Raw genomic sequence first — 245,397 nt, forward strand, 5'->3', positions numbered from 1 at the left:
TGCCTTGGCTAGTTTTGAACTCCTGGACTTAAGCAATCCTCCTGCCTCAGCCTCCCAAAGTGTTGGGATTCCAGGCATGAGCCACTGTGCCCAGATCACAACTTTTATTCAGCATCTAGTAGGAACTTGATGGAAACCAGTTACTTCCCTACTCCACCACCTGCTGTGAGTCTCAAGGGAGCAAGTTGTAGCTTAAGGAGGTGACCCGACCTGCCCAAGTGCACACAATGAAAAGCTGAGGAGCTTTCCAGTCCAGCTCCGCCTCCACCCCAGGCTACCCCAAGCCCCAGTGCAAGGGGGTCTCAGGTGCAGCCAGTGAGTGGCACAGGGCCAGTGCAGAGGGAGCTTCACAGTGGGAAGGAAAGTCTTACACTCTTTCCTGGCCTCTTCTTTCTAAACCACCCTATTGTAATGCATCAATTCCGTTCGCCACATCTCTGTGAGGGAAGCAGAGGAGAAATGAGGCTGGGAGAGAAGTTTTTGTTCAAGCCAGTAACTGGCAGGGCCTCGCTGGTGGGTCTAGGACGGCCCCTTACCACTGTGTGTGGGTTCTGTCCCCCAACCTCAGGGTCCTCTTTGCAGCGAGGATGAGGCATAAGAAGTCACAGGCCTGGGTGTCTGAGAAGAAAGGATCATAGGAAAAGCAGGGACATGGCAGGAAAGGGAGCTCCTTGGGCCTCAGCTTCCCCCACCCTGCAGCGGGAGAAGCGTTTTCCTCCCACTTAACAAAGGGGACCTTTGACCAAGCACAGAAAAGTCCCGGCTGGTGGGGGCAGGGAGTGGGGGCTATGGAATGGAAGAAGCGCTTTTCCTTTTAGGAGAGGCTGCATGATTCCACTCCCCTTTCACTGCCAAGCTTTATCTTTGCCTAAGAATTCACACAACTCCCCAGGGGTCCTGCTACAGCTGCCGTTCCTCCGGTCTTCACTGATAGGTAAGAAACGTGCCTGATTTAAACCGGCCATGTTTTAATAAGCATTTTGTTTGGACAGGGAGATGAGCTGCACGAGTGAGGGCGGGGTGGGGGGCTGAAGGGGGAGTGAGCTCCCCAATGGTGGCTTCTCTTTGCCCAAATGAGGGCAAGGGAGAAGTGTGGGGGGCGGGGCAAGCAAGGAGCTGAAGGCAGAAGAGGGTGGGGGAAGGGGAGAAGCCTTTGAGACCTCCCACCCACCTTCCCCCAACCTCCCCGCAACCTCCCTCTTGCCCAGAGCCAGTTTCTAAAGATGAGTGAATTTGAGTTTCAAAAAAGGAATGGCAGGCAAAGAGTGTCTTGGTTGAGAAAAAAGACAACCAGGAACACAAATCAGGTTGAGGCCATGTGTTGAGCCCCTACCTTGATGCTAATTAGTGCCCTGCCACAGGTGGTGGGACTCACAGCAAGCAAACCACAGCAACAGGGACAAAAACCAAGGGAGCAGGACACAGTTGGCCTGGGGTGGTGTGGAGATGGCTTCAAAAGCAGGCGATATGCCAGGCACGGTGGCACGTTGGGAGGCCACTGTGGGAAGATGGCTTGAGATCTGGAGTTCGAGAACAGGTTGGGCAAAATGGCGAGATCTTGTTCCTACTTAAAGAAGAGGGCTGGGTGCGGTGGCTCATCCCTGTAATCCCAGCACTTTGGGGGACCGAGGTGGGTGGATCACCTGAGGTCAGGAGTTCGAGACTAGCCTGGCCAACATGGTAAAGACCTGTCTCTACTGAAAACACAAAAATTAGCTGGACATGGTGGTGGGCGCCTGTAATCCCAGCTATGCGGGAGGCTGAGGCTGGAGAATGGCTTGAACCCAGGAGGCAGAGGTTGCAGTGAGCTGAGATCGCACCATTGCTCTCTAGCCTGGGCAACAAGAGTGAAACTCAGTCTAAAAAAAAAAGAAAGGGAAGAGAGAAAGAGAGAATGAGAAGAAGGGAGGAAAGGAAGGAGGGAGGGAGGGAGAGAAAGAAGAAAGGAAGGAAAGTGACATTTGACCAGGGTTTTGAGGGCTGAGTAGGGGTTTGAGAGGTGGTGGTGGGGATTGGGAGAGTGCATTCTAGGAGTGAGAAAAGGTGCTGGGAGATGGGAAGCAGCAACATGTGTGCGGAGAACTCCGTTGTGGCTGAAGAACAGGATCCAGGTGTAGAGGAGAAGGAGGTGGCTGGACACAGAGGCGCGTTGTGTGTAGGGGAGGGATGGGAGGAGCGGACAGGGCACAGAGCTAGAAGGCTTGGTCAAGGGGAAATGGGACTGGAGAGGTGACTGGCGCTGACCCAAGAGAGGACAGAAGGGGTAACCACAGAGTGGAGGATGAACCAAGCCTTGGCACAGACTCAAGCGGGTGGGGGCCTCGGGCAACACTGGTCACCACGGGGGCCTCTCCTAAGGCCCTGTCCACCCTCTGGGATTGGAGGTGGGTAAGGGAGACCGGGCGGGGTGGAGGGTGAAACCAGGCAGTGGCGGGGAGAGAAAGTCCCACCCCTGCGGGCGTTCCTCGCAGCCCCGCCAACCTCGCGGGCTTCGTCCTGGGCGGGCACAGACGGAGCGCTCCTGGGCGCGGCATCCCGGCGCCCGTGGAGACAGGTAGGGAGGCGGAGGTACGGGAAGCCCGTGAACGCCCAGCGGCTGGGGCAGCGCACCCGGGGCTTCTGCAGGAAATTGCTCGCCTGGCTCACGGCGACTGCGGTGTCGGAGAAAGTGGGGACCGCAGAGGAGACCCGCCCCGGCTCGCTCTCCCGAGGTGGGCGCAGGGTCACGCTCGGCACCGCGCGCCCCTGGCCGGGCGGGAAGGAAATGAGGGGAACCGGGGAGCTGGTACCGGGCGGCCCCGGTGTCCACCCTCCGCCTGCTCAGACCTTCCCTCGAGTGGACGCCACTCCTGGCTTCATGGTGCAGGCGAGGCCCTGGAGACGGCGCGCGCCTCCCGGGACGTGCCATTGGGCCGTGGACCTGGAGCGCCCTGGAGCCCCAGGGGCTGCCGGCACCTGCACGGCCACCCAGGCCTCCCGTGGGAACCGCGCCTCTCAGCCTCGGGGGTGCGCGGCGCGTTCCTGGGGTGGGAACGCGGGGCGCCTGTCAGGGTGGGACCGACGCGGAGGAGGGCGGTGCGCGGGGGCCACGGGGACGAGCGTCGTGCGGACTGCGGCGGTACGGGAGTCGGCTGGGGACGGTGCAGGGGGAGGCTCGGTGGACGGCCACCCGCCTTCCCACCCTCGCCGGCCTCTGCGCCCTGGGTGCAGGCCGCCACCTTCGGCCCTTGCTCAGAGCAGACGCGTTCCTCAGGAACACCAGGTTGAGGGCGCCCACCCGGTCCCTGCCCTCGGGCGGCAGGGGAGGTCGAGGCCCGCGGAGTCGCCCCGTGACCAGACCCCGGACTGGCCTTGGAGTCGAAGGGGTTGTTTGCCACCAAATGAACGGAAAAACTAAACTTTTCAGACTTTGGAAAGGCAGATATGGGCTTGAAGTTCAGTGCAATTGCAGCGGAGGCGGTGGTGCTCTGAGTAATTAAAAGTAAAATTCTTCTTTCCCCGTCTTCTCCTCAGCCTTGCCTGGCCTAGCCTAGCCCTAGCAGGAGGCTCCTGCTCTGGGAGCGGCCCCCCAACAGAGCAGAGGCTGGGCCCTGGCAGCAACCTCCTCCCTCACCCTCCAACCCTAGGAATCTCCAACCTGACCACGAAAACAATGACTCAATGACTCACTGTGCCAAATTAACGAGTGTGTACATTGTTCAATATGCCAGGTTACATTTCTGCTGAGCTTGGCTTCTGTATACTGTCTTTTATTCTTGTAAACAGAAGTCATTTTATACCTTAAAAAAATTTAGAACATTGGTAGCATTACAGATTTTAAAGTTCAAACCTGCAAGCTAGTACTTGTTTAATGTTTTGTACTGAATGGCACACATTGCTTATGTCATTTTGTGATACAGCGACATGTATGTACACATACACACTGCACAGTGTGTGCACAGACTGGACACCCACACCAAATACCACACACCAGACTGCACGTAGACACACCCACACACTGCACATGCACACTGCATGCATGCACACATCAAACCACACAGACACTGCACACACACTGCCCTGAGCACATTACACTGTACTGCACACTGCACACACTGGACACTGCATGGCGCATACAGCACACTACACACTGCACTGTACACACACTGCACTACACACTGCATTGTACCCACACTGCACCACACTGCATCACACACTGCATCACACACTGCACTGTACCCACACTGCACCACACTGCGCCACACACTGCACCACACACACTGTACCACACAGCACCACACATACTGCACTGTACACACTGCACCACACACACTGCACCACACAACTGCACTGTAAACACACTGCACCACACACTGTGCCATACTGCACCACACACACGACCACCCACTTGACTGTACACACACTGCACCACACACTGCACCACACACACACTGCACCACACACACACTGCACCACATATACTGCACAGTACACACACTACACAGTGCATACTCTACACCACACACACACTGCATCTCACACACACTGCACTGTACACACACTGCACCACACACACTGCACCACACATACTGCACTGTACACACTGCACCACACACACTGCACAGTACACACTATGCAGTGCATACTCTGCACGACACACTGCACCACACATACTGCACTGTACACACTGCACCACATATACTGCACAGTACACACACTGCACAGCTCATACGCTACACCACACACACACTGCACCACACACACACTGCACTACATACATACACTGGTTATGGAGGCTGCCTATGGAGCCTCCCCGTGCAGAGAAATGCTGGCTTGGGTTTAAAATGGGATATAATTAACATTTTTAGAGCATTTGAGTTTTAAAAGTGTCTTCAGAGACTTGATTTTTAAAACGTCTTATTAGAGGTTTTTAAACAACTGATGTAATAGCTTTTGAAAAAGGAATCTTGCTGAATTAAAATAGCGAGTCTAATTACTCGGATTCTGAACTCCCTGTTTTTCAACCACAAAAAAAGTATTTTTAATTGCGCTCTCGTTTTTTTCTCCCACTGGAACCCTGAAACAAGTTGTTCCTGAACTTCTGCCAGTTGCGGATGGGCCGTTTCTCGCTCACGTGTTGAGCTGCCCGGCGGGGCGTGCGCACTCTGTGTTCTCTGCTGAGCGCCCGGCGGTCCCGGTGCGGGTCTCCTGGTCACCTGTGGACCACTGGGAGGGACGCGCCCACACGCTCCGGCCGCGCCCACGACAGCTGCGGGGGCCCTGGGACGCTCTAACCCCATGCCTCTTCTGCAGGCTGAGATGCGTCTGCTCCTGCTCGTGCCGCTGCTGCTCGCTCCAGCGCCCGGGTCCTCGGTGAGTGTGGCCCTGCCCCGCCCCCGGGAGGACTCTGCGGAGGAGGCGCGGGCAGGGACGCGCAGGCCCGCAGGCTGCGTTCCCAGGAAAGGGGTGATGTCTGGGAAGATGGGCTGGGAGGAGGCGAGCCCGCGCCGCCGAGCTTCTTGAGAAAGGGCTGGGTCCTTGAAGCCGTCTGGCTAGGGTGACCACAACTGCCCGCTCGGCCTCTGGCGCAGTTTGTTGGGGTGGCACCTTCCCAGGGCTTCCCTCCTTGAGAAGGTGGTGGGAGCTCTCCAGAACCCCCTCCCCTGGGTGGTCTTCCAAGGTGGAAGGACAGGTTGGGGGCAATGCTGGGGCCAGCCAAGGTGCAGGGCTGGCTGGCCCATCCCACCAGACACCCGTCTTCTGCCTGGAGCCGAGCACGGCTTCCCCAAGCTGAGGTGTTTGGACCTAGAGGTTTGCGGTGCCAGCTTTTTTCCTTTTCCCTTGGGGTAGCACCTAGGGCAGGGCTGTCCCATGGAACCTTCTGAGATGGTGGAACTGTTCTGTGTCTCTGCTGTCCAGTAAGTAGCCCCTACGTCCAGTGAGCACTTGAAATGTAGATGAAATGAGTTTTAATTTCAGTTGACTTTAATTAATTTAAATTTATTTTTAAATTGTTTAAATATGTATTTATTTATGAAACAGCATCTCACTCTGTTGCCCAGGCTGGAGGGTACTGGCATGGTTTGGGCTCACTGTAACCTCCACCTCCTGGGATTAAGCGATTCTCCTGCTCAGTCTCCTAAGTAGCTGGGACTCCAGGCGTGTGCCACCTCACCTGGCCATAATTAATTTAAACAGTCACACGTGGCTAGTGGCTACCATATTAGACTGCAAGCTGAGACAGTGGACACAGGAAGCTGGATGGGGTCAGAGTTGCTGTGTCATTAATGGGGGCCCAAAGGCCAGGGCTCTCTGGAGAAGGTCCCTGGGTCTTGAGGATGGACAGGGAAGCTTCTAGACCATAGGCCCCACCTTTGGGGAGGAGAGGGTCTGCAGAGCTGGGTGCTGCCCTGGCTCAGTGCCTGGGAGAATAGAAGCTACAGAGGCACCTGGGCCCTGTCCTACCCCAGAAGAAATCTCCCAGGGTGACCCGCAGCCCTGCCCACCCCTCTGTGAGGCGGATGGGAGGTAAGAGAAGAAGGATCCTTGTGAAAGGACCCAAACTATTTTCTGCCTTGGGGAGGGCAATGGGAAATGCCACATCTGGCATCTGTGGGTGGAGGCTGAGAAGGGCATCTCTGCAGGGGTGTGTAGGGCAGGCAGGATAGATGGCAGCGGTGGGCATCAGGCACTTCTCCAAGAGCCCTGTGAACCCAACATGGGCCACAGCTAGAGTGGTGGGTGGGCCAGCGCTAGCCTTTTTCATGTCCTCTCCACTACCTGCCAGCTTCCCACAGTCCCCTCTGCCACCCCATGAACCTTGCTCCCTAAATGCCACTCTTAGGTCCTTCAGCATGTGCTTGTGGCCCAGCTGCATAAAGGCCAAAGCCCAGGTGGAGGGGGCAGCCAGACAGTGTCCAGGCCCTAGGAGTAAATCCAGAGCCACCTCAGCAGGCAAATCATCAAGCCTTAGATTGCTCTAATTTGGCGGTAATAATGCCCACCCCAGAGGCTGTCATGCAGATGAAACAAATCAAGGTTTCCAAAGCGCCCTGGGTCCTATTAAATCCTTTCTCCCTTAGAAACACCCTGAGTAAGGCTGAGCGCGGTGGCTCACGCCTGTAATCCCAACACTTTGGGAGCTGAGGCGGGTGGATCACAAGGTCAGGAGATTAAGACCATCCCGGCCAACATGGTGAAACCTCGTCTCTACTAAAAATACAAAAAATTAGCCAGGCATGGTGGAGCGCACCTGTAGTCCCAGCTACTTGGGAGACTGAGGCAGGAGAATCAGTTGAACCTGGGAAGCGGAGGGTGCAGGGAGCAAGATTGTGCCATTGCACTCCAGCCTGGATGACACAGCGAGACTCTGACTCAAAAAAACAAAAACAAAAACAACACCCTGCGTAGCCCCTGAGCCTCAGATGGGGCCGGGCATGGCCTGAGCTGAGAACTCTTCTCACCCTGCCCTCTATGAGTCTGCAGGGGCGTGGCCCCGCTCACAGCTCCCCTGCCTCCCTTCGTCACTAGGGCAGGAGCCACCCTGTCGAGAACCTTCTCTGGATCACTTAGTGCTGCCAGGGGTCAGCCTGAACAGAATGAGCAGATGAATAAAGGTGGCAGCCTGCGTGTTCCTGGGCCTCAACCTCTCTTCCACCTGCACGCGGGTGTGCATGCATTCTGTCTCTTACACACACACACACACACACACACACACACACAGGGCAGTTGATTCCCCGGGAAATAGTGTGCAGCAGGAAAGCGGACTCCTGAGTGGCTCCAGGTGAGACTTGGAGGCGGCATGGGCGGGGTGCCTAGAGCAATATGAGACAGGTGAGGACAGGCCCCAGGTGAGGCTGGATCAGCTCATTCCAGCTTCACACCACGTTGGGCAGTTCATGGTTTGAGTAATTACAGAGCAACAGTGTGCTTGTGCTGCCTGTGGCTGAAGGTGCTTTCCTTCCTCAAAGAGACAGTGTGGAGCGCGTGAACAGGGCACAGCTCTAGGGTGGGATGGGGTAGGGCTCCTGGCTAGTGAACACCAGCCTCACAGGGGCCTCACAGGTGCTGGGCACAGAAGGCAAGAAGGCATTCTGGAAACAGCACGCCCCTTAGGGGGCCCTTATTCAGGTCAGTCCTGCCCCCTCCTTATCCTCATGGCCAGGTGGTGGCTCCATGGCAGGGGTACCCCTTGTTGTCTTAGCCACATCAGTACGCCAACCCCAGCTCTGGGGAAGGGTGGATTTTGCTGGTTGCTGTGCCAAGAAGCCAAGAGACATCCAAACAGGCCTTGGTCAGAGGGTAATTGACAGCCAGGCCCAGGCCAGCAGCTAAGAAAGAGCCATTCCTGAAGACCTCTCCTGAATACTTAAAATGTGAGATGAGGCTGCGTGTGGGGCGGGGGCTGCCAGAATCCCACCTGGGACTGCAGGGAGTCCTTTTCTCTGGAAAGTCACCCTCCACTCTCAACACTATCTTCCCTTGTGAAACTGAAACTTGATCCAAGTAAATTTCAGTTTAACTTTCATTGCGAGAACACTTTGAAGTTTTGGCTCATGGTTTTGAAAGCTTAGAGATTTTTGTCCCAGTTAGAACTGAAGGAGGAGATGATTTTACAAAGCGAAAGCTAAGAGCTTTCGTCCGGCCAGCGCTTCCTTCTTGGTTGTATGTGTGGTTCGGCAAGCTTAGCGTGGTTTGTTCTGATTCAGGGTTCTAGGTCTGTAATAAGACGAGGATAACTCAATGTCTGGCACAGGGATGTTAGAGGTTAGTAAACCTCCTTCCTCACCTGCGATCCAGGGAAGCTGCTCTGGGCTCACCACAGAGGGAAGAGCCCGCTTTTCTATGTGACCACTGAGCTCTTTCTCTGAAAAGTGGGAATGGTATTTTTCCTTGAGATTCTTACGTGGTGATACTCTAAAAAAAGTCCCCTTCCAGCAAATGTTTGCATGTACACCGTATGCCTCCTGGCAAAATTGTGAAGTTACATCTAATCCGTGTCCAAACCTGTAGGGAATCATCTAGTGTCTCATTTGATTCCCCCAGGGAGGTGGGGGCACAGCCCTGGCAGGGGAGCGGAGGCCTGCAGTGAGGCTGGCTGGCCACTGTGCCCACTTCTTCCTCTGTGGCTTCCTCTCTCTGCCTCACTTTTCTCATCCATGCAATGGGATCTGTTGGGTTGTGAGGATGAAATGAGATAATATGTGTGTAGCATGTGGATTTCTGATGCCAGCTGCAAGGGGTCCAATCTCTCTGGTAGGAAAGTGTATCTGTTAGGATCATAATCCTGTGTGGCATCCCAAGTAACAGTTCTTCAACAAGACAGACATGATCCTCTCTCATGTAAACACCCAGGAGTTGAAGCCTGGGCCTATTCTGTTGCACAACATCCTCCAGGCTCTAGAGTCTTTCTAGCTTTGCTTCACTGTTTGAAGCCTCTATTTCCAAGTTACTTCACAGTCTAAAAGGCTGCTCCAACACCGGCCATCACATCTGCTTTCCAGACAGCCTAAAAGAGTACAGAAGGAAGAAGAAAAGGACAAATGCTCATGCAGCCTCTCTTAAGGAGGTTACTAGCGGTAGCTGCCCAACGCTGATAGTTATATCTCACTGATGAGAACTAAGTGATGTAGCCAGTTAGCTGCAGGAAGTCTAAAATGTATTTTTTAAAATTTCGGGCAGCCAGGCACACAGCTGAGTCAAGTTTTCAAGGGTTCTTTGACAATGGGAGGAGGGGATGAATATTGGGATACTCCTGGGAGTCTCTGCCACAGATTAGCAGGATCCCCCCATGTTGTTTCCCTTTTTAGGGCCTCCTCCCCTACCTCGCTGTTAACCCACAAATACCTGGGCCCTCAAACTGCCCGTGGCTGTGGGGTCCCCACTCCAGTGGCCCCTAAAACTCCAAACTCTTCCCAGCTGCCTCTCAGCTCCTTATGAGGAAAGCAGGCTAATTCTGAAAAAGAGTATGTTTTGGGGTGCCAGGCAGTGTTGCTGAGTCCTAAAGGCTGGCCCCAGAAGGGAGAATCCCAGGCTCCTTGATGGGTGGGGAGTGTTTTTAGGCAGAGCGCCCTTGTGGGGTCCCCGGGCTCAGGCTCTGAGTCGGCACTGCTGATACGTGGTCCTGTCTTCTGCAGGCTCCCAAAGTGAGGCGGCAGAGTGACACCTGGGGACCTTGGGGCCAGTGGAGCCCCTGCAGCCGGACCTGTGGAGGGGGCATCAGCTTCCAGGAGCGCCCCTGCTACTCCCAGAGGTAGGAGAGACGAAAATGGTCTGGCTTGTTAAAAGAGGGCAGGAGCAGGAGATGCTGGCTTCTGGGTGGTGGGCTGGGTGATCGTGGCCTAGGCCAGCCCTGGCCACACCAGCAGAACCCACCAAGCAGCATATTCATTCTGGAAGCAACATCAGTGCAGCACAGGACATCAAACAATTTTCCAGGGCCTTCCACTCGGAGCTGGAGCACACGTGCTGCCTGTGGTCTGCCCCCCCATCCCTCGCCGGTTCCTGATGTTGCACCTGCCTGCACTATGGCAGGTGCAGTCAATTTTGGTGGAATTAGTGAATAATCTTCAACTGGCAATTCCCAACTCCTGTGGTTTCTTTGCCGAGTATAGATGTTCTCCACTTCAAGCAGTTTACTAAGTGCTTGCTGTGTACGCTGCACTCTAGCAGGGTCAGTGGAGGAGGTAGGGCACAGAAGAAGGGGTAGTGAGGCTCTTCTGTCCCGGTTTGTTAAGGGGTTGCTCCTGAGAACCCTATGTGAGGAGGAAGAGAGACCAAGAATTATCCTAAGAGCCTTATACTGATGTCCTGCTTAGATGGCAGGCTGGCGGTACCAGGTGGTGGGTATTACATCTCAGGCACCTCGGGTCTTCTCTGGGAATCTGCCTTAAGAGGCGGTGGAGTGGTCCTGCCTTAAATCTACGTGGTGGTGGAGCTCTGAGTCCTGCTTCTCCCGAGTACCAACACGGCCACCCTGGGGATTTATGGGGCGGGGGCGGGGGGCACCCTCTCGCCTGGCTGCTCCCACTGGAGAGTCCTGCAGAAGTTAGGGCCTGCAGGGAGCCCCAGGACAGGGGTTGGGGACTTCGGCTCTCAGACTGGTCCGCGTCTTCTCGGTGCTCTGGTCCCGTAGGAGAGATGGAGGCTCCAGCTGCGTGGGCCCCGCCCGGAGCCACCGCTCTTGTCGCACAGAGGTAAAGCCCATGGGGCGCGGGTGAGGGCACCAGTTCCCCAAGTCCCTCCCGGCCGACGTCCCCACCTAGATGCGTGCCCCTGGCCGGGGACTGCTCGGTTATCCCAGCTTGGGGTCCTCCTGCCAGTCCACAGCAGGGCTGTGTGGGGACCCTGCACCCCCACCCCCCCGGGGACTGGCCTTGCCCTCTCCAGCCTCAAGCACCTGGAGGTGCGTGCATGGGAGACAGGGCGGGGTGTGGGGGGGGAACTTCACCTCCGGAGGCTCAGACGGGGCGGGTGAGGGAGACTCCCGGGCTCCCTGCGAGGTGGGCGGACCTCGGACTCCGCCTCCTGGACCCCGACTTCCCCTCCGCCCGGCAGAGCTGCCCCGACGGCGCCCGTGATTTCCGGGCCGAGCAGTGCTCGGAGTTCGATGGCGTGGAGTTCCAGGGGCGGCGGTACCGGTGGCTGCCCTATTACGGCGGTGAGCACGGTGGGACTCGCTCTCCCGGGGTCTCTTGTAGACGTTGATGCCGCAGTGCCTATTGCCGTATTATAGAGGCGTTGTCAAACATACACATTTTTAGAGACAGTCTGGCTATGTTGCCCAGGCTGGTCTTGAACTCCTGGGCTCAAGGGATCCCCCCCCCCGCCCCGCCGCGACCTCCCAGGGTGCTGGGATTGCAGGCGCTGTGTCTTACGGTGTACAGCGAATCTTCTAGACCACAGGACCCACCTTGAGGGAGAGATGGAGGCTTGAGTGCAGCAGTGCCATGTCGGCTGAGCAGCTTCGACCTCCCAGGCTCAATCCTTCCACCTCAGCCTCCCAGATAATTTATTTATTTATTCTTGAGATGGAGTTTCGCTCTTGTTACCCAGGCTGGAGTGCAATGGCGCGATCTCGGCTCACCGCAACCTCCACCTCCTGGGTTCAGGCAATTCTCCTGCCTCAGCCTCCTGAGTAGCTGGGATTACAGGCACGTGCCACCATACCCAGCTAATTTTTTTTTTTGTATTTTTAGTAGAGACGGGGTTTCACCATATTGACCAGGATGGTCTCGATCTCTTGACCTCGTGATCCATCCGCCTTGGCCTCTCAAAGTGCTGGGATTACAGGTGTGAGCCACTGCGCCCGGCATAATTTTTTTTTTAAATATGGAATGCTTCATAAATTTGCCTGCTCAAGGGTCAGGGACTGTGCTAATCTCTGTATCATTCTAGTTTTAGTATAAGTGCTGCCAGAGCCAGCATGTGTCAAATACACCATCAATCAACCCATAAAGAATCACCAGTACCCTGCTCCCCCGCCCCCACATACCCATGGCAACCCGATGGCAGCCATTTTGAGGTCTTTCGATCCTTTCTCCCCTTAAGTATGTATATTTTCAAACAAAGCTATGCTGTGTCTATACCATTTTGAGCCTGTTTTTGCTCAGTCTGCTATGGGAAGCGTTCCTCCTGTCACAGAGAGACGGAGGTGGGGAGCCCCAGGAGCAGTAGAAATGGTATCACCCGGTCATCCTGCAGGAGGGGTTGGAAGGGGCTTGGTACACCAAGGCCTCGTTTACCAAGGATCGGGGGCCAAAGGAGATGGTCTGAGTACCTCAGAGGAGGGTATAAGTAATGTTTAGAGAAATAGAGTTCAGGAAAAAAACACCCCCATAAGCACCACGATGTATGTCATTAAGCATTTTAGATGAGTCAGAAGATTCCTCAAGACAACTCTTCTAAGTTTCTGTTTCTCCTGCTTGCTGCAAATGACCTCTGGAGACCCCATGTCACTCTGGATTCCAGAACAATGAGCACTCATATCCTCTGTGTGTGTTGTGGGGATCGTGGCTGTGGGTGTGGCCCCAGTGGGACTCTTTAGTTTTGAGTATTCCCCCTGGATCCTAAAGTGGACACATGTCAAAAATAATTAGAGTATATTCACATGATAGAAACATTGGAAGACAGGAAAGTCTAGAAAGATAGTAGAGGGATGCCATCAGTGGTGTGGCGATGACTATGATCCTGTTTGCACTTTTGGGCTGTTTTAAAATGTGTATATATTTAGATAAATATAAAAATTAAGGTTGAATGCAGTGGCTCATGTCCATAATCCCAGCACATTGGGAGGCCGAAGTGGGAGGATCGCTCGAACCCAGGAGTTTGAGACAAGCCTGGGCAACATGGTGAAACCCTATCTCTACAAAAAATACAAAGATTAGCCAGGCATGTGGGCACACACATGTAGTCCCAGCTATTCAGGAGGCTGAGGTGAGAGGATCACTTGAGCCCAGGAAGTTGAGGCAGAAGTGAGCCAACGTCACACCACTGCACTCCCCCCTGAATGACACAGTGAAACTTTGTCTCCAAAAGAAAAAAAAAATTAAAACCAGGCCAGGTACAGTATCTCCTGCCTGTAATTCTGGTGCTTTGGGGGACTGAGGCAGGGGGAACATTTGAGCCCAGTTGTTTGAAACCAGCCTGGGCACTGTAGGGAGACCCTGTCTCTACAAAAGTAGAATTAGCTGGGCATGGTGGCATGTGCCTATAGTCCCAAATATTTGAGAGACTGAGACTGGAGGACCACTTGAGTCTGGGAGGTGGAGGCTGCAGTGAGCTTTGATTGTACCTCTGCATTCCAGCCTGGGAGACAGAGTAAGATCTCATCTGAAAAACATTAAAACCAGAAAAAATTACCCTTATCCTGCCCCTTTCACAAGATCACTGTTAGCATTTCATTTTCACTCTTCTCACGTTATTTTCTCCATATAGGCTTACATATTTGTAATTATTGCATATTAATTACCATTTTGCATTCTGTGTTTTAAGCATCTTCCCACACCATATAGTCTTCACAATCATCATTTGTAACTGCAAAGTCAGCCTGTGTAATATTCCATTGATAGATAATTTATTTAAAGAGTAGCCTGTTGTGGCCGGGCGAGGTGGCTCATGCCTGTAATCCCAGCACTTTGGGAGGCCAAGGCGGGCGGATCACCTGAGGTCAGGAGTTCGACACCAGCCTGGCCACCATGGTGAAACCCCGTCTCTACTAAAAGTACAAAAAGTAGTCAGGCGTGGTGGTGTGCACCTGTAATCCCAGCTACTCAGGAGGCTGAGGCAGGAGAATCACTTGAACCAGGAGGCAGAGATTGCAATGAGCCGAGATTGCACCACTGCACTCCAGCCTGGGTGACAAGAGCAAAACTCCATCTCAAAAAAAAAAAAAAAAAAAAAAAAGCCTGTTGTCACCACTTCAGCCATGGTAAATAATGCTGATGTAGACTTCAAGTGCTTCACTTTGTCCTGATTCTGGGATTTTTTTCTTCAACTTGATCCTTAGAGGTGCGACAGATTCATAGAGACTGTCCCTTCTCCTTGGGATGAGGTGGGGATCTGTGCCCCCCGCCCCACTGCGGGGGCTGCTGCAGGCCTTTCTGACCCACGCTTCCCTGTTGCGAGGGGAGGCCTTGGGTCCTGGGTTGGCCATCATCCAACCTCAGGATCTCAGTCTTGCTTCCTGCCTACCCCAGCCCCAAACAAGTGTGAACTGAACTGCATTCCCAAGGGGAAGAACTTCTACTACCAGCACAGGGAGGCTGTGGTCGACGGGACGCCCTGCGAGCCTGGCAAGAGGGACGTGTGTGTGGACGGCAGCTGCCGGGTGAGTGCTGCCCCAGCGCCTCCCCTGCCTCGGGGCTGGCTGGGGCTCAGTACGGGTGTTTCCCTGTCCATCACCCACAGGCCCAGGTAGCTGCCATGAACTTGGTGTCTTCTCAAGTTATCAGGACACCAAGCCCAGCTCCTGGTGTCCCTTGCAGCCATCACAGATGCCCTGTGGCCCCTCACCTTCATCCTTGGAGAATGCTAGCCCCACAATGAGAGAAACCCTCTGGGTGGCGTGTTACAGAAACCCAGCTAAAACTGACTTCAGAAAAATAAACAGCGAGGGGCAGCCGTGGGTGCATGAATGAAGTGCTGCTCGGCTTTCCTCTCTGTGGGTCCAGTGTCAGATCAGGCCGGTTCTTTCCAGGAGGCGTGGAGGTGGCCTCCAGCTGCTTTGGGCTTCTACTCTGGCAGCCTGGCCACTCCCAGGGAAAGGGGGCATCGTTCTCAGGAGCTCCAGCCACCAGGGGTTGCCTCTGATTTGTCTTGGCTTGGGACTTACCCTGAACCACTCCGATCTGCCCAAACCCACATTTGGGGGAGCTCCATTCAGATTCCGCAGAAGAGAGGTTTCCCTAAAGGAAAACAGGGCATCATTACCAGACGAGGGGAGATGGGAGCTGAGCAGAAAGATAAGTGATTGTCAGCCCCAGGCCAGTCCCCTCGTGACTGAACCACTCCTGACCACCCTGTTCTGCCTGGGCTGTGCGGGTGCTGTGGTTAGGATGCGATGGGGCCCAAGGCCTGACGTGGCCACGATGCCGTCTCCCATGCCTCCTACATCTCTGCCCACAGGTTGTCGGCTGTGATCACCAGCTGGACTCATCCAAGCAGGAGGACAAGTGTCTGCAGTGTGGGGGTGACGGCACCACCTGCTACCCCGTCACAGGCACCTTTGACGCTAATGATCTCAGCCGAGGTGGGGGTGGTTCCAACAAAGGGCTGTTGCCTGCCCCTTCTTTGCCTCTCCCCGCTCCAGCCTAGACTCCAGGCCAAGTGGCCCTCGTGGCACCGGAAGGCTCTGACCATATCAGGTCACATCTGAAAGGCCCCTGTGGGCTTCGGACCCTTGCCCACTCATGCAGTCTCACCTCCGCTGCCACTGCCTGGATGCCCTCCCCATCCCTTCCCTCTCTGTCTGCTCCGGGTGCCCTGAGCTTTCTGCCACCCTGGCTTTTGCACAGCAGCTTCTTCTGCCAGGGTTGCCATTCCCAGCAGCTCGGCCCTGCCTGGCTCCTGCGTATCCTCTTGCTCCCATTCTGTGCTGCATGGCACTGGAGTCCTTGGGGGCTGCTCTTTCCTGCCATTTGAGGGTGCCAGGGCGGGGTAGCTCAGCACCCCCAGCCGGCGTCTCTGGTCCCACCAGGCTACAACCAGATCCTCATAGTTCCCGTGGGTGCCACCAGCATCCTCATCGAGGAGGCTGCTGCCAGCAGGAACTTTCTGGGTGAGAGCCTGGGTTGGGTCCTGGGCAGGTTTGGGGCTACAGGGGGAGGTGCGGTGCTGCCCACCACCCCCACTCTGGCTGACGGAGGCCGTCTCCTCTGCGCAGCCGTGAAGAATGTTCATGGGGAATACTACCTCAATGGGCACTGGACCATCGAGGCGGCCCGGGCCCTGCCGGCAGCCAGCACCATCCTGCATTATGAGCGAGGTACTGAGGGGGACCTTGCCCCGGAGCGGCTCCATGCCCGGGGCCCCACCTCGGAGCCCCTGGTCATTGAGGTAAACAGGGCTGTGGGGAGAGAGGGCGAGTGGGCAGCACGGTCCCCAAGAGGCCGCCAAGCTCTGCAATGGGGGTTGAGTGGCTCTGGGCCTGTGGCTGGCAGGGGCTGTGGGGCTGTGGAGGGTGTGGGAGTGCCCCCCAGCAGCAGACCCCAACCAGGACCCTCCCGTGGCAGCTCATCAGCCAGGAGCCCAACCCCGGCGTGCACTACGAGTACCACCTGCCTCTGCACCACCCCGGCCCTGGCTTCAGCTGGAGCCACAGCTCCTGGAGTGACTGCAGCGTGGAGTGTGGCGGAGGTGCGGGCGTGGATGGCAGGGGAGGGCGTGGCCCTGTGTGCTGGGGCCACGGCCATGGTGGGCAAGTCACAGCCCTCTCCTCAAAGGTAGTCCCTTCTGGGAGATGGACAAGTAGGCGAGAAATCTTTGTGTTATGGGGGTCACTTTGAGGAAAACCCAGCGATCTGGGGACTCCATGAAGGACGCCAGCCTAAACGAATAGAACCAGAGGGGGCTTCCCAGAGGCAGTGGCCTCTCATAGGAGACACATTCCATCAGGAGCAGAAGCGGGGCCTGGGGTCAGTGATAAGGGGCCAGAGCAGGGCTCTGTCACTCACAGAGAAAACTCTGTGAGGCTCAGTTTCCTCATCTGTCAATTGGGGATGATGTGGCACCTGCCTCGGGGGATCATCTGAGACTGAATGGGGATGAGCTGCGGGGTGAGTGCAGGATGACCTCGGGAAGGTGCTTGGTGAATGTTGACCGGTGGCTGCCCGCTGCGGCTGGGCCTCTGCACAGGTCACCAGTCCCGCCTGGTGTTCTGCACCATTGACCACGAGGCCTACCCAGACCACATGTGCCAGCGCCAGCCACGGCCAGCCGACCGCCGCTCCTGCAACCTTCACCCTTGCCCGGAGACCAAGCGGTGAGGCCTTGCCAGCCCCTCTACCCATGATGGGGCCCCAGAACTTGGGTGGGAAGGGAACAGGGCCTCCAAGCTGCTTTAGGTGTAGGACAAAGAGTCGGGGGGTCCAGGGCTCCCCACGCTGTGGGCGGGGGGTGGGGGAGGTGGCAGCTATTCCTGAGGGAGGCAGAGAATGGGCCTGAGCCCAGGGCTGGTATCTCTGCCCTCTCATGACCACGAGGTACTCAACGCCCACACTGGTGGCAGGAGGGTTTGGGAAGGTTCCAGAGGTCCCTGTCTGTCTGAGCCAGCGGAGGACTTGGCTCTGCAGATGCTGATGGGTGGGCCAGGGGTCGGGCCCAAGGGTCTGTTGGCATTGGCCATGCCTTTGTTCATGCACAAAGGACCTCTTACCTGCACCGGCCTGGAGCGTGGCACCTTGCTGGGGCCCGGCGAGTGTGTGGGAACAGGTAACCTGCAGGTCACAGGCTCCCCTCAGGGCTAGCTCCACCCCATCACCGCCTGGCCTTGGTGGCAGCGGGCCTCCTGGGATGGTGGCAGGCTAGGCTTTGCATGGGGCCTCGGGACTGCTCTTCTTCTGGGTCCTTGCACGTGCGGCCTGGCAGGGCCACTCCACGCATGGGTGAGCACAGCCTCCTCGGAGCTGCCCCTGACTAAGATCAGGCCAAGAGGAATGGAGTCTGACTGGGAGACAGGGACCTGGTGGGAAGGAGAAAGAGGGGTGGGGTGGGGACAGGAAAAGCCAGAGGGAGGCTTGGGGCTCCGAGTAGTGGGGAGCGTAGTGGGGAGCGCTCAGAGAGCCAGGCCTGGTGCTGGGATGCTAAGGAGCACCTGGGTCCTAGTCTTTGTTCAGGTCGGAGGTTCAGAGGATGGGCTGGGGTGGGGGCTCAGGCCGCCTGTGTGAGTGAGAGCTTGTGCCCCTTGGGGCTGGGCTTTGGCCCGTGCTCCTGGGGTGGCCTTACCCGAATCTCCCTCCTGCCAGCTGGAAGGCAGGGCCCTGGGGGTCCTGCTCGGCCTCCTGCGGAGGAGGCTCTCAGTCCCGCTTGGTGTACTGCATCTCGTCTGACGGGGCTGGCATCCAGGAGGCCATGGAGGAGGCTGAGTGTGCCGGGCTGCCTGGGAAGCCCCCTGCCGTGCAGGCCTGCAACCTTCAGCGCTGCGCTGCCTGGAGCCCAGAGCCCTGGGGAGAGGTGAGCCCCTGGCCTGGGTGGGGCTGGTGCTGGGCCTGGGCAGCAGCAGGGCAGGCTGGGCTGTCCTCTGTGGTGGGAACTGAGGTCCTGGGAGGTAAAGTGGCCTGCCAGTTCACCTCGGAAGCTTCAGCCAAGGCTGGAACCAGCAAGTACCTGGATGGCTGGCCCAGGGCTCCTCCTCTTTCTCCGGGATCCCAGGGCAGGGCAGGAAAGGCATGGGCAGGAAGAAACTGGGTATGTTGTTTGGGGCAAGGGAGGGGCTGGCAGTGTCTAGGCTGCCAGTCATTGCTTCCAGCACCTACATATGTTCCACTTGCGAATGGGTGGAAAACACGAATGGGTGACAACCTTAGTCTGTTGTCAGTAGCCATGTTTCAGGCTGTGTGACCTCAGGGGAGTGACTCAGCCTCTCTGGGCCTGGGAAAAACATGGGCAGTTGAGTGCTGTCCACCTCCACACCAGGCTGTCAGGCTGCTAGCTGTCCAACCTGGCGTGGCTCCTCAGCGCAGGGGGAGCTCCTGCTGACAGCCCTGTCCTTGCAGTGTTCTGTCAGCTGCGGTGTCGGCGTCCGGAGGCGGAGTGTCACTTGCCGGGGTGACGGGGGTTCTTTGCTCCATACTGCAGCATGCTCCTTGGAAGACCGGCCACCTCTCACTGAGCCCTGTGTGCATGAGGACTGCCCCCTCCTCAGTGACCAGGCCTGGCATGTTGGCGCCTGGGGTCTAGTGAGTGTTCTCCACCCCCACCTGCTACCTGACCCGGCAGGTGGCTGCACCTGAGTGCCACCCTTGGATCTGACCTGCGCCACCGGGCACCTTCCCCTGCTTCTCTCCATGTGGGTCCTCACCCCCACCCCCACCATTACCCTCACCCTCACCCTCAGGGTCTCTCTCTCCCACCCATGGGCCTCAGTGCTCCAAGAGCTGCAGCTCGGGCACTCGGAGGCGACAGGTCATCTGTGCCATTGGGCCGCCCAGCCACTGTGGGAGCCTGCAGCACTCCAAGCCTGTGGACGTGGAGCCTTGTAACACGCAGCCCTGTCATCTTTCCCAGGGTAAGGACAGGAGGGCAGGGAGGACCCCGGCCCCACCTCTCTCCCCCTCGCTACACACCCAGCAAGCACGTCCTGTCTCCGGGCTTCTGCCTGCACCATGTCCTCCCTCTGGACCCTGCTTCCCCCACATCTCCCCCCGCTGAAGCCTTTGCCATCCATAAGGCCTGCCTCGAGTACAGCCCGACAGCCAGGCTTGCTTTCCTCTACCCAGCAGTAGCATGCTCCCTGCCCCTCCAGCCCCCACAGCATGCTGTCATTTCTGTGGGGCACTTAGATTTGTTTCCTTGTGCTGGGCGTGGTGGCTCACGCCTGTAATCCCAGCAGTTTGGGAGGCTGAGGTGGGCAGATCACAAGGTCAGGAGATCGAGGCCATCCTGGTAAATATGGTGAAACCTCATCTCTACTAAAAATACCAAAAAAAAAAAAAAATTAGCTGGACATGGTGGTGCATGCCTGTAATCCCGGCTACTCAGGAGGCTGAGGTAGGAGAATCACTTGGAACCAGGGAGTTGGAGGTTGCAGTGAGCCAAGATCGTGCCACTGGACTCCAGCTTGGCAACAGGAAGAGACTACTTCTCAAAAAAAACTACTTCTCAAAAAAAAAAAAAAAGATTTGTTTCCTTGTGCTGCTGTTTATGGCTTGTTAGACCTACTCACTATAAGCTTCTTGAAGAGCAGGTCCCCAACTTCCACATTCCTCTTTACACTACCACAGAACTTACCTTACACAGCTAGGTACTCAGTGAATGTTTGTTGAATGACTGAGTGACTGAGTGCTGAGAGAGGGAGGCAGTCCAGGAAGGATTGTCTTCCACATGCCGCTTCTGCCTCTGTCTTCTTCCCGTCATCCCTATCCTGCTGTGAAAGGAGTCTTACAGGCATGAGGACCTGCCGGAGAAAGGGCACTGAGGCCAGTGTTTGCTTGGTGTGTGGATGCCACATTGAGGAAGGGTGTGGGTTGTGGCTGAGCTGGGGATGGCACTAGCGAGGTGGCCTTCTGATACTGCAGGGAGGCATGTTTGGCCTTGACTCATTCATCATGGGGACTCTCCAGTGATTCTCATGCCTCAGCCTTCTGAGTAGTGGGACTAAAGGTGTGCACCACCATGCCCAGCTAATTTTTTAAAAAAATTTTATATCCTGAACTATAGGGATCTTGAGGTGAGGGAAGGCAGAATTTCTATGAGCCATGTGACAGGGAGGCTAAGAACCAGTGGCCTCAGAGTCAACATCAGACTTGGGTTCCGATCTGTAAGTTGTGTGGCCTTGGCAAGTGCTCTGCCTCTCTGATTCTCGGTTTGCACATCTGGACAGTTGGGTTAAGAAGAGTGACTTTCCAGACTTGCGGCGGGTCATGTGGCACAATGCCTGAGCACGTGGAGTGCTTGCCAGGCAGAGTGGGGGATGTAGTGGTAGTGAGGCTGTGTTGGGACTCACTGACCATCCGCAGGGGCCCTGGTGCCTCAGCCGGGGCCTGGTCCTTCGGGCTCACCAGCGGGAGAGCTGTGGACGCTCAGGGTACAGCTCTGCATGGAGCCAGTCTGTTCCCCAGGGCCTTGCTGGCTTCTAAAAGAGGTGGTCTTAAGCCTATCCTAGGGACTGGCAGGACTCATATAGAAAGGAAGAAAAAGGGCTGGGGGGAGGTTTAATCCCAGCCTATAATCCCAACACTTTGGGAAGCTGAGGTGGGAGTATCACTTGAAACCAGGAGTTCGAGACCAGCCTGGGCAACATATTGCAACTAGAAATTATTTTTTAAAAATTAGCCAAGCATGGACTGGACGCAGGGGCTTATACCTGTAATCCCAGCACTCTGGGAGGCTGAGGCGAGAAAGATCACTTGGGGCCAGGAATTTGAAACTAGCCTGGAACATGGCAAAACCCCATCTCTACTAAAAATACAAAAATTAACCAGATGTGGTGGCGGGCGCCTGTAGCCCCAGCTACTTGAGAGGCTGAGGCATGAGAAGTGCTTGAGCCCAGGAGGCAGAGGTTGCAGTGAGCTGAGATTATACCATTGCACTCCAGCCTGGGCAACAGAGAGAGAGAAAAGAAAAAATTAGCTGGATGTGGTGGTATGTGCCTGTAGTCCCAGTTAGTTGGCAGCCTGAGGTGGGAGGACCACCTAAGCCCAGGAGTTTGAGGCTGCAGTGAGCTATGATTGCAGCACCACACTCCAGCCTTGGCAATGAGTGAGACCCTGTCTCTTTAAAAATAATAAAAATATTAAAAAAAAAAAAAAAAGAAATGGAAAAGATAGTTTCAGGGCATAAAAGAAGTAAGCTTTATTGCTATCCTTTTTTGTTGTCCTGGTCAGCAAAATATTGTATACTTTCTAACATTACTATTTCCTTTTTTATTGATAAACAGTAATTGGACATGTTTATGAGGTATGTGTGATATGTTGATACATATATACAATGTTTAATGATCAAGTCTGCGTATTTAGGCTATCCATTGCCTCACACATTTATCATTTCCTTTTTTTTTTTTTTTTTTTTTTTTTTTGAGAGTCTCACTCTGTCACCCAGGCTGGAGTACAGTGGCACAATCTTGGCTCACTACAGCTTCCACATCTTGAGTTCAAGCGACCCTCCTGCTTCAGCTTCCCAAGTAGCTGGGATTACAAGTGTGCACCACCATGCCTGGCTAATGTTTGTATTTTCAGTAGAGGTAGGGTTTCACTATGTTGGCCAGGCTGGTCTTGAACTCAAACTCCTGACCTCAAGTGATCCTCCTGCCTTAGCTTCCCAGAGTGCTGGGATTACAGGCATGAGCCGCCATGCCTGGACAAATGTTCCTCATTTTTTGTGTTGGGAGCATTTCGGCTCTTCCCTTTGAGCCGTCTTGAAATATACAATATGTTGTTAACTGTAGTCACCCTACTATGCTATCAAACACTGGAATTTATTCCCTGTGTCTTACTATGTGTTTATATCCATTAACCAGCCTCTCTTCATCACCCTGCACCACACTTCTCAGACTTTGGTAACTGTCATTCTACTCACTATATCCATGAGATCAACTTTTTTTAGCTCCCACATATGAGTGGGAACATGTAGTATCTGTCTTTCTGTGCCTGGCTTATTTCACATAACACAACTGTCATTCTACTCACTATATCCATGAGATCAACTTTTTTTAGCTCCCACATATGAGTGGGAACATGTAGTATCTGTCTTTCTGTGCCTGGCTTATTTCACATAACACAACTGTCATTCTACTCACTATATCCATGAGATCAACTTTTTTTAGCTCCCACATATGAGTGAGAACATGTAGTATCTGTCTTTCTGTGCCTGGCTTATTTCACATAACACAATGACCTCCAGTTCCATCCGTGTTGCTGCAAATGACAGGATTTCATTCTTTTTTATGGCTGAATAGTATTCCATTGTGTATATATACCACATTTTCCTTAACTGTTGACTCTTTAGGGTGATTCCATATTTTGGCTATTGTGAATAGTGCTACAGTAAACATGGGGGTACAGGTATCCCTTTAATGTACTGATTTCCTTTCTTTTGGATAAATACCGAGTAGTAGGATTATTGGATCATGTGGTAGTTCTATTTTTCGGATTTTGAAAACATACTGTTTTCTATGGTGGTCATACTATTTTGCATTTCTACCAACATTATAGAACAGTTCCCTTTTCTCCTCATCCTCACTAGCATCTGTCATTTTTTTGTCTAATAGTCATTCCAACTGGGGTGAGATGATACCTCGTTATGGCTTTGATTTGCATTTTCCTGATGATTAGTGATGTTGAACATTTTTCATATACTCATTGGCCTTTTGTATATTTTGAGAAATATCTAGTCCTTTGTCCACTTTTGAATGGGATTTTTTTTTTCTTTTTTTGCTGTTGAGTTGTTGCAGTTCCTTGTATATTAGTGATGTTGAACAGCACCATTTTATCTATGGTGCTGTTCATTTTGCCCAGCTAAATTTTTCTGTTTGTTTGTTTTTTGTAGAAATGGGGTTTTCCTGCATTGCCCAGGTTGGTCTTGAACTTCTGGGCTCAGGTGACCCATCACCTCAGCCTCCCCAAGTGTTGGGATTATAGCAGTAAACCACCGCACCTAGCCTCAATGCATTTTGAGTTGATTTTTGTGTACGGTGAGAGATAAGTGTCTAGTTTCACTCTTCTGCACATGGGTATCCAGTTTTCCCAGCACCATTTATTGAAGAGAGAGTTCCTTTCCTAGTGTATGTTCTTGATGCCTTTATAAAAAAATCAATGGGCTATAAACACATGGATTTATTCCAGGGCTCTCTCTTCTGTTCCATTGCTATATGTGTCTGTTTTTATGCCAGTACTATGCTGTATGAGTTTATAGCTTTGTACTGTTTTTTGTTTGTTTTTGAAATGGAGTTTTGCTCTTGTTGCCCAGGCTGGAGTGCAGTGGCACAATCTTGGCTCACTGCAACCTCTGCCTCCTGGGTTCAAGCAATTCTTATGCTTCTGCCTCCCAAGTAGCTGGGATTACAGGTACCTATCATCATGCCTGGCTAATTTTTTGTATTTTTAGTAGAGACAGAGTTTCATCATGTTGGCCAGGCTAGTCTCAAACTCCTGACCTCAGGCGATCCACCCACCTGGGCTTCCCAAAGTGCTGAGATGATAGGCGTGAGCCACCACACCCAGCCTGTACTGTATTTTGAAGTCGGATAGTGTGATACCTCCAGCTTTGTTCTTTTTGCTCAGTATTGCTTTGGCCATTTAGGGTCTTTTTTGGTTCCATACAAGTTTTATGATTGTTTTTCTATTTCTGTGAAGAATGTCATCGGTATTTTGATAGAGATCACCTTGAATCTGTAGATTGCTTTGAGTGGTGTGGTCAGTTTAACAAAATTAATTCTTTTGGTCCATGAACATGGGTTGTCTTTCCATTTGTTTGTGTCCTTTTCAGTGTCTGTCATCAACGTTTTATAGTTCTCATTGTAGAGGTGTTTAACTTGCTTGATGACATTTCTCCCTAGGTACTGTTTTTGGTAGCAGTTGCAAATGAGATTGCTTTCTTGATTTCTTTTTCAGCTAGTAATAGTTCACTATTGTATATAGAAACGCTTGAACTTCTGGGCTCAGGTGACCCATCACCTCAAAATCAAATAAAAACTGATTTTCGTATGTTGATTTTGTATCCTACAACTTTCCTGAATTCATTCATTGGTTCTAATAATTTTTTGGGGCCGGGCGCGGTGGCTCATGCCTGTAATCCCAGCACTTTGGGAGGCCGAGGCGGGTGGATCATGAGGTCAAGAGATCGAGACCATCCTGGTCAACAAGGTGAAACCCCGTCTCTACTAAAAATACAAAAATTAGCTGGGCATGGTGGCGCATGCCTGTAGTCCCAGCTACTCGGGAGGTTGAGGCAGGAGAATTGCTTGAACCCAGGAGACGGAGGTTGCAGTGAGCCGAGATCGTGCCATTGCACTCCAGCCTGGGTAACAAGAGTGAAACTCCGTCTCAAAAAAAAAAAAAAATTTTTGGTCGAATATTTTCTGTATGATTATGACATCTGCAAAAAGGGACAGTCTGACTTTCTCTTTTCCAATTTAAATGCCTTTTATTTCTTTCTCTCGCCTGATTGCTCTGGCTAGGACTTCCAGTACTATCTTGAATAAGAGCGGTGATAGTGGGCATCTTTGTCTTATTTTAGTGCTTAGAAGAAAGGCTTTCAGCTTTTGCCCATTCAGTGTGATGTTACGGTGGATTTGTCATATAGTACCTTTCTTCTGTTGAGGTATGTTCACACTGTGCCTAGTTGGTCAAGAATTTTTGTCATAAAGAGGTGTTGAATTTTATCAAGTGCTTTTTCTTTGTCTATTGAGAGGATTATATGGTTTTGTCCTTCATTCTGTTGACATCAGCATCACACTTACGGATTTGCATATGTTGAACCATCGTTGCATCTCTGGGTTGAATCCTACTTGATCATGGTGTAGTATCTTTGATGCGTTGCTGGATTTGGTTTACTAGTATTGCTGAGAATTTTTACATCTGTGTTCATCTGGAATATTGACTTGTATCAATAATGAAATGTTTCATTTTTTTGTTATATCCTTGTCTAATTTTTGTATCAGGATAATACTGATTTCATAGAATAAGTTAAGAATAATTTCCTCCTCTTCAATTTTTTTGAATAGTTTGAGAAGAACTGATATTAGTTCCTTTTCATAAGTTTGAAGAATTCAGCAGTAAAGCCATCTGGTCCTGGACTTTTCTTTGCTGGGAGACTTTTTATTACTGATTCAATCTTGCAACTCATTATTGGTCTGTTTAGGTTTTCTATTTCTTTTTTTTAAAATTATCTATTTTAAGACCCATTATAGGTTTTCTATTTCTTCCTGGTTCAATCTTGGAAGATTGTACATGTCCAGGAATTTATCCATTTCCTCTAGGGTTTTCTTTTTTTTAAGAGACAGGGTCTCGCTATGTTGCAGGCTGGAGTGCAGTGGCTATTCACAGGCACGATCCCACTACTGATCAGCACGGGAGTTTTGACCTGCTCCATTTCCGACCTGGGCCGGTTCACCTCTCCTTAGGCAACCTGGTGGTCCCCCACTCCCGGGAGGTCACCATACTGATGCTGAACTTAGTGTGGACACCCAATCGGCATAGCACACTACAGCCCAGAACTCCTGGGCTCAAGCGATCCTCCCACCTCAGCCTCCCTAGTAGCTGGGACTACAGGCATGTGCCACCGCACCTGGCTTCTCTAAGCTTTTCAATTTGTTACCTTATAGTTGTTCCAAGTACTCTCTGATAATCGTTTGTGTTTCTTTTTCCTTTTTTTTTTTTTTTTAGATAGCATCTCTCTGTTACTCAGGCTGGAGTGCAGTGGCATGATCTCAACTCACTGCAACCTCTGCCTTTTGGGTTCAAGTGATTCTGGTGCATCAGCCTCCTGTTGTAGCTGGGACTACAGGTGTGTGCCACTAATTTTTTTTTTTTTTTTTTTTCTTTTTTTCAGTAGAGGTGGGGTTTTGCCATGTTGCCCAGACTAGTCTTGAACTTCTGAGCTCAGGCAATCTGCCTACCTTGGCCTCCCAAATGCTAGGATTACAATTATGAGTCACTGTGCCTGGTCTGTCCATGTATTTCTATAGTTTCAAAATTTTCTCTTATTATTGATTTCTAGATTTATTTCATTGTAGTCTGAGAAAATACTTGGTATAATTTAGATACTAAAAAAATTGTTGCAGCTTGTTTTGTGGCCTAACGTAGGTCTATCCTGGAGAATATTTCATGTGCTGATGAAAATAATGCGTATTCAGGCCGGGTGCGGTGGCTCACGCCTATAATCCCAGCACTTTGGGAGGCCGAGGCGGGTGGATCACGAGGTCAAGAGATCGAGACCATCCTGGTCAACAAAGTGAAACCCCGTCTCTACTAAAAATACAAAAATTAGCTGGGCATGCTGGCACACACCTATAGTCCCAGCTACTCGGGAGGCTGAGGCAGGAGAATTGCTTGAACCCAGGAGGCAGAGGTTGTGGTGAGCCGAGATCGTGCCATTGCACTCCAGCCTGGGTAACAAGAGCGAAACTCCGTCTCAAAAAAAAAAAGAAAATAATGCGTATTCAGCAGCCGTTGGATAGAATGTTCTGTAAATGTCAGGTTCATTTTGTCTGTGGTGCTGTTTATTTATTTATTTTTAGATACAGGGTCTAACTCTGTTGTCCAGGCTGGAGTGCAGTGGCGTGATCACAACTTACTGTAGCCTCAAACTCCTGGACTTCTGCCTCAAATTCCTGAGTAGCTGGGAATATACGTGCACACTACCATGTCTAGCTAATTTTTAAATTTTTGGTAGAGACGAGATCTTGCTGTGTTGCTCTGGCTGGTTTCAAACTCCTGGCTTCGAGGTATCCTCCTGCCTCGGCCTCCCAAAGTGCTGAGATTATAGGTGTGAGTCACCATGCTGGGCCTCTAAAGTAAAGTTTAAATCTTATGTTTTGGCTGGGCATGGTGGCTCACACCTATAATTCTAGCACTTTGGGAGGCTGAGGTGGGAGGATTGCTTGACGCCAGGAGTTTAAGACCAGCCAGGGCAACAAGTAAGACTCCATCTCTAAATAAAACAGTGTTAGGTACATATGTATTCAGGATTGTTATATTCTCTTACTGAATTGATTGCTTTATTATTAATGACACTCTTTGTCTCTTTTTAGTTGTTTTTTTTTTTTTTTTTTTTTTTTGCCTTACACAGTCATGAACCTTTAGGTGTTATATAAAGTCTGTTTTATCTGACATAATATAGCTAATCCTGTTAGCTTTTGGTTTCTGCTTGTGTGGAATATCTTTTTCCATCACTTCACTTTCATTCTATGTGTGTCTTTACAGGTGAAGCGAGTTTCTTGTAGGCAGCATATAGTTTGGTCATTTTTTTTAATCCCTTAAGCCAGTGTATATCAAGTGGAGAATTTAATCTGCTTACATTCTAGATTACTCTTGATAAATGAGAACTTATTCCTGTCATTTCACTAATTGTTTTTCCTACTGCCAAGCTTTACACGTTTTGTTTCTTCCTTCCTTCCTTTTTTTTTTTTTTTTTTTTGAGACAGTCTCGTTCTGTCGCCAGGTGCCAGGCTGGTGTGCAGTGGCATGATCTCGGCTCACTGCAACCTCCACCTCCCAGGTTCAAGCAATTCTCCTGCCTCAGCCTCCTGAGTAGCTGGGACTTTGGGCATGTGCCACCACACCCGGCTAATTTTTGTATTTTAGTAGACACAGGGTTTCACTATGTTGGCCAGGATGGTCTCGATCTCTTGACCTTGTGATCCGCCCACCTCGACCTCCCAAAGTACTGGGATTACAGACATAAGCCACTGTGCCCGGCCTCTTTCTTCCTTTCTTATTGTTTATCATTGTGACTTGGTGGTTTTCTGTAGTGGTAACATTTGAACCAATGCATTCTCTTTCTCATTTGTGTATCTGCTCTTCAAGTGAGTTTTACACTTGTGTTTTCATGATAGTAGATACTATCCTTTTGTTTCCAGGTATAGGATGCCTTTAAGCATTTCTTGAAGGGCCAGTCCAGTGGTGATGAGTTCTTTCAGTTTTTGCTTGTCTGAGAAAGACATTATTTCTACTTTATTTTTGAAGGATAGCTTTACTGTGTATAGTATTCTTGGCTCACAGGTTTTTGTTTTGTTTTGTTTTTCCTTTTTTTAGCACTTGAAATATTCATCCCATTCTCTCCTGTGCTGTGTGATTTCTGCTGAGAAATCCACTGTAAACCTGATGGGGAATTCCAGGACATGTAACTTGATGTTTTTCTCTTGCTGTTTTTAGAATTCTTTTCTGTCTTTGACTTTTTACAGTTTGACTATAATATACCTTGGAGAAGATCTTTTGGCTAGAATCTATTTGAAGATCTTTGAGCTTCTTGTATCTGCTATGATTTTATTAAATAGGTTTTCTACATCTTTGCTCATCTCTTTCTAGAATTCCTGTTATTCAACATTTGGTTGCTTTGTTTTGGTTTTCCTTATGTCACAGAAGCTTTCTTTATTCTTATTTCTTTTCTTTATTTTTTTGGCCTGATTGGCCAAAGTTCTTCAAGTTCTGAAATTCTTCTGTTTGATCTAGTCTGCTGTTGAAGCTTTTGGTTGCATTTTAAAAATTTCATTCATTCTTCAGTTCTAGGATTTCTGGTTTTTTTTTTTTTTTTTTTTTTTTTTTTTTACTGATATCTCCTTGTTGAATATCTCATTCAGATTATGAATTGTTTTCCCAATTTCTTTGTATTTTTAATCTGTGTTTGCTGGTATCTCAGAGTTCGTTCGTTTCTTCCTTCCTTCCTTCTCTCACTTTTTTCTTTTCTCTCCTTTTCCTTTTTCTTTTTCCTTCCTTCCCCTCACCTCCTTCCCTCCCTCCCTCCCTTCCTTCTTTCTTTCTTTTCTCTTCTTTTTTCTTCCTTTCCTTTGCCTTTTCCTTTCCCCTTTCCTTCTCCCCCTCCCACTCCCCAAGGCTGGATGGAGTGCAGTGGCAAGATCTCAGCTCACTACAAACTCCACCTCCAGGCTTCAAACAATTCTCCTGGGTTCAAACAATTCTCCAGCCTCCTGAGTAGCTGGGATTACAGGCATGCACTACCATACCTGGCTAATTTTTGTATTTTTTTTTTTAGTACAGATGGACTTTCACCATGTTGGTCAGGCTGGTCCCAGACTCCTGACCTCGTGATCTGCCCACCTTGGCCTCCCAAAGTGCTGGGATTACAGGCATGAGCCACCACACCTGGCCTCCCTCTCCTCCCCCTGCCTTCTTTCTTTCATTTTTTTTTTTTTGTTGTTTGTTTGTTTTTGTTGTTGTTGTTGTTTGTTTTTGAGACAGAGTTTCATCCTTGTTGCCCAGGCTGGAAGGCAATGGTGTGGTCTTGGCTCACTGCAGCCTCTGCCTCCTGGGTTCAACTGATTCTCCTGAGGCAGGAGAATCAGGTGCCCACCACCCTGCCCAGCTGATTTTTTTTTTTAATAGTAGAGATGGGGTTTCACCATGCTGACCAGGCTGGTCTTGAACTCCTGACCTCGGGTGACCCACCTGCCTCGGCCTTCCAAAGTGCTAGGATTACAGGTGTGAGCCACTGCACCTGGCCTGAGTTTCTTTAATATCACTATTTTTTATTAGCACAAACACATTTCTTAATGAACTAAAGGGATGATCCCAATTTAACCAACAGTTTGAAATAGTTGCATGTAAAATGTTTGTGATAAAAGTAATTGAACAGCCGGGCGCGGTGGCTCACGCCTGTAATCCCAGCACTTTGGGAGGCCGAGGCAGGTGGATCACGAGGTCAAGAGATCGAGACCATCCTGGTCAACATGGTGAAACCCCGTCTCTACTAAAACTACAAAAAATTAGCTGGGCATGGTGGCGCGTGCCTGTAATCCCAGCTACTCAGGAGGCTGAGCAGGAGAATTGCCTGAACCCAGGAGGTGGAGGTTGCGGTGAGCTGAGATCGTGCCATTGCACTCCAGCCTGGGTAGCAAGAGCAAAACTCAGTCTCAAAAAATAAATAAATAAATAAATAATTGAACATAGTAATAAATAATAGAAACGATATGGAGATTTGCTTATTGAAATGAATTGTTCATCATTGTAACTAATACCTGTCCCAAAGGATGATGGAATTTTTGTTCCACTTTTTCATAGATCTGAGTACAGGTGGCATTGATTGTTCATGACACAATCTACCACGAATTTCCTATCTTTCAGTTTTCTTGTTACTTTGCTTTTCTTCCAATCCTGTTCCTGTCATTGAACCAATGCATTATCTGTACAGTTGCAGACAGTCTGGGTTTTTCTGCCATTAGCTGTAGTTTCTTCAGACTTCTCTTCCAGGCTACAAGAAGACTGTTACTTTCAAGATGATCTGCTTCATATGAGGTTTTTGCCATCATAAGATGACACTATTTGGCCTGGCCATTGCATCCATTTATTGCAGAGTTATTCCCACTCCTAGTTCCTTCATGTATTCATTAAAGCCCTTGCCTTCCACTGGGTGCCATCATCCTTCCAGCTGCTGAATTGCAGCAATGGTGGGCACAGCAGATATGCAGAGTAGGCAGAGCAGGGCATGGTATAAGGAGCATGCTGAATTCTTTTTCTGTTTTTTTTGTTTTTTTTTTGATGGAATCTCACTCTGTTGCCTGCGCTGGAGTGCAGTGGTGTGATCTTGGCTCACTGCAACCTCCACCTCCCAGGTTCAAGTGATTCTACTGCCTCAGCCTCCCAAGTAGCTGGGATTACAGGTGCCCACCACTACACCCAGCTAATTTTTTATATTTTTAGTAGAGACGGGGTTTCACCATGTTGGCCAGGCTGGTCTCAAACTCCTGACCTCATGATTCACCCGCCTCAGTCTCCCAAAGTGCTGAGATTACAGGCATGAGCCACTGCATCTGGCACATTGTCTTTTTTGAGATGGAGTCTCAGCCTGTCACCAGGCTGGAGTGCAGTGGCACAATCTTGGCTCACTGCAACCTCTGCCTCCCAAGTTCAAACGATTCTCCTGCCTCAGCCTCCTGAGTAGCTGGGACTACAGGCATGTGCCACCATACCTGGCTAATTTTTGTATTTTTAGGAGAGATGGGGTTTCACCATGTTGGCCAGGATGGTCTTGATCTCCTGACCTCATGATCTGCCTGCCTTGGCCTCCCAAAGTGCTGGGATTACAGGTGTGAGCCGCCACACCCGGCCTCATTGTTTTGAATTCTTTTTCAGGCATTTCATACGTTTTACTTTCTTTGGAATCCATTAATGCAGAATGATTGTGTTCCTTTGGAGGTGTCATGTTTCCTTGCTCTTTTGTGTTTTTTGTGTCCTTACATTAATATCTGCACATCTGGTGTAACAGTCACTTTTTTCAGATTTATCAATTGATTTTGGAGGGAAATATTTTTTCCTATAGATATATCTATAGTGATGGTCGGGTAGGATGCTTTGGCTTTGATTCTGGGTAAGTTCAGTACTATAGTCTCTGTGATCTCTTTGGCCGTAATCAGTGTCACTTGTGTCTATGAGTCCCTTAATGACTTACACTGGTTGTTATTGGAGGCTGTGGTGAAGCTTTTTTTGGGATGGGGACATTAGACTGGTCCCTGGCATCAGTGGTGGTGACAGGGAATAGGGTGGTCCTGTCCTCAGGCCCCTGAATGGTGTGTGTAGGCACCAGCAGTGGTGGATAGGATGGACTGTTCTCCTGATCCCCATATGATGTGTGCAGGGGCTGGCAGCATTGGTGAGCCTGTCCTCAGGTTCCTCAATGATGTGTGCAGGTACCAGCTACAGCGGTTGGGGCCAGCATGACCTCAGGCCCAATGATGGTGTGTGGGCACCCGTGGTGGTGGGTGGGGTGGATTGACTCCTAGGCCCCCAGATGTGTGTGGATGCTGGTGGTGTCAGTAGCTGCTATTCTTATACAAGTGGAAATTTTGGAGAAATTAGAAAAGTAGTATATAATAAGAAAAATTAAAATTCTCCTTTAAGCCATCTATTAACGGAATTAGTCTCTAGTGTATTTCCCCGTAATGTACATGTAACTCTGTGTCTGTTCTTCCCCTTTATGTTATTCTGTGTGTGAACATTTTCCAGTCTCATGATTTCTAGGGGTTCTGCTGAAGTTCATGATGGGTGGTAATTTAGAGTTTAGGTGAGTTTTAGTGTTTTTTCTACTGTAACTAATGCCATAGTACGTACTGGCATGTGCCTGGGAGAAAGGGGAGTGGTCTGGGGGGGTAAAGTTTTGATGAGGAGGCCCATTAAGGGATAGGCTTCCAAGTGGACACCCCAGTGTATTTTCTGCCTCCTTTCTTGATTCAAGAGAAGTGTTCTCCAGTAGAAGTAGAATGCAGGTCATGTATGTGGTTTCAAAATTTTTTTCATTTTTTTTTTTTTGTTCTTGTTGTTTTGAGACAGGGTCTTACTCTGTTGCCCAGGCTGGTCTGGAATTCCTAGGCTCAAGCAATCGTCCTGCCCCAGCCTCGCAAGTATCTGGGGCTACAGGTGTGTGCCAGTGTGCCTGGCTTCATTTCAAATCTTTTTAGAGCCACATTAAAAATGTAAAAAGAGGCCGGGCGCGGTGGCTCAAGCCTGTAATCCCAGCACTTTGGGAGGCCGAGGCGGGTGGATCACGAGGTCAAGAGATCGAGACCATCCTGGTCAACATGGTGAAACCCCGTCTCTACTAATACAAAAAAAAATTAGCTGGGCACGGTGGCGCGTGCCTGTAATCCCAGCTACTCGGGAGGCTGAGGCAGGAGAATTGCCTGAACCCAGGAGGCGGAGGTTGCGGTGAGCCGAGATCGCGCCATTGCACTCCAGCCTGGGTAACAAGAGTGAAACTCCGTCTCAAAAAAAAAAAAAAAAAAAAAAAAAAAAAAAATGTAAAAAGAAAAAAAAATGTAAAAAGATAGCTGAGCATAGTGGCTTATGCCTGTAATCCCAGCTACTTGGGAGGCTGAGGTGGGAGGTCAGGAGTTGGAGTCCAGCTTGGGCAACATAGTGAGACACTATCTCAAAAACAAAAGTAAAAGGAAACAGGTGAATTTATATTTAAAAATATATTTTATTTAACCCATATAAATATTTTCAATATGTAGTCAGTATAAAATTATGAGATATTGTACACTCTTTTACAAGATTTTTTTTTGAGACGGAGTTTTACTCTTGTTGCCCAGGCTGGAGTGCAGTGGCACGATCTCGGCTCACCGCAACCTCTGCCTCCTGTGTTCAAGCAATTCTCCTGCCTCAGCCTCCAGAGTAGCTGGAATTACAGGCACGTGCCACCACGTCTGGCTAATTTTGTACTTTTAGTAGAGATGCGGTTTCACCATGTTGGTCAGGCTGGTCTCGAACTCCCGACCTCAGGTTTGCCTGCCTCAGCTCCCAAAGGGCTGGGATTACAGGTGTGAGCCATCACCTCTGGCTTATAAGATTTTTTAAAACTAAATCTTTGAAGCCCATGTGTAGTTTATACTTGCAGCACATCTCATTTCAGATGCTAAATTTTCACCAGAATACTTGATCTGTGTTTAGATTTCATAAAATTTGCATTTGGAAAAGGAGGTCGGCATATCCAAGTCATTCCATTCAGTTGCTATAGCCATATTCAGTAGCTCTGAGACCAGTAGGGGCTCCCAGAACCAGCCCTTAGCCCAGGGTGTAGGGGTGGAGATGGGAGTTCTGTTCACGGGTGACACTCTTAGGGCTAGGGTGGCTACTGGAGGGCTTCAGGCCTCAGGCTTTAGACTGTGTTTATCTAATAGGCCCAGGGGAGCCATTAAAAGTTATGGAGCTAGAGAGTGACACCATGACAGTTATTTAGGAGGATAAATTTGGCCATGCCTGAGGGTCAGACGGAAGTGGAGACAGGAATCCATGGGAGCAGACTGCAGGAATCCAAGGGCTAGAGGGGTGGTGGGAATGAAGGGGCCCTGGGAACCAGGGGGTGGGCAAGGAGGGACCCCAGACTCTGAGTTAAGCCTGAAGAAATGGAAGAGAAGATGGGCTTGGCAGAGATGCCTTAAAATTGAAGTGATAAGGCTGGGCACAGTGGCTCACACCTGTAATCCCAGCACTTTGGGAAGCCGAGGTGGGTAGATCATGAGGTCAGGAGTTTGAGACCAGCCTGACCAACGTGGTGAAACCCCGTCTCTACTAAAAATACAAAAATTAGCTGGGTGTGGTGGCGAGCACCTGTAATCCTAGCTACTCAGGAGGCTAAGGCAGGAGAACTGCTTGAACCTGGGAGGTGGAGGTTGCAGTGAGCCAAGATTGTGCCATTGCACTCCAGCCGGGGCGACAGAGTGAGACTCAGTTTAAAAAAAAAAATTGAGGTGATAGAGGGACAACAGGCAGAAATTCCCAGATTGGGGACTGTGAATGCAGAGCCAGAGAAATGTGGGGCTTGTCTGTAGGGGATGTCAGATCTGGGGAAGAATTCAAGTCAGCCTCGTTCCAGGTTTTGGCCTGGTTGTGTTAAGAAATAAAATTAAGGCTGGGTGTGGTGGCTTACGCCTGTAATCATAGCACTTTGGGAGGCCGAGGCAGGTGGATCACCTGAGGTCAGGAGTTCAAGACCAGCTTGGCCAACATTGTGAAACCCCATCTCTATTAAAAATACAAAAATTAGCCGGTTGTAGTGGTAGGCGCCTGTAATGCCAGCTACTCGGGAGGCTGAGGCAGGAGAATCGCTTGAACTCAGGAGGCAGAGGTTGCAGTGAGCCGAGATCTCGCCATTGCACTCCAGCCTGAGCAGCAAGAGCGAGACTCTGTCTCAAAAAAAAAAAAAAGGAAATAAAACAGATTTTACCACATATCTATTGGAGTCTTCCAACCCCAAATTATCATTGTTTTAAATATTCCCGGGGGCTGGGTGCAGCTGCTGATGCCTGTAATCCCACCACTTTGGGAGGCCGAGGCAGGCAGATCACTTGAGCTCAGGAGTTCAAGACCAACTTGACCAACATGGTAAAACCCCGTCTCTACTAAAAATACAAAAATTAGCCAGGTGTGGTGGCATGTGCCTGTAGTCCCAACTACTCAGGAGGCTGAGTCTTGAGAATCACTTGAACCTAGGAGGTGGAGGTTGCAGTGAGCCGAGATCACGCCACTGCACTCCAGCCTGGGCAACAGAGCAAGATTCTATCTCAAAAAAATAACTAAATAAAAAGATAAAAATAAATAAATATTTCTGGGGATTGGCAAGATGTAGTCCATGTGGGAATGGAATGATCATTTATTTTATTTTATTTATTTAAGACAGGGTCTCACTCTGTTGCCTAGGCTGCAGTGCAATGGTACAATTAAAGCTCACTGCAGCCTCCACCTTCTGAGCTCAAGGGATCCTCCCACACCAGCCTCCTATGTAGCTGAAACCACAGGCACAGGCTACCACGCCCAGCTAATTTTTTGATTTTTTGTTGAGATGGGTTCTTGTTATGTTGCCCAGGCTGGTCTTGATCTCCTGGGCTCAGGTGATCCTCTCACCTTAGCTTCTCAAAGTGCTGGGATTACAGGTGTGAGTCACTGTACCTGGCCCACTTATTTTATTCTTTATAATTTTATTCCATTACATAGTAATATGCTTACTTTGGAAAATTTGAAAAACACAAATAGAAGGGAAGGGCACCCTGCCTCCGAAGCTCTAGAGCAGCTTTCACTATGAGCATTATTTTGGGGTATGTCCTACAATCTTTTATTTATTTTTTCATTTTGAGACAGTCTCGCTCTGTCACCCAGGCTGGAGTGCAGTGGCATAATCTCGGCTCACTGCAACCTCCACCTCTCAGGTTTGAACGATTCTCCTGCCTCAGCCTCTGGAGTAGCTGGGATTACAGGTGCTTGCCACCACGCCCGGCTAATATTTGTATTTTTAGTAGAGATGTGGTTTCTCCATATTGTCCAGGCTGGTCTTAAACTTCTGACCTGAAACAATCCACTCACCTCGGCCTCCCAAAGTGCTGGGATTACAGGTGGGAGCCACCGCGCCCGGCCAAAAAAATTCTTATTGTCCTTATTTTATCTACTCATCCATTTGCATTTTCCAACAATATTTTGTGATGAAAAATCTTTTTAAAAATTTTAGGGAGGTTGCTTAAATCCATATACCATAAAAGCCACCTATTCTAATGGCACAATGATTTTTTGTAGATGTACCAGTTGGATGATATGATAAAAACTTTAAACATGCCAAAAAGTTGAAAGAAATGCGTAGTGAACAGCCACGTACCCACCATCTCAATTACACAACTAATATTTTGTTAAATTTGTGTTTTATTATTTAGTCTCTTTCTTCTTCTTCTCTTTCTTCTTTTCCTTCCTTCCTTTTTCTTCTTCAAGACCTAGTCTCACTCTGTCACCCAGGCTGGAGTGCAGTTGTGAGATCTTGGTTCGCTGCAACCTCTGCCTCCCAGGATCAAGCGATTCTCCTGCCTCAGCCTCCCAAGTAGCTAGGATTACAGGCGTGTGCTACTGCGCCTGGCCAATTTTCGTATTTTTAGTAGAGATGGGGTTTTATCATGGTGGCCAGGCTGGTCTTGAACTCCTGACCTCAAGTCATCTGCTCACCTCGGCCTCCCCAAAGTGCTGGGATTACAGGTGTGAGCCCGTGCCTGGCCCATTATCTAATCTCTTTCTATTCCTTCATCTATTTATTTTTTTTTAATTTGAGACAGAGTTTCAGTCTGTCACCAGGCTGGAGGGCAGTGGTGTGATCTCAGCTCCCTGCAATGTCCACCTCCAGGGTTCAAGCGATTCTCCCACCTCAGCCTCCCAAGTAGCTGGGACTACAGGCCTGCGACATCATGCCTGGCTAATTTTTTGTATTTTAGTAGACACGAGGTTTCACCATGTTGGCTAGGATTGTCTTGATCTCCTGACCTCGTGATCCATCGCCTTGGCCTCCCAAAGTGCTGGGATTACAGGCTTGAGCCACCGCGCCTGGCTGGATTTTTTATGGAGGTGAAATTTACGTAACATTCAGTTAACCTTTTAAAGTGTACGGGTTGGTGGTATTTAGTATACTATTTCAATCTCTTTGATCGTATACATCCTAGTGGGTGGGAAGCAGTACCTCAGTGTGGTTTTGATTTGCATTTCCCTGCTAATGATGTTGAGCCTCATTTCACATGTTTGTTGACCATTTGTATATCTTCTTTGGAGAAATGCCCACTTTTTAATTGGATTGTTTGCCTTTCGTCAATTCAATTTTTTTTTAAAGTATGTTTAATTTTTTGTTTTATATGGCTATGATCATAACACATGCACATTTTATATCTGGTACTTTTTGCTGAACATGTAAGATCAGCATTTTTGGCCAGGTGCAGTGGTTCACACCTGTAATCCCAGCATTTTGGTAGGCTGAGGTGGGAGGATCACTTGAGCCTGCGAGTTTGAGACAAGCCTGGGAAATATAGGAAGATCCTCTCTCTACAAAAAAAGAGTTGTCCTAGCTACTCAGGGGGCTGAGGCGGGAGGATCACTTGAGCCCAAGAGGTTGAGGCTTTAGTGAGCTGTGATCACACTACTGCATTTCAGCCTGGGTGACAGAGATGTCTCAAAAAAGATGAGCATTTTCTACGTAACTGGAAACTTCTGAAGAGCGGCAGGGCATTTTTTGAAATCCCGAGTGGTGCTCCTTCTCCCTTGTGTTTTCTTGGGTTCCTGGGACCTGCCTGGGTAGTGGGGTAGAAGCCAGTGCTGGGCAGGGCTGGTCACAGCTCAAGCGCATCCTCTCCTCCTCCCTCTGCACCTCATATGGACCTGCCGGCTCCGTGCAGAGGCCCCCAGCATGCAGGATGTGCACAACCCCGCCAGCAGTCCCCAGATGCCTTTGGGCCGTCGGGAATCCCCTGCATCAGGTGAGAGCTTGGTCTCAGCCCCCACTCAGAGCCCTGTAGTCTTTGTGTCTGAGTGGATGGTGCACGGGGGTGGAGGTGACGGTTGGGTGCAGCCATGGCGGAGGGGAGAAGGGTCCACGGGATGGAGGAAGGTGGGTCCAAGGTGGCAGGGCTGGAGGGGAGGAGCCAGTGGATGCAGTGTGTCTTTTGCTTCCTCTTCTTTCTAGACTCCAGAGGCCAGTGGTGGGCAGCCCAGGAGCACCCCTCAGCCCGGGGTGACCCCAGGGGAGAACGCGGTGACCCCAGAGGCGACCAGGGCACCCACCTGTCAGCCCTGGGCCCCGCTCCCTCTCTGCAGCAGTCCTCATACCAGCAACCCCTGCAGTCTGGCTCAGGGCCCCATGACTGCAGACACAGTCCTCATGGCTGCTGCCCCGATGGCCACACAGTGTCTCTTGGGCCACAGTGGCAAGGCTGCCCTAAAGCCCCCTGTCAGCAGAGCAGGTGGGTGCTGGAGACAGGTCTTCCTCCTCCCCCGTCAAAGAGGGAAGTGGGGGCCCCGTAGGTGGGCCAACATCTCTGTTCAGAAGTGGGCTGGGGCTGGGGTGGGTGCACAGAGCTCAGTAATAGACGCCCACGCTTTCCTCCCCGGGCTGCCTGGAGCGTGAGATCTTGGGGACTTGGCTTTCTGTGGCTGAGCTTCCTGATATGCTGAGTGGGGACACAAATGCCTGCCTCGCCACAGAGTGTCAGCCTGTGGATACACAGCCTGAGACTCGGGGAAGGCGCTGGGTGTGACTCTAGCTCTCAGATCTAACCAGGCTCAGGGAACCCACAGTAAAGGCTGGCCAGGCCAACCAGCCCCCTATAATCTTCCTAACAGCCCTGGCCACTCCCGCCTGTGGATTGGGTCCAAGTCATCCTGTTCCCGCCAGGTGCCTTCACTCTGCCCCTCCTTCTTCCGTGGCCTGCCCTGGATGAATCCCCAGTGTACTCTCTCTCTCAGAGACTGGGTGCTTATGTGCCCAGATTTTATGGCCAGTAGCCTGGGGGCAGTTCCCAGCTTAGCCACTCACCGGCCATGTGCTGGTGACTTAGGCCACGTGACTTAACCTCTCTGATCTTGGCTACCTCTTCTGAGAACTGGGAATAATGATGATGATGATGGGGTTCCTGCGAGGGTGAAGCGCATCACAGCGTGCCTGGCACAGAGAGGGTGCCGGGCATCCTCCTCCTTTCACCTTGCCTCCTGGCACTTGGTGGGTGGGTGTGGAGTAAATGGTGGGTTCCTTTAAACCCCTTCTTCCACCCGGTCTCCCGTCTGCTTCTGTTTTGTAACCCCTGCTGTGAACTGACATTTGTTCAGGCTTGGATGAACGTCCCCCTTCTTGGTTTTGTGGGCGTGCAGCTGAGGCTCTGCCAGTTATGAGGAGCACAGCCACTGCTTGTGTTACGGTTGCCCTCCTTGGTAGCCGCTAAGAGTTGGTGGATGTAGGCAGAGATTGCAGCACACAAAATGGCCTGCCCTGCCTGCTGGGACACATCCTCTCCCACCTCGGTTCCCCTGAGTCAGACCCCACCGTGGGGAGCCTCAGAGCCTGCGTCCTGGGATGCAGAGAGCATGGGGGCAGGCGGGGCAGTGAGGGGCTGTGCGATGTCCGCCTAGGTACGGGTGCTGCCCTGATGGCGTATCTGTTGCTGAGGGGCCCCATCACGCTGGCTGCACAAGGTCATATGGCGGAGACAGTGCTGGGAGCAGGCCCAGGTCAAGGGCAGTGGCTTCTACAGTAAGTGTCTGGCCTGTGTGAGGGGAGCAGGAGGCTGCTCAGTGTCAATGTGACCCAGAATCTTTGCCACTTTGACCTTGGAGAAAGGAGATCCCTGCAAACCTGCCGGCCTGGGGCATCCTCTGAGGGGCACTGGGTTCCAAAGATGGGCCTGGGCTGGAGCCGGGGGTTCATCCCACATTCTTCTGGCCTCTGGTTTCCCCTGGGCTGGGGTTCTGGTCCCTCCTCCTTCCTGCCATCCTCCCCGTGGCAGCCCAGAGTCCCCAACTTCCAGACCCAGTGCCAACTTCCAAATCATGGGCTTCCTCCCCAGGTCCACCACACCCACCGGCCCCAGGCCCAGCAGAATGAGCCCACTGAGTGCCGGGGCTCCCAGTTTGGCTGTTGCTATGACAACAAGGCCTCTGCAGCCGGTCCTCTTGGGGAAGGCTGTGTGGGCCAGCCTAGTCATGGTGAGTGTACGCCCCCTCATCCTTCCCGATGGTAGACTCTGCTCCCACCATTCCCCCAGCCCCCACCCAGAGCCGAAGACCTTCCTACCGGCTCAGTCAGTCATTCATTCCTTCCACAAACATTTATTGAGCGCCTGCTAGGTGCCAGGCCAGAGGGCAGTGCCAAAGTGTTCTTGCATCCAGCAGTTTGTACCTGTGGCCTTCTGGCTGCTTCTGGGAACTGGGGAGGGTGGGAGGTGGGGATCCCAAGGGGCTGGGAGGCCAGTCTCGTGCTTGGGAGTCAGCCCCTTCTGAGGCAGAGCCAGTACAGGGCAGTTAGTGCTGGGATGGGCAGGGGCGCCCTGACCCTGCCTGGGATGTGGGAGTAGCAGGAGTTGAGTGCTGGAGGGAGTGTGGAGGCAGGGAGGACTTTAAGGCTGCAGACCAGGATGAATGAGTAGAGCTGCTGGGAACCATCACAAGGTCCTCAAAAGCCAGACCAGGGCTGTGGCCAGGGCTGGCAGGAGGCTGGGCACATGCACGGGCACCCATGGTCATGTCTAAATGTGGAGAGAGGCATCAGGCCATGCTGGCAAGGGCTGTTGGAATGGCAGCCTCGGTGCTGGAGGTGGGCTCAGAGGCCAGTCAGTGCAGGGTCCTGGGGACAAGGGCAGGCCCTTGCTGGGCATCTTCACAGCCCCTGGGTGGGTCAGGCCTATGTCCCTCTCACAAGCTAAGCAGGCAGGGCCACCCTCTGGGCTCACTTTGCATGCGGTCTGGTGGCAGGGAAGGCCAAATGTCCAAGGGAGCCAGCCCAGAGAGCCCTGGCCCTGACCTCCCAGTGGCTCTAGCTGTGCGGGCGAAGGTTGCTGTGGCACCAGCCTGGGGCAGGTCTGCACGGTGGACAGGCTCTGGCGGAATTGGCCTGCATCCCAGGACAAAGTCAGGCCCCTAGGCAGGGGTGTAGACGTGCTTTATAAATGGGGAAGGGCCTGCTTCCTGAGTCGGAGGCTGAGGGGATGGAGGTGTGGCCTGAGTACTGGGCACCTCAGTGACATATACCCACTCATGCCCCACAGCCTATCCTGTGCGGTGCCTGCTGCCCAGCGCCCACGGCTCTTGTGCAGACTGGGCTGCCCGGTGGTACTTCGTCGCCTCTGTGGGCCGATGTAACCGCTTCTGGTATGGTGGCTGTCATGGCAATGCCAATAACTTTGCCTCAGAGGAAGACTGCATGAGCAGCTGCCAGCCTCTCCATGGGCCCCGCCATCCCCAGCCTGGGGCCTCTGGCCAGAGCACCCACACAGATGGTGGCGGCGGCAGTCCTGCAGGCCAGCAGGAACTCAGCCAGCATAGGACAGGGGCTGCAGTGCAGAGAAAGCCCTGGCCTTCTGGTGGTCTCTGGCGGCAAGACCAAAAGCCTGGGCCAGGGGAGGTCCCCCACAGGCAGGCCTTTGGAGAATGGCCTCGGGAGCAGGAGCTTGAGGCCAAGGTCCCTGGACTGGGCAGAGATGCCGGATGGCCAGTGCCACCCTTCCATAGCTCCTCCTACAGGTGAGCCCCGCCTTCCTTAGGTAGAAGGGTCAGGAGCCAAGGCCAGGAGCGAGCCAGTTGGAGCTAAAGCCCTGAAGCCAGTCGGCCCTCCCTCCCTATGCATAACTTCTGTGTCTCCCGAGATCCCTTTCTGGGGGGCCTCCTTGCCGTCATTCTACAGATGGAGTAGCTGGGGCTTCAGAGACTTGAGTCTCCTCTGATGTCTAATAGACATCCGTGCAGATGGTAGCTCGGGATTCTCCACCAGATCGCACCACTATACTCTGCGTTCTCTCTGGCTGGAAAAGATTACTGGCTTCATGGCCATTGGTAAATCACCCAACTTCTCTGAGCCTCAGTTTCTTGACCTGTAAAATGGCAACATTATCTCCTGCCCTGTATATTTCACAGGTGTGGGTTCTGTTCAAGATTACTCTTGGGACTGGGTCATATTAATGAGGGATTTGGGAAGATTAAAAACATCATGTTCCACATGGGCCGAGTGTGTACTTTAGCCCCCATGGGAACCCGGCGTGTGTCGTCCCTTCCTACCTCTCCCCATCCCCTGGGCTTTGTACCTGCCTTGTTGCCACTATAGAACAGGCTGAGGCAGTGATGCGGGGGAGTCAGGGGTAGGTTGGGGAGGGTGGATCCTGAATTCATGGGCTTCTGGGGTTCTGCCTCCCATAGGGACCCTCTAGTCCCCAAAAGTGCCTGTGACCCACCCTGTCTGTCCTGGAACACAGTGCTTAGGGTGGTTATGGGCCTGGCACTCAGCCAGTTAGCAGCTCTCACTTCCCACCTCTCCAGGATTAGCTTGGCAGGTACAGAGCCCTCCTTGGTGCAGGCGGCTCTGGGACAGTTGGTGCGGCTCTCCTGCCCAGACGACACTGCCCCAGAATTCCAGGCTGCCTGGCAGAAAGATGACCAGCCCATCTCCTCTGACAGGTGGGTGACAGCCTCCCTACCTCCCCGACAGGTGTGTCACAGCCCCCTCACCTCCCCTGACAGGTGTATGACAGCACCCCCACCTTCTTTGACAGGTGTGTGACAGCCCCCCACCTCCTCTGACAGGTGTGTGACAGCCCCCCCACCTCTGCTGACAGCTGTGTGATAGCACCCCCACCTTCTTTGACAGGTGTGTGACAGCACCCCCACCTCCCCTGACAGGTGTGTGACAGCACCCCCACCTCCCCTGACAGGTGTGTGACAGCACCCCCACCTCCCCTGACAGGTGTGTGACAGCACCCCCACCTCCCCTGACAGGTGTGTGACAGCACCCCCACCTCCCCTGACAGGTGTGTGACAGCACCCCCACCTCCTCTGACAGGTGTGTGACAGCACCCCTACCTCCCCTGACAGGTGTGTGACAGCACCCTCTCCTCCTCTGACAGGTGTATGACAGTACCCCCACCTCCCCTGACAGGTGTGTGACAGCAACCCCACCTTCTTTGACAGGTATGTGTGACAGACCCCCCACCTCCTCTGACAGGTGTGTGACAGACCCCCCACCTCCCCTGACAGCTGTGTGACAGCACCCTCTCCTCCTCTGACAGGTGTGTGACAGTACCCCCACCTCCCCTGACAGGTGTGTGACAGCACCCCTACCTCCCCTGACAGGTGTGTGACAGACCCCCCACCTCCCCTGACAGGTGTGTGACAGCCCCCCACCTCCTCTGACAGGTGTGTGACAGCCCCCCCACCTCCCCTGACAGCTGTGTGACAGCCCCCCCACCTCCTCTGACAGGTGTGTGACAGCCCCCCCACCTCCCCTGACAGCTGTGTGACAGCACCCTCTCTTCCTCTGACAGGTGTGTGACAGCACCCCCACCTCCCCTGACAGCTGTGACAGTCCCCCACCTCCCCTGACAGGTGTGTGTGACCTCCCCCCACCTCCCCTGACAAGTGTGAATGACTGCCCTTACCTCCTCTGACAGGTGTGACAGCTCCTCCACCTCCTCTGACAGGTGTGAGTGACAGCCTCCCCTGAAGTAGTACACCAGCCTCACCTGGGTTGGGAGGGTGCTCTGTGGGCTCTGGCCTCTTCTGGCAGGAGCACAGAGGCTGAGGGAAGACGGGCGCAGAGCTCATGTGTCCCCCCACTCCCCCCCAGGCACAGGCTGCAACCCGACGGCTCCCTGATCATCCACCCCCTGCAGGCAGAGGACGCGGGCACCTACAGCTGTGGCAGCACCTGGCAAGGCCACAACTCTCAGAAGATCCAGCTTCGCATCATAGGTTTCTGCCCCCACCCCATCCACCAGTGCGTTCTCAGGAGCCCCAGAGAGGGAAGGCCAGGATGGGGGGGCCTGAGCCAGGGTTGCCACGCACTAAAGGGGCCCAGGGTGTCTCTCTGGGTCAATTCCTCCTGGTGGCAGGGACCACCCTGTGGCCTTCATTTCCCCATAGTCCCTGCTGGTCTTATGGCCCACCCTTCCTTCCCCTCCCTTTTCCCCACAGCTCACACCTTGTTTCTCATGGCCTCATGACAGGGGGTGACATGGCCGTGCTGTCTGAGGCTGAGCTGAGCCGCTTCTCTCAGCCCAGGAATCCACCTCAGGACTTCGGCCAAGGTGGTGCTGCTGGGGTCCTGGGGGTCATCCCCTCCTCACACCCACAGCCTGCAAACTGGTAAGAGTTCAGCAATGCCATCTTGCCCTCCCCGACCCCAGGGCCAGGGCCGATGGTCTCAGTGGGTGAGGAGGGGAAGGTATGTGCTGTGACCAGGCTTTGCTGGCCCCTGCTCAGGGTTCTGGGAGGCCAGGCCTAGAAAAACAGAGCTGGGCCTCTTGAGGAAGCTTCTGGGAACGGCGCAGTTCCATAGGCTCAGGACTCAGGAACTGAGGAAGGGAAGGACGCCCAGACTAGAGGGCCTGAGCTGGCTTCTTTGGGGAGTGTCTTGAGCTGGCCTTGAGGAATGGTTTAGTTTGCAGAGGGGTGCCTAAGTCAAAGACCTAGTGGCAAATGTGCAGGGTGGAGGTGACAGATGGGCATCCTGGTTGGTGGGTGTGTCTTGCCATGGTGGATGGGTAGGGAGCGGTGGGGGCAGCAGGGGTGGGGGCACCTTTAGCCTTCACCCCAGGTAATTATTGACAGTTTCCTAAACAGAACAATGTGGGAGAGGATTTTTAGGAAGCCGAAACTGGCTGGAAAGGGAGAACGGGCTACCAGGCTTGTGCAGAGGTCCCCATGGGAGTCAGGGGGTGGGATAGAAGCAAGGGCCCCTCATGCTGTGGGCTGCTTGTTTGGCAGGCTGCGTTTGGACCAGAACCAGCCCCAGGTGGTGGACACCAGTCCAGGCCAGCAGATCCGGCTGACCTGCCGCGCCGAAGGCTTCCCACCCCCAGCCATTGAGTGGCAGAGAAATGGGCACCCTCTCTCTTCTCCCAGGTTTATTTGACTCCTCTCCTCTTCCTCCTATTCTGCCTCCAGCCCCACCTTATCCTGTGGAGGCCACCAGGGAAGGGAGTACTTGGGAATCGCCATGGCCAGTCCTGAGCCAGACTCCAGGGCCTCTCGAGAGATGGAGCAGTTGGGCAAAGGGCTCCGTGGGTTGGCTAACATTTGAGTCTCTGGGCCTTTCCAGAATGTGGTTAGTGGACAGAAATAAGAGGCCAGCTAACAAGAGGTGATAGCTGGAGGAGGAAATGGAGTCAGAACACATTTCCAGCTGTAATCATCATTGCTACCCTTTACTGAGTGGGCACTGAGTGTGAGGCTTATTCTGTATCACGTGACCTGCCAAAAAGCCGTATTGAGTAGGTGATGTTTTTCCCCACTTTACACACAGAAGCTTAACATCACACAGCTTATAAGCAGCAGAACTAGTATTTGAGCCCAGTAAATGAGTATAGCAAAAACTAGAAACCCAAATCAAAATTTTGTGTCACAAAGCTTGAAATGATTTATATTTTAAGCCTAAAAACCAGACAGTTTTGGCCGGGTGCAGTGGTTCACACCTGTAATCCCAGCACTTTGGGAGGCCGATGTGGGTAGATCATGAGGTCCGGAGTTCAAGACCAGCCTGGCCAAGATGCTGAAACCCCGTCTCTACTAAAAATACAAAAATTAGCCAGGCATGGTGGCATGCACCTGTAATCTCAGCTAGTCGGGAGGCTGAGACAGGAGAATCGCTTGAACCCAGGACACAGAGGTTGCAGTGAGCTGAGATCACACCACTGCACTCCAGCCTGGGCAACAGAGCAAGACTGTCTTAAAAAAAAAAAAAAAAAAGACATTTTCAAATGGAAGTGCCAGCAGCTGTAGGTGTAAAGTCTGAGGCCAAATGGTCCTTCTGTCAGACCCCAGTGAACACTAGGGGATGCTTAGCCTCTCACCAGGGACCTGGAAGACCTTGTGTTCCCTCCCTGCCTCTATGCTCGAGGGACACAGCTGGAGGAGAGGGGAGGCTGCCCCTTGGGCTGGAGCGAACTGGCTGTTCTTGGTCCCCAGACACCAGCTGCAGCCTGATGGCTCCCTGTTCATCAGCCAAGTGGCTATAGAAGATGGCGGCTTTTACACCTGTGTTGCTTTCAACGGGCAGGACCGAGACCAGCGATGGGTCCAGCTCAGAGTTCTGGGTAAAGTGGTAGTCCTGAGGGGCCTTTGAGGTCAGGTGGCATGGGAAGGGCAGGATCTTCAGAGTGGCTAACAATGTCTTGTCCTTGTGCCCAGGGGAGCTGACAATCTCAGGAATGCCCCCTACTGTGACAGTGCCTGAAGGTGATACTGCCAGGCTGTTGTGTGTGGTAGCAGGAGAAAGTGTGAACATCAGGTGGTCCAGGTAAAGGCTCTATTCCAAGCTTCCCCTGCCCCAAGACCTTCACCTCGGGTGTGGGTGTCCACCTTTCTGCCAGGGATGTCACTGTCACCACTGCCCCCACTGTCCTTCCATTCCTGCTTCCAGGCCTGGTGCCAGGGGAGAGGGCTGCAGCACAGTTATCCCTACACAGCACAGCCCTGTAGGACCAGTGGCTCTCTGCTGGTTGGGCTACGCTAGAGTTTCCTAACCTTAGCACCACTCATAGTGTGGAGCTGGTAAGTTTTGGCCTGTGCTTTGCAGGATGTTGAGCAGCATCCAGGGCATCTACCCACTAGATGCCAGTAGCACCCTCCCCAAAGTCATGACAATAAAGAATATCTCCAGACCCACTGCCAAATGTCCCCTGGTGGCAAAATATCTCCTGGGGGTGTGAACTATACTCAGCTTTGGGGATTTCAGTGGTCTTTTACCCTAGATCAGTCTGTTTTTTATTTGTCCTTTCATTCAGTAGACTTTCTTGTCCCCTCCCTCCCTGTAATGTGTCAGGACTAGGCTAGGTTCTGGGGATCCTGGGGTCACCTGAGCCCCAGGGCACTCCCAGGCAGATGGCCCAGTGTTCCAGGAGCTCCAGATGTGTTTTCCTCCAAGTGCTGTCTGTGCACAGAAGAGTGAGGCTGCTTCAGGTCTGGGAGAGTCAAGGAAGGTTGGGCCAGGAAATGACTTTGGCTGTACCTTAATAGCTGAGGATGGCAAAGGATGTTCTTGGTAGAGGAAGCAGCAAGTGCCAAAGGTGGGCATTTGAGAGAGGACGCCAGGATGGAAGGTGGGGAGGGGTGATGGAGTTATGGAGGGCATCTGAGTCTTGTGTGGCCTTGAGCCCAGGAAGGCATGGGGAGCTGCTGGTGGTTTCCCTGCTGGTGTGCTCGGGCCAGCCCTCCCTTGATCAGCCTGTCAGGCCTGCTTCTCCACGTTGGCCTCTCCTGGATCCTTCCAGCAGCAAACGTGCTCCCCTCTTCAGAACCACCTTCCTGTGAGTTAGTATGTCCCTACAGACCCTATGCGGACATGGCATCCCCTTCACAGCTGTCCATGTGGGTTGCCTCTGCCTGTTCACCTCCCTACTCACTTGTCAGGCCCTGCAGTGGGGCCACACATTAGCCCCATCCTGGCCAAGGCCATTGCCTCTCTCCCTCACTCTGCTGGACAACTCGCAGTCTTTACGCCACCCGTAGTGTTGTTCTGTTGACCATATGTTCCTTCTTGAAACTCTCCCTTCCCTTAGCTATGGGAAGCCACTGTCTTCTGGTATGCCTCAGGGCCTGTCCTCAGTCCTTGGTTGCTCACTGTGTGACTTGGACAACCTCATAGACATGGCACTTTGCTGTGTCAGTGTGATGCTGATACTTTATCTGGGTCTGCACTCGAGCTCCAGACTTCAAATCTGAGGCCTCCTGCTATCTCACAGGCACCCCAAATTTGAAATGGCAGAAAATAACCTCACCATTCACCCTGGCCTTGGATCTCCCAAGGTTGGAGGGATACTAGCATCACCCAGTAACCCAAGCTAGAAACCTTGGTCATTCTTGATTTCTCCCTCTCCTCCACCTGTTTGCCCTCAAGGGGAGGAATGGTTGGCTCTGGAATGGCCTTTGATTACCTCCTGCCTCTGTCTCCCAGGCCTCCAGAGGCCCTTGACGACTCTTCCGGTGTCCTCTCTCCTCCAGGAATGGGCTACCTGTGCAAGCTGACGGCCACCGTGTCCACCAGTCCCCAGATGGCACACTGCTGATTTACAACTTGCGGGCCAGGGATGAGGGCTCCTACACATGCAGCGCCTACCGGGGGAGCCAGGCAGTCAGCCACAGCACCGAGGTGAAGGTGGTCTCACCAGGTAGGAAAGGTCTATCTCCGGGGATGGGAAGGGCCTTCCCCAGTATATTTACTGGTTCTCGAGGGCTGGCTCTGCAGTCTGAGGGACTCTGGTTCAAATCCTGAGTCCCCCTGTCAGTTGCTGGTAGTGTGACTTGAGGCAAGGGGCTTACCTTCCTGAGCCTCATTTTCCTCTATCCAGTGGGGCTGCTCCACTACCTGAGAGGGCTGTAGTGGAGACGAAGGAAATGATGCTTTGCTGGGCCTCTGGAGATAGCTTAATAGATGTTAAGTGCATGCAGGATGTTCAGACTCACCAATTTTGAGAAATATGACTGACTGGAATTTCATTATAAAACTTAAGGCAGATAGATAGACCACTAAAATCTGTCCATTATAATCAGGGTGGCAAAAAGGTGGTCCCATGACTGAAAAGTACCTTGATGGCCATTTGACCATATAACCCAGAAAGGCAAGGGCAGGGAGTCTCATCACCATTTTACAAATGAGACAGGTATCCAGACAGCGTAAGTGGTGTTTCCACCAGTCACACAGCACATATGGCCTACCTCGGACTAGAGCCCATGTCTTCTGACTCCCCATATATTTTTCCCGCCACCACGAACTTACCTGTACCTAAGTGAAATCTTGCTTGCATCATTTGATATTTGATATTGTAGGCTTCCATTCTCTAGCTACTATTGTATCATATTTCAACAAATCCGAATTCCCTGTAAGATGCATTATTTTTGTACCAAGAAAAAAATGCTGCTAATGAAATGACACAATGCTGCTACCATCAATAAGGATGCGGTCCAACTTGAGAGATGTGAAAATAAGTGCATATCAGAACTGATGGAACAGACTATGGTTTTGTGTTCACACTTACAAGAGCCGTGTTCAAATAAGCCAGAGGGAAACGGAAAGGGCTTTGCCCTCTGCCCCAGCCTGCTTCCCTTATGTCCTTGGTTCTTGTTCACTGAGGGACTGGAGCAGAGCGGCACCTTGGGTCAAGCCACCATTTCTCACAGGCCTGATAGAGACCTTGCGGGGAGTATATCAGGCTTGGAGGTGTCAGGGCCCTTCCTGCCTGGTCTTCTGGACACCCCTGACAATCAGGGCTGCAGTGCCACACCAGGAGCATGGTTACACTAAGAGGGGCAGGCCTGGCTGCCTCCTGGCTGCCAGGCTGAGGGTGAAGACTGGCTGGTACTAGAAATTGAAGGTCTGTGGCTGAAATGTTGCCTTGTGAGTGGGACTGACATGTTGGGTTCCCGTCTATGATCTCTTTAGGCATCAACTGGGACTCGCCTCCCCAGGGCCCCGCTCAGTGCTTGGCATGACTAGGTGCTCGTGTTGTGGCAGAAAATGGAGCCCAGCAGCCTTTTCTTACCTGTTGCTCGGCGAGTGGGAGGGAGGGTTACAGGGTTCCTTCCTGCCACTTCACTAGCTGCCAGCCGGCCACCTAGACCTCTGTCCAAGGCCTCGCTCTGCTCGTCTCGCTCCGCCCACTCGGCCTGGCAGGCTGTGCTTGGCTGGTGCTACCGGCCCGGATCCCACATCCACGGTGGCTCTGCACTCAGCGCACCGCACAGGCGGCTTCCGCACTGGGTGCCGGCATATAGACAGACAAGGGGAACATGGTGGCGCTCAAACATTCCGAGATGCCAGCAACCGAGGAGCCCTGAGGGGGTGCTGCAGGGGCTAATGTTCCTGCAGCTTGGTGAAGGGTGAACGGGAGCGTTAAAGCTCTACAAAAGCCGCGACACTCAGGTATTTGGTGACTAAAAGTGCCTGCCTGCACAAAATGATGGAATTACCCTGAAGAAAGCACCACACCCCAGGGACTACTTTTCACCTGTATCATGTCCAGAAAATTGACCCTGTCTACATAATCAAATCAAGGCTTTGGACAAACCAAAATGCAGATTCACAGTGAGAAACAGAACTGTTAAGACGTCATAGACATTATTATTTGTGATTAGCTACAGATGGGATTGATTATATGGGAAACCAAATTATGAGAAACTTGCCTGATGATACCTGGTTACCAGCTGAAATGGCCTGATGAGATGTGTGTCCTAGATGGGACAGACAGCTTCAGACTGGCCACCCTTCTCAGGTCCTCTGCTGGCTGCTCTCACCTGCTTATTTTTTTGTTGGGTCACACAGCGTGAGGCTGCCTCACCCTGCCCTACTCATGGTTGGGTGGCACACGAATTTCAGTGTTGGCACCAGGGTAGGAGGCCTTGGACTAGTCAGGCTGAGGTATAAGGGACATAGCTCTGCTGGGAGGACTTCACATCCCTGTGAAGTAGGTGCCATTAATCCCATTTCACAGATGATGAAGAAATATGCATGAAGGGCTTCAGCAACTTGCCCAGAGTTATCCAGCTGGCAGGTGGCAGAGCCTGGATTGAGCCCAGGCAGTCTGGGTCCAGAGCTGGTGTGCCTAATCATGATGCGGAGTTCTCACTATGATAGGTCTCAGGGCTATACCAGCTCAGAGTTGATACCAAAGTTAAGTTACAGAGTTTTAGAAACAAACAAAATGCATTAATGGCTTTGCTAGCTATGTAAATTTAGTTAGTATTCTGGTTATACCAATATACCAAACCTTTGTAAGGTTGTTTGTTTGCTGCTAGGTACAGTCTTTTACTGGTATTTTGTGAGGAAACAAGGGGAGAGAAGAGAAAAGCTTTCTCTGGTTCCCTGAGGTCTGACTTCAGGGAAGGTACTGCTCTGGCCTAAGTCAGCTGGGTTGTAAGAACCCCTTCCAGAAAGAAGAGAAATGAAGCAGTAGAATGAAACTCTTAATAGGAAGTTACAAGATACAGATATTCCTAGTAAATTCAGAGGGAGAGAACACAAGGTCTTTGTTCTCAGTATATTAGAGTCACCGTTAACAAGACTGTTTTCCTATTACCTTGTCTAATATGCATTGCTTCCTCTGGGGAAAGTGAAAAACTGGAAGGATGAGGACCTAGGTGACTAAGATAAGCTGGTGATGATATTGAAGGGACAAAACTTTGATGGTTAGAGGAACCCAGCCGAGAAAAGGAAAAGATAACACAGCTCTTGCTAACTCAAAATTTTACTTGCAGCTGATCCTACCTGCTCTTCCAATCCAGAGGCCAAAGCAGTTGTCATTTAGCAATTCAGGTCTCAAAAGTAAGGAGTTAACATCAAGAGATGTTTAATCAATCATCTAGTCAATAAATATTTGGGAGTCTGGGAAGAGCTATTTACTGGGCTGAGGCCACAAATAATAATGGGAGGACCACTGCATGTTGAAATGAGGCCAACAAACAGGTAGAAATCATCATCCCTCACAGAGTTTGTACCTATGGTTGTTAAAATGTTACAGGGTAAGTGCACTTCGTTTTGAATCTGGCAGTTATAATGCCATGTTCCTTTGAATGAAATGAAATGGCAGGTGAGAATTTTCAGCATACACAGAGCTTCCTCACCACCTTCTCTCTCCCCTATTGTTCTGCAGCACCCACTGCCCAGCCCAGGGACTCTGGCAGGGAATGCATCGACCAGCCAGAGCTGGCCAACTGTGATTTGATCCTGCAGGCCCAGCTCTGTGGCAATGAGTATTACTCCAGCTTCTGCTGTGCCAGCTGTTCCCGTTTCCAGCCTCATGCTCAGCCCATCTGGCAGTAGAGATGAAGGCCAGCTCCAGCCCCAATCCAAAATAGTTCACAGGGCTGGGGAGAAAGGAACATGGACTCTTGGCTTCCTCTCTGGCTGGCAAACAGAGTTATCGTCTGGAATACATTAGCCCTTTCAAAAACCCACCCAAACAGCAGCAAGTACCAGCTTCCCTCTGTAGCTTTCATCAGTGTTTGCATCTCTGACATAAACATAGGCTGCTGTTGTCAGGAAGAGCAATTATCTGTTTGGTTAAGAACAACCTTTACTTTTTAAAGGTTTCCTTTATAATTTGTTAGGAATAGTCCAATGCTTTTTTTTTTTTTTTTTGAGACAGAGTTTCACTCTTGCTGCCCAGGCTGCAGTGCAATGGTGTGATCTTGCCTCACTGTAACCTCTGCCTCCCAGGTTCAAGTTGATTCTCCTGTGTCAGCCTCCAAGTAGCTGGGATTACAGATGCCCCACCAGCATGCCTGGCTAACTTTATATTTTTAGTAGAGATGGGGCTTCACCATGTTGGCCAGGCTGGTCTCAAACTCCTGACCTCAGGTGATCCACCCGCCTTGGCCTCCCAAAGTGCTGGGATTACGGGTGTGAGCCACCATGTTTGGGTTGGCCATCAATGTGCTTTTTCTCCGAGACCGAGTTTTGCTCTTGTTGCCCAGGCTGGAGTACAATGGCACACTCGGCTCACTGCAACCTCCGCCTCCCAGGTTCAAGCGATTCTCCTGCCTCAGCCTCCTGCATAGCTGGGATTACAGGCATGTGCCACCACGCATGGCTAATTTTGTATTTTTAGTAGATGTGGGGATTCTCCATGTTGGTCAGGCTGGTTGCAATAACTCCCGACCTCAGGTGATCCACCTGCCTTGGCCTCGCAAAGTGCTGGAATTATAGGTGTGAGCTCCCGTGCCTGGCCCATCAATGGCGTTTTAAAGCTAGCTATCAGGGTTCCACTTGATTTAAAGCTGGGCAGGGACATGTGTAATGATTTCAAAGTTAACACCTGTTTTCTAAGGGGAATGCCAACTCCTGCTGTATCAGGAAAGTATTCTGTCCTAGAACCAACCATAGTTCATTCTTCTAGTCTCTTTCACCCTTCTAGGCAGTGCTGCAATCAGCTCTAAATCCGGTGCAGAGGGTTAACAGCATAACCCTTGTTGGCAAAAAATGGAATAGATGTAAGACCTCAGCGATTTGGGATGAAACAGCTGCAGGTAGCACTGTTACCAGAGCATGAAAGAACTGGAAAAGCTCCTTACATCATCGAGAATGTTGGACCTTCAAGGACGCAAAGCTGGCTGTGAAGGTTCATCTGACACCTGTATAAAGCTGACCAGCCTGCTCTGTACAGTGACAATGAAGAGCCCCTCTCTTACCTTAAGTAGGAATCTGTGAAGAAAAATTCTTGCTGCCAGAGAAAAATCAGAATGTTATTAAAAACAGCATTAGCAGGATGGAGATACCAATGGGGAAGGGTTGTGGGCAATGTAGTAACAGGGAAATGGTTTCAGAAATGGCTTGAGTTGGAAGACCTCATGCTTCATCTCTCAGAACCTCTAATTCTTTTTGCTAAAACAAAAGGCATGAATTCTATGAGCTTCCAAGTCCCTTTCCACTTTAACCTTCTACTTTAACCTTCTACAACTCTTCCAGAGGACTGCCTAGTAGCAAAGGTTATTCCTGGACACAGGAAAGACAGGCATTACAGGGACCAAAGCTCTGAAAGGTGACTTTTATTACCAAACACACTGGATGGAAAAGGGACAAACCACATCATGGGTGAGTGATACTTCTCAGTCTACTACTCATTCAACAAATGAAACATGGGCTGGGGCAGAGGTCTTTTTTCACCTAATAGTGGAAAAATACTGAAGAGCATCCACGTTCACTTACCATGGCTGATTTTGCCACAGAAATTGGAAAATAAAGGCCACTTTCTTGGAGTTCCCAGTTTAATTAAATCAGAATTTGGCCTATTGGTATAAACACATCACAAGGTAAGTTTGAGGTTAACTAGCAGCTAATTAGTTCTAATAACAGAACCAGTCACAGAATAGTGGGCTAAGATTAGAGGTATAACTCATTCTAGGCCAGTGGGTCACAACTTTTTACCATATTGTGAGTTTAAAAAAAAACACGGTGAAACCCCGTCTCCACTAAAAATACAAAAAAAAATTAGCCAGGCGTGGTGGCACGCGCCTGAGGTATAACTCATTCTAGGCCAGTGGGTCACAACTTTTTACCATATTGTGAGTTTAAAAAAAAAACACGGTGAAACCCCGTCTCCACTAAAAATACAAAAAAAAATTAGCCAGGCGTGGTGGCACGCGCCTGTGGTCCCAGCTACTTGGGAGGCTGAGGCAGAAGAATTGCTTGAACCCTGGAGGTGGAGGTTGCAGTGAGCCGAGATTGCACCACTGCACTCCAGCCTGGTGACAGAGCCAGACTCTGTCTCAAAACAAAAACAAAAACACAACACAACACAACCTGGGGGGGCGGTCCCCCTGCCCACTAAAATTTTGATTTAACTGATCTGGAATATAGGCCAGCCATTAAGATTTTAAAAAATATCCCCAAGTGATTCTACTGCATAGCCCAGGTTGAGAAGTACTGCTCCACTCTTGGGGTGGGGTTGAGATTCTGAATTTCTAACCAGCTCCTAGGTGAAGTCTATGCCTTTGTTCCAGACCACACTTTGAGCAGCAAGAATCTGACTTTAGAGAAACACTCAGGATTAACTTAAGCTTAAAAAGTATGAATGAAAATATGAATCTTAAGGGTATTTTTCTAGTCACGAAATTAGGGATTTGCAGCAGCAGAATGGAGAGAGAGTAAGACCAAAAGAACTAAAAGTAAATTCATTTACTAATAAAGGGGAAAGAACAGCCCTTCATGGGCAAAAGCTTCTACCACGAACATTTATTTTTGTTAAAGCAGATTATAAATTCTCATCAGTACAAATATATATATAACTTACATTTGATTGTAAGGCCAACGTTCAAAAGTAAAAATGAGATGAGATCTCTTATTGTTATCCGAGGTCAAGTGGCTGCAACTGGCCAAGGGATGTTCTCACCAAAAGGGGGTTTAGGGGTAAGAGGACATACACAAAGCTAACAAAACCAGAATCCCCATCCCCACAAAACTCATGGGAACAAAATTTAAAGGATAAAACAAAACCCACATTACAAACCAATATGGTAACCTGTGTTCCCTTCTATGGTGTGATTATGTCACTGTTACCTTAGTGTTAAAGGATTAACATAAGGAAATTGCAGCAATATAAAGATAATATATATTCTCTATAGAGCATATTTAGATTGATTCCATTAAAATAATGACATTAGAATTCCATCATAGGTTTAAAACCAGGACAATACTGCTTTTCCTTTATTTAAAAAAACTACAACCTAGTGACTGTATTGGTCATAAGCATGATTGTTGTTGCAATGTACTACTTACAATGAATGACAGCAAACAAGCTAGGAATCCTCTCTGCAGCTTCCAGCCTTTCCTCTTTTTACTTCAGTAGGCATCAATGATAAATCAATCTTATGTACAATTTCTTACAACTAACCCCTTTACCTTTGGCAAGATTACTTACAACTCATACAACTTTTTAATATCTGAGAACTATTTAAAATATTCTAAATGCATAAAAATAAAGATTTTGGCTTTTGATATATATTTATAATATTTATTCTGTTACTCAAAATGGAAGCTCAACTACTCCCCCAAAATAATATAGCTCTGCTCGGCAGTTGCTGATATGTCCTCCCGGGAATTCTGGCAGCATAGCCTGCCCCTCTCTTCCCTAGCCTGAGCACAGACCACGCTGTTCTTGATCTCTAATACAGGCCATTACTGACAGGAGGCAGGTGAATGGCCTGTAAAAGGGAGATTGCTTTGCTTCCTGTTGGGTTTTATACTTCAGTAAATGTGCTTTGAATATAGATTCTTATTCAGATACTTTTGCCTCTCTGTTGCTAGAGATTTGTAAGGGGTGAGGGAAGAGGGCGTACAGACAGCAACATTTCCTTGACTTCTTTAGCCTAACTGCAAGGCAGCTTCTTTCTAGGAATGGTTTTTCCCACGTCTTTCAAAATCACACCTCACAGTACTCTGGGCCTAGACTTGTTCCTAGGGACCTCTGGGATTAGTGAAAAGAGTACTAATCAGGAAACAAAGTGTGTTTTGCTCCTTTGACCTCCACCCACTGCTCCCTGTATGTATGGACAAGATACATAGCCCTAGGGATTGCTTAAAGTTCAATTTCAAATGTCTTTTGTAAGTCACTGGAGAAAGGGTTGGTAGGGGAGGGATTAGTACGCTGCTTGGACTTGTTTTCCAATGCAGCCCACTGGGCTTCAAAAGGATCCACTGGGCAAGTGCTTATAGGAACCTCTGGATGCTTGTCTCCTGAGGCCAAACTGCCATCATCTACACCATTGAAAGCTGCAGAACCGTTGAGGTGCTGAGCAGGAGGCTTAAAGAAGGGACTGGTGGTAGCACTGCTTGCCTCATAGTGAGGGAATGTCTGCTGCTTGACCAGGCTGGGTGACTGATGGGGGTGGGCAGCCTGAGGATGACTTGCAGTGCCAAACACGTTGGCTACCATTTGGGAGGGAGTGATACCCACCACAGGCACATTAGGGGCTGGATAGGGCATTCCATTGGCCACAGGATAGGACTGGGTAGGGACAAAGGCTGGCTGCAGGGCTGGGACCACACCCACTGGCACAGGTTGAGAGGTGAGGAATGCATTCCCTTGGAAAGGCGGTGCTGGCTGGGAGATGGCAGTGGGTGGAGGAGGCTGGAGAACTGGCTGCAGAGGAGCAGCTGAGACCTGGGGCTGCTGAGCCCGGACACTCTTAGACACCTCTTCTAACCATCGGTCGGCCTCAGAGGGAGTACGTCTATGACCAGCCTGGAAGAGACCTGGAGAGGCAGCACCAGAAGATTGACCCCACTCAGTCCCTGGAACCAACAAGATGAGAGACAAAAGAATCAGTTAGGGGTGCCTTTCTTTACCTTATAATCTTGGTTATTTGAATGATCCTTACATGTGCAACATGTCCTCAGTGGGACATTTTGTGGTTTAGTAGGTAAGAGGAAAAACTCTATTACCAACTGAGATTTTGTGGTAGGATGAAGAAAACCTGTCAGACCATGCTGCTGTGTCAGCCAGACTGAAGCACTGTCTAGATATAGCTCAAATGAATTAAACCAAGGCAGCTGACTGATGTCAGAAATCCCTCCCTGTTGCTATGGCTCATCCACAATACAGAAACTAGCTGGTTGTGGTGGTTCCCACATGTAATCCCAGCTACTTGTGAGGCTGAGGCAGAAGGACGGCTTGAGCCCAAGAGTTCAAGACTGCAGTGACCTATGACTGTGCCACTGCACTCTGGCCTGGGGAACACAGTGAGAACTCTATTTAAAAAAAAAAAAAAAAAAAAAGGGCCAGGCACGGTGGCTCAGACCTGTAATCCCAGCACTTTGGGAGGCCAAGGCGTGTGGATCATGAGGTCAAGATCATCCTGGCCAACATGGTGAAACTTATCTCTACTAAAAATACAAAAATTAGCTAGGTGTGGTAGCGGGTGCCTGTAGTCCCAGCTACTCGGGAGGCTGAGGCAGGAGAATTGCTTGAACCTGGGACACAGAGGTTGCAGTGGGCTGAGATCATGCCACTGCACTCCAGCCTGGTGACAGAGCAAGACTCTGTCTCGGAAAAAAAAAACAAAACTAGCTTGCACATCCTCTAACGGGTCCAAGGCAATTCATCTTCTGCTCAACAGAGCAAAAAGAAAATAACCAGTGACCTGGCCGTATCTTGCTGGCCCCTGCCTGGCTTCCAGAAATAGGTTGTCTTTCTGGTGAACTGCACACAAAAACCACACACAAAAAAATCTTTTTGGTTTTATAATTAACAGATGTTCATTATAGAAAAACTAGAAAGTACAAAAAAGCAAAAGTAAAGTGCTTTTTGTAGCACTTTTTGTAGGCCTCCTACTGTAGCAGCCAAGGCCCCTACTTTTTTTCTTTTTTTGAGACAGAGTCTATGTCATCACCCAGGCTGGAGTGCAGTGACGTGATCTTGGCTTACGGCAACCTCCGCCTCCCAGGTTCAAGCAATTCTTCTGCCTCAGCCTCCTGAGTAGCTGGGATTATAGGCGCCCGCCACCACATCCAGCTAATTTTTGTATTCTTAGTAGAGATAGACTTTCACTGTGTTGGCCAGGCTGGTCTCAAACTCCTGACCTTGTGTTCTGCCTGCCTCGGCCTCCCAAAGTTGTGAGCCACTGTGTCCAGCCAGGAACCCCTCTTTCTACAGGCATGTCTGCACATCACCAAATCTGGTGATGGATTCTCTGAAGTGGGGCCCTCGAATCTGTATTTTATAAAAGCTCTATAAGTGGTTCGGTTCCATCCTAACAACTATCAGTCTGATCTCTTGCTCTCCTTCACCATCCTTTCTTATATAAGGAGCTTATTTCCAGGAGGGAACATACTTTTCCTGAAAGGATTCCTCCTTAGTTCCCACTCAGCTAAAAGGCTGATTTTTAGAACCAGGGTCACTTATCTGATCCCAGAATCCTCAACACCATCTGTGGCCACCTTACCCGAACATGTGGCTGCAATTTCCTTGTTAGCAGCATCAGGGGCATGGGCCCAAGGGTTGGTTTCACGCACAGGCATTGCTACGGGTGCTAGAGCAGTATGGGCTGGCTTAGCAGCAAGCACATGGAAGGCTGAGTCAGTGCCATTAGCTACAATGGGAGCAGACAACATCAATGAAGTTAATTCATGCAGGGTGTACAAGTGACCCCTTGGAGCTGGGTCAAGTCAGGTGAATGCACAATACTGGTGGAATGGTTAAGAGAGAAGAGTTAACCATGGGATAACCCTGATATCTTGCATTGGATGTACATACCATTAGGCAAAAAGGGAATTAGAGGTTGTAATTTTTAAATGGTTATATAGATATAGTCAAATGACTGTTCAAGCCTACAAAAACAATTTCAAATTAAGGTGAACAGAGCTGCTTTGTCTTAGGAGTAGCAAAAAAAAAAAAAAATTCTAGATATAGATTAATTAGTGTTTGGCATAATGAAGTAGGTATAGCATTTCCCTCTTCTTCATTTTTCCAAAAAGTCAAATTATGTCATCAATAATAATGGGTTAAAAATAGGCCAGGCATGGTGGCTCATGCCTGTCATCCCAGCACTATGGGAGGCTGAGGCAGGTAGATCACTTGAGGTTAGGAGTTGGAGACCAGCCTGGCCAACATGGCAAAACCCCATCTCTACTACAAAAATTAGCTGGGCGTGGTGGCGTGCACTATGTAATCTTGCTACTAGGGAGGCTGAGGCAGGAAAATCGCTTGAACCTGGGAGGTGGAAGTTGCAATGAGTCAAGATTGCACCACTGCATTCCAGCCTGGGCAACAGAGCAAGACTGTCTCAAAAAAAAAAAAAAAAAAAAAAAATACTCCTTGTTTCCTCTTCAGAAGTTAAAACGTGTATATATAATGATTCATCATTATGTGCTAGGTATTATGCTAATATTTTATATGCATCATCTCATTTAATTCTCTCAAAAACCCCATGAGTCTGGTATTATCCCTATTTGTAATTTGCTACAGAAATAACTTCAACTCTTTTTTGAAGGGTTTTTTAAGCTCTCCTGGTAACTCTCAGAACATTTTTTTTTTACAACGATTTTTCCCCTCTGTGATGTTCATAATATCACAAAGCACCTACTATTCTTTCCTTATCTCCCTTTATTAAAATCTGCTAACCCTTGTTCCTTTTATTCCAGATATATAGATTAGTTTCTACTCCTTAGCCCAATTCTTAATAACATTTAGTATGGTGTAGACAAGCACCTTCCCCTGACCTACAATATAATCATTTCTTTTTTAGGACTGGACAGCCATGCCTATGCTGTTGGTACTATTTACCTAGGGACTGTCTAAAAGACTTTTTGCCTTTGCTTTTTTGGTGGCAAAAAAAATTTTTTTCACCTAGAAACTGGGAGCCCTTAAAAGTCAGGGAAGGGAAACTGAAATATTCTATTCAATTTTGTACACTTAGTGCCTTATAGACAGGCAGAATCAGCAGAATGTAATGGGTGCCATATTCAGGAAGATCTGTAAATCCTGGCTGTACGATTTGGGCAATTTACTTATCCTCTCTGAGCCTCTCTCTCTTTTTTTCATCTGTAACACCTACCTCACAGGGTTGTTGTGGGGATTAAATGAGATAATGCATGAATCCCTACTACAATGTGGCAAGCAATGTGTAAGTGCTCAATAAATTGTGCCTATTATTATTGGTATTATAAATGTTTGTTAGATAACATGAAAAGCCATTTGACACACATGACTATGAAGGTTTATTAAAAAAAAAAAAAAAAAAAAAAAAGGCCCTTGGAGGAAAACCATGTAGTTCTTCCAGTAGAAGCATGGCACTGTCTCCAGAGTAAAACTTTCTCTGAGTTCTCTTTCAAAAGAAATGGAAAAACAGCAATTACAGCAGCTCAAATTCTAGAAGTCTGTAATTTAAGTTACACAAATTCTTTGCTGGCCTCCGAGTCAATATCCACTATTTAGTCAGTATCTCTGAAAACAACTTGTAACTCTTCAATGCCACAAAGGTAAATTTTAAGACATTTGTTATAGAAGATGAACTAAAGAGCTCAAAGGAGTACCTTTTTCTTTATGAGCCTTTCTGACAGGGTAGAGACTAGGTGAGTCCAGGGCTTCTCAACTTTGGCACCACTGACATTTTGGGCTGGATAATCTTTTGTTGTGGGTACTGTCCTCTACAGTGAACGATGTTTAGTGGCATTCTTAGCCTCTAACCAGATGCCAGTAACAACCTCCCTAACCCCCAACTTGTAAAGGCCCAAAATGTCTCCAGACAGTGAATGACAAATTTTGCCCCTGGTTGAGAACCACTACACTAAAGAAAGCATAACCTTTGAAACAATTCTGATGACTACTGCTTCTGGACAACTGGCTGGGTAGGCTGAGCCTTAACAGTCAAGTGGCAAATAAAGCAGTAAGTTGGGACTATAGATATTCCTTATAGAATGGGGTGAAAGATGGGGCACATGCAAAATGAAAAACACAGACATCTTAGAAAACAGGAAGGGAACAAAGCACAAAGACATCGTCGAATAGAGAAATCAATGAATCTAAGACATCAAATAGAGAAGTTAATGGGTCTGTCCAGCTATTGGGAAGCTCAGAATGCCAACTTACAGTTAGTGAGCAGTATACTAAAAGTACTGCTTGTAAAGAGAACAGCTGAGCAGGTCAGAGGGCACCAACCTTGGAAGGTAGGAGATTGTGGTGCCACCACTGTCACTGGTTTGGTCATCGGAGCAGATGAGAAGGGGTCCTCAGGTGTGCTGAAGGCATTGGTAATCTGTGAGCACAGGGAGCTGATGCTCTCTGCCTCCCCTTCTACCTCTGGCACTGCAAGGCAAACAGAAAATGGCTCCAGAGAGAAAAATTGAATAATCCTGAAATTTAATAGTAAGACGCAAGCTGGCATTTTATACTGTATCTCTTGTTTATGGAAGAAAAGGCTCAATTAACTGTCTGGTGGGGCTACAAAAGCAGCTTCAAAACATTTACCAAAATTTCACTGGGTTTTCAGATGGGAAAGTATAAAATGTCAACAATTAATGTACTAAGGTACATCTTCCTCCCTTACAAATCCCCAAATCACTTCATTTCCTTTTTTTTTTTTTGAGACAGAGTCTCGCTCTGTTGCTCAGACTGGAATGCAGTGGCACCATCTCGGCTCACTGCAACCAACCTCCGCCTCCCGGGTTCAAGTGATTCTTGTGCCTCAGCCTCTTGAGTAGCTGGGACTACAGGTGTGCACCACCACACCTGGATAATTTTTTGTATTTTTAGTAGAGACGGGGTTTCACCACGTAGGCCAGGATGGTCTCGATCTCCTGACCTGGTGATCCACCCGCCCCAGCCTCCCAAAATGTTGGGATTACAGGCATGAGCCACTGCGCCCAGCTATCTCCTCTTCTTATAACACTGTTGGGAATCTGTCCTTTTTGTGCCAAGATGTTCAGCTAGCCAGATCTTTCTAGAAGACATCTGCAACCTATATGCCTTCCAAGGTGTTCTCAAGGCTGTGATCTGAATTAGGTTCTGGAGCCTTTAGTACTTGTCAGAAAAATGGGTTAAAAAGTCTGGGGCACTAGTGGATGCTTACTGTTTTTCTCTGTAACAAACTATGACAATGTCATCAATCTCATTTTTCTTCACAGTCTTCAGTACTAAGCATACGATCTATGATAACATGAAAAAGTGAGCAGAGGTGTAGGATTCTAGGGCCTTTATTCTTAATACTGACTCTAGGATACTTTTGTATCAGTGAGGAAGCTAATTATGTGAGCTAAAGATCTGTTTGCTCATCTGTAAAGAGAATAATAGTTTTTATTTCCTGTCTGCCCCAGAGGGAGACTTAAATGAGGTACCTCAATTAAGAACTGAAAAGACCCTCTGTAGTCATCTAGTCCAATTATTCTTTAGGCCTAGTTTCATCTGTCAGATGAACTTAACTCTCTGTACTTTTATACCATCAGCAGGAATGGCCTGAGACAGAGTTTCCTCATATTCTGTTATAGCAATGACTTGACATGTCTCGGAGGGAGGTAAAATAGAGCCCAACAAAAGCACTGACCAGATCTAATACTTTAGCTACAGATTTTATGATAAGGATAGACCTATAGGGGCTGGCATAGTTGTACAGAGGCCACACAAAGGCCTGTGGGATGGTTCTGAAAGGTAATGAATATTTGTGAACAAGTCCACTGTCTGTGATGAACAACAGATCTTAGATGTACACGAGAGACCTATCTAGAGTTTCCTCCCTATGGAGCCAACCAGCCAGAAGGACAATGAGCACATATCCATTTCTTCTGCTGATAATACTATGTGTTTCTAAGTCCTCTTTAATTAATTCCCTGCTGGGTCCCAAAAGGCAGAATAAGAATGGAAACTTGAGACCCTTGATGTTTGGAAGGAGGTTGGCTGAGAGGTAGTGAGTGCACTTACATCGGGACAAACCACAAATCTTGTAGCTTAGGCTAGGAATTCCACATGGTTCTGCTGCCTGTTTGCTGAAGAGAAATTACTATTTCACATCCTCCTCCATGGACCTTAGTTTTCCCACAATGGGAAATGACAAAAGATACAACCATCAACCAACCTCAGGGAAAGAGGAATGGCTAGTTTAATGGGATTAGTGTCTCCATGGGAAGTGATGATAATGCTTCAGTGCTACAGTACCCAGTGAGTCAGGTAGATGCTACATTACCTGCGTTTTTAATGGGGAAATCAGTCTTCCTCTGCATAGTGGAAGGCAACTCATTGATGCGTAGGGATAGCTGGCGTTTAAAGGGTGACATCTTCTGGCTAAGAGCAGGAAATCCTCGGAAAGAGCCTTGGCGAGCAAGCTGTTCAATCGGAGCATGCCGGCGTGGGATGGCATGAGGATTGTTCATCTCCAGAGAGGCCGTGGCATCAGAAGTAGGAGAGGTGGGAGAGGATGGGGATGGGGCAGTGTTGCCAGGGGCCACTGATGAACCAACGACTATCTTATCTGTTTCAGCTCAAGAAAATAAAGAGAACGAAGACCTTAGCAATGTCTTCAAATAAATTGAGTTTACAGAGCCGACAAATTCGAAAGCCCTCTATGTCCTTTTACTCATTTTCTTCCCAATGTCCCTTAAAAGATAAGTTAGAAGTAGGGTTCAGATCTATTTTTCAGACAGATAAAAGGCTTAGTAACCTACTACATGTCACACAGCATATCTACTAAGACATAGATGTTAGATCTTTTATTCTCATTCAGTGATTTATAAATTAAGACTGTGAACAAGATCTTAAAAGCCCAGTTCCTATGAATTCCTAATATGTGGTCTTTTAAAGAATGATGATTCATGATTTTCAATGTTTATCTGTTAGGGGAGGAGAACTTTGGGAACTGCAGCGTAAGAAAGGTCTAAAGAAGCGTAAGTTTAACCATATATCTTTGATTAGGTGTCCAAGAATGTCATATAAAGCAGTCTTATTTATTTATTTTTTGAGATAGAGTTTCACTCTTTTTGCCCAGGCTGGAGTGCAATGGCTCAATCTTGGCTCATTGCAACCTACCTCTGCCTCCCAGGTTCAAGTGATTCTCCTGCCTCAGACTCCCAAGTAGCTGAGATTATAGGCATGTGCCACCAGGGCCAGCTAATTTTGTATTTTTAACGGACACAAGGTTTCACCATGTTGGCTAGGCTGGTCATGAAATCCTGATCTCAGATGATCTGCCTGCCTTGGCCTCCCAAAGTGCTGGGATTACAGGCGTAAGCAACCATGCCTGGCTTAAAGCAGTCTTTAAATCAAACATTTGTGGTTCACTTGAATAAAAGCATGCATAGTAAAATTTTGAATTGGATTAAATTTGATTAAATATAAGACTGTAGGTACCACTTGAGCCCCATTCTGATTGTGACAAATATCTACCACTGACTCACTCTCACAGTCCTTTGTAGATCTTGGGACTCAATCTCTTTGCAGTTGCTATGCATAACAATGAATATTATTTAGTGGTATTAAAGAACATGCTTAATTAGTGAAGAGTCTGAAGATCACTAAAGCATATTAAATAACAGCTATATAGGTTAAATTTTCTGGTACAGACTGCATGATTCCCCCACCCCCTTTGGCTTCCTGGTGCAAATATTTACAAGAAATGGAAAAAAAATCATAATAATTTCATTTCAAATAAAAATACGTATGCTTTTTTTATTGGGGGGGTGTTAAGAATTAGAGCTATTTGGGTCAGTATTAGATCAATGATGCTATCCAAAAGGGCTGGTTTAAGGCCGGGTGCAGTGGCTCACACCTGTAATCCCAGCATTTTGGGAGGTCAAGGCAGGCAGATCACCTGAGGTCAGAAGTTTGAGACCAGCCTGGCCAATGTGGCAAAAGCCTGTCTCTACTAAAAATACAAACATTAGCCAGGTGTGGTGGCATGCACCCGTAATCCCAGCTACTCAAGAGGTTGAGGCAGGAGAATCGCTTGAACCTGGGAAGTGGAGGGTGCAGTGAGCCAAGTTTGTGAGCCAAGATTGTGTCACTGCACTCCAGCTTGGCAACAGAACTAGAATCTGTCTCAAAAAAAAAAACAAACCAAACCAAAATACCAAAGAAAATGGGTGGTATAGAACTAAAAAGATAGAGTTAAAAAATGATCAAATATATATATATATACACATATATATATATATAGCATCTTATATAATAAATATATATTTAATATATTTGTAGTATTTTAAAATGTATATATAATTTTTTTCCAGAGACATGGTTTTGCTGTTACCCAGGCTGGAGGAGTGCAGTGGCATGATTACAGCTCACTGTAACCTTGTACTCCTGGGCTCCAGCAACCTGCTAGCCTCAGCTTCCCAAGCAGCTAGGAGTATAGGAGTGAACCACCAAATATGGGTAATTAAAATTTTTTTTTTTTAAATATTTTTTCTTGAGAGCCTCTACTTACAGGCAAATTTTTTTTTTTTTTTTTTTTTTTTTTTTTTTTTTTTTTAGGGGCAGGGTCTATGTTGCCCAGTCTGGTCACAAACTCCCAGCCTCAAGTGATCCTCCCTCAGCCTCCTAAAGTGTTGGGATTACAGGTGTGATCCCTGGCCTCAAAATTATATTAATGTCTATTAGTTAACCTGAATTGTTTGTGCTTTTCTTGTTGGTTTTAACCCTAGTTGTATACAAGAATGCAAAAATATTTTCAAGCCCTATCATTTAGTTCTAAAATATACCCAACCCACATTTATAGACTGCTGACTAACTTGAATGTACAGGCATTTCTGCTGTGATGCCATGTGTACCTAAATAAAACTCACCATCTATAAAATCACACACTAAATTAACAGGGCTATGGGAAAAAGAGTTATAGGCTTATCTGTCGAAATCTATAGACTTTTGAGACTAGAAAGCACTAAAAAACAGCAATAATCTAATACAAACAGTACTACTGTTAAATTGTTCTGCTAGCATCATAGTCTGTGGATCCTTTGCGGCCTGAAGCCCTGGGACCTGTGCTTCCTTCCTTCCTAAGATGCAGGTACTTGATTCATTTGCTTCTCATAGAGATCATATGCATCAGAATTAAAAATGTATTTCAGGATGGCAGGAAGGGTGTAAGAGATGTCTCTGCAACTTCTTCAACTGCATTCTGATTCCTCAGATAGCTTACTATAATGGAGTAAACATTGTTGAAGCCATTAAACCAGCCACTCTAAAGGAAGCAGTTTTTAAGATTTTCAGCTTTGTTATTAAGGTCTTATATAGCTAAGGGTTCTCTTTGATTATGAGAAAACTTATCCCTGATAGCTTCAAAATAATACCTTGTTGGGAAAAACTGCATTCCATAAATAGACACTGTAGAACAGATTGTACCTTTCTTGGCATCTTGCATTTGTTTCATGATCTCCTCTCTTTCTGCTTGTTCAGTGGCTGTTGTGACACGGAACGATCCTTCTCTTGTAAAAGTGGTCCGACTAGCATCAAAAGTAGCAGTCACTCCACATTCCTTCTCCCGCTTCTGCTTGCGCTCTAAACAGGCTGCAAAAGCACAGCCTACTGCATGGCTCAACCTTTCACCCTGTAGAGAGCAGAAGGTTTTAAAAGCTTTTTCCGAATTACAGTATTAACAATTACATACAAATAAGTCCCTTTTTTTTTTTTTTTGAAACTGAGTCTTGCTCTGCTACCTAGGCTGGAGTGCAGTGGTACTATCTCTGCTCACTGCAACCTCCGCCTCTGGGCTCAAATGATTCTCGTGCCTCAGCATCCTGAGTAGCTGGGACTACAGTCATGCACTGCCACACCTGGCTAATTTTTATATTCTAGTAGACATGGGGTTTTGCCATGTTGGCCAGGCTGGTCTCCAACTCCTGGCCTCAAGTGGTCTGCCCGTTTTAGCCTCCCAAAGCGCTAGAATTACAGGCATGAGCCACCACACTCAGCCCCAATAAGTCTGTTATGAAGGCAAGATGTTGCAATTTCCAGCTTAAAAATTTTAAAATATATTAGTATGCCAAATTAAATGAATACATTTTCTTAGGTAGCGCTTATGATAGTTCAGTTCACTGTTCAAGCCTTGGGTAAAGGGATAACCAGCAACCTGTGCTTTTGCAAGCAGCCATGGAGAACTCCTTATTCAGGCTCTGCCATGTCAGCCCTGGCCAACAGCTTAGAAGACTCAATGCAAGGTTTCAAGCCTAGACATGCAAACTTCTAGTTGCCCTTTGGGGAAGTAGTGGGAATATTTACCAGCCATTTCTAAGAAACTACTGGAAAGGCAAGGCAAATTTCAGGAGCTTAAATACACTGTTAATATGTCTAGGAAAAAAAAGGTAAAAACTTAAAACTTCTGATAAACAAACACAATTCCAGTAATTAAAAAGGAATGAGGCAGGGCATGGTGACTCACACCTGTAATCTCAGCACTCTGGGAGGCCAACGTGGGAGGATCGCTTGAGCCTAGGAGTTTGAGACCAGCCTGGATAACACAGTGAGACCCTGTCTCTACAAAAATATAAAAGAAAATTAAGCCAGGCACAGTGGCTCATTCCTGTAATCCTAGCACTTTGGGAGGCCAAGTGGGCAGATCGTGAGGTCAGGAGTTTGAGATCAGCCTGGCCAAAAGAGTGAAACTCTGTCTCTACTAAAAATAAAAAAATTAGCTGTGCGTGGTGGTGGGCACCTGTAATCCCAGTTACTCGGGGAGACTGAGACAGGAGAATTGCTTGAACCCTGGAGGTAGAGTTTGCAGTGAGCTGAGATTAGGCCATTGCACTCCAGCCTGGGCAACAAGAGCAAAACTCTGTCTCTAAAGTAAAATAAAACAAAATAAATAAAATAAAATATGTTGGGTGTGGTGGTGGTGTGTGCCTGTGGTCCTACTTGGGAGGTGGGAGGATCGCTTAAGCCCGGAAGGTCAAGGCTGCAGTGAGCTGTAATTGTGCCATCCAAAAAACAACAACAAAACAAAACAAAACAAAACACCACAACTAACAATGAGACAAAAGCTTTGCTTTCTGTCTCCCCTTTCTGAATCCCTCCTCTAAGCAACCCTCCTCATTTATGGCCCTCAGTGGTTTTAGGTTTTCCCCCATACTTTTCCTATCTTCCTCTAGCTCTCTCTAATTCCCAACTCTACCTTCCAGCCACACACAGGCAAAAGTGAAAGCATGTTTTCATCCACACCCTCTACTTATAAAAGAATTAAGCAGATAAAACTAATTTGTGTGTGGGAGGAATGGGGGACGTACATAAACAAAACACTGCTTTATAGATACATTGGATTACAGAGTCAATTTAATAAATTCAATGGATTATTTTTAGCAGGGTTATCTGTATTTTAAACCATTCTGCTAATTGTGGAATTAAAAAGCTAGAAATGGCATAATAATTGTTGGCATTATTCACAGTGAAAAGAGATATTTGGGAACAGGAACTCTTTTGTGGTGTTCTCAAAATCACACCACGTAGGCAGCTGCTTCTACACATGGTTCTGAACAAGTCGTTTCACTGGATTTTGCCTGACAGTATTAGTAATAAGGAGAAGTAATATTTAAAATGCTTATTACCCCTAAGATTTTACTACATTTAAGTACTTTATTAAGACTTTTAAACTTCTAAAAAAACTTCTGACTACTTAAAGACTGACAGATTTACTCTATGAATCCACATGAGTTTCCATCTAACTTCCTAGTAGGACGATTATTAGACCAGATGTTAAACATGAAACGGGAGTACTGAAAGATTCTTAGAATGTGTTTGCATCTGAACACAGCTCTACTATAAGGACAGAGCTACAGGTCAAGGAAGATTATTCTTTCTCCTAGGCCTAGGGCAGAAGTTGTTGAAGAGTGACCTCATCCCCAACCAACAGCGTCATCTGGGAACTTGTAACTGCAAATTCTTAAGCTCCAACCCCAAACTCACTGAATGAAAAACTCTGGATGAAGGGCCCAGCAATCTATGTTTTAAAACAAATCTACCAGGTGATTTTGATACAGTAGAACTAGGAGATTCAAACAGCCTGCTGGGCCATGATTTGAAAATAAAATGGTTTTTAAATTAGTATCTGGAAAGTGATAGCAAAATATATCATTTATGGGTTTGCTTAGGGTCTGAGAAACAGGAAAAAAGCATAGTTTAATTACTTCAACAGATTTTCAAAGCATCTGTGTCAAACCAAGGAAGAACAGCTTAAGCAATATTAGCTAAAATTTTTGGAGCAGTTAATGTGGGCCAGACCCTATGTTAACTGTGCTTATAATCATTATCCAATTTAGTATTCACAACAGTTTTCTCAATTTATAGAACCGTATACCAAGACAGAGAATGTTTAGTAACTTGCCCCAAATCCCACAGCTAGTAAGAACCAGAATCAGGAATAAAACCCATATCTGACTCAGAGCCTGAGCTCTTAGCATTTGTTTACACCAATGTTTCAGCTTTAAACAATTTTGGTCAATTTTTAGAGCATGGCCACTACTTATCTTCCAGATTAAACTTGTAGATTGACCTGTAGCCTTCATAAATGGCTATATTGCCTATTCTGTCTGAATACTTGCTGTACATACAGTTTGTGTATCTTTTTTCTGAAATGCTTGGGACCAGAAGTGTTTCTGATTTTAGATTTTTTCAGATTTGGGAATACCTGTATTATAAAGTTGACACACCAAATCCGAAAATCCAAAATCCAAAATGCTCCAATGAGTATTTCTGTTGAGTGTCATGTCGGTGCTCAAAAAGTTTAGAATTTTGGACAATTTCAGATTTTCAGATTTGAAATGCTCGATTTAGAGTAAAATCGTCTTTCATATTAGAATCTGGGATAATTTACATAAAGAATGAAAGTATTCTCTATTTTAAAACAAAACTTCTAACATACAACAATTTCTAGCATTGTTTATTCTACCATAACTTATTTCTGTTTAGGTTTTTTTTTTTTTTTTTTTTTTTGAGATGGAGTCTTGCTTCATTACCCAGGCTATGCAGTGATGTGATCTTGGCTCACTGTAACCTCTGCCTCCTGGGTTCAGGCAATTCTCGTGCCTCAGCCTCCTGAGTAGCTGGGATTACAGGCACCTGCCATCACACCCAGGTAATTTCTGTATTTTTAGTAAAGACAGGGTTTTACCACCATGTTGGTTAGGCTGGTCTTGAACTCCCAGCCTCAAGTGATCTACCCGTCTTGGCCTCTCAAAGTGCTGGGATTACAGGCGTGAGCCACCATGCCTGGCCAGTATTTCTGGTTTTTTTTTGAGATACAGTATTGCTCTGTTGCCCAGGCTGGAGTCAGTGGCATGATCTCAGCTCACTGCAACCTCCGCCTCCCAGGTTCAAATGATTCTCCTGCCTCAGCCTTCCAAGTAGCTGGGAATACAGGCACATGCCACTACACCCAGCTAATTTTTTTGTATTTTAGTAGAGATGAGATTTCAACATATTGGCTAGGCTGGTCTTGAACTCCTGACCTTGTGATCCGCCTGCCTCGGTCTCCCAAAGTACTGGGATTACAGGCATGAGCCACGGTGCCTGACCAGTATTTCTGTTTTTATAATAGTTCAAAGTATACTCCAACTCAGTTATTTTTCTTTCTTTTTTCTTTTTTTTTTTTGGAGACAGGGTCTCACTCTGTCACCCAGGTCCCAGAGTGTAATGGCACAATAACTCGCTGTAGCCTCCAACACCTAGACTCAAGTGATCCACTCGCCTCAGCCTCCCAAGCAGCTAGGACTACATGCATGTGCCACCATGTCTAGCTAATTTTTTTCTTAAACTTTGTAAAGATGAGGTTTTGCCATGTAACCCAGGTTGGTTTCCAACTTGTGGTCTTAAGTGATACTCCCACATTGGCCAAAGTGCTGGGATTATTGGAGTGATCCACCAGGCCCAGCCAAGTTCCTTCATTTGTAGTAGTCTCTTTGCAAATAGTTTTTTTTTTTTTTTAAGACAGAGTCTTACTCTGTCACCCAGGCTGAAGTGCAATGCAATCTTGGCTAACTGCAACCTCCGCCTCCCGCGTTCAAGCAATTCTTCTGCCTCAGCCTTCCGAGTAGCTGGGACCATAGGTGCAGATCATTGTTTGTATTTTTAGTAGAGACAGAGTTTCACCATATTGGCCAGGCTGGTTGGCCTCAAACTCCTGACCTCATGATCCACCCGCCTGGGCCTCCCAAAGTGCTTGGATTACAGGCTTGAGCCACCGTGCCCAGCCCACAAATATATCTTTAATACTATATCCATATGTGTCAGCAAACAAATACATTTAAGAACCTTGAAAATACTTCCAATAATTAAAAGTTTCAAATGAAGTTTAGCAACCACTATCACCAGACCATTTTTACCTTCTTTTAATGATCTTGGATCTTGGCCAATCATTTTGTTCTGTGAGTTGCAACTCACAGGGTTACACCAAGAGTGTGAACTATTTGAATAAGAGGAGCCAAATGTAGGCTAGTTTAGGTTCTTCCAAGAACAGCTGTAGCAGCATGTACTTGTTAAAAATGTAGTGGAAACTTCCTGGCTGAGCAAACCCAGAGAGAGTCCAGCTAACTGAGAATACTCATGATGAAATATGTATTTGTTGGACTCACTGTGTCCTTGACAGCCATGAAGCAGTGACAGATCCAGCGACGAGTGGTGCCATCACGACATATGTAAGAAAAGGCTCTATCAAAGTTCCTATCTGGGGCACAGAAAGAAACTTTCTCTATCGTCTGGTCAACTATGAGGTCCTAGAAAATAGAACACACAAAGAGAAGACTTACAAGGTTATTCAAGCTTCTCAGCACACAGGATGTTCATTTCATGATGCAGAATCCATACATTTGATACAACTAGGCTACAGAATAGCTAGATCTGTGTCCAGCAGTTTAAATACTAAGAATTGGACTTAGCAGACATCCTAAGAGGCACTTTGCCCAGATATCTCCCTCATCTACATGTTCAAAAGCATATGCTTGTTGATTCTAGTTTTACATCTCTTTCATGGTAGATTCCACGTTTGACAATATATATAAATCAGTATCTTTAATCCTTTTGGTTTATTTCCAAATATAAGCAAATACATATAATAGTCACATTTATGCTACCTTCGTTTCACAATTAACACTATACACACATATACACACAGTTCTGCGCCTTGCTTTTTTTCATTATATGTACCCCATCCAGTGAATTTACTTCAGATACTACTATATTTTTGAGATGTGGAATTTCCATTTGTTTCTTTTTCTTTTCTATCTTTTTTTTTTTGAGATAGATCTTTCTCTGTTGCCCAGGCTGGAGAGCACTGGCATGATCTTGGCTCACTGCAACCTCCGCCCCTGGGTTCAAGCAATTCTCCTGCCTTAGCCTCCTGAGTAGCTGGGACTACAGATGCGGGCCACCATACCTGGCTAATTTTTGGTTTTTTTTAGTAGAGATGGGGTTTCACTGTGTTAGCCAGGATGGTCTCAATCTCCTGACTTCGTGATCTGCCCACCTCAGCCTCCCAAAGTGCTGGGATTACAGCTATGAGCCACTGAGCCTGGCCATTTGTTTTCCATAGTTTCTATTCTCTGCCAAGATTTCTATGTCTTCATTCAATATGAACATATTTCCTTTTTGTCACTGAGTATGGTTATAATGACTGCTATACACTATTTTCATTTCTGTTAAGGTAGCACCCTACTTCAATGTATCATTTTCTGTACTAGTTGTGGTGATGCTATAAACACAAAACAATATAATAACTCAAATACAAGAGATGTTTATTTCTTGGTCAAATAATGAAGGTGGGTATTTAAAATCCTTGTCTGCTCATTCCAACATCTAAGTCATGTTGAAGTTGGGTCTTGATTGTTATTTTGATGAGAATAAGTCAGACTTGTCTGTTTTGTTGTATGCTGAGTAGTTTGCATTATAGACATTGTGAATGTTGTATGTGGAGAGCCTGGATCCCATTACATTCCTTGGAAGTGTTATGTTTTTGGTTTTATCAGGTAGCATTATACTCAAATAGAAAACTCTTATCTTTTGGACAGCCTCTCAAACATCAGGGTGTTTTTGTTCTTTTTTTGAGACTTTCTTACTCCGTCATCCAGGCTGGAGTGCAGTGGTGCAATCACTGTTCACTGTAACCTCAACTCCTGGGCTCAAGCGATCTTCCCACCTCAGCCTCCCAAGTAGCTATGACTACAGGTGCATGTCACCATACCTAATCAAATATCAGTTTTTATATCCTTACCTGGGCTATTTGGAGTCTGCCTTGCATCTGCATGGCTAAAGTGTCAGAGATTTGGACAGAATTTATGAACAGAATTTGGGACTACTCCTATTTGGCTCACTTATTTCCAGGATTCTCTTTTTATTTTCTTTTTTTGAGACAGAGTCTTGCTCTGTCACCCAGGCTGCTGGAGTGCAATGGCTCAATCTCAGCTTACTGCAACCTCTGCCTCTCAGATTTAAGCATTTCTTGTGCCTCAGCCTCCTGAGTAGCTGAGACCACAGGCACACACTACCACGCCCAACTAATTTTTTGTATTTTTAGTAGGGATGGGGTTTCACCATGTTGGCCAGGCTGGTCTTGAACTCTTGGCCTCAAGTGATCCACCCACCTCAGCCTCCCAAAGTGCTGGAATTACAAGCATGAGCCACCACGCCTGGCCTTTCTTTTTACCTTCTAGTAGCTATTGTTGCCTCAAATTCTGTCTTTTGCACTTTGGGAGGACAAGGCAGGTAGATCACTTGAGTCAAGAGTTCGAGACCAGCCTGACCAACACGGTGAAACTCTCTCTCTACTAATAATACAAAAATTCACCATGTGTGGTGGCGGGTGCCTGTAATGCCAGCTACTCGGGAGGCTGAGACAGAAGAATCACTTGAACCCGGGAGGCAGAGGATGCAGTGAACTGAGATCACGCCATTGCACTCTAGCCTGGGTGACAGAGCCAGACTCTGTCTATAAAAAAAAAAAAAAAATTCTGTCTTCTGGTTTTTAAGACCAGAAAGACTAAATGTTTCCCATTGAAGTTTGAGCTACCCTATATGGTATAGACTGGGGCCTTTCCTAGTCTAGAAGTTGTGAAATGGGAAATCAATCAATACAATTTCCTTCTTCTAAGTGTCAGCTTCTCTCTAGAATCTACCTGCTTTGGGTTAGTTTCTAGTACCTTCGAATAATTGGGTTATTTTGTTTAGAATTTATAGTTGTTTGCTAGAGGGTCGGTCCAACAGAAGCTCTATTTAGTTATTGCTATAAGTGAAACACACTGAAGATTCATTTTGAAACTTTTTTCTTTGTAACATAAATTTCATTTCCATTCATATTTCCATCTACCAATTCAATTACATGTCCATTGCAATGCATTTATCCCTTTTTCTACAGAACTATCTAAGCGTTACTATACTCAATTAGGAACACTAGGCTGAGTGCAGTGGCTCACACCTGTAATCCCAGCACTTTGGGAGGTTGAGGTGGGAGGAGTGCTTGAGCCCAGGGGTTCAAGACCAGCCTGGGCAACATAGTGAGACCCTAGCTCTAAAAAAAAAAAAAAAAAATTAGCTGGGCCATGGTGGTATGTGCCTACAGTCCCAGCTACTTGGGAGGCTGAGTCTCAGGATCCCTTGAGCCTAGGAGACTGAGGCTGCGGTGATCTATGATTGTGCCACTGTACTCCAGCCTGGGTGGCAGTGTAAGACACGACACTGTCTAAAAAATAAAAAAAAAAAAGGTAGCAATGCTACCAGAATCAAGATAGACATGAGGTGGGAGATGGGAGAGCAAGGCAATCTGACAGAGCTTCTTGCTCAAAGGTTACGGGCTTCAGATTTCAGCTTCTGTTCTACAAAAATTTGTGCATATCATGGCATGGTGTTATCACAAACACTGATCCCAACACTGTATTAGTTCCTGCTTATACTGAAATACAAGGTGGGAAGATAAGCCCAATGGTGACAAGCCACCAATTACTACTAATTACTACTATACAGTGTGGGAAAAAAACTGAACTAATGAATACCAGTGGTGTAAGCAGCCACAAGGGGGCAATATCACTTTCCAACTATTTTATAAAACAATTAAATGCATAGCTTTCAAGTATAATAAATTTCATCCAAACACTAATGAAAACTACACAAGTTCCTAAAAATAAGCTAATTAAAATGATCACTGTTTCCAACAGTAATGTACTAAAATTTTAGAATACTGCTTCACTTGAACTTAAAAGAATGCACTGTAAGGTCAAATGACTAAAATGCAGCTCTATTAAATCACTTGAAATTTATCAGGCAAGTTGCCTATCAAAACTGCTTTTTACCTGCCAGACTTTCTCCCCTTTCAGTGGCATCTGCATTTAAGAAAAATTATCTTCTTGTTACATTTTTTTCCTGACTTTAGTTCTAGGAAATTTTAATTAATAATTAAATGTACTTATAACACCTTATGCTTTCTAGGGGTACAGCTGTGTCTCCATTCTTGTTTAGGATCACTGTCTCTCAAATGCAAAATGCTACCTATGATTTGAGATATTATTTGGATTCTAAGTAAATGTTAACCAAAGAGCTATTTACTAGTCCTTAAGATGTCACTTAAATTGAGTTTTGAGTCAAAAGCCAGGTTACTTAGTTCAAATATCATTTTTTAAAAATAGTGTTTTCTTCTTCAGAAGAAGAAATTTTAAATGTGGAGTCCATCTTTTTAAAAATTTTAAAATATAGTAAAAGCATAGTCTATCATCTTTTATATCAAATGTGTAGAGTTGAAACTTTTAAAAAAAAATCTAAGAACAAAAGTAGGCCAGGAGCAGTGGCTTGTGCCTATAATCACAGCACTCTGGGAGGCCAAGGTGAGTGGATCATTTGAGGTCAAAAGTTCAAGACCAGCCCGACCAACATGGTGTAAACTTGTCTGTACTAAAAATACAAAAATTATTGGGGCATGGTTGCACATGCTTGTAATCCCAGCTACTTGCCACTGCACTCCAGCCTGGGCAACAAAAGCATAACTCCATCTCAAAAACAAAAAACAAAACAAAAAACAAAAATAAAACCCAGATCTTAACATTAAATGCTAATGCTTAGTACCTTAGACATGCTATGTCATGTAGAACAAAATGTTGAGAGAATACTATTTTTCATAAAGTAAATGAGTAACTAAAGTGGTTTCCTGAACATTAAACAGTCTCTCAGAAGACTGTACTTTGGACTAAGTGGAAGAATAAAAAGTGACATCAACCTCTTAAGGGTATTATATTGGATCATTGGAGATTTTTAAAAACATTAAGAGCAGTCGCTGGGCGCGGTGGCTTATGCCTGTAATCTCAGCACTTTGGGAGGCCAAGGCAGGTGGATCACCTGAGGTCAGGAGTTCAAGACCAGCTTGGCCAACCTGGTAAAATCCCATCTCTACTAAAAATACAAAAATTAGTTGGGCGTGGTGGCGGGTGCCTGTAATCCCAGCTACTTGAGAGGTTGAGGCAGGAGAATCACTTCAACCTGGGACGCAGAGGTTGCAGTGAATTGAGATTGCACCATTGTACTACTGCCTGGGTGACAGAGTAAGACTCCGTCTCAAAAAACAAAAAACAAAAAAAAATTATGAGCAGTCCTATTTAAGCTTATAAGAATCTTACCATTAGGCCAGATGCCGTGGCTCAATCCTGTAATCCCAGCATTTTGGGAGGTTGAGGTGAGCGGATCACCTGAGGTCAGGAGTTTGAGGCCAGCCTGGCCAACATAGTGAAACCCTGTCTCTACTAATAATGCAAAAATTAGCCAGGCAAGGTGGCATACACTGGTAATCCCAGCTACTCCAAAGGCTGAGGCAGGAGAATTGCATGAACCCGGGAGGTAGAGGTTGCAGTGAGCCTAGATCATGCCATTGCACTCCAGCCTGTGAGACAAGAGTAAAACTCCATCTCCAAAAAAATAAACAAATGAAATAAATAAAAATAAAAAAAAGAATCTTACCTTAGTTTTTTCATCCACAACTCTGAGTCCATCTGCTGAGACCCACAGAACCGCTTTAACTGCTTTCTTTCCAGTCTTTTAAGAGAAACCAAAAGGGGGAGGGGGAGATACACATATATACTATTAAAAAAAAAGGTCATCTTCCACAGAAAACACTGACTTCTGCCTTCCAAAAGTCACAAGTACAGATGGAGTCCAAGTTCAGGAGTGGTGCCCAAAGCCAGATACTCAAACCAAACTGCAGAAACATTCAGGAAAAACGAGCCAAAGCCATTATTTTAGAAACACAATGCAAAACATAAGATAAAATTAAGTAAAAGGGAAGTAACGGATGGAATAAAAACCAAGATATCATATTCCATAAAGGGCAAATAATTCATAACTATATTCTTTACCCATTTAAAAAATCAACCAAGAAAACCAAGAGTCAGATAAATATTAAATACATAAGGAGTTACACCACAAGTAGCATCTACAAGTTTATTTTGAGCAGGAAGTAACATGTCTAAATTGAGATGCTGACCATTCTACTATCCTATGACCCCAATGTGTTTAGCAGGACCCTTGGTCACCTAAAATTTTCTTGTTAAAAACACAATAGGTCTTTATCATTCTATTACCAATCTTTAAAAGCCATTATTTGTCCTCTCAGGGTTAACAGATATTTTTCCTAACAATGTTTTTTTCTTGAGGTGGAGTCTCACTCTGTCCCCAGACTGGAGTGCAGTGGTGCAATCTTGGCTCACTGCAACCTCTGCCTCCCGGGTTCAAGGATTCTCCTGCCTCAGCCTCCCAAGTAGTTGGGATTACAGGTGCCCACCACCACGCCCAGCTAATTTTTAGTAGAGATGGAGTTTCACCATGTTACATGGCCAGGCTGGTCTGGAACTCCTGACCTCATGTGACCCAACTGCCTCAGCCTCCCAAAGTGCTGGGATTACAGGTGTGAGCCACTGTGCCCAGCATCTAATAATTTTAGAGATGAGGTCTATGTTGCCCAGGCTGGAGTGCAGTGGCTACTCACAGGTACGATCATAGAGCATTACAGCCTTGAGCTCCTGTGCTCAAGTGATCCCCCCATCCCAACCTCATGTGTAGTTGGGACTACAAGTATGCACCACTGCACCCAGCCTTGGCTTGTTTTTTAATTTGACATTAAATGCATGGAGACATTTTGGGGACACAGGAAGATTTTAAAACTACTGAAAAATAATTTTCTTTTTTTACTGGCTCAGAAAAGACTTTCTGGCACATGAGAATCCCATGAGAAACAAGCTGATGCATAATTCCTCTTGTGATGAAATTAAATAGTAATTTAACTGTGTCTTTCTTTTTAACTGCCTCAAGGATACAGCATAATAAAACAAAAGCAATATGAAGGCTGAGAATAGGTATCAGATTATCATAAAAATTATATATCAAAAGGAATCTGGTGCTAAGATTGGAGCAGTAGCCTCTAGAAGGGACAAGGAAGACTATCAGAACTGTCTACCATTCTCCTCTATATGTAGTCGAGGCCCAGGAAAACTTGATATGGAGGCATGCCCTTACTTAAATAACCTGTGATCCACTCAGCCTCATCATCTCTACCACCATCATACATTTGATGAGTGCCTATAATATGTTAGCCAGTGGAAATACCTGGAAGACTACTGAAAGGCGACAATCAAACAAAAAATACAGAATACAGTAGGTAAGTGAATACGGTATAGAATACAGTAGAGCTGAGAACAAGGTATAATGACACCAGAAAAGAGGTATAATCAAATCTCTTCATGGAATTGGGGAAGGTTATACAAAGGAGAAGACTGAACTGGGTGCTGAAGTAATTTTTCTTGATGTTCTAGGTAGGGGTAGGGAGGCAGGGAAGTAACAGAGGTAGTGGACATGCCAGGCAGAAGAAACAGTAGTACAGGACATGGAAGCAAACAACATGGCATGTCCAGGGCTCTAAATATTTCAGTATGTCCTGACAAGTAGACTTGGCAATGGGGGAGGCACAATGGGAGATAGAATAGGAAAGGCCTAATCACAGAAGGCCTTCTATGCCTGATAAGGAATTTGATCTTGATTCTATGGGCAATTAGAAGCTAATCTGTGAATATTAACATTTATAATAAACTGAATTTAGGTAAAGGAAATTAGCCTTGGTAATATGGGTAGGCTTCATCCAATCAGTTGAAGGCCTCAAGAGCAAAAACTGAGGTTTCCTGAAGAAACCCTGCCTGAGCTTCCAGCCTGTTGGCCTGCTTTACAGATATCAGACTTGCCAGCCAGCCCCCACAATCACATGAGTAAATTCTTATTTTATATATATATATATATAAATCATATATATGTAAAACCTCCTAGTGTTTGTCTCTTTGGAGGATCCTGATACAGAAGTGGAAGTTAGATTAGAATGAGATGAAAAGTAAATGAAAGGCAAGAAGAGTCTACAAGTATTAAATATTTCTTTAAAAAGCTTTTCTATAAAAAGGAGAGCTGTAGGGCAATAAGACACAGGCAGAGCATCAAGGGAAGTCTACATGAATTGTGATAAATGAGCATGTTATACTAGAAATAGAAGGGGCTTTGGACTGAAACAAATATGAGACTGAATTCAGTGCTACTATTCATAAGCTAAGAAAGTTATGTAGCCCACTGAGCTTCCATCTCTTTATCTGTAAAATATTTGTAGTTTGTTAAAAGGATTAGAGATTACATACAGTACCTGGAATTTAAATAGGATAATAATTAGCAGCCATTTATCATCATTATATTATTATTAATAAACTTTTAAAAACCTCTCCCAATAGTAAAACAGAATTCTTGAAAGAGTGATATACATTTTTAACAACAACAAAAAATCCTCTTCATGTGCTGAATGGGAAAAGCCAGTGGAACAATGGAAAGTGAAGGCCCAAGAAAAAGAGTAATTTAGAGGACAAAGTCCAACAAAAGGCAGGGTGAGATGGGGCTAGAATACAAGTTTTAGACAGGAAGAGAGATGTCCTTTCCTCTGAAATGGAGTGACAAAGTGGGGTTGAGTAGAGATGAAGACAGATTTGTAAAGGAGGGAGTAGTAAGTGGAGGAAATTCACTCTGGAGAGCCATAAATTCATCTGTGAATTTATGGTTTTACTTTACCTGCTTTACTTTGCTGGGGAGAGGAAAGATGACAGGCAGAGTAAAACAGTAAGGATTCGGAACAGCAGTGTGGGGGCAGTCCAGTATCCTAACTAGAAATCAAGCTGTTGTCTGGACTTGAATTCTGGTTCTGCAACTTAACTCCTAGTATGACCAAAGGCAGGTTAATTTCACTTCTCTATGCTTCACTTTCTTCACCTGTATAATGATGTTAATAATCTCATATACCTCAAAGGATTACTGTGAGGATTAAACGACGTATATAAAAGGTTTAGAACAAGGATGGTCATATAATTTACTCTACAAACTGGGAACCTTTGAAAGTGAAAGGGATCAGGCCACAGTTAACTAATCAAAGAACTGAAAAAAGATAACCTATACCAAATATGAAATGTAGAATTTACATACAGGCTGGGGGCAGTGACTCAGGCCATCCCAGCACTTTGGGAGGCTGAGGCGGGGGGGATAATCTGAGGTCAGGAGTTCAAGACCAACCTGACCAACATGGCGAAACCCTATCTCTACTAAAAACACAAGAATTAGCCAGGTGTGATGGTGAGCACCTGTAATCCCAGCTACTCGGGAGGCTGAGGCAGGAGAATTGCTTGAACCCGGGAGGTAGAGGTTGTAGTGAGAATATGTTATCATATGTATCTATTACAAATAACTACATCAGGACACTTGTACCAGAAAAGAAACGCATAGGTAATCTTAACATGAAGAAAACTGGTGAAGGAACACAAAATGGCTGGAATGGCACAGAAATAGTAACAAGCTCAGCACACTGTAAGATGACTTTTTCCTAAATAAAAAAGCTACCCACAGTAAAAGGCAAATGAAATAACCCATTGCTATCTGCCTGTCTCCAGAGGTTTTTGTTTGTTTGTTTTCTGTTTCTTTAAGTAGAAGCCACTGTTTCTTTCTTTTATTTTTGTTAGAGACAAGGTCTTACTCTGTCACCCAGGCTGGAGCACAGTGGTGTGATCATAGTTCACTGCAGCCTCAAACTCCTGGGCTCAAGTGATCCACCCACCACAGCCTCCTGAGTAGCTGCGAGACCACAAGCAAATACCACCACACCTGGCTACTTTTTAATTTTTATAGAGACGAGGTCTTGATATGTTGCCCAGGCTGGTCTTGAAATCCTGACTTCAAGTGATCCTTTCACCTCAGCCTCCCAAAGTAGTAGGATTACAGATGTGAGCCACTATGCTCAGTTGAAACCCCTTTTTAAAAATAAATTGAGGCTGGGCGTGGTGGCTCACGCCTGTAATCCCAGCACTTTGGGAGGTGGACAGATCACGAGGTCAGGAGTTTGAGACCAGTCTGACCAAGATGGTGAAACCCCGTCTCTACTAAAAACACAAAAAAATTCGCTGGGCGTGGTGGCACGCGCTTGTAGTCCCAGCAACTTGGGAGGCTGAGGCAGAAAAATCACCTGAACCCAGGAGGCGGAGGTTGCAGTGAGCCGAGATCATGCCACTGCACTCGAGCCTGGGTGACAGAGTGAGACTGTCTCAAAAAAATAATAATTCAAAAAATAAAATAAAAATAAAATAAATAAACTGAAAAAAGATGATGATGACAAGTTGGTAATATAGATGGTAGGTGGAAAGATTCTTATATTGCTCTTTTATTTCTTTTTTTAAATTTATTATTTTTTTTTAATAGACGGGGTTTCACCATGTTGGTTGGGCTGGGTCATGAACTCCCAACCTCAGGTGATCTGCCCACCTTGGCCTCCAAAGTGCATGGATTACAAGCATGAGCCACCATGCCCGGCCTGCTCTTTTATTTCATCAGTATAACTGATGTTATCCTTGGGAGAGATGAGCTGGAGTTGGAGGAATGAGTTTTGTTTTGTTTTTTGAAACAGAGTCTTGCTCTGTTGCCCATGCTTTGAGTGCAGTGGTGCAATCCAGGCTCACTGCAACCTCTGCCTCCCAGGTTCAAACAATTCTCCTGCCTCAGCCTCCCGAATAGCTGGGATTACAGCCACCTGCCACCACACCCCACTACGGCTAATTTTTCTATTTTTAATACAATGAGGTTTCACCATGTTGGCCAGGCTAGTCTTGAACTCCTGACCTCAGGTGATCCACCTGCCTCAGTCTCCCAAAGTGCTGGGATTACAGGTGTAAGCCACCGCACCCAGCTGGAATGAATTTTTAAACTGTTTAAATCAGAAATTAGCATACTTTTTTTGTGAAGGGCCAGATAACAAAATATTTTAGGCTTTGCAGCACATATGATCTCTATTGTAACTACTCAATTCTATCATTGCACAAAAGCAGCCATAATAATATGTACACAAATGAGCATGACTTTGTTCCAATAAAATGTTATTTACAAAAACAAATACAGTAGTTGGCCATAGTTTTCGATATCTGATATAATCTCTAGAAAGTAATTAATTGAATCTTCTTGGAAAGTAATTCATTATACTGAAATATTATACCTGTTGGAATTGTGTCCCTGAATTCTTTTTCTTTTTTTTTCTGACAAATGTATTTACATCCGACCTATTATTTTAAGGTGCTGTCCAACTCTAAAATTCTATAATTCCCAAGATCACCAATGAGATAAGAGCATGCCATTAATTAATATAAATAAAAAAGGCATTTGGAGGCAAGACTGCTGGGCATATGCTAGGTAAGAGCAAAAGGGTTAAACAGATGTTCTAATGTAAGCTGAAGCAAAGAAATGCTATAAAGACACATGGACACACAATTTGGCATAGTTTTGAAATGTTAAGAAGTAACAGCAGCAAACAGATCAATTAGGGCAGAGCAAGTCACTCTCAGAGCAACCGTGATTTGCAATTCTATTGTGCAAAGTTCCTTGAGTTACAAACCAAAGAGATCTTCAAAAGTATCCAATGTGTAAAGAATCACTGGTCAGTCTTTCTGTGAAAGACTACACAGAAGCAGGCAGAGTAATGGTGATATATAAACCAGGGAACAATAACACACTGTGTATAAACTTGTAATGTACTTGTAATAAACAAACAAGAGACTTTTTTCCAGAGGAAACCCAGCTTCATTGTTTTTTAATCAGAAGAGAAAAGCCTTGAAGTCTATAATGTGATATTTGAATTTCTAACAGAATGGTGTAATAAATAAATTTTGCCTTATAATTCCAAAATCCAGTGAATATTCCCCAAAGAACAAAGCAGTGAAAAGACAGAAACACAAGTTTCTTCAGGATTTGAGAGTGTACTGTACTCATGAAGAGTACACTAACTTTTAGTCTCGGACACTAAGTTTCACTATTCCTGTACTTTCTTAAATGAGGGAGCACTTAAAGGCTTTTAGGAAAAAATAAGGACAGAGCATGTAATGAACTACACAGTAAAGGAGAGATTTTTGGGAGGCAATTTAGCTCTTCTGGTTTGCCAAATCACTTCAACTGGGGGAGGGGAGACCTAGGGATTATTCTAATATTAAGTTCATATTTGAAAGGTGATATAGTAGTTGAAAATTCTAGAGGCATCTAAAATTCAACCTGTCCAAAACCAAATTTATCCCTTCTCAAAATGAGTGATTACACAATCCCCTTGGTCATCCATGAAAAATCTGGGACTCATCTTCTGTTTCCTTCTCAATACCCCTAGGTTGAATGAATGAATGAATGAGTGAGTGTGGAACATATTTTCTCTCATTCTAATGTCCCTGATAGTGCTGTTCCTTCTGTCTGAAATCTCTTTCTCTTCTAACTTAGTTTAACTAGAGCTCACAATTTTTAGGCTCAGCCTTAGGTGTCATCTCCTAGAAGCCTTCATTACAATCTTTCACATTCACTCTTCCTCTTTGCTCCAGAAGCACCTGTTATTGTTAAACAATTTGCTAACCATCTCTTCCCCTGATTCTTCCCATGACAGGGTGAACTTGAAGAGCAGTATATTTCTCATTCACTCCTTCATTCATTAATGAATTTGAATATTTTGGAGCAACTACTATGGACCACAAATTATTCTAGGTACTTAAGATTCAGCAGTGTACAAAACAGGTGAAGATCACTGTCCTCACAGAGCTTACATTTCAGTGAGGGAGAGATAAACAAATAAGTAGAATGTATGGTATGACACACAGTGATAAACCCTATCAAAGAAAAATAAAGCTAGGAAGGGATTAGGGAGTGTGTACATCTGGGGGAAGAGTGGTGTTTGGATTTTTAAGAGTTGTCAGTAAATGCCTGAGAATGGGGCTTTTGAGTGAAGAGAAAGAGTTGGAAGTAAGCCACACATATATCTGGATTATGTGTGTTCCAGACTAGAGGTTACAGCAAGTACAAAGGCCCTGAGGTGGAAGCATAGCTGGTGTGTTTAAGGAATAGCGAGGAGGCTAGTGTGGCTGGAACAGAGAGAGCAAGAAGAATGCTACGAGGAGATAAAAGAGGAAAGAAACAGGACAAAGGGGATTCATATACAATGGCCTACAAGGCCTAAAAGACTTTGGCTTTTACCCTGAGTAGGTCAAGAAGCTACTGGAGGACCTGGGAGAGTGAAGTAACATAATCGGGCCTCTGTCTTAAAAAGATCACTCAGGCTGATCTCTCAAGAGGGGACTGAAGGAGGACAATAATGAAAGCAGGGGTCATAGAATGCTAGTAGGATGCTACTGCAATGGTTCAGATGAGAGGAGATGCTGGCTTGGACCAGGGTAGGAGTGGTGAAGATAGTGAGAAATGATTAGGTTCCTGTAGGCTGAAGCAGACAGGAACTGTTGATGGAGTGGATGCAGGGTGTAAGAAAAAGAGAAGACAAGGTAAAATCCAGGGTTTGGCTAGAGCACAGGGACAGAGTTGCTGTATACTGAGACTGGGAAAGACTAGAAGAGATCCTTCTCTCCTTGGGGGAATTTGTCACATACTGAAGTGTGAGATGACTAGCAGACATCAAAGTGAAAAGGTTTAATAATGATAATAGTGAAACCTATCTACCAAAACAGGCCATTTGGTGTTCTTTACTTATATTTATTCATCTAATCTTCACAACAATCACATGAAGTACGCATTAACTGCAAAGCTAGTAAGTGCAAGTAATCTGGCTCCGAAGGCTATGTCCTTGATTCCTATGCTATATTGCTTCTAAGATGGAAATACCATTATGGAGTATAGGGGAGATGTATGGAGATATAAATTTAAAAACCATCAGCATATATTACATAAATGATATTTAAAGCCATCACACTGTGGATAAGATAATTAATGGAGAGGTGTAGGCTGAGAATACTCCACAGACAAAGGGGAAAACTGGGAAAGTATGATCCCTGAACTCCAAATGAATAGTGTTTCAAGGGGGGGTGAGAGATGGGTTATGTCAATTGCTGCTGATAGTCTGAGTAAGGTGACAGGACTACTGAAATAGTAATACAAAAAGATAAGAGCAGCTGTGGTGGGGTGGTGGAGGTAAAATTTGTGCAGATGATTAAATGGGTTCAACAGAAGAAGGAACTGAGGGTACCAAGAAGAAACATTAAAAAAAAAAAAAGATGGTATATTTTTATGCTAATAGATGATCCACTAGATCCACTAGAGAAAGAAAACTGATTATAGAGGAGAGAGGGGGTAACATTGGCAGAATAAGTAAGAGTTGGAATAATAAGAATCTGGTGCAGTTGGCCTCTGCGAGAAGCATAGATAGTTCATCCCTTGAATAGGAGGGAAACAATATATGAGCACAGATACCCTTTTAAAGAATAGGATCCAATACCCAAAGGATTATAAATCATTCTACTGTAAAGACACATGCACGGCCCAGGCATGGTGGCTCATGCCTGTAATCCGAGCATTTTGGGAGGCTGAGGCGGGTGGATCATGAGGTCAGGAGTTCAAGACCAGCCTGACCAACATGATGAAACCGTGTCTCTATTAGAAATACAAAAAAATTAGCCGAGCATGGTGGCATGTGCCTGTAATCCCAGCTACTCATGAAGCTGAGAAAGGAGAATCAGTTGAACCCAGGAAGCGGAGGTTGCAGTGAGCTGAGTACCGTACTCTAGCCTGGGTGACAGAGCGAGACTCCATCTGAAAAAGACAAGACATGCACATGTATGTTTATTGCAGCACTATTCAGCAAAGACTTGGAACCAACCCAAATGCCCATCAATGATAGACTGGATAAAGAAAATGTGGCATACATACACCATGGAATACTATGCAGCCATAAAAAAGAATGAGTTCATGTCCCTTGTTAGGGACGTGGATGAAGCTGGAAACCATCATTCTCAGCAAACTAACACAGGAACAGAAAACCAAACACTGCATGTTCTCACTCATAAGTGGGAGTTGAACAATGAGAACACATGGACACAGGGAGGGGAATATCACAGACTAGGGCCTGTCAGCGGGTGGGGGCAAGAGGAGGGAGAGCATTAGGACAAATACCCAATGCATGTGGGGTTTAAAACCCAGATGACAGGTTGATGGGTGCAGCAAACCACCATGGCACAAGTATACCTATGTAACAAACCTGCATGTTCTGCATATATATCCCAGAACTTAAAGTACAATAAAAAAAGAACGGGATCCAGAATGAAGATAAGCACTAAGTACAAGTTGCCATAGAGGAGAAAATTTAGGAAATACAAAATAGAATGTAGATTTCAATACACTAATTCAAGAGTGGAGTCATAAATGCCATGAAATCCTTTACTCTCAGGAATTAGGTTAAAACAACATAACCACATATTACTTTTCAACCATGCAATCTCTAAACCTTAACCATTTCTAATGGTGCCATTTAGCAACTGTAAAAACATAAAAACTTGAAAAACCGTATTTGGCAGTACATTAACAGGATCTGTTAGAACAAATTATTATAATATTTTTGGTATTTTTGTTTTTGAGATGACAGTCTCACTCTGTTGCCCAGGCTGGAGTGCAGTGGCGTGATCTCATCTCACTGCAACCTCTGCCTTCCGGGTTCCAGTGATTCTCCTGCCTCAGCCTCCCGAGTAGCTGGGACTACAGGCGCCTGCCACCATGCCCAACTCATTTTCTATATTTTTAGTAGACAAAGGTTTCACCATATTGGCCAGGCTGGTCTCGAACTGCTGACCTCGTGATTCACTCTCCTTGACCTCCCAAAGTGCTGGGATTACAGGCATGACCTACCATGCCCGGACTATTTTTGGGGATTTTATACAGTTAGAAGTGGGTGCTACACAGAAAAATGGATCAAAGTGATATAACCTAGAGAGGAGTTCACAAACTCAAATGCCTGTTAAGAGTTTAAGGCAGATCACAAATGAGTGAAGCAGGGTGAATGCCAGGGACAATAGGGAGTTGCAGGGATTGTGGCAAACAGGCAAAGGGCACAGCTGCTACTCAGCTCAAGCCACTGTTGCCACATAGAAAGCATGCTGTTTTGCCAGGTCTGCTAATTCTTAAGATAAATAACCTACTTTTTATATAAAAGCTCTGTGCAGGCCATACACTCTATGTTTGGGGAAGTATTCAGGTCCTTGGGCTGTCTAGCGCCTCTGCGTTAGACACTTCTCCATTAATTAAGGCATACCCGAGGAAAGCAGAGGCTAATGCTTTTTGAATGACAGAACATCAACATGGGTTAGGTGAAAGAATGTTTCACCATGTTTCAGAAAACCTTGGTTTCAGTGTAGGCACTGCCATTTAGTATTAGCTGGGTGAACTCTCTGAGCTTCTGTTTATTCATTTGTAAAATGCAGTTTCATGAACTACCCTGTCCAATTCACTGCACTGTTGTGAATGGCAAATTAGAAAGTAGGTCAAAGCACATAATAAACTATAAGGCTCTACATAAATACAAGTAAATGGCTTTAAAAAGAGATCTAATAGGGTGACCTAAGATTTCCTGTCTCTGTGTTGAGTCAGTTTCTTCATAAAATGGGAATACAGATTACTTAGCTCATAGGATTCCTCAAATACATTAAAATCATAAAAACCTTTTTTCAAATGTTAAGTGCCACATAATTATTTGGTAATAAAGTATTTGCCTAGTACAGCCAACCATGCTAACGAAGCTGCATGTAATAATCCCTAAAAAGCTGAGTGCATTATTGGCTTTCCTACGGCAATGAGCAATTTAATTAGTTTGGAAAAAGTTATTTCAGGTCCTCATTTTTTTCCCCCTTTTACAATGTTTGTAAGCTTACAATGGATTGCAGGCTCATAAGAGACCCAGGTTTATCTGTTCCCTACTGCGAAAGTTTCTGGAGGGCACTGCTCCTATCAGCTAATGACGCAACAATAGGGAAGTGATGGTGGTCAGGTCCAAGAGGCAACTTATGGGAAAAAGGAAGAAGTTTTCCTGGCTATGAGTCATAAATTCAGAATCGGGGCTAACAGTTCTTCTATCTATCTACTTTTATATAAAAGTGTTTAATAGAAACACTTCTTCATTACTGTTGTTCTGTTTATCCTGGATTATTAAACCACACATGATTCAAAGAATAACAAAGTATCAAAATTTATGAGGAACCATACTGGATAAAAACTCCCTAACATATACTATTCTGTAAGATTCTTCATTTTGAGCCGGGCGCAGTGGCTCACGCCTGTAATCCCAGCACTTTGGGAGGCCGAGGCGGGTGGATCACCTGAGGTCAGGACTTTGAGACCAGCCTGGCCAACATGGTGAAACCCCGTCTCTACAAAAAAAAAAAAAAAAAATCTTCATTTTGAGCTTTCATCAAACCACAAGTGACCTAGCAAACTCAAATCAAGTCTCTTTCGCCAGTCTATTTATTGTAGATTAGTGTGGAGGTGAATTAAATGATGGCAACTTGAAAGATTTAAAAGATTCCAAGTTAAAGGAAAAATTATCATTTAAAAGCACATTCTGGGTAAGATTACGGATAATACTTCTCCCCCTCTGTTTTCCAAACTCTTTAAATGACTCACCATACAAAATTATACATTAATATAAAATCATCCTGACATAAAAAAAATTTCTCGAATAACATAAGAATTCTGGGTGCTGTGGCTCACACCTGTAATCTCAGCACTTTGGGAAGCTGAGGTGGGCAGATCACTTGAGGTTAGGAGTTCGAGATCAGCCTGGCCAACATAATGAAACCCTATCTCTACTAAAAATACAAAAATTAGTGGGGCATGGTGGCGTGCACCTGTGGTCCCAGCTACTTGGGAGGCTGAGGCAGGAGAATCATTTGAACCCAGGAAGCAGAGGCTGCAGTGAGCTGAGATCACACTAGCCTGGGTGATAAAGGGAGACTCTGTCTCAAAAAAGAAAAAAATGCAGGCATATAACACACAAGCCATCCAGCAGGCTGTGCACAGTGGCTCATGCCTGTAATCCCAGCACTTTGGCAGGGTGAGGTGGGCGATCACTTGACCTCAGGAGTTTGAGATCAGCCTGGGCAACATGGTGAAACCCGCTGTCTCTACAAAAAATACAAAAATTAGATGAGTGTGGTGGCATATGCCTATAGTCCCAGCTACTTGAGAGGCTGAGTTGGGAGGGTCCCCTGAGCCTGGAAGTTTGAGGCTGCAGTAAGCCATGACTGTGCCACTGCACTCCAGCCTGGGTGACACAGTGAGAACCTGTCTCCAAAAAAAAAAAAAAAAAAAAAAAAGCCATCTAGCAGAATGCTACTTCATCCCTAGAAGACCTACTTCCTGGTCCCTCAACTGCTTCTGATATTTCTTTTTATCTTAAAAGAAAATACAGTGTTAAATGACTTTTTTTTTATCAGAACACAGCATTGGAGGAGGGGAAGACAAAGCCTGCCATTGTTTGTTGTTGCTGTTGCTAAACCGCTGAAACATGTATTCTGGTGATGCTACCTGTGCCGCTTAGTTACTCTGAACACACTATTTTTTCACTCTACTAATGGTATGTCTTTTTTTTTTTGAGACGAAGTCTCACTCTGTAGCCCAGGCTGGAGTGCAGTGGCATGATCTGGGCTCACTGCAACCTGCACCTCCCAGGTTCAAGTGATTCTCCTGCGTCAGCCTCCCGAGTAGCTGGGACTACAGGCATGCGCCATCAAGCTAGGCTAATTTTTTTGTGTTTTTAGTAGAGACAGGGTTTCACTCTGTTGGTCAGGCTGGTCTTGAACTCCTGACCTCAAGCAGTCCACCTGCCTCGGCCTCTCAAAGTGATGGGATTACAGGTAGGGGTGAGCCACCGTGCCTGGCCAGTATGTCTTTTTTTTTTTTTTTTTTTTTTTTGAAAACTAAGTACTTATGTGTGAATAAATGTAAGAAAATGATTGCTTATCAGTAGCATATAAATTTAAAGTTGGGAATGATGGTGATGTCAAACAACCACAGACTGTCCACATGGGTGGTTGAGATAGTGATAGTTTTGCTTTCTGATGGTTCAGTGTACATGAACTTTGTTTCATGCACAAAATTATTAAAAACATTATATAAAATTATCTTCAGACTACATGTATAAGGTCTTATCTTATAAAACACAAACAAATTTTGCATTTAGACTTGGGTCTTATCCCCAAAATATCTCATTATATATATGCAAATATTCCAAAATCTGAACAAAATCCAAAATCCGAAACCCTTCAGGTCCTAAATATTTTGAATAAGAGATACTCAACATATAGTAGGAGTATTTATTATTTGGAAATATTTAAATAAATATTTAAATATTTCCAAATAAATAAAATGTCAGTTTAAACCACTGAAAAAGATGATTCTTTTTTATTTTTGAGATAGAGTCTCCCTCTGTTGCCCAGGCTGGAGTGCAATGGCACAATCTTGGCTCACTGCAACCTCTGCCTGCGGGTTCAAGCAACTCTTCTGCCTCAGCCTCCGAAGTAGCTGGGGTTAAGGCGTGTGCCAAGGTGGGCAGATCACCTGAGGTTAGGAGACCAGCCTGGCCAACCAACATGGTGAAATTCTGTCTCTACTAATAAAGATGGTTCTTTAAAGCTTTAACTAAAAAAAAGTGATTGATTAGAAATAAAATCCAAGTTAAATTACTACTCTATAAAAACAAAGTTAAAGTGAGTTTTTAAGAAGCTCTTTACTTACTGGTACCTTTTAAGGTAAAATCTTTTTTTTTTTTTTTTTTTTTGAGACACAGTCTTGCTCTGTTGCCCAGGCTGGAGTGGCGTGCACTGGCATGATCTTGGCTTACTGCAACCTCTGCCTCCCAGGTTCAAGTGATTCTCCTGAGTCAGTCTCCCGAGTAGCTGGAACTACAGGCATGTGCCACCATGCCCGACTAATTTTTGTATTTTTAGTAGAGACGGGGTTTCACCATGTTAACCAGGATGGTCTCCATCTCCTGACATCATGATCCGCCACCCCAGCCTCCCAAAGTGCTGGGATTACAGGCGTGAGCCACCACACCCAGTGGTAAAATCTTCTACACTTTACTTACAAATAATATGAAAATAAATATATGATTGTATAGCACAATGATTAAAAGTGTACGCTCTGAAGTCAGATTATTTGAGTTCAAATCCAGTTTCTACCACTTATTATAAATATCTGTGAATTCAGTCAGGTTATTTAACCTCTGCAAACCTCAGTTTTCTCACTGTAAAATTGGAGAACTATTATTTCTGGGTTAAGGATTAAGTAAGATGATTAACAATTTTCTTTCTTATACCTTATAAATTCATCATGTAGCAAAAAAATGCAGTGAAAAGGCTGCCAAACAGTGTGATCCAGCTCAGCTACAGTGTAGGTGCATCATGGCTCCAGTATATACAGCAATAAATACTGTGACCTCAGGATTGATTTTGACAGGAGAGCTTTGTTCCTTAACCCACTCCGTGCTCCTGAATAGCGTGCACCACTGTATCCAGCTAAAATAAATAATTTTAACACTATTTTTCTAGAAACCAAATCAGTATTTTCTATAATCTGGCCTTCATTTTATCTATGATGTCTTATCTTACATAGCCTTATCTGCTGTTTTAAGTAAAGTAGACTTATTAAAACTGGTCACCTGAACAATAGTTAAAATTGTATGATAATTCTGGCAATGTGTAATTGCTTTCAGAAACTCTATTTGGGAAAAAACAAATACACCACAAAAAGTTTCCTTAACAATTATTAATTTCCTTAACAAATATAATGCCTATTTATAACACTATGCTATACAGGAAAGAAATGATCCGATAATAAGATTCTTTCTAGATATGTATCCCATATTCTAACAACCTATTAATCTGACTCAGACCCAAAATGTCTATTAAAAAATGTATTGTGACATATGTGGGTACATTACTTGACTTTTTATTTCAGACTGAACAGGAGTAACTGATTTAAATCATTAGATCAAAACACTTCAAATTTGTTTACATTAGTATAAAGGTGACCTAAGTTAGAACAAGAAAATGTAAAAATGAGTTACAGTTAAAACATTTAATTGAGAAACAAATGTAAATTATTTGTTCTTTAAAACAAATTTCCAAAATAACAAAATCATGCAGTAGAAAACAAATTGTAGGATTTTGCTAATCACATAAATTTTTAGTAATTTATACTGTCATCTAATGACAGTATTTTTCTCTTTTATTTATTATTTTTTATCGAGGCGGGGTTTCACCACGTTGGCCAGGCTGGTCTTGAACTCCTGACCTCAAGTGCTCTGCCCACCTCAGCCTCCCAAAGTCCTGGGATTACAGGCATGAGACACCATGTCCGGTCAATATTTTTCTCTTATACTGTCTCAGTCTGAATTAGTTTTAGTAGTTAATCAAAACTAAACGATGATAAACTTGGACACAAAAAATGTTAAAAATATGTTTACTGATATGTGCACAGCCACCCCATACACACACACACACACACACACACACATATATTTTTATACTTTAAATTCTGGGGTATATGTGCAAATCTTGCACAATTGTTACATAGGTATACACATGCCATGGTGGTTTGCTGCCTCCATTTCCCCTTCATCTACATTAGGCATTTCTAATGTTATCCCTCCCCAATCTCCCCACCCCTTGCTATGGCTCCCCTAGCACCTGACCCCCCAACACACCCCAGTGTGTGATGTTCCCCTCCTTGTGTCCATGTGTTCTCATTGTTCAACACCCACTTATGAGTGAGAACATGTGGTGTTTGGTTTTCTGTTCTGTGTCAATTTGCTGAGAATGATGGTTTCCAGATTCATCCATGTCCCTGAAAAGGACATGAAGTCACCCTTTTTTATGGCTGCATAGTATTCCATAGTGTATATGTGCCACATTTTCTTTATCCAATCTATCGCTGATGGGCATTTGGGTTGGTTGCAAGTCTTCCCTATTGTAAACAGTGCCAAGATGAACATATGTGTGCATATGTCTTTATAACAGAACGATTTATAATCCTTTGGGTATATACCCAGTAATGGGATTGCTGGGTCAAATGGTATTTCTATTTCTAGATCCTTGAGGAATTGTCACTGTCTTCCACAATGGTTGCACTAATTTACACTTCTCCCAACAGTGTAAAAATGTTCTTATTTCTCCACATCCTCTCCAGCATCTGTTGTCTTCAGATTTTTTAATGATTGCCATTCTAACTGGCATGAAATGGTATCTCGATGTGGTTTTGACTTGCATTTCTCTTATGACCAGTGATGATGAGCATTTTTTCATATGTTTGTTGGCTATATAAATGTCTTCTTTTGAAAAGTGCCTGTACATATCCTCCACCCACTTTTTGATGGGGTTGTTTTTTTCTTGTAAATTTGTTTTAGTTCTTTGTAGATTCTGGATATTAGCCCTCTGTCAGATGCAGCCGCCCCATATGTTCTTAAATTTAAGGAGGTCTGAACATTAAATAATCATTATTTGAAAAGCATTTACAGGCTGGGCTTGGTAGCTCACACCTGTAATCCCAGCACTTTGAGAAGCAGAGGAGGATGGATCATGAGGTCAGGAGTTTGAGACCAGCCTGGCCAACCTGGCAAAACCCTGTCTCTACTAAAAATGAAAAATTAGCTGGGTGTAGTGGCAGGCACCTGTAATCCCAGTACTCAGGATGCTCAGGCAGGAGAATCGCTTAAACCTGGTAGGTGGAGGTTGCAGTGAGCCAAGATTGTGCCACTGCAGTTGAGCCTTGGTGGCAAGGGCAAGTCTCTAGCTCAAAAAAAAAAAAAAAAAAAAAAAGAGAAAAAAAAGTAAAGTATCTACATAAACAACATTCATATATGACAGATACTTGGTAGACTAATAATTAAGATGCTTTTTCTTAGATTAGCAATGCAGGTTAAAAATCATAGCAGGATCCCTAAAGGTAAGTTTATCTACTTTCACTTACTTCTCTTGAAATTTAGATTGGAAAAAAATTAGACTGAATGTAAACTTTGGGGTATATTTCATTTTTACTTGAATATTTCTTCCTATTTCTCTGTGAAATCAGGCATTATGTAAAATCCACTTGTTAAAAATATTGTTAGGCTGGACGTGGTGGCTCATGCCTGTAATCCCAGCACTTTGGGAGGCCAAGCAGGCAGGTGGATGACAAGGTTCAATACCAGCCTGGCCAACATGGTGAAACCCCATCTCTACTAAAAATACAAAAATTAGCTGGGTGTGGTGGCGGGTGCCTGTAATCCCAGATACTCGGGAGGCTGAGGCAGAGAACTGCTTGAATCCGTGAGGGGGAGGTTGCAGTGAGCCGAGATCGTGCCTTGCACTCCAGCCTGGGCAAGAGAAGGAGACTCTGCCTCAAAAAACTATTGCTAATATTTAATATAAAAAGAGTTTTACGAGATCAAATAATATTTAATACCTACTGTTGATGAGATAATTCTCTTTTAATCTACTTGATTAATTTATTAGAATTTCTTTATTTTTGGAGATAGAGTCTCACTCTGTCACCCAGGCTGGAGTACAGTGGTATGATCTTGGCTCACTGTAACCTCTGCCTCTTGGGTTCAATCGATTCTCCAGTCTCAGCCTCCTGAGTAGCTGAGATTACAGGTGTGCACCACCACACCTAGCTAATTTTTGTATTTTTGGTAGAGACAGGGTTTCACCATGTTGGCCAGGCTGGTCTCAAACTCCTCTGGTGATCTACCCACCACAGCCTCCCAAAATGCTGGGATTACAGACATGAGCCACCATGCCCAGCCTATTTTCTTAGAATCATGAGATTTAATATCAATAGGCCCACAGATAATATCATGGATAGCAACCTTCTAATTCATTAATTTCTATATACAGTCAGACCAATTCCTGTATTATAAAGAAAGGAACGCTGTACTACCTTTAAAAATATGTCAGTGCTACACTAGGGGTGTAACTCCTTATAAAGCAAGCATGAATGTGGCATCAAACTTACTTTTCCAAAGAAGCCTTTGAAGAACTTCCTTTCCTGGAGGAACAGGGGGACAAGTCGAGCGCTATTATTGTATGGGCTAAATGTCCTAGGGTTTCACACCAATAAGCACATACAGAAATTGGGGAAAGGAAAAAGTGGGAGAAGGGGTGGGAGTGAGTTTTAAAGAGTTATCCATACCAGGAATGACAGGGAAAAAGGAAGGTGCATGAAAATGCAGGGAAACACACTGTGTGGCCTAAGAATCCATGTAAAGAGTGAGAAGAAATCAGAACCTGTATCCATGCAGAGCAACAAGTTAGTTTAGTAATCGCTATTTACATTTAAAACAGAGATCTTCCAAATTTGGCAGCAGAGAAAAAGATAGGGCATACTGGTTTGGTGAGATTTGCATTTTAAACTTTATAATACTGAGTAGAAAAAAGAAGACTGGCTCCATACACATTTTTTAAATTTAAAATTGGTGATCAGCTACGTGAAATTCATCAATCAAAAAAAAGTCCACATTCAAATGACCACATAGTCACATTAAAAATGCAATTGTGTAAAATTAAATGAGTATGCATCAAAGGTCTTTGTCATATTTTTTCTTAGTGAGTTCAAGATATCACTTAGAAACTCCATACCATTTAAGGGGAGCTTGACCACTGGCTTTCCATTTACTTACATTAGTATCAATCTATATGTATGTACATGCTGATCAATTCCACAACATACATAAGGAAATAACATATATATTCTATTCCAAAAATAGAATAAATTATCTATTAAGGTTACAAGGCTAATGTTTATACAAGAGCTGAGAAAACATCTATCTTAAGAACCAAATGATGTCTGTGGGCCATAACTGAAATTTAAGAAACAGGGTTTTATTTTCTTTATAAAAGCTACTGTTTTATTATTTTTGTTTGTTTGTTTGTTTGTTTTTTGAGACAGATTCTCACTTTGTCGCCCAGGATGGAGTGCAGTGGCATGATCTCAGCTCACTGCAACCTCCGCCTCCCGGGTTCAAGCAATTCTCATGCCTCAGCTTACCGAGTAGCTGGGACTACAGGCGTGTGCCAACACACCCAGCTAATTTTTGTATTTTTAGTAGAGCTAGGGTTTCACCATGTTGGCCAGTATGGTCTGGAACTCCTGACCTCAAGTGATCTGCCTGCCCTGGCCTCCCAAAGTGCTGGGATTACAGGCATGAGCCACTGTGCCCAACCTAAACCTGTTATTTTAAAATAAAGAAACTTGCATTGACATTTATAAGTATACAATTCTGAAACTATCTGGATAAGAGAGGCATAACTATATATGGTATCAGCACCAATTTTTAAACACCATTTATAAAAACTGGTCACCAATTAAAATCTGTAGAATTTTCACAAATTAGATGGGCTTCAACTCACCCAAGCTAGATTAAGTTTACATTTCCTAGCTGTGGTTGAAATACTTTAAGCCTTTACTTTTTATAATGATCAGTTTTTAATGTTGGATAAATGCCTAGAAAAAGATAACTGAAATTTGACTGTTTTACATAATTCATAAACTATTCAATGCTCTCAAACACTGAAAAGTTTGTTTTTCCCCTAAGCTTTGAAAATCACAAATAGAAAAAAATATTTCCACAAAACATTTTGAACTGCAACTGGAAAAATAATAAAGTAATTGGGTAGTTATCACAGTAAGACTAATATTTCTGCTGCCAAGTTTGGTGACCCTAGTTTTGTTAGACTATGAATAACCATAAGCTTTCAAGGATGCAGCCAAAGTTAAGATATTCACCATTCTTGAGGGACAGGAAGGTGAGGGAAGGAGATTGTTAATATTAAATTTTGCTCCTAGAAAAGCTATTGTTAAACATTGAACTTTCCCTCTTTTTATAAAATACCCAAGATGTTAATGAAAAAAGCTGGTGTGCAAAATGCATAAAAAGACAGTTATTAGAGAATAATGTTCTTTTAAAAAACATTTGTTATGATTCTTTTACCTGCTAAAACAAGAACACATATTAAAACAAACATATCAAATAGTGAATAAAAAAACCAACATATTAGAAACTGGTAGTAAAATGAAACTAGTTTAAAATTAAAACTAAGACAGAGGCAGAGACATTTAAGAAACAATGGGAAGAAATGACCTTTTTAAATCAAGGGCATCTTGGACCAGAGTTAAGCAAGATAACCAAAGGCCTCATACACTTTTTATAGAATTGGTTGATATATGACAATAGTCCTCACCCTGCAGCTGACTATGCCATAAAGGCAATAACAATGGGCAATAGTGACTTCCGTCATTTATCCTATTGAAGCTAAATCCCAAAGCAGCTAATCAGTGAAGTTATGCCACAAAGTAAATAAGCTGAAAATAGCTGTCACTTGTATAGCAGGACAAAATAATAAAAAAGAAAAAAATATCAGAAAAAAAAATAGCTGTAACTTTATGCACAGAAATTTTAAAAATTAACATTTATGCAATGAGGAGCATATTTTTAAAACACTATCTTGTTTAGTTATAATTTTTTTTCAGTTGAGCATATCAAGTATGCAGATGACTTTTACTTGAAGTTAATGTAATTCTAAATTGTAAGAGAGTGTTTTGGGGAAAAAATACTTACAAATTATCTCTTTCCTCAATTGTTCACAAATTTAAAAATCAATAGAAGGCTGCGTGCGGTGGTTCATGCCTGTAATCCTCGCACTTTGGGAGGCCAAGGCAGGTGGATCACCTGAGGTCGGGAGTTCAAGACCAGCCTGGCCGACATGGTGAAACCCTGTCTCTACTAAAAATACAAAAAATTAGCTGGGTGTGGTGGTGGGCATCTGTAATCCCAGGTACTCTGGAGAATCAGGTGAACCTGAGAGGCAGAGGTTGCAGTGAGCTGAGATCGTGCCACTGCACTCCAGCCTGGGCGACAAAGCAAAACTTTGTCTCCAAAAAAGAAAAGAAAAGCACTAGAAATGTTAAATTTTTAGTTCAAAGATTATTCACTAGATGTGTTGGTGGTATAGTGGTGAGCATAACTGCCTTCCAAAGATAATTCACATGATAGGTTTAAAATACTTGTTTTGTTACTTAACTGGTACATCTGAACTATTCTTTAAATATTTAAACTTTGGCATTCAAACTAATTTCAAAAGACATTCTATCTCTTCTTTAATCCTCTGCAGGCTTATACATCCTTATATTTGCTTCCACTTATTTGAAACTCTAACAAGAAGCTTTATAATCTATAAAAAATAAACAAAAATTCTCTAGAAACATAGCATTTGGCACAATATAAGCATCTGGCAAAGTAGGTTATAAATCCCCAGTGGATGATTTTTAGATGAATGTTTGCTCAGAGAAATCAAAAGGCAACTAGAAATTTCTGCATAGTAAAAATATGAAAGGAAGACAAAAATCAGGAATATATGTGACACACTATGATATGAGAAGAACAGTATCCTAAGGACTTCCTACTTTCTACAAGATTCTCTGTATAGCTTTAGAAAGAGTATTTAACAGAAGGGGGATGTTTCATTGAATATAAGAAACAGGAAATTGACCCCAGTAACCCAAAACTTCAATGCATATTTTTATAATACATGTTTGCCAGTGCAAAGCTACATATAACATTTGCTCCAGATCTAGAATTTGTCTGAAAAATTTTTAAAAACTTCTTGATAAAAAGTCTAGAAATGGTCAATTTCCCCCCAAAGTTTAAAAGTTAAAGTACGTTTAGAAAATAATCACCAATATATCTAAAACTTTCTTTTTTATTATTTATTTATTTTTATAGAGACAGGGTCTCACTGTATTACCCAGGCTGGTCTTGAACTCCTCGCTTTAAGTGATCCTCCCATCTCAGGCTTCTGAGTAGCTGAGATTATAGGCGCAAGCTACTGCACTGAGCTTAAAACTTTCTTTTTTTCATTAAAGACCATAAGAAAATAAAGATCTTTAGAAATATGCAAAACAGTTTTGGTAAACTTAAAACATTAGATAAAATATTTGATTATGGTTATTGTAAGACTCAATTTGACCACATATTGCAGATTGGATTGTATTCTGTATATTCATTCTAGAAATATTTTTTTAGTTACTACTATGTGTCAGTCACTGTTCCATGTGTAGGAATAATTTTTTAAATGGCTATTTAGTTCCTAATTCTGATGAATATAAAAACATTAACTTTTATTATTTAAATACTCCTATGCCTTAAGCAATCACGCTTATAGTCTATTATCTTCTTGGTTTAAAAAAAAAAAGGAAAATAAAAAAAATCCACTGAAACATTACTTTTAAAACTAAACAGTTAAATAGTGGCTATCTCTGGGATTGTAGGAGATTTCATTTTATTTGTGTACTTTTTTGGTTCATTTGTATTTTATACAATAAACATATATTGCTTATATAATAAAGAGATGATCCTAATTAAAAGTATTTTTAAAAAACAAAACTAGACAGTTAACAGGATTAACTGCTCATTTAACAATGAAATACCATTTCTCAGTATGTTCTGGACAAACTTAAACCACCTCTAGCTTTTCCTTACTTACAGTGTCACATGAAGCCATACTTTGAATCAAAAGACTTTCTAAAGGCTCATTCCATAGTGGCCATTTCACCATAAGTTGTGTAAATTATAAGACTTTAATAATTATTTATAGTTGTTTCAGGGCTACCTAGTCTGTTCAGTGATTTGTTTTCGGTCATTAATGTAAAATATTCTTCAATGGACAAATAATTGCATTACTTGGGAGGCCGAGGCAGGTGGATCACGAGGTCAAGAGATTAAGACCATCCTGGTCAACATGATGAAACCCCGTCTCTACTAAAAATACAAAAAATTAGCTGGGCATGGTGGCGCGTGCCTGTAATCCCAGCTACTCGGGAGGCTGAGGCAGGAGAATTGCCTGAACCCAGGAGGCGGAGGTTGCAGTGAGCCGAGATCGCGCCATTGAACTCCAGCCTGGGTAACAAGAGCGAAACTCCGTCTCAAAAAAAAAAAAAAAAAAAAAAACTGCATTACTTTAAAAATACATTTTTAGCTAAAATCATCTTGTTTGTGTATTTATTTATTTGAGACAAGGGCTCACTGAGTTGCCCGGGTTGGTCTCAAACTCCTAGACTCAAACAATCCTCCTACCTCAGCCTCCCAGGTAACCAATATTTTGTTTATTATTCTTCTAGATGAACCCAGAAAGAATTCCTTTTTTGTTAAAGAAACTAAATTTTTACTTCTCCTTTAAATGAGTTCTGACAAAGTGGAAAATTAAATTATCTAAGATTATGTTTAACTGGGGAATATATTTAGGTTGGCATGGAAGATCTGTAATTTCATGTACCATAACACAAGGTCCCCTTAACATAAATGACAGATTGGAGAGCACAGATAAGACTAGCAAAGGGTTGAATCATTTAAGAATTTTAATGATCAAAATCTGAGGTAAAGAGTATGTACAGGTATACATATATATATATGTGCGTGTGTATGTATGTCTATACCTTTTTATTATTATTATTTAATTCTTTGTATACTATAGCCAGTTACTTTTCTCCTTTCCCTTCTACAACAGATTCAGGTACTTACTCAAAAATTAAGTCTACCTGTCTGAGTTGGTTGCTTCCTTAATTTTATATTTTTTATATTCAGGAATTATAGATAAGAAGTAATGTAGAATATGCCAAGAAGCAGAAAAGTTCTGATTACTAAGCAAATTCAGGGAAAAAAAGCACACATTAGTAGTCAAACTTGTGTCAGCCCACCATACCAGCAAACCCAAACCAACATGTATTTAATGCTGTTGGGGCCATGGCATGCAGAAGTAATGCTTAAAGCTTTCACAGCAAAGTGGGGAAAGGCCATATATTAGAGAAAAGGAAGGTTGTGAAGAGGGCTATCAGATCTATGGAACATTCCTCAAACCTATGGAAAATCTGAAATTAACACTTTAATCTGAATCTTTATGAACTCCAAACTCATTCTCTCCTTTCACTGAATACACAGGCATGTACCTGAGATGTGTTCCATGGCATAGGAGGCAGAGGAAACATTAGTTACCCTGGGAAAGGGCTCTCTACTTCAAGTGTGCTAAAGTTTATGTAAAAGGCAGTAGAAATAGACTGTTTATGTTAGAGGTGCATAGGGAAGAAAATTGGGGAGTAGGAGTCAAGACAATAAGTCTCCAAAAAGGAAACCTCACCAGGCATCAACACAGCTATCTCTATCCTTTACTTTTCCCCAGGAAGCTATTTTTTATACTATATTTAAAATCCATAATTTATAGCCCAGTTATCACAGTTAGTTTTAAGATGTTAACTGTAACCGTTTTATCCTAGTCTTAGAATACTATTCTTCTATCAAATTGCACAGCATTTGTTTCATATGGGTTACAAATCAAAAGCACCTTTAACATAATGTCTAGCCTACATTGAAGAGGTTGGTCTTACAATTTATATCTTTGGATGGACAACATGAGATGCCTTTAAATTTTTTTATTATTTTATTATTTAAGAAAACTTTTTTTGAAATTAATAGAGACAGGGTCTCCATATGCTCAAGCTGGTCTTGAACTCCTGGCTTCATACAATCCTCCTCCTCAGCCTCCCAAAGTGCTAGGGTTACAAGAGTGAGCCACTATGCTTGACTGAGATGCTCCTTCTTAGCAAGCCCACATCATTTTAACAGAAACATAGTTCTTACTGGGTCACTAAAATTTACTGAGCAAAATCTTTTAAGAAAATATTGATAGCATATAGATCAACATTGGCAATCATCAAATACATACAGCTTTCAATCTTTTTACAGCATCTTCACAGATGTGCATTCCTCTTGATTCATCAACTTCTACATGGCCAAGGTACTGTAGAAAGAAGGAAAAGTTGGGCTATTGCTATGTTTACCAAGTAGCTACTATACAGTAAACTTTACCTGTAAATTGAATACAGGTTAAGCATTCCAAATCTGAAAAAATTTGAAATCTGAAACACTTCTGGGTGTCAAGCATGTTGGATAAGAGACACACAACCTGTATTGAAATTCCTACACTAAAAAAATACACCTCTATTGTAAAAGAGTTCAGATAATGTTACTTTACATATTCTCAGTGTCCTTATAGGAATAAGATTTAGAATAATTATTTCAAAGAAGTGTTATAGGTGAGTAAGTGAAGAAGTACACAGTAGACACTAAATATTACTTGAATCTACTGGATCTGAAGCATAATAGCCTGTGCTAGAAACAGTTACTATGTCTCTACACATAAAAGCAATCCTAAGACAAAGTGTATATACATATCCTTAAAAAGGCACAAACAAAAATGGCTGTTTTTCAAAGGCTGAAGAAATCACACACTCCTTTTATGGGAAGAATATAAGATCAAGATAGATAACCACAACAAATTTTATGAAGGTATTACATCTGAGCTTTAAAAGATGCATAAAATTTGAAGAGGCAAAAACTGAAAGGTTAAAAAACTGTTTCAGGCTGAGAGAATTACATAAAGTTATAGGTGTGGAATAGGATAGCTATGTATCAGTGCTGGGACTCAGAACACATTATGCCAAAGTATGGTGCTGAATGCTTTGAACTAAAAAAGAACCAAGGTCTAATCTTTTCTTGCCCTCCTGACCCTAACCCCTTCTTCTCCCCAAGAGCAGGAGGGGCTTTCTCTGAAGTTCTCTTATCTGCCTAAAGATAGATCCTTCAAAAAGGAGCTCAATTGTTATATACTCCCTCCCTGGGAATCTTATCAACTAGGTAGATTAACTGTATCACAGGAGAAGAGACTAAAGGTCAACACCCCAGACTCTGTCACAAGCTATCACCTATTCTTCAGAGGGCTGTTCCAGACAACTTGTATCACAGGAGAGACTTTTTATCTGCATAACAAGGCAACCTTTGCTCACTGTGCATTTCCTCCCCTCATATTCCCATAGGTTGTCACCACCTCCCCTCAAGTCCCTATTCCTTCTGTAGCTCAGGGTGCCATAAAAATGTCAATCATCTGGCCTTCAAGTCTTATATTTTGTGAGACTCTTATGTACAAACACATAATAAATTTTGCCTTTTTTTTTCCCTGCTAATCTGTCTACTGTCAGATTATCTCACATATTCAAATACTGAATGTTCAACGGGTAGAGGGAAAGTTCTCTTCTCCCTAGCATTCACAAGTATTCCTATTTGGCCTGAATATGAAATACATGCAGCTGGGGAATTAAAGTGCTAAAATAAAGAGTCAGCACTTAACCCTAGAGACAATGGAGATCTAATAAAGATTTTTTTTTTTTTTTGCAAGGTAGTAATATGATTCAAGCTGTACCGCAGCATGGGAAAAGTCCTGAGTTAAAAAAGTAGTGGGATGGTGGCAATATGACAAGTGCTATCTTTTAAAAGAAAATTTAGAGTCTCGTTCCAGGTAAGATGGAGTAGATACACTACACCCTGTTCCTCCTACTGACTGAAACTGTAAAACCTGGACAGAATTCATGGAACAGGTAGGTACTTAAGCTTTCTGAAAAGTAAATAGAAGATGAATCGGAATAGAAGACCAGAATTCAAAGTACTGTGGAAATAGAAAGGAATTTACCACCCCTTTCTCTCTTTGGTACCTCCAGCCTGAGAAAACAACTTTTATCTGAGGAATGCAAGTCCTTTTAATTATCAGGCCAAAAGAGACATTAAAATGAGACTGCAATCATGCCCTACCACACACTTTGACCTATTATCTCGCTCCTGAAAATGCTTGCTACTGCCACAAGTAGCTAGAAATAAACCTAATAATGTCACACCAGACACTATAACCCACACCCTGCCTATTGTTTAACAATGTATAGCCAATCACTAGTCAATGTTACTTCTGTGAGCCAATGAGAATTCCTGACACACAACTTTGTATCAGCCCACTGCCTATCCTCTTTTGCTTTTAAAAATCCACTTGCTTGCTGGGTATGGTGGCTTAAGCCTGTAATCCTAGTACTTGGGCAGCCAAGGTAAGAAGATCATTTGAGGCCAGGAGTTCAAGACCAGCCTGGGCAACACAGTGAGACCCTGTCTCTACAAAAAATAAAAAAAATTAGCACACTTCTGTAGTATTAACTATTCAGGAGGGGGAGGCAAGAGGATTGCTTAAACCTAGGAGTACACTATGATCATGCCACTGCACACCAGCCTGGGTGACAGAGAGAGACCCTGTCTCTAAAAAAAAAAACAAAAACAAAAATTTTAAAAATAAATAAACAAACAAAAAACACCTGTAACTACTAATTGAAGTATACATTCAGGGCAACTTGAATCTATGCTCCTGGGTTGCAATACTCAACCTTGTCCCAAATAAACCTTCTACTTATATTAATTTTGCCTCAGCTTCTTCCTTTTAGGTTGACAAGCCTGAACTTAGCACAGCCAGAAATCCAAAAGTGAGTGCTGTGGTACAGAAAGATGTCTCGGAGGCCAGGTGCAGTGGCTCACACCTGTAATCCCAGCACTTTGGGAGGCCGAGGCAGGTGGATCACCTGAGGTTGGGAGTTCAAGACCAGCCTGACCAACATGGAAAAACCCCATCTTTACTGAAAATACAATGATTAGTTGAGCATGGTGGCATGCACCTGCAATCCCAGCTACTCGGGAGCCTGAGGCAGGAGAATCACTTGAACCCTGGAGGCAGAGGTTGCAGTGAGCCGAGATCACACCATTGCATTCCAGCTTGGGCAACAAGAGCGAAACTCCATCTCAAAAAAAAAAAAAAAAGAAAGAAAGAAAGAAAGAAAAACACGGAAAGACGTCTGGGAAAATCACTCTAGCTCTGGTCTGAGGACCAGTAAATGGAACTCCTAAAGCTCAGAGAGTATGGGAGTCCCCCTCTCTTTTATTTGTTCTCTCACACCTCAGACACCAGGAAATCCTGTGATGGTGTGGTGGCAGCAGAGGTAGCAACAAAAGAAACCTGCAAGAGCCAAACCTCTATGGGAAGGGGACCTACGTCTCTGTTTAGTAGAACTGTGATTCCAGGAAGATGGGGCCAATCCCCCTTTTGCTTTTTCCCTTCCTCTCTGATCTCCTGCCATTTGACTGTAGATACAAGTGAAATTGTGGAACTTCATGGTAGTACAGAGCAATGAGAGCCCTAGGTTTCTGGCTAGAGGACAAGAAAGGGAAGCTCCAGGGAACCAGAAAGTACCAAAGAAGGCACAGGAAGGGAGGAGCTTGGGAAAGACACCATGAATTTGTGAATTCTTACTTAGGCTTACCCTTCAGCTACACAGCTAAGAATCTGATCCTAATTACCATATCCAGGGCTTTGTGAGACAAACTAATGTACAGACCACCTCCTGGTTCCCAAACTGACCCCTAAGTGACATACACACAGAATAGATCAGAATAGCACCACAGATCAGAATAGCACTGCAGAGGCTTTGAAAACTGAACTGATGGCCAGGCACAGTGTAATCCCAGCACTTTGGGAGGCCGAGGCGGGTGGATTACTTGAGGTCAGGAGTTTGAGACCAGCCTGGCCAACATGGCAAAACCCCGTCTCTACTAAAATTACAAAAATTAGCTGGGTGTGGTGGCAGGCGCCTGTAATCCCAGCTACTTGGGAGGCTGAGGTAGGAGAATCACTTGAACCCGGGAGGCAGAAATTGCAGTGAGCCTAGATCGGGCCACTGCACTCCAGTTGGGCAACAAGAGCAAAACTCTGTCTCAAAAAGAAAAAAAAAAAAGAAAAAGAAAAAGAAAACTGAACTGATATTGGAAGCATATCCCACAGAAAGTGAGTAGGAACTTGTAGCCTGAGACCTAACTGGACTGACTGGCATAGGAAATGTTAATTAAAAAGGAATTAACATTTACTGATTACCTACTATGTGCCAGAAACTGTGCTGGATGCTTTTATATTTTGTCTTACCTAATAACTACTCAAAAAGGTATGTTTGCTCACTTGATCTTAAAACTGAGGAAAGGAAATGAGGTTCAGGAATGCTGAATAACTTTCCCAAAATTATATACACAGCTAGTAAGGGAAGAATATGGTTTACATTCATGACTTCAAAGTCCAAAGGTCTCACACTTGACTTAACCACAATTCAAAAAAACTTTCCCTGATTTTTCATTACTATTACAAGGAAATTTAAAAAACAACAGGTTCTTTCCACCAGATTTTTTCCTACATTTAAAAAAATACAAGTCATTTCCCTGGCAAATTCTTCCTCTGGCAGGGCTGAAACTGTCAATAACAAGTGAGCCTCTCTGAAAACTCAGTGAAAACATCTAAAATAAGTTCATCGTTATTCATACTTTCTCAATTCCTCTCAAGTTACAAAATTTCCACTTTGAAGTGAAAACATCTAAAATAAGTTCGTCATTATTCACACTTTCTCAATTCCTCTCAAGTTACAAAATTTCCACTTTGATAATTATTAATTATTAAGCCCCCTGATAAGGAAGCTTAATGACATTTTGGAATATGGTGCTGCAGAAGTTCATCATTATTGAACAAAAGTAAAAAATTAGTTAAAAATCTAATACCTGTAATTTCCGAGTAAGATTGGTCCTTGGAGATACTCTAGTTCATATACATGGTCCTATAGGGCATAGATTCATTCATTTTTAAGAAAACATCCAGTAAAATTCACTCTTCTTGGTTTAGAGGTCTATGAGATTCGACAAATGTATATAGCTGTGTAACTACCACCAGATCAAGTTTGATCACCCTCAAAAAATTCCCTCATGATGCCCATTTGTAATAAACTCTTCCCCCAATCCCCAGCCTCTGCAACTACTGATCTGTTTTCTCTCCCTATAACTTTTCCTTTTAAAGAATATCGTATTGGCTGGGCGCGGTGGCTCATGCCTGTAATCTCAGCACTTTGGGAGGTTGGGGCAGGCGAATCACTTGAGGTCAGGAGTTTGAGACCCGCCTGGCCAATACGGTGAAACCCCATCTCTACTAAAAACAAATATTGGCTGGGTGTGGTGGCAGGCTCCCATAATCCCAACTATTCAGGAGGCTGAAGCACGAAAATTGCTTGAACCCGAGAGGCAGAGGTTGCAGTGAGCCAAGATGGTACCAATGCACTCCAGCCTAGGTGAAAAAGTGAGACTCCAACTCTCTCTCTCTCTCTCTCTCTCTCTCACACATACACACACACACACACACACACACAAGGAATGGCATATAAATGGAATCATACAGTATGTTCTCTTTTACCACGAAGTAGTATTTCATCATATGCCTATATCACTATGTTTATCCAATCACCATTTGAAGTACATCTTGGTTATTTCCAGTTTTGGTGATAAATAAAGCCACTATACTATTCCTTTATAGGTTTTCACGTAAGAAATTTGGTCATATGGTAAATGAATGTCTGACCTTGTAAGATACTGCTTCCCAAAATGTCTGCATTATTTTACATTCCCACCTGCAACGTATGAGTTACAGTTGCTCCACATCCTGGCCAGCAATTGGTATTGTCTTTTTTTTTTGGTATGTAATGGTATATCTCTTGTCATTTTAATTTGCATAATATCCATAATGACTAATAATACTGGGCATCCACTTATCCACATCTTTTTTGTATTTATTTGTACCCACATCTTATTTGATGAAGTATCTGTTTAAATTTTTTGTCTATTCTAAAAAATTATGTTATTTCTTTCCTGTTAGGTTTAGGGTTAGAGAGTTTTTTTGTTGTTGTTGTTGTTGTTGTTTTTTGAGTCTGTTGCCCAGGCTGGAGTGCAATGGCGCAATCTCCGCTCACTGCAACATACCCTCCCAGGTTCAAGTGATTCTCCTGCCTTCACATCCTAAGTAGCTGGGATTACAGGCGCCCGCCACCCCGCCCGGGAAATTCTTGTATTTTTAGTATAGACAGGGTTTCACTATGTTGGCCAGGCTGGTCTCAAACTCCTGACATTAGGTGATTTGCCCGCCTCGACCTCCCAAAGTGCTGGGATTACAGGCATGAGCCACCACGCCCGACTGAGAGTTCTTAACACACTCGTGAGTTCAAGCCCTTTGTAGACGTGTTTTGCACAAGTTTTCTCCTAGTCTGTGGCTTTACTTTTCATTCTCTCTTTGTTTTTTTGAGATGAGTTTCACTCTTGTTGCCCAGGCTGGAGTCCAATGGCGCCATCTCGGCTCACTGCAACCTCCGTCTCCCTGGTTCAAGTGATTCTCTTGCATCAGCCTCCTGAGTAGCTGGAATTACAGGCATGTGCCACCATTCCTGGCTAATTTTGTATTTTTAGTAAAGATGGGGTTTCTCCATGTTGGTCAGGCTGGTCTCAAACTCCCAACCTCAGGTGATCCACCTCCCTCGGCCTCCCAAAGTGTTGGGATTACAGGCGTAAGCCATGGCACCCGGCCAACTTTTCATTCTCTTAACAGTGTCTTTAGCAAAGCAGAATTTTTCATTTTGATGATGTTAATTTTTTTTAAAGGACTATTTTTGATATTATATCTAAGTAGTCTTTGCCTAATCCAAGTTCTCAGCAGTTTTTTGATTTAAATTGTAAGCTCCACAATGGTAGGAAATTTGTATGTGTTTTATTTATTCAGGTATGCTAACCACTAGTGTATGGCATATATAATAGTGCTAAATACATATGTATTGTATGAATGAATTCATCTGAAATTTCAGTTTGAGCTTCTCCCTTCTCAACCCTCTTTCTTTTTCTCTCTCAGAGCTGGGATGCCCATCTTCTCCTGCCCTTAAACAGTAATTTGCAGTTGGCTGAATCTATGGATTCGGAGGGCTGACTATATATGCAAAGCATTTAGTATGTACCTAACAGGAAACACTCAGTATATTTTAGACTCTGAGTAAAAGTAGAATTTTAGGAGTTTCTGACTACTCTCTTTGAACTTCCCATAGCTTTCACCCTTAATACACAAATTATACACTGATTCTTATTTTTCCAATTTCTCTCTTGAACTCCAGTCCCAAGTTTTGAATCTCAGCTCACTGCATTTGTTACTTGACCTCGGGAAGGTTACTTAACTATCTTGTGACTCAGTAGTGTTGTTTCACGAATTAAAAAGAATTTATATATTTAAAGAACCTAGTATAGTGTCTGGTAATCAGTAAGTGCTCAATAAATAAAAGTTATTTTAACTGTTATCTGATTTCTTTGGTGGCCTTCAGAGCTTAGCTTGTTGAAAACTGCACCTCCTGTACCTCTGATGTTTGTATTTGCCTGCTTATTTCTCTTACTAACACCTCAGGTCTCAACAGCAAGGGCAAATATTTCAAAGTATTTTCTTTTTTCTTCTTTCTTTTTTTTTGTTTTGAGACAGGATCTTGCTTTGTCATCCAGGCTGAGTGCAGTGGTCCAAACATAGCTAATTGCAGCTTTAGGCTCAAGCAATCCTCCCATCTCAGCCCCCAAGTAGAGCTGGGACTACAGGCACATACCACGACACCCAGTTAATTTATTTATTTTATTTTTTTTTAAGAGATGCGGTTTTGCTGTGTTGCCCAGACTGGTCTCAAACTCCTGAGCTCAAACGTTCTGCCTGCCTTGGCCTCCCAAAGTGCTGAGATTATAGACTTCAGCCACCATGCCCAGCCTTAAAGTATTTTCCAGTTCTTCCTCTTCACTTGCCTTTCAATCGGTTACATATATTTTTTTCTTCATAGTCACATTTCCCTGATCAGAAATTTTGTTGCTCTCAATTATTTGCCAATTAAGTAGAAGCAAAATATAGAAATGGTTAGGTATCCAACCCCTGATTTGCAGCTTTCTGGCTTCATGGTCTTGGATAAATTACCTGTGACTTGTCTGTGTATCACTCGTCTGTGTCTCAATTTTCTCATCTTCTAAAATGAAGATTATAGCAGTAACCACTGGCAGTTTGAGGATTAAATGAATACATACAAAGTACTCAGAACAGCGCCCCACACATAACAAATACTATATATGTGTTTAGTTATTAAATACAGATTTAGTATGGTATTCCAGGTGTTCAGCCTTGTCTACTGTATTAATCAGGGTTTTCCAGAGAGACAGAACCAACAGGATGGATGGATGGACAGACAGATGGTTGGACAGATGGACAGATGAATGAATGAATATTTACTAGAGGAACTGGCCATGCAATTATGGAGGATGAGAAGTCCCATGACAGACTGCAAGCTGGAGACCCAGGGAAACTAACAGTGTGGTTCAGTCCAAGTCCAAAAGCCTCAAAACCAAGGAAGGTGACAGATAATACAACTCTCTGAGGCTGAAGGCCTGAGAACTTGTGTGGGAGCTGTTGGTACAAGTCCCAGAGTCCAAAGGCTGGAGAGGCTGGAGTTCTAATGATTTTCTACACATACATTTTATAGTCTTTTCTATCCTTTATTATCCCAAGGTCTTAAGTGCTAATTTTCTTGTTGTCTCTTATTGTATAATCCTTTATTATATCTGCTAATCATTCCTACATATGATTTGTAAAATTTAAAAAGTTACAAGGTCATCTTTATTGAAGCTAAGCTTTTCTGGGGGAATTTCACGCATTCTGGATTATGAAATTTGCTTCTAAAAGGTATCTGATATGGTATGGATCTGTGTCCCCACCCAAATCTCACCTTGAATCATAATAATCCCCATGCATCAAGGGCAGGATGAGGTGGAAGTAACTGGATCATGGGGGTGGTTTCCTGCATGCTGTTCTCAGGATAATCAGCTATCTCATGAGATCTGATGGTTTTATAAGTGTCTGCATTTCCCTTGCTGGCTCTGATTCTCTCTCCTGCCACCCTGTGAAGAGGTGCCTTCTACCATGATTCTAAGTCTCCTGAGGCCTCCCCAACCACGGGGAACTGTGAGTCAATTAAACTTCTTTTCTTTATAAATTACCCAGTCTCGGGTATTTCTTCACAGCAGCATGAGAATGGACTAATATAGTAGCCCAGCTGTATTACTATCCTAAGACCTGTTTTTTATTAATTTGGGGATTCTTACACCATGTAGGTTATGATGTATGAAGTCCAAACCTAAAACTTCAGTTTTTTTATAGGAGGCTCCTTTTTTCCCATCCAGGGTTTGAGTCCAGACAAGCTTCTTTTTCTGCTCTTTCTTCTAGTTCTCTATTTCATGGATTGTAAAGCCCACTGGAGGTTCTGGTTCTATGCTGGGTTCTCAGTTCTAATTCTCTCATTTGTGTAAGTCCAATACCTTCAAAATGGATGAAGAAACCAAAGACTTTAGCTAATAAATTCCCTCCTTCCCATTCTTCCTTCCTTTCCTTCCTTCATTTCCTTTCTTTCCCTCCTTCCCTTTTCTTCCTTTTCCTTCCTCCCCTTTTCCCCTTCCCAAAGTGCTAGAATTGCGTGAGCCACCATGCCCAGCCTGTCTTTAGTATACTTTTAGATCCCATTTGTTGCTATTTTTGTGCCTACTGAGACTGCTCATCTGCAATACTTTTTCATGTATATTCATCAGTAGAAATGCTCTATTGTTTATTTTTTTGTGCTATATTAGGTTGTTGTAGCAGAATTTTGTTAATGCTGTAAAGGAATCTGAAAACTGTCCTATATTTTTTCCTATATACTCTGATATAGTTAAATAGCATAGGAATTATTCTTTGAGTGTTTGATAGAACTGACCTGTGAAACCATCTATACCAGTTCCTTTTAGATAAAGAGATATTTTTTGGTTTTGTTTTTTAACAGCTCTATTTTTTTTTCAAGGTTTGGGGCCTATTCAATTTTTCTCTTCCTGCTTTAGTTAACTTTAATAATATATATTTTCCTAGAACATTTATAGCTAATCTAAAATTTCAAATGTATTAGCATAGGCTGGGCATGGTGGCTCACACCTGTAATCACAGAACTTTGGGAGGCTAAGGCAGGCGGATCACCTGAAGTAAGGAGTTCGAGACCAGCCTGGCCAATATGGTGAAACCCTGTCTCTACTAAAAAGACAAAAAAATTAGCCAGGCATGGTGGCAAGCACCTGTAATCCCAGCTACTCAGCAAGCTGAGGCAGGAGAATCGCTTGAACCTGGGCGGCACAGGTAAGCCAAGATCACTCCACTGCACTTTAGCCTGAACAACAAGAATGAAACTCCGTCTCAAAAAAAAAAAACAAAAGTATCAGCATATACACCTTAATTTCTTTGGGCCTGTGGTTGGGTCTCCCCACTTTCTTATCTGTAATATTATACACCTGTGCTTTCTTTCATTTTCTATATTAAGGCTCATTTCTACTACTACCTTCAACTCAATTCCTCCATGTTTTCATTTTCTATCAATAATAAAATGAGAAAGTAGAGTTTTATGATCTCTGAGTTACCTATAGCATCTGAGGAATGGATATAGGTTTCAAAGTATTTCCAATGGGCATCATTCTATCACTTAGCTTAATCAGTTCAATTGGTCACATATAGCTATTTATGCCAGCCAAAAAGAAAAAAAAAAAAGGGAAGACTTAATAGAAAGAAGGGAACAAAATTATTTCACTTATGGACTGTTGTAGAAATGTGGAAATAGAAATAAGCTTTGTGTCTTATTAGACTATGAGAAAAACATGCCCACTGAAATAAACATTATTAAAGAGGTCCTTTTCTTCTCTGAGACACTACCTCACTGAAGAATTGCAGCTGATTTATGCTTTAATGGCTAAAATATTTGACACTGAGACTTCTTTTGTTTGTATGCCTCTTCCAAACTCCTTCTGAGTAAGAAACTTTTATTCACAAAAATGTATTTTAGAAAAACCAGTATGTGGAATTTCGTTCTGGGATGAATTAAGTCATTTTTCCCTTTCTTGAAAAAATTATTAAAAACATAGATTCCCTCCCCCTACTTTCATGATGTTATCCATGAGAAGAAACACAGACCTCTGATGTGAGAGACTCTACAGTCAGCAGTTCCCGACATTAACAAAAGTGACACAACATTTATCAAGTTATAAGGAGCTTTATAGCACCTTAACACGTACATACATAGCCTATGCTATATAGCAAACATAGTACACAGATGTGCACAACACAATAGCAAAACTTGTTTTGAGTCTTTAACCAAAAAGGAAAAGTTAAATTAAAATGGGCTATTCTTGGCCAGGCATGGTGGCTCACGCCTGTAATCCAAGCACTTTGGAGGCCAAGGCGGGCGGATCACCTGAGGTCGGGAGTTCAAGACCAGCCTGACCAACATGGTGAAACTCCATCTTTAAAAAATAAATAAATAAATAAATAAATAAAATGGGCTATTCTTTAGCTATACATCTAGAGTACAATATACCTGTAGATGTGTATAGATGAATAGCAGATGTGTTCAATTTAATCATACAAGTTTAGAGCTGAAAAAAATGTGAGATCCCAAAACTCTACTTTTCAAATGTGACATTACTTGTCCAAAAAGTTAAGTGAGTTATGCAAGGTCATATAACTTAGTAAATTAACAGAGCATGGAATAGAACTCTTGCTCTTTTGATTTCTAGATCTATCTTCTTTCAACTACCTCACACAATCTCTCTGTTAAAGCTTATCTGCACCTCTCCTTTTTAAGTCATGGTTTAGAGTTTACTGTTCTTACATATATTAACATCATTATTCTTCTTTAAAATGAAGAAAAGATGACAGAATTGGAGTATAGACATTTTGCAAACCTTAATGAATAAACCCAGACAAAGATGATGAAAGGAGTACTGCTATTTTCATCACAAGAGAAAGGATGATAATCGGCTACTGCATGCCTTCTGAACACCACCAATGAAGTATTTCTGGGGGGAAAAAAAGCTAAATCTAATAAGCCTCTAAAACTACCAATTCAAAAGAATTATAGAAAACAAAGGGACATGTTAAAATTAGTTTTGGGCATTCTCATCTTGTTAAGAAGAGAAGGATTAGTTTTCAGGACCTACCAGAGGAATGGGCTACACTGAACACCCCAGGCTTTCATCTGGAATACCTGGAAAAGTACGCCCTAGTAATGGAAGTAAATCAAAGGAAGACAGAGCCTTGCTAAAACTATAATCCAGCCTCAATTCTGTTAATACAAAATTTCACAAGGGCATTATTACAAGAAAGGAAACTTTACAGGCCAATCTGTCTCAAAAATATAGATGTGAAGTTTCTGAACAAAATATTAGCAAACAGAATCCCTCAATATACTCAATAAATTTGACTACCAAGCTGTGTTTATTTCAGGAATGTAAAGTTGGTTGACTATTCAAAATATCTAATCAGTAGAATAAACCATTTAACAATTAAGATAAAAATCCTAATCATGTCAGTTGGGCATGGCAGCTCGAGCCTGTAATCCTAGCTCTTTGGGAGGCTGAGGTGGGCGGCTCACATGAGGCCAGGAGTTCAAGACCAGCCTGGCCAACATGGTGAAACTCTATCTCTACAAATACACCAAAATTAGCCAGGTGTGATGGCGCTTCCCTGTTTCAAAAAAAGCAAGAGTCTGTCTTTAAAAAAAAAATTTATAATCATCTTAATAAGTACAAAAAAAACTTTTGCTAAAATTCAGTTTTCATTCATAGTTTTAAAAACATATCTTAACTGTCCAGGCACAGTGGCTCACACCTGTAATCTCAGCACTTTGAGAGGCCAAGGTGGGCAGATCAGTGGAGACCAGGAGTTCAAGACCTGTCTGGCCAAAAAGGCAAAACCCCATCTCTATTAAAAATACAAAATTAGCCGGGGCATGGTGGTGCATGCCTGTAATCCCAGCTACTTGGGAGGCTGAGGCATGAGAATTGTTTGAACCTGGGGCATGGAGGTTGCAGTGAGACAAAACTGTGCCACTGCACTTCAGCTTGGGTGACAGAGCAAAACTCTGACTCAAAGAAATATACAGATAAATAGATATCTATATAAATCTTAATTAAGAGTAGAGGGGAACTCACTTAATTGGAGAAACTGTGGTAAGATTGAAAATGAGGCAAGAATACTTGTCAGCACCAATTCTACCCAGCACTGTACCACAAGCTCTACCCAGGGCAATGAGTCAAGAAAAAGAAATTATAAAAATTGAAATAAAGAAATACAACTAAAATATTCATAGACTGGGCCGGGCACGGTGGCTTACGCCTGTAATCCCAGCACTTTGGGAGGCTGAGACAGGTGGATCACTTGAGGTCAGGAATTCAAGACCAGCCTGGCCAACATGGTGAAACCTCATCTCTTAAAAAAAATAAATCAATATAAAGAAAAGAAAAAAGAAAAAATATATTCATAGACTGTTATCATTGTATTAGTAGCAAAACCAAAAGAAGATTCAAATAAAATACTATAATTAATAACTGCATTTAGTAACCTTGCTAGATCTAATTGCAGTATATAAAAGTGGTTAATATTTTTATAACAGCAATAAGCATAAAATTATATTTTAAAATTTACCATTTGTATCAGTATCAAAACTGAATGCTTGATTTCATCCCCCATTCACAAATCTACTCTTCTATCAACAGTCTTCCCCAAATTAATATATGGGAACTCTACCCTTCCAATTGCTCAAATGAAAAACACTGGTACAGTCCAGGTGCAGTGGCTCACACCTGTAATCCCAGCACTTTGGGAGGCTGAAGTGGGAGAATTGCTTGAGGCCAGGAGTTTGAGATCAGCTTGGACAACACAGCGAGACCCCCAGTTCTACAAAAAATTAAAAATCAGCCAGGCATTCTGTATGTAGTCCCAAATACTCGAGAGGCTAAGGCAAGAGGATCACTTGAGCTCAGGACTTCGAGGCTGTAGTGAGTTATGACTGTGCCATTACACACCAGACTGGGTGACAGAGGATGATTCTGTCTCTTAAAAAACAAGCAAAGAAAAAAAATTGGTACAATTCTTGACTTCTCTTTCTCTTGTGACACTTCACAAATCTAATCTATCAATAAATGATATCAGCTGTACCTACAAAACATATCCAGAATCTGGTCCCTTCTTACCACTTCCTCTGTCATTACCCTAACATAAGCCGTATCATCTTTCATCTGGACTTTTGTAAAAGCCTCTTAAATGATCTCTTTGTTATTACACTTGCTCGTCTATAGCAGATTCTCAGCAAAGGAGCCAGAATGATCCTTTTAACACACATGTCATACAATGCCACTCCTCTGTTCAAAACTCTCCAATGGCTTCCTATTTCCTTTCATTCATTCTGAATAAAAGCCAAAATCCTTAAAATGGTCTACAAGGCCCTACACCAGTGGTTTGTCAATGGGGAGTGTTTAGGAAATGTATGTGGGCATTTTTGGTAACAATGACTGGGAAAAATTATTCCTAGGTCGTGGACAAGGGCCCATGGATGACAGCTATCTGGCTTCCTGTATGACATTTGAATGTCCCACTGGACATTCACTTAGAAACTTACTCATAATGGTTTTAGATTAGATGTAACTCCACTTCTTACACACACACACACACACACACACACACACACACACACACAGAGTATTTTTTTGCACAAATTGCTGTCAATCAAAGGAAGACTGTACTTTGATAAGAATTTTATCAGGAGTTGTTCACCATTTCAGAAAACAGCATCACCATTTACAATCCACTGTGGTATATGAGTTACCAACACATCACTTCTGTCTACATTTGCAGGTATCTTACCCACTGCAATTCTCTGTAAAAGGGTACTACTTTAGGTCTTCTAGTCAGGTCAGGACTAATACACTGTCCTGACCTAACTGTCATGAGTGGTAATTTTATATTAAAAAACTACAATATAGTACTTAGGGAAAGGACCCTCTAGAGCTAAACTACTGGAGTTCAAATTTTACCTTCAAATAATCAGATATTCCAACTATTCCCTAACAATATCATGTAACAGAAATCTTACTACTACTAGGCCACAAAGAAAATAAGTTAAGAGTTACTAAATGAAGTTGAACTTATTTCCAATATTTCATTGCTCTGATGCAAAGACATTTCTTTAAATTAAAACAATTTTTTTCTTTTTTAATTTAAAAAAATATATACTTTAAGTTCTAGGGTACATGTGCAGAACCTGCAGGTTTATTACATAGGTATACATGTGACATGGTGGTTTGCTGCATCCGTCACCCCGTCATCTACATTAAGTATTTCTCCTAATGCTATCCCTCCCCTAACCCCCACACTCTGCTATCCCTCCCCTAGCCCTCGACCCCCAACAGGCTCCACTGTGTGATGTTTCCCTCCCTGTGTCCATGTTTTCTCATTGTTCAACACCCACTTATGAGTGAGAACATGCGGTGTTTGGTTTTCTGTTCTTGTGTCAGTTTGCTGAGAAGGATGGTTTCCAGTATATCCCTGCAAAGGGCATGAATTCATCCTTTTTCATGGTTGCATAGTATTCCATGGTGTATATGTGCCACATTTTCTTTATCCAGTCTATCACTGATGGGCATTTGGGTTGGTTCCAAATATTTGTTTGTGAACAGTGCTGAAATAAACATACGTGTGCATGTGTCTTTATAACAGCATAAGTTATAATCTTTGGGTATATACCCAGTAATGAGATTGCTAGATCAAATGGTTTGTCTAGTTCTAGATCCTTGAGGAATCACCACACTGTCTTCCACAATGGCTGAACTAATTTACACTCCCATCAACAGTGTAAAAGTGTTCCTATTTCTCCACATCCTCTTCAGCATCTGTTGTCACCTGATTTTTTAATGATTGCCATTGTAACCGAGATGGTATCTCAATGTGGTTTTGATTTGCATTTCTCCAATAACCAGATAACCAGTGATGATAAGCTTTTTTTTCATATGTTTGTTTTAAAAAGATAAGGTCTCACTATATTGCCCAGCCTGGGCTCACACTCCTGGGCTCAAGTGATCCTCTTGCATCGGCCTCCCAAAGTACTGAGATTAAAGGTGTAAGCCACTGCGCCTGGCCCCATTTCTTTAAATTTTTAATGTTTAAGGTAGAAGAGCAAATTATCATGTTTGCCAGCATACCGGCAAATTTAGCAGTGATGACAATGTATCTGCTCAACCAACTGTAACCTTACTTATTTCATTGGTACTAGACATGGCTGACATAAACTTTGGATCACTACATGTCACACAGAGTAACTTCCAAAAAGTTACACAGTGAGGGAGCTTTGAAATGAAACATTATTGTAGGTATAAACGACTGTCACACAGGCAATAAAATTATAAGCATGGAAAATGTGCTATCTGGAATAAACAATAGAATTTTTAATGCTAGAACAGGTTGGTGTGGTCAGTGCATATCACTCAGGTACCAAACAGCTATCAAAAACATCAGGCCCCCATTCAAGAGAAGATATTTAATTTCTAGTATTAAAAATTCAATGAAGGAAAAACCATGCAGATAAAAACTTCAGTATTCAGTTAGCATGTAACCAATAGCAACAGCAGCAGCGTTAACTAACATTTATTATGCACTCACGACATACCAGGCAGTGTTGTGTTTTTAACGTACTGTATTTATTCACTCAATTCTCAGAACACGTTTACACAGCTAATAATAGCAAAGCCCAAATTCAAACTCAAGTTGTATAGCTTAAAAGTGTATGCTTTGTTTTGAGACAGGTTCTCGCTCTCTCACCCAGCCTGGAGTGTAGTGACGCAATCACAGCTTACTCAGCCTCTACCTCCTTACTACAGCCTCTATCCTCCCACCTCAGCCTCCTGAGTAGCTGAGACCACAGTCACATGCCACCATGTCTGGCTAATTTTTTAATTTTTTGTAAAGACAAGGTCTCCCTATGTTGCCCAGGCTTCAAATTCCTGGGCTCAAGTGATCCTCCTGCCTTGGCCTCCCAAAGTGCTGGGATTACAAGGGTGAGCCTCTGTGCCTGACCACAAAAATGTAGGCTTTTAAAGTGTTCTAGGTACCAGTCAAGGATTTTATTACAGAGTCATTGAAGAATATGAGGTAGGTAAGTGATAAAACCATATATGTAATTTAAGAAGATCACTACTGCAAGAATGAGGTAATAGTTTGGAGGAAAGACAGATTGGAAGCAAAAATAGTCAAGAGTTCTTGTAAGGGTCTAAGGAAGAAAAAAAGATAAGGACCTGACTAAAGCAGTGGCAGTAGGAAAATGAACCAGAGGACAGAAAAGATGGATGTTTAAGAAGAATAAATATGATATGCTAACTATGGTTGACACTGTTAGTTGCCTACATGACAGCTGTTCTTTCAACCAGCTTTCCTGCTGGAAGAGCCTACCTCCCTCTATGGTATAGGCTGAAAATACAAAGTAATTGCTTTCCTTAAAACTATGGCTTGGGCATTTGATTCTAATCTTAGTTAGTGGGAAGTCTCTGTGTGTATGTATGTAAGGGGCTGCCTTATCCTAATATAAAAAACATCTGCTCCTTTATTCTGTCATTAGATACTAATGAGTGAAGGTATATATTCTTTAATTGGGTTGCTGGTTTCTGTTTGTTAATATTTTATCAAGAGTTTGTGTTGATATCTATAAATTAATTTAGCCTGTAGTCTCCTTTTTGGATGCTATCAAGTTTGAAATACTACATAAGTAAAAAAAATTTATAGGCTTATAAGAGAAACTTATAAAGCTTTAGGAAACAGAAAAAGCATCAATTTTGTCTTTTTAGTAAAGCTTTAATAGTATTCCTTGTGAAATGATCTGGGCCTGGTGACTATGTTAGGGGTTGGAGGTTGCCTATGTTGGGGATAGGAGATAAGGTACCTCTTTGATACCTTATGGTATTTCTTCTACATGAATTGGTCTATCTGTATTTTCAATTCATTTTAGAGTCAGTTTTTGTCATTTATATAACCTTAGAGTATTACCAACTTTATCCACATTTTCAAGTTTATTTGTATAGTAAAATTTTAAAACTTCATTCTGTGATTATTTTCCCATTTTATTTTTTATTTTGTGAATCTTTGCTTTTATCTTGATAAATTATACTCAGCAATTTCTAATTTGGCCTAATACTTGGCACCAAAATCTTCTGAAATCACAAATTATTACATGCTATATGGTAGGTCAGTCACTGGATCAGGAACTTGCCTCTGAGAAATACTGAAATAATAAGAGCTCTACTTTCTGTGCTATGGCTAAATGGCTAGACACAAAATAAATGCTCGTTACTAAAATACCAAAAATACTATCTGTTGTAACTTCTAGCATAATGGCAGTCCTTATCTCAGAAAGCTGTGGTCTCCAAAACCATTTGGCAAATCATTTAATAGAGCAAAATGTTGGTTTAAGAGGTAAACAAATGCATTTCTAGCATCCATATGCTCAATTCTCCATCTGGTCTATTCTATTTATACATGTTGGCACAATTCCTAGTAACAACTGAAAAAGTGCTTTATATCCCTAAACCAAAGGGATAAGAAAGCACTTCCATCTCATTTAACAGTGAATTAAAATAATGAGACCAAATAAACATAATAAGTATGAATTCTACAGTTAGCACCTTAATCTCTCTCTCTCCAAATACAAATGACCTCCAGAATTTACCCAATAGAAGATCCATTTAAGCATGCCATATGTTCTACATAATCTGATAAGATTTTAATTACAAGTTAAAGGATCAGCTAGGATTCTACCAATTTATTTTCAACCAAAAATAATACCAGCATTAAAAAAAATGTTAGTAGACAATTACAGGTAGATTCTTAGTATATTACTTAAATTGATGAAGCATGCTGATTTAAACAGTGCTTTGTATATCCAAAGGAATACAAATTGTTCTACCAAAAATACACATGTACTTTTATGTTCATCACAGCACTATTGACAATAGCAAAGATATGGAATCAACGTAGATGCCCATCAGTGGTGGACTGCATAAAGAAAATGTGGTATATATGCATCATGGAATACTACTAAGTCATTAAAAAACCTGAAATCATGTCTTTTGCAGTAACATGGATGCAGCTAGAGGTCATTATCCTAAGCAAATTAACATAGAAGCATAAAACCAAATACTGCATGTTCTCACTTGTAAGTGGAAGCTAAACACTGAATACACATGGATACAAAGATGGGGAACAACAGACTCTGAAGTCTACTTGAGGTGGGAGGGTGATGGTCAAAAAACTGCCTGTCAGTTTTCATGCTTACTACCTGGGTGATGAAAGCATCTGGACACCAAGCCCCAGTGGCACGCAATTTACCTGTGTAACAAACCTGGATATGTACCCCAAACCTAAAATAAACTTTTTTTCTTTTTTGAGACAGAATCTTGCTCTGTTGCCCAGGCTGGAGTGCAGTGGCAGGATCTTGGCTCACCACAACCTCCCCCTCCCAGGTTCTAGCAATTCTCCTGCCTCAGCCTCTTGAGTAGCTGGGACTACAGGCACATGCCACCACACCCGGCTAATTTTTGTACTTTTAGTAGAGATGGGGTTTCACTATGTTGGCCAGGCTGTCTGTAACTCCTGACTTCATGATCTGCCTGCCTTGGGCCCCCAAAGTGCTGAGCCAAAATTTTAAAAAATCAATAGTTCTCAAAATTTTTGGTCTCAGAACTTAATTACACTGAGGATCCCAAGGTGTTTTTATGCCTGTTATAGCTACTAATAATTACTGTAGTAGAAATTAAAAATAACATTTAAAGGTATTTAGTTCATTTTAAAATCATTAACTCCATTATGTGGAAACTTGAATATTTCTAATGAAAACTATATTTTCCAAAACAAAGAAATTTAGTGAGAAGAGTGGCATTTTGTGATTTAATACTCAGCTTAAAAATCTTGAAAAAATCCTGGGATCTCACTTTGAGAAGCACTAGATTAAGTTTTCTATGGGTAACATTTCATTTATTAAAATCACTCCTCCATTAAAAAAATTATCTCTGTAGGCTGGGCACAGTGGCTCATGCCTGTAATCCTAGCACTTTGGGAAGCCAAGGCGGGCAGATCATCTGAGGTGGGGAGTTCAAGACCAGCCTGACCAACATGGAGAAACCCTGTCTCTACTAAAAGTACAAAATTAGCCGGGTGTAGTGGCATATGCCTGTAATCCCAGCTACTCGGGAGGCTGAGGCAGGAGAAATGCTTGAACCCAGGAGGCGGAGGTTGCTGTCAGCCAAGATCACAACATTGCACTCCAGCCTGGGCAACAACAGTGAAACTCCATCTCAAAAAAAAATTATCTCTGTTCTATCAGCAGGTAGAAACACAAGACAACCTCTGAAACCTACTTTATCATTACTGTTACTAAATTATTAAACGTATACAGATACTAGTATATTTAAATATACACAGTGAAGATCAAACCAGCTGCAGTTGCACTTTATTATTGTCTAGTAATGGCTCACGTTTCAATAAGCTTCTCTTTCCTATTCTCTAGCTATTCCATTGTCCTCAAAATCCAATTCCTTAACTTCTCTACTCACTCTCCTACATCTGTCTTCACTTCCTATTTCCTTGAGAAAATAAGTCTTCAGAATAAAATTCCATCAATCTCAAACCCTAATACCACAAACTGAGGTGCATCTGCAGTGTATTTTCCACCTTTGCTCCTGTTAAAACAGAAGCACCATTCTTCCTTCATTTTAAAACTAATCAATTCTCTACATGCTTCTTTGTAAAAAGCATTTAATTAATTATGCTCAGGTAGTTCACATCTTAAGAACAAAACAACACAAAAGGAAATCACAGGTGACTTACTCACTTTGTTTTTTATTTTTTAGAGATAGGGTCTCGCTTTGCCATCAAGGCTGGGGTGCAGAGGCATGAACACTGCAGCCTCTAACTTCTGGGCTCAAGTGATCCTCCCACTTCAGCCTCCCAAGTAGCTGAGACTTATTCACTTTAAATGAGTACATTTCAGGGTATGTAAATTATTTCTAATAAATCTGGTTTTAACCCTCCCAAACTCACATGTTCCTTAACCTCACATTACCTTTGCTACTACTCTGCCTTTTGAAAATAAACTTTTATTTAAAATAATTTTAACAGCTTTATTGAAATAAAGGTTATATATAAGAAACTGTAAGCAGGACGGTGGCCATGGAAGTTGGAATCGGAATCCGCTAAGGAGTGTGTAATAACTCACCTACCGGAAAAAAAGAAAAGAAAAGAAAAGAAAAGAAACCGTACATATTTAAAGTCTACAATTTGCTGAGTTTTTCAAATATGTATATGCCTGAGAAACCATCACCACAATCAACAATAAACACAGCCACCACCACCAAAAGTTTCCTTATGCCCCACATAATTCTTCCCCTTCCACCCTTCCCCAATCCTTACACAATCTTTTCAGAAAAGCTTGAATTTGATTTGTTGTCTAGTTTTGTCATCTCCTTCCTTATTTTGCATCTACTCACTCCCGAATCTGGATTCTATACTCAGAATTGCACTGTAAGTGCTGTCATTATCATCAAAGTCACCAAGACTTTCAAGTTTTTAATCTAATGAGGTTTCATTTCTCACTTAATCTCTTTATAACATGTGACCACTTTCTCCTATGTTGAAACCTTGGTTTCTAAGATCATACTCTCTCCAGGTTTCCCTTCAATCTCTGTCTATTCATTTTTACTCTCCTTTTGAGGAACAGCCTATTTCACTGCCTGTCCCCTCTACATTAGTATTCTTCAAGGGTTTGTTCTAGACCATCTTCTTACTTTCCTAGGCAATCTCACCTACCCACAACTTTAATTTATGTACAGTCAGTCCACATCATTCAAGGATTTGGGCTCTGAAAATTTGCTTACTCACTAAAATATATTTGTAACCCCCAAATCAAAACTCATGGTGCTTTCTTGGTCAGTGAGGATCTGCATGTGCATGTTCCACAGGAACTTCAAAAGGACTCATTTTCTCTACTCCCAAATTTGTTCTTCCTTAGTGAGTACCCCTAATATCCTACTAGTTGCCTCCATGGAAAACCTTTTATATCAAGCTCACTGGTCTCCAAGGCAAGGCAGGATGAGGCATCTTTTGCCCTGCTATATCTGACTGGGATACATCTACTTCAAGGCCATGGAAAAAATATTCCAAATTCTGATTCTCCTATTGTACTCTGGGAGTCAGTTGTATATAAGTGTATGAGTTGGGGAGGGAAGCAGTGATGTAGGGAAGGAAGAGAAGGGATGACACAGCATAGCGGAGACACTGAACATCCTCTAGAAAGGATTTCAAAAAGGCATTTGGAAAGGATGAAACAAAACACACTCTGAATAAGCTGCCCTGCCTGCACAGTCTCTAAAGCAGAGGTCCCCAATACCTGAAACAATGGCCCAATACTGGTGAGTGGCCTGTTAGGAACTGGGCCACACAGCAGGAGGTGAGAGGAGGTGGGGAGCAAGCATTACTGCCAGAGCTCCACCTCCTGTCAGATCAGTGGCAGCATTAGATTCTCATACGAGTGCAAACTCTATTGTGAACTACGCACATGAGGGATTTAGGTTGTGCACTCCTTATTAGAATCTAATGCCTGACCTGAAGTGGAACAGTTTCATCTCAAAACCACCCGCCCCAGCCCCACAACCCCAGTCCACAAAAAAATTATCTTCCACAAAACCAGTCTCTGGTGCCAAAAAGCCTGGGGACCGCTGCTCTAAAGCATATCCCATCTAGCTGATTTTATGACAAACGAGAATTACACTGAAAGATATCAAAATTTATTCATCTCACACAACATATTTAAAAGCTATAGATTTCACAGCTGATTAGAAAAACGGCTTCCATTAACTTTAGTTCAATTATTTCAACACTGTATACCAATCTCTCAGAATCTGTAAATGAAGTGTTAAAATATTATAAATACGATATATACTCATAAGAAATGTCACTAGTTCTAAAGGACATAGACTGAAAAGTAAAAGATCTCCAATCCTCTACATTCATTCTGCAGTTATTTGTGTCTTAATATTTCTTAAACACAATAATCATATATGTTTTTTCTTTTAACCATAAACAAAACCATACTCTGTATGTAGTTCTGCAGCTTGCCCTCATCACTTAATAATAAATACACTAGAACCAGGCACAGTGGCTCGTGCCTGTAATCCCAGCACTTTGGGAGGCCGAGACAGGCAGATTACCTGAGGTCAGAGGTTCAAGACCAGCCTGGCCAACAAGTTGAAACCCTAACTCTACTAAAAATACAAAAAGTAGGCCAGGTGCGGTGGCTCATGCCTTAATCTCAGCACTTTGGGAGGCTGAGGTGGGCAGATCACCTGAGGTCAGGAGTTCATCACCAGCCTGGCCAATATGATGAAAACCCATCTCTACTGAAAATACAAAATTAACTGGGTGTAGTGACGGGCACTTGTAATCCAAGCTAATCAAAAGGCTGAGGCAGGAGAATCACTTGAACCCAGGAGGCAGAGGGTGCAGTGAGCCAAGATGGCGCCACTGCACTCTAGCCTGGGCAACAAGAGCAAAACTCCATCTCGAAAAAAATTTAAAAATTAGCCAGGCGTGGTAGTGGGTGCCTGTAATCCCAGCTATTTGAGAGGCTGAGTCATGAGAATCACTTAAACCCAGGAGGCAATGAGGTGTGATCACACCATTGCATTCCAGCTTGGGCAACAGAGTGAGACTCTGTCTCAAATACATACACATACACACTCTGAAGTCAGTGTTTCCTATGTCAATGATCATCATCTCTGCTCAGTGCAATAAGAAACTAGGTGTCATTTTTAATACTACTCTTTTTCATTCCTTAGATCCAGTTCATCTCCAATTTCTATTACCTTTACCTATGTTTTTGTTTTGAGACAGGGTCTTGTTCCCTAGGCTGGAGTGTAGTGGTGCAATCATGGCTCACAGGGCTCAAGTGATCTTCTCACCTCAGCCTCCCATGTAACTCAGACCATAGGTGAGTTACCACCACACTGAGCGTTTTTGTTTTGGCAGATACGGGGTCTCCCCATGTTGCCCAGGCTGGTCTTGAACTCCTGGGCTCAAGCAATCCTCCTACCCTGGCCTCTCAAAGTGTTGGTATTACAGGTGTGAGCCACCATGCCCAGCCTCCCTTTACCTATTAATTATCCATCAATTTATTCCATTTGTCTTCATCTTCATAGTCACCACCCTAGTCTAAACTACCATTATCTCTCTTTTGGATTACTGTGAGAATCTTTTGCTAGGCTCCTTGCATCTAGCATGGGCTACTTCCAAACTATACTGCAACCAAAGTCATTTTTTCAAAGTGCTTTTCTGGGTAGGAGTTGGCTGAGGATTGAAAAATTACCTGTTGGATACAAAGTTCACTATTTGGGTAACAGGTACACTAAAAGCCCAGACTTCACCACTATGCAATATATGCATGTAAGAAATCTGCACTTATACCTCCTAAATCTGTAAATACATCAATTTTTAAAATAAATAAGATGGCCAAGCACAGTGGCTGATGCTCGTAATCCGAGCACTTTGGGAGGCCAAAGCAGGCAGATCCTTAAGAAATCGAGACCATCCTGGCCAACGTGGTGAAACCTCATCTACTAAAAACACAAAAATTAGCTGGGCATGAGGGCACGAGCCTGTAGTCTCAGCTACTCAGAAGGCTGAGGCAGGAGAATCATTTGAACCTGGGAGGTGGAGGTTGCAGTGAGCCGAGATCGTGCCACTGCACTCCAGCCTGGTGACAGAGCCAGACTCCATCTCAAAAAATGAATAAATAGCTCGACAGAGACATAGATAAGACAAGACACTTAACACATACACAAAATGCTTTCCTGATACCACGTTCTTACTTATAAAAAACCATTTACAGAGTTTGGGAAGATGAAAAAGTTCTGGAGAGGACTGGTGGTGATAACTGCACACCAATATGAATATATTTAATACCACTGAACTGTATACTTAAAAATGCTTAAAAGGACAAATTTTATGTTATATGTACTCTACCTTAATAAATAAGTAAATAATGGAAAGAACACACCATTTAATGGCTTCCTCTGTCCAAAATCCTAGCATGGCCTACAAAGTCCTGTCCTGCCTTCCTACAGGGTCATCTCATTCAACTTTCTGCATTACAGTTTTCCTTTATCATTCTTTCCTCCTGTCATCCAATGCCTACGTATACATGCTTTCAATAATTTTCTAATGTTCTACTCACGTTTTCATCTAATTCATTCCCACTCAATCTTCAGATATTGGGTCAAACTTTACTTTCCCAGGGAAGCGTTACTGTGATCCTCTAGCCTAGGTCAAGTTTTTTTGTTACACATTCTTACAGAACTAAATTTTCTTTCTTAAAAATATTTACCTCAGACTGTAACAATATACTGTTAATGTAAATATCTAACTAAAGTCTGTTTCCCTCACAAGAAGACTGTAAACTCCACAAGAACAAAAACTATGTCTTGTTTGCTTACCACCTAGCATACGCCTGGCATATGGCAGATGTTCAAAGAAATATTTACTAAATATATGATATAGATCTACCTTACTTCAAAAAAATAATTGTAGAGAATTCAAGTTAATGGATGTCACAGTTTAATCAATTCCAGAATTATGGGAATTTAAGTTTTTTTGTGTGTGTGTGGAGAAAGAGTCGAGCTCTGTTGACCAGGCTGGAGTGCAGTGGCGCGATCTCGGCTCACTGCAACCTCCGCCTCCTGGGTTCAAACGATTCTCCTGCCTCAGCTTCCCAAGTAGCTCGGATTACAGGCGAGTGCCATCACACCTGGCTAATTTTTGTATTTTTAGTAGAGATGGGGTTTTACCATGTTGGTAAGGCTGGTCTTGAACTTCTGACCTTGTGATGCACTGCCTTGGCCTCCCAAAGTGCTGGGATTACAGGTGTGAGCCACTGCGCCCAACTGGGAATTTAAGTTGTTTCCAAACTTTTGATATTACAAATGTTAGTACTGTCACTTATGCTAGTATATCTACAAATGTACTTAAATGCAATTCTTAAATGTAAAATTGCTGGTCAAATGAAAATCACATTTAAAATCTTAATAGAGGTCAGGTGTAGTGGGTCATGCCTATAATCCCAGCACTTTGGGAAGCTGAGGTGGGTAGATCACCTGATGTCAGGAGTTCGCAGTCAGCCTGGCCAACATAGTGAAACTCCATCTCTACTCAAAATTCAAAAATTAGCTGGGCATGGTGGAGCATGCCTGTAGTCCCAGCTACTCAGGAGGCAGAGGCAGGAGAATTACTTGAACCCAGGAGTGGAGATTGCAGTAAGCCAAGATTGCACCACTGCACTCCAGCCTGTGCTATGGAGAGAGACTCTGTCTCAAAAAATATATATATATACACACATATACAAACACACACACACACACATGTGCATATCTATATATATATATAGTAAATAGAAAAAACTAACATTTTATATCAAACTACAATTTTTACTTTAAGATATTAACATTTGGTCTAGTTCTAGTTTTTTGCCCCCACATTTAATACACCTCACACTGTCATTACATAACATATTGCTTATTTTCACTAAATAGTAAATAACATATATATTTCTTTCAAGTACTAAAATATGACCTGTCTCTAGAGTCTCCAGCAGTATAAAGAAAAAGCACTTGTATGTCACTGCCTTCTCTGGATCTTCATTACGTTTTTAACCTCTGTGAGCTTCCACTTTCTGATTTGACAAACGAAGGCATTAATTTAAATGACCTCTGTGCCATTAAAAGTTAGAAAATTAAAGCGAAAATTCCCTTTGATTTAACTCTTCTCATTTAAGGATTTCTGAAATACACAAGACCTGTATTTAAGAAAGCCGACTTCCACTCCTCAGCTTCACCAGCTAGTAAGCATATCCCACTGAAAATCTGAGTTCTGACAATTTAAGATCTTTAGGTATTTCAGGATTAGTATTCTTATCAGAATATTTGTACTGACTCCACATTATATAGTAGAAATTCATGTTTAAATTACAAAAAGAAAATTTCCTAATTAAAATCTATCTTTTCTTTCTCATTATTTTCATTTCTTTCTCATTTAATTCTATCATTGAAGCACAGTGTGAAGGGATTTGGTTTGTGGAGGATTCTCTTAATTATCCTTATTAATGAGATTTCACATACATTAGACTGTCAGTTCTTTTCCACATACAGACTTATAGAAACATCAGCTCTTACCTTAACTGGGAAGCTACATTTTCCAGAGCGAACGCCTTCTTCATCTGTCTGCCACTGATGTGGACGACTGGCCTCTGGCACATAAACATCCTTCTTTCGCCTAAAACTTTGCCGTAGTTTGTTCATTTTAATTTTTACAGCCTGAAGATGAAGGAAAAGAAATATTTAAAAGAAATATTATCTTCTCATATATTTAAACTTTGGAGTACCATACTAACAAAAAAACTAATGTCCAATATTAAAGGTTTAGGCTTTTATATAAGCAGTATATAATTATGCAGGCAAAGTATAAAGGGAAAATGAGTGATCAGAACACTTCCTCTTAGAGTAACACTAAATTCAAACAAATCACTTTACTCTTTGAAAAGACAATTACAATACTAGTCTTTGTAAGAACAATAACTTCTAGTAGGATTTGAAGACATATTATCCTAAGAATTCTCAAGAACTTTAGTTATAACAAACCAATGAGAAATTCTCCCTACCCATCTACCTTTCAAATCTATTCCAACACCTGAAAATGGCAACTTGTACATGTCAACCAAATTACAGACTGCTAACAGTTTCTAAAAACTTTCACACTTATTAAGAAAAAATAAATCATTCTGAAACACTAGAATTTAGGAATCTTTTTGGCAATTATTAGAAAACACTAAGCAAAGCAGGAATTACAATCACCTTTTTATAAAAGATGTCATGAAGAAGAATAAAACAAAGTTTTCTTTAAATACACTTAAAGCCAGGCATGGTGGCTCATGACTGTAATCCCAGCAGTTTGGGAGGCTGAGGCAGGCGGATCACTTGAGGTCAGAAGTTTGAGACCATCCTGGCCAACATGGCAAAACCCCATCTCTACTAAAACTACAAAAATTATTCAGGTGTGGTAGTACACACCTGTAATCTCAGCTACTCGGGAGGCTGAGGCAGGAGAATCACTGGAATCCAGGAGGCGGAGGTTGCAGTAAGCTGAGATCATGTGGCCTGGGTGACAGAGACTGTGTCTCAAAAATAAATAAATTAAATAAACACACTTAAAGAAAAAAAATGTGTGACTGGGACTAAATCTAGAGAGAAAACTTTTTCTTTTTTCCCCCAGAAGGTCTCACTCTGTCACTCAGGCTGGAGCGCAGTGGCATGATCACAGCTCATTGTAGCCTTTATCTCCCCGGCTTAAGTAATATTCCCACCTCAGTCTCCCCAACAATTGGGACTATAGAGACATGCACCACCAAACCTGACTTTTTTTTTTTTTTTTTTTTAAAGTTGAAATGAGGTCTCACTATGTTGCCCAGGCTAGTCTCAAACTCCTGAGTGCAAGCAATCCTCCCACCTTGGACTCTCTAAGTGCTGGGATTACAGGTGTGAGCCACCACACTCAATCAGAAGAATTTCTTACAAGCAGTATGACATCAAAATGCACTTCCATATCTATAATCATTACAGTAATTTAAAAAAAAATGACAAAGGTACAAGTTTCATTATCAATTCTGTAATTAAAAAGTGTAATTAAAACGATTCTCTGTAATTTCATTATCATTTGTGGTGGGATTATCATTTGTGGTGGGATTATCAAACTGCTGGGATTACAGGCATGAGCCAACGTGCCCGGCCAACACTTTTTAATTACAGAGTTTAATTACAGAGTTACTCTGTAATTAAAAAGTGTTGGCCGGGCACGTTGGCTCATGCCTGTAATCCCAGCATTTTGGGAGGCCGAGGCAGATCACTTGAGGTCAGGAGTTGGGAGACCAGCCTCGTGGATCACTTGAGGTCGGAAGTTGGAGACCAGTCTGGCCAACAAAGGCAAAACCCCGTCTCTATTAAAAATACAAAAATTAGCCAGGCGTGGTGGTGCACATCTGTAATCCCAGCTACTTGGGAGGCTGAAGCAGCAGAATTGCTTTAACCTGGAAGGTGGAGGTTGCAGTGAGCTAAGGTTGTGCCACTGCACTGCAGCCTGGGTGACAGAGCAAGACTCCATCTTAAAAAAAAAAAAAAAAGAGTATTATGGTCAGTTCTTTATTGTGTTACTGGAAGAGTCACCTCTTGAATGCTGTCAAAGGTGCAGCAGAAATCAAAACTACAGAGAAAGGAGACCTAACTGATAAGAAACAATACAACATTCAAGAAACAAACATAATAAGTGACTCCTTACACAGTAAAATCTCAAAATCTTAAACTAATACCTCCAATTTTCTGTTAAGCAGCAGCATGTCTCATTCTTTTTTTTTTTTTTTTTTTTTTGAGATGGAGTTTCGCTCTTGTCTCCCAGGCTAGAGTGCACTGGCGTGATCTTGGCTCACTGCAACCTCCACCTCCCAGGCTCAATCAGTGGCGTGATCTTGGCTCACTGCAACCTCCACCTCCCAGGCTCAATCAGTTCTCCTGCCTCATCCTCCCAAGTAGCTGGGATTACAAGCATGTGACACTACTGCCCGACTAATTTTTGTATTTTTACTAGAGATGGGGTTTTGCCATGTTGGCCAGGCTAGTCTCGAACTCCTGACCTCGTGATCCACCACCCACCTCGGCCTCCCAAAGTGCTGGGATTACAGGCATCAGCCACTGCACCCGGCCGAAGCAAGTCTCATTTTTTCCATGAAGGATGTAAGCACCTCAACCAGCCTAAAAGTGATCTTAACTCAAGAAAATAATGTGACAAAGCTATAAAAAGGAACTGTCCTTTCTGTCAGGAGTGTTAAATAGCAATGGATTAAACATCAATTCCCACATGTCACCAATGAAAGACTTGAAAATCAAAGTTTGCATCCTGAGGAAAATCATTTTGTATTTTAAAATGCGTAATGCCATATCAGAACTATCACCAAATTAGCTAGTTTGCGCAAACAAGCTAATCTTCCATATATCTTAAAAGATAAAAATTCTGACAAAGGACTGGCAATGTAAAAACCTCTGGATTTTCTAAAAATGAATTTAAGCAGATCACTTATTCCTAAACTACCTAATTGAAGGCCTACCTTAATCTACCAGACTTCCATAAGAATTCCATAACCTTCCTTGAAAATACATCCTGTTGCCGGGCGTGGTGGCTCACGCCTGTAATCCTAGCACTTTGGGAGGCTGAGGCAGGTGGATCACCCAAGGTCAGTAGTTCGGGAACAGCCTGGGCAACATGGTGAAACCCTGTCTCTACTAGAAATACAAAATTAGCCGGGCATAGTGGCACACGCCTGTAATCCCAGCTACTCCAGAAGCTGAGGTAGGAGAATCGCTTGAACCCAGAAGGGAGGGTTGGAGGGAGGCTGCAGTGAGGCAAGATCACACTACTTCACTACAGCCTGGCCAAAAGTGAGAAATACTGGGGAGGGGAGGGGAATAAACACATCCTGTTATTACTCTTCTATATCACATTTTAAAAACATGCACAGGCTGGGCACAGTGGCTCAAACCTGTAATCCCCAGCACTTTAGGAGGCCAAGGCAGGTGGATCACCTCATGTTAGGTGGCTCATACCTGTAATCTTTGCACTTTGGAAAGCTGAGGCAGGTGGATCACCCAAGGTCAGGAGTTTGGGAACAGCCTGACCAACGTGGCAAAACCCCATCTCTACAAAAAATACAAAAATTAGCTGGGTGTGGTGGCATGCACCTGTAATCTCAGCTATTCAGGAGGCTGAGGCAGAAGAATCGCTTGAACCCAGGAGGCGGAGGTTGCAGTAAAGGGGAGGTTGAGGTCGCACCACTGTGCTCCAGCCTGGGCAACAGAGCAAGACTATGTCTTCTAAATAAATAAATTAAATAAATAAATAAACAAACAAACAAAACATATACAAGTATAAGAAAATGAAATGAAAAACCTATACCCTTACTCAAGTTGGCACTCTCTAAAGTATCCTGAGGCAAAAAAAACACAACAACAACCCACAAAAAAACAAACAAAAACCCCTGTAAGATCCCTTTTGTAAGGCTGGTTCCGTCATCGGGAGCTCGTGCACACCCCCGCCTTCCCTCACCGGGAGCTCGGACACTCCCCCCTCCCTCACTGGGAGCTCGGACAACCCCCACCCCCACCCCTGGGAGCTCGGGAAAAAAAACCCTGCCAGGCCCTACCTGATACCATTTTGTCCTATCTGGGCCCCACTCCCCGCCATTTTGTCCCACTCACCTTGGGCACTACCAATCAAATGCCTCCACTCCCTATAAAACACCCCCGCCCCCCCCCCACCTGAGAGGAGTCCCTGCGACTTCTCCGGCCCCTCTTGTTGGACCGCAGAACCTCACCCGGGAGCCTGAATAAAACCCTTCGCATTGAATCTTCTTGTGCTGGCCTCAGTTTCTTCTGTTTTATTCTCAGCGAGAACAGACCTTACATATGGTGTCAAAACCCGGGAGGAGTTCTAAGACACCTCCTGGGGGAAACTGACTCCTCCACACAAAGCTGGACCGGGGAGCTGCCGTTTCACCACAAGGTAAGACTTCTGTTGCCCACCACCCCAATAGCTGTTCTCGGGATCCCTGTTCGAAACCGCTGCAGCGTCAGGGATTCCTGTTGGGGGTCTGGGACTCGAATCCGGGACTCTGGCCGTGGGTCTGGGACTCTGGCTGCCTGCCGTTGAGTCTGGGACTCCGGCTTAGGACCTGAGTGTAAGAGGAGACGTCCCTACACTCTTGTCCTCTCCCCGTGAGGGGTTTTTTTAGGGTCAGGAATTTGAGGGAGACATCCCCACTTTCCTGAACCCTCACCAGCGACTGAGGTGTGAGTATTCAGAAGCCCCGTTCAAGCAGCCCTGCCTCACAGCAGAGCCAACCCCCCCAGCTTATACCAAATTCTCTATTCCAAACTAGCCCATTGGCATAAAAGGCTCCCGTTAAGAAACTATATTTTCTTTTTTTTTTTTTTTTTGAGACAGAGTTTCACTCTTGATACCCAGGCTGGAGTGCAATGGCGCGATCTCGGCTCACCGCAATCTCCACTTCCTGGGTTCAGGCAATTCTCCTGCCTCAGCCTCCTGAGTAGCTGGGATTACAGGCACACACCACCATGCCCAGCTAATTTTTTGTATTTTTAGTAGAGATGGGGTTTCACCATGTTGACCAGGATGGTCTTGATGGCTTGACCTCGTGATCCACCCGCCTTGGCCTCCCAAAGTGCTGGGATTACAGGCGTGAGCCACCGAAGAAACTGTATTTTCAATTTCTTTTTCTGTTTCTCTCTTTTTTTCTCTTTTCTTCTCTCTCTCCCTCTCAAAATGGCAGCCGCTTCCTGCTCTTAGCTCTCTCTTTCTATCCCATCTAAGATAGCGGCTGTGCCTCACCCTTAAGATGGTGACCGCTTTACACTTTTAATTCTATCCTTCTCTCTCTTTCTAATTCCGATGCGAGTGAGTGAGTTTATGTGTAGTCCCACGGCCTAACAGCTACGGGGCTTGTGTGGGCCTCAACCCGCGGTTCCACGGGGACGTGGTCGGAAAGGCATCAGACTGGTCTTCCATCTGGGGGGCACCCACCTTTTGTCCATCGGTCTTGTATGTGGTACTGTCTTTGTTGTAACCCTCTAATTTACCCATGTGGCAGATAGCCCTAGCCCTGTCTCTTTTTGTTTTCTTCCTGATAATAATCATTGTAACCGTGCAGGCTTTCTGGTATCTTCATTCCCGACCCACCCTCTGTTCCTCTTGCAACACCGCCCAGGTGCTGCCAGCCAAAGAAACCTCCTCTTCGCCCTTAGCCCTTCTACCCTCCTTCTCTTCCTTTTCCAACCCCGATGTGCCTGAGGAGCTCTCCTCTCCACTGGCCCGACCCAATAATCCTCCACTGCCTTATGACAGACCTCAACCCCCTTCAGCTCCTCCACCTCCTAGCCCGCCACCTCCTGATTCCAACCTAGCCTCTCCTGTTAGTGCACACACCTGCTCACGCAGTGCTCCTAATGACGAGGCCTCCCTCCTTTGCCCCCTCCACGAGGTGGCTGGAGCGGAGGGTATTGTCTGAGTGCACGTTCCCTTCTCCTTCTCTGATCTATCGGTCATTGAGAAATGCCTAGGATCTTTCTCCACCAATCCTACTGCTTACACCAAAGAATTCCGTTACCTTACTCAGGCATATAATTTAACCTGGCATGACACGTTTGTAATCCTATCCTCCACCCTTATCCCAGACGAGCGTGACCAGATTTTTACAGCAGCCTGGGAACACGCTAATCAGGTACATCTAACTGACAATCAGATGCCAGTAGGTGCGGCAGCGGTCCCCGAGGCCGACCCTAATTGGGACTATCAGGACGGTCGAGATGGCCATCACCGCCGAGACCAAATGATACAGTGCCTCCTAGCGGGCATGCAAAAAGCAGCCCAGAAAGTAGTTAATTACGACAGGTTGAAGGAAATAACTCAGGGACCTGATGAAAACCCAGCTGCCTTCCTTGACCGATTAACGAATGCTATGATCCTCCATACCCGGCTGGATCCAGCCTCCTTAGCGGGGGCTACAGTCCTAGCCACCCACTCCATTTCCCAATCGGCGGCTAATATAAGGAGGAAACTTAAAAAAGCTGAGGAGGGCCCCCAAACTCCCATAAGGGACCTGGTAAACATGGCATTCAAAGTTTTTAAGGGCCAAGAGGATAAGGCTAAGGTCACCCGACAGGCCCACCTACAACAGAAGGTAGGCCTCCAAACCCGAGCTCTTGTAGCAGCCCTAAGGCTGGCAGCCCCCTGAACATCCGGTGGGGGAGGTCCATTGAAACCCTTCCAAAAGGCTCCAAGGGCCCGGTCTGGGGCCTGTTTCAGATGTGGTCGAGAGGGACATTGGGCCCAAGAGTGCCCCTGTCCTCGTCCACCTCCCGGACCCTGCCCAAACTGCAAACAGACTGGACACTGGAAGGTTGATTGCCTGTCCCGGACCACAGGCCCACTCCCTGCACCTCTATGTGAAGAGCAGGCCAGTCCACAGAAAGCAATCCCCTCACTTGAATTTCTTGGCCTTCTGGACAACTGACGCAGCCCGGACTCAAGGACCTCCATCACCCTTGCTGAGCCCAGGGTAACGCTGCAGGTAGCGGGTAAGTCCATTTCCTTCTTAGTGGATATGGGAGCTAACTATTCTTTCCTACTCAGGGCCTAGCATACCTTCCCAGGTCTCAGTCCTTCTTTACCATTCCTCTAAGCTCTGAGTCTTACTTTCTCTTTAAAAATCCTTCAGACAGCCTTCATCCCACTTCTCTACTCAACTCAGCTACTTTGTTTCCTCTTCCATCCCATTCCCCATCTCCAGCCCATTCTGTCCTGAACAAATAGATACATTTGTTACACCTCGGGAGGGCCTGTCTAACCTTCCTCTCTCTATCCCAGACCTCACCTTTTCACCTCCAAGAGAATACTTTTAGTATAATGAGACCCTAACCAAGGTTATAAGTGCCTCTCTCCCCTCCCGCTGTGTGCCCGTTACTCTAGTCTCAGGGTTGGAGGTATACGATCAAGCTGAGCTCCTATCTCTCCTTACGCTTCCCTCTGCTCCCCGAAACAAACAAGCAGTCTGTCTTCCTCCCAATAGTTGTTGGTCTCTCTCTAGCATCCTCTCTAGCAGCAGCCGGACTCGGGAGCAGTGCCCTAGGGTACAGTGTCACTTCAGCCACCCAACTGGAAGACAAGCTCCGTGTGGCCACTGAAGCATCAGCCGCCTCTCTGGCCTCCCTCCAGCGACAAATCACGTTACTGGCCCAGGTTCCTACAAGCTCGTATGCGAGAAATTGGACGAGTGGCTGTTAACCAAATGCTGTTTCATCCCTTTGTCTGACTCTCAGTCGAGGCGCCAGCCAACTGACCTGTCCCCCTTACTCCGCCCCATTCAGCAGGAAGTAGTCAGGAAGAGCGGCGTCCTCTATCTATCATCAAAAGTTCGGAATGTAAGGCTGGTTGCGTCGCCGGGAGCTTGCGCACACCTCCCCCTTCCCTCACTGGGAGCTCGGACGCTTCCCCCTCCCTTGCCGGGAGCTTGGACACCCCCCCACCGGGAGCCCGGGAAAAAAAGCCCCGCCAGGACCTACCTGATACCATTTTGTCCTATCTGGGCCCCACTCCCTGCCTGCCATTTTGTCTTCCTGCCTACCATTTTGTCCTATCTGGGCCCCACTCCCTGCCATTTTGTTCCATCTGGGCCCCACTCCCCGCCATTTTGTCCCACTCACCTTGGGCACAACCAATCAAATGCCTCCACTCCCTATAAAACCCCGTGCCTGAGGGAGTCCATGCGACTTCTCCGGCCCCTCCTGTCGGCCCGCAGAACCTCACCTGGGAGCCTGAATAAAACCCTTCGCGTTGAATCTTCTTGTGCTGGCCTCAGTTTTCTTCTGTTTTATCCTCAGCAAGAACAGACCTTACACCTTTCTTCTTAATTTCTTTGTCTTATTTAAGATAACTACTCACCTATCTACTTGGCCAAGCTATACACCTGAAAATCACCCCTGCACTCAACCTTTCTCTGGCCACATTTTACCTACACTGATTTTACCTCCTTAGCAGCTATTGAATTCATCCCTCTCCCCAACCGTTCCAGTCCTACTATCCTGAGACATTTTTCTTTAAATTATTGCTTTAAATAATTTAGGGACATATTGGCATGGAGCTCTGTCAGAGGCAAAGAGATCAAAACACTTGTCTGAAGTGTTCTAAATATGTTCTAAAACACAAATCTGACCATGTATCTACTCTGTTTAAAATCCTGCAATTGCTTCACACCACCTTCAAGACAAAGTCCAAATTGCTTAGCATGGCAAACACAGTCCTTCTTCATCTGGCTTCTCTCACCAGTCCCCATTCACATGTTCTCCAAACAAAGCATGCCCTCTTTCAGAGCCCCTGTATATGTTCCTCCCTCTGCCTAGAAAGAAATACCATTTCCTGTGCATGTCTGGTAAAGTCTACTCATCTTTAAAGAGTCAGCTCAGGAGTTAACCTCTTCAGGGAAGCTAGACTTTTTAAAATTTCTTTTTCTTTTTCTTTTTTTCTGACAAGCCCCTACCTGGCTTGGTTAGGTCCTTCCACCTCATATAATTCTGATTAACGCCTTCTTCTTACTTCTATTATTATATGCATCGACCTTATAGTAATCTCCTATTTCCTTAATGGTTGACAATATCTTATTTGTTTAAATAGTACCCTTGCATCGTAACACACTGCCTGTCATATATAGCATACTACAAGTTTGAAGAACTGAAAGATAAAACAGACTCCCATCACAGTAGAGGCTATGACACTAGGTAGGAAAAGTCTCAACATACAAGACCAGAGAATCATCAATGTTGGAAGACACTGAAGGTGTAATAGTCCAACCTCCCGTTGACAAAGGAACGACTGATAACTTCCATTAAAAGAGGACATTCAACCTCTGTCTAAATAGATCTAGTACAAGTTTATTTTCTCTCTGGGCAGCTATTTATTATTGTACCATTCTGTTGTCCAATAAGAGAACAGACTGAAAGTGTCAGCCAATTTGGGGTCTAAGTATCTTGTCACTTTCAGTACTCAGATGGTTTGCTATCAGCATTTTTGCAAAGAGTATCGTGTTTCAGTGATTTTCAAACTATGCTTCAAGTAGCCCTAGAATTTCCACAAAAAAGCTCCAGGGGTCACTTGCTTGAAGGGAAAGAGAAGAGGTTGGAAGATTGGACACAACTCTCAGAAAGGGCTTCACATCCCTGTCACAGCTTCAAACAAACTCCACTCTACCTGATTTACATGCTGGGGTTCCACAGAGAAGTTTCAGAAAGGGTTTCATGGCTGGAACATTTTTTAAAATCAGTTATACAATCATAATAATCCTAAGATGAATTTGGCAAAATGAAAACACATAATTATGATATCTTGCTTACTATTTAATGGATAATTACCACTAGCCTGTAAAATAATCTAGACTATCTAAGATAATACTTTAACACATTAAGGGAGAAATCAAACATCCTGCTTTCAAGTAATCTACATACAATAATTTTGCTTACAAAGAAAAACAGCAAGAAAAAAGTAGAAAACATGTTAATTCAAAGCAATATTTACTACAACAAAGTTGAACTTTATTCCCCAATAAAGAATGCCAGACCTCTTGGGAAAAGTCTTGGTTGAACACAGGTAAAGGATATGTATATGTATATGTATATGTATATGTATATGTATATGTATATGTATATGTATATTTATCTCAGCTCACTGCAACTTCTGCCTCCTGGGTTCAAGCAATTCTCCTGCCTCAGCCTCCTGAATAGCTGGGGGATATGTGTGTATACACACACACACACACACACACACACACACATTTTTTAGACAGGAGTCTCGCTCTGTCGCCCAGGCTGGAATGCAATGCAATGGCGCGATGGAACCTCCGCCTCCTAGGTTCAAGAGATTCTCCTGCCTCAACTTGCCAAGTAGCTGGTACTACAGGCGTCCACCATTATGCCCAGCAAATTTTTGTATTTTTAGTAGAGATGGAGTTTCACCATGTTAGTCAGGCTGTTCTCGAATTCCTGACCTCAGGTGATCTGCCTGCCTCAGCCTCCCAAAGTGCTGGGATTACAGGTGTGAGCCACTGCACCCAAACAGGATATATTTTTATAACTATACAATCTAAGAACAAACTTATTTTGTCCTACAAACTAAATTTTTTATTTTACTTTTTGAGACAGAGTCTCACTCTGTTGCCCAGGCTGGAGTGCAGTGGCCAATCTCGGTTCACTGCAACCTCCACTTCCTAGGTTCAAGCGATTCACCTGCCTCAGCCTCCCGATAGCTGGCCCTACAGGTACCTGTCACCTCGCCTGGCTAATTTTTGTATTTTTAGTAGAGGCAGGGATTCACCATATTAGCCAGGCTGGTCTTGAACTTGTGACCTCAGGTGATCCTCCTGCCTCAGCCTCCCTAAGTGCTGGGATTACAGGCATGAGCCACTACGCCTGGCCACTAAATTAAAAAAAAAGAAAAAAAAAACTCTATTCTACTAGAATTTTCAAAGGTCATTAGATACAACTTAATTGCCAAATTCAGGAAATATTTTCACAGTTACTCTTCTTAAATGCTTTGCAAATTTAGACATGACTCCCTGGACCCCCTCAATACTCTACTCTGGTTTATCCTCTTCACTTCTGTTTCCTTTGACTTTTTTGAGGGCCTCCTCTACTTTCTCCTACCCACTGAGGGTATATTACCCCCAAATATCAGTCCTCAGTCTGTGTTCTCTTATTTACACCATCACTCTTGAAATAACACAAACTTCACCCCAAGTATAATGATTTCCCATTTGTACTTTTAGGTCTTGCTCTCTTACTCATTCTCTATTTGGGTGCAATGATGTTGCCTCAAACACATTAACCTAGACTTAAATTCTCATTTCTTATCTCCCATCCCTGAAGTCTTGCCCTTCTCTGCCCCAATTTGGTTCAGTAAAAACTACTGAGCAGTTACTATGGGCTGGGCCCTATTGTTAATGTTAGTGAATACAGAAGTTAATAAGAATTTCCTTGTCTTTAGGTGGCTGTCTCCCCTCACAGAAGATTAATTTCTGTATAATATGGTGAGTGTAATAATAGCACTACACACAGTACACCCTGGAAGTACAGTTTAGGTTCTGGATGCATCCCCTATAAGGTATATTGCCTGAATTAAGTTTTAAAGACGAACAAAAATTAGTGACACACAGTATGGGGACAGAACAGAAAAGATATTTTAGGTAACGGCAACAGCATCAACAAAAGCACAGATGCAGAAAATCACACAGTAGGTACCAATGCAATCAGAAGAGTGATAGGAATGAGGTTGGAGGAGCAGTGAAGGATCAGGTCCTATAAGGAGCTAGGATTTTATCCCACAGGAAATGGAAAGCCACTTAAAAGTTTTAAACAATCATTGACTTGGCCAGAGTTGAAATTTAGTTAGATTACTTTGATGGTTGTATGGAAAATAAATCTGAGGGGAAAAGACTACAGAGAAGCTAGGCTTTTAAAATTGTGTAGGCAAATTATGATGAGAACTTGAACTAGAGCTGTGGTGGTGGTACGGTGGAGAAAAGGGGAAGAGGACTGAGGAAAAGTTCAGTGACAATTGAGACAACGTGATATAACTGTGCTCTCGAAAATTATTTTATGTCTAGAATGATGGCTGTAAACCAATAATCAACTCCACTGTTTGCTTCAGGAAATTCTTGCTAACTAACTTATCTAGGGAAACAGTTTGTATATCAGGGCAAACAGCTCTCCTGATGGAAACAGACTGAAGACCCTTTTCATGCTATGGCCACTAATTCTAAACATTGTGTAACGTACTTTGCTAATCCCTACTAGTTCCCTCCCTTGAAGAACCTGCCTTATTAAACCACTTGAGTCAAGATCTCAAAAACCCTATAAATATTCATTTCTAACATGCCTAACTACCAACACTTTGTCAAAATGTGCTTTCTCTTGATGTAGTAAACTGAATAAATTCATTGTTTAATCAAAAAGATTATCTTTGTAAGGGAAAGTCAACTTGTAGGAATTGGTGACTAATTGTGGAAGGTGAGGAAAAGGAAGAAATCCAAATATGGCATCATGTTCTAGTCCTCAACAAACTGGACAGGTGGTGAATACTATGCAGAAAAGGACAAGCAGGGTTAAGAGGGGACTTAGAAGTCCTAGGGAAGAATAAATTTTTAAATTCAGAAACTTATTTGAGAGCAGGCACAGTGGCTCACACTTATAATCCCAGGACTTTAGGAGGCCAAGGCAGGAGAATCACTTGATGCCAGGAGTTCAACACAGAGTAAGGTGGGCAACAGCCTGGGCACCCCATCTCTACAAAAATTTTTTTTAATTAGTTGGGCATGGTGGTGTGCACCTTAGTCCTGGCTACTTAGGAGGCTGAGATGGGAGGATCACTTAAGTCCAGGAGTTCAAGGCTACAGTGAGCTATGATCACACCACTGCATTCCACCCAGGCTGGAAAAAAGACCTCCATCTTGGAATAAAGACAAAAGAAAAAAAGAAAAACAAAAGTGACATTTGAGCCAAGAACTGAAAGAGATTACCAAAAGAAAAAAAAATGTGAGCCATGCCAATGGATGAGAATTTCAGGAAAAGAAAATAACCAAATGTAAAGCTCTGAGTCTAGAGTGTTTTTTGTTGTTGGTTTTTGTTTTCAAGAGATGGGGTCTTGCTGTGTGGCCTCCTTGTGCTGCCCAGGCTGGCCTTGAACTCCTAGGTTCAAACAATCCTCCCACCTCAGCCTCCTGAGTAGCTGGGACCATAGGTGTGTGCCAGAGTGCCTGAAGATGGCCTAGAGTGTTTGAGGGACAGAAAGGTTAGTGTGTCCAGTGCAAAATGAAGACAAGGGAATAGGAGAGAGAAGATCAGAGGGGTTACAGAGAGCAAGGTCATATAGAGCCTTGTAGGCCAAAGGGTTTGATTTTTTCCTCTGAGAGAAATACTGACATTCCTATCCAACAGCAGCAATTGATAGATTGAGTATAGAAGAATTATAGAGAAGTGTCGAAAATAAACCTTAGGAGTTGCTGTCGTCATTTTAAAGCTTCCACTGCATCTCCCAATAATTTCCCACAGAATCCTAAGAAAGTCAGGTAGAAGTGCTCCTGAATCTGTCTCCATACTAGCTCTAGAAAAGGCACACTATTCACTGATGTAATAGCTACTGAAATGATACTTTCGAATAGGGGAAAAGGTATATTAAATTCCACTATTTCTGCTAGAATTAAAGACAATAGACTTTACTTTTTAAATTAATTAATTATTATTATTTTGAGACAGGGTCTCTGTCACCTAAGCTACAGTGTAGTGGTTCAATCATAGCTCACTGCCTTGAGAGCCTAAGCTCAATCGATCCTCCCACCTCACACTTTTATACTTGTTGAATTTCAGGGGCTTATTTATAGGGCTTTCAGGTTGGGTTTAAATCGTGGAGGCTCCTGAATGCCAGAGTCAGAAATAATACTTTAGGAATCACAACAGTTTTAGAACACAACCAAAGATAAAAGTGTGACATACAACTGTGTTCACTGTCACTTTACTCATTAACACAACTGTTCCAAATAGGAAGTCATAACTACCATATCAATTAAACATCAGCCAGATATTTTTCACAGTAATATATTTTTCACAGTAATAAACCTTATGCTTATCGAGATAAACATTTTGAACACTGTCAAGTATGTGTGTATGGAGGATTACATGACACACACATACACAGTAATTTGTTCTACCCAGAAAATAATAAGAAGAAATAATGAACATTAAGCATCCACTGTGTGAATGGTAGTATAGTAGGAGTTTCATGTGGAAATTTATAGATGTTAAGAAGTAATTGTCCCTAACCACAGGAAGCCTATGTCAAAAGGAAGAGAAATTAATTGCAGGATTAGTTCCTAAATGCTCCCTATGAAACATCATACAGAAAAAAATGACAAACTAAAACTCCAAATAAAGCTTTCTAAATGAATTCTGTTAAAAAAAAAAAAAAAAAAACTAGAAAGCAAACTTTCATCTGACTTGTTCTCATTAACTAAAGAGGTTAAAATACATAAAAGAATCTTTCATGGCCGGTCATGTAAGGAAGGTGTACCTTACATGCCTCTAAGCAAATAAAAATTCTCTAATAGAGAATAAAAATCAGTAAGTGTGTTTTATATGGCAAGCTACAAGCAAGCTAGAAATGGATTTATCTGCTGGAAAAAAATAATAAAACTAAAAATACCAGGAATTAATGGCACAAAAAGTGTAATTTCGATCAATGGCAAAATTTCAATATGGCATATGTAGTCAGCTTTACAGTTCCAAAGTTGAATTATTTTAATATAAAAAAGCTTTAATAAGAGCTAGTGGGCGGTCAATCTATGATAAGATCACTTTTCTAGGGTAGTTATTTACACTGGAATAGGTCACTCAGGAAGACTGTAAAAGTCTCACTTTTCATTTTTTAAAAGTATGGTTTAAAGATTCTGGGAACTATATTTTACACACTCCAAACAAGACACTAGTCTAACAAAAGAATGTCCCTGATCTATAAATGTATGTGAAAAATCATTCACTTGAGAATGAAAGACAAGTCACTAACTAGTAGTTATATGCCATGAATTATTGAACAAAATGGTAGTATCCTAATATTTAAAGAATTCCTAAAATTTGGTATTCAAATCAAATAGTTTAAAAAAATATATCAATGGAAAATAGGCAAAATGTGCAAGCATTTTACAAAAGAACAGAAACAGCCCATGAGCTGTTCAACTTCATCAGTAATCAAGAAAATGTAAATCAAAATACCATATGATATTTTACACCTATCAGTTTGGCAAATATTAAAGAATCAAGACAATAACATATGAAGCAACAGGCATCTCATACTGTCATAGGAGCATAAATTGATATAACCATTTTGAAAAATAATTTGACATCATCTAGGAAAGTTTAAGGATGTATATGCCCTTACAACCCAGCAATTCTATTTTTAGGTATACACCCTAGAGAAACTCTTACACATGTATGTGCACAAGGAGTGTACAATAATGTCTGTATAGCATTGCTTATTGTCTGTAATCAGCAACTGAAATTAAAAAAAAATACTACTTGTGTATCAGGCACTGTTCTAAGCACTTTGTATACAATGATTCATGAAATTTTCACAAGAGTCCTATCAGGTTGATTCAATTTTTAACCTCCATTTCACAGATGAGTAAACAGGCACAGAGAAGTTAAGTAATTTGACCAAATAACTTGGTAAGTAGCAGAACCTCCTGGAGTCAGAGTCTGTGCTCTTAGTCCCCATATTATACTACCTCTCAAAAATACACAACACTATACAAGATAATACTTAGGAATATATAAATATTTTACAACAACTGTAAACAAGATAATTAGAAATGTGATTAAGGGCAATGTTGTTTCTTAGGGAAAGGAAAGCAGGACATAATTGGGAATGGTTCACATGGGGACTGCAAAAGTTTTAGTCACATTCTAAAGCTGAGTAGTAAACAAGTTCTTTTCATTATACTACATATACCTACTTTTTTTTTTTTTTTTTTTTGCATATTTCAACTATTTCATATTTTTTCTTAGTTGGAAAGTAAGTCATCTAAAATCCTTTCTGGAACTGAGGAGAGAGATAAGGTATAGAAAATAAATACGTACACATACAAAATTATGAAACATCTAACAAAAAGAAAGAAAAATAAGTAACATATGAGTAATTATAAAATGAAAGTCTCATTTTTCCTAAAATGAATAAAGTTATTAACATTTAGTCTGAACAGCCAAATCTGGAAGGAACCAGAATCTTCTGAAGGGCCATTAGAAAGCTACAACCCGTAGGGAAATGGGGACTATTTCTCTTAAGAGATTTTTCTCCCTAAATTATGCTTGTTTGCTTTTCCTTGTTCTATTATCATAACTATGCTCCTAAATTTAGGTGTCTCTCACATACAAACTATAAGGAAGATTGGACGAGACAGGGATATACTTCAGAAAGTTCACTAAGAGAAAAAAACAGAAAACAAAAATTAACCCCTACAGCACACACTTGATACACAAGACTCACTCAGGAAAGTTGACCCTAATACTTAAGATTGGTTTCCCATGGGGGTAAAAAAATTAAAAAAGGCCAAGCAGCCAACAGTTTAAATTACTCACTCTTGACTTTTATATTAGTTGGTTCTAAACATAGCAATGTATAAACTAAAATATAAAACCATGGGCTGGGCCGGGCGTGGTGGCTCACGCCTATAATCCCAGCACTTTGGGAGGCCGAGGCAGGTGGATCACGAGGTCAAGAGATCGAGACCATCCTGGTCAACAAAGTGAAACCCTGTCTCTACTAAAAATACAAAAATTAGCTGGGCATGGTGGCGCGTGCCTATAATCCCAGCTACTCAGGAGGCTGAGGCAGGAGAATTGCCTGAACCCAGGAGGCGGAGGTTGCGGTGAGCCAAGATCACACCATTGCACTCCAGCCTGGGTAACAAGAGCAAAACTCCATCTCAAAAAAAACAAAAACAAACAAACAAACAAAAAACCATGGGCTGCACTGTGAATATCTGATTTTAGAAAAGTATACTCACAAATTACCTTAAATTAGCTAAAATTCCTTTTTCAGGAGACTCGAATCTCACTTAGATGTTAAATTCCAAAAGTAGCGTTAAAGGCAATATCATATAAATTCAAAATTATACCGAAAATACCTTACCTCATCCATAAAGTGCAGTACTATACTATTTTGCAAAAATATCCAACACAGCCAGGGATTTTTTCTAGTATGGAACAGTGTGTTGTTCTCAACTAGACACAGTTGAAGTGGCTGGCCTATGTTTAGGGGCTATGAAAAAGATATCTAACACTAGAACCACACAACATGCTCATATTATAGGAGGTACAAAAACACTGTACAGTAGAAATTCATTGAGTAGAACTGCAGAAAGAATCATCTATACTATTTAATTCACATTTTACTGTTCTCTAAACAAACATCGATCAATGTTAATACATACAATTCCATTGTTTTTCTTTTTTCTTTTCTTTTTTTTTTTTTTTGAGACACGGCCTTCCTCTGTTGCTCAGGCTAGAATGCGGTAGCACAATCACAGCTCACTGTAGCCTCAACTTCCTGGGTTCAAGTGATCCTCCAGTTTCAGACTCCCAAGTAACTGGGACTACAAGTACGCACCGGTTAGTTTTTAATCAAGCATGCCTGGTTAAGTTTTAAAATTTTGTAGAGACAGGGTATCTCTAAGTTACCTAGGCTGGTCTCAAACTCCTAGGCTCAAGCAATCCTCTTGCCTTAGCCACCCACCCGAAGTGCTAGGATTACAGGTGTGAACTACCATGCCCGGCCTCTATTCCCAGTCACACTACTATTCCAGAATTTTACAGAGAAAGTTGCAAGAAACAAATATGCACTGACTGTTCATCTGCCAAAAGCAAAATGAAAAATTTGTTCACTCACTTAAATGTAAGCTAAAATGCCAAATTAAATTATAATATTAAAGTAGAATAGAATATTGTATACAAGCATAAAGTAGTTCCTTTTTGAATTTTCTTTATTTCTACTATTTCTAATGATGTAGAGCTTGCTTTGAAGACTTAGAGTGAAGGAAAAAAAATACTTTTATTTGATCAAGTAAGTGAAAAAAATGTAAGGAATCCTAGACTCTCAGTATGGCCAAAGGACCTACAGAGGTAAGTCATCTAGACAATCCCCTACTCCATCAATGAATTTTGTGAATTCTGTATTACATTAGATACTGTTCTAACTGGTATAATTTGCCTAACAGGAAAAAATTTATAATTTACTAAGTTATATCATTGGCTTGGTATTCCACCTGAGCACTGAGCCAAATAAACAGCAACAAAGTACAGCTTTATCACTAAAAGCTAAATAAATATTTCCAATACTTAACTCACAAGACTAATAAAATTCATTTTAAAAGCTCATAGTTTTTGGATAAAAGTTAATTTACAAACAGATTCATGGAAAGGTAGCAAGAACAAAGGATATTTATTTATTTATTTATTTATTTTAAAGACAGTTTCACCATGTTGGCCAGGATGGTCTTGCTCTCTTGACCTCGTGATCTGCCCGCCTCAGCCTCCCAAAGTGCTGGGATTACAGGCGAGAGCCACCACACCAGACCTGGGTTTTTTTTTGGCGGGGGGGGGGTTGGGGGGACAGAGTTTTCCCTGTTGTTATCCAGGCTGGAGTGCAATGGTACAATCTTGGTTCACTGCAACATCTGCCTCCCAGGTTCAAGCAATTTTCCTGCCTCAGTCTCCCAAGTAGCTGGGATTACAGGCACCACCACACCTGGCTAATTTTTTTTATTTACTAGAGACAAGCTTTCACCATGTTGGTCAGGCTGGTCTTGAACTCATGACCTCAGGTGATCCACCCGACTCAGCCTGCCAAAGTGCTAGGATTATAAGTGTAATCCACTGCGCCCGGCAGGGTATCTTTTTTTTTTTTTTACCTTTTTTTTTTTTTTAACATAGGGTCTCACTTTGTCACCCAGACTGGTGTGCAGTAGTGCAAACACAGTTCACTGCAGTGCTGACCTCCTGGGCTCAAGTGATTTTCCCACCTCACCCCTGAGTAGCTGGGACCACAGGCATGTGCCACCATGCCTGCCTAATTTTTGTACTGTTGGTAGAGACAGGATTTTGCCATGTTGGCTAGGCTGGTCTCAAACTCCTGGACACAAGCAATCCACCTGCCTTGGCCTCCCAGAGTGCTGGGATTACAGGCATGAGCCAACATACCTGCTCTAAACCTATTTTTTTTTTTGGAGACAGTGTCTCCCTCTGTTGCCCAGGCTGGAGTGCAGTGGCTCGATCTCGGCTCACTGCAACCTCTACCTCTCGGGGTTCAAGTGATTTTCCTGACTCAGCCTCCAGAGTAGCTGGGAGTACAGGTGGGTGCCACCATGTTCAGCTTTTTTTTTTTTTAGTACAAAATCCTGTTGGCCAGGATGGTCTCGATCTCCCAACCTCATGATCTGCCTGCCTCGGCCTCCCAAAGTGCTAGGATTACGGGCATGAGCCACTGCGCCTGGCCTAAACCTATTTCTTAAAAGAAATACTCAGCTACTGTGCAAACCTAGGATTCAGTGAATTTGAAATTTATTTTTACTTCAGTTTACCTTTTTTTTTTTTTTGATAGGCTACATGTTAGGGTTCCCTGAGTACTACTGTACTGCCTCATTTCATAAAACTCTGCTATCTACAGCATTTTCAAATAAGAAATTGTAAGAATAGACTAAGATTTTTCAATAGCTAAGACTAAAAATTACTTTGCTTCATCAGCTATCAAACCAGAGATTTTCAAACAACAAATTAAGTCTTGGCCATCCTAAAGACTGGTATTTGAGAACAGAACACTGTCAGTTTGAATGCCACACTTCCCGAGACACATATTACTCAGCCCTGATTACCATTTGGACTGCATATTCTCAACCAAGGGATCATGTACCCCACAGGCTCTTAAGGCTCAGCAACCCCTTAATATTATATACAAATATGAATATATGTGTGTCTGTGAAGTTTCTGGGGCCAGATTCTTCCACCATCAGAATCTCAAAGGATGTGTAACCACCAAAAAATTTAAAACCATTAATTTAACAGTATTCCATGATCCCAATCTATTATCTGACTTTAATTTTAGGTTTCTGCCTTATTTTCATTTTCCCACCTATGTTGTCCACAAAATTCCTTCTATTGTTTTGATATGTGACTTTCCTATTCACCTTTAAAGATAATAATAAAAAGTCAGAGCTTCATAAAATGAAGAAGTACCCTGTCAACTTATAACTGCAGTCAAAGGTGGTTTCAAAAGTTGAAGCTATATGTACATATTTTTAAAACATTTTTTTAAAAGCCATCTTTTCTGAGAGCCTTTTCTTGCATTTACAAAACCAATCTTATATTTTCGTTGCTCATTTGCCTTTCAAATGAGAAAACACTGGTGAACTGAATTTGTGATTTGATGGTATTCACCTTTTCAAGCAGGTTAAGGCTGGGTGCAGTGGCTCACACCTGTAATCCCAACACTTTGGGAGGCTGAGGCAGGTGGATCAACTGAGGTCAGGAGTTTGAGACCAGCCCAGCCAACATGGCGAAACCCTGTCTCTACTAAAAATACAAAAATTAGCCAGGTGCGGTGGCACACAGCTGTAATCCCAGCTACTCAGGAGGATGAGGCACAAGAATCACTTGAACCTCAGAGGTGGAGACTGTGCCACAGCACTCCAGCCGGGGTGGTAGAATAAGAATCTGTCTCAAAATAATAACAATAATAATAAGGCATATTAAGACTTTACAGATAAAAATACATATAGCCATCACCCAAACTCCACAATACACATACACACAGACTGACTTCATTAGAATAATATTACTTTAAAAATTAAACCTTTACTTACAAAACAAAATGATTTTGCTCTGATATAGCAAGGATTGATTTAAGCAAGGAACATCTTGATGTAAAAGGACAGAAGTGCTGAGGATGCTAGCCTACTTTTTACACTAGCTTTCCTCCTGCATCTGTCAAGTGTGGGATGAGAAAAGATGCTGGAATCTGGAGACGCAGACTAGAATAAAAATGTTATTTGATTCCAAGAATGGGGAGGTGGTGGAGGAAATAGGGTAGAAGAGAGAAAAAAAAGCCACTGAAAAAATTACAGAAATAAGAAATAAGAAGCTGTTAAAAACAGCTCTGCTTCCCTTTACTGACAAATAACTTGGCAAAATATCTACACATCTCTCTTCAATTCTTCAGTCTGCTCTAGTCTTACTCCTCTCTCTTTCCCTCACCCCCAACTCCCCCTTACCAAGCCGTCAACAAAAGACTTCTAAAATACATCTCAAAACTGTCCACTGCACTTAATCTCCACCACCCAAAGTCCAAGGTAACTTTGTGTCTTACCTGGACTAGTATAAGCCACTAGTATTTATTTCTATGTCCTCTATTGTCCCTCTCTAATCAACTATGTACAGTGTAGTCACCATAATCTTCAAAAACATAAAACGGATCATGGCATTGCTTAATAGTTCCATGGCTTTCCAATGTATCTTCAAATAAAATCCAAACTTTCATTATACAGTGAGTCAGTATGGCATAATTCACACTTCTCAAGACGTGGTGCTTACAATAGTACCAGAATATCACAAATACACAGTACATGTTAGCATATAAAGGTATGGCCTCGGCTGAGTGTGCTGGCTCACGCCTGTAATCCCAACACTTTGAGAGGCTGAGGCAGGTGGATCACCTGAGGTCAAAAGTTCAAGACCTGCCTGGCCTACAGGGTGAAACCCCGTCTCTACTAAAAATACAAAGAAGGCCAGGTGCAGTAGCTCACACCTGTAATCCCAGCACTTTGGGAGGCTGAGGCAGGCAGATCACCTGAGGTCAGGAGTTCGAGACCAGTCTGGCTAACATGGTGAAACTCTGTTTCTACTAAAAATACAAAAAAAATTAGCCAGGTGTGGTGGTGCATGCCTATGTAATCCCAGCTACTTGAGAGGCTGAGGCAGGAGAATTACTTGAACCCAGGAGGTAGAGGTTGCAGTGAGCCAAGATCACACCGCTGCACTCCAGCCTGGGTGACAAGAGTAAAATTCCATCTCAAAAGAAAAAAAAAGGGCTGGACATGGTAGCGCACACCTGTAATTCCAGCACTTTGGAAGGCCGAAGTGGGTAGATCACCTGAGGTCAGGAGTTCAATACCAGCCTGGCCAACATGGTGAAACTCCGTCTCTACTAAAAATACAAAATATGAGCCAGGCTTCGTGGTGGGTGCCTATAATCCGAGCTACTCTGGAGGCTGAGACAGGAGAATTGGTTGAACCCAGGAGGCGGAGGTTGCAGTGAGCCAAGATCACACCATTGCACTCCAGCCTGGGCGACAAAGCAAGACTTCGTCTCAAAAAAAAGGTATGGCCCCTGCATGTCTCTCTTGCCTTGAGGTGGCATTCTTTCCAACTAACTCTTTATGAGCCTTTCAGTTAAATGCAAGCTCATTCTCACTCTAGGCCTGTTGTTTCCCTCTCCCTGAAATACTCTTCTCCCAGACCCCTTCACCAGTATATTTGTCTCCCACTCATACTTAACTCTCAACCTAAAAGTTGACGTCTTCTTTTTCTACTTTCTAAATACCATCCTGCATAATTCCTTATTATACACTACTCTTTTCACTTCCGTCACAGTGTTTTATATTTTTTCTCTCTTTTTTTTTTTTTTTTTTGGCACAGGGTCTTAATCTGTCACCCAGGCTAGAGTGCAGCACAATCTCAGCTCACTGCAGTCTCAACCTCTCTGGTTCAAGTGATCCTCCCATCTCAACCTCCAGAGAAAGTGGAACTACAGGTGCATGCCACCACACCTAGTTAATTTTTGTATTTTTTTGTAGAGATGGGGTTTCACCATGTTACCCAGGCTAGTTTTGAACTCCTGAGCTCAAGCAACCCGTCTGCCTCAGCCTCCAAAAGTGCTGACATTATAAGTGTGAGCCACTGTACCTGGTCTATAGTTTCTAATTACTTTATTTGTTTTACTGCTTCAGCTCTTCCTTGATCATCAGATGCTTTAGCGTCCATTCCATAAATTATCTAACTTGCTAAAGGTAGAAAGCATTGATTTCTGTTCTTTCTATCTAAAATAATCTTAACTAATGTAAGTATTAAGTATTCTCCTTTGACCAGGAAGCTAAATAATTGGTCACTAATATACATATGTCAAAGCCTGTCCTATGATTATACATAGATTCTTCCTTTTTTTGATGTTTCAGAATATCTTTTTTCCTTTTTTTTTAACTTTTATTTTCCGGTTTGGGGGTACATGTGAAGGTTTGTTACATAAGTAAACACGTGTCATGAGGGTTTGTTGCATATATTATTTCAACACCCAGGTATTAAGCCCAGTACCCAATAGTTATCTTTTCTGTTCCTCCCCCTCCTTCTACCCTCCCCACTCAAACAGACCCCTGTGTCTGTTGTTTCCTTCATGTTCATAAGTTCTTATCATTTAGCTCCCATCATTGTTAATTAAATAATATTCTATATCCAACGAAGTATTGTGCTAGGTACTAGAAGAGTTGAGATAAAAAATTTTTTATTTTAAAATAATTTTATCAAGACCTCAAGGTCTTGAATGATATAAGCACACAATGAAAGAGATAGAAAAAGGGCATTTCAAATAGCGAAATGGGGTAGGATGAAAAGTCATGCTATGTATGTAAAAATACGTATTTCCTCAAAACTAAGATACTACTGATTATAAGATGCACCACTATTTTATGTTCCACTAAAAAAGAAAAAATGGCGGCCAGGTGCACTGGCTAACACCTATAATCCCCACACTCTGCGAGGTCAAGGTTTGTAGATTGCTTGAGATCAGGCAATCGAAACTAGCCCTGGCGACATGGCTAAATCCCATCTTTACAAAAAATACAGAAACTAGCCAGGCATGGTGGTGTGTCCCTGTGGTTCCAGCTACTTGGGGGACTGGGGTGGAAGGATCACTTTAGCCAAAAAGGAAGAGGATACAGTGAGCCATGATCTTACCACCACTGCACTCCAGCCTAGGTGACAGAGTGAGACCTTGTCTTTAAAAAAAAAAAAATGCTGCCAAAACTGTTTAAGAATTGCTCACTTATTGTAAAATATCACAATAGTAAGATGTATCCCAATGGGAGACGATTCCCAGTTCCAGAGAAGTTAAAGTGTGAGAGAAACAGGAAAAGGGAGAGGAAGAGAAACAGAAGGTGAAAGAAAAAGAAAATTATCAAATTATCTTTTTTTTTTTTTTGAGACAGCGTCTCACTCTTGTCACCCAGGCTGGAGTACAGTAGTATGATCACAGCTCACTTCAGCCGTGACCTCCCAGACTAAATGATCCTCCCACCTCAGCCTCCTGAGTAGCTAGGACTACAGGTGCATACCACCATGCCCAGCTGTTTTTTTATAGAGATGGAGTTTTGCCACACGTTACTCAGGCTGGTTTCGAACTCATGGGCTCAAGCGACCCACATGTCTCGGCCTCCCAAAGTGCTGGGATTACAGGTGTAAGCCACTGCACCTGGCCTATCACTCTATCATTAATAGAAAATCAGTCTTCCAAGAACCTCAGCAAGTCTCAATAATATGAAATATTGGTTATTCATTAAAATTTCTTATCAAAAAGTGGAGAAAAGGCCATTGGAAAGAGTGATCATGGGCTGGGTGCAGTGGCTCATGCCTATAATCCTAGCACTTTGGGAGGCTGAGGCAGGAGGATCACTTGAGTCTGGGAGATCGAAACCAGCCTAAGCAACATAGTGAGACCCTGTCTCTATTAAAAAAAGAAAAACTGGCCAGGTGCAATGGCTCATGCCTGTAATCCCAGCACTTTGGGAGGCCCAGGCAGGTGAATCATGAGGACAGGAGTTTCAGATCAGCCTGACCAACATGGAGAAACCCTGTCTCTACTGAAAATAGAAAAAATTTAGCTGGGCATGGTGGCGCATGCCTGTAATCTTATCTACTCGGGAGGCTGGGACAGGAGAATCGCTTGAACCCAGGAGGCAGAGGTTGCAGTGAGCCGAGATCAAGCCACTGCACTCCAGCCTGGGCAACAAAAGCAAAACTCCGCCTCAGGATGGGAAAAAAAAAGAAAAAGAAAAACTTAGGCCGGGCGTCACGGCTCACGCCATTAATCCCAGCACTTTGGGAGGCTGAGGTGGGCGGATCACCTGAGGTCGGAAGTTTGAGACCAGCATGACCCACAAGAAGAAACTCCATCTCTACTGAAAATACAAAATTAGCCGGCCATGGTCGCACTGGCCTGTAATCCCAGCTACTCCAGAGGCTGAGGCAGGAAAATCACTTGAACCCAAGTGGGGGAGGTTGCAGTGAGTCGAGATAACGTCATTGCACTCCAGCCCGGGCAACAAGACGAAACTCCATCTCAAAAAAGAAAGAAAGAAAGAAAAATTTAAAATAAATAAAGCCAGGCACAGTGGCTCATGCCTATAATTCCAGCACTTTGGGAGGCTAAGGCAAGTGCATCACCTGAGGTCAGGTGTTCGAGACCAGCCTGGACAACATGGCAAAACCCCATCTCTACGAAAAATACAAAAAATTAGTCGGGGACAATGGCCTGCGCCTGTAGTCCCAACTACTCAGGAGGTTGATACAGAGAATCACTTGAGCCTGGGAGGTGGAGGCTGCAGTGGCAGAGATGACGCCATTGCATTCCAGCCTGGGCAATAGAGTAAAACCTTGTTCCAAACAACAACAAAACAAAAACTCTAGACAAAACTAATGCATTCCTAAAGACACTCTCTAAAAACTGATCTAACTAGGAACACAATCCTATATGAAACCATTTAGAATACTGAATACATACCTCCCCAGCAAAATATTAAGCCTATCATCCCCAAAAATACCATGCCTACTACAGAGTTCAACCAAACTTTCAAAAAAAAAAAAAAAAAAAAAAAAAAGTCATTCTGGTCCTAAATAAATCTTTTCAGGGGGGAAAAAATAGTTTCTAACTCATTATTTGAGGCTGGCATAATTTAGATACCAAAACCAAACAAGGACAAGAAATTAAAATTACGGGCCAATTTCATCTGTGGACGAACATAGATGCAAAAATCTTACACAGTCTCATGCTTGTAATCCCAGCACTTTGGGAAGCTGAAGTGGGAGGATTGCTTAAGCCCAGGAGTTCGAGACCAGCCTGGGTAACATAGCAAGACTGTATCTCTACAAAAAATGTGAAAAGTAGCCAAGCATGATGGTGCACCCTTGTAGTACCAGCTACTCAGAAGGCAGATGTGAGATGAACACTTGAGCCCAGGAGTTCGAGGCTACAGTGAGCTATGATCACACCACTGCACTCCAGACTGGGTGACAGAACAAGATTCCACCTCTTAAAAAACAAAACAAAACAAAATTAATAAACTAAATCCAACTGTTTATTTTTTTCTAAAAAGTCCATCATGACAGAGTTGGCTTTATTTCAGTAATTCTACATTATAAATGTCATTCACCACATTAACAAAATAAAGGAGGAAAACTATGTAATCATCTTGTAAATGCAGAAAACATATTTGATAAAATTCAATGCTCATTCTTCACACACACAAAAATCTTAGCCTACTAGGAAGAGAAATGCTTTTAAGCTAGGAAAAGTTTCTATCAAAAATATATAGCAGGCCGGGCACAGTGGCTCAAGCCTGAAATTCCAAAACTTTGGGAGGCTGAGGTGGGCGGATCACCTGAGGTAAGGAGTCTGAGACCAGCCTGGCCAACAAGGTGAAACCCCATCTCTGCTAAAAGGACAAACATTAGCCAGGTATGGCAGTGCCCACCTGTAGTGCCAGCTACTTGGGAAGCTGAGGTGGGAAAATCACTTGAGCCTGGGAGGCTGAGGTTGCAGTGAGTCGAGACTGCACCACTGTACTCCAGCCTGGGTGACAGGGTGAGACCCTGTCTCAAAATAAATAAAAATTAATACACACACACACACACACACATATATATATATAGCAAACCATATATATATATATATATATATATATAAGGTAACAAGAGTTTCGCTCTTGTTACCCAGGCTAGAGTGCAATGGCGCGATCTCTGCTCACCACAACCTCCGCCCCCTGGGTTCAGGCAATTCTCCTCCCTCAGCCTCCTGAGTAGCTGGGATTACAGGCACGCGCCACCACGCCCAGATATTTTTTTGTATTTTTAGTAGAGATGGGGTTTCACCATGTTGACCAGGATGGTCTCGATCTCTTGACCTCGTGATCCACCCGCCTTGGCCTCCCAAAGTGCTGGGATTACAGGCATAAGCCACCGCGCCCGGCCGCAAACCTTAGTCTTAATAGCGAAACAAAATAAGCACTTCCTTTAAAAAATTAAGTGCAACATAACAATGTCCACTATTTTTTTTAGACAGGGTCTTGTTCTATTGTCCAGGCTACAGTGCTATGGCTCGATCGTGGCTCAGTGCAGTCTCAACATCCTGGGGTTACACAATCCTTCCACTTCAGCCTCCTGAGAAGCTGGGACTACAGGTATGTACCACAACTCCTGGCTAGTTTTTAATTTTTTTGTAGACATGGGATCTTGCTATGTTGCCCAGGCTGATCTCAAATTTCTGGGGTCAAGCAAAGGAATGCCTACTATTAACATTTGCACTGAATACTGTACTAAATAGTTAAGGCAAGAGAAAGTAATAAAGCACAGGAAAGAAACAAAACAGAAATGAAAAGAAAACAAGAGGAAAAATATGCCATTTACAATAGTAACAAGAAATAAGGTCTGTCACTTTTTCTTTAAGACAGTTTCACTGTGTTGCCCAGGCTGGAGTGCAGTGGTGCGATCTCAGCTCACTGCAACCTCCACCTCCCAGGTTCAAGCAATTCTCGTGCCTCAGCTTGCCAAGTAGCTGGGATTACAGGCATGTGCCACTACACCTGGCTAATTTTTGTATTTTCAGTAGAGCCAGGGTTTCGCCATGTTGGCTAGGCTGGTCTTGAACTCCTGGCATCAAGCGATCTACCAGTCTCGGCCTCCCAAAGTGCTGGGATTACAGGCATGAGCCATCATGCCTGGCCATCTTATTTTTCTTCATGGAAAACAGAGAAAATAATTTAGTGAAAAATATTTTCAATATCTAAATAATCAAAAAGATACTCTGATCAAGGATAGTAAGTCTCAATACCATAAAAGAAAGAAATAAATTAAATGTATGTGTAGAATAAAAGCTATAGGCTGGGCATGGTGGTGCATGCCTGTAATACCAGCACTTTCAGAGGCTGAGGTAGAAGGACTGCTTGAGCCCCCGAGTTTCAGACCAACTTGGGTAACATAGCAAGATTCTGTCTCTACAAGAAAAAATTTAAAAATTAAAAAAATAAAGCTACAGAGCTCTGGGGTTCATATACAAAGTAGGTCCCATTCTTTAAATAATAGCTTTTGAATTATTGTGTAATTTTACTCAAATTATCTCCCATTCATGGATATTTACGCAACAGATATAAACTTATTATTAGTAAATAATCAGGGCCAGGTGAAGTGGCTCACACCTGTAATCCCAGCACTTTGGGAGGCCAAGGTGGGCGGATCATGAGGTCAGGAGATCGAGAATGACCAACATGGTGAATAGGACTTTGGGATTCTGATAGCTACAATAAACAAGTATGAGAAAAGAATACATCAGTACATGGCTGAATTCTTGCTGAATGTGCTGTGGTCCCACTGGTTCAAAGGTCATTCAGTATACACATTCACCATAGTAAAAGTTCTAATAAGCACTCCTGCAAGTGATGCAATGTTGCCAACATTTCATGTAATACATGAGGTTTTGGTTCTTGGTATTTTTCTATCAAGGCTGCCAAAACACCATCTCCTTAAAAGCTACCTGAAAATGTTGACATTTATTCTAAATATAAATTGCATTCTGAGGGAGAAGACAGACAAAACACATTCATAATGCAATGACCATGTTAGGCTCAATGGGTACTCCTAGTGGACCTATGTATAAACCTTATATATGTAAGGCTCTTGTACCTGTGAGATCTATAAGCAGTTGCCCAAGTTGCTTTACAATAGACGTAAATTTGATCAAATGAATGACATTCTTTAGATCTAACTTATTCAAATTTAATTTTGGTTTATGTAAGTTTTGTCATATCCTATATTGCTGCCTAAACATTGCTTTATCTAAATTTCCTAATACAGAATTAGATATAATGATAATTTGCTTCGCTGGTTGCTAGGAGATGACAATACTAATCATTGACATTCACCGAATGCTAACTGTGTGCCAGGCATTGTTGTAAATGATTTGTATGTATTAAATCATTCAATATTTACAACCTTATCAGGTGGATAGTATTACCATCACCATTTTATAGATAGAAAAACTGAAGTATGGAAAAGTTAAGTAACTTTCTCAATGTCACACAACAAGTAAATGAAGCGGTTTAGGGGTTCATACCCAAGTAGTCTGTCTCCAGAGACTAGACCTTTAATTACCATTCATACTGCTTTTCACAATATTGAAAAGATATGTGAAATTATTATAAAGGACAAAAACATTCAGCATTAAAAATATTATCAGTAAGAGTTAAACAACAGTTAAGCAATATTAATACTAATACAATTTATCACAGGTTGATACTTCACAGCTATTTCGGATTCATGGTTATGATTAAGAGTTTTGAAGTTGGACAGACCTGGCTCTGAATCTTGGCTGTGCCCTTTACAAGTTGTGTGATTTTGGACAAATTTCGTAACTTCACCAAGCCTCAGTTTCCTCATCTGTAAAATGAGAATAATAAACATCTCACAAAGTTGTTGTTAGTAACATAATTATTGCTGCATTACACTAATATAGTAACTGCAAACAAAACACATATACACAAAATAAAGAGAAGGAGGTCCCAATTTTCCCCATAAAACAAGATTTTATTATGATGATATAATGAAGATGATCACTCCAAGTTACTTCAGCAACTGTTAAGATCCACACACTAATGTAGGACCATAATCTTCTCTAATACATGACAAATAATTCCCCTACATAAAAGTCAAATATCTATAAATTACTGGATCTTTGAAATAAAATACTCTCTCTCTATGTGTGTGTATATATATATAAAATAAGACAAATAGATAGGATATTGTTATTTTTTGAGAGCAACTCCCACAAATCCCATTCTACACATATCTCTAGTAAAACTGGTAATTAGTATTCAATTCAAGGGGCCCAAAACAGGAAGAGCTGTGTCAAGAAGGATCAATTTGGGCCAGGCACAGTGGCTGATGCCTGTAATCCCAGCACTTTGGGAGGCTGCAGCAGGATATTCACTTGACCCCAGGAGTTCAAGACCAGGCTAAGCAACATAGGGAGACCTCACCTCTACAAAAAAAATTTAAAATTAGCCAGATATGGTGACATGCACCTGTGGTCCCAGCTACTCCGGAGGCTGAGGCAGGAGGATAGCTTGAGCCTGGGAGGTCGAGGCTGCAGCAAGCTGTGATCATGCCATTGCACTCCAGCCTAGACAACAGAGTGAGACCCTGTCTCAAAAAAAAAAAAAAAAAAAGAATCGATTCGTGTGGTACTGATAGAAAGGAATATTTACAAGAGATAAACAGGAAAAGAGAGACATATTGCCAAAGTCGTAGGGAAAATGAACCCCAGAGGTCACTGGAATATAAGGGAAGCTTCAAAACACTCTAGAGTATCTCAATGTTTAATCCCACAGTCCTATATTTATTTCCATTTTCACATGAACTTAAACAAAAAATTCCATTTATTTTCTTGTAACAAACAGTAGTTTCTGCAAAGTGTTAAAAAAACAACAACAACAACAACAACTTGGCTTGGAATTTGTTTGTTTTGCATATTTATTTCTGTCCCCAAAGAAAATATGTAACTGGTAAGAGGTAAATATTATAGAATGACAGTTATAGAACTGGGATTTGGTTTTCAAAAATGGAAAGTGGTCACAGAGTATCTATTCAGCTATACAGCTATATATTAAAATTTTGATTTACAAAGAAAATTACACAAGCAAAATTAAACTATGAAATGGTATTCAAGGTTAGAAAAATGGCAATCAGATAAACTATTTATAGAGAACCTACTGTGTGTGATGCAGTCGTCACAATACTCAGTATTAACAGGAGTTCAGATAACCACCAACATAATCTCTAAACTCTAGGTTCTCATAATCAAGAAAAAGGAATATAAAAAGCCTATATGACAAAATACTGCAAATGCTTTAAGAAAGGCACAAATGACAACTTAAGAGGAGGATGAGATCACTAACCTGGAGAGAGGAAATGAAAAAAGACTTCACAGAAATTGCAGCATTTGAAAAGTGGAATTCCAACAACCCTAACTTCTGAATATAAAAACAACTTAAACTAAAAAGTATTCCTTCTGTTAGTATAGAAGTGCATATTGTCAAAAGAAAAATAAAGAAAAAAAAGTGCATATTGCCTCTCAGTTGCCACTAAAATGGAAGGTAGATAATAAAAACGTACTAAATAAATCAATAGAACCTTTTTCTCTTCTCTTCTCTTCTCTTTTTTTTTCAGAGATAGAATCTCACACTACCATCCAGGCTGGAGTGCAGTGGTGCGATCTCGGCTCACTGCAACCTCCGCCTCCTGGGTTCAAGCAATTCTCCTGCTTCAGCCTCCCGAGTAGCTGGGATTACAGGCGCTCACCACCAAGCCCAGCTAGTTTTTTGTATTTTTAGTAGAGACAGGGTTTCACCATGTTGGCCAGGCTGGTCTCAAACTCCTGACCTCATGATTCACCCGCCTGGGCCTCCCAAAGTGCTGGGACTACAGGCATGAGCCACTGCACCCAGCCCTAGAACATTTTCAAGAAGGTATTTGACAATAATAACCATATCTTCAACTGCAATTTACTTTCAAATACTGTACTTAGAATTTTACACTAAAGAACCCCAGTGTGGTGGCTCATGGCTGTAATCCCAGCATTCTGGGAGGCAAAGGCGGGTGGATCACCTGAGGTCAGGAGTTAGAGACCAGCCTGGCCAACATGGAGAAACCCCATCTCTACTAAAAATACAAAATTAGCCAGACATAGTGATACATGGTTGTAATCCCAGCTACTAGAGAGGCTCAGGCAGGAGAATCGCTTGAATCCAGGAGGTGGAGGTTGTGGTGACCCAAGATCACGCCATTGCACTCCAGCCTGGGCAACAAGAGCAAAACGCCGCCAAAAACAAAAAAAAAGAAACAGATAATTGGAATCCAAAGCAAAAACAGAACATTAGTAGCACCCTAGAAACCCCTTTATGTTCCTGCTTCCAGTCACTTCCTGTTTCCCTACCAAAGATAGGGGAAAGATCTTAATTAACTTCTAACATCGCAGATGTGTTTTGCCTATACTGAATTTTATTAAAAAGAATCATACAATATTATCCTTTTGTGTTTGGTTTCTTTCACTCAATATTATGTCTATGAAATTCATCCATACTCATGTGCTTGCAGTTTGCTATGATTTGAATGTTTGTTTCTTCCAAAAATTAAGTGAAATCTAATCGTTATTGTAATGGTACTGGAGGGTGGGACCATGAAGAAATAATTAGACCATGAGGGTTCTGCCCACATGAGTAGGATTAATGGATTAACACTAATATAAAAGGGTACAACTGTCTAGAACAAAGGCCATCTAATTTTTGCAAAGTGCCCCTTTGTAAGAAAACTTATTAGTTAAGTAGGAAGTGTTTAGAAATCCTTGAACTAGCTATTTTAAAAATATTTAAAGCATATGAATACAGAACATGAGGTGCTCGAGGTTACTATGCAATGACAGAATAACAAACAAAAAAATCAGGCTCTTCTCTGTATGCCAACAATTTGGAATTTTTCTGCATGATCAGCATTTCCTTTGCTACTTCATTTTCTCTAAATAATTTTTTGTCACTTCTGTGAATTCTATAAAGTCAGGTTGGTTTGATTACAACCAAGATATATGAAAAGATTTTAGGTAAATTTTTAACTTTATATAATTTCAAATTTAAAGAATATTTGCAAAGATTATCAATTATTTACATTTCATCCAATTTGCTTTATCATTCATTCTCTTTCTCGTTCATTTTTTCTTGAGATGGGGTCTCACTATGTTTCCCAGGTTGGTCTTGAACTCCTTGGGTCCCACCTCGGACTCCCAAAGTGCTAGGATTACAGGTGTGAGCCCACACCAGGCCCATCTCATACTTTTTTTTTTCTTAATCATATGAGAGTAAGCTGCAAACACTATATACCATTTTAGTCCTAAATGTTTTTGTATATTCTCCTAGGAACAAAAATATTTGCTTAGATAACCACAATATAGCTAAGCAAATCAGTACGAATGTTAAAGTTACTATGTAACTACAGTCCACATATAATATACAGTCCATACTGAAATATAGAGAACTTAATTAGGTGTGTTCATTGTTACAGGGAGTTATGATTTGAATGCTGCCCCCTCAAAATTCAAGTGTTACCAATGTGAGAGTATTAAGGGGTGAGGCCCTTAAGGGGTGATTAGCCCAGGAGGGTTCCTCCCTCCTGAATGGGAATAAGGCTTCCCGCAACTTCAGCTAGCTGGTTTTTCCATTCTTTGACCATTTGAAGACACTGGGTTCCTCTTCTCCGGAACAGACAACTGAACCTGCCAGCACCTTGATCTTGGACTTTCCAGCCACCAGAACGGTGAGAACATAAAATTCTGTTCTTTATAAATTACCCAGTCTCAAGTATTCTGTTACAGCAACACAAATAGATTAAGATAGAGGAGAAGTAGCCGGGCTCGGTGGCTCATGTTTGTAATCTCAGCACTTTGGGAGGCTGGGGTGGACGAATCACCTGAGCCCAGGAGTTCAAGACCAGCCTGGGCAACATGGCAAAACCCCATCTCCACTATTAATAAAAATACAGGCCAGATGTGGTGCAGTGCCTCATGCCTGTAATCCCAGTATTTTGGGAGGCAGAGGTGGGCGTATCACTTGAGGTCTGGAGTTCAAGACCAGCCTGGCCAACATGGTGAAACCCATGTTCCCACTAAAAATAAAAAAATTAGCCAGGTTTGGTGGTTGGAGCCTATAATCTCAGCTTTTTGGGAAGCTGAAGCAGATGAATCGCTTGAACCTGGGAGGCAGAGGTTGCAGTGTGCTGAGATCACACCACTGCACTCCAGCCTGGGAGACAGAGAAATACTCCATCTCAAAAAAAAAAAAAAAGAGAGAGAAATAATTGCTTCTAGGCCCTCTTAGAAAACAAAGCTGGAATATACACATACATACATAAATGTGTGTGTGTGTGTGTGTGTGTATGTATATACAGACACATGCATATGTATGCACACAAAGCTAGAATATACATATATAAATGTGTATCATATACACATACATGCATATGCATGTACACATATGTATGTGCCTGTATGTGTATATCTGTATAAAAATATATGAATAGATACATATATGTGTATTCCCCTATATTTATATAGATATTAAATGCTTATAGATAATTATATATTACATAGATATGAATAGCTATTAAAAACCATAACTTCCAATTCAAATTCAACATCATGGGGTTTATTCTAGCCTTTTCTCTTTTCCATATATAAAACTCCTTTCTCCAACAAAGAAAAAAGTTGACTTCCATTATCCTCAATATACTTACTCATCTGTTCAATCCTAGAACAGACAAAAAAGTTTCAAAATTGCTAATTCATACCACTACAAAAAAAAAGCCTAGAAACTAGGACTCATTACTGTTTATATTTTTGTTTATCTTGAGTTTAAGCGTATACTATGCTCAAATTTTACTTACCTTTCTTCCTTAAGTGTAGCTGAAATACAATTAGGTTCATCTGATTCTGTTTACACTTTTAGGGTTTTATCCCTATGTTTATTGATTTTTTATTTTGTTTTTTATAAGTATCTAAAACATTAGCATGACATTCTCAAATGAAGTCATAAAAATTGTAACCAGGATTCTCTCTCTCACAGATGTTGCAATAGAGCTTTATAATTTAGGAAATATATTTCCCATAAAAAATGAACCTTTCCATAGCCACTGTAAGTATCTACCACCACCCCACCCAGGCCCAGTTGTTTTCTAGGAATTACTGTCTTTGGATAATACAGAAAGAAGGGATAAAATGAAATGGGTGTACCCTATTCCAGCAACTTCACAGATCATTACTTGTAAGGTAGCTTCAAACTGTGCTTCTTGCAGTGAGGCCACAAGGTGCAAGGGCAGGACCCAGCGGGGAGAACAGTAGGTCCCTGCCCTGCCTTCAATTAAAGCTGCTATGCTTTTACTGGTATAATATACTGGGCTTTAGCCTCAGATTTTGTTCATTCAACTCACTTAACAAATATTTATTGAGTGTCTATGCTTGCCAGGCACTGTTCTTGGTGCTTAGAATACTTCAATGAACAAATCCATCATGGGACTTACATTGTAGTCTCGTGGAAGACAAACAATAAACATAAGTAAATTATATAGCTAGTTAAAAGCTAAACGCTATAGGTCTGGCGCAGTGGCTCATGCCTGTAATCCCAGCACTTTGGGAAGCCAAGGTGGATACATCATCAAGTCAGAAGTTCAAGACCAGCCTGACGGCAAAACCCCGTCTCTACTAAAAGTACAAAAAAATTAGCCAGGCGTAGGGGCAGGCACCTGTAATCCCAGCTACTCAGGAGGCTGAGGCAGAGAATTGCTTGAACCCAGGAGGCAGAGGTTGCAGTCAGCTGAGATTGCAGTACTGCACTCCAGCCTGGGCAACAGAGCAAGACTCCATCTTTAAAAAAGGGGAAAAAAAAGCTGTAGTAAAAATATGAACAAGGTAAAGGAGTTTAGAAATATCAGGATCAGGGAGAAGAAACATAATTTGCAGTATTAAAATGTTTATGTTGGCCGGGCGCGATGGCTCAAGCCTGTAATCCCAGCACTTTGGGAGGCCGAGGCGGGTGGATCACAAAGTCAAGAGATCGAGACCATCCTGGTCAACATGGTGAAACCCTGTCTCTACTAATACAAAAAAAAAAAAAAATTAGCTGGGCATGGTGGTGCGCGCCTGTAATCCCAGCTACTCAGGAGGTTCAGGCAGGAGAATTGCCTGAATCCAGGAGGTGGAGGTTGCGGTGAGCCGAGATCGCGCCATTGTACTCCAGCCTGGGTAACAAGAGTGAAACTCCGTCTCAAAAAAAAAAAAAAAAAGTTTGTGTTAGGTCTCACTGAGGAAGGAAACCTTCCTTTTTTTTTTTTTTTTTTTTTTTTTAAAGAGGCAGGGTCTTACTGTGTCCTCTAGGCTGCAGTGCAGTGGCACGATCATAGCTCACTGTAACTTCGAACTCCTTGAGCTCAATGGATCTTCCCACCTCAGCCTCCCAAGTAGCTAGATCTACAGGTGCAGACCACCATGCTCAGCTTTTTTTTTTTTGAGATGGATTTTTGCTCTGGTTGCACATGCTGAAATGCAATGGCACAATCTCAGCTCACTGCAACCTTCACCTTTGGGGTTCAAGCGATTCTTCAGCCTCAGCTTCCCGAGTAATAGGGAATACAGGTGTGCATCACCACACCCGGCTACTTTATATATTTTTAGTAGAGTAGGGGTTTCACCATTGTTGGTCAGGCTGGTCTCAAACTCCTGACCTCAGGTGATCTGCCCACCTCGGCCTCCCAAAGTGCTGGGATTACAGGTGTGAACCACCAGGCCCGACCTCTCAGGTAGTTTTTAAAAAAATGTTTGTAGAGAATTTTTTCTCTACAATGTTGTCCAGGTTGATCTCGAGCTCCTGACCTCAAACAATCCTCCCACCTTGGCCTTTTTAAAGCACTGGGATTACAAGTGTGAGCCACTGCACCTGGCCAACAGCTTCCTTTTGTATAAGTATTTTATTTAGGCTTGAAAGTCACTGGGAAAGCTGCCCAATTTTCAAGTTGGTGTCAACCCTGTGTCTACAGGCCCAAGGATAGGCCACAGGAAAGAAAGACATAAAGTATTTTCCTTGTGGCAGAGGATCTTATGCCAAAATCTGGGAATGGTGGGTCTTTCTCTGTCCAGATCCTTCTACTTCATAAGTAATTGAATATTTCTCCTAGATTCTGGCAAAGGGTTTTCCATCCATCTCAATTTCAGAAATATTAAATGTGTATTTTCCTTCTAATTATTATAGTGGGAGATTGGCAAAGGCAATATCAGAAGTGTTAACTAAACACTTTTTTTAGTAAACTTTTTTTTAGCCCTTTCAACTACATTAACTTTTTTTTTTTTTTTTTGAGACAGAGTCTCGCTCTTGTTGCCCAGGTTGGAGTACAATGGCACAATCTCAGTTTAATGCAAATTCCGCCTCCTGGATTCAAGCAATTCTCCTGCCTCAGCCTCCCGAATAGTTGCGATTACAGGCGCCTACCACCATGCCTGGCTAATTTTTGTATTTTTTGTAGAAACAGGGTTTCGCCTGTAGGCCAGGGTGGTCTTAAACTCCTGACCTCAGGTGATGCACTCAATTTGGCTACCTAAAGTGCTGGGATTATAGGCCTGAGCCACTGTGCCCGACCTAGAAACCTTATTCTTCTGACCTTTAAGTTATTTGCTAAGGTGCTGCCTCTGGCTTCAAGCAATTGTAAATGACTTGTCAGCCTGGCCGACATTAACATTTATCCTATTGAAGTCACACTATCATTTCCTTGAGTTTACAATCAACAAAAGACTAAGATATCCAGTCTTTCTTAGTTGTCCTAAATCCTATCACTTAAGTCCTAAAAAATTGAGTTTGTTTGAACCCAAGTACAAAATTTTATAATAATCACAGATTACATTTCATCATCCCTTACTGTGTGCCAGCTATTATTTTAAGAGCCTATATTTATTACTTATTTTATAACAATTCCCACTTTATGGATGAAGAAACTGAGACAAAAAGATTAAATAACTTGTTCAATGTAACATAGCTTCTAAGTGGCAGAGCTGGAACTAAAATCCCAGGTAATGCGTGCTGTTAAATACACATATTGAACTGATTCTCAAAAAATCTTTATATAATGCATATTAAATTCCATATTGTTAGATTTGGCCAATCCAGCCTGTAGAAGAAAAAAAATCAGACTTCAATTCTATCATAGACATATATGCCATTTTTCAAAGTTTTAACTGAATATTTGATCAGCATGCCATGAAGAGATCTAACCAAGCTATTAATAAAAAGTGTGACCAGAAATATTAGCAAATTAAAAACAGCAACATATAAAAAGAATTATACACCATGATCAAGTCCAGTTTATCTCAGGTATACAAAGCTGGTTTCACACGTGGAATTCAATTAATATAATCCATCATATTAACAGGCTAAAAAAGAAAAATCACATGATCATCTCCATAAATGCAGAAAAAGCATTTAACAAAATCCAGCATCCATTCATGATAAAAATTTTCAACAAACTAGGAACATAAAGTTTCTTCCTCAACAAGAAAAAGCACATCTATTTTTAAAACTCTACAGCTGACCTCACACTTAACAATGAGAAACAAGAAGCCTTCCCATTAAGATCAACAAGAAAAAGATGTCTCCTCCTACTATTCCTTTTCAACATCATACTGGAAGTCCTAATGCGATATGACAAAAAAAGGAAACAAAACAACACCGATTGTAAAGTTAGAAAGAAAACTGTTTTTGTTCACAAATGACAAGACTTCCCATTAGAAAATCTCAAAGAATCAATGAAAAAACTACCAGAATTAATAAGCAATTATCGCAAGGTTACAGGTCACAAGGTTAACGTAACAATCACTTTCCTATATACCAGTAATAATCTGAAATTGAAATTAAAACACAATACCATTTTCATTAGCTCCCTCCAAAAATGAAATACTTATGTATAAGTCAAATCAAATATGTTCAAAATCTACATAAGAAAAATGAAAAAACTGATTAAAGAAATCAAAGAAGAACTAAATAAATGTTGAGATATTCCATGTTCATGAATAGGCAGACTCAAAATTGTCAAAATGTCAGTTTTTCCCAACTTGATCAAAATCCCAACAAATTATTCTGTGGATATTGACAAACTCACTCTAAAGTTTATATGGGAAAAAAAAGTACAAATAAAGTTTATAAGTAGAGGCTAGAAACCCAGAATAGCCAACTCAATATGCTACTCAATTTCAAGACTGACTTACTATAAAGCCACAGTAATCAAGATAGGATGGTATTTCAAGAAAACAGACAAACAGATCAGTTGAGCTCAGAAATAGACCCACATAAATGCAGTCAACTGGAGCTGGGTATGGTGAGTGTGCCTGAAATGCCAGATACTTAGGAGGCTGAAGTGGGAGGACTGCTTGAGTCCAGGAGTTTGACGTCCAGTTTGCTATAATTGTGCTTGTGAATCCATAGCACTTCAGCCTGGGCAACATGGAGAGACTCCCATCTCTATAAACAAGATTTATTTAGTTAGTTATTGTCAACTGATCTTTGACAAAAGAGCAAAGCCAGTACAATGGTGAAAAGATAGTCTTATTCAACAAATTAAAGAACTCAGGAGGTGAAGGTTGCAGTGAGCTGAGATTGTGCCACCGCCACCAGCCTGGAGATACACACACACACACACACACACACACACACCCCAAAAAATTCTTAAAACTTAACAATAAAACAACTTGATTTAAAAATTGGCAAAGATTTGAACATATTTCATTAAAGAAGAAATACAGATGATAAAAGAGCCTATGAAAAAAAATTATCATGTCATGAGGGAACTGCAAATTAAAACAATCAGATACCATTACACACTCACTAGAATGGTCAAAATCCAAAACACTGACAACACCAAATCCTGAGAAGCATTTCCAGCAACAGGAACCCCTTATTAATTGTTGATGGGAATGCAAAATGATACAGCCACCTTGGAAAACCATTTGACAGTTGCTTACAAAACTACACATACTCTTCACATACAATCCAGCAATTACGTTCCATGGTATTTATCCAAATGAGTGAAAAACTTATGTCCACACAAAAGCCTGCACATGGTTGTTTACAACAGCTTTATTCAAAATTACCAAAACTTAGAAGCAACCAAGATGTCTTTCAGTAGGTGAATAAACTGTGGTACATTCAGAAAATGGAATATTATTCAGCGCTAAAAAAAATAAGGCTTCAAGCCATAAAAAGACATGGAGGAACCTTAAGTGCATATTGCTAAGTGAAAAAAGTCAATCTGAAGAGGCTACATACTGTATCATCCCAACTATATGACATTTTGGAAAACTAACACTATGCAGACAGTAAAAGGACCTGTGATTGCTAGGGGTAAGGGGTTTGGGAAAAATAAACAGGCAGAGCACAGATTTTTAGGGCAGTGAAATTATTCTGTACTACACTATAATGGCAGACCATGTCATTACATATTTGTCCAAATCCAGTGAATGTATACCACCAAGTGTTATCCTTGAAATAAACTCTGGACTTTGGGTAATAAAGATGTGTATTGGATTTTGACAGTGGGGAGGTTGTGCCTATATTGGGGCAGAAAGAATACAGGAACTCTCTGTACCTTATGCTCAATTTTACTGTGAACCTAAAACTTCTCTTAAAAAATAAAGTCTATTTTCTTAAAAATTGCCACAAGATTCAAAAAGTGGCTAAAAAGACCTCTCCATGATCAAGGAGCAATGGAACCATATACACTTGCCCTTTATGTATGGCATTTTACCCAATCAACTCACCTACCTGAACTATCAAGCAACTCACATTTCTAAATCTTACCAAAGAGCATTTCTCAAAAAACTAGTATTTGCTCCTCTGTCAGAGGAAAGCATCTAAGTGTCGCTTTTTAATTTAGTTTTAGAATGATTTTTAAATGAACTTTGTAAAAAAAACACTGATTTGAACTGGAAAACATGTTCATTCATTTAACAAATTATGTATTGACAACTAATTACAAGACAGGTACTCTTCTATAGAGATACAGCAGAGAATCAAAGTCTCTACTCTCACAGTAGTTGCATTTTATTTGGGGAAATTCTCAACATAATAAAGAAACAAATATATAATATGTTGAGACATATAAAGAAATATCAAGTGGGATTGGGGAAAAGAAAGTGTTGGGATTGAGGAACAGGGTAGAAAATAGGCAGCTCTTCTAAATAAATTGTTAAGGGAAGGCTTCATTTGTTAGATTACATTTGAGCAAACAGATCTAAAGGCAGCTGAGTAGTAAAAGGGCAAGCTCAAGTACATAGCTGGGAGAGAGCATTCCAGGTGGAAGGAACAAGTGTACAGCTCCTGAGGCAAGTGTATAGGTCCTTCAATCCAGGAGGTGGAGGTTGCAGTGTTAAAGGAATAACAAGGAGATGATGTGGCTACAATTGACTAAAGGAAGGGAGGGGAGGAAATGAGGTTGGAAAGAAAGCTGAATGCTTCAGGAAGTTTCAGAGGCCATTGCAAGTACTTGGGCTTCTGTTCCTAATAAGGTGAAAGCTACTAAAGGGTTCTGAGAGGAGTAATAATGAGATTTATGTTTTTTTAAGGATGACCTTGGCTATTGTAAACAGATCATAAAGCAGGGAACCAGTTAGAAAGCTATTCAATTAATCCACATGAGAGGTGACAATGGCTTGGACCAGAGCGACAACAGTGGAGATAAGTCAGGGAGATGATCCACTTCCTGTTTGTGCCCCCAGCTCCAGGAGAAACCACATCTGAAGACTAGCTGCAACAGAAACAGCTGACAAATAACTAAGTTTACAATAATCCAGTCATTTTCCAAGACCTCTGCAAAGTTATTTTCCAAGACCTCTGCAGTTCTTACAGGTGGAACTAACAGGATTTTGTTAATGAATTGGAAATACAGAGTGAGAGTCAAAGATGACTCTAAGATTGCTGGCCTGAGCAATCAGAAGAATGGAGTTGCCATTTATTGTGAGAAACAGAAGACAGAAGGAGGAACAAGTTGCAGGAGACAAATCAAAAGTTTGGTTGTTAGCCTGATAAAATGTAAAGGTTTATGACTGAGATAGTTATATGTCAAACTAAATTGTTTTAATGACAAGCTAGTTCCTACTCTAGCACACATAACTTTCATCATTAAACAGTCTTAACTCCCAAGTCTGAATATAATGCCTCTTCCCTCTGAATCACAAATATTTTTCATTTCTTATATTATCTGTTATATTTCAACTATTTGTGTATGCCATGATCCCATAGATCTTAGGTACCCTGAAAGTAGAATTTGTGTTTTATAGTTATATAATAATAGTAATAACCACCACCAGCATTGACTGGGCACATTTATCAATTAGTTGGGGTTTTTCTAATTTTTTTGAGACAGAGTCTTACTGTGTCACCCAGGCTGGAATACTGTGGCACTATCTCAGCTCACTGTAACCTCCAACTCCCGGGTTCAAACAATTATCCTGCCTCAGCCTCCCAAGTAGCTGGGATTACAGTGCATGCCATCATACCCAGCTAATTTTTGTATTTAGTAGAGACAGGGTTTCCCCATGTTGGTCTTAAATTCCTGATCTCAAGTGATCTGCCCACCTCAGCCTCCCAAAGTGCTGGGATTACAGGCGTGTGCCACCGCACCTGGCCTCAATTAGCTCTTTTAATCCTTCTATTATCACTTTTATTGTTAGGATTTAACCAGCAAGAAAATTCAGGTTCAGAGATATTAAATAACTGCTCCAAAGAAACACAGTTAATAAGACAACTAATATTTAAATTCAGGTTTGTATAAACCTAAAGGCAGTGTTCCACATCATCTTTAACCTCAGTACCTAATTTAGAACCTTGTCTATAAAATGTACCTAATATATTTCTATAGAATAATTAGATAATAAACATCTCTGTCTCGGGACCGGAGACACTGAAGAGAACATATACTAGAGGTAGACCAATGATCAGAACAGAATTGGAAGAAAAAGATTTAAAAAGGTAAACAAATCCTTAATATAGCTTATAAAGCTTGGCACAATTTAGCCCCTGCCCATCAGACCAAGCTTCTTTGAGGCTTTAAACCTGCCATATTTCTTTTCCCTTCAAGGTCTCTAAAACATACATAGTTCTAACAACCCACTACTTTCCCCTAAGTTAATTCTACTCATACTTCAGAGCTCTGCTCAAATATCATTTCCTCAAAGTAGCTGTCCTTGACCATCCCCCACCCTAAGTCAGCTACTGCTATAATAAGTTAACAACACTGTATGTCTCCTATCACAATTTTAAATAAAGGTAGCTCTCCTCCCTACAATATAAGCTGCAAGAGGGCAGAATCCTCATATATTTTGTTCACTGCAGTGATTAACATGTGCTTAAAATTGTTTAATATTGTTTTATTAAAATTAATATTATTATTTAAAAATGAATTAATAAGTAGAGGTATCCATTACCAATTATTATAGAATAGCTTTCATCAGGCCAATTCTCCTGGCAATAAAAACTGTACATAAAAACAAATAAATAAAGCAACTTAAGATATGATAGGCCAAACTACCAGAGAAAAAGAAAATGCAGAGTTAAGCCTGACATTCTCCAGTACTTTTTTCTGCTGGAGCAGCTAGCTTCAAACCAGAGCTTTTGGAAACCTCACAGTGACAGAAATTAGAGTTCACAGCTACCAAGACAGGCAGGATTTGAGGAGCTGAAATCACAGGAAAAAAAAAAAAATTACAGAAAAGACAGCCTGCACATGCTATACTGCTTTTGCCCTCAGGGTATTTACTGAATCTTAACATGTGGAGGCAAAGTGCCTTTATTTATTCATTCATTCATTCATTCATTTATTTGACGGAGTTTCACTCTTGTTGCCCAGGCTGGCATGCAATGTCGCAATCTCGGCTCACTGCAACCTCCACCTCCCGAGTTCAGAACTTTGAGTAGTCTCAAAGAAAAATTAAGCATCCTGGACATGCCAAGAAGGAGAGGCCCTGACACATAACCTAGGAGTCGATCTGGTACCTCTGAAATACAATACTCTTGAAGTGGAAACTAGATTTAAACCAGTCTTTGAGAAGCATAAAATAAAGCCACAGATCATCTCAAGCCCATATTGGAACAATGCCATCTACTCCTACTTTTAGCTACCAACAGGAGAAAACCAAATCCTCTCTAGAGAATAATATCATCATAAAGAGCCTCCATTATTTCCCATATATGACGTTTGACGTTCATTTTTTAAATGACTGGGAATGCTAGGAGAGAGGACCAAATGACTGAAAATCAAGAGAAAAAGAAAACAGGAAAAGTTCCAATAGGAGGTGGGCGTGGTGGCTCACGCCTGTAATCCCAGCACTTTGGGAGGCTGAGGTGGGCAGATCACTTGATGCCAAGAGTTTGAGACATACCTGGCCAACATGACAAAACCTGTCTCTACTAAAAACACAAAAATTAGCTAGGCGTGGTGGCACACATATGTAATCCCAGCTACTCGAGAGGGAGGCTGAGGCACAAGAATTGCTTGAACCCTTGAACCTGTAAGGCAGAGGTTGCAGTGAGCTGAGACTGTGCCACTGCAATCCAGCCTGGGTGACAGATCAAGAGACTCTCTCTCCAAAAAAAAAGAGAAAGATCTGGATCCAGGGATCCAGACATTGTTAATTACCACACACAGACTTTAAATAATTGTGAGTAATATGTTCAAGAAAACAGAGGACAAGATGAGAATTTCGACAGGGAACTGGAATCTATGAAAACAAAAAAGAATTAAATTGAAAATTGAGAACTAAAAAATACATAAAACAATATGCCAGATGCTTTTAATAGCAGGCTGAACATTAATTCAACTAGAAAAAAGTCAAGAGAAAATATCTAGATGGAGCACAAAGAAAAAAATATATAAAATACAGAAAAAAGCATGAGAGACATATGAGACACAGAGAAAGATTCAACATACAGTTATCTAGAATCCCAGAGGGAACTGAAAGAATGAGATGGAAGCAGTATCAGAAGAGATATTCCAAACCTGACAGAAGATGTCAAGCTACAGACTCTAGAGGATCTATGGACCTCAAACATCTTAAATACCAAGAAAACCATGTCTGAACCATCTTACTGAAAACTGCTAAAAACCAAAGATACTGCTTCTCTAATAAAAACAATGGAGGGCTGGGTGTAGTGGCTCATACCTGTAATCCCAGAACTTTGGGAGGCCAAGGCAGGTAGATCACCTGAGATCAGGAAGTTCTAGACCATCCTGGTCAACATGGTGAAACCCCGTCTCTACTAAAAATACGAAAAATTAGCTGGGCACGGTGGCACGTGCCTGTAATCCCAGCTACTCAGGAGGCTGAGGCAGGAGAATTGCCTGAACCCAGGAGGCGGAGGTTGCGGTGAGCCGAGATCGTGCCATTGCACTCCAGCCTGGGTAACAAGAGGGAAACTCGGTCTCAAAAAAAAAAACAACCCTGTCTCTACAAAAAACACAAAAATTAGCCAGGCATGGTGGCACGCTCCTATAGTCCCAGCTACTAGGAAGGCTGAGGCAAAGGAATCACTTGAACTTAGGAGGCAGAAGTTGCAGTGAGCCGAGATCATGCCACTGCCCTCCAGCCTGGGTGACAGAGTGAGACTCTGTCTCAAAAATAAATAAATAAATAAATAAAATAGAAACAATGGAGTCAGAAGACAATAAAATGATATATTTAAAATGCTGAAAGAAAAAAACTGCCACCTGGAATTCTATGCCCAATAAAACTATCCTTATAAAATTAAGACAAACTTTCTAAAAATGCTTTCAGACAAAAACAGAACATTTATTACTAATATACTTACACTAAAAGAAAGGTGCTATGAAGAAAGAAAATAATCCCAGATGGAAGCACAGTAACACAGGAAAGAATCAAGAATACATACATACAAGAAAATGAAATAAATGCATAAAATTAAATTACACACACACACACACACACACACACATATATATGTATATACATACTGAGACAGGGTCTGGATCTCTCACCTAGGCTGGAATGCAATAGTGTGATCTTGGCTAACTGCAACCTCTGCCTCCCAGGCTCAAAGTATCCTCCCACTTCAGCCTCCAAGGTAGCTGAGATTACAAGTACATGCCACTATGCCTGGCTAATTTTTTTTTTTGGTAGAGATGGGGTCTTGCCATGTTCCCTAGGCTGGTCTTGAACTCTTGAACTCAAGTGATCCTCCTGCCTTGGCCTCCCAAAGTGCTGAGTGGGATTACAGATGTGAGCCACCAGGCCTGGCCAAATAACTGTAATTTTTAAAATAACAACAATGAGCACAAGCCAAAAAGACAAGAGGAAAATGATAAATGGAATGAAAGGGCTGTCAGGTCCTTGTATTCCCAGAAAATAATAATAGATTTTGTGCAAAACTGGCCACAATAATTCTTCCCATTCTTTATGCACATCCCTTCACAATGTGACTTTGCTACTACTCCTATCAAGAGACAGAATCTATTTCTCTACCCTTTGAATGTGGGCTTGGCCATTATGACTTGCTTTGACCAATGGAGCATTAGAAAATGTTATACCACAGAGACTTGAAAAGCATTTGCACACTGGGTTTGTCCTCTCTTGCTACTTTTATTTACTTTTTATTTTTTTGAGATGGAGTCTTGCTCTGTTGCCCAGGCTAGAGTGCAGTGGCACAACCTTAGCTCACCGCAACCTCCGCCTCCTGGGTACAAGCAATTTCTGGCTATGTATTTTCAGTAGAGACGGGGTTTCACCATGTTAACCAGGCTGGTCTCGAACACCTGACCTCAAGTGATTTGCCCACCTCAGCCTCCCAAAGTGCTGGAATTACAGGCTTGAGCCACTGTGCCTGGCCTCTTGATATTTTTAGAACCTTGAAATCATCAGGTGAATAAACCTGTCTGCTGGAGAGGCCACACTGAGAAAAAGCTCCCCCATCACTACCCTGAGAAAAAAGCCTGCCAACAACAAACGTTTAAAGTGAGGCTATTCTGTATCATTTGACCCCAGCCAAACCTCCAGCAAAGCACAGAAATCAACATAGCCCAAACCAAACTGCCAATCCACAGAATAATGACTATTAAATGATTTACAGTAGTCCCCCCTTAACCATTTGAGTTACATTCCAAGATCCCCAGTGGATGTCTGAAACTATAGATAATACTAAACCCTGTATATACTGTCTAATGTATAAATTAGGTATAATAAGAGATTAACAAAAATAACTAATAACAAAATGGACCAATGATAACAATGCACTACAATAGAAGTTATACGAATGTGGTCTCTCCCAAAATATCTTCTTGTACTGTACCAATCCTTCTTTTTTCGATGTTATGAGACAATAAAGGGCCTATGTGATGAGATGAAGTGAGGTGAATGACACAGGCATTGTGATGTAGCATTAGGCCACTACTGACCTTGAACACAAGCACTTCAGTAAGTGACTTATGGGTAGGTAGCATATATACAGCACAGATATGCTGCACAAAGGGACAATTCACATCCCAGGCAAGGCAGAATGGGATGGCATAAGATTTCATCATGCATAATTTAAAACTCATGCATTGTTTATTATAAATATTCTATTTAAAATAAATAAATAAATAAATATTCTATTTAACACTTTCAGACCACAGTTGACTTAAGGCTACTAAAATCACAGACAGCAAAACTAAGGATATTGGGGAACACAACTGTTTTGTTTTGTTTTTGTTTTTTGAGAGGGAGTTTCGCTCTTGTTGCCCAGGCTGGAGTGCAGTGGTGTGGCCTTGGCTCACTGCAACCTCCGCCTCCTGGGTTCAAGCTTTTCTTCTGCCTCAGCCTCGTGAGTAGCTGGGGTTACAGGTGCCTGCCATCACACCCGGCTAATTTTTATATCTTTAGTAGAGACAGAGTTTCACCATGTTGGCCAGGCTGGTCTCTAACTCCTGACCTCAGGTGATTCACCCACCTCAGCCTCCCAAAGGGTTGGGATGCCACCGCACCAGGCCAACACTACTATATTTTAAACCACTAAGCTTTTTATGCAGCAAAAGCTAACTGGTAACAGAACTAATATATGTAAGTAGATCAGTGGTTCTCAAGGGGGGGTCGTTTTTGCTTCCCAGGAAATAATTGGCAATGTCTAGAGACATTTTCAGTTATCAAGACTCAGTGGATTCTAATGGGCAGAGGCCAGGGATACTGCTAACATCCTACAAGGAGAACCCTCCACAACAAAAAACTATCTGACCCATGACAGCTGACAACAGTACCAAGGAAAACCCTGAAGCAGAGCATGGCAGAAGTCGCAGCCTTCAGAACAGTCCTATTCAATAGAACTTTATTTTTTTTCTCTTTTTGAGATAGAGTCTGGCTCTGTCACCCAGGCTGGAATGCAGTGGCATGATGTTGGCTCACTGCAATCTCCGCCTCCCAGGTTCAAGTAATTCTCATGCCTCCACCTCCCAAGTAGCTGAGATTACAGGCACACGCCATCATGCCCAGCTAATTTTTGTATTTTTAGTAGAGATGGGGTTTTGTCATGTTGGCCAGGCTAGTCTTAAACTCCTGACCTCAAATGATCCACCCGCCTAGGCCTTCCAAAGTGCTGGGATTATAGGAATGAGCCACCGCGCCTGGTCCAGAAGTTTCTGAAATGAAAATGTTCAATCTTTATGCTATCCGATATGATAGCCATGAACCAGCAAGCACTTGATATGTGGCTAGTTTGACTGAGGAACTGAAGTTTTGTTTTATTTTTTTTAGAGACAGGGTCTCACTTTGTAGCCCAAGCTGCAATGCAAGTAGCTGGGACTACAGATGCATACCAGCAATTTTTTTTTTTTTTTTTTTTTTGTTTGTTTGTTTGTAGAGACAGAGTCTCGCTTTGTTGCCCAGGCTGATCTCAAACTCCTGGGCTCAAGCGATCCTCCTGCCTCCCAAAGTCCTAGAACTACAGGTGTGAGCCACTGAACCTGGCTTAGAGATTTAATGTTATTCCATTTTAATTGATTTAAATCAAAATAGCTATATATGACTAACACCTTTTTTTTTTTTTTTTTTTTGAGACTGGGTCTTGCTCTGTAGCCCAGGCTGGAGTGCAGTGGCATGATCTCAGATCACTGCAACTTCCACCTCCCAGGTTCAAGCGATTCTTGTACCTCAGTCACCCAAGTAGCTAGGATTACAGGCATGCACCACCACACCTGGCTAATTTTTTTGAATTTTTAGTAGAGACAGGGTTTTGCCATGTTGGCCAGGCTGGTATTGAACTCCCGGCCTCAAGTGATCCACTAGCCTCAGCCTCACAAAGTGCTAGGATTACAGGTGTGAGCCATCATGCCTGCCCACTGGTGGTTTCTGTAATAAAAGGCACAGCTCTAAAACTTAGATGGTAGTAACATTCAGAGTAAATGAAAAATTGGTTGCAATGGAAAAAATGAGTTTGATACTTAAGGCCCACAATTACTTACTACAAATAAGTATTCTAAATTCTAACCACTATTTTTATTTTAATATCTATAGATTCTGAAATATTGTACACTGATAAAATGCTGGCTTAATTAGTGGGCTTTTCAAGATTATTACCATGAAAGTACCAGGAGCCTCCAATTTTTTTTAATAGTTTAAAGTGATTTAAGCTATTTTTAAAAAATAGTTTCAAGTGATTTAAGAACTACTGTAAACCAGGATGTCTGGTGCAAGCCTATAGTCTCAGCTACTGTTGAGGCAGGAGGATCACTTGAGGCCAGGAGTTTGAGGCTACAGCATGCTACGCTGGCAACTGTAAATAGCCACTGCACTCCAGCCACTCTACTCCAGCCTGGGCAACATAGTGAGACACCATCTCAAAAAAACAAAGAACTGCTGTATTTCAGAAACCTTCAAATTGTAACAAATACACAGCTTTTAATTTAATAGATTGCAGGTAATTAAATATTTACTTTTTACTTACTCCATTGTAGCACTTCAATATCCTTTCTTATCCTTTTCTCTACCCCTACCCATATACCACCAAAGAAAGAAGTTGATCCAATGCTGCTACAATTCTAGATTTTTAACTTGTCAGCATTAAGTAGGTCAGTTTTCTGCTCTAGTGGGTGTTTTGGCAATAGGTTCTCTTATTGGAATACAGTGACTACTCTGAGTGGTAAGCACATACCACAAAGAAAAAAGACTATTAATAACTCTCCCTTAGCCTCCTGATCGCAAGAAGAAAATCCCTTAGCCTTAACTACCAGGGAATTCTGACAGAAAAACAAAACACAATAGAAATAAAGAAAATTCTCATTCGAAATTTGTTCTATATAGTGAAGTCTACAGATTTTAAAGGCCGTCAGTATCCAGCAACCCATAAGGATTTTCCTGAGAATTTGATGTATTGTTTTCAGCCCAATTCTAACACTGAGATTGTAAAAAGGCAAAGGAAAGATAATGAAAGACAATCTATCAGGTATTTTATTAAGTGATATGGTTTGGCTGTGTCCCTATCCCTACCCAGATCTCCTCTTGTAATTCCCATAATCCCCATTCTCACGGGAGGGAATCATGGGGGCGGTTAACCCCACGCTTCTGTTCTCATGATAGCAAGTGATACATTTATACACAATGGTTTAATTCCTTACACAATCCTATGAAATAAGTCATGGTATCATATCCCCTTTAGGGGTAAAGAAAAGGATAAGAAAGGATACTGAAGTGCTACGAGAGAGTTTTTTCAATTAAAAAAAAAAAAAAACACCTCACAAAATTTGACGGTTTTTCAAGGGGCTTTTCCCCTTCTGCTTGGCATTTCTCCTTGGCATTTCTCCTTCCTGCTGCCATGTGAAGGACATGTTTGCTTTCCCTTCTGGCACAACTGTAAGTTTCTTGAGGATTCTCCAGTCATGCTAACCTCTGAGTTAATTAAAGCTCTTTCCTCTATAAATTACCCAGTCTCAGGTGTATCTTTATTAGCAGAGTGAGAATGTACTAATACATTAAGAATTCTAATAGAAGAAACCATATCACTAAAACTAAAATTCTAGAAAACCGCTTCCTTGTAAGATAGAACTTCCTTGTGGGGAAATATTTAACTTAAAAAAGTCAAATAAAATTTAAACTTTTAATGATTGTATTATAGCAGGAAGTAAATCTGGTGTTTATTAGAACAAGTTATAAAGTTATTATCATTTTTTTTCCAGCTAGACCTATGGCTGATGTAATTTAAAAATCAACGTTGTTTCTTTATTGTGGATCTGATAACTCAGTTTTAAGCTTTTAATCATTTGTAAATCAAATATTAAAGAAGAAACTTGACAGGTATACATTTAACCAGCCACATTCAAACTATAAAACCTTAAGGTTGGGCATGGTGGCTCACACCTATAATCCCAGTACTTTGGGAGGCTGAGGTAGGAGGATCACTTGAGGTCAGGAGTTTGAGATCAGCCTGGCCAAAATATAGTGAAACCCCATCTCTACTAAAAAATACAAAAATTAGCTGGACGTAGTGACTTGAGCCTGCAGTCCCAGCTACTTGGAAGGCTGAGGCAGAATAATCGCTTGAACCTGGGAGGGAGAGGTTGCAGTGAGCCAAGATCTCACCACTGCACTCCAGCCTGGGCGACAAAGCAAGACTCCTACCCTTAAAAAACAAAACAAAACCCTTGACTATCATTTAATGTCCCTGGTCTCTGTTTTATACATATCTTCTCTTCATATTGATTGATTGAGACAGAGTCTCACTCTGTCGCCCAGGCTAAAGTGTAGTGGCAAGATATTGGTTCACTGCAACCTCCACCTCCTGGGTTCCAGCGATTCTCCTGCCTCAGCCTCCCAAGTAGCTGGGACTACAGGCTCACACCACCATGGCAAGCTAATTTTTTGTATTTTTAGTAGAGACGGGGTTTCACTATGTTAGCCAGGATGGTCTCATCTCCTGACCTCATGATCCGCCCGCCTCAGCCTCCCAAAGTGCGGGGATTACAGGCATAAGCCACTGCGCCTGGACCTTTTCTTCATTTCATAAGGAGGGCAAAAGCTTAAAGCTAATACTATTCTTGTGTTCAAAGAGGGGGAAATACACACATGAAGAAAATGACTTTGAAATTATATAATTCAATAGTCACTGTTTAAAATGGGATAATGTATTTCTCCTGATTTCTACTTGCATTCGTTCCTCTCCAATGTACCCTTAAATCATACTATCAGAGACACACATGTTATGTACATCACCTTATCCTAGAGGTTTATGTGCCAAAAGACCACCAAAAATTTAATCTACATTTTATATACTTAAAAATGAAACAAATATACCAAAAAACACTGTAACATAACCCATGTTATGAAAACATGTAAAGAACATTTTTAAAAAATAAAGGAAAATGACAGATGACAAAAGAAAAAATATAAATCCATGATAGAAATATCTAGTCCAACATTCTATTTCAAGGAGCTATACTAAGGGCATGATACAAGTACACAAAGGTGAATGTAAAAGAATGTTCATTGTAGTACCATTTGTGATAGTAAAAATTATAAGCTTAATCATCAGAAAATGGTAACTAGTTGAATAGATTGTGGTTTATCTACACTATGGCATACGATGTAGCTTTTAAAATTATTAAGTGCTGGGCCAAGCATGGTGGCTCACGCCTGTAATCCCAGCACTTTGAGAGGCCAAGGTGGGTGGATCACCTGAGGTGATCAACATGGAGACCAGCCTGATCAACATGGAGAAACCCTGTCTCTACTAAAAATACAAAATTAGCTGGGTGTGGTGGCACATGCCTGTAATCCCAGCTACTTGGGAGGCTGAGGCAGGAGAATTGCTTGAACCCGGGGTTGGGGGCGGAGGTTGCGGTGAGCAGAGATTATGCCATTGCACTCCAACCTGGGCAACAAGAGTAAAACTCTTGTTGAAGAAAAAAAAAAAATTATTAAGTGCTAAAAGGAGCCCCTCCTCCAAGAACACATTAGTACACTGGAATAGAGGGCAAATGTAGTTTGAAAAAAAATTGCAGTTATCATTGCTTTGATTTGCTTTTAGAAACAGTAATTAATTTCTTTTGAAATTTTATTAAGCATGAAAGTAAAATGAGATTTTTGTATTTATCAAGGAATTTTTTATGTTATCTATTTAAACATCAAAGATTCAATCCTTCTTTGAAGACTTCCCCAATCCTCCAAAGCAAAGTCAGATGTTCCCTCTACTGTTTCCCAAATCACTCTTGAGATACCTTTGTTATAGGAATCATTACCCTACTGTCTTATTTATAAAACTGAGTTCCTTGAGGACAAAAGGATCTTACTTTTTTTTTTTTTTTTTTGAGACAGAGTCTCACTCTATCACCCAGGTTAGAGTTCAGTGGTGCGGTCTCAGCTCACTTCAACCTCTGCCTCCCAGGTTCAAGCGATTCTCCTGCCTCAGCCTCCCGAGTAGCTGGGATTACAGGCATGTGCCACCACACCCAGCTAATTTTGTATTTTTAGTAGAGACAAGGTTTTACCATGTTAGTCAGGCTGGTCTTGAACTCCTGACCTTAGGTGATCCACTCACCTCAGCCTCCCAAGTGCTAGGATTACAGATGTGAGCCACAGCACCTAGCCGGTCTTAAGTATTTTTATGTTCTTGATACTTATGACAGGTTTCAGCACACCATAGGCCCTAAATACAATGCTTATTGAATATATACATTCAAACTCTATTTTTCTGCTATATTAGATCCACTACCTTGGCTAATTTTTTAAACCTCTCTCAGCCTTGGTTTTCTTTTCAGCAACAATGGGGATACAATACCATGACCTATTTCATAGGACTGTATAAGGAATTAAACCATCACGTATAAACATATTTGGTCTCACTGGTATATAAATGGCACCGAAAAAAATCCTATTTTTTCTTTTTTTTTGATGACTGCATCATAAAAAGTTGGAGAAACACATCTCCTTAAAGAGAACTGAAATGAATTATACAGATAAAAATCTTGCAGAAATTTAAATTTTAAAAAATCATTTCCATCACATGGACACAAATATCTAAAAGGAAAAACAAAAACAAAAACAAAAAATCATTTTCAGTTGCACTTGTCAGGGTTTTATTATTTGTTTTTATCAGTTATTGTCAATAATAAGACCACTAATTACTCTCACTATGATTCCTTCTCCTATTTCAGACAGCTGTGAGCATCCATGATGTAAGTCAGTGGTTCTCAAGCTTTAGCATATATAAAAATACATAAAAATGCAGACTGCTGGGCCTCACACCTAAGGTTTCTAACATAGTAGGTCTGGGGTGAGGGCCCAGCATTTGCATTACTAAAAGCCTGTAGGTGTAAGTAATTCAGCAATCAAGTAATACCAACAGGTAGAGGCAGGAGGAGTTGTAGTTTTTTGGTAATTTCATTAAATGTCCTAAGAGATAAAAAGACTACTATTTTCAAGAGGAGAATTGGGTTCTACTCAAATACTTTATTTATTTTTATTTTTTTTATTTTTTTTGAGACAGAGTTTTGCTCTTGTTACCCAGGCTGGAGTGCAATGGCGCCATCTCGGCTCACCACAACCTCCGCCTCCTGGGTTCAGGCAATTCTCCTGCCTCAGCCTCCTGAGTAGCTGGGATTACAGGCACGCACCACCATACCCAGCTAATTTTTGTATTTTTAGTAGAGATGGGGTTTCACCATGTTGACCAGGATGGTCTCGATCTCTTGACCTCGTGATCCACCCGCCTCGGCCTCCCAAAGTGCTGGGATTACAGGCGTGAGCCACCGCACCCGGCCTCAAATACTTTATTATAAAATAATCCTGGAAGACTGCTGTACATCTGTCTACCATTTCTGTTGGGGAATTACTCCTACCCATTTTGTGTTTATATGGAAGAGGAGTACGTGCAGGAAACATTAACTAAATCACCCAAGCTAGTCCAAAGTCTTCCCCAGGAATTTTTTTTTTTTTACATGATGGAGAAATATTACCTTGATTTCTGTAGGATTGCAACTACATTTACCTCCAATGTAAACTGGAGGTGCTTGCAGTCATCTTTCCTGACTACATGAAGAGAACTCATCTCAGGATAAGGCCAAGAGGCAAAGAAAAACAGAGTTGAGAAACATGGGATCAAAGTAAAAGCCCCTGAAAGTCATTCTTGCTCCTAAATCTGTGCTGTATCAGGTTTGATTAGATTGTTCAATTACTTAAGCCAATAACTACTTTTCCCCCTTAAAATGGGTTTCTGTTCCCACAATTATAAGAGTTCTAACTAAAACTGTGAATGTGTGAAAAAGTTGAATGCAAAAGGCTCTAATAACACCCAGCTCTCCATGATAACATTTGAAAGAGAAATAGGAGATATTCAGATGAGATGACATTGTGGCTGGTAGCCTGCAATCTGAAAGAGGCTACCACACTTGGAACTGTGACCAAAACTGTTTCACAAGCTCACAAGTGTGCTTTAATCAATACCTCAGGAAATTAGACAGTTGTGCCTTAGTCAATATCTAACCTGATTTAACTTTATTAGTTGTAGTTTATAGTCAACACAGATTTCTAAATCTAGCCACATAGTATCATATATTTATTTGGCCTATAACAACAATAATTAAATGTTGCAATTAACTCTTCCATTCACTGATTAAATCTCTATTATATTAAGATACCATGATAATGTCTGGCAGGTAGCAGTACAAAAGAAAGAAAACAGATTAGGAACCATCTACACTGAGATGACAACCAAAGCAAGGAAACTGAGTAAGTCTGCCAAGGGGAAGAGAATCCTTAACCTGGTCCATAGATGAGACTGGGGGATGTTTTTTTTTTTTGTGGGGGGGCGGGGCCTGTGAAGTCCCAAAGTTGCAGGCAAAGTTTAATAGACATGTGCATTTTTCTGGGAAGGGGGATCACTGCTTATGTCAGATTCTGCAGTCCCAGAGCAGCTGGGACTACAGGCGCACACGACAAGGCCTGTCTAGTTTTTAGTTTTGGAGAAACGAGACCTTGCTATGTTGCCCAGACTGGTCTCAAACTCCAGGGCTCAAGTGATACTCCAGCCTCAGCCTCCCAAAGTACTGGGATGACAGTGGTGAGCCACCAGCCTTTTTAGAATATAGTTTTGCGATATGCAACTAAAGAGCTTAAAATGAACATATATTGAGGAATATTTCATACAGAATCAGCAGACCAACCAGATAATTTAAGGTACATCTATGCCAGTGGTTCTCAAACTTTAGCATGCATCAGAATCACCTGAAGGGTTTGTAAAACCATAGACTGCAGCCAGGAGCAGTGGCTCATGCCTGTAATCCCAGCACTTTGGAAGGCTGAGGTGGATACATCACTTGAGGTCAGGAGTTCGAGACCAGCCTGGCCAACATGGTGAAACCCTGCCTCTACCAAAAATACAAAAACTTAGCCAGGCATGGTGGCACACACCTGTAATCCCAGCTACTCAGAAGCCTAAGGCAGGAAAAACGCTTGAACCCAGGAGACAGAGGTTTCAGTGAGCCAAGATGGCACCACCGTACTCCAGGATGGGCAACAGAGTAAGTGAGATGCCATCTCAAAAACAAAACAAAACAAAACAAAACAGATTCCTGGGCCCCCAAACCAGGTTTCTGATTCAGTAGGTCTAAGTGGAGCCAAGAATTTGCGCTTCTAACAAATTCCCAAGTAATGCTGGTATCTCTGGTCCAAGGACCACACTGAGCATCGCTGATCTAAACAATGGACTGCTATGAAGCTATTACAAAAGAAGATCTATATATATATCGATGTAATAGATATATGCAGTGATGTACTGATAAGCTGGCTTGGGGAGGAATTCGGCAGGGCGAAAGAAGCCCCGCTTTGTACAATTTGTAAAATTCACTGATGTAGCTAATCCCACCATCACTAACATTAAGCTACAAACAATTTAGGCTTGCATAATTTCTTAATTATTGGCTCTGATCAGGTAGTGCTAGCTGGCTCAAGCACACCACATAGAAAAAAATCTAAAAAGATTTAAGGCAAAATGGCAATTAAGCAGTTATCTTTGGGTAAAAGAATTATGGGAATTTTCTTAATGGCTTCCTGTATTTCCTTGTTTTATGAGCATTCTTATTTTTATAATCTATTAACAATTAAAAATGAAGTTATTTGCATTGGCTATATCTTTATGGTCATTAAATATTCACACACATTCACATACACACACACACACACACATACACACATATATATATAGTACATTCATATATATATAATATAGTTGAAGTTTTACACCCCCTCTAGAGAGGACACTGATATTTAAACATTAAGACCAAGTAGGGCCGGGCGCGTTGGCTCACACCTGTAATCCCAGCACTTTGGGAGGCCGAGGCGGGTGGATCACAAGGTCAAGAGATCGAGACCATCCTGGTCAACATGGTGAAACCCCGTCTCTACTAAAAATACAAAAAAATTAGCTGGGCATGGTGGTGTGTGCCTGTAATCCCAGCTACTCAGGAGGCTGAGGCAGGAGAATTGCCTGAACCCAGGAGGCGGAGGTTGCGGTGAGCCGAGATCGCACCATTGCACTCCAGCCCGGGTAACAAGAGCGAAACTCCGTCTCAAAAAATAAAAAAAAATAAAAAATAAATAAAAAATAAATAAAAAAGACCAAGTCTACTACTGCACTCTCTGTCTGTGTTAACCTGACCTTGACAAAGTAGAAAAAGAAAGAATGATAAAGGCCCAACTGAGAAGACTCTGAACTCTACCCCCGGAGCATCAAGGGCTAGATGTGTCTACACGAAGCATTACCAGCTGTCCTAGAATTCAAGCGGAAAATAGCCTAAGACAGCCTGCAATGCGTGTGCTATAAAACCCAGTTTCACAAAAGGAGCAGGAACATAATCCCTCTAGCTTTGCCACATAAAAATGTAGGTTTGATTAACAGTTCACCAAATTGTTAATGAGAAAAAAATCAAAAATAGCGTAAATATCCCACACTAGAAGAGTAAATAAAGTTATAAAATGGAATATATACCTATTAAATGGTGATATTTTAAAATGTCTAACAACATGGGGAAATGGTCATAAATTATTGTGAAAGGAAAAAATGTAAGAAAACTGTGTGTATCATCCCATTAATAAACAATACATATTTGTTTATGGGTGTGTGTGTTTGTGTGTGTGTTTAAAAACCAGAAAGATATAGCCAATGTTAATAGTAATTATCTCTAGATTAGGGTATTACAGATGACCTTTTTATATTTGCCTATTTGTATTTTCAAAAATATCTACAACAAATGTATATTATTTGGGTTTTTTTTTTTTAAGTCACCAAGCAGGGGAACCCAAATGGTAACAAGTAAATGAAAAGATGCCCAACCTCACTCTCAATCACAGAAATATAAAATAATATACTTCTGTATTCCAATCCAATTGATGAGGCTGAATAGATGGATAAGACCAAATATTGGTGAGTATTTAAGGAAATGGGAATCCTAATTCACTACTGGTGGGAGCATAACCTATGTAGCCATTCTAGAAAACAACTTGGCAGTATTTAGTGAAATTAAGTATATGTAGGGGCCACAAGTCAGCAATTCCTTTTCTCGGTATATACTAAAGTAACTTTTGCACACATCAATAGGATATATGCATAAGGATGTTCACAGTAGCACTATCTGTGTCAGTTGTTGTAAACTAGATTTACAAAACAGTATGTGCTTGCATAATTCCTTTTTTGATCAAAAATAAATGAGATTCAGAGCATAATACCATTATACAGATTAAAAACACATATACACAAAACAACATGAACATATTTCAAAAGTAAGTACATACTTATATTAAGCATATTAAATACAGTTGGCCCTCCATATCCATGGGTTCAACCAACTGTAGATTGAAAATATGACAGAAAAAAAAAGCCTTAGCCATATGCAGTGGCTCACATCTGTAATTCCAACAACTCCGGAGGCTGAACCAGGAAGACTGCTTGAGGCTAAGAGTTTGAGCTTACAGTGAACTATGACTACACCGCTGCACTCCAGCATGGACAACACAAGAGCCTGTCTCTAAAAAACAAACAGGCCAGGTATGGTGGCTCACACCTGTAATCCCAACACTTTGGTAGGCCGAGGCCAGTGGATCACTTGAGACCAGGAGTTTGAGACCAGCCTAGTCAACATGGAGAAACCATGTCTCTACAAAAAACACAAAAATTAGCCAGATGTGGTGGCACCTGTAATCCCAGCTGCTCGGGAGGCTGAGGCAGGAGAATTGTTTATAGTAACCCAATAAATGTAAATGAAGTGTTTCCCTGAGTTCTGTGAGCCAGTCTAGCAAATTAATTGAACCAAAAGAGAGAGTTATGGTAACCCCAATTTATGGCTAATCAGCCAGAAGTACAGGATACAACCTGGAGTTTGCAATTGAAGTAGGGGACAGCCTTGTGGGACTGAGCTCTCAACCTGTGGTACCTGATGTTATCTCCAGGTAAATCACGTCAGAATTGAGTTAAAATGTAGGATATCCAGCTGGTGTCTGCCAAAGAATTGTCTGGTTGCTAGTAGACAGAAATCCGAACACATATTGGTGAGCATTGAGTTATATTGAGTTTGTATTGGTTTGATTTTTCTCATATCTCCTGTGTACTATTCTGGTAACGAATGTTGACAGTAAGAAAGGCTGTGGGTTTGTGGGGGCAATAGATATATGAAAATTCTCTGTTTTTGCTCAATTTTGCCATAAACTTGAAACTGTTCTAAAAAAATTAAGTCTTACAAAAATGAACAAACAAAACAGGGGATGGTACTCATGAACGAATAATGACTAATTAGTTTAAACAAACAAAACAAAGATGTACAGATCTGGAAGTTTCATGTCAAAAGCATCAGAGCACATCCATATGTACAATGGAAACCACTAACAAAATATGTAAGACTAAATCTGTTTTTGAGACAGGGTCTCACTTTGTCACTCAGGATGGAGAGCAGTGGGGTGCAATCAGAGCTCACTGCAGCCTCAAACTCCTGGGCTCAAGTAATCCTCCTGCCTCAGCCTCATGAGTATCTTGGACCACGTGCAGCTAATTTTTAGAATTTTTTGTAATGACAAAGTCTCACTATGTTTGCCCAGGGTGGAATCAAAATCCTCGGCTCAAGTGATCTCTCTGCCTCAGACTCCCAAAGTGCTAGGATTACATTACAGGTGTGAGCCACTGCATCTGGCTAAAAAATTTTTAATCATGGTGAAAAATAATTCAAATCCAGTTTCTGCAGCTATTTTTTCTTCAAAAGATGAAGAAAAATACTACTAATCAACAATATATCTTTCATCACAAATGAATTTCTAGAGTAAATTAAATGACTGATTCCATTATATGGATCCTAAAACATAAAAATAACTAAAAATAGCAGGAGCAGATACCTTTTACTGAGAGCCCATAAAGTATTGACTATACATATAACACCTAATCTTTCTAACAATCCTCAGAGACTCAGAGATTACACACTACATTACTATCTTAGAGAGATTGATTTGCCTAAAAACACACAACTATGTAGTGTAACTAGGAATCAAATATCATCTGTCTACCTTAAAGTCTATGCTCTCTCACTCTACCCCATGTTCATAAACCAAACAATTAAAATAATATCTTCCATTGTAGCACTTCCAATGTAACAGACATAGTATTAGGTATGTTACATAAATTATCTCCTTCATACTTCACAATTACCCTAAATGTCAAATATTAATTCCATTTTACAGATGAGGAAATAGAGGCTTATAAATTTAATAACTTGCCCAAGGTTCCAAGGTTCAAGCCACGTTTCACTTTGCATTATCAAAAGCTCACCTTCACAACTAAATTTAAAATTATCTTTACTATTTTTAGTCCTTTTGTTCTCCACAATACCCGGTTAAATATTACGTAATAATAAAGCACCTATGTGCAGAACATCACATTGAAGTCAAATGAACACAATTTTGATATAAAATGAATGTAATCATGTAACTGTGACAGATGTTAACTGGCTACTCAAAAAGCCGTTCCCAAATCCCTACTCTCTCCTTGCCTTTCATTACAGAAGACAAAAGATGAAAACAGCTAGAGGTGACCAACCATACGGCCCAGTTTTGACCCTTGGGACACTGGAAGTGACTTGCTGGAATCACTAATAAGAAAGCTTTTTCCTTGGTCTTTTTCCTTCTTCCTTGAATGTAGGTGGAAGGCTGGAGGTGCAATAGCTGTCTCAAGACCATGAAAGGCCAAGCAAATCACAAATTCATAGGCCCCAACAATGTTGAGCCATTAAAGCAACATGAGCAACTGCTGACTTCAGACTTATGTAAGTCTTATAGTCAGGTTTTCAATTGCTTACAGCTTGATTCAACCATTATATATCACCATATCAGAAACTCTATCACAATTTTAACTGTAAATTTTTTCTTGGTTAATAATTAAAAAGAAAGTTACAAACTAGTCCTAAATTAGTCTGACAAAGTTACAATCTACTAATGAGGATTGTTCTGAGTATTTGCTCAAGGAGTTGTGAGAAGACTGAGCTGAGGAAAGAATGAGAGACAAGAAGAGAGAATCAGGGAGTTCCCTGGGCTCTGAATTGCATACATGGTGAGAGCCCAGACTCTCAAAATAATCACCAAGAGTATACTATCAGGAGGGATACATCCTTGAACAATAATATAAGTCTTCAGGGCATGGTGGCTCACGCCTGTAATCCCAGCACTTTGGGAGGCCAAGGCAGGCAGATCACTTGAGGCCAGGAGTTCAAGACCAGCCTGGCCAACATGGCGAAACCCTGTCTCTATTAAAAATACAAAAAAAAAAAAAAAAAAGAGGCCAGGTGCAGTGGCTCATGCCTGTGATCCCAGCCAGCACTTTGAGAAGCCAAGGTGGGTGGATCACAAGGTCAGGAGTTTAAGACCAGCTTGGCCAATATGGTGAAACCCTGTCTCTACTAAAAATACAAAAATTAGCCCGGCGTGGTGGCACACGCCTGTAGTCCCAGCTACTTGGGAGGCTGAGGCAGAAGAATCGCTTGAACCTGGGAGGTGGAGGTTGCAGTGAGCTGAGACTGCACCACTGCACTCCAGCCTGGGCGACAGAGCAAGACTCTGTTTCAAAAAAAAAATTTTTTAAAAGATCAGCCAGGTATGGTGGTGCATATCTGTAATACCAGCTATTTGGAAAGCTGAGGCACAAGAATCGCTTGAGCCTGGGAAATGGAGGTTGCAGTGAGCCAAGATCACGGCACTGAACTCCAGCCTGGACAACAGAGCAAGGCTCTGTCTCAAAAAACAAACAAACAACAACAAAAAAATAGGAATAGGAGATAACATGCTTCAAAACAAAAGCCCTGGAACATTAACACTCTTGTCCAAAAAAATTCATAGTTAATTTTCTTAGGTATGATCAGAGTCTTGGAGTTATAGGGAAAAACAGTTTGCATTTAATAATAAATGTTTATTAAAATATCCTTTTTCTTAGAAGATGCATGCTGGAGTACTTAGAGGTAAATTATCATGACATCTGTAACTTACTTTCAAGTCGTTTATATAAAAGAGAAAACATACATATTAGAATACACATATAAAGTATGGGAAAATATGAAAAAATATTGAAATATCAGTGGGGGATATACAGATGTTCAACATATGTCTTACAACAATCTATGTCTTACATACATCTTCTAACAACATATGTCTTACATATGCCTTATAACATATGTCTTGTACATTTGAAGTATTTCATAAAAAAAAGTTGGTATTAATGTTAATTTCCTGGTTTTGGTATTGTACTACAGCTATACAACTTGGTAAAGGGCAGATATAACTGGGTAAAGGGCACAAAGGACTTCATTTTCCTCTTTTTATACCTTTCTGTGAATCTAAAATGATTTCAATACAAAAAGTTTAAAATGTTAGGAAGATTTCTTGCTTGGTAAGATGGAGTAAATACATCTCCCATTATCTTCCAGTTAACTAAACTGTAACACTGGGACTGCATAAACAGCTATTTGAAGACGCTAAAGTAAATATCACAAGTGAATCAAGAAAAAGCACCAGAATTCCAACTATTATAAAAAACTCAACACTCTAAACATGAAAACAAAAATTATCAGCCAAGAAATAGCAGAGATAAAGAAAAACCAAATAGAAATTACTCCTTCTCAAAAAAAAAAAAAAAAAAGAAAGAAAGAAAATTCTAAATCTATTTTACTTTTTTTCTGTTTAGGCATCTTAATTCCAATACATATGCTACTAGACAAGAACACATCAAATTCTTACTGAACTTATACACCATAATTATGGTGCAAATATTCCTTTTTCATATATTACATGTTATTTATATTCTTTATCTTAAAAGTAATACAAATTGTGGCCGATATTTTCCAAAGATGGCTACAACATTAGATTCCACCCATACACTCTTCTTATAATGTGATGTTGACACTATTCCTTTCAAGTGGTGGGATCTATGTCCATGTCCTCCTTGAAACCTGGGAGGACCTTTACAACTACATCAACCAGTAGAACAGAGCAAAGTAACATTATGTGACTTCCAAAACCAAGTCAAATATGCCATGCACCTTTGTCTTCCTCTCTCGGGATGCTCTCTCTCTTGGAACCCAGGCTGTAAGGAAGCCAAATAGCCACAAGGAGAGGTCCCATGAAGGTCTTCTGACCAACAGCCCAGGCTGAGGTTCCAGCCAACAGCCAGCATTAACCACCAGATACGTGAGTGAGCAAGCCTACCTTCAAATGATCCCAGTTCCAGCCACTGAGTCACTCTAACCCTTCCAGCCACTTCACCTCATGCTATATGTTAACAGAGACAAGCATCCCTACCAAGCAAGCCTTGCCTAAATTGCAAATATATGAACAGAATAAATGACTGTTGTTTTAAGCCACTAAGTTTTAGGTACTTTGTTACACAGCAATAGATAACTGCAATACCAGCTCATAAATACAATCTAGAAAATAGACAAAAAGAAAAACAATTTTAATTATTCTAAGTTTTACCATCATAAAACATTTTGACACACATTATACAGTTAAGAAAATGTTTCGGCCAGGCGCGGTGGCTCACGCCTGTAATCCCAGCACTTTGGGAGGCCGAGGCGGGTGGCTCATGAAGTCAAGAGATTGAGACCATCCTGGTCAACATGGTGAAACCCCGTCTCTACTAAAAATACAAAAAATTAGCTGGGCATGGTGGCGTGTGCCTGTAATCCCAGCTACTCAGGAGGCTGAGGCAGGAGAATTGCCTGAATCCAGGAGGCGGAGGTTGCGGTGAGCCGAGATCGCACCATTGCACTCCAGCCTGGGTAACAAGAGCGAAACTCCGTCTCAAAAAAAAAAAAAAAAAAAAGAAAGAAAGAAAATGTTTCACCCTATTCACCTAAGATTCCAAGTGATTTTACCAGGACAAAGGTTATATTTGTAAAGACAATAAAATGTTTGCATCTAACTACAAACAGGAAGAAAGACTGTTAGCCCTCAATCTACTTTGCTTATCCTTAAGTAACTCTTTCACTTACCTGTCCTAAGTGAGGTGTCTGAGGATTGCTGGCCCACCAATATTCCAACCTATGGATATGAATCAAGATCTTGAGTTGCGACAGCAGCTGCACTGGCACTCTTCCCCAGAAGAAATTGCTTAAGCCTCAAATCTGAAATTTTCAAGGAAAGAAAATCTTAAATATACAAACCTTCTTTCAATCACTTAAAGTTTCACTTCTATAGTTGAGTAAGGACTGATGGAGTTGGTTACAATACATGGAAGTGAATGTACAGGTTTCACTAAAAATAGAGTTGGTCTGTGCAATTCTTGAAACAGGACAAAAACAATATCAATTTTTAAAATTGGACAATATGGGTTCAAGTTCCAGCCTTACAATCTTTTTTTTTTTTTTTTTTTGAGATGGAGTCTTGCTCTGTCGCCCAGGCTGGAATGCAGTGGTTTGATCTCAGCCCAGGTTCAAGCGATTCTCCTGCCTCACCCTCCCAAGTAGCTGCCACTACAGGCACGCGCCACAATGCCCAGCTAATTTTTGTTTTTAGTAGAGATGGGTTTCATCATATTGGCCAGGATGTTCTTGGCCCCGTGATCCATCTGCCTCAGCCTCCCAAAGTGCTAGGATTACAGGCGTGAACCACTGCGCCCAGCCCAGCCTTACGTTCTTAAGAGCTATACTGATCTCAGTTAAGTCACAAATAATTCTCTGTGCGTAAGTCTGATCATATGATGAAGATTGAGGGAACCAGATTAAACTTTTGGGCTAGGAGTCAAAATAAATTCACCAGAAAATGCAATAGTGCTGTTCCTGAATAAGAAGACAAGCAGCTAGAGTGCAGTGGTATAATCATGCCTCACTGCAGCCTCAAACTCCTGGGCTCAAGTGGTCCTCCCACTTCAGCCTCCCAAGTAGCTATGACTACAGGTGCATGCCACCATGCCCAGCTAATTTTTTAAAAAAATTTTTGTAAAGGCAGTCTCTAGCAGGCTGGTCTCAAACTCCTGGGCTCAAGCAATCCTCCCACCTTGGCCTCTCAAACTGCTGGGATTACAGGCGTATACCACCATGCCCAGCTTGGCAGCTAATACTTAGCGGGGACTGATTATTTGCCAAAAGCTCTTCTAAGCACCTCCTATGGATTATCCCATTTAATCCTGAATAATTCTCATGAAATTGATTTTTTTAAGAGATGGGGGGGTCTTGCTCTGTTACCTGGAGAACCATGATGAACACAGCAGCCTGAACCTCTCAAGCTCCAGCGATCCTCCTGCCTCTCAGCCTTTCGAGTAGCTGGGACTACACTACATGTGCCACCATGTCTGGCCAATTGTTATTTTTTGTATAAGCAGAGTCTTGCCATGTTGCCCAGGCTGGTTTCAAACTCCCAGCCTCAAGTGATGTGCCCACCTTAGCCTCCCAAAGTGCTGGGATTACAGGCATCAGCCACCACACCCAGCCTCTTGTAACTGTTTTCAAGGAAACCAATATTCCAAAGATACTAGTCAAGAAGCCATGATAAACTATGGATGTTAGTAGTAATTACTCAATACTTTAGGATTAGAGCAGGCCAGGTTTTATAATAAAGAGGAAATATGAAAACAGATTATTTCTAAAATAGTACCACAAAAGAAAGAAAAAAAATCTAGATTTCTAAAAACATGATTGGAAACGCTGGCACTGTGAATTGATAGAATTCAACTAAAGGTTGCTGGTTCAAAGATTTGGGTTGCCAAATTTTCCCCTATGGATAAACATTCAATATCCACTGTGACATTTTATGCCACTTCCTAGATTAAAAGTCTTTTGTTAATTCTATGAAGATAAATGAACACCTAATGTTTACATTCCAGGTATCTGCCACTAGGGGAACAGATCAGAGAAGAGCAACTTAAGCACAACATACAAGCTTTATTCAGACCTGCAAAACAATGAAATTTGACACATTCTCCATACAAAATATGCCTAAGAAAAAAAACTGCATTCATTGGAAAAACCACAGTACATATTATTTTTTTAAACTAGAATCACTATGCCAGTTAGAATAAGTTTAAAGGTTGTAGGTGGCACTCCTATTCACTACTATCAGGGCTTTATCCAACAATGGAATATCAGTATAAAAGCTTCTAAGAAAATAATCATATTTCAAAATTATGCCCATCTTTTGACCCAATAGTTCCACTTCTAGAAAATTTATCCAAAATAAATAAGTGTGCAAATATGTATGTATAGACTGGGTGTAGTGGCTCAGCCTGTAATCCCAGCACTTTGGGAAGCCAAGGCGGGAGGATCACATGAGGCCAGGAGTAAGAGACCAGCCTGGCCAATGTGGCAAAACCCCGTTGTCTACTAAAAATACAAAAATTAGCCAGATGTGGTGGTGCATGCCTGTAAATTCCAGCTACCTGGGGGGCTGAGGCACCAGAATCGAACCTGGGAGGCAGAGTTAGAGCTGATATGGACAGGAGGTAGAGAAATGTAGGGTTGAAGAGGGCAGTTCCCCAGGAAAGGCCCCACCCTCAAGCCAGAAAGCCGAGGTCCTAAATGGGAGCAAGCATTTCTGTTTTTGTACCAAAATGTTGCCTTTGGGCCCACCATACCCCCTTATCCTGTTCCCATAGAAACCCCAAACCCAGCAGAAGAACAGAAGAGCAGCAGAATGTCATGGCAGAGGAGAAGAGAAGGAGCATGTGAACACTGAAAGGAGTTTGGCTGGGGACAGTTGGAGAGGAGATTGATCTCGGGATGGCCAAATTCCAGATGAAGATCATCTACCCACTCCATCCCCTTTTCAGCTCCCCATCCATCCTGCTGAGCACTACCTCCACCACTCAATAAAACCCCTGCATTTACCACCCTTCAAGTCCGTGTGTGACCTTATTCTTCCTGGATGACAGACAAAGACTCAGGTAACAAGAGAGCAGTGTAAAAGGCTGTCACCCTGACTTTCCACTGAGCTGGTGGAATGCTCAGTCGTCTATCGATGGCAACTGCCAAAAGAGCATTAATTGTAACACACCCCTAGATGCTACCATGGGGCTGGAGCCCAAAAGCACTCTCCCTGGCTCCTGAACCTGTCCATATGCATGCTTCCCCTCCTGTAAGGGGTTTGAGCAAGGGGCAGCTGAGCCACACCCCTGTCACAAGTCCCACAAGGGGGTCAGGAAACTCTCCTGTTTCACAGTGAGTCAAGATTGCACCACTGCACTCCAGCCTGGGCAACAAAGTGAGACCCTGTCTCAAAAAAAAAAAAAAAAAGTAAAGCATATGGTGGTTATTCAAATTAAACATAGAATCACCATATATTCCAGCAATTCGATTTCTATATACCCAAAAGAACTGAAAGCAGAGACTCAAACAGTTATTTGTACACCAATGTTCAAGGCAATATTATTCACAGTAGCCAAAAGATGGAAACAACCTAAGTGTCTACTGATGGATGAATGTCTAAACAAAATGTAGTCTGTACATACAATGGAATAGTCAGCCTTCAGAAATAATGAAATTCTTTGGCACCACTGAGTCTTCAAAAAAAAAAGAAAAAAGAAAATGAAATTCTGACACTTGCTGCAACAAAGATGAACCTTTAACATTATGCTAAGTGAAATACGCCAGACACAAAAAATAAATATTGTATGATTCCATGTATATGAGATAACCAGAGTAGTCAAAATCACACAGACAAAAAGGAGAATGGTGGTTTCATGGGTTGGAGAAGAGTGGGGTATAGAGAATTGTTTAATGGGCACGGAGTTTCAGTTTGTAAAATAGAAAGGTTCTGGGATGTACGGTGGTGACGGTTACACAATATAAACATACTGAATGCCACTGAACTGTACACTTAAAAGTTAAAATAGTAACTTTGGCCGGCACAATGGCTCAAAACTGTAATCCTAGTACTTTGGGAGGCTGAAGGGGAAGGATCACCTGGGGTTGGGAGTTCGAGATCAGCCTGACCAATGTGGAGAAACCCCATCTATACTGAAAACACAAAATTAGCCAGGCATGGTGGCACATGCCTGTAATCCCAGCTACTCAGGATGCTAAGGCAGGATAATCACTTGAACCTGGGAGGTGGAGGTTGCAGTGAGCCGAGATCGCACCATCATACTCCAGCCTGGATAACAAGAGTGAAAACCGCTTCATTGTTAGGCCAGACACAATGGCTTACACCTGTAATCCCACACTTTGGGAGACCATTACACCTGTAATCCCACACTTTGGGAGACCAAGGCAGGCAGATTGCTTGAGTCTAGAAGTTTGACACTAGCTTGGCTGACATGGTAAAACCTTGTCTTTACAAAATATACAAAAATTAGCCAAGTTCATGGCACATGTCTGTAATCCTGGCTACTTGGGAGGCTGAGGCACAAGAACCCCTTGAACCTGGGAGGCAGAGGTTGCAGCGAGCCAAGATCGTACCATATTATTATGGAAATAGACACTTGCACTTATACACAGAAATCACCACAAATATGGCTGCACTCTAGACTGGGTGACAGAGCCAGACCTTGTCTCAAGAAAAAATAAAATTCATTATTGCAGAGAAACTTTGGTATTAATACATGTATATCTGAAGACATAAGCAAGAATCTATTTGTAATAGTACCAAAATGGGAGGAAAAAAATCCATCTTCAGGAAAAAAGACAAATTGTGGCATAGTCATAATATTAATATAAGTATCTGAGAAAATGCACAACAGTGCATAAACCTGAAATAAAATGCAAATAGATAATCTACCTTTTCTCAGTTTTTGGAAATTAATATACTGCCTAAAGTAATATAACAATAAAAAAGTAATTTTTTTTTGAGACCGAGTCTCACTCTGTCACCCAGGCTGGAGTGTAATGGCGCAATCTCGGCTTACTCCAACTTCCACCACCCAGGCTCAAGTGATTCTCCTGCCTCAGTCTCCCAAGTAGCTAGGATTACAGGCACGCACCACTGCACCCAGCTAATTTTTGTATTTTTAGTACAGACGGAGTTTCACCATGTTGCTCAGGTTGGTCTTGAACTCCTGACCTCAGGTGATCTGCCCACCTCGATCTCCCAAAACGCTGAGATTACAGGTGTGAGCCACTATGCCTGGCCAGGAAAGTAATTTTTAATAAAATATTTTAATATGCAAATGCTAGATATAACCATCCTAAAATTCATATCACGGAAATAGACACTTGCACCTATACACAGAATCACCATGAATGTGACAGTTACAAATGTAGACTGAGACTAATAAGTTGAATAGGAAAATCAAATACCATAAGGGGCAATGTCACTGATAATGGGATTGTCCCAAAACAGTGAACAACTCTTGGTAAAGTTCTGAACAAAACAAAGTACAATTTGCCCCAGGTTAATACTCAGTAGTTACATTCCTGGAAAATTCAGTGTCTATTAAAACTATATTTAAAAAGAAAAAAAAGTTTGTGTTTAAATGTAAAACAGAATTAGAATAATATAAGTACAGGCTGTGTGTGGTGGCTCATGCCTATAACCCCAGCACTTTGGGAGGCCGAGGTCCGGGGGATCATTGGAGGTCAGGAGTTCAAGACCACCCTGGCTAACATGGTGAAACCCTGTCTTTCCTAAAAATACAAAATTAGCCAGGCGTGCTGGTGGGCACCTGTAGTCCCAGATACTTGGGAGGCTGAGGCAGGAAAATCGCTTGAACCTGGGAGGTAGAGGTTGCAGTGAGCCAAGATCACACCATTGCACTCCAGCCTCAATGACAGAGTGAGACTTTGTCAAAAAAAAAAAAAAAAGATAAGTATAAACAGGTTTTTCACCTACAAGAAGGTTTAGGGAAATGTTCAAAAGTCATGCAGAACTGTCTCATACTTTGTAGGATGTCTGGTATTCCTGGCTCCTGCTCATTGAATGTCAAAACTAGACTCATCCTCCTCTAATCATTGTGGCAACCAAAAGTGCATCCTCAAAGATCCAAACACATCATAGTAGCAGTACTACCCTTGTGGAGAACCAGAGCCTTCAAGCAAGGATAGATCTCAATATGGCCTCCAAATTGTCCTTGTTTTCATGACACCATTAAGTTGAATAGGATAAAAAGTCTAACCAATTTCTAACTCTGGCAAGAAAGGTCTATTTGTTTGTGCTACTACAAAGGAAACTGAAACCAGGTAATTTATAAAGAGGTTTAACTGGAGGTTCTGCAGGATACACAACATTTGCTTGTCTTCTAGTGAGGGCCTCAGGAAGCTTACAATCATAGTGGAAGACTAAGGGGAAGCAGGCACATCACACGGCAAGAGCAGAAGAAAGGGGGTGGGGAGGTGCCACACTTTTTTGAACAACCACATCTCATGTAAACTCACTGAGCAAGACTCATTTATCACTAAGGGGATAATGGTAAATCATTCATGAGGAATCTGCTCCCATTATCCAATCAACCCCCTGCCCCCACCTCCAACATTGGGAATCACATTTCAACATGAGATGTAGAAGAGACAAACAACCAAACCATATCAGGAGGAACAGATCCTGTCTCAAAAAAAAAAAAAAAAAAAATTGTTACACTCCCAAAGGATGTTATAGTTTACATGAAGCATTTTTGTTTAATTTTAATCCATATAGCAGACAGACATCGTAAGACAGATGTCATTATTCTTTTCATATTACTTATAAGGTGAACAATCTCAAAAAGGTCAGTCACAAAGCTAGTAAGTGACAGAAACAAGATTTAAAGTGCTCTGATTTCAAATCCTGTGTTCCTTCCACCAAACTAAACTGCTTTACAAATATCCAGTATGGCAATACAGACAAAAAGGAGTATTCACGGCACAAGGTCAATACAAAGACTCTTGATCAGTCGGGTGCAGTGGCTCATGCCTGTAATCCCAGCACTTTGGGAAGCCAAGGTGAGTGAATCACCTGAGATCAGGAGTTCAAGACCTGGCCAACATGATGAAACCTCATCTCTACTAAAAAAAAAAAAAAAAAAAAAAAAAAAAACCAGGCCAGGCCCGATGGCTCAGGCCTGTTATTGCAGCAGTTTGGGAGGCCGAGGCAGGCAGATCACCTAAGGTCAGGAGTTCAAGAGCAGCCTGGCCAACATGGTGAAACCCCACGTTGGCAAAAATCAGCTAGGCATGGTGGCCAGTGCCTGTAATTCCAGCTCTGGGGAGGCTGATGCAAAAGAATGGCTTGAACCCAGGAGGCGGAGATTGCAGTGAGCCAAGATTCCACCACTGCACTCCAGCCTGGGAATCAAAGTGAGATTCTGTCTCACAAAAAACAAACAAACAAAAAAAATTAGCTGGGCATGGTGGTACACACCTGTAATCCCAGCTGCTTGTAAGGCTAAGGCAGGAGAATCACTTGAACCTGGGAAGCAGAGGTTGCAGTGAGCCGAGATTGCAACATTGCCCTCCAGCCTGGGTGACAGAGTAAGACCCTGTCTCAAGAAAAAAGACTCCTGATCTATTTTGATATATGACAGATGGTTGTATTAATACTTGTACTGTAGGTTGGTGCAAAAGTAATCATGGTTTTTGCCATTAAAAGTAATTTCAAAAACCACAATTACTGTATATATAATCTCATTTATTTCTAAATATGACAGATTTTTAAATATTGGCAGTCTTCTCCCAGATTGAAAAATAAAATAGAAGAAACATTTAAAAAGAAGGATGTAAAATGTTAGGAGTAACTATGACAAGTAGTGTTTAATTTTTTCCTAACACCTCAAAGGTTCTGGGTCAGAATCCTAATATATCTTCTACTTAATTGAAGATTTTCAAATCCCATCATTATTTCCAACAAAGAATTAACACAGTCTTTTTAAAAACCTTTCCATTTGGGAAGAAATGTATAACCACTAGGAACATTATAAAATCTTGCCTTAACCAAAGTGCTTCTAATGTAGTCACTATCAATCCTCTCAGTGCCATGCTTCTTTCTTGATAAAACACTCTCATGGTTCCAAACACCTATATGCACCCAGTAGTTCACAATATAAGACAAAAATAAAAACAAAGGCATACTCAGGGCTTGATGTAAGAGGAAAAAGGAAGTGGTATGTCTTATTATTTCAGCTGAAGAAATAAGGAAGCAAGATCATTTATCAACAAGCATAATCTTCATGAGCACATCTCTAAAGGGCAGAATGATAGACTCAGGTTTTCCTAAAAAAACAGTAGACGGCAATGGTCTACAACACTCATCTGTCCACTAATTCAAACCCAAAATCCAGGAAGAAAAACTGATTTACCATTCTGATTTTTAAAGAAGAAATAATGATGTATGCTTCTGAATTCATGGTTCAAGTTTATCTGACTAGGAGGGCTTTAGGAGTTGCAATATGCAAATATATGTCATAACCTAAACACAGAGGCTAGAAGTTTATCCTATAATATTTTGTCCCTCATCTTTGTTCTTTGCCCTAAAGGATCTTTACCTCAGTCAGAACTATGGTTGTCTAAGCCAACATCTCCACCCCAAGCACCACTTTATTTCCTCCCTCATGCACGTTGTTACACCCCTTTTTTCCTGACTTAAAATTCACTCCATTCCAACTTCTATGGTGTCTCTATGACATCTACACATATTAAACTGACTTGATTCGTAGCTAATAGAAAGTATATGCAATAGAGCTTAAAGGAATATCAATTACATGAATATTTCTAAAAAGCAACTGTAACTACAAAGAATAAAGCACTCTGCTACATTGCAAAAAAACTGCAATTCATCATGAAAACACTTCAGTTCAAGGTACCAGGGTATAGATTAAGTTTAATATAATTTTTTAAACTTTCTTTTTTTTTTTTTTTAATAGAGATAGGGGTCTCGCTATGTTGCTTAGGCTGGTTTTGAACTCTTGGCCTCAAGCAATCCTCCTGAGGGAATATGTTCTCTTTCCGGGTCCACATGGGGCATAGTTTTAAGGGCAAGAACTTCCCAGCGCCATGACCCACTCCCATCTGTATCCATTCAGGAGATTTAACTGTTTTTGTTTCAATTTCGTGGGCACGGGAAGAAACTAAGAGTCAATCACTCCAGCGGAAGTTCTAAGGAACTCCTTTCATTGGCCAGGGGTCTTAAAGAAGGTGGGGGTTCCTCCCAGGTTAAAAGTCCCTTTCTTCCACACCCCTTCGGACTCCATGTTTGGGTCCCCTTCCACGAACACTCTCGTGGAAGCTGTTTTTCTCCATTCTGGATTTTCCCTCTGGAATCCCCTTTCACACTCTCGTGGAAGTCTATCTTCCCCTTCTAAACTCCATCTCTCTCTATTCCCTTCCGCCCAGTGTGGAAGCTGCTTTCCTCTCCTGGATTCCATCTTTCTGGATTCTCACACTCGGTGTGAGAGTTAGCTGTTTCTTTCTCTCTCCTTCTGTTTCTCTCTCTCTCTAAATAAATCACTTTCTACAAACACTTTTGAGTCTGGCATTTACTGCGCACTGCGCCGTGGTCCACTCTCTGATTCTTGAGAGGGCAGGAGACCAAGAACCTGGAGAAACGTCCTCTCAGGGGAGCTGAGGGTACCCTGAACCCCAATATTACACTCCTGCCTCAGTCTTCCAAAGCGTTGAGATTACAGATGTGAGCCACTTCACCTGGCCTAAAATTAAATGTAAATGTCTCACCCAAATGCCTCAAAATGTGCCATAATTCCCAGACACATTTACAGATATTCTGAATATTGATTGACAAGTGTTTGGGGGTCACTATATAACTAATTGCCTAAATACTGACAAGAAATTACAGGATTCACTTGAAAATATAATTGCTACTATATATATAGCATCTACTATATTCGAGGCACTGTTCTAAGAATTTATATATAAATGTGTATAACTGTGTATAATCTCATTTCATCAGCACAAAGAAACACTAAGAGATAGCGATTATAATTCTAATTTTATTTATTTATTTTTTGAGACAGAGTCTCATTCTGTCACCCAGGCTGGAGTGCAGTGGTGCAATCTTGGCTCACTGCAACCTCCACCTCCTGGGTTCAAGCAACTCTCATTGCCTCAGTCTCCAGAGTAGCTGGTATCACAGGCATCCGCCACTACGCCTGGCTAATTTTTGTATTTTTAGTAGAGACAGGGTTTCACCATGTTCTCCTGGCTGGTCTCAAACTCCTGAACTCAGGTGATCCACCCGCCTCAGCCTCCAAAAGTGAGCGCATCTCTAAATTACATGAGCCAACTGTGCCCAGACTCTAATTTTAAAGATGAGAAAATGTGGCTTTGAAAGAAGGCAAGATTTAAAATCTTGGCTTCAGGCCAAGATGGTACAGTAAATGTACCCAAATAACTATATATATAAATGTATCAAATATATAAACAATGCATAGCTGGCTCAAAAAATAATATAAATACCTCTTAGGCACTGATAAGTAATATAAATGCACAGTGGTAAGGCCTCTGAAGCCAGAGTCCTACTGGGCTCCTGGTTCAGAAGCAGGCAGTGGCAGCTGGGAGTTTGGCTTCCTTGGGGAACAGGCACTAAAAATGCTCCATATAAGACAGAACCTGGCCTGGCACAGTGGCTCACGCTTGTAATCTCAGCACTTTGGGAGGTCGGGGCAGGAGGATCACATGAGCCCGGGAATTTGAGACCAGCTTGGGCAACACATAGAGGATCCATCTCTACAAAAAATTTTAAAACTAACCAGGCATGGCTGGATGCAGTGGCTCACACCTGTGATACTAGCACTTTGGGAGGCTGAGGTGGGGGGATCATTTGAGGTCAGGAGCTCAAGACCAGCCTGACCAACATGGTGAAACCTCGTCTCTACTTAAAATACAAAAATTAGCTGGGCATGGTGGCAGGTGCCTATAATCCCACGTACTCAGGAGGCTGAGGCAGAGAACTGCTTGAGCCCTGGAGGTGGAGGTTGCAGTGAGCCAAGATTGCCCCACTGCATTCCAGCCTGGACGACACAGCAAGACTCTGTCGAAAAAAAATAAAGGCCATGACTGTACCACTGTACCGAAGTCCAGAGTCGGGGCAACAAAGTGAGACCCTTTCATTTAAAAAAAAAAAAAAAAAGTGCTCACTTCAGCAGCACATATACTAAAATTGGAACGATACAGAGAAGATTAGCATGGCCCCTGCGCAAGGATGACACGCAAATTTGTGAAGTGTTCCATATTTTTACTTTTACACTGTTGGTGGGAGTGTAAATTAGTTCAACCATTGTGGAAGAGAGTGTGGCGATTCCTCAAGGACCTAGAAATAGAAATTCCATTTGACCCAGCAATCTTATTACTGGGTATATATCCAAAGGATTATAAATTGTTCTATAAGGACACATGCACATGAATGTTCATTGCAGCACTGTTTACAATAGCAAAGACTTGGAACCAACCCAAATTCCCATCGGTGATAGACTGTACAGGGAAAATGTGGCACATATACACCATGGAATACTATGCAGCCATAAAAAAAGATGAGTTCACATCCTTTGTAGGGACATGGATGAACCTGGAAACCATCATTTTCGGCAAACTGACACGAGAACAGAAAAGCAAACACCGCATGTTCTCACTCATAGGCGGGTGTTGAACAATGAGAACACATGGACACAGGGAGGGAAGCATCACACACTGGGGTCTGTGGGGGGAACTAGGGGAGGGACAGCAGGGAGTGGGGAACTGGGGAGGGATAACATGGGGAGAAACGCCAGATACAGGTGATGGGGAGGAAGGCAGCAAACCACACTGCCATGTGTGTACCTATGCAACAATCTTACATATTCTTCACATGTACCCCAAAACCTAAAATGCAATAAAATATACATTTAAGAAAAAAAAAAAGCCAGGCATGGTGGCTCATGCCTGTAATCCCAACATTTGGGAGGCTGAGGCAGGTGAATCACCTGAAGTCTGGAGTTTGAGACCAGCCTGACCAACATGGAGAAACCCCATCTCTACTAAAAATACAAAATTAGCCGGGTGTGGTAGAGCACGTCTGTAATCCCAGCTACTCGGGTGGCTGAGGCAGAAGAATCAATTGAACCCGGTAGGTGGAGGCTGCGGTGAGCCGAGATGGTGCCACTGCACTCCAGTCTGGGCAACAAGAGTGAAACTCCATCTAAAAAAAAAAAGAGACAAGACAATCCGCCAGAGCTAAGGTTGGGGGTAGGGTTTCCTTACTTATACAGAAGGCTGAAAGCAACTAGTCAACTCTCCCTGGAGCTATGGCTTACAGGAAATAACTCTCAAATTGCTTGACACAGACACAGCTTCAAAAACAAGAAAGCCGCTGGGGTGGCTCACACAGGTAATCCCAGCACTTTGGGAGGCAGGTGGATCACCTGAGGTCAGAAACCAGCCTGGCCAGCATGGCGAAATTTTGTAAAAATACAAAAATTAGCCAGGCATGGTGGTGCACACCTGTAATCCCAGCTACTCGCGAGGCTGAGGCAGGAGAATCACTTCAACCTGGGAAGCAGAGGTTGCAGTGAGCCGAGATAATGCCCCTGCACTCTAGCTTGGGCAACAGAGTAAAACTCTTTCTCAACACAAAAACAAAAACAAAAAGATCCATCTACCTGCTAGTTCTGTGACTGGATCTGCAATATCCACAATATCAACAGGATCTCTAAGGAGCAGGAACTCTAAACTTTGTTCTTTTTGGGTCTAGAAGCAATCAAAACTACTTACAGGGAAGAGTGAACACAAGAGGCACAGTGAAAGTTAGCCAGTTCTCAAGAACAGAAGACAACTAAAGCTGCTGTACATCTTGAATAACATTCCAATCTCCACTTCCTGAATGTGTATCTCTTAAGACTGCTTCTGTTGCTCTCTCAAATGTCTCAGTATTTATAGGATAAATCCTCAGCAGTTAAGGTAACCAGAAAGAACACACTTAAACCTTTTCTACCTTCCCAAAAAACCAGCAATTATAATAATCTGAAAAATTTTTTTTTTAATACAGAGTTTTGCTCTTGTTGCCCAGGCTGGAGTGCAATGGCGTGATCTCGGCCACCGCAACCTCAGCCTCCCGAGTTCAAGAGATTCTCCTGCCTCAGCCTCCTGAGTAGCTGAGATTACAGGTAAGTACCACCATACCCGGCTAATTCTGTATTTTCAGTAGAGACGGGATTTCTCCATGTTGGTCAGGCTGATCTCAAACCACCAACCTCAGGTAATTCCCCCCTCCTCGGCCTCTCAAAGTGCTGGGATTACAGGCATAAGCCACCTCGCCCAGCCTGAAAAGATCATTTTTTAATGCAATAAAGTTACAAAAACCTATTCCTGATAGCCCTTGAAAAGTACAAAAATAAGCATCCAGATTTACCAGTTAAAGTGTCTGCATCTAGATTTACCAATTAAAGAAAAGTGTCTTTATAACTAAATTTGTTGAGTAGGCCTAAGCAAACTTTAAAGTGGTATGGAATCTCTCATATTTAGCTTTCCTATTATCAACCAGACACAGGACTTTGCTACCACTAGGAAGGGAGTGGTTTCCAGTTTTAGGATGACACAATTAAAAGGTTTTAAAAAGGAATTTAAAATAGTCTCAAGAGAATAACTTGAAATAAAAACTGTGTTTTAGTAAAATACAAGTCAAATTAGTAATCCATCACTTAAATCCTAGATCTATGTCTGCTACTACCTAGCTGTGGGACTTTAGCTAACCTCCCTAGGCTTCAGGTCCTTGATCTGTTCTAAAAAAGAACACTTTATGAGGTCTCTTGGGCTCTTCTAATTCTGACATCATAAAATTATATTAAATGTATGACAGGAATGTATGCTAAGTGTAAACATATTCAGCATTTACACAGTGTTTTCAACACCTTCAAAAAACTTTACCAGTGCCATCCACCACTTTCTCCTCCCAAAGTCACATAAGCAGAATCTAAAAACAAAACATGGCTAGGCACAGTGGCTAGGCTAGTGCCTGTAATTACAGCACCTTAGAAGGCAGAGGTCGGGGGAGCTCTTGAAGCCAGGAGTTCAACTAGCTAAGGAACATACCAAGACTCTGCCTCTAAAAAAAAAAAATTAGCCAGGCATGGTGGTGCATGCCTGAGTCCCAGCTACTGAGGAGGCTGTGGCAGGAGATCACTTGACCTCAGGAGTTCAAGGCTGTAGTGACTATGATCACACCCACTGCACTCCTGGAAGACAGAGTGAGACCCTGTCTCTACAATATTAAAATTAAAAACAATTACTTGATATATTCTCCAAAGTTTTTGGCAAAAAAAGAAAAAAAAATTAAAAACAAAACATTTTCTGAGATATTTGCAAAATAATTTTTAATATGGTAGAACTTTAATTGAGGCATAATTTACATATACTAAAATTCATTCTTTTTAGTGTACACTCCTGAATTTGAAAAACACATAACTATGTAACCACCACTACAATCAAGATAACAGAACAGATACAGAAGATATATAGAACACCCAAAAAAATTCCCTCATACGCTCAGTAGTCAAACTCTCTTCCAATTCCTGGCAACCACTGGTCAGTTTTCTTTCCCTATAGTTTTGCCTGTTCCAAAATACCACAAAAATGAAATCACACAGTATGTAGCCTTCTGACTTCCTTCATTTAGCATAATGCATTTGATACTGAACAATGTTAACGAATGCATTCATTGCAAAATAGTATGCCATTGTATAGATGTGCCAACCTTTATCAATTTACCAGTTGAAGTGCAGATACATTATTTCCAGTTTTGGGCAATTATTAGGTTGGTGCAAAAATAATTACGGTTTTTGCCATTAATATAGCATTAAAGGCCAGGCACAGTGGCTCACGCCTGCAATCCCAGCACTTTGGGAGGCCAAGGCGGGTGGATCACGAGGTCAGGAGTTCAAGACCAGCCTGGCCAAAATGGTGAAACCCTGTCTCTACTAAAAATACAAAAATTAGCTGGGCATGGTGGCGGGCACCTGTAATCCCAGCTAGTCGGGAGGCTGAGGCAGAGAACTGCTTCAACCCAGGAGGTGGAGGTTGTAATGAGCCAAGATCACGCCAACTGCACTCCAGCCTGGCCCACAGAGCAAGCCTCTGTCTCAAACAAAAAAAAAAAAAAAAAAAGGCATTAAGATGGCAAAAACTGCAATTACTTTTGCATCAACCTATATGACATTTGCATGTAAGTTTTTATGTGACTGTGTTTTCATTTTATTTGAATAAATATCCAGGAGTGAAACTGTTAGATTATGGTAAGTGTACATTTAATTATGTATGACAACCTGCCAAACTGTTTTCCAAAGAGACTATACCAACAATGAATAAGGGTTTCTGGGCCAGGCACAGTAGCTCACACCTGTAATTCCAGCACTTTGGGAGGCTGAGGCAGGAAGATGGCTTGAGCCCAGGAGTTCGGAGACCAAGCCTGGGTAATACAGTGAGATGCCATTTCTATAAAAAAGGTTATTAGGCCGGGTGCAGTGGCTCATGCCTGTAATCCCAGCACTTTGGGATGCCGAGGTGGGCAGACCATGAGGTCAGGAGTTCAAGACCAGCCTGGCCAACATAGTGAAACCAGGTCTCGACTAAAAATACAAAAAATTAGCCGGGTGTGGTGGCAGGCACCTGTAATCCCAGCTACTTGGGAGGCTGAGGCAGGAGAACTGCTTCCAGCCTGGGTGACAGTGCAAGACTCCATCTCAAAAAAGAAAAAAAAAAGTTTTTTTTTAATTAGCCAGGTGTGGTGGTACATGCCTGTAGTCCCAACCACATGGGAGGCTGAGGTGGAAGGATCGCTTGAGCCCAGGAGGTCAAGGCTGCAGTGAGCCATGATTGTGCCACTACACTCTAGTCTGGGTGACAAGGTGAGAGATCTTTATCAAAACAAAACAAAAGTTTTTGAATTTTGTTTTTTGAGACAGAGTCTCAGTCTGACACCTAAGCCAGAGTGCAATAGCGTAATCTCGTCTCACTGCAACCTCTGTCTCCAGGCTCAAGCAATTCTCCCACATCAGCTTCCCAAATCACTAGGATTACAGGAGCACACCACCATGTCCAGTTAATTTTTGTGTTTTTGTAGAGATGGGGTTTCAGCATATTGCCCAGACTGGTCTCAAACTCCTGGGCTCAAGCTATCCTCCTGCATTGGCCTCTCAAAGTGCTGGGACTGTAGGCATAAACCACCATGTCCAGCAGTTTTTCAATATTTCTAAAGAAACATAAATTTAGACCTTATGTCACATATTTCATGGGAAGATCCCAAGTAGATCCAGATATTTATCAAAGGAAATCATTTTCCTATGTCCTATTTATAGAAAGTAGAAGTTAACAAAATATTATGCATTTATCAAATAGACAAAAAAATTTTTTTTTTTTTTTTTTTTTTTTTGAGGCAGTTTCACTCTGTCACACAGGCTGGAGTACAGCAGCGAGATCTCGGATCAAGGCAACCTCTGCCTCCCAGGTTCAAGTAATTATCATGCCTCAGCCTCCTAAGTTGCTGGGACTACAGGAGTTCACCACCATGCCAAACTATTTTTGTATTTTAAAATACATGATGTATTTTAAAGTGTAAAACTCAACTTTCCCCTATTTTATTTTTAGTAGAAATGGAGTTTTACACTTTAAAATACATCATGCTTGAAATCACACTCATAAATCCTATAGGTCATTAATTCTGTGTGTTTCAATCCATTTGGCTAAAAGTGGGTTTAAACTATTTAGAATGGAAGACTCTAAGTGGTTTTATTTATACAACATAGGTACTCTGGTCATTTTGGACATAATGAGAAGAAAGCAAAGAGAAGAAAGACACAGTAAAAGCTTTGGTCCTTCTAACTTACTTGCTCAACTGGGCCCAGGGGATAATTCTTGGTTCTTTTTTTTTCTTTTGTTTTTTTTTTTCTGAGACAGGGTCTTACTCTTGCCATCCAGGTTGGAGTGCAGTGGCACAATCTCAGCTCACTGCAGCCTTGACTTCCAGAGCTCAAGCAATCCTCCCACCTCAGACTCCTGAGTAGCAGGGACTATAAGCATGCACCATCACATCTGACTAATTTTTTGTATTTTTTGTAGAGATGGGGTTTTACCATGTTGCCCAGGCTGGTCTCAAACTCCTGGGCTCAAGCCATCTACCTGCCTCAGTCTCCCAAAGTGCTGGGATTATAGGTGTGAGCCACTGTGCCTAGCTCAAATTATATTTTTTCACAGAGAGGCAAAAAAATCATTAACATTAAAAATTATGTATCTTTTCTACAATACATTTCTTTTTAAATTTATTTCCATAGGTTATTGGGGAACAGGTGGTATCTGGTTACATGAGTATGTTCCTTAGTGATAATTATGGGATTTTGGTGCACCCATCACCCAAGCAGCATACAATGCACTCAATTTGTAGTCTTTTATCCCTCACCCACTTCCCACCCTTTCTCCTTGAGTCCCCAAAGTCCACTGCATCATTCTTATGCCTTTGCATCCTCATCCAGCTCCAATAATTCTTAATGAGACTATCAATGCATGAAACCTTCCACTTTCTCCCTATCAGTCTCCTGGTTTCATTTCTTCTTTATCCAACTTCAATTTTACAGTTTGTCAATATAATCATTCTTCTTACACAAATCAATGTTTCCCATGTCTCTCTCCTTCACACTGTCTTGACAAAACTGCAGCCAACCTTCTTTATGACTGCAACATAGTGGAATATTGTAGAAAATCAAACATCTAAACTGGTTATTGTCATAAATTCACAATCAACAACCTCAACCACAGCAATATTACTCTACAAGCTCCCTGGGCTGATACCTTTTCTTCAATCCTCAAACATCTCACCATTCTTCTCCATTCCTCCCACCCCTTTTAAATTATGATACTTTCATTAAGAAAACAGTAGCCATAGCCGGGCGCGGTGGCTCACGCCTGTAATCCCAGCACTTTGGGAGGCCGAGGTGGGTGGATCACGAGGTCAAGAGATCGAGACCATCCTGGTCAACATGGTGAAACCCCCGTCTCTACTAAAAATACAAAAAATTAGCTGGGCATGGTGGTGTGTGCCTATAATCCCAGCTACTCGGGAGGCTGAGGCAGGAGAATTGCCTGAACCCAGGAGGCGGAGGTTGCGGTGAGCCGAGATCGTGCCATTGCACTCCAGCCTGGGTAACAAGAGTGAAACTCTGTCTCAAAAAAAAAAAGAAAGAAAGAAAAGAAAACAGTAGCCATTAGATAGAAATTCCCTATCCTTTCCATAGTCAAATCTATAAGTCACCCTCCCCCTACCCCAACAGAACCAGTCATCTCCTTTCTCCTACTTTAATTTTTTTGAGACAGAGTCACTCTGTCGCCCAGGCTGGAGTGCAGTGGCACAGTCTTGGCTCACTGCAGCCTCTGCCTCCGGGGTTTAAGTGATTCTCCCACCTCAGCCTCCCCAGTAGCTGGGATTACAGCCAAGCACCACTATACCTGGCTAATTTTTGTATTTTTAGTAGAGACAAGTTTTCACCGTGTTGGCCATGTTGGCGTGGTATCTCATGCCTGTAATCTCAACACTTTAGGAGGCCGAGGAAGGCAGATCACTTGAGGTCAGGAGTTCCAGATCAGCCTGGCCAACATGGTGAAACCCTGTCTCTACTAAAAATACAAAAAATTAGCCAGGCATGGTGGCACAAGCCTGTAATCCCAGCTACTCAGAAGGCTGAGGCAAGAGAATCACTGGAACCCAGGACGTGGAGGTTGCAGTGAGCCAAGATCACGCCACCGCAGTACTTCAGCCTGGGAGACAGAGCAAGACTCTGTCTAAAAAAATAAAAGTAAAAGCTACTCTTCCTCACACACACTAAGCTTCAGTGTCTCAAAAATTTAAGCTCCCATGTTTTCCCACATGCAGGATGTACTACCTCCAGCTTTCTATGCAGTGGTTCCTTCTAGGTCGTCATACACATTTAAATGTCAACCCTATGTACAGCCTTCACCCACAAGATCAAAATGGGTTCCTTTGTTACTCTCTCATCCTGGCATACTATTCATTATTTTTATCACATATTCTTAAGTGGCAATTTTCCTATATATTTATCTTCTTATTTTATGTCTCCTTCCATTATACTATAAGCTCCATTAGGGCAGATTATTAAATAGATTCAACTCAAATTATCATTCAGGATCCACTACATGCAAGGAATCTTGACAGGCAACTTGGAAGTTACAAAGAGTAAATCAAAGTAACAAAGATCCTGTTCCCAGCATGTACATAATCTATTTATAGAGATAACTGCAATCTATTTGGAAAAATAACTGCAATTTTTTTTTTCAGTCAGGGTCTCACTCTGTTGCCCAGGCTGTAGTGCAGTGGCATGATCATGGCTGACTGCAACCTCCACCTCTGGGTTCCAGCGGTTCTCCTGCCTCAGCCTCCCAAGTAGCTGAAGCTACAGGCGCTCACCACCACGTCCGGCTAATTTTTGCATATTTAGTAGAGACAGGGTTTCAGCATGTTGGCCAGGCTGGTCTTGAACTCCCAGCCCAAAGTGATCTGCCCACCTCTGCCTGCCAAAGTGCTGGGATTATAAGCGTGAGCCACCCGTCCAGCCTGCATTCTTAACTATAATGCAAAGTGGATAATATACCATACAAAATCGGTAAAAAGTGCTATAGAATAGAAAGAGAAAGAGATAAAATGTGGAGAAAATGATGAAGAAAGCCCTTATAGAAAAATAGGGTACGGCTGGGTGCGGTGGCTCATGCCTGTCATCCCAGCACTTGGGGAGGCCAAAGCGGTGGATCACAAGGTCAGGAGATAGAGACCACCCTGGCCAACATGGTGAAACCCCATCTCTACTAAAAACACAAAAATTAGCTGAGCGTAGTGGCGTGTGCCTGTAATCCCAGCTTCTTCGGAGGCTGAGGCAGGAGAATCACTTGAACCAGGGAGCCGGAGGTTGTAGTGAGCTGAGATCATGCTATTGCATCATTCCAGCCTGGGCAAAAAGAGTGAAACTCCATCTCAAAAAAAAAAAAAAAAAAAGGCCGGGTGCGGTGGCTCACGCCTGTAATCCTAGCACTTTTGGAGGCCAAGGCAGGCGGATCACCTGAGGTCAGGAGTTCAAGACCAGCCTGACCAACATGGTGAAACCCTGTCTCTACTAAAAATACAAAAATTAGCTGGATGTGGTGGCATATGTCTGTAATCCCAGCTACTGAGGAGAGTGAGGTAGGAGAATCACTCGAATCCAGGAGGCAGAGATGGCAGTGAGCCAAGATTATGCCACTGCACTCCAGCCTGGGCAATGGAGCAAGATGCCGTCTCAAAAAAAAAAAAAAAAATCCAGGTAAAGTGTTGCTCAAAAAAAAAAAAAGTACTTCTAGGCTGGGTGCAGTGGCTCACACCTGTAATCCCAGCACTCTGGGAGGCTTCAGTGGAAGAATCGCTTGAAGTGAGGAGTTCGAGACCAGCCTGGACAATATAGCAAGACTTCATTCTATTTTTTAATTTTGTAATAAAAAAAATGAAAAATAGCTCTCTACAAAACACAACCTGAAGTCTTTTGAATCATTCAACTGATCAAAGTTCCCACCAATATTAACCAATAGCAAAAATGTACTCAAAAAAATCAATATGAATTATCATTATATAAAACTTCTGAGAAATCTTATGTTTGGAATAACTATTTCATTTTACTTTTAATTATAAATTCATCTCTGCTCTTACAAATGAGAATAAATCTGGATCCATATGTAGCAATAAAACACACAATCTTTTATTAAGGTATTTACTATCAATCTGCAAATTTGCCTGTCAAAGATATTTACCAAACCAAAAAAAAGTAAGTGTACAATATATTTAGTCATCTGGAAAATGTATGTTAAAACTACTCTAAGATGCCACTTCATACTCATTAGAATGACTAAAATCAAAGAGACTAACAACTCAAGTAGTGGCAAGGATGTGGAACAAATGATCTCATAAACTGCTGATGAAGTATTTAGATAATATAACTATTCCATGGTTCTCTTTGGAGAACCATTTGGCAATTTCTTATAAAGTTAAACATACATGTGCCCTGTGACACAACAATTTTATTGCATTCACCCAAGAGAAATGAAATGTTCACAAAAATATTCGCACAGGAATGTTTATAGCAGCCTTACTCATTATAATAGTCAAAAACTGAAAATTAGCCAAGCTCAACGGCTCACGCCTGTAATTCCAGCACTGTGGGAGGCTGAGGTGGGCAGATCACTTGAGGTCAGGAGTTTGAGACCAGCCTGGCCAACATGGTGAAACCCTATCTCTATTAAAAATACAAAAATTAGCAGGGCATGGTTGTGCATGCCTGTAATCCCAACTACTCAGGAGGCTGAGGTGAGAGAATCACTTGAATTCAGGATGCAGTGGTTGCAGTGAGCCGAGATCATGCCACTTTACTGTAGCCTGGGTGACAACGCAAGACTCTGTCTCAAAAAAAAAAAAATAGAAGAATGGAAAAACAAAGTGTGGTATATTCACAAAATGACAGTCTGTGTCATTTAGGAAATTATCTATTGTCTACAATAATGATGTATAATTCACGGCCGGGCACAATGGCTCATGCCTGTAATCTAGCACTTTTGGAGCCCGATGCAGGTGGATCATGAGGTCAGGAGTTTGAGACCAGCCTGGCCAATATGGTGAACCCCATCTCTACTGAAAATACAAAAACTAGCTGGGCATGGTGGTGCATGCCTATCATCCCAGCTACTTGGGAGGCTGAGGCAGAAGAATCACTTGAACCCTGGAGGCAGAGATTGTAGTGGGCCAAGATCATGCCACTGCACTCCAGCCTAGGCAAAAAAGTGAAACTCCAACTCAAAAAAAAAAAAATTATTCAATAATGATGCCTTATTTTGATTTTCTTCAGATTCTGTCTCGTTTTAAAGTGCATTTTAAACAGTCTCTAGTCGCAGATCATTTTGATTCTGAAAATAACCTTACCTTTTGTTTAGTAACTCACTTGGGTTTTCTTATCACAATATAAACTTTTGAAGGATTTTTAAATTGGTGCCTTTCAGAAGCAAATAAGTCACAGGGTTTTAAACGATACTCCTATAGAAACTCTTAAAATGTGTTTGCACCTATATATTTTTCTTTTTTTCTTTTTTTTTTTTGAGATAGTGTCTCTCTCTGTTGCCCAGATGAGTGCAGTGGCATGATCACGGCTCACAGCAGCCTCAACTTCCTGGGCTCAAGTGATCCTGGGAGTACCACTGGGCCTACAGACGTACACATCACCATGCCTGGCTAATTTTTGTATACTTTGTAGAGACAGGGCTTTGCCATGTTGCCCAGGCTGGTCTGGAACTCCTGAGCTCAAGCAATCCAGCCTCCCAAAGTGCTGGGATTACAGGCATGAGCCACCACACCTCACTTATTTTTCTCTTATGCATGCTCAGTCCATATTCATCTAACTGAAGTGTTCTCTCCAGAAATTACTCATGTAAGGAAAGACAGGCTTAAATTACTACTGTGATGGAAACAATGCCATAGGGAGACATAACCTGGACCTGAGGTAAATTGAATACCGTAATCAACAAACTGTGGCTTAGAGCTTGCAATTTTCTATTGATTATGGTTTCCTTAGTAGAAGAATAGATGTATAAAACAAAAAAGGACTACTATGCAGCAATAAAAAAGAATGTATTACCGATACACACAATAACATGGATGAATCTCAAAAGTATTAAGCAAAAGTAGTCATGTTAATAAAAAAAAACGTATGTGGTATGATTCCATTTATATGAAATTGGAGAACAGACTTAAAGTCAGAAAGTAGCTAGGGAGAAGGAGGGCAAAAGAACTTGGTGGGGACATGAAACAACTTTCTACAGATCATTTGTACAGATTAAGTCACAGTTCTGTATATTATCCATCCCTAGATTCCACGTAAGAATCAAAATCACCCAAAAGGAAAATGGACCAAGAACAAGAACAAGCAACTTCACTTAAAGGAAATACCTAAAGATTAATCATTATATTTTAAATGTCTCACTAGTGACCAAATAAATACAAATTTCAGTTACTATTTCCTATCAAATTAGCAAATATTTTTAAATAACAATACTGCTGGCAAAGCTGTACATCTCAATCTTATACACTGTTAATGGGAATGTAAACTGGTACAGCCATTTTAGAAAGGAACTACGCAATGTTCTGTTCTCCTGAGAGCTCTAGAAATGTTAATATACTTTGACTTGATAATTCCACTTACAGGAATCTATTTTGAGAATACAGAAATACTGAAAAAGACTTATATTCAGCAATATTCATGGTGTTTTATAATAATTGGAAATAAACAATGTAAGTGTGAACACAATAAAAATAGTAAATAATATGTCAATTAATGGAATATTCCTCAGTTGTTTTAAAATGTTTTCTGGCTGGGCGCAATTGCTCATACCTATAATCCCAGCACTTTGGGAGGCCAAGGCAGGTGAATCACTTGAGGTTAGGAGTTTGAGACAAAGCAACAGAGCAAGACTCTGTCTCAAAAACAGTTTTCAAATAATTATAATAAAAATAATAAAATACATATTATATGATATGTTGTTTAAAAAGCAGCCTCCAAAATTATGTGTATAGTAAAAATATGCATGAAGAAAAAACAGAAACAGACAAGAAATGTTAATGTGATTTTTAAAAATGAATTAGGGGCCAACATCGTAGAAACTATGATTATATCTCACAAGTGTCTGGGTTTCATTATGAGAACACAAGTGATATCCTTCACTAATGAGGTCTAGTGGAGGGAAGAAAAAAAGACTAAAAGAATAAGAACATTCATTAAAAAAAACAAACCATTAGCATTATTTTAAATAAAAATACCCAACTTATCAAATGAAGTCAAAGTTCTTCAGGGTATCCTAACAAATCTATTGTGAAGAAAAAGCTACAGAATTCAGTTCAATGCAAATATATACCAACCATGTTTAAAACTAGGGAAAATAATTAGATGATTTAGTGATTTTCCACAGAACTGAGCTCAAGCTATTTTACAAAGCAACAAAAGAAGGGAAAGGCACTGCCAGAAGTCAAGCCAGCAACCTGATTTCTGAGGAAATTAGTTTTTACTTGGCAAAGTACTGGCCTCTAAAGAAGCACAATTCTACAAATAGAGATGAGACACATAAAACTCCAACACTGTAAAAAAAAAAAGTCTGCTTTTCCCTTTGCTATTAAGATCTCCAAAAGAGAATAATTAATGAGTATTAAAAACAGGGAAAAAAAGACCCAATTTAAAGTTAAACATTCTAAAAACAGTAAGTTTCTTTCAAAATGCTAAGCAAATCTTACAAATTGTAAAACATTCTATTTTTGTTATTTTCAAAACTAAAAGGAAAATATCATGCTATTTCTAACCTTCAGTTAGGATTACATTGAAGACTTTAGTATTAATTATATTAATTATGGACTTAAATTTATCAAAGTTAATAAAACTTTATAATACTTCTATAATGTTTTTAATCATCACTACAGAATATTTCCTTGAATTTTCAATTTAAAAAATAAAGCCTTTATATGTGATCTTCCTTCAGAAAAAGGCTATGTGTAATAATACAAAAGAGTCTTCTTAAGATAAAAAGGGTGCAAGGATAGGTAAATTAAAGAGAAGAAGGGAGAGAGAAAGGAACATGTATGAAGATTTTCTTCCTTTAAGTCACATGTTTAAGGACCTGACCCTGATTTCTATTTAATGGCCTAGCACTGGAAGCTTCCAAGTAACTAATGACACAAGGATGCCCAGTAGGCAGGGATTAGCAGCTGAACTTCATTTACCGTTCAAATATAGGGTAATGTAAGGATGAAATTATACAACCTATATATTTAAATCAGCAGATTCATTTATAACCTATTCTTGCAACTCTAAACTGTTTACCTTGTACCATGACCCCAACTGCCGCTCTAGACCAAAAGGCCAACAAATTGCTACTAGGAAAAATTAGAGACAAAGCAGAAAATTTCATTAAACTTTGTAACAACCCAATAAACAAAAAGTAATGGTCTCAACTAATGGTGCTGGAACAACTAGCTATCCATATACAAAAGAATTAAGTTGAGCCCCTTCCCCCATACTATACACAAAAATTGCCTCAAAATGGATCACAGACTTAAATGTGACAGCCAACTCTATAAAACTCTTAGAAGACTCTGACATGGAGAAAAAAAAAATTAAAAAGAAAAAAGAGCCAGGTGCACTGGCTCACACCTGTAATCCCAGCACTTTGGAAGGCCAGGGCGGAGGGCGGAGGAGGGGGAATCACCTAAGGTCAGAAGTTCCAGACCAGCCTGACCAACACAGAGAAACGCCATCTCTACCAAAAATACAAAAATTAGCCAGGTGTGGTGGTACATGCCTATAATCCCAGATACTCGGAAGGCTGAGGCAGGAGAATCACTTGAAGCAGGGAGGTGGAGGTTGCAGTAAGCTGAGATTGTGCCATTGCACTCCAGCCTGGGCAGCAAGAATGAAACACTATCTCAAAAAAAAAAAAAAAAAAAAAAAAAAAAAAGAGGGAGAGAGAGAAAAGAAACTAAAGCTCTCACAAAAAAAAAAAAAAAGAAAAGAAAAAAAAGCTGGACTTTGTTAAAATGAAAAATTTTTGTATTTCAAAGGACACCATCAAGAAAGTGAAAAGAGAGCCCACAAAATGGGAAAAAATACTTGTAAATCATTAAGTCTGACAAGGAACTTACATCCAGAATATATAAAGAAAACATATATTATAACCCAATAATAAAAAGACAAACCAACTGTTAAAAAATGGGCAAGGATAGGCCGGTCGCGGTGGCTCACGCCTGTAATCCCAGCACTTTGGGAGGCCAAGGCGGATGGATCACGAGGTCAAGAGATCAAGACCATTCTGGTTAACATGGTGAAATCCCGTCTCTACTAACAGTACAAACAATTAGCTGGGCATGGTGGCGTGTGCCTGTAATCCCAGCTACTCAGGAGGCTGAGGCAGGAGAATTGCCTGAACCCAGGAGGCGGAGGTTGTGGTGAGCCGAGATCGCGCCACTGCACTTCAGCCTGGGTAACAAGAGCAAAACTCCGTCTCAAAAAAAAAAAAAAAAAATGGGCAAGGATATAAAAAGACACTTCTTCCAAGAAGATAGACAAATGGCCAATAAGCATATGAGAAGATTCGCAACATCACTAGGCATCAGGGAAATGAAAATCAAAACTACAATTAATTTCTACTTTATACCCACGAGAATAGCTCTACTCAAAAAGATTAGCCTGAGCTGCGGCTCACACCTATAATCCCAACACTTTGGGAGGCGAGGAGGAAGAATCGCTTGAGGCCAGGATTCCAGACCAGCCTGGGCAACATAGTGAGACCCCATGTCTACCAAAAAATTTAAAAAATAAAAATTAGCTGGGCATGGTGGTGTATGCCTGTAGTCCTAGTTACTAGGGAGGCTGAGGTGGGAGGATAGTTTCAGCCAGGAGTTTGAGGCTGCAGTGAGCTATCACGCCCACTACATTCCAGCTTGGGTGATAGACCAAGACCTTGTCTCAAGACAACAACAACAACAAAAAAGAGGTGATAACAAGTTAGTGACAATGCAAATTGGAATCCTTATTCACGCTGCTGGTGGGAACGTAAAATAGTGTAGATGCATGGTGGCGCACGCCTGTAGTCCCAGCTACTCGGGAGGCTGAGGCAGGAGAATTGCCTGAACCCAGGAGGCGGAGGTTGCGGTGAGCCGAGATCGCGCCATTGCACTCCATCCTGGGTAACAAGAGCGAAACTCCGAAAAAAAAGAAAATCTCAAAAGAGTTACCATATGACCCAGCAATTCCACTACTTATGGACATATACACACAAAAAATGAAAACAGGCCAAGCACAGTAGCTCACAACTGTAGTCCCAGCACTTTGTAGGGGGAGGCAGGAGAATAGCTTGAGCCTAGGAATTCAAGACGAGCCTGGGCAACACAGTGAGAGAATCTCTCTAAAAAGGGGGGAGGAAAAAAGGCCAGCATGGTGGTGCATGCCTGTGGTCCCAGCTACTCGAGAGGGTGAGGTGGGACATCTCTTGAGCCTGGGAGGTTAAGACTGCAGTAAGCAATAATTGCACCGCTACACTCCAGCCTGGGCTACAGAGCAAGACCCCATCTCAAAAATAATAGTAATAATAGTTTAAATTGTTTTAAAAAGAAAAAAGAAATGAAAACACATGTTCACACAAAAACTTATAAATGAATGTTCATGTCAGCTTTATTTGAATAGCCAAAAACTAGAAATAATCCAATGTCTATCAGCAGGAGAAGAAATTTTTAAAATTGCAATATATCCATATTATGGAACACTATTCAGCAATAAAAAGTAATGGATTGATACACAAATAACATGGATAAATCTCGAATTAATTAGGCAGAGTGAAAGAAGTCAGACATCCCCTCTCAAAAGAAAAAAAAAAATAATATATACTATATGATGTTATTTATAAAAAATTCTGGAAATTGCAAATAATCCATAATGACAGCAGATCAGGAGTTGCCTGTGGGATTAGAAAGGGAGAGATGGATTACATAAGGTAGGAAACTTTTGGGGCGATGGGTATGTTCCTTCCCTTAGTTGTAGTGTACACATATGTAAAAACTTATTATACTGTTAACATTTTTTTTTGAGATAGGGTCTGGCTCTGTTGCCCCGGCTGTAGTGCAGTGGTGCAATCTCAGCTCACTGCAACCTCCACCTCCTTGGCTCAAGTGATCCTCCTGCCTCAGCATCCCGAGTAGCTGGGACTACAAGCACACACCTCCACTCTTGACTGATTTTTGTATTTTTTGTTGACATAGGGTTTCACCATGTTGGCCAGGCTGGTCTCAAACTCATTGAACTCAAGCAATCCACCCTTAGCTTCCCAAAGTGCTGTGCTGGGATTACAGGCTTGAGCCACTGTACCCAGCCCTGTTTACCTGAAATATGGGCAGTTTCACTGTATGTCAATTATACCTGAATAAAGCTATTTTTCAAATGCGCATGTTTGGTAAGAAAAAAGTAGAAAAAGGATGGGTGCAGTGACTCACACATGTATTTCCAGCGCTTTGGGAGGTTGAGGTGGGTGGATCACTTGAGTTCAGGAGTTCGAGACCAGCCTGGCCAACATGATGAAACCCCATCTCTACTAAAAATACAAAAATTAGCCAGGTGTGGTGGTGCATGCCTGTAATCCCAGCTACTTGGGAGGCTGAGGCAGGAAAATCGCCTGAACCTGGGAGGCAGAGGTTGCAGTGAGCTGAGATTGCTCCATTGCACTCCAGCCTGGGCAACAAGAGTGAAACTCCATCTCAAAAAAAAAAAAAAAAAAAAAAAAAAGTAGGAAAAACAGGCTGAGAGCTTCTAAATATGACAGAACTTTTTAAAAGTCAAAATATTTGGCCAGGCACAGTGGCTCATGCCTATAATCCCAGCACTTTGGGAGGCCAAGACAGGTGGATCACATAAGGTCAAGAGTTCAAGACTAGCCTGGCCAACATGGCGAAACCCCATCTCTACTAAAAACACAAAAAATTAGCCGAGCATGATGGCGGGCGCCTGTAATCCCAGCTACTCAGAAGGCTGAGGCAGAGATGTGCTTGAACCCAGGAGGCGGAGCTTGAAAAGCCAAAATATTTAACTGACCCTCACATGGTAATAGCTGAATTTTCAGCATCCACTGATGGAGAAAATAGTCAAAACACAACCAAAGCTACCCTGAATTCAGGCTCTCCTTTTAAAAATAAAGATTTTTAAAACTCATCTCAATATCTGAAGAATGAAACTGTATATACATACATACATATGTTTAGAACATAATGCTTTAATCTAATTCTTCTCTTTAAGAAGGCAGGCAATAATTGATGAATATATGGATTTAAGAACTCTAGATAACTGCAGAAAACATCTACCCCAACCCAAAGACTTGCAGGTAACAAACTGAGAACCACTGATAAAGATACCCAGTGCCAAGAAGATTCAATACAGCACTTAAATATTATCTTAAATAAAATAGAAGTCAAGTCTAATGAAAATTTATCTAATAGGTTCCCTAGCTTCATAATTCAAAATAATTTAGAGATTAGCTGTAACACTGCTAACCTGGGTGCAGATAATTAAGAATTTACAGCAGAGCGAGGGGGCCCACACCTGTAATTCCTGTACTTTGGGAGGCTGAGGCAGGCAGATCATGACCCTCCTGACCAACATGGTAAAACCCCATCTCCTAAAAAAAAAATACAAAAATTGGCTGGGCACGGTGGCTCACACCTGTAATCCTAGCACTTTGGGAGGCAGAGGTGGGTGGATTACCAGAGGTCAGGAGTTCAAGACCAGCCTGGCCATCATGGTGAAACCCCATCTTTATTTTATTTTTAAAAAATATAAAAAAATATTAAAAAAAGAAAAAAATACAAAAATTAGCTGGGCATGGTGGTGCATGCCTGTAGTCCCAGCTACTCGGGAGGCTGAGGCAGGAGAATCGCTTGAACCCAGGAGGCGGAGGTTGCAGTGAGCCAATATCGTGCCACTGTACTCCATGGGGGCAACACAGCAAGACTCCGTCTCAAAAACAGGAAAAAAAATAAATAAGCCAGGCATGGTGGAGCACCCCTGTAGTCCCAGCTACTCAGGACAATTGCTTGAATTTGGGAGGCGGAGATTGCAGGGAAGCGGTGATTGCAGGGAGGAGAGACTGTGCCACTGCACTCCTGCCTGGGCATCTTTAAATAAATAAATAAATAGATGAAATTAAGTAAATAAACCTTCATAGATTTATCTACATGATACAATTGAAATGTACCTGAGATGTAGATATGCACAACTGACTAGATGAAAATATCACTAACACACTTTTCCAAAGTCAAAGGTAATCAAGGCCAATCTTAAAGTTATGAATTTAGCTGATTTCTGTGTACCTGGTTGCCCCAGCTTTGCCTTTATTCAGAGCTAAGCAGTATTCTACAGCTTTTCCCTCTTCTTCCCTAATTAAACTAGAAATGTTCCAAATTAACTGTAATTCACCTTAATATAATCAAGTTACCATAATTAAGATTTTGCTGTCCTACTCAGAGAATTCAAGACTTTGATCTTGGTTAAAATAATGTAAGATAGGCTAGGCAAGGTAGCTCATAACTGTAATCCCAACACTTTGGGATGATCGCCTGAGTTTAGGAGTTTAACAAAACCCTGTCTCTACCCCCCCGCCCCCCAAAAAAATGGCTGAGCATGGTGGCTCACACCTGTAATTCTAGCACTTTCGGAGGCCAGGGCAGGTGGATCACCTGAGGTCAGGAGTTCAAAAACAGCCTGATCAACATGGTAAAACCCTGTCTCTACTAAAAATGCAAAAATTAGCCAGGCATGGTGGCACACGCCTGTAATCCCAGCTACTTGGGAGGCTGAAGCAGGAGAATCACCTGAACCCATGAGGCAGAGGTTGCAGTGAGCCGACATGGTGTCATCGTACTCCAGCCTGGGCAACAAGAGTGAAACAATGTCTTTTGGGGGTTGGTTGGCCAGGTATGGTAGCTCATGCCTGTAATCCTAGCACTTTGGAAGGCCAAGGTGGGCAGATCACAAGGTCAAGAGATCCAGACTATCCTGGCCAACATGATGAAACTCCGTCTCTACTAAAAATACAAAAACTAGCTGGGCTTAGTGGTGCGTGCCTGTAATCCCAGCTACTCTGAAGGCCGAGGCAGGAGAATCGCTTGAACATGGGAGGCGGAAGTTGCAGTGAGCCAAGATTGCACCACTGCACTCCAGCTGACGACAGAGCAAGACTCCATCTCAAAAACTAAAAATTAAAAAAAAATTAACTGAGCAAGCCTATAGTCCCAGCAACTGGGGAAGCTGAGGCAGGAAGATCACTTGAGCCCAGGATGTTAAGGCTACAGTAAGCCATGGTCATGACATTGCGCATCTTCCTCCTAGGCAAAGAGCAAGACTCTCAAAAAAAAGTAAAGTAAGTTATCAGCAAACAAGTGGGGACAAACAGGGTTTTTGTGGGTAGAGAAGGGGAAATCACTAAACATTAATTACTAATATAGCAACTCCTTGGTTAATACATTTAAGAAGACTGTGGGGTCTCTTGGTAATCCCATACTCCACTGGAGAGGACAAGTGGGAAGGGTTGGACTAGTAGAGGTTGCTGGGAACCTCCCAAGAGCTGCAGAAGCAGAGATAAGTCAAATCTTCTAAATCCACAGGGTCCTTCCAAGGCTGTCATCCTCATTGCTTCTTAGCCTTTTGGCTCAGATCAAGTGTCCAAGGCTCTCATCCTCTAGAACTACCACTTCTTAGTCTACTTACTTGCCTTCTGACATGCTTTCTTGAGGGGAAGAAAACAAAGGAAGAGTTATAACAAGCAGCAGAGCTGGGCACAGTGGCTCACACCTGTAATCTCAGCACTTGGGAGGCTGAGGCGGGCGGATCACAAGGTCAGGAGTTCAAAACCAGCCTGACCAACATGGTGAAACCCCGTCTCTACCAAAAATACAAAAATTAGCCGGGCATGGTGGTGCGCACCTATAATCCCAGCTACTCAGGAGGCTGAGGCAGGAGAATCACTTGAACCTGGGAGGCAGAGGTACAGTAAGCTAAGATCGCATCACTGCACTCCAGACTGGGCTACAGAAACTCCAACTCAAAAAAAAAAAAAAAAAAAAACACAAGCAGCAACTGCAGAGAATGAAGAATAAGTCCAGGGGAAAGTGTTGCAAATAGAATCATCCTCCTTTACATGTCACTCCAGGAAAACTGCCAAGAACCACTCACTCCTCTAGACACACTTCCTGCAGATCCTCCCGACTCCTCCTTAAGCATGTCAGTATTCTCCTTATTCTCCCCGCATTTCAATCCTCCTTTTGCCTCAAGATTTTGAAGTGCATGTTTTATAATCTCCAAAATATATGGCAGTATTGTACGAAGTATTTAATGATATCCTACTGATCATTACCTGTGTGTCGCAGCTGAACATAAACCCTAAAGCCTTGTATAGTATTTCTGCCTCTTATAATAAAATTTATGTTACATTATTAAAACAAATTTCCTTTGTCACTAAGGGATGTATTATAATGTCAAGATTAAAAAAATAAGATAGTGGCCAGGCATGGTGGCTCACGCCTTTAATCCCACCACTTTGGGAGGCCGAGGAGGGCAGATAACAAGGTCAAGGGAAATCTAGACCATCCTGGCCAACATGGTGAAACCCCATCTCTACTAAAATACAAAAACATTTAGCCAGGCATGGTGGGGCATGCCTGTAGTCCCAAGCTACTCGGGAGGCTGAGGCAGGGGAATCGCTTGAACCTGGCAGGCAGAGGTTGCAGTGAGCCAAGATCGCGCCATTGCACTCCAGCCTGGCAACAGAGCGAGACTCAATCTCAAAAAAAAAAAAAAAAAAAGATAGCAAAAAAAAAATTTTTAATTTAAGGAGTATATTGTTTTATTTCTCCCCACCCCTATCCAGAAGACATAAAAGGAGGGAGGGAGGCAGAAAGGGAGGTGGGGAAGGGTTGAAGAACTACTGGGTACTATGTTCACTACCTGGGTGACAGAACCAATCATACCCCAAACCTCAACATCACACAATATACCCACATAACCAACCTGCATATGTACTCTCTGAATCTGAAGTAAAAGTTGAATTTTTTTTTTGAAAAGAGGAAAAAATCAGCCAGGCGTGGTGGCTCACACTTGTAATCCCAGCACTTTGGGAGGCTGAGATGGGCAGATCACGAGGTCAGGAGTTTGAGACCAGTTATGGTAAAACTCCATCTCTACTAAAAAAAAAAAATACAAAAATTAGCCAGGAGTGGTGGCACACACCTGTTGTCCCAGCTACTCAGGAGACTGAGGCAGGAGAATTGCTTGAACCTAGGAGGCAGAGGTTGCAGTGAGCTGAGATCATGCCACTGCACTCCAGCTTGGGTGACAGAGACTCCATCTCAAAACAAATAAATAAATAAAAGAGAAAAAAATGAGAGTTCAGAAATCAGCAGAATTCAAGATCTATTCTCCAGCAATCAAAACCTGTTAAGCACAATAAATGTGTTTTGGCAAGTCCAAAATAAAATGTAACTTTTCAAGTACTCTATTATATACTTTTTTTTTTTTAAGGTGATTAGTTCAGAAATCTTTAAAGCAAACTAAAAACTAGATATAAAGGTTTTATACTTGTACAGAACTAGATTTTCCATTACACACATTTCCATTAAAATTTATTGTACAGCAAGTTGGAGAGCAGAAAGCAGAAAAGCAGATCAGAGACTATTATAAAACAAAACAAGGCTTCTCTGAATTAGAAAATAAACTTCATTAACTAGTGTTAATTGAACTTCCACTTCTTCAAATCACTTACATAAACAAAACTTTGATATGTGAAACTGAGTCTCACTAAAAAGCATAAGGCACATAGTTTCTTTGGGATTTAAAAACCACCATTTATTCAACTACAGATAATCATACCCCACTGTAAAATGATTTGGGCAATCAAAGCTATTCCTAGATAAGTATAATCAGATGAACAGTAAGTCCACTTACTAACACCAGGTAATCAAACTGCTCAGTGTTCTCAATTACGAAGAATGAACTTTTCTATTTGTCACACACTCGAAGGATTTCACATTCTTCCATCATTTGGTGCAGAACTGAACGATCTACATAAATGTACCATGACTTAAAAACTCCAGTGGTAGGAATAATCCACTGAACGCAATGCAAGAAATCAAAAGCTTTCCTTCTCAGAACTTTTGTCACAGAAAAAAATTAGTAAATTTGTTTTGTGAAAAGACTGCATCTGCTTTAGAACTCAGACATGCAATGGCTGTATGCCTTGCAGTCTTCCAAATGAAAACAAAAATTTTAAATATAATCTGAAATAAAACTAAAAATGATTTTTGAGAGAGAAAAACAATCAAAAAAATCCTGATGCAAAGTTGTAATAACAGTTTCTTCACAATTTCATAAAACATTAATGAAAGGGTTACATAATCCCCTGGATTAAGGATTTTAAAGAAAGCTGCAAGGATCTCTTTCAGTTTTCAATACTGCCTTCTCTGTTCTTACAGCCACTAAAACATATCTAAATCAACTCCTAAATATAAACCATCTAACTTTCAATAGAAGACAAATCAAACCAAGTGCAGAAAAAACATATATATTCTTTTTAAAAACACACTGTAAATTACATTTAAGTTCCTCAAACAAGTTTACAACATGTACCACATCCAGTTTATTCTCAAGGGAGAAAACCATCAAAACAAAAGCTCCCGCTTAAGAAATGATATACTTTGTAGTTAAGCCTCTATCCCAGGTGCATTTTGCTGTCACGTATTATCACGATTTCTTTTCTCAACAAAAATCTAGAAATTGTATATCTAGTTCCTTTAAAGATACCTGTGTATTATATGTTTTATATTTAGTGTAATGACAAGAAATGCTTAATACTGTTACTCTCTAAAAAGGAAATATCTTTTCATTTTTCTCTTTTGCAATGTTCCTTACCTTGTTTTTGCTTATTTTCTACACATGAAATTTTCTCAAGCCAGTCCATTCAGTGTCAGTTGTTTACTGTCAATATGTCTGTGTATACTCAGGCTTTTATAATGCTTTACAGTACAGTGATAAAAAAGAAAGGGTGAACAAGAGGGCATAAGTGAAACAAAAGTGTACCACATTTGAGGAACACCATTCAACTTCTCTGCCTCAAATTCCCTTAAGTTTTCATGCCAAAGATTCTCAATATCCAAAAAAGTTCCAGAGTCGGAGGCATAACACAATATGCAAAAAGACAAACACAGGAGGAACCAAATCTGAAACTGAAGAAATTTAATGAAATGTTAATACTCCCCCCAAAAAAATAAAAATAAATAAATAACAAACCCAACCCCTAGAGACTGGGTGGGAAGTTGCTTTTGAGACACTGCATGGCTCAAGGTTTTTCAAACTTTTTTTGAGACGGAGTTTCGCTCTTGTTGCCCAGGCTGGAGTGCAATGGTGTGATCTCAGCTCACTGCAACCTCCGTCTCCCAGGTTCAAGCAATTCTCCTGCCTCAGCCTCCCAAACAGCTGGAGTTACAGGCACGCACCACCAAACCCGGCTAATTTTGTATTTTTATTAGAAACAGCCTGGTCTTGAACTCCTGACCTCAAGTGATCCACCCACCTCAGTCTCCCAAAGTTCTGGGATTACAGCCGTGCCCGGCTTTCAAACTTTTTTTTTTAAGAGATGGGGTTTCACCATATTGGCCAGACTGGTCTTGAACTTCTGACCTCATGATCCACCCACCTCAGCCTCCCCAAAGTGCTGGGATTACAGGTATGAGCCACCACGCCTGGCCTTCAAACTTTTTTAACTGTAAGAAATGTATTTTATCCTTTGACCAGGAATTCAAAAAAAAGAAAAACAAAGAAAGACAAAGAGAGAGAAAGAAACACACTTCACATTGTAAAGTGTACATATATGTAGGAGAAAAGTTTTTCCCAAAACAATACTTTTCCTTACCAAGTGCAATGTCAGTGCATTCTGTTCCACATTTTATTTTTAATGCTAGTAAAACAACACTGATTTTATAAATTATTAAAAAATCACAGTCCACAGTTTGAAAAACACAGGCTTAAAAATGGGTATCCTTTGTAATAGGATCTTTTTGGTAATTTGCCTCTACCTGTCTCTTTAACAGGATAAGCAGGTATTTTAAAGCTGCTACCACTATTACTGATTTCATTAAAGTAAGTGGTTCTTAAAGTGTGGTCCTCTAACCAACGTGATCATCATTTGAGATAAATATAAATTATTGGGCCCCACCCCAGACCTACTGAAACCCCCAGGTGAGGCCAAGCAATCTACAGTTTACCAAGCCCTCCAGGTGATTTTGATGCAAGCCAGTATCTGGGAGCCACCCCATTGAAGAAGTCTTTATCTTCTATTTTGCAATCCAGTACACACTACAATGTGCCAGTCACTATCCTAAAAGCTCTATAAATACTAACTCACATGAAAAAAAAAAACCAACACCACCTTATAAAGTAGGATCTATTACTATTAGCATTCTGATGAGGAAACTGCACAGAAACTTAGCTAAGTGGTGGAACTACAACTCAAACTTATTTTCAGTTTAGCAAAGTATGCCTATTCTTTTTCTGATCAAGTATCTACTTCCACTCCTTTAATTCAGCTACTCCTCCCCTCTCAAATTCCCCACCCTGTCAATGAACTTATTTCCAATATTACTGTCATCATCCTAAAACAAATTTCTTTTCTAAAACACTAGAATGCAAGTCACTTAACCTTGCTTTTTGGAGCTTTTCTTTGGTCCTAGATGGCAACTTAGCATTAATTATGAAGCTGAAGTTTCTTCTATTTCTGAAGACCTCTGAACCTATTAATGGCTCTACTGTTAATTTCTCTTGTATCTAATGTCCTAGCCAGTTCCACCAGATGATTACTCTCTCCTCAGCCAACTTTCTTTCTCGTCCACCTTATCTACTACCCGCTCCTATAGGGATTATTTCTCCCCTACCCCCGCCATCTCCGTTCCATTTTGCACGACTCCTCTCCAACTGAGAGAACTTCCACTTCCCTGCTGGCTCCTCACCCCAGTCTCAAACCCGAGCCACTCCTCGAGGACTTCTTTCCTGGTCCCCTGGGGATCCTCAGACCCAGGAGCTGCCAGGCCGGTTGGGTCTCCCATCCCAGCCCAGCTACGGGGAAGGCGGGGGTAGGGCGCTCCGGTTCCTCCCTCGTGCAGTTCAAGGTCTCCACCCGTCCGACCCTCCGAAGACCCGCTGCTCATCTCCCCCAGGAGCCCCCTCCCTTAGGCAGCCGCTTTTCTCAGTAGGGTCCCCAACCCCCTCCGAGCGTTTCCTCAGACGCCCCTACTTGAAGCAAGTCTGCTCCCTGTCACCCGGGACCCCGGCCACCCTCGGTCTTCCCACCTCCCTCAGACCGAGGCCACCCGCCGTTCCCCTGCCCCCCACCCATCCCACTCTCTCCACACGGGCCGCTGCCGGGCTGCCCGGGTTCCCTTTTTCCCTGGCACCCAAGCTGTCCCGGGACACCCCAAGACACCCTGACCTCGGAGCAGGTAGTTACAGGTCACCCCCTCTCTGGGACCCTGTCCGCTTCCGTCTCCTCAGAGACCTATTCCTCACACACTGGCCACCGGTCAGTGCCCCAGACCGGAGCAGCTAGACGTCCCAAGGGACCTCCTGGCCTGACCCGCGTGGGTCTGGCCCCAGCCTACTTTCCTCGGGCGAACTCCGCAGCCAGAAGCCCAGCCATTCTTCCCCCAGCCCAGTCAGCGAGAACTCGCCGCCGCCCCCGCCGCCGCCGCCCTGGCCCCGGCTCCGACTGGAAGTCCAGGCCCCCTTCCTCCGGCCTCCGCCTCCGGAGTGCTGAGCTGGACATTCCGCCCCGCGGCGGCCCCCAGATCTCTGACTCGCGTTACCAGCACTCACCTGCCGCTGCCCCCGACCAACTCCAGCGCCACTGCCTCTACCTCGGCCGCCAGTGGCCACCAAGCGCCACCACCTCCCCCATGACAACAGGCCCACCCCCTTTCATACTTCTAACCTATCCATTGGATAGTGGGGCGGCAGTTCTCCTCTTTGATTGGCTTGGCATACCCGCCCGTCATCGCGTCTTTACCGCCCCCTTTCCTGAACCCGGTATTCGCCCCCGCCCGGACCTGGAGCGTCCTAGCCCAAGCTTTAGTTGTAATTGGTTGAGGGTTGGGCAATTCGAAGTTATGATAGGCTACCAAAAATGTCTGTTAAGCTAACTGGCAAGCGATGTGACGACTAAGGTTGATTCAAGCTTGTGCACAGTTTGGTTGCACAGTAGAAAGCAAAGGCGGGGCAAACGCTCACATCCGAGGTTACCAAGGAAGGGTTAACTCTTTGTTGTAGAGTTTTCTCTGTAAACTCTTCCACTTCTCCAGCTCCCTTCCTACAAGGAGAAGCTTATCTCTGCTAGCTTTACTCATAGGGGTAGTACTTACAAAACACTAACATCAGATGTTGTGTTTAAGTAGGCTCTGGGGAGAAAGATATCTTAGAGATAGAAATGTTCCCTTTTTTCCTTTGGATGCGCCCAATTTCATTGAAGTTCTTTCCAGGATCATCCATGCTAAAGGGCAAAGCGCAACCTTTCGTTTAGCAGAAATCAGTCAACTTCGGTTGCAATTATAAACGTCGTCAATAAACTGAAGTGGTTTGTTGGGAGTTATCCAGCTTTCAGATACATTCCTGCCAAGTGGCCAGGCAGCCATTAGCAACTTTCTTTTTCTTTTTTTTTTTTGAGACGGAGTTTTGCTCCTGTTGCCCAGGCTGGAGTGCGGTGGCGCTATCTCGGTTCACCGCAACCGCCGCCTCCGGGTTCAAGCGATTCTCCTGCCTCAGCCTCCTGAGTTGCTGCAACTACAGGCGCGCCCCACCACGCCCGGCTAATTTTTTAATATATTTTTAGTAAAGACAGGGTTTCTCCATGTTGGTCAGGCTGGAGCTCCCGATCTCAGGTGATCTGCGCGCCTTGGCCTCCTAAAGTGCTGGGATTGCAGACGTGAGCTACCACGCCCGGCCCGCAGATTTCTAATAAGCGGACCGTATTATATCCTTATGATGCTGCGGAAATTAGAATTCCGCTTCCCCCATCTCTCACTGCCAGTTTGTTTTTCTGTTCAGCAATTCTTAAATAGCCCTACTAGCTGTGTGTCAGATACTTTAAAAGATTCTCTCATTTTATTTTTTCTAAACCTCTCTTCTTCCTAGCTGTCTAAATTAGGGCCATTGAACGAACTGCCGGGTTGTGTTTTTTTTCCCCTCACTTGGCACAATGCACAAGAATAAATTATTACATTTTTTATTCACTTGGGTACAAATCACAGTAGGCATTTTGAGAAATCTAGTGTTGCTATAAAAACTCTTGTGCTCCTAGAAATATATTCATCATTAGCTTTTTGCTTTTCTTTTTTCTTTTTTTTTTAACACCCACTTTTCCTGCTCCTAAATAACAAAATGCTGGTCTGATTACTCTTTCAATTTCTAAATCAGATTTAAATGTACCTTCTCACAACTCCACTTATGATACACAAACCCATGGGCCATGAAACATAGCACCCAGGGATGGGTTAAGACACTGTTGAGCCATTTGGCGGCTCACACCTGTAATCCCAACACTCTGGGAGGCCAAGGCAAGCAGATCACTTGAGGTCAGGAGTTCGAGACCAGCCTGGCCAACATGGTGAAACCCTGTCTCTATAGATCGAGTCACTGCACTCCAGCCTGGGCAACAGAGCGAGACTCTGTCTTAAAAAAAAAAAAAAGAAAGAAGAAGAAGAAGACGACACTGTCAAGGAGGCATTCCCTGAAGGATGTGGAGTTTGGAAATTTTGTGCTTTGTTCCTTTCTTCTTTCTGCTAACTCTTTGTCTCATATTTATTCTATTTACTAACCTCCTTGTTCTTTGCAGAGCAAGTTACAAGGAATCTAAAACTGGTTTATTATTCGGAAAAATATTGTCTATTTTCTAATCTAGTTTAAATAAAGTACATACTTCTATCACCAAACTAAGCAGAAATTATTCCTCCAGTAACTATACATAACAATATTAAGTGCCTTTGCCTGGTTATTTTCTGGAACTTTCCTCCCCCTCCTCTCTTCCTCACCTTCGAATTTATAAATAACCTCTCATTCAATTCAATGACTCACAAAAAGCCTGTGAAAGGAAAGTGGAAAAGCCAAAATAACTTAGAGATGTCTGAATCATTCAGTTGAAGGAAGGATCAGACATTGACCATGATAAGATAGACGCCAAGACATAAGGCAAGCCTGAGCTAACATCCCATAACATATGAAGTAATGCAAACGTGAAGATGCCCCAGGAAAAAGCAAATACCAGTATGTCCTTTCACACAGCCTTTTAATATATCACCAGCAGCTTGCTTCTCTCTAGTCTTGGCAGTGTGCCGTACTACCAATTTTAGAGCAAGTTAGAAGACAATTAATGTCCTGACAGATAGGAAACAATAACGTCATAGAGGGCATGACCATTATTATGGTGCTTTGGGTAATAATGGCTCTTTCACAGCCATAGTGACTAGGTGCCATAGAGAACATAGAATTAGGCCAGCCTTGCTAAGTGTACTTGCCATCTAAGTTTAGGAACGCAGTCAAATTACTATCACAAAACTAGGTGGAAAATTGTCACAAAAGTCAGTCGCTATTTCATACACTAAAAAAGAAAAAAGAAGAAAGCATGCATAAATGCTTTTGCTCATACACACGTCTATCACTCCTATTCTTTGTGATTATCAGTTAAGAAAGGACATATAAAATAAATATGTTATAACCCAGGAAGAAGTAGGAAGACCTTAAGGAAGGTTTTAAGGAAAATGCCTTGACGTAACAAAAGCTATTGTGTTATTAGACTGTGCAGTACTAGAGGGGTTATTGCTTGTACCCTACATTTTGCTTTCATGTGCACAAGGTAACCCTATCATGTAATTACTCCATCCAGCTTCTCTCTTTTCTTTCCTGTGTTTTGTGCTTCTCCACCATTCTCAGGGCTCCCTCTCAGAAAGCAAGAACACTGGAGTCTGGGAGTCTGCAGCTTCGTGTTGCATGGCTGGCTGTGGAGGTGCTACAGATGGTATCTGTTCAGAGCCACTTGGGCACAACCAAAATGGCAGGTATATTCAAGGCAAAAATAGCGTTTATAAATCCCAATTAAGCAGAAAATAGAGGACTCAGAGTGATGTCCAATATCTGAGAAGTGATATGGTGTGCCTTGGGCTTTCCTGTATACTAATGCTGTTTCTCCTGCTCTCTTTCATATGTCACTTTTTTCAAGAGAGAAGAGTCCAAGTCTCCTTTTATTTCTATTTTAGCCCAGGGGGCAGTCTTACTAGGGAAAGACTCCATTTTTTGCTTTTGGATTTTTTTCTTCTGGATTCTACATACGATTCCAATTCCAACTAGATTAGAGAAATAAACAACCAGTGGAGAAGAAAATCACTCAGATAGCAGACAAGGGCCAGAGCTGCCTGCCACGAGCAGTTGGAGGCAAGCCAAAATATTTGATAAGAGGTAGTTTCCTGAGTTAGGAATCCCTGAGGGTGGAGGCTGATAAAGATGAAGGGATTAGAGAGAAGGGGAGGGGAAAGGAGGGAAGAGGAGGGGACGAGGGGGCAGGAGAGAAAAGGGTAAGAAAAGCTAGAAAAACAGTCAAGAAGTCCAATCAGAGTGCTGAGCCAGCTTAGAGTCCTAACTCACCTATCCCCCACCACCACCCATGTGGACTTTATACCAGGTTGCATAATTACACCAGCAAAGTGCAGCCTCTGCCACTGGTTAAAAGGGAAAGCGTGCCAGGCTCCAGCCTATGGGACCGTTGTTCTGTTGCCACCTGGAAATCCTCCCAGAGCTCAAAGCCTGCTGCTCTGGGCAAAGCTGACAAGGAAGGAGGGATTCATGCAGCCAACCAAGGAGCATATCTTCATTTGTTTCCCTTAAGGTGACCACTGGAAAAAAGCACTGGTTAAACAAAGGGAGACTATCTGGGAGAAGGTGTTTTTACCCTTTCAAGCTGGGGCGCTTTCACCCCAGGGAAGTGCCATGCTGCTTTCCACTCTGGAACAAGGCACTGTGATTTCAAAGTTCAAGGTTCTGTTTCATGGATGGGAAGAAAAAAAAATCAGTGAAAGGAGGTGTTCTGGTCTCTCAGGCAGAACCATTTGCTATCTGATTCCAGAGCTCATGTAATTTTTAAATACCACACTATGACTTTTCATTACTAAATGCATTCATTTTCATCCTCAAGAAAAGTGTATGCGCCCTTCCACCTGCTTTACATATGATGGGTAAGATGGCTGGAGTGCTTGTAAAAATGGATGGATTTGTAGCTCTTCGCTCTGCCATTGTGCTATTGACTGGAGCCCCTGGTTACTATCATCAGATCTATGGGTGGACCAGCTAGCTATTCTTCTGCAGCAGGGAGTGGACCGACTCAAAGCACTTAGCACCATATAAACTTTTGTCCATCTCTGTTTTATATGCACACAAAGAGTTTCCTGGAAACATGGCTACACTCCAAGGATTTCAGAGAGTAGAAGTCTTCTAGAACTACAGTGTCCCAATCACTTGGAACCTCATGAGAAAGAAGACTTAAAGTCAGACCCTAGAATCTAATATGTTCCAAAAGCTCTGGCTCTGCCATTTACCAACTGTGTGAAACATTGATTTATCACCCTAAAGCTTCATTTTCTTCATCTATAAAATGAGATATGGATTAGAGATCTTGTCTTCCATAATAAATTATCCCAAAACTTAGTAGCTTTAAACAACATTTATCATCTCACAGTTTCTGTGAGTCAACCCTCTGACTTTGGGTCTCTTATAAGACCACAGTCCTCTCGAGCTCAACTGGGACAGATCCGCTTCCTGCCTCGTTCACCTGGTTATTGTTGGCAGGACTCACTTCCTAAGGCCTTAGTTTCCCAGGAGCTGCTGACCAGAAGCCTCCCTCAGTGCCCTGTCTCACGGGCCTCTTCGTAGAGCATCTCACAATGTAGCAGCTTACTTCATCAGTGCAAGCAAGCTAGAGCAAGAGAGAGGACCCACCAAAGAGAGTACTAGCAAGACAGAAGGCCCAGTCTTTTGTAATCCAATCACAGATGTGACATCCCATCACTTTTGACACATCCTGAGTTAGAAGTAAGTCATTAGGTCCAGCCCACACTCAGTAAGTCATTAGGATTACACAAGGATGTAAAGACCATCAAGAGGATCATTAGAAGCAGCCTACTCTAGGCCGGGCGTGGTGGCTCACGCCTGTAATCCAAGCACTTTGGAGGCCAAGGCAGGCAGATCACCTGAGGTCGGGAGTTCAAGGCCAGCCTGACCAACATGGTGAAACCCCATCTTTAAAAAAAAAAAAATGAAGAAGAAGCCTACTCTAAGATAATAATAATAATAATAATACCTAGGATTTGTTTAAAATTTAAATTAGAGCCTGCACAGTTGGCAGCTACTTCGGAGGCTGAGGTAGGAGGCTTACTTGAGGCCAGGGGTTCGAGGCCAGCTTGGGCAACATAGTGAGCCTCCTCCATCTCTTAAAAAAAAGAAAAAGAAATATGGCCACGTGTGGTGGCTCACGTCTGTAATCCCAGCACTTTGGGAGGCCAAGGCAGGTGGATCACTTGAGGTCAGGAGTTCAAGACCAGTCTGGTCAACAGGGTAAAACCCCGTCTCTACTAAAAAGAAAATACAAAAATTAGCTGGGTGTGATGGCACATACCTGTAATCCCAGCTACTGAGAAGGCTGAGGCAGGAGAGTTGCTTGAACCCAGGAGGCAGAGGTTGCAGTGAGCCAAGATCGCACCATTGCACTCCATCCTGGGCGAAGAAGCAAGACTCTGTCTTAACAACAACAACAAAAGAAATATATGTGTGTATATTTTTAAATATACAAAAATCAAATTAGAGAATATGTTCAATTCTGGGGCCCGCATATGTTATGCAATATATAACTGTTATAGATAATAACTATTATTACCATTAATATTATTATTGAGTATATAATGGCTGGTTTTCTCCTCTAGCTCCTAGAAGGAACCCTTCTATGAGGAGTAAATGAAATAATATACATAATTCAGGACCTGACATGTAGTAAATGCTCAATAATCGTTAGTTATTATTAACATTATTATTTTTTCTTTTTTTTTTTTTTTTTTTTTTGAGACGGAGTTTTGCTCTTGTTACCCAGGCTGGAGTGCAATGGTGCGATCTCGGCTCACCGCGACCTCCGCCTCCTGGGTTCAGGCAATTCTCCTGCCTCAGCCTCCTGAGTAGCTGGGACTACAGGCACGTGCCACCGTGCCCAGCTAATTTTTTGTATTTTTAGTAGAGACGGGGTTTCACCATGTGGACCAGGATGGTCTTGATCTCTTGACCTCATGATCCACCCGCCTCAGCCTCCCAAAGTGCTGGGATTATAGGTGTGAGCCACCGTGCCCGGCCCATAACATTATTAATAAATGTGTGATATTTGATATTCTTTCCAAGCTACTGGAAGGAAATACTATGAACTCTCGTAACTTTTCCAGAATGGCCTTATTTCCGTATATTTTGTTCGACTTTTTTCATTAGCATCCTATAATTGCCAGAGCACAATTCCAGATTTGGGGTTCATAAAATATGACCACCAAAGCCATGACACAGTCTAATTTCCTGTCTGCCCTACACCAAGAAGGGTATGTCCAAAACCAGTAAAATGGGCTAATTATGGCAGCACCTCCTATATGCAGAAAAGTCAGAGCCTGGCCCCATCCAGAATCCAGAGAGAAGGGATTGTGCCTGGGAGAATGAGCAGAGACTTGGCTATGTGACCTTTGTCCCTTTCAAAATATGCTCGTCATTGTGCAATCTACTGAGTCAATCCTCCACTAAGAATGAGAGAAAGAGGGACCAACAAGGCCCTACAGATGGGATAAGGGTGTCCAAGAAGATGTTTTCACACCTGGGTTGAAAGTAATATGAACCAATAAAAATAAAGAGCAATTTTTGCAATTAGAAAGTTGGAAGAAGAGAGTTCGGTTTGCAACATGAAAGAAAGATCACTAAGAGGCTGGAGTCATCACTTCAGGGCTGGGTTGAAGCTGTCTTCCTTATAAAGGTGGAGGATATTGAGGGTTGGCCTGTGGCCAGGGAAAATGAGGAACTATAATCAAGAAAACCCCATTATTTTGGCTTTGAGTCATTTCTCAGGGCTCACCCATAATTATTACATAAGAAAGATAGAAAAAACAAAAACCTACTAAAGTGTAAATGATCCTTAAACCAAAGACACTATACAAATACAAAGATCCAGGCCGGACACGGTGGCTCATGCCTGTAATTCCAGCACTTTGAGAGGCCGAGGCGGGTAGATCACCTGAGGTTGGAGTTCGAGACCAGGCTGACCAACATGGAGAAACCCTGTCTCTACTAAAAATACAAAATTAGCCGGCTGTGGTGGCACATGCCTGTAATCCCGGCTACTGGCGAGGGTAGGGGGCGTGGGGGTGCTGAGGCAGGAGAATCGCTTGAACCTGGGAGGCAGAGGTTGCAGTGAGCCAAGATCGCACCATTGCACTCCAGCCTGGACAACAAGAGTGAAACTCCATCTCAAAAAATAAAAAAAAAAAGAAGAAAAAGAAAAAGTTACAACGATCCAAGTCTTTGCAACTTATCTTTCTCTGTCTCTGTTTCTTCTTCTCCCTCCCATATTTGCACACGTTCTTTCATTTCTTTCCCACACAGAAGAAAACTATCCTTATAAGGAAATGCCTTAAGATCCTTTAGGCTGGAACTGTTTTCAGATCAGGAATCATCTCTAGCAGTCTCCACTGCCTATCTCTCTTGGACTCCTGTTGACAGGATTAAAGCTCAACATTCACAGATAATAACAGTTTACACCTCTGCCTCTAAATCAAGTCACTACAGCTGTGATTTTGAGGCCAACTGATTTTCTGAGCTGCACTAGCCCTGGCCCTGTCTTCTCCTGAAATGTCCCAAACATTACCAGATTTGTACACAGAAAGCCTCAAAGCAGAAGTTGCTGGGAAAGTTCTATAAACATGAAGAGGAGAAGTGCACCAATATCAAGTTCCTCTTCCTGTGGCTCTGGTTTTCTCTTCTTCCTATTCTGTGTTTCCTCTGTGTCTGGGACAGAGGATACTTGGTTTTCATACCTCTTAATAGTCAGAGAAAACCTTGTTCTGCCCCTTGGCAGGTTAGTTTTTGAAGGGAAAGACAGGGTAAAGAGATGAGGACTTGCCCCCAGGAAGTCTGCCTGTACAATAGGAATGATGTATTTATTTATTCAGCCCTTTCCTCCACTGCAGCCAGAGCAGCAACCATTTCATTTCGCCCTCAGGAAGTGTATTTCTTTCTTTTCCTGTTAGCTTCCTGCAAAAGGACATCAGTGTCCTCCTCATTGGAGCAGCTGATAAGGATGTTTTTGCTCAAATAGAGACAGAAAAACGTATTTCCTGTCGCAGACCTAGGTCATCCCAAGGTCATGGAGAATTACACCAGGCTGCAGAAATAACGGAAGAACCTGATTTTCATGGCTATTTCCCTGGTGCGGTCTTCCTCCCTGAAATACTCTGCAATAATTACACCTTCCACTTAAGTAGGATTTCACACTTTTCCAAAGTAGCATCATGTTGTACAGAAGCAGAGTTGGCTGCACTGTAGTTGGCATAGCCTATTAGCTACTTTGGAGGGTTTATATGAAGAGCAGCTTTGGGTTTAACTTTACGTCTTGGGGAACTCATACAAATAGCATAGGTTACCCTAAGGTGGATTCCATTTGCTAGCTCCGGCCCATCCTACAGATCTTATCTTCAAAGTTACTATTGCGGGGGAGGCTTCCTAGTACCCCTCTCCCAGCCACATTGGGTTGGGTGGCCCTCTTATACACACTGCACTTCCGCTTTGGAAAACACATATCCCATGGGCAAACCTGCTCAGTGCTTATCCATCCAGCAACATGTTGGCACTGTAATACCAGGGACAACAACCTTCCTGCTCATGGCTGCCTAGTACAGGGCCTGGCCCACAGTAGTTCACCAAATATTTAGTGAATGAATGAGTAAGTCAGGAATTGTCTCTAGGAGCAGCCTTGCCACCTGACACAATCATTTATTTTGGGGTGGTGCTCTAGAAGTTATAAAAAAAGACATGCTAATTATCACATAATAATCACTGGTGGTTACAGTAATTAGAGCACAGTGGTGGAGTATGACTAAATAAAGCTCTCCATCAGGTGGGGGGCTATCCCTGCACTCTGAATTTGGAATCCCACTGCCCGTCTCTCTTGGACTCCTGTGGACAGGGTCATTCCTTTGGAAAATTCTATTTGGAGTTGCCAACACCAGGGAACAGGGAGAATTAAGCTTCATTTCCCCAAATTCAGTGAAATCTTTCTGATATGAAAATTAAATTAAAGAACAAGGTCATTGGTGGCCCTCCGCTGCTTTCCTTTCAGCCTCTGAGACAGATTTCCCCATCAAGGGTCTGTGCTGAGTCATCCCTCCTCCAGCAAAAACAAGTCAGCAGCACCCTGAGGATGGGTGATGGAGGTAAAGACTCATCCTGCTAATCTTCTCTTCCCACGGAGGCCAAGGTTCATGGTCTTCACCCCTTCCCTGGGAACAAGAGAGCAACCCAAAAGAAAGACTCTTCCTTCCCACTCGTCTCTCTCTTACAAGCTCATGATCTGTGGTTTCCTCTTTCTTCTGCCAGTGGAAGTCAAGGATAGAGATTGGGGAGGAGGAAGAAGAAACAAAAAGGCACAGAACTGTACTTTGCTGGCTGGGGGCAGGTGGAACACATGGGTGAGGGGTATGAATTGGGATGAAGAATGATAAGACATGAAGAATCCTTTGAGGTTCTCCAACAATTCTCACGTCCAGGACAGCTAAGGCACAGCTCAGTTGCAGGGACACCAGGGAGCCCAGAAATGTAAATAGTGGGAGGTGATGACAGCAAAGAAGCAGGCAGATCTGATACACAGGCCCCTACAAAGAGCTACGCCCTGTGGGAGAACCACAAACTGCCTAAGACTGGGTAACGAGAGAGTGGGCGTTCAGTGTGAGACCTTGAATCAGAGGCCTACGCTCTATATCTAGCTCAGTCTCCAATTTGTGGGGAGGACCCGGGTGAAAGATGAATGTCAGAGATGTGGCTTAATCAGCTGCCTATGGGATGGGCACATGTTTGGGAGATACTTTGAAATCTCTAGATGAAAGGAAATGCCAGAAAAAGCTATCATTACTTTGAGTGCTGATCATAGAGCAGCCAGAGCATCTTTGAGCTCCTATATTGGAATCAGAGACTATAGTATTTTCATATTGTGCAGCCAATTTCTGAAGACCAGTTTTTTAATTTAATTTAATTTAATTTATTTATTTGTTTATTTTCTTTAAAAGACAGGGTTTCACCATGTTGGTCAGGCTGGTCTCAAACTCCCAACCTCAGGTGATCCACCCGCCTTGGCCTCCAAAGTGCTTGGATTACAGGCGTGAGCCACCACGCCTGGCCCAAGACCGGTTTTTTAATAACATCAATTGAGAACAGGTCAGTTGTGAGGTGCCCTAGGAATACAACCAGAAATTTCATCACTGGAGTATAGAAATTTCCAACCAGGTTCTAGCAAGTTATCTGTGCAGACTGATTCTAGCCAGGCCTAACTTGCCTAGGGGGATGATGTACAGGCTATTGACCTGATGACATGTCTCCTTTTCTCTCTTTCACGTGTGCATAAGGCAACTTAGAAACATTAACTCACCAAAGAATACTTGGAGATTCCCAAATGATCACCCCAACTGTGGCTCTTCATCTTCAAACACTTAGCCTTTTTTTTTCTTTATTCTTTTTTCTTTTTTTTTTTGAGACGGGGTTTCACCATGTTGGCCAGGATGGTCTCGATCTCCTGACCTCATGATCCACCCGCTTCGGCCTCCCAAAGTGCTGGGATTACAGGCGTGAGCCACCTCACCCAGCCACTTTTTTTTTTTAAAGGAATGTGACGTGCTTAAACTACATCTTTTTTCTATTTGGCAGGTACATGATCCTAGTATTTTCCTTCTCTATTCATTCCCTTCTATACCATAAATACTTCTACTTGGCACCCTCCTCTGATCTCTGTTCTATGAACCATCTAGATTATTATTCCAAATGAATACATTTGTCTTTGAGCCCTTAAATCCTAGAATATTCCCCTTTCTGGTCTCTCCAAAGCTAACAGGCTGACTAAACTCAGAACAGGACTTTAAGCTGGCAACAAGTGCTTACCTGTCCTGAATGACCTAAGCTGCAATCATCCCAGGTCACAATCATCAGAGGAACAGATATTATTTTTCTCCTGTTGCACAAAGTGGACAAAGGTTGTCTAGCTGGAGCCGAATGGATCTCTTGATAAAGCCAGAGCTCCTTGTAAACCAAGAAAAATCTCAAGAATGGGCATGTGACTGCTAAGCAAGCTCTGTGGGAGAGTTCAACCTATAATATGACAAATGGTGTGGGTAAGACCAACATGAAATCATCTCTCAGATACCCAAATCTTAGGTTTCAACGTCTCTTACAAAGTTCCAGGAGAGTTAAGCTTAGGACCAATGTAAAGGAAGACTACTCTAAACTGTAGGTAGTAAATGCATGGCACTCATTACCCAGGGAGGGAATACAATCAGAATACAGAAAAAAATCAGGGCCAATTTATGAATTGCAGAGCCATGCATGAGTAAAGCTGGATGGAGGTTGAACTACTCATTTTCTTTTTCTTTTTCTTTCTTTTTTTGGTGCCGTGACTCGGATTTAACTATTCATTTTCAACCCCAATCCTGTGTGAGAGTCTCAGGTCCCTCTCCTATTTCCGGGTATTCCAATTCAGTAGGTTGAAGTGGGGTCTTTAAATTTTTGTAAAGCTCCCCCAAGTGATTCTGATTTATAACCAGGTTTGAGGACTACTACTTGAATAACACGAATAACCTTTCACCTGTTGGATAGGTCTGACCCAGCCTGGTCATCTTTATGGTCCTAATTGTCAAACTGCTTGGTTGATGAATGACAATTCAAACAGATACAGCTGGTATCCTTGCAACATGGGAACAAACTCCAGAGCAGTCATTAGACCTTAAAGCTACAGATCAAATCAAGCAGTATAATAATCCTCTGGTCTCTGGCTCATTTAGAGTCCTCTCCAAGATCTCTAAGTCTTTCCCACCTTAGGGATGACTCAGCGGAGGCGTTTAAAACAAGGTACCACTTTTGGAAGGAAATGTTCAGATTTGCTTATTAGAAAAAGATGCTGCAGACTTTTTTGTGTGTGTGTGATGGAATCTCGATTTGTCGCACAGGCTGGAGTGCAATGGCATGATCTTGGCTCACTGTAGTCTCCACCTCCTGGATTCAAGCAATTTTCCTGCCTCAACCTGCTGAGTAGCTGGGATTACAGGCGTGCATCACCATACCCGGCTAATTTTTGTATTTTAGTAGAGATGGGGTTTCCCCATATTGGCCAAGCTGGTCTCGAACTCCTGATCTCAAGTGATCCACCCGCCTTAGCCACCCAAAGTGCTGGATTACAGGCATGAGCCACTGTGTCCGGCCAGATGCAGACTTCTTTACACATTCTCTCATGGCTCTTTTTGCACAGTGTTTAACACAGTACTAGAAATTCATTTATTCAGTAAATATTTATTGATTAAAAATTATATACGGCCAGTCGAGATGGCTCACACCTGTAATCCTAGCACTTTAGAAGGCCGAGGCGGGCGGATCATCTCAGGTCAGGAGTTTGAGAACAGCCTGGTCAACATGGTGAAACGCCGTTTCTACTAAAAGTACAAAAATTAGCTGGGCATGGTGGTGGGCACCTGTAATCCCAACTACTCAGGAGACTGAGGCAGGAGAAGCTTGAACCTGGGAGGTGGAGGTTGCAGCGAGCCGAGATTGCCCCACTGCACTCCATCCTGGGTGACAAGAGCGAGACTACTCCATCTCAAAAAAAAAAAAAAGAAAGGCTGACCATGGTGACTCATGCCTGTAATCCCAGTACTTTGGGAGGCTGAGGCGGGGGAATCACGAGGTCAGGAGTTCAAGACCAGCCTGGCCAACATGGTGAAACCCCATCTCTACTAAAAATACAAAAATTGACTGGGCATGGTGGCGCACACCTGTAGTTCCAGCTACTTGGGAGGCTGAGGCAGGAGAATTGCTTGAACTGGGACCCAGGAAGCGGAGGTTGCAGTGAGCCAAGATTGCGTCACTGCACTGCAGCCTGGACTACAGAGTGAGATTCTGTCTCAAAAAAAAAAAAAAAAAATTAGATACATACTCAATGCCAATAGTTTGTTGCTGATATAAATAATTAATTAAAGCAGTGATAAACCAAACCAGGTGTGGTCCCTGGCCCCTTAGTTACCTTATAAGCTCTCAAAAATACTCTTTTATCATAGTGGCTGGACACAGCGGAAAACTCTACCTAAGGGTCATCCTACCCTCTTAGGAACACAGCATTTAAGTTCTTTAGAAGACAGAAG

The 245,397-nt window shown here is 42.8% G+C and overlaps 2 protein-coding genes and 1 non-coding gene across 10 annotated transcripts; 2 read left to right on the top strand and 1 right to left on the bottom strand.

Annotated features, from left to right (window-relative positions):
* The first annotated feature begins 5,277 nt into the window (after nt 1–5,277).
* On the top strand, nt 5,278–56,280 carry PAPLN (papilin, proteoglycan like sulfated glycoprotein). The gene is made up of 26 exons (XM_064375021.1): nt 5,278–5,352; nt 10,116–10,231; nt 11,114–11,174; nt 11,536–11,638; nt 14,676–14,806; nt 15,604–15,727; nt 16,175–16,255; nt 16,361–16,533; nt 16,710–16,833; nt 17,332–17,458; nt 18,441–18,648; nt 19,191–19,373; nt 19,561–19,702; nt 38,498–38,578; nt 38,785–39,061; nt 40,224–40,344; nt 40,658–40,796; nt 41,855–42,329; nt 43,119–43,256; nt 44,422–44,546; nt 44,801–44,939; nt 45,561–45,698; nt 46,761–46,888; nt 46,983–47,091; nt 48,795–48,961; nt 52,439–56,280. Exons 1-26 carry the CDS (start codon nt 5,278–5,280, stop codon nt 52,606–52,608), a joined length of 3,855 nt encoding a protein of 1,284 aa, XP_064231091.1. The 3' UTR covers nt 52,609–56,280.
* Nucleotides 55,504–231,862, bottom strand: NUMB (NUMB endocytic adaptor protein). 8 transcript variants are annotated; one of them, XM_012438141.3, is made up of 13 exons: nt 231,773–231,862; nt 194,433–194,564; nt 159,671–159,755; nt 129,978–130,118; nt 102,817–102,891; nt 96,059–96,091; nt 77,675–77,749; nt 72,319–72,459; nt 67,103–67,307; nt 63,957–64,241; nt 61,940–62,086; nt 59,226–59,372; nt 55,504–57,576 (listed from the first exon to the last, which is right to left on the bottom strand). In XM_012438141.3, the coding sequence occupies exons 4-13, from the start codon at nt 130,101–130,103 to the stop codon at nt 56,861–56,863; spliced, it is 1,950 nt and encodes a 649-aa protein (XP_012293564.2). In that variant the 5' UTR covers nt 130,104–130,118; nt 159,671–159,755; nt 194,433–194,564; nt 231,773–231,862; the 3' UTR covers nt 55,504–56,860. The 8 variants fall into 8 exon arrangements, with proteins under 8 accessions (XP_012293564.2, XP_012293562.2, XP_012293563.2 ...); XM_012438139.3 differs by having other exon boundaries at nt 63,957–64,250; XM_012438140.3 differs by lacking the exon at nt 159,671–159,755 and having other exon boundaries at nt 63,957–64,250.
* LOC135274331 (U6 spliceosomal RNA) lies at nt 205,423–205,529 on the top strand. Its single transcript, XR_010342177.1, has one exon. It is a non-coding gene; the product is annotated as a U6 spliceosomal RNA (small nuclear RNA).
* Nucleotides 231,863–245,397: the final 13,535 nt, after the last annotated feature.

Source organism: Aotus nancymaae, unplaced genomic scaffold (assembly GCF_030222135.1).
Source record: "Aotus nancymaae isolate 86718 unplaced genomic scaffold, 86718_ANA_hifiasm-v0.15.2.pri h1tg000011l, whole genome shotgun sequence".
NCBI lineage: Eukaryota > Metazoa > Chordata > Mammalia > Primates > Aotidae > Aotus > Aotus nancymaae.

Bases quoted from the DNA above. Each gene is read 5' to 3' on its own strand.
- PAPLN (XM_064375021.1), top strand. From the start codon at position 5,278: ATGCCTCTTCTGCAGGCTGAGATGCGTCTGCTCCTGCTCGTGCCGCTG. The intron at 16,256-16,360 runs GTGAGAGCCTGG...TCCTCTGCGCAG, and splicing joins TGCCAGCAGGAACTTTCTGG to CCGTGAAGAATGTTCATGGG. The intron at 46,889-46,982 runs GTAAAGTGGTAG...CCTTGTGCCCAG, and splicing joins GGTCCAGCTCAGAGTTCTGG to GGGAGCTGACAATCTCAGGA.
- NUMB (XM_012438140.3), bottom strand. From the start codon at position 130,103: ATGAACAAACTACGGCAAAGTTTTAGGCGAAAGAAGGATGTTTATGTG. The intron at 62,087-63,956 runs GTAATGTAGCAT...TTTGCCTTGCAG, and splicing joins TTTCCCCATTAAAAACGCAG to TGCCAGAGGTAGAAGGGGAG. The intron at 57,577-59,225 runs GTAAGGTGGCCA...TGTTGGTTCCAG, and splicing joins AATTGCAGCCACATGTTCGG to GGACTGAGTGGGGTCAATCT.